The 288,358-nt window shown below is 42.6% G+C and overlaps 2 protein-coding genes across 8 annotated transcripts; one reads left to right on the top strand and one right to left on the bottom strand.

Moving 5' to 3' along the window:
• Positions 1-8,415: 8,415 nt before the first annotated feature.
• On the top strand, positions 8,416-76,530 carry LOC310876237 (disks large-associated protein 2-like; the record flags this gene model as incomplete). Its single annotated transcript, XM_083789710.1, has 12 exons — positions 8,416-9,519; positions 28,158-28,375; positions 32,905-33,061; positions 34,205-34,424; positions 46,594-46,638; positions 52,577-52,633; positions 64,869-65,230; positions 68,110-68,195; positions 69,345-69,754; positions 72,038-72,129; positions 74,801-74,956; positions 76,321-76,530. The coding sequence occupies exons 1-12, from the start codon at positions 8,431-8,433 to the stop codon at positions 76,528-76,530; spliced, it is 3,102 nt and encodes a 1,033-aa protein (XP_083645836.1). The 5' UTR covers positions 8,416-8,430.
• Positions 76,531-131,734: 55,204 nt separating this feature from the next.
• Positions 131,735-271,317, bottom strand: ptprk (protein tyrosine phosphatase receptor type K). Of its 7 annotated transcripts, none has more exons than XM_083789788.1 (37): positions 270,988-271,317; positions 212,304-212,426; positions 204,647-204,807; positions 202,000-202,110; positions 195,182-195,263; positions 193,089-193,204; positions 192,486-192,660; positions 183,348-183,460; positions 182,484-182,664; positions 173,404-173,586; positions 172,945-173,064; positions 172,498-172,607; positions 171,890-172,091; positions 171,582-171,687; positions 171,168-171,240; positions 170,521-170,643; positions 169,901-169,975; positions 168,453-168,489; positions 162,887-163,022; positions 158,869-158,898; positions 155,261-155,427; positions 154,355-154,390; positions 151,396-151,583; positions 150,855-150,942; positions 150,241-150,386; positions 147,723-147,759; positions 147,442-147,539; positions 146,988-147,104; positions 146,414-146,568; positions 145,436-145,571; positions 144,127-144,276; positions 142,723-142,896; positions 138,472-138,603; positions 137,622-137,747; positions 137,234-137,397; positions 136,481-136,616; positions 131,735-135,721 (listed from the first exon to the last, which is right to left on the bottom strand). In XM_083789788.1, the coding sequence occupies exons 1-37, from the start codon at positions 271,064-271,066 to the stop codon at positions 135,668-135,670; spliced, it is 4,440 nt and encodes a 1,479-aa protein (XP_083645914.1). In that variant the 5' UTR covers positions 271,067-271,317; the 3' UTR covers positions 131,735-135,667. The 7 variants fall into 7 exon arrangements, with proteins under 7 accessions (XP_083645914.1, XP_083645918.1, XP_083645916.1 ...); XM_083789792.1 differs by having other exon boundaries at positions 150,310-150,386; XM_083789790.1 differs by lacking the exon at positions 154,355-154,390.
• Between the last annotated feature and the right edge of the window lie 17,041 nt (positions 271,318-288,358).

Genomic DNA, 288,358 nt, shown 5'->3' with positions numbered 1-288,358 from the left:
TCCCAAATCAGGCCTCACGGTGGCGCTATAACAGGCCAATTCCTGTTTTTACCTATAACTGCATGACAACTTATGTATGCGCACTCCCTAGAGGCCATGGAAAAACAGTTTCCCTGCATCCCTCCACATCTGCTGGTCATAGCGCCACCATGAGGTCGATTTCTGCAAAGCACATTGTTTATGTTAGTCGGATGAAATCTGTGTGACTAACATAAACAATGTGTAACACGGAGCGGCACCATTTCCCATCTTCCATCCTGATTGGCTAAGATTGCCTTCCAAAGCCGAAGGTTAACATACTCTCTCCCCATACCTTCGGCCTGGTGGAGACAATAATTCAAATTGGAGATCAGGGTTACGTTTCTTTGACAATCCCCAAAACAAAAACAAAACAGAAAGGCCACATCAGATGATAATACAACCACCAGTGGCGGCCTCATATATGTTTCAATCGTTTCAATTGAAACGGGCCTCGAGTCTCCAGGGGCCTCCCCCAAAAAAAAAGAAAAAAAAGAAAAGTAGTAGTAGTAGTATGTAGTATAGTGTGTTGTTTGGTTGTAATTGTTCCCACTTCCCAGTGTGTGCACTCACTGCAGTAGCAGCGCTGACAGTTGCGATTGCATCATTGTATAGCCAATGCTGCCTTCCAGTTATACCTTAAAGTAAAAAAAAAATTATCAAGTAAGCTACTTTTGTGTATTTTCTACTTGGCTGTGTATGCTGTTCATGCTTTGAAGTCCAATAATACACACTGACAAAATTATTAAATTATTAAAATGATGACGTCATGAACGGGGCCTCCCGATCCTTAAGGCCGCCCCTGACAACCACTGACTTACTGTGGAATGAACACAGCGCGTGACCTTTGTTTCCATGTATACAGTCAGTAATGGGCCACAGTGTGTGTGTGTGTGTGTGCGTGCGCTGGAGCTGTGAGCCGCCCTGCTCTATAATGTTTTATGTTGGTAATTACGGTGCATTCATTCTGCAGAGGGAAACACTAATGGCATGTCCGTAACGATGGGCTGAGTGCTAGGAGGTTACAGAGGCCAGTTGTATGAAGCTGTCAGGCAGATGCCTCATTTAAACGTTTTTTTTCTTCTTCTTCTTCTTCTTCTTCTTCTTCTTCTTCTTTTTTGTAAATTGATGCCGTATTTCATCATACAAGACTGTCGCACAACATTTCTACAAGCTCACAATGCGCTGTGGCTTGTAGACCGGCTATTTTGAAGTATTTTCACAATTTTATTTTATTTCTTTTATATAATTATAATAGTATAGAGAGCAGTTTTGGACAAGGTTTCCGCCCCGAGAGCGATGGAGAGTTATACACAGCCCCTGTCAAGCAAGAAAAGGAAATAAATAGCTGTGGGTGAGCTGTGTTTTTTAAGCATGCACACTCCAACATTTGACCAAGCGTGTCTATTTGTCTATAGCAGCACGAGTGTGTGTCTATTTGTCTATAGCAGCACGGGTGTGTGTCTATTTGTCTATAGCAGCACGGGTGTGTGTCTATTTGTCTATTTGACTATTCATTGACCAACTATACGCATGCACGCACGCACGCTCCACGCACACATGCGCGCGCGCACACACACACACACACACACACACATACACACACACACACACACACACACTGGCCAGGAAAGAGCAATTCCGAACACAAGACAGGTGGGCACCTGGATGAGTGGGCACTTAGGGGTTTAGATAACTGGGCACCTGGATAAGTGGGCACTTAGGGGTTTAGATAACTGGGCACCTGGATAAGTGGGCACTTAGGGGTTTAGATAACTGGGCACCTGGATGAGTGGGCACTTAGGGGTTTAGATAACTGGGCACCTGGATGAGTGGGCACCTGGACAACTGGCCACTAGGGACCATGTGGGCACCTGGACAAGTGGGCACTGCAATTAAGGTTCGTGTGACCGTGTCCACCACAAGTGTTTTTTTAACGCCCAGATGGTTTCGGTGCCCACCTGACCTGTTACCATATTTACAACCCCCCATGCTTAAGTCAACTGTGCTCGACTCCAAGGCACCGCTCACTTCACAATGGGTGTGATTATTTTTTTTCTGCATAGGTAAAGTATATTCGTCTCATGTCAATTCACTGTTAAATGTCCTTCTTTGTAGGATAATACTGTAAGCCTGAACTGAAATGGGTGGGATGATTTTAAAAGTGCTATACAGGTGTGTGTGTGTGTGTGTGTGTGTGTGTGTGTGTGTGTGTGTGTGTGTGTGTGTGTGTGTGTGTGTGTGTGTGTGTGTGTGTGTGTGTGTGTGTGTGTGTGTGTGTGTGTGTGTGTGTGTGTGTGTGTGTGTGTGTGTGTGTGTGTGTGTGTGTGTGTGTGTGTGTGTGTGTGTGTGTGTGTGCGTGCGTCTCGAGGGGGTGGGTGGGAGGTGGGTTAACACAGGATCCACCCCAAACAGCCTTGAAATCCTATTATATTTTCCCAGTGGTCTTCAGCAGTGGTTGTCATGACAACGGTGCATTTTTATTCCAGGCTTCTTTTTTAACCGTGAGTATGAGATCAGACATCCCAAACATTATGTAAGAGGGGGTGTGCTACTGTGCTCCTGACTGCATGGGGGTTTCCTGCTGCAGAGCACCTCAACTCATTCATTACAGTGGAATGATGCACAAGGCGTTGTGCTATTATCTCGCCTTTAGGACTGATTTACACTTGGTCGCGCAGAACCACGCGCTCACAAGGCGTCTTTCGCGCTGAGCTTGTGGTGCTCGACGTTGTGCGCAACACAAATTATAATTCAGGCTTCATCCCATGCTTTATGAGAAGGAGAATGGAGCCTAATTGTTAGGTGGGAGGAAAGAAAACGGCTGCTGTTAATACTAATAGCCAACTATTAACAGATTTCCTTATTGATACCTGATCAATTTTCAGTGTGGGAAAAGAGTATAGGCCTGCACAGGTTTTCAGCAGTCCTTATTGTGTCTGAGGTAATAATGGTGTGTGTCCAATAATGTGGATCTCTGACAAGTATTGATGATGATGTTAGTCTTTGCTCAGATATGAAAAGACGGTGAGACGTTTTAGTCCAGTTTAGCCCCATTGACTTCCATTATAAAATCTCAATAAGACATCAATACAAAATATCTGAACAAAATGTATGAAAACTAGATGTTCGGGCTGCTATGTGCCGTTTCCCAGGCCGCCCTCATCTATCAGAATCATATGTGCTCCATTGCAGTCTTTCTAACACAAATGTCAAGGACCCCCAAATTATTGATACTAGAGTGGTGCCGTTAGGCACTGGCCTACTTGGAACGCTGAAAGTTGGAAATGCATGCCCCACCCAGTTATAATGTCTGTGTCTCTTTTATACCCATACATGGAGTTCTTTGTCAGGCATGCCCTAATATGGAATCTATGAGCTCGGGCAGAGCCCAGGCAGAGGCCTTTTTGGGGCGGTTCTGGACAACCGTGGGTTCCGACCGACCCGACACTGGGCACTGGGTGCGGAACTCATGCGTCGAATTTGATGTCGGTTGGGCGAACGGTTCCCGAGTTACATGGATTACACACAGACAGACATGGTGTGTGTGCATGCGTGCGTGTGTGGTTCCTCTGTCCATCGTTGTATAGCCTTAGTGCTGCCTGAAATGCGCAAGCATTTCACGTGTCTGTGAAATGTGCGCATATAGTATACAGTTTTCACTTATTATTTGAAATTATTTGAAATTATTTGAAAGTAATTTCCATAAATACCCTAGGCTATTCTGTCACTGTCAGTATTATACGTATGGCCTGGCCATGTGTCATTTTGTTTACATATTTATAACAAAGTCATGTGTGAAGGCTAACCGGACCAAAATCAAAATGCAACTATTTAAACATTTGGTCCTTGATCCTAAGCGAACTTTGGGTGTGAAAGCGCCCTTGCCGTTATGTATCTTTCAGGACCTTTCACTGCTTTCTCTCAGCCAGCTCTGGTCGCAGACATGGTGCCCGTGGGACCTCTACAGTGGTGCCCATTGGGCACTGGCCTACTTGGAACGATGCAAGTTGGAAATGCCAGCCAGATATTATGCGTTGGAGCCTCTTAATCGGTGCCTATTGGGCACTGGCCTACTTGGAACGATGCAAGTTGGAAATGCCAGCCAGATATTATGCGTTGGAGCCTCTTAATCGGTGCCTATTGGGCACTGGCCTACTTGGAACGATGCAAGTTAAAAATGCATGCCGCACCCAGATATTATGTCTGTCTCCCTTTTATGCCCAATTGCACATAATATAATGGAGTTTTTTGTAAGGCATGCCCAAATATGGAGTATATATACAGCCAGCTTGTGGAGTTCTGTGTCAGGCATGCCCAAATATAGAGTGTTGTGATGTCAGAACAGGCTAGCTCCATATATGGACGATGGGCAGGGGCCCTGTCCAGAGCCCGGGCAGAGGCCTTTTTGGGCCGGTTCTGGACAACCGTGGGTCCGACAGACTCGACACCGGGCACTGCACCCCCTGCTGTGGTTTGGAACGCGTGTGTCGTATTTGAAGTCGGTGGGGCTCGAGTTACGATAGATAGATATAAAAAAATACCAGATCTACAAGCTCACAACGCGTCACAAATTATTTTGCCTCGGACCTTGAAGATTTATCAACTTGTTGTAAGATGAAGAAATAAACTACAAGCTCACAACGTGGCGTGTTTGTGATGCATTGTGATCTTATACATTGGTTATTTTAGAATAGCTATTAAACAGAATATGGCTCAAATGTTTAGCTGGGGACGCCCTTGGAGTCATACCCCACTCTGAGAACCAGTGATCAATTGTGCCTTTTTTTCTCCTCCAGAACGAATTCCTTCATTTTACCCACATAATAATTATTAGGTAATTTTACAGAGACTTAATTCCCCACAACCACCCAACCACCGGCCCCCACTCCCATTTTCCCCCCCACAATTGTATTACTCGAATATCCATAATAGCCAGGGAAACCCCTGAAGTCTCCGTAGTGCTTTAATTAGGACTTGTCACCTTGAGCAAGGAATCCTTATGCTTTCATTTGGACTGAAATGTCGTCATTGAACACACAGTATAGTTTAACCACTTATACCTTTTTAGAGAATTAACTTTGACCACTCGTTTACGTCTATCACCAAATCACTTCTCCAAAATGAGCCGATCTGTGGTAGCTCGTAGATCTGCTATTGTTGGCGAATGTTCCCCACACAATATGGATGCTGAGGTTCATGTGGTTAACAGAGCCAGCCTTTGCATGTATTCACTTAAGTACATTTACTTGTGTGAACTTAAGTGCATTTCTTTGAGCATCTGTACTATAATTGAGTATTTGTTTTTGAGGGGTGCTAGCCCCTCCAACATGTGCCTTTCAGAAATTATTATTATGACGTGACGTCATGTGGCAGCCAAGTCTATGGACTTTTATGCCCCAGAAAAACAGCACATTACACACGTCATGTTGCAGCCAAGTCCATGCTTTAAGCAGTGAGGTCATGTGGCAGCCACAGTGCCTCTCACTTGATATCATGCATAGCCCCTCCTATATTCAGCTACAGTGTATTGTAGATTTTTGTCCTAACACAAACATTAAATGCCATTGACAATGAATGGAGAATTTACGTCATATGTGTCTGAGCAAATGATCATGATGTTACGATGATAAGTGCTTCACACGGTGTGATTTTTATGTTTATTTTTCCCTTCGTAAATGAATGCCCTACTTTGTCACACACAAGTATAGTAGTAAAACATCTACAATCTGAAAAGTGTTGCATTGCAATGCTTTTTGAGCTGGTACAGTACATCTGTTTTTTATAATTAAGTAACAGTTTTGGTTGGACATATGAGGTTTCCGCTCAACAGAGACGATACTGTACATCACAAACATCACCGTGTCTCAGTGACAAGGAGGCCCCTCTTTGATTAAGAATTCATAATGATTGCGTGATGATCTTTCTAATTTACTAATATGGGAGTCATCTCAGGAGAGCATCCATCTGTCATTCTGTTTTATTTGAGGTGAGGCTTAATAGACCTCTGGCAGTGACAGCATGCAAACAGAGGCATGTCATTTGGGTTTGGAGGACAAGGAGAAGAGCATCGTTTATGTAAACAAATCAACATGGTGTTGGTTAATGTGGGAAATAAACAAGTTATTAAAAAAAAAGGTTTAGTTCCAGAATATTCAGAAACGTTAGAATTTAGAAACGGATATGTTGGAAACAAGATGGGGTTTAATAATGGCTACACTATGAACCTCTGATGACATATTGATGACGTCACTCTTGCACAATATGGACGTTAGAACGGTTGATTAATTTTGAATTAGAACATACATACATACATACATACATACATACTGTGACAGACTGACGTGGGAGACGGAGACAGTGGAGAAGTTTCACGATTGAGGTGCGCAGCCTCTTTTATTCGTGAGGGGAAATCATAACAGTCCAGGGAATGGGGACGTGAATCACAGTCCAGGGAATGGGGACGTGAATCACAGTCCAGGGAATGGGGACGTGAATCAGTCCAGGGAATGGGGACGTGAATCACAGTCCAGGGAATGGGGACGTGAATCACAGTCCAGGGAATGGGGACGTGAATCACAGTCCAGGGAATGGGGACGTGAATCACAGTCCATGAGGGAATGGGGACGTGAATCACAGTCCAGGGAATGGGGACGTGAATCACAGTCCAGGGAATGGGGACGTGAATCACAGTCCGTTGGGAATGGGGACGTGAATCACAGTCCGTTGGGAATGGGGACGTGAATCACAGTCCGTTGGGAATGGGGACGTGAATCACAGTCCAGGGAATGGGGACGTGAATCACAGTCCAGGGATTGGGGACGTGAATCACAGTCCTGGGAATGGGGACGTGAATCACAGTCCAGGGAATGGGGACGTGAATCACAGTCCGTTGGGAATGGGGACGTGAATCACAGTCCGTTGGGAATGGGGACGTGAATCACAGTCCGTTGGGAATGGGGACGTGAATCACAGTCCAGGGAATGGGGACGTGAATCACAGTCCAGGGAATGGGCACGTGAATCACAGTCCTGGGAATGGGGACGTGAATCACAGTCCATTGGGAATGGGGACGTGAATCACAGTCCTGGGAATGGGGACGTGAATCACAGTCCATTGGGAATGGGGACGTGAATCACAATCCAGGGAATGGGGACGTGAATCACAGTCCGTTGGGAATGGGGACGTGAATCACAGTCCGTTGGGAATGGGGACGTGAATCACAATCCAGGGAATGGAGTCCGTGCTCCCCGCTTCAACCCAAAGGGTCTCGCTAGCTTCCCATCCGTGGGAATATATAGCCTGAGCGGAGTCTCTTCGCCTTTAACGGCTCCTCTTGACTCGTCAGGTAAATGATATGTGAACAGTGGTAAGGTTTCTCTTACGACCTTGTTTTAGGCGGTGTCGGTCCGAGGTGCCAAGGGGTCCCTGCTGTCTCTCTCTCACTAGCGGTAGGGGGACGAGGAGTGGGTGGCGTCCTCTTCCACCTCTCTTCCACCTCGCTTCTCGGTGTCCGGCTCCGATCCTAGAAGCCTGTCAGATAGAGTGGCGATGAGGACATGCGTGTCGCTTACCACCCGAAGTCTCTCGTGAGGCGTACGGCGTGCCTCTGTCTGTTCTGTTACCACCCGAAGTCTCTCGTGAGGCGTGCCTCTGTCAGTTCGTTGTGAACCAGCTGCTGCTGCGCTCAGAGTCAGCCTAATGTCGCACGGCTGGCGGTGATTGCTCGCGGCATCATTTCCGTCTGGCCTAGTATGAGATTCGGCAAATACACCTGGCCTATCACCTGCCCGAGTAGCCTTCTCACGCTCTGACGTGTGTTGCGACAGACAGCGTGGCTGGTCACCATGGCAACGCGCTCACTATAACAGGGTTTTCCTACTGAGATCCCATATACATACAGTACATACAGGGGCTGTATACAGGGGTATACAGTACACCTCATTTCCAGCATGCTGGTGAAATTGTATGTAATCTACAGTTTTCAAAAGGACACAGTGCTACTTCATTTGAGCACTCGTGAGTTTGACCCATAACCTTGATATTTGATAGACATGGGAAATCAAACTGAGCCATAACCGCAGAATAGTTTATGTTCACCCAAAACATTACTTTTTTTCTATAATTTACACACTCCAAGAAGTCCTTGAATTCATGGAGATGTCATGGAGATGTTTTTGTTTTTGTTGCATTCCTGAGCCAATAATTGGATGAACGGCTGAAATATGCTAATGTCTCCTACCGGAAAACTACTGGTCTGAAACTGGGCGTGGAACATGACCTGCAAAAATGCCACTAATATCTCCCCCTTTCTCCTCTTCTATCTCTTTTTCTCCAGACCCGAAGCCTTCAACTTCTTGGTCCCCATCTCAAGACTTCAATGAAGGCAGCCGGCTCTCTCCAGCCAGGAACATGAAGGGCTTATCGGGCAGCCGTTCCCACCACCAGATCCCTTCGCCCCACGGTTTGGACTACGACCCCCACCATGCCCACTACGACGCCCACCATGACCCCCGCCACTCCTACCTGCTCAGTCCCACGGAGAGCTGCCCCGTGGACTTCCACCACCGCTACTCGCCGCGCAGCTCCATCAACTCGGACTGCATGATGATGCCACCGGGCATGATGCAGCCGGCCGCGCCCCCCGACCACATCTCCAGCACCTTCCCCCGAATGCACTACAGCTCGCAGTACTACGACCCCGCCATGCGGGACGACTGTGCCGCCATCACAGCCTCCGCCACCTCCCCCGCCATCGCTGCCGCCGCCGCTTCCTCCCACCACGCCAGCACCAAGAGCAACCGCCTCCCCGCCACGCTGATGGACCAGTTCGAGAAGCAGCTGCCGCTGCACCGTGACGGCTTCCACACGCTGCAGTACCAGCGCACCTCCACCACCACCGAGCAGCGCAGCGAGAGCCCCGGGCGCATACGACACCTCGTCCATTCTGTCCAGAAGCTCTTCACCAAGTCCCATTCCCTGGAGGGCTCGTCCAAGATGAACGGCACCAAAGGCGAGGGCGGAGGAGGAGGAGGAGGGAGCTACCACGGCCACCACAGCCACCAATCCTCCAAGCACGGCAGCAGCAAGCGGAGCAAGAGCAAGGAGCGCAGCAGGCACCGCTCGGCGGGCTTCTGGAGCTCTGACGACAACCTGGACAGCGACAGCACGTACCGCACGCCCAGCCTCATGTCGCGGCACCCCGCCGCGGAGCACTGCTACCCAGACGCTACCATGCACGGCCACCACTACCCTCACCACCACCACCACCACTTCGGAGACCTGTCGCTCAAGACATCCAAGAGCAACAACGATGTCAAGTGCTCGGCCTGCGAGAGTGTGGCCATGGCGCCCGAGGGGAAGTTCATGAAGAGGAGCTCCTGGTCCACTCTCACGGTCAGCCAGGCCAAGGAGGCCTACAGGAAGTCCTCGCTCAACCTGGAGAAGCCGCTGATGCACATGGACCTGAAGCCCTCACTACGGACCTGTCACTACCTGCAGGTGAGTGTGGATTGGATTGTTTTCATTTATATTTTTCCCCTAGAATGATTTGGCTTGTGTGGCCTTTTTTATGGTACAATAGGTATACTGTATATAATATATACTTCTGCCCATATGTAATCATCATAGATCATACCTAGTATGTGTGAATCGGAGCATAGAATAATAAATAATGTAAAAAAGTGCCTGTCCGCAGGAAATGGTGCCAGATTTGAGGTGAGAGTTTCAGATGACTCCTTGATGGAACCTGACAAACGGCAATTTGGAGGGGCTTACGGATCCCGATAATCTAAAAATAAAAAAACGGCCTGAGGAGAAGGCACTGAGCTCTGAAGGCATCGGTTCTATTCTTCTCTGGTAGGTCGATCACACTAGTTGAGGCAGGACTTCGCGAGACGTTTGTGCTGGGCTTTGCGAGATGTTCGTACTATATTGCCAAGACGCCAACAAGGGTAACGGCGAATGCAAAAGGGACAAAGGAGTGAATAGGTTTAATTTGCAAATCTGAGCAGTATGCTTCTTGAAATATAATAATAAACAATATGAGATCAATTCCATTGATCACCAGAGGCGCTCCTGGGTTAAATGCAATGATTGATGTATTGATTAGAAATCCCAGTGAAAGCTATTGTATTCAGCCATCGTTTTTGCTCTTTGGAGGATAATTACAGTGTCCATGCGTGTGAGAAGCCAATATATTTTATCTGGTATCCCTTTTGTGTGGTCACCGCAGGGAGCTATTGTCTATTAAGATGTTGAGATCAATTGAGTGAATCAATGTCACGGGGGAAGACACTGAGAATAATAGCCTATCTGTAACTCCAATGCAAGGAGGAATGCTCACTGGCTTGGTGTCTGGAAGAAAGTTACGTTCTGTTTTGAATCAGTTTCGGCTTAGAGGAGTTACTAAAAGAGGCTGAAGGCTAGAATAACAACAAATTACACCGTCAGCTTTGTGGGGCCTCTGTCCTCAGATCCTTATAAGCACTGGGACTTCAGAGTTTGTTTCCAATGGGTTGACATAGTTGAATGATTTACAACTGTCTGATCATTATGTTGCCTTATATAATTATATTTAAGTGACAAAGCCCCAATGGGACTTCTTGGTCCCTTATTTTATCTGTCCGTTTTTTTCTCTTCTTCCGCCAAAAATTGCAGTTCTGGCTTAACCGTGCAGTCGGTTTTCTGCCTTGACTCATGGGGAACACATCTGTCACTTTGACCAGTAATCTCCACCCTCAGATTTTCTGCCATTTTGAGCAGTTCGAAAAACGCTTAAACCTGATTTTCTGCCTGTATTTTTTAGCAATTTGCGTGAAACGTTCTACACACAATCTATAGTGTAGACCATTATCTGAAATCCCACCATATGTGAACATTTGTAAAATAAATATAACTGCAACCAGCGATAACGAGCACTTTGAACAGGCATAACTCATACCCTGTCTGTCTGTCTGTCTGTCTGTCTGTCTGTCTGTCTGTCTGTCTGTCTGTCTGTCTGTCTGTCTGTCTGTCTGTCTGTCTGTCTGTCTGTCTGTCTGTGTGTGTGTGCATTATAAATGATTGACCTTCATTATTTGCGGGAGCAAACTTTTCAAGTTACACATTATTATTGTATGCATTTTTCTGCTGGATCCAACAAAACTGTAGAATATTTAAGACATAATCCATATTGGTTTCTCATTTATTGGTGAAATAATTTAGATAGATTACTCATGATGCCAGTTTCCGTTTGGCTCATTACCAGACATCATTGAACCATTTTGTAATGTTTTAAACAAGGGCAGACATACACAAAGAAAAACAGTCCAGCGGACTATTTATTGTCTTTTGTAGTACAGAGCATAACATTTCTCATGGACAGACTGTGCACAGACATTTTTGGGGGGCAGGTTAACATAAAAAGGGCACCCCTCTGGGCCCTCTCATATTATCTTCAGGGTCCAGAGTGAACTAACAGTCCAGATTGTCGGCCGGGCCCTGTAGTTGTTGTCTAGACCAGAGGCAAACTCTGGACAGAGGCACAAAAAGAGAGGGCATTTATGCCAACGCTGGAACATGCATAATATTAAAACAACTAGACCTTGCCAAAAAGTACAACTAGCCATTCATCTTTACTATTTATTTGTTTTGTTTGTTGTTTTGCTCTCTAGCTCTGGCAGCATAAACAGCCTATCTTTTTAATTGTATTTCTTATTCCTATTATATATATATACCGGTATGTATGTATGTATGTATGTATGTATGTATGTATGTATGTGTATATATATATATATATATATATATACCGGTATGTGTGTGTGTGTGTGTGTGTGTATATATTAGGGCTGTCAAAGTTAACGCACTATTAACTAGTTAACTCACAATCCTTTTAATGGCACTAATTTTTTTAATGCGCGATTAACGCACTGTGAAGTTTGACAGAATGGTTGAGAGACGCATGCATGTGAATGCAGGCAGTCAGTGAGCCCCGCCTCTCTCCCCCTCTCTCTCTCTCCCAGTGAGTCTACACAATTAGAAAAAATTTTATTTTGATCAACATGGCCTGTTATCTCTCGTAATGGTACCATTGGCCAACATCAATACAGTTCTTTAGTTTGGGTCTGGAAGGCTAAATCTCATCAAATGGTGGTCCGTGGCTCAAATGCAGAATAAATAATGGGCCTTGATATGAAAAATCTTGAAAACCACTGATTTAAGGTATATTTAGAACGTATACAAAATATGCGATTAATTTGCGATTAATCACAGTTAACTATGGACAATCATGCGATTAATTGAGTTAAATATTTTAATCGATTGACAGCCATAATATATATATATATATATATATATATATATATATATATATATATATAAAATAATCTTTCAATCTGAGACTAAATGAGTTAAACCTCTGTAGTAATGCATTTTTATATTTATTTCCATAAAGGAACCAACTAGCTTACGGGAATTAGGCTGTATTGAGATGTTTTTCTTCCTCATTTTGAGTTGCCAATTATTTGTACCCATTTCTCCCAAATTTAGTCATTATGCCAATTACCTCCCCATATCCCCAGTGCCACTACTATTGTATCCTGCTAGCACACCTGCCAGTGAGGAGGCCCCGTCGGGAGGTCCCACAGTGCCCCATCCTAGATCCTACTGCTCCCATTTTCAACACCCCCCCACTAACAGGCATCACCCCAGCCTGTAGGGTTCACTGGCACAGTAACAAGCCCTCCCTGCTTGGCTTCCCTCCCCCAAACATTGCCAGTTGTGTTCATAATCATATGCAGTAGAGCTGGATGCACCGTGGTGTGTTTGAACCCCGGCCTAGACACTGCCGTGGTTGACTTTACTCACTTTACTGCTGCAACTCCCGAGCACCGTATTGAGATGTTAAGAAGCACATGGTCTCTATTCTGGGGGCAAACATTCTGCATTAATAGCAGATCTACAAGCTCATAATGTATAGCTATCCTTTAGCGATTTTGAGCGGGTTATCCATGCCTTTATTTCTACGCGGTTGGACTACTGTAATGCACTTTATGTTGGTTTAAATCAAGCCTGCCTTGCTCGACTCCAGCTAGTCGCGAACTCTGCCGCACGTCTACTCACAGGTACTCGCAGACGTGAGCATATCATGTTTTGGCCTCCCTTCACTGTCTCCCTGTCAGCTTTAGAGTTGATTTAAAAATTCTATTGTTTGTCTTTAAATCTATTAATGGTCTGGCTCCTCTATATCTGTCTGACCTTATTGAGGTCTATACTCTCAAGGTCACTGCGGTCTGAGGGCCAGCTTAATCGCAGGGTCACAAAGAAGACCTGCTTAAAGTCCAGAGGCGACCGAGCCTTTTCTGTTGTAGCCCCCAAATTATGTAACGCACTCCCCTCCCACGTCAAATTGGCCCCTTCCATTAAGACTTTAAAATATCGCCTAAAGACCCACCTTTATACCTTGGCTTTTAACCCCGCTTGAGTTTCTTCGGTCCTTGTATATGTTTTTTTTCACTGTGACGCTGTTGCTTTTCTGTGATGTGTCTCAGTTGTTTTCACTGTTTGTACTTTGTATTCTTGCTGTAGTTGTTCTGTGTGGTAGCTATAGTGTATTTGTTTTTGTTTTCCCCTGTACAGCAACCTTTTGTGAGCATGTAGATTGGCTATTTTCACTGTATATTTTTGTTGTAGAAGGAAAAAATGAGCAGACCAATATTCTGAAACGCTGGGGGACCCCAGTCATGTAAGTGTAGGGCATAAGTGGTTAATGGTGATTTAATTTCACAACGGTGATAAATAATGTTGAGGCTTTAGGGCAAACACTCAAGGCAGCCAGGTCAGTAAGATGCTGATGCTGCAATGTTTAAAGGGTGCGTGGTGGTGTTAACTGTGGTGGCTTGCTGACTTGCTGTGTCTATGTTCAAGAGGGAGGGGCAGGCACTTGTTCAGTCTCGCTGAATTCGAAATCAAATGCTGTTATGGGGATTTTCTTTTTTTAATTGAGAACCAAACTATAAAATATACGTACAGGATGTCTGCTCAGACATAGGTAAGCTGATTGGGCATGATTGAATCCACCTGCAACCCACACTGGGCAACCTATACATTGTAGAGGGTATCTTTTTTTTGGGCGCCACCTCACCGTGGTACTCCTATCCCCCACTCCACTTTACACTGGTACCCCTGCTACTTTCTACTAATGATATGGCCTCCCAGTCCACACTTTAGCTATCGATAGTTAGGTACAGTAAGTAACTATGTGTGCAGCTGTAGAACTAAGCCTTTATTACAGTATGTATACATTGAAGCTGCAATCTCAAACTTATTTTAATACAATATTACTATTATTACATGTGCAGTGGTTGGAGGTAGCTAGTCTCCATATTCTTCCGTTACATAGCCTACTTTAGACCCTGATGTCAGGTAGAACACCTACTGCTTGACAAGTAACAGTGCAATAATCTCATAGTGCAATGTCTCCTTTCACCAGGCGGGGACGCCAGAGTGGTAGAATCTGGTCCCTCATTCAAGAGACCAGGGTAGGTAGATCCTGGGTAGGACAATAAAGTTATGGATTTCAGCTTTAACACAGGCACAGCAGGATTACCCCCTTTGAAATAACATACATGTAGGATACAATTATTCTACTCAATCAGCTGTTGCGCAGCTGTTGTTAGACACCCAATTATACGCAGTGTGTTATGGGATATAAACAAACGATGGGCTCATCAGGATTTTTTTAAATATATTTTTTATCCCATTATTTTGTAACGCATTTTTCACCCCTGTGTCAATCATCTAATGTGATCCTGGGCTCTACACACCCTCCACCAACCTAGTCCCCATATATGGGGGACAAGGGGAGAGCAACGGACTTGAACTCATGCTTCCTTGAAGTTCCTTCATGCCTGAGTGTCCATGTTGCTCCTTTACACCTGACAGGGGGGAGTTTCCCTGGTTGGACGTAGCGCGTGGAAGGAACACGTTATTCCAACCAGTTCCTTTCCCCTCCATCAGGCGCCCCGGCTGGCCAGGGGGAGGCAGTTTAGTAACCAGGATTACTGCATGTTTTTTGTGAGGGTACCTACCCTAGGGGACACATCAGGATGCTCTTGATGAACATGTCCCGTCCCACTGTCTCAGGTCTGGTGACGCAAACCTTCTTGAGGTCCCCAAGACCAAATACCACACATGGAGCGACAGAACTTTTGCCGTTGCTGCCCCAACCCTGTGGAATGCACTCCCCAAAATGCTCAGAGATGCCCCCACCCTCCAAACCTTCAAAACCGCCCTCAAAAACCCACCTCTTCAATATTGCTTTCCCTATAGCTAACTCTTTCTACTGTTTTCAATGATTTTATTACTTATAGCCTTTAGTTTTTTTTGCTTCCTCTTGCCCCCCATGTAAAGTGTCTTTGGGTACTCAGAAAAGCACTATATAAGTTTGAGATATTAATTATTATTATTTATTTTGATGATACTGATGTAGAACCACGGGAGGGGGCTGCATCTCTTCAGCTGTCAGAGGCAGAACAGGCGTTGCCTTGTGTGTGTGTGTGTGTGTGTGTGTGTGTGTGTGCGTGTGTGTGTGTGTGTGGTCCATTTTAGCTCCTCTGTGATGTATATTACTGTTTTGCCATCATGTGTCGCGTGTGGCAGGCAGGATAGAACAAACGTGTATGAACATTTTAAACAACAAATATCTTCTCTTATGGTGGCACCATTTTTTTCCAAAGGCTCTCCGCAGCCAAATAAATATCAATCTGGGGGTCCTTGTACATGTACGTAAAATGTTTGAGAACCACTGCTCTAGACCCTGTCTCTCAACCTGACGTCTCCATTTGAGTATATCCACTGCAACACATCTGAAGGTCAAGCTCATGTACAGTATGTCCACCCCCAGTGATATACAGCAGCCATTGAAACAAATGATGTCTCTTGGGCTCAAACACCCCAGCCACTCTGTGCTTAGAGAGCATGACGCACGCACGCACGCACATACACGGTAAAATGTTAATTTAGCTCTGGGAATGTAAATATATGTAGCCAAATTGGTGTGTGTGTGTGTGTGTGTGTGTGTGTGTGTGTGTGTGTGTGTGTGTGTGTGTGTGTGTGTGTGTGTGTGTGTGTGTGTGTGTGTGTGTGTGTGTGTGTGTGTGTGTGTGTGTGTGTGTGTGTGTGTGTGTGTGTGTGTGTGTGTGTGTGTGTGTGTGTGTGTGTGTGTGTGTGTGCAAAGTTATGGAGACAGATTAGGCTAATGGTCTCTGTCCAAGGGGCACATTTCAACATCTGGCTGGCTGACTTGCGTGCACCTTGTAATTGAAATGAATAAGCTGTCAAAACTTGGACCCTGCAGGCCTTGCATTAGTAATGAGTCCATACCTGTAGGTTGCATTGTATATGTGACCAACACACGTTGGCAGTATAGTTTCAAGCACCTAAAGCAGATTTAAGCTGAAATTTCACAATCTGTAACAATTCCACTATCAATGCATTAAAGTGTAAGTGATTTTTAGGTATTAAATATCTCTATATATTCTGATAGGAATCATTGCTGTCATGCTGTGGAGTGTTTGTTTAGTTGTAGGGGTCTCCCTGTCTCTCCAGAAAATACTTTTTTCAGGTTTTATCCAATCACAAGGAGGTAGGGTTGGCATACACAAGTGGAATTGGAAGTACCATAATGAAACAAACAATGAGCTGACAAAATGATTACTATCGGAATAAAGAGCCACCTCTGCGTGGGTACTTGCTCAACCTGTCGGCTCACTCCTTGTGGGGCTCAAGCCCACTTCATTCTGTCTGCCTGCCTTGTTATTACTTGCGCAAGCAGAGCGTGCAAGTAGTGTGGTCGTGCTGGTACGAATGCACGTGTATATGCTTGGTAGGTATAAATGGTGACGTAATTAAGATATGTATCAATGCCGGGTTATAACTGGCTTTTGATGGTGACGTCAGATTACGTCATACATGTATACATACAGACATTACCTTTAATTCACCCGACACTGAAACATATCGTAATTACGTCACCATCGACAGCCAGTTATAACCCGGCATTGATACATATCTTAATTACGTCACCATCAACATCAGTATATATACCTACCAAGCATATGCACGTAAAAAAGCCAGCCTACCACAGTATAGTACTTTCAATTTACAACTTACCTGATACCCAACCAATATTGAAACATATCGTAATTACGTCACCATTGACAGCCAGTTATAACCCGACTTTAGTATTTAATTTCAATGTTTTACAGAGAGGCTGAGATTTTAAAGTTTACATTTGTACACTTCATGGAGACAAATACATTTGCATTGTGGGCGTGGAATTTTCTCAAATGTATAATAATAGATGGAATTAGATTCCCACTCTACAGTAGATTAATATTAGTAATACTAACCACTACCAACCAGTAAGACGCCTTGGGGCGAGAAGCTATCTCACTCACCCTAAAGGGCGAGGTCGTGTGCATGCATCTGCCTGGGTGACAGCAGACTGCTGGGCGAGCGCTGGCACTTTGGCATGGGGGGTCAGATCAACATTATGGAATTAATTCTGTACTGGCCATATTGAGCGTGTCTTGAGTGTAGAGGGTTTGATGAGGTCAGATCAACATATGGAATGTCAGAACAGGTCAGCTCCATATATGGAGATATAAGGGTGTCTTGAGTGTACAGGGTTTGATGAGGGCCCTGGTAGGGCCGGGCCTTAATGTTCAGGCCTGTTGAGAACTCTAGTTTTCGCCGGCTGCACTAATAACTTTGGGGCAGGCCCATCTAGAGTTTAAATGGACAGGTATCAGTCAAAAGGGAGACAGAGGAAGGATGGATGGGGAAGGATCAACATATGGAATGTCAGAACAGATCAGCTCCATATACTGTATGGAGATCTAATGGTTTGAGGTGTAGAGTTGCTGGCCAATATTGATGACATCAGGGATCTCCATATACGGGCTTAATATTGATGACATCAGGGAACTTCATCCCTGATGATGTCACCATATATGGGGGCATTCCCATATATGGTCATGCCTGGGGTGACCAACCAACAAAACAATTGACGGGAAATGCACGATTTCATAGTTAACTGTGACCTGCGGTCGCAATTAGTAATGTGAGAGGTGAGAGGGTCAGTCTCTTGAAAGATAGAAGGAAGGCTACAAGTACACAAATAACTCAGTAATACAGTGGTCTACAAGCTAGGCATCACAAGATCTGGGGCTTGTACGTCCAATACATGCCGTTCATATCCAGACCATATGTTTTTATTGATAGACATTTGGAAAGAGTGGAAGCAGTCACAGGGCAGGCCAGCAGTTAAAAGCTAAATGTTTAGGGAATGAAACCTGGTTGAAGGGATGGAGTCAGGCAGGAAGGAGGCCAAGCGACTCCTACGGGCTGGGATTACGCCTGTCAGCGGGTCCTGTTGTTGAGTATAGGGCAGAGGCACTACAGTACATCATCCTGGTGGGTGGCTCCTCATTGGTACTGTAGGTGAGCCAGAAGGGTACCACAGCTGTGGCAAATCACAGAAATGTGTGGGAAGGGATTCCTTGTATTGGAATTTTGAAAAGTAGTCACTGCTGTTTCTTTACAGAGAGAGAGAGAGAGAGAGAGAGAGATGCCGTTTATTTCAATACATAGCCTACATTATGCAAGCAGAGCGTGCAAGTAATGTTTTTTGTCCGGTGCTCCGATGCGTATGTCCCTTGGCAACATATGACGTAATGATTAATTTGTGCTTCATATGGCATTGGTGTCAGATTACATACATGTATACATAGGGGCATTACCTTTAATCCACCCGACACTGAAACGTATCATTATTACGTCACCATCGAGAGCCAGTTATACCCTGGCATTGGTACATATCTTCATTACGTTGTAGTAATTATATATTTAATCCTGTAGATTTTATATCAGTGGAATTAATAATTATGAAATAATTATTCAAAAATCTGAATTATAAGTTTTCAAAATTAAGAGTCAAAATCTATCTGAATTTTAGAAGGGGCACCAGTTAAATGAGTTTAAGAATAAGCACATGATTAATTTGTATTTAACCCTTAAGTTTAAACCACTTATTAGTGGTTATAATAATAATATATAATTATATAAAAATAATTAAAAAGAATATACAATAATCAATTATTATTTTATCTCAATAAATCTATTGAATCTGAAGGTAAGAGATCTTTTCCATTACATAGCCTTTCTTACTTTGCATGTGTCAAAAACCAGTAACTTCAAATCTTGAGCAAAGATCAGACTTTTTTTTTTAATTAATCAATTTATTTCCACACCTAAGCTAGACAAACTTAATAAAATGGATCACAATAATTAAAGAGATGAAACAAATCAAATGATATTGATAGATATGATGATATGATAGATAATGTTCTTTGCCATGAACTTAGAAACTTGATGTAATGGTTCACTTTCCTGAGTGTTTGTTTGTTGAGAGCTTTGAGAGAGAGAGAGAGAGACAGACTTGGGTGTTCGTCGGTCTTCTGATGGAGAGAGGAATAACGTGGCAGGCAGGCGGCAGGGGGTTGGATCATCTGGGTAACCCCTGAGCCTCTCGTCGTAGTGCCTTGGATTGCCTGGGATCGCCTGGGACGCTCGGGTCAGAGCAGCGGGGGTTGGTCTGTGTATCGATGTGGCCAAGACCCTCATCCTTCACTCTGGTTCCTTGTCCCTCTCCTCTCCCTCCATCCGTCATCCGTCTTTTCCTCTGAATCCCTCCGGATCCCCTCGTTCCCAGATTCCTGGCTGGCTTCATCTGCCTCCTCATTATATAGCTCTGTTCGTTGTGCAATGCATGGCTCAGTTACCATATGGCGGTCACTCTCATTGCAAGTTGCAGACATTGAGATGTCTTGTGACGCAAGGTCCTTTCAATATGCATTCCCAGAAGTTGTTGTGAGGCAAAGTCTATTTGAAGTTCATTTTGGGAAAGGGTGTACGCATTCACTTATTATGGCTTTAGATTTCACATAACACAAAATCTGCAATAATTACATTTATTGTAAAGTGAATGTCATGTTTCCAATCAATGATCAAGGAATTGTGAATGAATGATTTTATGACTGAGTGGAACATTCAAACATTATGACATAACCAAAGTCAGGGTGAGATCTGCGGCGATGACACTTAATCCAACTGAATGGAAATCCATATTATGGCACAACAGGCTTTATTATGATACATATGTATCCTGTGGGACTGAGTCTCTGAGTCTGTAGGGAAACAAGCCATTTGAATGGGTACTTTCTTGTAGTACATGAAGGCCAGGGCTTGGAATTGGACAGTTCCCAGTCATACATGTAAATTATGCCAGCATGGGCAGTGTGTGTGTGTATCACTTGATGCTGTCTCAGTCAGAATGTACCATACCATTCTTGAGGGTCAATAGGTCAGCAGACCCCTCTGCAGGCTATATCTGTCCGGCTCTCTCTCTTGCGTGCTGCGTGCACGTCAGAATGGGACAGAGAGATCACTTCATTATGTTCATTAGATTATCCAATGCTATATGTGCTATAGCTGCATCTGATTGTTTAATTGTGCTTTATACCACCTGGTCTACTACAACGTCATACACAGCCACGGCATACGCATAAAACAACTTTAATTGGTTGTTATTCATTACGTAACCAGTCAATGTTTTTAAATCATTTAAAATGAATTACGATCATTTACAAGGTTCAAAAGGTTCAAGGTTCATTCAAGAGTTGTCAAATAAGAAATATGTCAGTCTAACAGATAAACCCAAAGAAGATACTTAAATATAATAGAATCTAATAGGGAGATGGCCTACAATAACATACAGGACGTTCAAACAGTGCAGTGTGACTCTGATCATCCCATAGTGACAATCAAAGCTGATGGGGTGGGTTATTCTAGGAGCGTGGCAACAATCATGGACATTCGTAAGGAAAGGTGCATATACCAGGAATGTCCCCATGAGGACTGCAAGGACAAGATTGTTGACCTTAAGAATGGAAATTACCGCTGTGAGAAATGTAGAAGAGAATTTCCTGAGTTCAAATGTAGACTCAATATAGCAGACTTTCGTGGCGAGAAATTGGTGTCATGCTCCCAGGAAATAGTTGGATACTGGATACTATTGAAATACTATTTTTGTACCTCCAAAAACTAGGTACGTAGCACACAGCTAAACCTAATAATTCAATATTGAAACCGTTACTTCACAGAGAGGCTGAGATTTGAAAGTTTGTAGCGGTCGACAGTACTTGCGCAACACGCAAGTATAGGCACTCGACAGAGTGCAGTTCTAGTTGCTAATATGTTCAAAGACGTCTAATCTTGTTACAATTTCAAGAACCCATAAGCCTTTTGGTATTCTCTTCTATCTGTCTCTGCCCAACATACGTACAGAGCCACCTTTAATAGGCGATAAAGACCATACAGTAACTGAGAATGCTAATATGTTTATAGTTGATGCCAACCTATCACTCTTGAGAGAGGGGGCGTAGAATACGCACATCGACAGGTTGGTGCTAGGCTAAAGAGACTTGGATGAGATTGGATGGAGCGCGCACTCCAAAGGTACAAAAAAATACGTATTGATTTATTTATTTATTCTTCTGACAACGTTCGATGGTGCATGGTCTGATGAAGATCCACGGGATCGAAACGTTGTCAGTCGCATAAATAAAGTAAGCATTTTTTGTACTTTGGTATGTGGGCTCCATCCATGTGTAAAAATATATCATGCCCATGTCAGCAGCAGCATGGCCACAGAGGGTGGTCCACCTCTTGTTTCTACTGTACTTGATCTTTGTCCTGTGTGTACTGACATCATTGTATCTCATTATATACAGTATACTGCTCCTGTATATATTGTCGTGCTTCCACATTGTGCATGAGCAGATCCATTTCCTCAGCAACTTCTCCAAATTGCTGAATCTGCTATGCCAGTGCACCTTAGCCTGGCTCCAGCCCCTGAATCGCTAGCCCACGGCCATTAAAAAATATCTTCTTCTGGCAAATCAGGTCTGGTGAATCTGATACTGTGGCTCAGTGCCGTTGTCGATGATGTCAAACAACAAACATGGCTGCCCCCACTGTGGTAATTGCGACCGTATCGATCTGGCTATTAAATCGCCCCATGATAAATAGTTTCTTTACAGACAGGTTTTAGAAATCCGACATATTTTACCGTGTTTGTTTACATGCTAGTAGCGCTCGTTGGCCATGTTTGTTTGGTTAGCAACGGGCCTCATTGTCAATGCTTTGCTACTATTTTGATTGGTTGGTCCAATCGCTTTGGCGACGCCCATCCCAGAAACTATATGGGAAGGGCTTTCAGTCTGAATAATGCAAGCCCCCAGTGAGGCTCTCCAACGTTGAAGCACTCGGCCCTACTGGTCAGAGGAGGGACTGCAGGTGGACCCGTGGAGTTATGACGAGGAAACCACTTGCAGCTGGGGTTTAACATTGAGCGCTCGTTTGCACTTCCGTATTTTGGGCACCAAATTCTGGTGCCCAAAACGAAAAAATGCAGAAAGGCGGGGCTGTCGCTCCGGTTCAGTTCCTTTTATTACTCTATGGAATAATGAAGTGAAACGAAATGAAAGTTGTGTCAGGCTAGGTGCACCTGACTCTTAAATGGAATTGGAGAAGACAATCGCAGAACACACCCATGACTCATTTTCAGGGACGCTTTTAAACCTTGCACCTTACTTTGTGGTTTGTGGCAGGATTATCTGCTATCTAACTAGCTAAATTGGAGTTGGACAGACCCCCAAGGCACTTGGGCCTTGTGCTTTAGTTCTTGTGCCACCTTGTGCCATGCATTTTCTAAATAGGGCCCAAGGTGTGTTAGTTTTGTCTGTGCCATGCCTATACTGTATGCCGTGTCTCCTGCTCTGACTGACACATGTTTGTTTTTCCTAGTGAATGCTGTCTCATATAGTAACCCAGGATTGCCTCTGGTCCAGCTCATAACTGAATAGTAATTGGGCTCGCATGACTTTCTTTCTGTCTGTAATTTAGGAACATGGCTATAATTCCCCTGGGCATTGGTGCTCTGTTCTCACTGTAACGTCCCAGGTGGTGAGAGAGGAAAAGTGCACAATCGGCAGACTTATGTTCATGACATCTTTGCTAACAGGGCTTTGAACGAAGATGACACAAGCAGGCCAGCTAATTACCATGTTGCCTTACCAGGCTTGCCATTGCTGAGACCTTGACTGCCTTCTGTTACCAATCAGATAAAACATGGCACCCACAGCCACAGTCACAGGCAAATCATTCAGTGCCAATTACAGTGCAAATTAAAATCGTGGCCAATTAATAGCCCTACTGCATTTGAACATAATGACGCTAGCAAGGTTCCCCAAATGCTACTGTGAACCAATGTAGAGAGGGAGAGAGGTACACTATCAGAGGGTATGCGCATGCATAAAGTGAATAGCAGATCGAGTAGCAAAGTGAGTGAATTTAATGTTTAAAGTAATTTAATGCAATCAAATGGGACTTTTCTGTTTGGATGTATGAGCTCGAAAGTAGTTTTTTCCAGGTATGATGATGATGTCATGCGCATACCCTCTATACAGAGAGAGCGGGAGATGGAGTGTGAGAGGGGGAAGGAGGAACTGGGAAATAGACAATATTCACAAGGCGGCCATTTTGGCATTTTGCATTGAAAAAGAGTGTGGCAAGCTGGCAACACGTTATTCAAAATCTGAAAAGGTTGCGTAAAGACCCGCCCCTGCCTGCCTCTGATTGGCCTACCGACACTGCCGGTCTTTGCTCCGTAGTTATTAGACCTACTGGTGACTCCATGACACGGGGTTACTTCATGGTGGGAAATAAATATTGCTCAGTGTTGTCATTGGGGGGGGGGGGGGTGGGGTGTAATGTACTATTATATCCATAACGTTCGACACGGCAACTTGCATGCTCGGTGGTGTCTCGTGGCTCAAGTTCACTAGAGACGGTACACCTCCGTCGTGGTCTAATACTATACTTTATCGACCAAAAAATACTAGTTGTTGGGAAAAAGTAGTGGACGCAAACCCATGCAGGCAGCAGGATTCATAGGCTAATAATTAGACCATTATACTAGCGAGTTGTCTGGTTTCCCAGCTTTAGTAGAAGGTGAGAATGCCCTGCCCCTACTATCACTACTAGTAGGAGAGGGGCCGATACGTAACCCTATCGGTACTGGGAATGATGCGCTGGCAACAGGGTGGCATTTCATTAACAGTGATTTTACAATATAATAAAAAATATTAGGGTTCTAGAGATAGAAATTCCATTAAATGGGGGTAGCCTAATGCATGTCAAACGGGGTCCTTGAAATTAAATTTTAAATGGTTGAGAATCACTGCTAGAGCCGTAAAAATCTTCTCTCATGGTGGTCCTTGGCATAGCTTTTCAAATGGGGGTCCACAGGCTAATAAATGTCAATTTGGGAGTCCTTGACATGAAAGAGTTTGAGAACCACTGCTGTAGGTCTCCCTCCGTCCTCATACTGTAGCTGTCCTCGGCCGCCTCCACCTCTTTCTTCATGTCCTTCTGAAGAGCTTTGGCGCCCTGCCATGAAAGCCCTCATGCTCCTGTTCAACAGGGCTTTGCCGTCCCCTATTGATCCAGGACTTGATGTTGGGGAATACAATGCTGCGCTCTCCTCACAGAGCCGGGTGTCGTCCGTAGATAGTGCGAGCAGGAGAGGTAGAGTAAGTGTTACCCTCCAGGCTCGCAAACATTGCTACATAGCATGTGCTCTGTGTGATAGGAACCATGGGACTGTTGAGGATACATAACCAGGGAGAGCCCTGCGATTGGTTGAAGTGAGTAACATGGCAGCACGAGGGAGAACCTATAAGCCCTGGGGCTGTTATTGTTGTGCTGTAGCTGTCCACTGGGACTGCTGGTACAGCTACACAATGTTCTACTTACACTGCTGCATGCCTGATCAATACTGCACCGTAGGGCTCACACATGTAATGTAGTACAGTAGTACTATATGTAACGTTGCATGCACTCGTAAATCACCGTCTCCTGGAAGTGTAAGCCACCCTGTGTCTGCCAGTGGCATTGATTCAGGCCCAGTGGCTAATTTGACATGTCAACGTATCCACAGTTATCCTCATTTATGTAGAGATTTTAAAGCTAAAATGTAATTAAGTAGTTGGAGATTACCATCACATCAAAAGAATGGGCAAACATGTGCAATACACAAATTACATCCACCAATTCAAGAATGTGGAGAGAATTCTGTTGGAAGACCCTAATGAGATTTTTTTAGTACCCCCAAAATAGGGCTGAAAACAGATCGGCCATGCTGGAGACAGTGTGGCCACAAGGGGGCGGGCCACGCTCATATTTTCTGGTCTTGTCCTAAAATTCTGAAATACTGGCAGGACATCCACTCCAAAAAAATGTAATTAAGCTGGTTTGAGTTTAATCATCAAGGATATTAAAAGTAATTCCCTTACCGGGATTCAACTCAATGTACTTTTTATCACTGCAGAACCTAATTAAGCACACTTGTACAGTCTTTTGCTACACAAGAAGCTTTTTTAAAATATTTGGAACCGTTTACACAGAACCATGTAATTAGTACACAATCCCTTAATTAAGCACTGTTGTTGTTATTACTTGTGCGTGCAGAGCGGCGCAAGTACTGTATTCGGCTACATATGTCGGTGACACCCTCGGCCAACCAGGGATTGTGACATTTTGGTGACATCCTCAGCCAATCAGGAACCACCGTTTTAGGAACCACCGTTTTTACATACATAGTTACGTCATCAGCCAATCCCTGACTGGCAGAGGGGCATATGTCGGTGTTGTCCCTCGGCCAATCAGGAACGACCCGTTTTACATAAACACACATGGTTATGTCATATGTGGATGACGTAAACAATTTGAGTTACAAACTTAGGACGCTTAAAACATTTAGAACCCGTTGTAGTTGATATCTGGAATGGGATTTATATAGACATACTGTGTATGCATCTGTATCTGTAGAACTCAGATGTTTCAATAACTTGGTTGATGCTCACGAACAAGTAGGTCATTCATGGACAACTTGTGTGCGAAGCGCAAGTTGGCAGCTCGTCAGAGTGCATTTCTAGTTAGGTATAGATAGCACAGCTCTGCTACTGTATATACTGTATATCTTCATACAATATTCTAACAGCTTTGCTGATGCATGTCATCATATCTGATGTTCGTCTCCAGTTGCTATGGCTACAACCTCCGCACTTCCTGCCATTTGCCTCCAACGTTGTATTCAATACTGCATAGTTAATCACATTTTTACAAATATTTCAGGGCTCCTTTGTCAGTCAGTCCCTCATTCATAATTCAGTGTGGGAGTTCATGCCAGTTTCATTAACTATGCGCCTTTCATTCTCTAATTTCTTGTCCCACGATTTTGTAACCCATTTTTTCACCCAGTGTCAATTATCTAATGTATCTAATGTAATGGGATGTAATGTAATCCCCCCCTCAAATGTACACCCCACAGAGATGTAATAGCTTAAAAAAAAAGATAGTACACAGCTGACATTCAGCTCTAATTGGTTATTGATGATGATGTCACCCCAACTCTGGCTTTGTTTACTGCACATACTGCAAATAATTACTGCCCTCATTTGAGTCATCACAATTTTTGTGACATTCTGGTGAGAATCTGGTATCATTATATTGGTCAGTGCTGAACAGTCACATACAATAGGCAACATAACGGGGCCAGAGATGGGAGCGACGGTGTGACATGAAAGAGAACGCTGAGCTGAAAAGGATCCGTTTTATAGTAAATGAATGCCCTATACTTGATCATACTACAGCGTCACACAAAAGCATCAAATGTGGCAAACAAGCTCAAAACTTGTTTTATTTGATTCCTTTAAAGGTAACAGTTTTGGACAACTGAGGTGTACACTGTATACCCAACAGAGACAATATACTGTACAGTAGTAGATTCAAGATTCAAGAGGGTTTTATTCATCACTCCCTCATACAGGTACAAGCAGTGAAACATTGGTGGTACATGTTCTGTAAGCCAAGAATACAATATGACTTCTTATTTTTGTAATAAAAAAACACACCTGTGTGAACTGAGTGGTGCAACTCCCCCCCCCCCCCCAGCACTCTCTCTCTCTCTGTTTCTGGCACAACAGCGCACAACAGCGCCCCTACTGGTACTAGTCATACTCGTGCTCATTAATGTCACACGGACACATGAACAACACATAGGCGGACACGGACATTGCTGGTTGTAGGAGTGGTTGCACCACTCAAAAACAAGATAAAGTTGTTAATAGTACAGGCAAAAAACAACTTCAGCAGCAATGAGAAATGTACAGATTATGTGGGGGGGGGGGGTATTTAGTTTGTATAATTATGTAGATTAACAAGTGCTGAATAAATACTATAGGGGCTATTTACAGATTGAATGCATTCTTTTTTATATATAATGTTTGCATTTTTGAGTATGGAAGGGTCCAGTGTAATGCATGTGAACCTGTGGATTGAATCAGCTTTGTTTGGGACAAAGCACTTCTTGCTGACCTGTCTCAGTTCTTGCACTGTAGTTAATTAACCACTATTGTATTTGAGGATACAATTCCCCCAATTCTTTATTTCTCGTTAAAAAGCCCTTTTATGCCTTTTGTATATGAAATATGCTACACAAATACATCTGTCTTGGATATTGTACTTGCAAATCACAGCTGTTATTATTGCTATTGTGCTGTGAAAGGGTGATACTTTGTTTCTTTATAATGGCATATCCATAGTTCATCTACGCACGCACGCACGCACGCACACACACAGTATCTTGAAATGTTAGCCATTTAAGCCCTATAGTCTATATATGTCATACAACGAACAAATACTAAAAACTAGAAAAAGTGCCCCTCGGCCCCTCCACATATAGGAGTGTTTGTGATGTTTGAACAAAATGTTTAGGATTAATACTGTATAAACCTGTTTTTTTATTATTATTTTTATCAACAATTATCTTCATTTTGTTGAAATGCAGAGCCAGATCACTCATAGCATCTCTGAGGATAAAATGCAGGGCAAAGGTTTTTCCGTGGCCTCTAGGGAGTGCGCATACAAAGTTGTACACAGATCGTAGTGTCTGACAGAGTTTCTCCAACCGACAGGTGCCTCAGGATGAGTGGAGTGGGTATCCAGGGGAGAAGGACGATGAGATCCCATGTCGGCGGATGCGTAGCAGTAGCTACGTTAAAGCTATGGGAGAGGTTGACGACGAGAGCGGCGACTCAGACAACAGCCTAAAGACTTCCCCACAGCAGGCCGTCCGGCCCGATGCCCTTGTCCTCAAATCAGCCATCCAGAGACCACATATAGACCCCCAAAGGTAGGCCGCTCATGTTGACTCGCGCATAAAGAATCTGTTTTGTTTTGTCACTCACTCTCAGACAGTTACCACCAGTGAAATGTTGATGTAACATGTTCTGCAAAGACTGTGTTAACACAAGAACAGCCATCTGTAAAGGTTTGCACTTGCACATGGATTACTAGGATGTACAGTACATTGCCAGAGTCCATGCAGGAGTCAGTAGTCAAAAGTCAGATAATCTTGTTTGTGGAGCCTAACTAATGTCTACTGACACAAAGGTCCGGACAAGGCATTTCATGTTGTGTCAAGAAAGGATGAGTCTGTGGCTGAATCGTAGAGGTCTGAATATGCCTATACCTTTACTACCTCATCATAGAGGGGGTGGGTGGGGTTCTCCACTATAGTGTCCACTACAGAGCTAGCCTTCCTCACCAGCTTGTTGTATGCCATTGTGAAAACCTGCCATCTTTCACAAATCATCATTAAGTTGCATTTGCTGTGACCCAGAATGGCGGGGACAGAGTGGCTGATGCACTGCCATTCCAACTACGTGGGTTATAGACCGTTCCTGTAATGCCAAAAGCCTTAAGCCTGTAGGCATTCTTGAGGAATAGTACTTAATGTGTTGTTTCTATATGATTTTGATGTGCTGAGTCCATTTCTGCCAAATGCCGAGTGATACCAGTCACCGTTTTGTTAGAAATTGAGTAATTCGCATAATTAATCACAAAAAACTGGAAATATAAATTTTGATAAATAAATCTTATAAAAGCCCTGTGAGCCTCAGGGCTCCAGAGTAATCCAGTGTAATTTTCTGTGTTCTATGTTTTGTCACTTTGCTTGACAAAACAAATCACGGAACACAGTGAATCAGGCTGGGAACCAGCCCTGGGGCTCTGGTGGAGATTCTTGCTGTCCATCGAGAAAGTTTTATTCCAAAAAACTGGAACCCTCAGCCCAGTGCTCTGGTGGAGACTCCAGCCACACATCCAGATGTTGTGCTTTTCAGGAGCCATGACGTTCTGGTGACTCCTGCCATTCTCAGAGTGAGAATTAGACCTCGAAGACACGTCAATTCAAATCGTCAGGTAGCCAATAGACATACATCAAAGAAGCGCTGCTCTCACTCCCTTGACAGTTTACAGTGGGTTACATTGAACTTTCAAAAAATGCTAAATACTAAATGCAAATTACTCAATTTCTGACAAAACGGTGACTCGTAGCACTCAGCATACAGCAGAAATGGATTCAGCACATAAAAATCATGTAGAAACAACACATTAAGTACTTTTCTGCTAGAATGCCTACAGGGTTTTTTTTTCCCATCTGGGGACTGGTCTATGAGGGTTAGGGCTATAGGACAGGGTTCGTAATGTGGCATATCGAAATGGTGATGCTTCGGAATAGGCAAGCTTCGGAATGCCGGTGTGTAACCCAGAATGGCTGTTATAAAGCAAAACAAGACCATGAGGCATAGCTATTAAAATAGCTAGAGGTAACCTGGAAGCTAGTTCAGGTCCGAAATCTAATCCTTTGCTTGTTTAACTAGCAGACATACTGTATGTTGGTGACTAAAGTGGATAATAAGAGAGCCTTTATGCATGAGAATATTGTGATTCCTTTTTGTCTAATGGAATCATCTCAAATAACGTATTTTTTTTTAAATCCTCTTACCCTTTATTAACACTTTTAACATTTAAATGGTTTTCACACCAGAGGCTTTGCGTCACAAAATGAGTCTTTTGTAAGCATTTGTGAGCAGGTCAATGTGATACAGTATGCTGCCTTATCTCTGAACAAGCAGACAGTCTGAATATACAATAGCAACAGTAACTGACTTTCCATAGTACTGTAAAACTAACTGGAGGCTGTTAATAAACAGTTTTATTAAACTCTTAATAAAGCCTCAATATGGTTTTGAGGGGCAATAGCCCCTCCTGTGTCTTTACACCAGCTTTTGGTGTATGTGCACAAACTTTTTGAGTGTTCGTGAAAACACAAAAATTGCTTAAAACAAACATTGAAGACGAAGGATGAGGACGCAAATTCTGATTGGCCAGAAGGAGATGATGTATGATGATAAGATCGCCCCTCACTTCACAGTTCACACAGGTGGGATTCTGTTCTTTTAAGAGCTCACTTTTAGTGGTGAATTTGATATGCTCCTAAAAACACTGAACCTTTTAACTTTTCCTTCCTTTTACCCACCCAGGAAAGCATCTGTGTCATTTTAGTTTTTCAGATTGCCAACTGCTCCAACGTACGTGTGTGTGTGTGTGTGTGTGTGTGTGTGTGTGTGTGTGTGTGTGTGTGTGTGTGTGTGTGTGTGTGTGTGTGTGTGTGTGTGTGTGTGTGTGTGTGTGTGTGTGTGTGTGTGTGTGTGTGTGTGTGTGTGTGTGTGTGTGTGTGTGTGTGCAACAAAAATGTTGTGTCAAACCATGAAACTTCCATTGGAAATGCATTGGGGCGGCCATGACACTTACCCTTTGTTTACATCTAGCATCCAACAATGTTGTATTCTAGATGCGAAGGTGTAAGTGAGGCCTGTCTGTCATCCCCCCTGGTGATTTAGAAGGCATTTGTAGAATCTGCCTCAGGTCTTAATGGATTAAATCTGATGGAGCTATACATTGTAACAAATATAAGCACTTTGTCTGCTCCCCTGTCAATTAGTCTGTGACGAGTAAAACGCTAATGTTCACTAACATTAGCTTTTTACTATGCCAGAAGAGAATTCTCAGAATCTAGACACCCCAAATATGAAGATGGTTGCCATTCCTGTGTGGACAACACAGGAACTTCAGGAAGGAACTGGTCTGCAATGTCTTTTATACCCCCTCTGTTAGCACACTGCTGTGTTTGTCTTGTTATTGGCTTAATAGCACTGGAGCACTGACTGTCTCATAGATTCAGGTACAACAGTGGGTGTGCCGAGTGTCACATGAACCAAATGGGTTTATGTTTGGTGCCTTTATTCATCTGATAGTTCAATATTTGTGGATCATCTTACCCAGGCAATGTACCTTATGTTATCACACAGTCTTGTTGACAAGTCTGTAGCAAAGCTGTCACATTCCTCCAGTGTTGAAGTCAAGAGAGTAGGCTGCAGTACTGCACAATATTGCAGCCTGTACAGTACAGACACAATGTGACATAGCTCTGTTTACACAACGCTGTATCCCCTCCAACTGTATATACTTTCCCCATTTTCAACAATTTTATTATATTTTGACACTTGCTTTGGCAATGTAAACGTATGTTTTCTCATGCCAATAAAGCTGAATTGAATTGAATTGTAGGCCTTTGCAAATCAGTAACACATTGTAGGAGAGATATACATGGAAGTCACCATCTTCTTACTAAAATCAACAATGCTTTTACGGTCATGGCTGTGCAGGAGTCCGTCCATTAATTTTTCGCCAAATATTCACCACAGAATTGGGACGTTAGGGTTCAAGTAATCTCTCAAGAACAGATTCTGAGCTGCGCCACCGAATCTGTCAGCAGGGCCATTCAGAAAGTGTATACATTGTCAATAGTGGGAATGAAAACACAGGCGCACCACAGGAAGTGGAGAGCTGAGGGCGGGCCAAATGGGCAACATCCTGTTATACACATTCTATGGCCCAATCTCAATCCACTCCCTTGCTGACTCAATGAGCCCTCACTGACTTAGCTGCGCGTTCATGTGAAGTCTGCGAGGGCTTGAGGGATGTCCCATTTGAAATCGGTCAGTGAGGGCTCAGCCCCGCCCCTTTATGTGCCCTTTGCCAATGTCAGCATCGATGCTGACTTTGGCTGACTTTAGCAAAGAAATTACCCACAGTTCATAGCGTTACCAGGGGAATGAGGGGGATCCTCCAAACGTCAATCATTTAAGTATGCAAATTAGTTATGTATCGCGGTTAGAATGTCAACAAACACAATAGTGCTTGCTCACTGTTCTCAAAAGGAGACGGAATGGAAGGATAAAGGCTATATATTTAAGTAAAAGAATATGGAAATGAAATGTATAATGAATATTATTATATATGAATATTACAACCCATATCACACAGGAAAGTGTATTTATGAAACTAATAATATCAGCTTAAATACTAAAATAGACGTGATAGACATGTATAAATAGGCCAAGCATGTAGGTAGGCACTGGCTGTGAATAAGGACAGTTTTTTTAAAGTGATGCAAAGTGTCATGAATGGCGGACTCATCTTCAAAGTGCTGTCCCATTTCTTTCACAACAATTTGGAGCCCTTGCAGCCTCTCACCCTCAAGCATTTACAGCTGACGTCATTAAAGTCAATGAGGGTCCAGGGCTCAGGGCTTGAGGGAGGCAATTGGGATTGGGCCTATTTGTAGGCTGCCCCCAGAGGCAAATTCAAAGGAAACAAACCACAGAGGGCGCTGTTTTTCCTTTTTCTACTGATGGGTTGCCATATTGGGGTTCAGTGCTTAATTACAGTAGTTAAACACAGTTGTGAGAACTTGTTTGTGACACATGACGTTTGATTATGCGTGTGTGTCCCCGCCCTCTCTCCTTTGTTCAGCCAGAGCTACCACTTGCAAACCATGAGAGACATACGGCCCCACCCTGGTATATCGCTGGACCCGGCCACCACCTACAACCCCCCACCGTTCCGCTCTCGCAATCAGAGCTACATGCGTGCTGTCAGCACCCTCAGTCAGGCTAGCTGTGTCAGCCAGGTGAGTCTCCACCATATGCACTTCACAGAGGCAACACTGGAAAGACACTGGAGGCTTCGAGGGAAGAGGACACAAAGGGAATACTATTACTCGATTATCTTACTCAAGATTTAGTTGTTTTAATAACATTATTAACCACTTTAACCCTGGTGTCCCAATTTTGGGCACGTCATTATAGACAAACATTTTCAAAAGTAACAAATTGTCAATCTACTGTATTTAATTTTCGCCATGCGACAGCATCGTATGATGATGTATAAAACATCATCAGAGAACAGCAATTGTGAAAGGTACCTTAGGGCTTAGGTGGTTAATACAGTAGTAGTAGCAGTGGTTTGTTGAAGCCTTTTGCAGAGGAAGCATTTCTGTCCACAGGACTGAATGATCTGTGCTCTCCTGGGGGCATTGTCACTTGTTTTAAGCACACTGACAGTCAAACGTAGGGAATAAGATAACTCTTGTTTATCTCAACAGGCAGAAATAAACGGGAGGCCCTGTCACACATTGGTAAATAGCCCATTATGGAAAATGTTTAATTCATGAGAATCTGTCCATGTAACATGCTAATGTGCTAGCATCATATCTCAAATATTATATAATAATTTGTTGCATGCTTTGAATAATGATTTTCTCTGTATAGTATATAAATGTAACGCTGTATCCTAAATACATGTACAAGAATAGTGTAATATACGCTACCTTCTGTTTTATGAGGATTTCAATGCATGAGCTATACCTGAACAAAGTGTATGGTCTTGAATCAGCTAAAAGGATATAGTGTTTTTCTTTTCACTGTTAAATCTTTTTCTGCCCTTATACCAGGTTGAAAGGACCCCTGCTGTCCTATTTCCCATGTAGTATCATAGATATCTTTGCTAACTTACCATGAGTTTGTGCAAAATGGAATGCTTTGCCAAATCAACCTGAATGCTCTTTTTGATTTTTATTATTGCCTTTTTACTTTTTGTTTTATTATCCTTTTTATTTGGCCAAGATTTTGATTGAGTGTCAGCAATTTGATGGTGGTATTTTCCATATGCTAACACCCCTTCATTATTTACTGTGCAAAGGGGAAGAATCAAAGTGAGAAAGAGAAAGGAAGAGGAAAAATTAAGGACTGCTATTCCTGTTTTTGTCTCTCAGGTGAGTGAGACTGAGATCAATGGGCAGTTTGAGTCAGTTTGCGAGTCCGTTTTTAGCGAAGTAGAATCCCAGGCCATGGAGGCCCTGGACCTGCCTGGTTCGTTCCGCACTCGAAGCCACAGTTACCTCCGTGCAATTCAGGCTGGGTATTCCCAAGACGACGACTGCTTGCCTTCAATGACATCCTCCACTGTCACTTCAACTTTCAGATCCACGACAGGTAAAAAAAATCCACCCCCATCCCCCCCAAAAAAGACGAGCAAGGGTTTAGACCACATATCCTCATACATGCGCACATACAGTATACTTGACATACCTACATATGTACAGTGGGGTACCCTTGTTGAGCTTGAGTGATGCCAGGATGAATGAGATCCAGTCATTTATTAATTTTTTGGACAACTGTGATGCGTCTTGTTTAGCTGCTGCCTCTGTGTGCTCCTGGCCCTAGCGCTCAAATGGGTTTGCTTTTGTGTGACTTTGCATGATCCTGCACACGATTAGCTTCCCGGCCAGTTGCTTCATGGCGGTTCGGAGATGGACACTATAGGATAAGGGGCAGAGGGTGGGATAAGTGTGGGAAGGAGAGGTCTCATTGAAAAACCTACTCACATGGCACAGAACACCGCAACATAGCACAGTCACGTGACATGGCATGCGTAAAGGGAACAGGCTCCTGCTCTAAGCATGTGAAACTGTGGCATTCAGTGTGTGTTGTGAGGCAAATGTGAACCATTGCAGGGAGGGGTTAAGATGATAGAAGCATGAGGGGGTATGGGGGGTAGGGAGGCTGTCAATGTGCTTGTGTTGTGAACCCATTGAACAAGCCTCCATCTCCCGTCCTCCCATTGCTCTGTTATAGCAAACCATTAGCCTACACTACCACTATTAGCTCACAAAGCATGAGAGAATAAAATTAACAAAAAAACAATTGTGTTGCAAATATACGGTAAGTCAACCAACTCTAGAAGTCACACTCACGCTGGTTGCACAAAGGAACTGTCATGTTGTAGCAAATGCATGGGTTCTGTGAACAATTGTGTTCAAGTTGCGTACAGGAGTGTGCAACTTATTTGGTCGCTCTCAGTATTGTTGTGTTGCACAAAAGTGTTATAAACAGTTCAATTAAATGATTCGTTAATGGCATGTAAAAAGATAGACATGCTACTTACAGTGCAGTATATAGTTTTATATAAAACTGTATTTTACGGTTTTATTTATAGGCTACTACTGCATACTGTTTTTATTTCAACATGCAAGCATATTAATTAGGCTTTGTGCAACACAATGTAACCCTAATGCCTTATTTATACTTTCATTGCGTGCCATGTCACTCAGCGAAACACTGCAACGTATTGTGAGCTTGTAGATTGCCTATTTTCGGTGTGTGACACAACTAAGTATAAATCACCCTTTAAGTCAACATTATGTTCTTTGTGCAAACAGAAACAGAGCCATCATGGCTATATAACTCCCTCATTGTAAGTGCATCTGATGTACGTATGCCTGCAAGAGTAAAGCTATGAACCCTATTGAAACACCTTTTAATTTAACTAGATGCATTTAAAAAATGTTATGACTTTGTTTTTTGCTTCGTTTTTATCCACTACAACTTTTGATTCTGTCAATTTAGTTTGTACTCCTCCCCCCTTTTGGTGGGACACTTTGTTTTCTTGTTCAATCTGGAATTTTGTTTTTGTAATCCTTACATGCTCAATTGGGTTTGCATCTACGATTGCCTACGCTGTGACTGAACTGCAGAGGATTAAAGGAGTGTCCTCCAATCCCACCGTCTTTACCTGCTGAACTCTGTCTCTGCTCCAATTCTGTCAGCTCCCAGTGGGCTCACAATAGCAGTTGACTTGTTATGAAAGGCCTTGTGCATCATCAAGGACAATATTTCAGACAACGCTATGGCGGCTCAAATGGATAGTTCCCATTGAGGGTGATCACCACCTGATCAATCCATACTGCAGATAATATTCCTGGTGTCAACCTTTGCTGTGTAGTGTTATAATGGCCTGGGGAAAAAGTAAATACTTAAGTAAAAATCAAATAAAGGACCTAATATCGATTAACAACTTCAGCACATGAAGCATCCCTGTCCTGGGCATGTCATAATAGGCAAACTTCCACAAAAATAACCAATCTACAAGCTCACAACATGTTGTGACAGGACACGTTGTGAGCTTGTAGATAGGTTATCTTCAGCAAAGAGATTTGGTGTAGAGGGGGGAAAAGGGAGGGGTCCAACGGCTGACCCCTGGAGGACCCTGAAGTATATAGGATTCACGAGGTTAAACCCTATATACATTGTTGGGCGTCAAATAGTGAAAGTAGCCGACAAATGTTCGCCCTATTTTCACTGAGCCTATTTTCCCTTAATGTTTTCCTGTTATGATATGCTCAGAATAGGGACGATAGGGTTCATGTGGTTAAGAACTGAATTGAAAGTGGCTTACCGAACCAAACCCCAGGTGAGGCTAGCAGGGAGAAGCCCTTGGGTGGTGCGCCGTAGGGCAGATGAACAGCAAAGCCCCTCACCTTTTGTCCACCCATCTCTTGAAGGATAACCAGGGGGAAAGAACAGCTGGAGGCCTCAGTGATGATTGTCGCAGGTATTTTTTAACGTTGACACGCATACATATATCTATGTATATGTGTGTTTTTTGCACTGCCTTCTCAGTAAAAATAAAAACACACCACTTTTTTAGCGAAGTAGAAAAAGTCCCGTTATGTTATATTTAAGCAAGCAAACAGTGGTCCAAACAACTCGCAGAACCCACAGGCTTTGTTGAGCGCCTCGTCCTGTATGATTTGACACATTTTACTGATTCTTGACAATATACTAAATCTTGTTGGTCATAGTTTAAGGATAGAACCCACACACTATGTGAGCTATGGTTTAAACTTCATTATTTAGCAAAACATCTGACAACAGTCTGATCCGCAGTGATCTTCGTCAGGCCAATTAACCAGTTAATCACTAAAAAAAATTGTTGACCAGAGTCCACCATGAGTCGATAGTAGACCTCCTTTGGTCACTGTACACTTAAGTATCCTCGTTGAAAATAGCCGATCTACAAGAGCTTGTAGATCTTCTATTATCACAGAATGTTCACGCCAGAACAGTTACTCTAGGGTTCTTAGTATGAACTGTTCAGCACTTCCATATACTGTACTGTATTCTGTAGACCCATCAGCTGCTATCTAGTGTGTATCTAGTGTGTCACTCCTATAGTGGACAATTCCTGTTATATGTGCTGTTATTGACTAGGTGTTAAGAAAACACACATAGAAGAAAAGGTTATGCTAACTAAATGATTACATCAGAGATTGCTCTCATATATCTACTCCAGCTGGTTCAGTTTAATTAACTCAAACTGATCACATCACAAGGCAAATATTATGTACAAACCCAGAAAACAGAATGGGTTTGGAATGGATTTTGACGAAGATCCACTATTATTCATTGAAACATTGTCGGATCTTTTGCTAAACCACAGCTCAGTGTGTGTGGGTTCTATACTTTAGCTATGTTTTACTTTTAACCCAACATACACCGTTGATATGCATAATAGTTATCATCATAAATATTGTTCACACATCGCCTCCCCACTGGCTTCTGCGAGTTGTTTACCAAGTTGTCTATATTTTCAGTGTAAATGTATGATACAGCTGTACCTCAATCTATCTCAAACTATATGTGATGTGTTCATATCGCAACCATAAAATAGCACTGAATGTTTTATCATATTGCCAACTGTCTCCAGTCATCTGTGAGAGCAGCACGTCCACTGTAGCTGTGTGAACGTTTTTGTTTTATTTTAGTTCGTTTTTTATTTATTTTATTTCCATAAAAGTTGAGCCTGACATAAATGGCGGCCCTGTGTGGCAAAGTGTAACTCTTGGCATTCAGCTGTCTTTGACTGTGGGATTGCAGCCTCTCCCTGGTGCAGCCTCGTAGGGGGTGGAGCCATTTCCCCCCACCCCCCACTGGGTTTCTCCACGCGGTCCAGTCAGCCTTGTGGCGATGGGCCTGATATGTTCAATAGGGTTCATATCTTCTCGCCCCACTGGGTTGTGATTATTCTATATATTCCCTTTACATCTTTTCCTTTGCACAACAAAATGACACAAATTCAAACACTTTAACCCGGGTGTCCCCATGGTTTTGGGCCTGTCCTTATAGGTGAAAATCTTAGAAAATATAATAACTCTACAAGCTCACAATGAAAAATGTTGTGAGCTTGTAGATCAGCTGTTATTGACATATTGACACATTGTTTCAAATGTTTGAGAATAGGGCTTAAGTGTGGGCTTAAGTGTCTCGAGAACATTGTCTCGAGAGCTAAGTTTTGCAAGAGACACTCTGAAAATGGATTTGCGAATTAAGTGTGACGTGATTTATGTTTCACTCCATTTCATGCTGTGTTGTGCAGTGAAAAGATGGAAAGGCATGCAAAGGTTGGTGTTCCTTGACATGACTGAGAAGGCAGTGTACAAAACACCACGAAAAGCCTACAGTATGTGAGTCTAAAGACACTCAATAATAATGCGAGTGTGCATATTCTGCCTTGTACTAACTGTTGGTATACAGCTCTCATTCACCATCATTAATTGGGGTTAATTGGGCATTTAGAGAAAGAGACAGACACAACAATATACTACAAGCTTTCACCTCAGCCAGCAAGCATTTGCTGTAACATTTTGACAAAACATTTCATGTTCCAAACTTTAGCATTATCCGGGGTCCTGTCTTCCAAGCAACTCGCTACTCACATACTGTATGCATTTCCGTAGATATGTGGTCACTCCGGCTGTTCTTTTTCTTTGAATGTCCCTGTATTTGCATATTCACATCTGTCTTCCAGAGGGATATGATGTGCTGGATGGCACGTCTTTACTAAATGAAGACATGATAGAAGACGACGACGGGGCCAGCTCCTCCGCCTACATGGAACTAGAGAGGCTGGAGCGAGAGACGATTGCCGCTCGCAGCCAACACAGTACCAGCTCCACAGTCACGGCGGTCTCTGTACCGCCGCCGTCCCCGCCTTCATACAGGGTCCCGGCCTGTCCCTCGCCAATAGCCGCCTCCGAGCCGTCCGTCCCCCAGGCCATCCAGGCCTTCAAGGAGTCCGCCAACATGGTGGCCGCGTTCAACATGCAGTGGAAGGACGAGATCTCGGCCATGCGGTACGAGCTCGCGGAGCTCCGTCGGGACGTGTGCGGCGAGCTGAAGACCTTCAACAGTAACTTCTTCAACTTCACCCAGTGCTACAACATGTGGACGCTGTGCCGCGAGAATGGCAGCGACAGCACCACGCAGACGGACGACCGCGTGTCGGTGGGGATCCAAGCCGGCTCCAGTTGGCCCGTCCGGCAGAATACGGTGGACAAGTCCATAATGTGCCAGCCAGAGCCGGCCCCGTTCAGCATCATAGACCTGATGGCCCCACCCCGCATCGAGATAATCGAGGGCACCCCAGAGGGGACACCAGAAGGGTCGGGCAGCCCTGCCAGCCCTCAGCCCATAGAGGACTTCAAGTGGGAGGTCAGCAAAAAGCAAAAGCCCCCCCGCAAGCAGACGGACTCAGGTGGTCACAGAAGTGCAAGTCTGGAACTATGGAGCAGGAAATATACCAGTGGGCCCATGTCATACCTGTCTATGTCATTCTAATCATTCCCATTCATAGAGAGGGACCCCACCCCCCAGAACCAGATCAGGAAGTCAGGATAAAAGCTTTGAGTGCTCTAAGGAAGGCAGGGCTGTTAAATGTCCCTTTACTCTATGCAGACAAAGTCTGTCACACTCACAACCGGTTAACAATGTTAATATATATATTCTTCCCTTAGTTTTACTCTTTTTTTATTTTTACAAATGTCTTCTATAAGCATAGAATAAGAAAAAATATTATTATTATGATAAAAAAACATGAGGGGTCATAAGAATGTGAACGAATGTGACTTACTACCGTGGTCCTCAAGTGCCGAAATAGCACAACATTGTCTTGGCGCTCCTAATTAGTCTCATCAGATTCTGATGATTTCATTGGCTGAGACCGAGATGAAAAAGTCACTCCTTGTAAACATGAGGAACGCAAAACGGTAATTTAGTCACAGAATGAATCAGTCACAATCAGCCTAACGGTGGCCTGTCGTTCTTTGCCTATGAGGGATGTATGATCATGTTCATTCCAGTTCCTCTTTGTGAGGAAACGTTCTCTTAAGCACCTGAGTATACTGAGAAATACTGTGAATAACTTTATAAACACTAGTTTTTTATTATTATTAAGAACGCGCCAAAAAATATTGATATTATTTATGGATACATTAATATACACTACCATATATGGTTATCAAAGCCTTCCCTTGACATTGCCTTTTCCATCCACTTTGTAGCTGGCTCCAATGGAAGTGGGCATTTCTCCAAATCTCTACTTTTAACACTTCTTAAAGAGAGTTGATAGTAAACTAGCTAACGACAGAACCTACCCGAGCGAGCAGTAACCATAGTCATATAACACGTGGTGGAAAGCGAAAGGTAAACACAATTATATTTATTACACAATCAATACAATTCGCCATCAAGCCTACATTAAAGCTTGTAAAAAGTGCAGTCCTCTGAAAGACCTGTAAAAATGTTTTAGTGGATAATTTGTTCACTGTAAAAGTTGAAGTGAAGTGGGTTAAAAGACGAACAACAACACTGTCCAGAAGCAAATCACAAGATTTGTCAGGATTAAGAATGATCAAGTGTGAGTATTTGGCTTCAATTCATTCATGCACAAAACTCGGCTAATCGTGTATATAAATGTACCAATTTTGTATATATAGAAAACTTGTACTGTTGCATTTATAACCATACTGTGTTCCGACATAGCTCCAAGAGAGGTGAAGACAGTAATAGTGGTTCTAAACCAAACCCAGCACTTTTGCCATTGTGTTCCCGTTGGAGGCTTGTTTCCATTCATCTTGACATCTAATCACCGTTTGTGCTTCACGTCCAAACACCTCATAGGTAAATAGTACATACCAGTGTTTCCCTTGAGGTCCCTTATATTGCAGTAGTTGCACCAGGATTCCATTTATTTTTGTTTTTGGTGACATAATTTCCCACATAGTGGGATTTTTCTGAAAGCTCATCACACGTGAATGCACAAAGGGAAACACTAGCCCATACATGTAGACAATCAGAGCTACAGAGGGCCTTGTCCCCCTCTACCTCTCCAACCACGTCCCCAGAATGTATAATACACCGCCTCACTAGTGACGGCATAACCACATGAACCCTAGCGCCCCTATTCTGGGTATGTCATAATATGTGAACATTCAATGAAAATAGGTGAACATTTAGCGGAAATGGCCAATCTGCAAACACGACACAACGCAATTCGATGCGTTACGGTCTTGTAGATTGAGTGGTAAAAATATTTGGTGTAGAGGGAAAAAAGGTAGGGTGCCAAGGATAGATCCATGGGGGACCCCGGTCAACAAAGTATATAGGGTTTTAAAGTCATACTGTGTAACTTATTAAATTAAACAAAAGGTATTTATTTTTAATATCTTATATCTCACTGTTATTTTCTTTCACTGTAACCATTCCACTTGTGTTCTTGACAACTTAACACTTTTTTTAGTTGCAAGTTTTAGAGTGCTACGACACAAATTATGCAGGCACTGGAAAATTCATATTTTTTAAGTGAAACCACATATTTCTAAATATATCCTCGGTGCTAGGACCCTGCAATATTCATTTTGAAGCAGTACTTACGTTGTTTTGTTTTCAAACTGAATTTCATTTCTAACAGACCAGAGGTGGTACCAGAAAGACCACTAAAATGAACGTTACACAGTATGACTTTAGGTGGTTACTTGGACTTCTGGGCAACCTGATTAGATGGGAGTCCTCAATCATCTGCTACTGTAGCCAATTGCTCTTTTTGACGATGACAAAAATAAGTGCTTAATTGGCCATAGCTAGTTGCATCCCTCCAGCCATTCATCCGCACCATTGTCATACTGTACAACATGGCGTACCAAAGTTATCTGCTGAGGCCTGTGGAACTGATGCCTATATTGGGTTGGCTCCGCCTCCGGGTTGTGGATGGTCAGTGCAGAACAGCACCATGGGATGCCTGTTTGTATCAGAGCCCTGACTGAAATGTGAACCCTCTAAAACAAATGACTTCCTGTAAAGATGGTGCAACATCTCTCATTTGATCAGGAAAGTGAATCTTCGTCCCTTTTGTTTTGCACGACCCAAAAGACAATACTTGAGAAACAAGTGGCACTTTGAAAAGATATTTATACAAAGGTCCTCTTAGATATACAGTATGGTCAAAGTAAAATGATAGCCACACACTAAAATTAAAGATATACGAGACATTTTAGCTGTTTGACTCCATGCCCCCGGTACAGCACTGGATCTGAGGTTCATTTCCAGGTGGTCTAAAGTTTGGACAAAATTCTGAACTTTGACAACTGCTCCCTGACTTTAAACTTTTCATTTTTGGTACAAAGAATTATTGAAGAATGAGCTGTATTGTATTGTTGCCATTCTCCACCATTTGCAATACAAAAATAACAATATATAGCTATATAGGTCTACATCTATTTTTGGTTGTTAACAACCCAAAACAAAATTATTCTGAGTTTCCTAATGGTAAACCATGCAGTCACAGGCTAGGGTGACAAACCCTTAAATCATTTGACTTTAAGGCATATGACTGTGAGAACATTTATGAAATCAGCCTATAATAATTTTAATAAACAGCATATTTAAAAGAAAATCTTTGGGAACGCTCCTACTCCCAGTTTACTTTTTTCCCTTTCTTTTATGAATGATTAAGAGAAGATTGCAACGGCATTCCTTACTTGCATTCTTCCCCATGACGGGAGTGGGAGCTACGTAATTTAAAGGTGCTAAATCCATAATGGAGACTAGCCATCATGATGTCTCAAAACTACATTCATTCATTCTATGCAAGTCCTTTGTTCTCTGTTAGAACAGCGCCATGTTATCATAAGATTTGCAGCCATAGGCGTTGGCTATTTATGTTGATCTCTCATGCTAGTCGGCACCCATTACAATGGATTGACTATTCAGAACATATGTTTATTTTTTTGCATGACCCTCGGGCAACGCTAACTATTCTTTTCTGTTCATGATTTTTTTTTCTGTGAGCATAATATACTAATATGTAACACAGGGGTTCCCAAAGTTGGGATTGGACCCCACGCGGGACACTAACTGTGGGGTGGCAAAGAGCCCCCCAAAATACACACCTGATTAAAATTCAACAGAATGAATGAAATACAATGTAAACATGATTACAAATACATTTTAACCATAGTTGTTACAAACCCCCTACATTACATAGCCCTATAGGCTTTTTCATTTTTCGCATTAACCACGTGAACCACGTGTCCCTATTCTGGGGTGAACGATCATCCAAAAGAACAGATCTACAACCTCACAACACAATTCGTTGTGAGCTTGTAGAACGGCTATTTTCACCAAAGATATTTGGTGTAGGGGGAAAAAAGTAGGGGTTAAGTATAGACACCTGGGAACTCCGGCAATGAATTATATTGGCTTTAAGTGTTTAAAATACTTTGTTTGGCTGATCAAGTGATCAGGAGTCAGGAGAAACAGGTATATATGGTTTTATATATATTTTAGGCACTGCTAAAGCCTCTAAAATTTGATTCATAAAGGCAATTTACGGAATTTCCCTCAACGTTTAGAAAGGTCCAACTATTTGCTGAAATTTCTAAAAATGTATATATAACAAATCAACTTGAATGAACATGTAGTTTTATTATATTCAACCTATACAAAGAATCTATCCTAAGCACTTTAAATTATAATTAGTCAATAGTGTTGGGCGGCAGGAGAAGCTATTAGTTCAACTATTACATTTTCTTCCCAATTTAGTTGTCATGCCAGTCCCCGCAAATGTAACCAAATGGACTCATATCCATTTGGTTCTATTTGTACACTTTCAGACTTGTCAGTTTTTCGAACCACTGCTGTTGTAGAAAACCACCTGTCTCCTCTGATGCACATGGAGTCACCGGAACATTATACCCCTGCACCCCTCCAGATGCCCCACTATCCTAACATTATACCCCTGCACCCCTCCACATGCCCCACTATCCTAACATTATACCCCTGCACCGCTCCACATGCCCCACTATCCTAACATTATACCCCTGCACCGCTCCACATGCCCCACTATCCTAACATTATACCCCTGCACCCCTCCAGATGCCCCACTATCCTAACATTATACCCCTGCACCCCTCCAGATGCCCCACTATCCTAACATTATACCCCTGCACCCCTCCAGATGCCCCACTATCCTAACATTATACCCCTGCACCCCTCCACATGCCCCACTATCCTAACATTATACCCCTGCACCGCTCCACATGCCCCACTATCCTAACATTATACCCCTGCACCGCTCCAGATGCCCCACTATCCTAACATTATACCCCTGCACCCCTCCAGATGCCCCACTATCCTAACATTATACCCCTGCACCCCTCCAGCTGATGCCCCACTATCCTAGAACATTATACCCCTGCACCCCTCCACATGCCCCACTATCCTAACATTATACCCCTGCACCGCTCCACATGCCCCACTATCCTAACATTATACCCCTGCACCGCTCCAGATGCCCCACTATCCTAACATTATACCCCTGCACCCCTCCAGATGCCCCACTATCCTAACATTATACCCCTGCACCCCTCCAGCTGATGCCCCACTATCCTAGAACATTATACCCCTGCACCCCTCCAGATGCCCCACTATCCTAAATAGTTGTCAGAGATCAGATCACACTAGCAAATGTGAACAAATCAAAGTCTGCACAGCTGAATCTTGTGGAAATAAAGTCTGATTTCCATTTATCTAGCATTAGCGATGACAACATTTTGCTGCTAGTAGCCTATACAGTATATGCTGTTAACTGGATAGAACCAGAGAAACAGACCGCCTGGCCTGGTTTATCTGGAGCATACTCTCAGGCAATCACATTTTCAGACTTTATGAACTGGCAAGAAATGAAGAGATGTTTGCATACATCGTTGTACATGAATAACCAGCATAGTAGTAGCGTAGAAGCAATTGTTTGGATTTTAATAACATTTTTGATTCAACTTAATGCAAGAAATTTACGGACAAGTGGCTCCCAAGAGATTTCATATTCAAAATCAGCACACTATTCTGTTGATTACAAACTGGCAAGTAAACAAAAGCATTTGAAATATTGTTGTCTGATTATGTCTCTTTAAAAGGATGATTATGCCTTACTCACTTGTTAATTGTAATAATTGAAATTGAAGCTACTATAACTTTTAACCAGGCGTTTCTCTGTCATCACACCATGTAGTCCAAAGAATTTAACATTCCCTGAAAAGAAAACAAGTTGTAGCAAAAGTCATATTGCTTATTGATCAAAAGATTTGAAGAAAAGACAAAAAACGAAACGTAGTTATACATACGCACGCACACACACACACACACACACACAATATTGAGGAAAAATAAGAGTAGGATATCAAAACATACTTTTTCTATACCATGCACCATATTTTGTGTAATTAAATATATATTTATGTGTATGGAATTCAGACTGTGTATATCTAATATGTCGTTATTTAACCAATTAGCCCATGGGACCATGATAGTTTTTGTTTATGTTCTGCATTTTGCCGGAAATCTGATCTCATTTAAACTTCATTTTCACCTGTAACATTGCTTGGATATAAATAATTTTCTACCCCTGAACAGTGTTTCCCTCCTGTATTTATTCACTGATTCACGGAGGAAAGATTTTTGCACCAATCATGTTGCAGTTTTAGGGATCTCAGACTGCAATGTTCAGTGAAAAGAAAAGGTCCTTTTGAAAAGAGCAAAAAGTTGAGCTTGCATCTTTTAGCTCTTACTTGATTTTGTTCTGCAAATCTTTTTCAGAATTTTGACACTGTATTCTTTTTTTTTTCAATTTCTTTCTCGTTCTTTGCTTATTGTGGTGTTTCTTGTGTAATTTCAGTTATAACTTTTATCAGCCTTATGTATTTTTTCATAAATTGATATAAAACAATGGAGATGTTTACGATGTTGATGATGCTTATCTCTAAAGTGGTGGAATGGGGGTCATAGCTTTACAATGGCAGCCAGAGATGAAATGGCCTAATCATTTAGTATTATATTGGCTTATAAATACCTTTTCAAACATCACTGTCAAATTTGTCAATACACGGCATGGGTCAGGCACAATACCTTTTCATTTGATCGATATGCCCTGCTTGTACTAAGCCTTCACTGCTTTTTTGTTTGTTTGTTTGTTTTGCTTTTTTCATTGTAGGCGCCCGTAGCTTAGCTGGGGGGCGTAGGCTGTACGGTAGGTCTGGTAGGCCACCACTTTATTTAATATTGTCTTAATTTCTATGTCATTAATACATTTTTTTCCATACATTTTGTCCCTCTCCATTAACATTTTTCCACTCGGTAAAGTTAATCCCATTCCAAGTTGAAGACACTGTCATAGTTTGTAACGTTACATTTGAATGTCTTCATCTGTTTTGCCACTAAATACAGTGAAATTAAAACATTCTGTACTTGTCAGCTCGCTGCACAGGTAGTGGTTTTAATGATATCCATTCTACATAACCAAATTTAAGCAACAATACTTACCATATTCTACTGCCTTGTGTTAACACAATGGCATTTTATCTTGCACTATACTGTATGTTGTAGAGTCAAATGCAACATGAATTACTGTTCCATTTAAAACCTCTTCTGCATGGCTTTTTTACGAGTCAGTAGAACATATCTTGGTACCAGAGATGTGTTTGTTACCCTGAACTAATTTAACCAATTTAATTGGTACTCGGTGGTTATGGTTTGATTTTTGTTTTCTTATTTTTTATTTTAATGTTATAATTCAGTTCAGATCGGTTGGTGTTTTTCTAAGTCACCCTCTTATTTTAACCATTGTATATATATTTTTTCTTTAAATGAATAGAAGGGAATAAAACGGCACCACACAATATTATTGTTTCACTATTCCAGATGTTTTGGCATGCAACAAGTCAGGTTATGACGTACATAACAGCTTTTGTTCTACAAACCAGCACAAATCAATGCTGCTTATGGGTGGACCTTGACTCGTTTTGCAATATTCCAGTCTGTAAATGCTGTCGGGATGCCTCTAAATAACTATGGGTTAATCATTTAGAGCAAAATCCAGTGCAAACTCAGATCTTACAACACCGGACAACCAGGCTGTTCTTCTGCTTTCCATTTAATGGAGTAAAGTTTCCAAGTACCAGATGTCTGTGGCTTTTCCATCTCTGGATCAAAGTGCACATGCAGTGAAATCATCTGTGATAATTCTGCATAAATGTAACCCTTACCTAAGGGTCCATATCATTGAAGGAAGGAGGAAAAATAAAGTCAGTGAGAGAAGAACAATAAACACACCCCACTGCTACACAGTGACTTCTGGTGACTTGGTCTGGTTCATCAAAATCAAGTTTGATTAACTTACCTGACATAGTCAGATCAGTCTATCACAGGCTGCTAATGGCCAAAAACGAATACGTTTCTATTCATTGTGTGTTAAAAACGTTCCATTCTGCTACTTTTTTACTTTTTTATTGTCTGTTGAAACTATGGGGAAGAAATTATATTTATTTGCGCATGTATTTGAGACCTTGAACTTTTTCAGTGTAAATTCAGCCGCGCATTGCCATTTTCAATGATCTACATGGAGAAGCAATGTTATGATAATTATCTACATGGAGAAGCAATGTTATGAAAGAACGTTCCTTGAATTTGTATTTGTCAGGTGTTTCTTTGAGCCCGTTGATTTGTAATGGTTTGTTGTGATATTTCATACATGAAAGATTTATCCACCTTGCATCCATGGGGTCATCACCACTGTATGTATATATGTATGTGGCTATATGGACAACATGCTTGTTTACTGTATTTCCAACACCTCTTGCAAAATGGCCTCATGTGGTTGCCTACTCTTAAACATGATCCGCACAATTAGAACTCGCTCCACACCCACTACAAGTCCTGTTACTTGTCCTCTGTCAAGTCATCCATTCATTTCCCACGCATTTACCTTTGCGAGCCAGTGGAGTCACCTACACCAGTTCCCACCTTTGGGGAATAAGGCAATAGTGTTAGAAGGTGAGAGAATCTATTGGTTCATGTTGTTTTTCAGCCAAGGGTTTTATTTGACCATTGCAATCTTTCTCTTTCATGAACATCAAAGAGCTGATCTGATTGGAACATCGCTTTATGTCAGGATATCAATCATTTGGGAAAACATGACACCAGAGTTGGGATTAGATATTTGTAAGCTAAACATTTTTAGGAGTGACCCCAGGATGTGTGGGCCATTTCAGCTCGGACGAGGCTTACTGATCAAGGGATCCGTCATTGAAGTGACAATAAGTTGATGCAGCACTGTGAATATTTAGTTTCCATTCCAACAGAGCAATTTCAGGTTTCAGCAACACACAGAAAACAAATAACAGAAAAATCAAATTCATTATTACTGGTGACCTTCAAAATGTTGCAACTTTTCAGTCTTAGATGTTCCCAAAGTGCTTCTTGTGGGCTGGTCTACAATAACTGTTGGTGTCGTTCCACTCCTCTTTCACTTCTACTGTGCTACATTATTAATAGCATGGAAACTCAATAAGTCAGAGGTTCCATGTTTAGCCACAGTGTCAGTTTGACGAGTACAGCGTAAATTTAAGTTTTGCCCGATTGTTAAGAGGATGAGTTGTGATTATATTTAGCTGCTCTAGGCCTCGTCTAATTTATACTTCCTCATGCGACTACTAAAAATAGCAGAATTTCAAGAGAGAAATGCAACACATTTTCAGTGAGTGACACAGTCGTACAACAAAGAATAAATTAGTCTGTACCCTCTATGATTCAGAAGTAAAACTACATCAATGACAATACCTAGAATTCTAGATAGACTTAGTCCATTTTAGACTGTCTTCATCAAGACCAAGTCAATAAGCACAAGTTTAGTGATTCTCAAACTTAATATCACAGTTACATTCATAAGCATATTCATGCAGGCGGCATTGCATCCACAACCCCCATTCTCATACACATAGAATGTCAGTCATTCCTCCTCATTAAGTCAAATCACCCTGACTTGAGGAAGAACAGTGTTTCTCCAGCCTCTGTGCCAATCCACGTCCACATCAATGCCAAGGACGGCCTGTGGCACAATGGAGGGGGCCAATGGAGAAGAGGCGCAAAACCTTTGCAGCGGCTTTTGCTGAAATACAGTCTTTGACCACAAGGCAGCAAAGGTTTGACAGGTTCCGTTGAAAAGAGTCAAGCTTAATTAACTAAATAAAAAGAAGAGGTAAATTATATGTTTAAATGGAAAGTGCTGACATGTCACACGTTCTCACCTAAGCATAAGTTAGGCACATTCTGTATGCCATACTGAAGGCATTAAGATATAGGTCACATTTTACATGAAATTCATTGCATGTGCCATGATTACTTTATGGTTACCTTGGTAACCAGTTCTGAGTTTTTTCTCAACTCTGTGAAAGTAATTATAATTATGCTATTGTAATTTGTAACGACATAATTGGCCTACTCTATGTACCAAGCACAGCCATTTCACAGTAAAATGATCATAACAAAACTTCATGTAAAGTGTGACTATCACAATTAATTATTATTGTAATTTTGATGCCTAGTTCAAAAGGGATTTCAAAGGACTCTGCCCAAGCAAACACTGACCACATTATTTACACAAAAGTAATGCCCTTGGTCACAGAGAATATTTCCTGAATACAATTTGAAAGATGAGTTGACAAATAATGTACAAGAAAAACATTTACAGGTAACTTAGGGCACCCTCTATTTCCAATGTGTGCGTCGACTGACAAAGTCATCACTAAAAACTATTCATAGATGTATGAAGACAAACGGAAAAAGACAGAAAATATGGAGGCATTAATGCCCCTGTGTTGCTGTTTTTCCCCTGTTCAGTAAATGAGGCTCACTCTGAGTTCCTGTACAGTCAAATCTTCAGCGTTAATTTAACCCTGAGAGTGTAGAAATGTAATTGCTTACATTTTGCACCCTCTCAGTTACAAATGGATAAATGAACACAGTATTGTACTGTGTGTGTTCTAAGTCAATCTCATGTTTATCTGGCCTTCTCCCACAGTAGCTGAGCAGTTTATTGTGTGGCTAATTCAATGTTTGATTTGTCTGTCTATCTCTCTTCCCCGTCTTTGTCTGTTCATGATCCATCTTTTATTGGTTTTTCACTCAAACTACATTTGGTTTTTTTGTAGGCTACTGTAAGTTACAAACACCATATTCTTCTCTCTTCTTTCAAATAATGAGTTATATATGTTCCAAATAAATCACGCTTACTATACTTTATCATTTGGGGTCTCGCACAACAAGTATTACAGCTCAAGCTAAATAAATGTAAAAAACTATATTCATATAATTATATATGATCTGATTGATTATATGGGGTGGAGGGGAAATAGCTTATATAGCTTCACCCAGCTAATGCTCAGACAGCTACGATGAGCCATTGAGCGAGATACTTGAACTAGAAAATATTTTAATTTGGAATTGTTAAAGATACCAGATGCCCCTGAAGAAACGTTTGATTTGACATTCATAATTATGATTTTATTGACATTTTTTCCCTCTTATGTCTCTATATGAGTTATTGTAGCGGTATGTACAGTTGCATAGGTCTTTATCCTGATACCCAGGTTGTGCATGTGTGATTACTGTGTGATTTTACTGTCTGATATGTGTGGGCTCAACTTAAGGTCATGATAACATGGGTGACATGTTCAGGTATAGTGCAACGATTGTCAGTACCCTTTCCCAGGAATGTAGTGTGGATCATAATAATATATTATATTCACTGTAAAATCCTCAGTGTTAATGTATCAACTTGCAGCTCTGAGAGTGTATTAATGTAACCAGAGTTAATTAACACTAAAGATGTTACAGTGTACTGACTTTGTCCCATTCACAGCCCTCATGAGTGCCTAAAGCTATACGGGGATGAAACTATAGCCTAGGCTGATTTTGTAGTTTGTTTTCCATCTCGGGTATTTACAACTACAGCAGGGTAAAAAAAGTTAATAAGTAAGGCTCCCTGTAGTCTGCGGTGGTTTGAGCTAATGGAAATAAATAATATTGGCCGTGTTAGGTTTAGTCGTGTCAATGTGAATTGACAACACTGTTGACTACTCTCTGCTTGCAAATTTGCACACCCATGGCTCTTGGCATGCCTAAACGTTTATTAATTTAATTCGCTTCAGCTGCGTTGCTTACCAACCTGCCATGTTTATGGTCCACTGTAGTTTTTAAACTGAAAACAAAATACAAAACCAGCCTATAGGGTTTCATGTCCTTTGATCCCTTTACCCATTGACACCGACTCACATGTTGGTCCCAACATCATGGCCTTTTGCTTTTCCACAGATATACCAGTCAGGTTGATACTATTCCTGCCATATTACACTAGGCAATTCTTGGGCAATATTACCAAGTACAGGAAACAAAAGTGAAATAATTTAAATTTGTGCTTTAAAGCCATTCTTAATGACAAGCATCTCATTTGCAAAGATTACTTCACTTATTGAGTGACCGGTGTTGTAATCACAGTTTCCCTAGGAGTTGCCCTGTGTATCAGTGCCAGTAGAATGTGTGCATAATATAATGTTAAAAGCAGTACATAGCTGATGCTGGATGGATCATACAATGATTGTCAACCAGTGTTTTTCCATAGAGTTTTGTCTTGGCGAATAAACCCTGATGAAGCATTTTTAGACTTCAGTATAAACTTCTCGCTTCTCGCCCAATTTAAATTGAATTGTTTTAGGAATATATAGCACCATTACTCTAGGCTAGATGGCCTGTCCAGTCCTATTAAAACAAAAAAAAATTAAATACCATTTTGTGTTAACAATTTACTGGTGAAAATAGCAGATTGACAAGCTCAAAATGCATCGTGGTTGCGACGGATTGTGAGCTTGTAGATTGGCTATTTTTGGGACCCCCCTTACTGTGACCCATTTTAACGCTTAAAATCCAGCCTTTTACCTGTAGATTTCTGACTCATAAATATTAAAAAGAAATATCACTTGGGGTGTGAGTTCTGCAACTCTTGGAGTGAGTCAGGGTAGGTACATGAATATGTACTGTATATGGAACGATAATCCACAGAATGCATGCTGCATACACATGGTTTAATTGTTAACCAACCATGCTGTACGTCTCACTAACTGCTGTCCTGTTGTCACTTGTAGGGATCCAGTTTCGACTCCCGACGTCGTGCAGTGTAGACCGTTCTCAGCCACCTCCAGGTACAGTGCCATCTTTTCTCATCTTTTCTCCATGCCTCCATACCTATAGCAGTGTTGATTTTGTCGACGACAGCTTTGTCTGTTTGTGTGAAAACAAACACGATGATTGGCTGAGCAAAGTATATATTGAGGATAAAAAGTGAGGGGAGAAAAGAGAAGACGCCAAAAGTGATTGGCCAGAACTAAAACAAAGACTAAATATGTTACAGATAAAAACTAGACTAAAATGTTATGGAGGGACTAGTGGAGAAGAGATCCAGTAGAGCTAAAAAACAAGTAATTTTATGTTTGGTTGCGCTCAGGTGTAGATTGACTATTTTCAGCAAGCAACCAAGTGTAAAATCAGCCATTACAACGCCATCAAGGCAATGAAACAAAAGGGGATCTCTGTATCTGTCTGTCTGCCTGTGTCTAAAGAGTGCAAACGCACTGTGAAAAGTGGACTGGTTAAGTAATCAATTGGCAGGTGTGGGGTTGCCATGGCAATCAATTGGCTGAGGCAGAGGCTGGAAATTGCACAGGTGAGGGCACTTGGGCTAATTAGGCCCACATGGCAGAGCCTGACCATAGTCAGGGCCCGATACCTGGCACTGCACTCCCTGTGGAGGTGTGGAAAGCATGTGTCGAATTTGAAGTCGGTGGGGCAAACGGTTCTCGAGTTACGTGCATTACAACCGTACACACACGCACGCATGCACTGCGCCACGAGACGTGATTTACATTTGAATGCATATAGCTACTCAATGTAGATTCAGATTGTCAGATTGTCTTTACTCTTCTAGAAATGATTCTCTACTCTGTCTTTCTCCCTCTACTAAACTTGTAAGGACAACAACATTTTAGGACATCACTATGGCTCTATAGTGCGCTGTCCCAAGTGCACTGTCCCGCTGTTTCCACCAAGAATGTACTCTAGAGAGAATAACATAGTCTTGTGTAGCAAGAAGCTAATTCACTGGCAAAATATTCACAAAATACATGTATTTATCAAAGGTTTCTTAAAATGTGTGTGTGTGTGTGTGTGTGTGTGTGTGTGTGTGTGTGTGTGTGTGTGTGTGTGTGTGTGTGTGTCATACACTAGCTGCTTTAAACTGCTTTGTGTCATACACTGCTTTAAACTGCTTTGTTCCTCCTTGACCACTTTATCTGATTCTGAAGTTGAACACGCGATAACAGGCCACGTTAACATCATAACATGTGCCCTATAACTCTTGAACCGTAAGTCGTAAAATCAAAATGTAATTTCCTCTAGATTCCTTGGGTCATGACACATCTTATAGGCCATGCCAATTTGCATCTAGAAAAAATTTCCACCATTTTGAATGTTCTTCAAAACAATTTTTGCTCTTCCACCTACAGATTTTGACCAAATCTCACAAAAATCGGCATGATCTCTGGACCTATCAGATTAAAACCACAGGCAGAATTTTGATAGATCATATTGTTCGGCCGAAAATCGGCTTCCGAAGTTAGTGGGAGGGCCTATTTTACAAAAAATGCCACTAATCAAAACAGAATGTCCAATCCACCACAGATTTTAACTAGAACTGCACTCTGTCGAGTGCATACTTGCTTGTTGCACACTAGTAGGCCATAAATGGCCAACTAGTGCGCAAGCAGAGCGCGCAAGTCCTTTCGACCGCTGTAAATTGTCAAATCTCAGTATCTCTGTGAAGGAACGTTTGAAATGATTAATGTTTAGATGTAACTATTTGCTACCTACTTTATACATATAAACATCTAGTATTATTAAGTATGATTCAAGTTTCTATCTATATAAGAAATACTGTTTTATCGTTGTAGATATATTCTGGATCCCTTTTTAGTTTTTCAGAGACAAATAAATCATTTATATGTGTTGAAAAAAAAAGGTATAATGAACGTACTCTGGTCCCAGCAGATCAGGCACAATTAGCTATTTTATTTTTTACTGATTATGTATATAGTATACGTATGACTAGCTCTAAATGATGACGTAAGAAATATATATATTATATATATAGTATATAGGCATATACTATATACGTATACATATATACTCTATACTCTATACTGTATAAAGTGTGTAGTTGTAAGTTGATTAGCGGTATACTGTGGTTACTTTGCGCCAAAACCGTGACAGCTGTTCCGCCATTTGAGGCTTACGCAGAAAAACATCAAATCTGTGCCTGTGTTGCTGGACCAATGATGACGAAATGACCATATTTCTTACGTCATCATTTAGAGCTAGTCATACACATACACACCACGTACTCTGGTCCCAGCAGATCAGGCACAATTTGCTATTTTATTTTTTACTGATTAATTATGTATATAGTATACGTATGACTAGCTCTAAATGATGACGTAAGAAATATGGTCATTTCGTCATCATTGGTCCAGCAACACAGGCACAGATTTGATGTTTTTCTGCGTAAGCCTCGAATGGCGGAACAGCTGTCACGACGAAGGAGACCGGGCGAAAATATTACTTGCGCGATCTGCTTGCGCAAGTAATAACATGTTGAGTGTGGTTTAATCAATAGAGAGCCAAAAGCAATTCCATTTTCATCCATAGGGGGAACCGCAAATGCAAAAAACGTAAACGTTTGTTGCAAAAACATGCTCTTTGGGGATAAATCCGCTCCATATTACTTATACATGATCACAGGGGTGACTTAATTGAAATTGTAATGGGCTAGCAAAATCAGTGGGAGGGGCCTATATTTCCATCTGTGCCATCGAGGCAACCACACTTTGCATCTAGACACGGGTTCACGTTTAAAAGCCACCCCCTCTCCATGACCCCTCACGGCCCCCATCTTCTAAGGAGTCCCTCCCTACACACAGTACACCCCACCCAGGCATATGTTGTAATGTAGTGCATGGTTCATGGTTGTCATGGAATACATATAGTTGTCATGGAGTGGTGGGTTATGTCACTGTACTGACCGTTATGTCACAGAGTGACTCATCACAGCTCTGTTGCCTGGCTGGGAACAGGTGCTGAAGATTTGACAGATTGGTTAGGGTATTTAAAGACTGATAAATCAAAGTAATTTGTCTGTGCTGCGAATTATTGGGGGAAAAAAAGGTAAAAAACTGTGTGGGGGGAAAAAGGTGAGGTAGCTGCTGAACGAGCCATGAACTTGTTGAAATGCTATATATCTCCCCCCTGCTTAAAGCGCAAATAACATGCATTTTAAAACTGCTTTTAATATTTAATATCATATTGTCTATGTCCCTCAAAGTTATTTTTAATGGTTTGAGCCTCAATCACCACTCTGATATAACCAGGCCTTGTCATTTCTTTCTGGACTTTGAAAGCAGTTTTAGCTGCAGTACCACAATGTCCTGAGGTGGTGGGGGTGCTGATATGCAGATTATTTAATATTTGAGTCATTAAAATACTGATGCTAGATAAAACCAGGCTTGTTTCCATTCCATGCCAGCTTGGAAAATCAACAATGGTGGACATTGTAAACAAAGTGGAAATGCAAATTTGGAACTGAAGACTGAAGAAGAGGAGGAAATATACAAAGTAGGGTGACATTGATGACATCACGATGAGGACAAAATCAGTTGAGCTGTTCCTGAGAGCAATTTCCATTAAAGCACCCATATGATATGAAAGCCTGATTGTTCAAAATTGGTTATTTGTGGGGATAGAAAACACATATGGGAGCCCCAAAAAACACAAAAGTAATGGAAAAAGTTGAATTAACCTAAAGGGTAGTTGTTAGTATGTTTTTAACACCAGTCCCTTTCCCTTAAAGATAAGACACTTTGGCGATCAAGGCTTTCAAACGGTTGGACAGAAGTGCTGAGACAGAGCTACAGTACTGTATGCACTATGCACTCTGCAGTTAACAGACTCAAGGAGGACATCTGTTGTTCAATGAACAACATTGCATTGCATTTGTTTTTACCCCACTCATCATGAGCTTCAATGGCAAATGGTGATTCCTTTTGTCTAAACATTACCGTGTTAAGTAAAGAATGTTGAATTTTTGAATATTTCAAGAGAATAGGGAAGGCAATCAAATACTGTGTTCATACTGATTGAATAATACAGATTAATTATTATGCTAAAGTCAAAGGACAGCCATAAGGTTATCATGAGTTCTGGGATAGTGGCTATGACATATGGGAATGTGAATTAAGTTATTTTCTTGTGGTTGCATGATGCATGTAGACCAGGGGTGTGCAGTATTTCTTTCAAGGGGGCTATACTGACTTTGATAAAGAGAGTGAAGGGCCACACATTAGACTATTTTTTGATTGAAACTGGAAACATTATTCCCTATTTTGCACAGCGTCTATGAAATGTATTAGGCTTTTTTATTTTTAAATCTCTAATCATTTGAACTACTTTCAGTGGTATTTGGGAGAGACACACTTAATTTTCATTAAGACAGTTTATCCACACCTGACTGACAGACAGGTTTTGCAGGTTTTCATAGTAATCTGCGACCTACAGTCGCGATAAAAGGAAAAACCTGAATAACTGTGAATGCAGATGCCTTGACCTCAATTGTGGATCAAGACAGCAAATATAACTCCCCCAATAAAATAAAGGCGAAAGCCGCAAAAAAAAACAACATTTAAAAAAAGATAGCAAATATATCTCAGTCACTATGCAAGCATAAAGCATAGCTATAGTGTTTCAATAGGAACATTGACTAACGTGATCTGCATCTATGGGAAATGCGTGATTGTGATATGTAAGGGAAAACAGAACAAGTGATGCAAGACTGGCTCAGATGCAATTATGCAATATAATGCCCTGCGAGGATTTAACATTGTATTGGTCCTCACCTTACGTATACTGTAGAGTCTAAAATAATGGTACTTCCTAAAAAAGAGAGCACTTTTTCATGCAGAATAGAAATGTAACTTGAACAAAAAGTGATTTCTAATGTTCCAGAAAGTAACCATTATGATTCAAATCAGAAAAACGCAATCCAGGTGGAGGTAATAAGGGGACAGTTTTAGAACACAGGTAATGTTAAACTTGGTTTTATTAAGCTCAGGGCAGACAATGTATTGGGCTGAAGATAACAGGTTCTTCCTGGACTGGCCTGGAGCATTTCCACTAATGGGGGAGAAAGGTTCCCAACTGCCTATTAAAACAGAGGAAGAGTGGTTGGGCTTTCAGGCAGGCATGTTGTCGGTCCAACTTTAAGGACCTTGCCTTAGTGCTATTTAGTCGGTGTTCAGGCTGTTACCCAGTATATGGGACGCACAGCATGACTTACCTGCTAATTCTCCATGGTCTCCCAACCAACCAGACTTTGGCTCACCCCTCACAGCTTACTTGTACTGAGCTATTTGTTGGCAGCAGCTGTGCTGCAGGTCCATCTGCCCATTGGTTTCTGGGCTTGAATGTTGGAAATATATGCCTCAAATGATCTGACCTAGTTTTGCCTGTCTGTGTGAGTTGCAGACATGCTGAGTGTTCTTGTGGTTGACTGCTAGCAGGATTCTTCCTTCCTGCAGGGATGCAAGATTGCTTAAAGAAATGTCTATTTCATCCCAATAGATTTATAAATATCCTCTGTTATTCCTCCTTCCCTTCACGTCATCTCACTCTCATTTGCCCCTACAAATTGATATATGCAAAATGGAAAACTAATTCACGAGCACAGTATGCGAGTAAATATTACAACCTATTAAACATAATCTTATTCAACCCAAAGTGAACTTTAAAAAAAATTAGAATCCTCTAATATAATCCCGACCCCACCCAGCCCCTTAGCCACTTTCCCGTCCTTACCCCCTGTAGAGAATTCTGAGTCAAAGTTGAATTTGCATATCCCCAGACCCATCAGGTTACAAGCCTACAGCGTTGGTCCAAGTTTGTTCCCCCGGCATAAGAAATTCTATCTCTGCACTTACTGTACAATAACATAAACAACTCACCCTCTTATCATGTAAAACCCATGTTCCAAAACATCCAATTTCAGTAAGTAGTTCCTCCTCTCTGCATGGAGCTGTTCCACTTCCCCTGGTGGCCTGGAATGCACCCACCAGGCCCTCCATGCAACATTAGACTTGTGATATAAATTCCTACAATTGTATAAAGGTGGTGGAGTCTGTGTACTTTGTCACTCTTAGCCTGGCATGGCCAGACTAATATCACTGCGTAATTAATAGTCTGGAACTTCGGTTTGGAAGATTTATTTCCATGGGGCGGTTACAAACAGATTCCAACCTCACAGCAAAAAAGTCTCACTTTGATTAGTGGGCTCTGATTAGTGAGTAAAATGTGAGGAGTGCCAGACCAATCTCCCAGGGATGTCTTTCCCCTACTGTGGCAGATTCGTCTGGTTTCCAGGCTAAGTCACACTACCAAGTTGCAGTTGCTGTCCACGGTGCTGAAATATCAACTCGGCAGCTGTATGCTCTCCAATGACCTGAAATCTCAAGCCACTTTACCACGCTGCAGTCACTGTCCATGGTGCTGAAACTGCAACTTTACCATGATATGGGTATCTGGATGCTAATGCTGCGTTCACACGGTCAGAATGCCAGATACAAAGATAGGGCCTCATTTTTCAACGTGATTTACACCAAAAAATTGCTGTACGGTGAGATCACTGCAATGTTCGTCATTTATCATTCCAGCGTGTTCTGGAAGCAATTCAAATCGCGCAATTAAAAACAATATAACATGTTATATACATAATCAAACAGTGCTTTACTGGTTCTGTTAAAACATATGCGAGCGCATAATGTGTGAGATGACTACAGCGGGACCACAGCGGATCAGATGCGTATATAATCCCTGTGATAATAAAACATTTAGATTTTGGCATACATGGACATCCACGCCTACTTTATTTCTTTATTTAAGTGTCAATGACAAGCAAGCATATAGCCTGCCTATATGCAATGGTATAGGCTAAGTTAGGTGCTAATTCACCCATTTAAATATATATATATATAATATTATAAGTGCTTTAACAGTCATCCACATAAATTGCATATCTGGATCTGAGTGCTTATGTGACTCGGGAGAGCATTTTCGGGGGTCAGGACCAGCAGGCGGCTGTTTAAATCTTTTCATGGAGGTCTCCAAACTTTATATACAGTACGTCCTCTGGATTTATGTACAACCTGCGTTAAGGATAGAAGGATAGAAACCACACGCTCCAAACCTGTGCCCAGTGCAGGTGGTAGGGGGGGGGGGGTAGACACGTGGAAAAGGCCGTCTGGATCGGGATTGAGCTACTGTAAACGTCCAGACTGTATAGGATCACTTGATAAATGTCATATTGACGTGGGCGCACGCCAAAACCACGTTCGAAATGAAGGCAGAATATACACTCCATTGAGGCCCATACAGATACAAAGCTGCAAAGAAGTTGAGCTAATTTCAACTTCAGCTACAAAGATACAAATACTGTGTGTAGCTTTTCATCTTTGAATCTTTTTCATCTGCCAGTGTGAACACAGCAAAATATGGCGCTGGAGGATGGGCATGGAAAAACGAGTGACATCAGTTTTCCTTTCTTTGCCTGGCTGGATGCGTCTTGAGTCTTTTCCATTATGTTTAAAAATGTGTTGTAGACCTGCTATTTTCGCTATAATGTGGCGTTTCGCCATCTGCTGTCCACTTGGTTTGTTCTCTCCCTCCACGATAACCTTACTATCATTATTCCAAGCTGCTGTTCTTGTTAAGGCCTATTCATAGTCTGCATTTTCGGTGGTGAGGTGAGCACCGCTCCGGTGCTGAGCTGACCACCGGAGCTGAAATAACGTTGAGCGGTGGTGAGTAAAAACAGAGAAGGGATGTAGTGGTGGCGGTGGTTTGCTCTTCACCACCGTAAATCCAGACTATGTATGAGCCTTTAGAAAGACATGAGTATGAAATACTAAAGCATATTATATAGGTGTCATGATTGATATGTTCCATATCCCCATGTTGTGTCTAAGAACAGGTCTCCCCTAAGTCCATGAAAGGTAATACAATACATATAGTATTGACTGGGAAAACCTTTAATTTTCTTTTTTCGACATGAATGAGCCTGCTCAGGGACTACAGATGTAAATTATAGTTTATGGCTAACTCTGGCATATTTACACGGAAGTGAAAACTGAAATGTTGATTAATGAGCATTGTCCCTATCAAACAAACAAATAAATAAATAAATAATATTGCTTTTTACCCCTATTTCTCCCCAATTTAGTTATGTATTCCTCCCCACACACATTTCTGTGTTATCACTGCTGTTATATTCCACTGACTCACCTGCCAGTGAGGAGCCCCCACTGCGAGGACATAAGTCCTTTGTCCTACTCCTCCCACCCAACACTCCCTACTGACAGGCGTTGCCCTAGCCCATAGAATTATGTGCAGTAACAACTATCACCTGTAGACAGGCCAATTGTGTTCGTGTAGACGCTGGACAAAGCCGGTTGCCCCACGGTCGGTAGATTCGAACCCAGTATAACAGTATTTCTTATTACTGTCAATCACCTCACCAGCATTTTGTGTAGAGGGTATACATAATGTCTGTGCACACTGTTATGCATTGTTGTTGTTGTTGTTTGCTTGAGGGAGGGATCACCTTGATGTAATAAACAAGGTTGCATTCAATTCAACGTTACTGGATCATCTGAATGGGCAAATGGATGAGTTGCTATTGTGGTCTCATCCTACACATTTGAGAGAATGTCTGTTTTTGTCATAGCAATGATTCATGCACGGTCTTTCTTTCTTTTCCTCAGTGACTCATGCAGCAAATTTAGACTGCAGCAAATGATTGCCATAGCAAGTGATGTAATCCGGTCTGAACATTCCATTTTTACGTTTTAAAACAGGGCTGTGTGTGTGTGTGTGTGGGGGGGGGGGGGGGGGGTATTAAGTATTATTATTACTCGTGCAAGTAATGTTGTTTGTCCGGTGGGCCAATGCGTATGTCCCTTGGCAACATATGACGTAATGATTAATTTGTGCTTCATATGGCATTGGTGTCAGATTACATACATGTATACATAGGGGCATTACCTTTAATCCACCCGACACTGAAACATATCATTATTACGTCACCATCGAGAGCCAGTTATACCCTGGCATTGGTACATATCTTCATCACGTCATATGCTGCTACGGGACATACGCATCAAACGACCCAAGTAACCACAGTATACTGCTAATCTATTTACAAATTACATATACTTACCCGTTCTGAATATATGAACAGCAAATGATGTTCAGTGTGGGTAATGTGTTGTAATAGATCACATTACTGATAGGGGGGAACGGGGAATTGTTTACAGATGGTCTTGGGAAGTTAGGTTGGGCATAAAAGTAGGCTAATTAGTAGGCTACTGTAGTTTCTTTTGCAAGAAAATGCTGCAGTACAATCATAAGTATACCATTGATAGCTTGGTATTGTGGCTGCTTTGGAGAGGTTATCCTTTAAGATGAATAATCAGTTGGATAAATATGATTTGAAGTGGAACGTGTTCCTCAGTCATGTTGCAGGTCCTTTGGTGTGATCCATGGTCAGGCAATGCCCTTTTGCTTGTTTATTGTATTAATATACATAGTCCTTACCCGTTGTATGGACTATTGCCCCCCATAAATATATTTAATTGCTCTTCATTATAATATATTTGTGTCTTTTTTGTGTGAATAAAAACAGCACTATAACATGAAAATATTTGTATAAATGCATGGTAGGGAAATGTTTTCATGGCAAGGACTGTAAAATGTACACTTATTAGCCCACAGACCCCCATTTGAAAAGTATGAAAGACCCCAGTTTGACATGCAGCACAGAAAGTATGGGCTGTCGCACAGGTATTCCCAAATGTACAGTGTGGGAAAGTCTCAAACAGTCATTGTCATGTTAGTAGTGTAGTAATTGCATTTATGTATGTATATACCTGTTGCGTTAGTGGTGGACTGGTTGTTGTTGGCAGGGGCAGCAGCGTGAGTGAGACGCTTAGGGCCGATTCATACTCCTATTTTACAGCCGAATAAAAGTCGGTTCGGCGCTGAAGAGCCTACAATTTGACGTCATTTGAGGTTCGGGGGGGCGGGTACCGTCCTAAAGTCGGCTCTTCGGTGCTACTGAAAATTTCTGACGAGCCGAAATCATTTCGGCACTACAGCGCCGAAACAGCGGTAAAATAGGAGTATGAATCGGCCCTTACGCTTTGTATGCAGCTCCCAGAAAGTGAAAGTGATGGTCGTTTTCTTCGTGGCATGTTGTTTGTTGTATGTAGTAATTGTGTCGATGCGTAGGCTACTGTTACTAAGGTGGAGTGGTCCGAGTTGTTTTCCTCGTGTGGGTCTGATGCATAGGTCTGATGCCTGCCTGGGGGCGGTGTGAACTGTGAAAAAGGGAAGTGCGTTGGAGAATGCAAGGGGAATGACTGGGAAACTGTGTCCCAGTCATAGAGTATTAAAAGGATAGAGACTAAACTGGCGCGAAGCTCCGCCCCCTCCGTTATTCATGTCAGTGGAAGTTGCTCAGTGGCGTTTTGAAGCACCCGGAAGGCTGCCGGAAGTACCGTCTATTTCCGAATTTTTTTGAATTTTTTTGCGGAAGTGCAGCTGGGCTTTAACATTGAGCGTTCGGTTGCACGGGGTTTCCTCGTCAAGAATCCACGGGTCCGCCTGCAGTCCTTCCTCTTACCACTAGGTCCCAGCGCTTCAACATTGGAGTGCCTAGCTGGCCCCTTGGTCCCAGTATTAATCTGTGTCCGTCCCAACATGCATTTCACTGGTGACACTGGTGACACGTGATTTGTTCGCGCAGTACCCCGCGGGGGGTACTGCGCCCTGGGTGCGGTTGGATTATTATTTAATATAAATGGGTGATGTAAAAACAATATCTGTACAGTAAATATGACAGTTGCGTCGGTAAAATGTAGCCTAGCCGGATTCTGGGAGCGTGCAGATTTTTTTTGGCATGGAGAGATGTGTGCTAATAGTGTGGCTCGGTCGGAGATAGACCACGGACAAATAAACAGGTTTTTATTCACTAATAAATTCATTATTAATCTTATTGAAAAAATGGCTCCGTTAAGACCTCCATATTATTATGGTCAATGCCTGTGTGAAAAGTGGGAGCGATTGGTGCAGGCAATGAGGAGATACGCCGGTGTTTCTGACATTCAGACATTGTTAGAATTATAGTATGATTATAGTATGATGATTATACTATATACCATAGACTGTAAAAAATATGGTTATCCGGGTCATAATTATATGGACGTAAAATGAAGCCTGTCAGTCCTTGAACTGTAAGTCGCCATCTTTGTAGATCCGTTTGGGCCCAGCTGGCCATTGGCTGGCCCAGACAACGAGGCGGGACTTCCCCCCTTCTTCTTTGTTGGTTTATATTTTGACTCGAACGGGGGGTGGCTCCCGAAATTTAATTTAATGATTTGATAGGCTATTCACTTTTTTTTTTTACATTTGGGACTGACATAATCCAAATCCATCATCATCAAAACTTGGTTACATAAAAAGCAATACTACAGCTAAAAAGACATATTGTGCTGGCTTAAAGTATCATCACCAGCTTTGTTGTCACATCACACGACTACAGGTTTAAAAGTAATATCCAGCATGTAAAAATACCAATTACCTAAGTAGCTTGTAAAAGCACAGTGTTATGTGAAAAAACTACAAACATGCTAAAGTAGACTTTCTTGTGTTGTCAGACTACAGTATCACTCCACGTATTTGTTATTGTGCAACCTGCCATAGTGCCGTGTAAGTTAAAGGTCCCATAACATAAAACGTATCGTTTTCTTAGTTTTCATATATTTTGGGGCTCTGTAGTTCTACCAGACGAAAAAAGTCAAAGAGCGATAATGTTGTTTGTGGTACGACTGTTTCTAAAAATGTGTAGGTTATGCTTGAACAGGCTGTTTGATTTGCTGCCCATTATTGTCGCCGCCCGGCTGAAGGCGTGCAGGCCGAGTCTGTTTTGCACCCTGTCAGTCTGTCCGTGTATCCGTCTGTGTGTGTGTACACTGTACAGTATGTCCGTCTGTCCCTCAGCGAGCAGCTAATCTCCGGCACCACTCCCTCTTCTCCAAATTCACATAATTTTTTTTTTTTTTTTTTTGCAAAACACATTTTTAGATATTACTCCATTGAGATTTTCCCCCCAAAAAATCAGTACACAATATCTCTATAGTCATGTGATCATAGCATCTGCTGTTTTTCAAAACATAGCAGATGCTAAAAATAGCTCCCTTCTCTCAACCCGCTTTCGTCCTACTACAGCAATGTCGTACACGCCCGGTTATAAGAAGTCCACCCCTCCTCCCGTGCCGCCACGGACAGCCACCAAGCCTCTCATCTCCGTGACGGCCCAAAGCAGTACCGAGTCCACCCAGGATGCCTACCAGGAGGGCAGGCACCCACGGAGTGGCCTGTGGACCACGGATAGCCTCGGCCGGGCCATCTACAACTCCACAGACAGCCTGGACAGCACCAAGGCTGTCACACTGGCCATGGAGTCTGCAGCGGCCAATCGGCTGACATCATTGGGCAGCCACACCTCCGTGCAGACCTGTGACAAGGCTGTGTTGGTGTCCAAGGCCGAGGAGTACCTCAAAACGCCACGCTCCTCCATTGGAATACAGGTAACTACAGTAACTTACGATCTTTCTTTAATGTTAATTTGAAGCATTGCTTTCTGAGCGTCTTGCAGATCTGCTACTTTTGATACTTTTGTGTCACGCTGTTGTATGATCAAATAGGGCATTCATTTACGAAAAAACACAAATAGTTATAATATGGAGACAGAGATGATGTTAAAAATACATACAATTCTACGCGTTAGAATAGAAAAATAGTCGGCACACTGGATCATGCTCCAGTTACGTAATGGATTACCATCAAGGTTAGGTTTTGAGCGATAAACACGTCACTATAAAATAAAAGAACACAACAGTCTGGCATTGATTGAGACCTTAAAACCGGGAAAGCATCGTTGTGTCATTTCAGATTTTCTTTTTGCATCGGCTTTTCAAAAATAGCCTTTTTACAGCTGCTATTTTTGAACTTTTTTTGTCACTCCAACATGTGACTTTGTGTGCTTGTGTGCACACACGTCAACATCAAGGCACCTCTCACTTCACACTGGGTGTGATCTTTGTAAATCTTGAAAGTGTGACTGATTAACTACTGATTTAGAAATAGAAGGCATTTCTAGAATCAGCCTCAGGTCTTAATGGGTTAAGAGGAGTGTGCATGGATAGATTTCAGTGAAATACGGTCTCTTAACACATTGACACATGGTGGATGAAAGTGGTGGTGCTTGGGTGGCAGAGGATCTGCATCTGTTTTAGTATGACACGCGTCCGGTTTTGGATTCCATTTTAGATGCTAAATTATTTGCGTTAATGATAGCGAGCTCAAATGAGGCCAATCCTTGCTCTAAAAAAGCCTATGTACCAATCACGATCACCGGACAATCAGAAAAGACCTCCAAACATCGGCGCTTTGGTCAAAACCATGGAGAGCGCCGTATATTTAGAGTTATGAGCACCTTTTGTCGGCAGTAAACAAGAAGTGACCGGCAGTGCGCATGCGCAAAACATGTCAAGGATCGCTGAAGAAGGCATGGCCAAGCAAAAAAAAAAATCGTTTGGAATACAAAGTATGAATTACAAGTGCACACATGTTTTTACAAATAAATATTTATGAATTTTGGGAGTGTACTTTCATTTTATTTTTTACAAATATAAAATGTGTTTTACGAGTGCACAAATTATTTTACAGGTGCACACATTTACAATTTCAATTTGGCTCTGTTTTGGCTCACTGTAGGACATGCCTAACTTCATTCCATTATTTCATCCCTCATTTAATCAAAGAAATTATTTGTGCACCCTGGATTCACTTTGTGAGCAATATACTTAGATCTGTAATTGGACTTCCCCTTGTCCTGTCTCTGTCCTGGTACAGACTGTCCAACAAAGAATGAATAGTACCATATTTTATAAGCATCTTCATCGTGTACAGTACACCAACGTCATCATCATCATCACTGTCATCTCCCATGACATCAGCACGTCTCTTGTCAGACCATCGTCCGGTAAGTAACCTTTACCATTTCATCCCATATCTGTCTCCAGTAGTCCTGGAAGGAACTGAAAAGTGTGTGTGTGTGTGTGTGTGTGTGTGTGTGTGTGTGTGTGTGTGTGTGTGTGTGTGTGTGTGTGTGTGTGTGTGTGTGTGTGTGTGTGTGTGTGTGTGTGTGTGTGTGTGTGTGTGTGTGTGTGTGTGTGTGTGTGTGTGTGTGTGTGTGTGTGTGTGTGTGTGTGTGTGTGTGTGTGTGTGTGTGTGTGTGTGTGTGTGTGTGTGCGTGCGTGCGTGCGTGCGTGCGTGCGTGCGTGCGCGTGCGTGTCGCACGGGCGGGCGGGCGGTCTGTACATCAGGCCCCAGTGCCTCATAAAGTGAACCATGCATGGGGATATTATAGAGGAATTAACCACATGCCCTTGCTTGTAGGGAGCCAGAGTCGTTTGGTTAGGGTCAGTGGTTCAAAGGAGAATGCAAGAACCTGCACTGTCATGACTTAATATTTTGCAGCAATGCAATGATACAATGGTATTGACAGATATTGAATTCAAGTTAGAGAGCATCACCTGATAGTGTAGATCGCTCCTTTGCACGAACATAGCACGATCGCGTGTCCTAATGTCGGAAAATATTCCATGATGACCAGTGACAACAAGGAAGAAAAAAACAGACGCTCGTTGCACGCCGCCATTCTCCATAGCATTCCATTGGGGGGAAATTTCCCAGCTAATTCATCAGAAGCTAGTGAAACTAAAGTAGCCACGGAAAACCTCTTTTGTCTCATAAGTTATCAAAATCGCCCAATAAAACAAATAAAACATAAGTCGGGCATCTCGTGTTTAGCAAGGAAAGACACTAACAATAGACTTGGGAAAATGGTGTTTATCAATGAAAGTGTTCATCTGAAGGTCACCGGTTGGCCTCCCAGGCCCTGAGCAACACACTTCAAACTGTGATACAAGTCAGGTTAGCTAGCCTATATTTAAACGTTGCTTTTCCTTTTACACTTTACAGCCTCACAATCTATTTTTGTCTATGCTCACAATACACATGCACAAAAAAGGAAAACTCCACTACCATTATTATAGATACTTCATGCTGTAGAAACCTTTCAACGCAATGTGTTTGGAAAAGATACAGGGCCTGTAGCAGACAAGAAGATTCCACGGGTAGAGCTCAACTTTCACAAGATGTCGCACACACACTGCTGCTTCATCAAATCCTGATTCAATTTAGTGCACAAGTTTCATGGAACAGCATGCTGTTTTGTTTGTGCTCAACAAGTTTCATGGAACAGCTGTTTTGTTTGTGCTCAACAAGTTTCATGGAACAGCATGCTGTTTGGTTTGTGCTCAACAAGTTTCATGGAACAGCATGCTGTTTGGTTTGTGCTCAACAAGTTTCATGGAACAGCTGTTTTGTTTGTGCTCAACAGGTGGAAACTGTGACGGACTCTGAGACTGAGAGTAAAGCCCTTCCTCAGTTCCATTCCATTGGCATCCAGGTGGAGGATGAAAAACGGTACGTGTTTGGTTTTAGTGCTGTATCTCTGCCACATTTCTGTTCCCGATTGTTTTGAAAATTCAGCCATGCTTGGACAATAAGTAGTAAAAAGTCAATATTTAACTGACAATAATGGGAAACATATATAATAATCTATACGTTTAATGGGACACTTCACCCTTTTTGCAAAAATGACGTTTAGAAGATTTAGAACACTTTCCTAGGGGTCTTTATGTGTGTAATATGTGGTTTTAGATATTTTTGATTTTAGCAGTGAGCCCAGTGTCTCTGATGCCATGTACATCTGAATGCACAAACTATCTCTGATTCTGATCCCATAATAGTGTTGTTTTTGAGACCGAAGGTAGCAGTTAACTACGGAATTGTGCATTTCACGTCAGTGTGTTGGTCGGGAACCATATATACATGTGACATCATCAGGGATAGAGATGTGGAGACCCTGATGTCATAGTGAATGTGACCTGCTGTCGCAGTTAAGCCCATATATGGAGATCGCTGATGTCATCAATATTGGCCAGAAACTCTACATCTGACCTCAACCCTCAAACCCTTAGATCTCCATATATGTATGTCAGAACCTGTTCTGACATTCCATATGTTAATCCTTCCCCATCCATCGATTCAAACTCTAGACGGGCCTGCCCTAAAGTTATTAGTACAGCCGCGCCCGGCAGCCGGCGAAGTTCTTAACAGGCCCGAAAATGAAGACCCGACCATACCAAGGCCCTCATCAAACCCTGTACAGTCAAGAGAATGTCCCCGCTACCACCCTTAGATCTCCATTATGCTGTATGGAGCTGACCTGTATTGACATTCTATATGTTGATCTGACCTCATCAAACCCTGTACACTTAAGACATGCTCCTTATATGGCCAGTACAGAAATCATTCCATGTTGATCTGACCCTCCATGCCAAAGCACCAGCGCTTGCCCAGCAGTCTGCCGTCAATGATCGCGGATGGGTGCACGCGACCTAAGGTCGCTTCTCGCCCTCAGGCGTCTTACTGGTTACATAATCTGGTTACATAATCCCATAATACCTGTGTATATATATATATATTCCTCTGTACTCCCCTCCTGTCATTGTGTGTGTGTGTGTGTGTGTGTGTGTGTGTGTGTGTGCGTGCCTGTGTGATTGTGTTTAGTCAAGGGCGGTTCAAGCGCTCCAACAGTGTGACCACGGCGGTACAAGCTGACATGGAGCGCGAGGGCTTTCCCTCCATGGAAGACAAGGGCCTACAGTTCGGCGGGGCGTTCGGCCGCCACTCTGAGCCCAGCACGCCCACGCAGTACGGCGCCACGCGCACCGTGCGCACCCAGGGCCTGTTCAGCTACAGGGAAGACTACCGCACATCGAGCGGGCCGCCCAGCCCCCAGCCCGCCGAACCCTGGCTGGTGGAACCCAGCCTGGAGGGCTCTGAGGTGGGCCGCGCGTCTCCCCTGCGCAGGGACGGCAGCTGGTTCATGCAGCTCCTTCACAGCGAGACCAAGCGGCTGGAAGGATGGTGCAAAGACATGGAGAGAGAGGCGGAGGAGCACGACCTGTCGGAGGAGAGTGAGTGTCCAGAGGGTAAAGACAACGTGCTAAGCTCTTCACTCTGCTTCCAAGCAGGGGCTTATTTGTTTGTTTGAAAAAGGTCCCCGTTTTCTGACGCTGTCTTTCTGGGATCCACAGCCTGCATACTATACAAAGCACAGTAAACAACACATAACATTGCAATTGCATTCATATACATTACTTACAATTTCAGCAATATACATAAGAAATACACAAATTCATGTTTCCAAGCCTATCAAGTTGTCAACACAAGTTTTTTTTATTTTTTATTATTTTGTAGGCCTCAAGATCAGCTAGATTATAGTTATAGTCACCAATGGACACCGTTTTATTTTATTTTTTACATAATAGCAACTAGTCAACTAGTAAAAATCACTAGAAGTGAAAGCCCTAGGTTTTAGTGAGTATATAGTGAGTATTGAGTATAGTGAGTATATAGTGAGCATAGTGAGTATATAGTGAGTATTGAGTATAGTGAGCATAGTGAGTATATAGTGAGCATAGTGAGTATATAGTGAGTATTGAGTATAGAGCGTCGCAGTCCCTCCCCCTTTCAGAACGACGAGTGGCCCAGGAAATGAATCTCCATTCATTTTCTCCATAGGCTTTTCAAAAAGTATTTATTTAAAGACTTTTTAAGCGTCGTACGAAGCCAACTCTTGTCGTGACAAATCATGACAACACACACAATATTTTGGACCAAACAAATAATTACAAAGAAGAAAAACAACAAAAAAAGTGTTTTTTTCTACTTTCTACTTCTTCGTTTGGCCCGACAAATTGTGTTTGTTGTCATGATTTGTCACGACAAGAGTAAGAGAAAATGAACGGGGATTTATTTTCCGGGTCTCTCGAGGGGGCGGGACTGCGGCGCTCTATAGTGAGCATAGTGAGTCTATAGTGAGTATTGAGTATAGTGAGCATAGTGAGTCTATAGTGAGTATTGAGTATAGTGAGCATAGTGAGTCTATAGTGAGTATTGAGTATAGTGAGCATAGTGAGTATATAGTGAGTATTGAGTATAGTGAGCATAGTGAGTATATAGTGAGCATAGTGAGTATATAGTGAGCACAAATGGATACATACAGGGGCCATTGGTTACATTTGTATACTCCCAGTTACACAGGTTACATTTGTATCAATGACTCGTCAGGAATGTCATAACTAAGCGTTGCATAGCTCAATCTCTTCAGACTCATGCGGTCCAATCCATGTACCACCAAACCTTTTCTCACGACTTGACTCAAGTCAACACGTGACAAAGTATGCATGAAGGCTTATGTCGGGGCTTGATGAAACTACAGGCAACACACATTAATGAAAGTTTATTGTGATGTCGCTGTTCTGTTCTTGCTTTTTTCTGCGTGCAATACTGTTGCGCAATGAAGTATAAATGTCTGCACCTCACTAGCCAACACACAAGAGGAGGTTGAATGAACTGAAACCAGCGCTCCCCAAAACAACAGGTTTGGAGATCTGTTGGGAATTGATTACATGAAACAGTCACCCGTGCGACCAGTCTCAATGTTTGTAAACAAATAATTGGTCTATAGTCCTAACATAGACAGACAGTCCTGACTTCAATAATGATATCCTCACCAATTTGACATTTAAAGATGTAAGTTGCCTAAATGTCATATTTTCTGAAAATACACTTTTCCGGTTGCGCAGTCTGCGCACGCTTATCCGACACACCAAAGGTCTGACATGTGGAAATCACCCATTGCTCCCGACATGCGTTACTTGCATCTAGCTTTGGGTTAGGGTTATGATAGGGTTTGGGGTAGGTTGTCGGTCTAATGATTGTCAGACTGTTAGTCTGCATGTTAGGGCTATGATAGGGTTTAGGGTAGGTTGTCGGTATAATGACTGTCAGACTGTTAGTCTGCATGTTAGGGCTATGATAGGGTTTAGGGTAGGTTGTCGGTATAATGACTGTCAGACTGTTAGTCTGCATGTTAGGGCTATGATAGGGTTTAGGGTAGGTTGTCGGTATAATGACTGTCAGACTGTTAGTCTGCATGTTAGGGCTATGATAGGGTTTGGGGTAGGTTGTCGGTCTAATGATTGTCGGACTGTTAGTCTTCAGGTTAGGGGTAGGTTGTCGGTCTAATGATTGTCGGACTGTTAGTCTGCATATCTGGTGAATGGGATATAACCACACTGTGTAGAAAAGCAATGCTAAATACACAGATTTTTTAGTGTTTGTTATGTCAGATCAGTTACCGGAGGGTTTGCATGTGACATATCTTTGTTCCTGTGTCTCTCCTCATCCTGTAGTCCTTGGAAAGATCCGAAGTGCGGTGGGCAGCGCGCAACTCCTCATGTCCCAGAAGTTCCAGCAGTTTTACTGGCTATGTCAGCAGAATCTGGTAAGTGCACAGTTAACAGACTATATAGTAAAGTAAACAAAGATCTATGCACAGATCCAGTGGTGGAAAGTAAGTAACTACTGTACTGTAAGTACATTTACTTAAGTACTGTACTGCACTTTACTTACTGCTATTTTCAAATTATTTTGATACATTAAATATTTATTTATACATTGAAATTGTACATTCTGCATAATGCATACTTTTTCTTTTGTTACCTTATAAGTACATTTTGATGCCAATACCTTTGTACTTTTACTCAAGTACATTTTGAATTTTGGACTTTATTTTTTTTACTACTAAATGAGTAGTTCTACATTGTGGTATTGATACTTTTACTTAAGTAAAACATTTGAGCACTTTTTACACCACTGGCGTAGAACCCATTTTCATGATAAATAAACCGCTAAAGAAGACAGAGGTGTTGCAGAGATGCCCCTGAGGCGCTGAGGGTGCACATTGTGGTCCTTCCAGAAATAGACCTCCCAGATCGATGGGGGCTAAACAGACCCTCTGCTCATATTGACCCCGCAGTAAGTGAAAGGGGAATTACAATAGGGAAACGGAGCACCTGCGTTCACGCCGTTCGAGGAGGCGGGTTGGTTCAAACGGAGTCCTGGGAGTTTGAATAATGAAGCTGCCATCGTGGTTCATTGTTCACATCTCATGTTGGTGGTGAGCTGGAGAAAGTCTCGCATTTTCATAAGAGCTGGCCACTAATTATACTCACACAGTAAGTACATACTGTGTGTGTGTGTGTGTGTGTGTGTGTGTGTGTGTGTGTGTGTGTGTGTGTGTGTGTGTGTGTGTGTGTGTGACAGGTGGCTATTCATACCCTTCACACGGCCACACACACAACTTTTTGTCTTCAAAGAAACTTAAATTAGCCTTCTCTATGTGTGGTATAACTTAAAGGTGGTGCTTAGCTCTATTTCAAATGGTCTCTCTCCCTGTATCTCTGTCTCTGCATGTCTCTGTGTGTGTGTGTGTCTCTCTCTCTCTCTCTCTCTCTCTCTCTCTCTCTCTCTCTCTCCTCTGTCCCCAGATGTAATATGATGATGGATTAAATTCTACATTGACACTGACAGGGCTGAGATTGCTCCAAGTGCTTGAACATGTTTGAGTGTGAGGGAGCATATCCACTGCCTCTGCTGGAAAGAGCGAGAACTGCAAAAGTCTTGACATAGTTGTGGATGTGCGTTGAATTTGACAGAGGGACACTACGTTAACTGAGAGTGTTCACGTACAGAGTATTGTGAACCTACAGTGCTGTTGGGACATAAAGTGCTGTCAATTGCACAATGTGATGTCATTTGGATTCAAATGAAAGTTGACATTGCAGGTACAGAAGCTCAATTTGGAAAGCAGCTGTGTCATTTCCAGACCTGTGTGTGTCTGTAAATGACACAGTGAACAGCTTGTTGAACATAAAACATTAATCCCCCGGGGGATGTTCAGTTTCAGCTTCACCCAGCTGATGCTCAGCGTCATTGATGACGATTGAGCACTGTTCAGCTCAGCAGCTGTTAGTTAGAGTTAACCCATGGTTTCTACAAGACCCCGTTTTGAAGCCGGTGAATTAAAATCCACCATCTTTGAACTTCCGGTCCTGAACAGAAGCATTGTGTGTGAGTGCGTGCGTACGTGGGAGAGATACACGGTTGCCTCCACATGAGCTTTGCAGTGTTGTGGCATGGTTCCTTTTTTCAGCTCATGTTATGTAGAAAGCTCCACACAATCACCCAGTAACAACTGCATTGGTCTGATATTAGCCCTCTGCTGCCTCTCAGTGGAGTTAAGACTACTCATACAGTACATGCCTATAGATAGGTACTATGGATGGTGATAATGCCGCAGAATTACTGAAGCATAGAAGATGGCCTCATTTGGCTGACTGGAACAGGTCCGCTTTAATCACTTCTCACTGTACATATCTCAGATTCCAAAGACCTGGATAGATCATCTAACAATCAAAGTCAAAGTCATACGATTTGTCACACACAGTGAAATTTGTTCTCCGCATTTGACCCATCTCTTGGAGCAGTGAGTCGCAACCAAGGAGCGGTGAGCTGCAGCCGTGCTCGGGAATCATTGGATTAGTAGATTTGACCCCCCAATCCAACCCTTTGATGCTGAGTGCCAAGCAGAGAGGCATTTGGCCGGGGATCGAACCCCCAACCTCCCAGTTTCATGGGCGGACACTCTAACCACAAGGCCACTGTCTGGTGTAAATCCCACTGAATAATATTTTTTATACAGCAAGTAATTGTAATAGTATACTGTATATTATCGTCTCTGTCAGGTGGAGACCTCGTATGTCCAAAACTGTTACTTTTTAGGATTCAAATTAAAAAATGGTAGTAGATCTACAAGCTCAAAACGTGCCGCTTCACGCCACTTTTAGAGCTTGTGGATCTGCTACTTTTGTGACGCTGTAGGGGTCACGTGGGGGCATTTATGAAAAATCACAAAAAAGTTAGAATATGAAGATAATGATATAATAATTTTTATAGCGCTTTTACAAGTGCTCAAAGCGCTTTACAGTGGTTCATTCATTCATACATTGGGAGGTGATAAGATAAGAGGTTTCTGCCCGACGACAGCGATATTCATTGCTTACAGTGGGACAATGCAGAGTGCGTTTGTTTGTATGTGTTTGTCCTCCCAAAAGGACCCCAGTGCCATGCCCAGACCCACCTCCCAGGACCTGGCTGGATTCTGGGACCTCTTGCAGCTATCCATTGATGACGTCACTGCCAAGTTTGACGAGCTACAGCAGATAAAGAGCAACCAGTGGCAGCCAGTGGAGGAGAGCCCCAAGAAGCCGGTGAGGCAGTGTTTTCTTTATTTTATAGCAGAAGATCCAGGCGTTCCAAATGGATTATTTTTCATGGCATGGCAAGTAGAATATTGTAGAGACTATAGTCTTGCAACATTGTAAGGCTATTTATTGCTAGTGCCATGTTCAAGGTTCAAGTTGCTCTTTATTGTGTTGTTACATGAGAGTAAAATTCAGCATTCAGTTTATCTAATAGGTTAATGACACCAGATATGACAGCTGCCATTACTTGGTTCTCCAATTTATAGAAGGCATGTTTTCTATTCCCATGAACTATCGTTGACGTTGTCATAGCTAGTTTGTCAGGTAGGTCAGAGTGGGGGTAATCTCTCAAGAACAGATTCTGAGGAAACAAACAGCAGAGGGCACTGTTTTTTCCTTTTTCTTCAACATGACGTCATGCCGCCATGGTCACCGCTCACACAACACATCTCTCTGTTTTTACTAACCACTGTTTCGGTCTCCTCTTCACCGAAAACTGGACTATGAATAACGATTAAGGCCCGCGTATACTCGTATACGTGGGCTAGTAAAAGCTAGTAAAAAAATAGAGATGTGTTCGGGTGAGTGGTGATTCGCCTATCACAGTGGTTTCAGTGACGTCATGTTGTAGTTTTTACCTTATTTTAGCCTCCGGCGTGCACGCAGTCTTTAGTGACTTTAGGGCTCATAATGTGATAAAGTACGATGTTCAGGGCTTAATAAAACATTAATTCGAGCTCCCGCTAACGATATAAATGATCCGAGCAATTGAGCATCAGAATGGCTGATTTTGACTTCCGGTTCAAATATTACAACAAGAGCTCTTCTCATCTGCTCATGTCGTATATTTCACTGGCACTGGCCCTATATGGTAACTGGCGTTCAAGGTGTTAAACGAGGTACTGTAGATGTTTCTAGGTGAATACAATCATCAACCTGAATGAAGGGGGGCATCACCACACTGTCATCACAGTCGATTTCCATGAGTAAACATTTCATACTCAATGGCTCATGATGGGAAAAGTAGTTCCTTCATTTTTAGGTACACAGTCTTGTACCTTCACCTTTTTTCCCCCCATTTTCCAATTATTTTTATGAACAAAATTAAATGTTTTATAGTCATGATTCACCAGGACCGTGGTTGGCTTAGTTCCAGGTCTAAAACTCTTAATATAAGGATTTCTGAAAAGTGTATGGAGAAATGAATAGCATTTGAAGTATATGACGTGTACAAATATGACAGCGACTGTTATGGTCAGTGTTTGCGATGCAAGGTATTTGTCACGCTCACGATGTATGAGCCTATGAGGACCTTTGGTTGCATTAACTTCAAACTGAACCGTGGACCATGTCATGTTGTCTTTGTTAAGGAGCGGAAGTGGCCGCCGCCTCTTCCCAAGAGGCCTGTGAAGTGTGGCATGACGCGGGAGCGTTCTCTGGACCTGGAGGACCGGCAGAGGCAGGAGGCCCGCCGACGCCTGATGGCGGCCAAGCGGGCGGCTTCTTTCAGACAGAGCTCGGTCTCGGAGAGGGCAGACAGCATCGAGATCTACATCCCAGAGGCCCAGACGCGACTTTGAGGTCCAAGGACTCAAGCCCCTCCGTCCACAGCATCGCCACACCAGCAGCAGCTAGTGGCATCAAACCCAGCCTCCTTCCCGCACTGGTCTACCTGTTGTCACAGTGTCCCTCCACTGGTCTACCTGTTGTCACAGTGTCCCTCTACTGGTCTACCTGTTGTCACAGCCTCCACTGGTCTACCTGTTGTCACAGTGTCCCTCTACTGGTCTACCTGTTGTCACAGTGTCCCTCTACGCCTCTTTAGGGCTTTTCATCCATATCCACCATCCCCCATGCCCCTCCTCCTGAGGCCACGAGGGACCGCTTGCCACAGGTTCCACCCCCCAACGAGAATGAGCTGCTATATATATATATATATATATATATATATACATATATATATACACACCAGAAACAAAACATCTCACCTGGAATGCATTCGAGCAAACAACATTAGCGGTTCTTCCGTTCAAATGCCTCATTCAATCATTCATTCATTCATTCATTCATTTATTCATTAATTTATTAATTTATTAATGTATTAATTTATTTGTTTATTTGTTTATTTATTTATTTATTTAAAACACACTAATTTCATTGACTCATCTGCCAGCCTCTGGGTGAGTAAAGGGTGAATCTGTACTTTTCCCACCATTGTTGAAAAGACTTACAATGTGCAGCTTGTTTAACCACATGAACCCTACAGTAGCATCCCTTTTCTGGGCATGTCATAATAGGCCAACATTTGAATATTTTCAGTGAAGATATTTAGTGTCGAGGGGAAAAAAGGAGTCAGATTCCGGTCAACAAAGTATGGGTTTAAGTGGTTAAAGAGTCTCTCACTAGCAACAGTGGTCTTGGGCTGATGCACTCAATGTGGCAAGATAAGGTGATAAAACTCACCACTGAATTGATCAATTGAAATCAGTGGGTTTACCAACTCTTTGTAGCAGGTTGGGGGGTGCCATGCATACTCGTTACGTTAGTAATAGTAAAATGTCATCATACAGTGATTGGTCATTGTCAAGCAAGTCTGAAGTCTAAACACTTTCCTGGCCACATTTGTTGTCAAACTGTCCAAACTGAAGGGAGTGTGTTGTATGTTGGGACTAACATAATACCAAAGTTCAAGAGCAAGTTGTCACGTGTGAAGTGGTTGCACAGTTAATATTATCATCATGTCTGACCAGGTGTGCTGCAGCTGTGGACCAGTGTTGCTGAGAATGACATCGGACAAAAATCATCCAGAGTCTTTGGCCGACATTTATTCATCTCCATTCACAACGTCATGGTGCAGTATCGTCTCTCTGAAGAGAAGCACCTTTATTGTACCCGTGTTATTTACGGTGTTCTGCTGGACACGTTACCATTTCAGAACAAATATGAAACGTTAACCTAACACTGCCAAGTCCGGAGAGTTAATTTTAATCTGAGATTAAACACTCTTTTGAACCCTAGCATCCATATTTTGTGGCGAACATTTGGCTGAAAGATAGCATATCTTCAAGCTACGCACAACACGCAGCGCCTTGTGAGCTTGTAGACATTGTGGATATTTTCGCCAAAGAGGTTTGGTGTAAAGGGAGGGAAAAGGGAGGGGTCCTATGTATAATATACCCCGCTCAAACAACATTTAGTGGTGAAATTAACTCTCCGGATTTTACTGTTAAGAAGGGAAAAGAGGTGACCAAGTCATAGAAATGCATTTTGCAAATTGCACCGTATATCATTTGTGTTTGTATTTCCAAAGGAAATGTAGTTTATGAAGATCATGTCATATTGTTGCAGTTGAATTGCAAGGACAGATTTGGAATATTTGCCACAGAACACATCATCAGTCTCTAGTTCATCAACTGTACTCCTGTGTTTTCTCCCTCATTTCTTTCTGGTGGCATTCAACACTCTTTTAACTATAGTTGTGATGCGAACATATTTAATTACACATATAATATTTGACCGGCATCACAAGCTACAGTATACATTTAGTAGTAAAGATTTACAAAGTATAGATTATTTCCACAGTGGAATGGTGGTGTTTCTGAGATAACAGAGGTCACTGACTCATAAACCAATGGGGCTACGTGTGATCTTTTATTCCAAGTGGCGCATAATGAAGTGATTTCTGTTCTTGTGAAATGCTCACGTAGTCTAGGACAGACAGGTGCAAATGACACTTTAACAATATTCAGTTACTATAGTAAATGGTGCTGCTTTTTACTCTAAAACTGTTGTCCTTTACCCAGTCCTATGTGCACGCACACACACACACACACACACACACTCAAGGACTTTTTAAACAGAGATTTATTAATATGGTGCGCATTGTCTCTCTAATGAAATGTGATGGACTCTGATTTTAGAAAAGATCATCTTTGCAATGCTTTTGGCCTCAGTGATGCAAAATGAGGAGAACGTGGTTTCATTCTATTTATACGTCTAATGGGAGAGATTGCAGGCTTTGACATTCAACGTTCTGACATTCCGCCAACCCTAAAGTGAGTAGTTATGCCCACCCTGAGCCAGGGGCATATAGGTATATTAGTTCAATACTGTACTGTACCTGTCCATATTTTATACGGCACCAACCATGATTAACTGATATTTACACTGCATGCCTATAACTCCATATATCTATCCAACCACAGATGATTAAACACTTGAACCTTGTCATAGCTATTCTGGGGGGGAACATTCACAGATAAAAGCCGATCTACTCAGCTTGTTTCGGCCTGTGGGACTACGGTCACCTACGTATAGGGTTTACTTTAAACGGATTACAATTTATTTAGGGCCAGTAAGATTAATGCTGCAGTATTCATTTTGGCAAATGGTGTGCGTGTGTTATCATAATTAGAATCAACCTTCATTGGGGGGTTGAGTTCCATGTGCAAGCTTGGAGAGTTGATGGTTAGCTACACAAAAAAGGTTTAGTTGTTTGGTTGTTAAATTGGTGTTGGCATCTATCTTGAGTTGACGGTTGCAAGAATCATTTTTGGAGGTCGACTTTATGTGACCCACAGCTAGAATATCTGACACCCATGTTTCGTGGAAAATGTGCATCAGTGCCAACTTTGAAACCCTTAGTTTACCAAATGGCCTTAACCAAAATACTACTGAATGTAGAGCCCCTTGCAACGCAAAAAAGGTTCAAGGATGTTTACAAGAAAAGATCCAGTTAAATTTGATTAAGAGCTGAGCATGCAGACTTGGAAGGAAGTGGAGTAGTGGCTCCAAAAATCATCATAGTCATAGTCACATCATTTAATTTTAGTCAAACTATATTTTAGTTTTGTTATGTATTATTTGTTATTGGCAAAACAAAACAATATTCAACATAGCCTACAATGAGAAAAACTGTCAAATTAAATGAAAATCTCAAATCTATATAGAAATATCCCGGTTGGTCTTTGTTCTGCCAATCTTAAAGTGGTGTTGGATTCTATGGGTGCATAGCCTACAGTATTTACTCGTTCACAACCCTTTCGATGTGCTATTTAGGATGACTGTTCCTATTCATGTGGGCAATGTTTTGAGTTGGATTGCAACTTGATAGGGAAATGCTTCAGTGTAATGACTTATTGGGAATGGTTAGGTATCTGGAATTAAATACATTTGACTCCATCACCTTAGCCAAATGAGGCCCACCGTCCCGATGTTGGGCATGTCATAATAGGTGGGATCTGCAATCACAAAACATGCTTCAATGCTTGTGGATCAGCTATTTTTGGTGAAGCGTTTTGCTGTAGAGGGGGGAAAAATCACACCTGTGTGAACTGAGTGGTGAAACTATGCTTTTATTGTTATATAGAGTTTTAGTGGTTATGGAGCCATATAGTAAGCAGTACAATTGCTGGTACAGTTTGCTGGTTCAGCTATCATTACTTCCTGAAGCTGGTGCTTTCTTTCTCACGTAGTATATACGTATATTCGTTTCACTTCATTGGCTAGCGATTCACGGCTGGAGCCAGGCTAACCTAAGCAGGAGGAATATTTTTGAATAAGCTCACAACTTTGGACGGCTATGGTGTGACATGGGATAAAGCCTGTTGATGAAGACGAATTAAATCACTATTGTGCACAACCTTTGCCCTTTATTTAAGCCAATCTTTGGATCTAACATGATGAGATGGCAGCTGTTGTTGAGATGACCAGGTCCCATTAACAAGGGCTTGGGAACACACTGTTTTCAGTACATAGGCCTACATTTGATTCTGGAGAGCTTTTTATGTTGTTGTTTTACTTACGGAAATACTGCACCCATTATTTGAGCTCTAGTTTAGTAGAGAAAGATTCTTCTGTTCCCTCAAATGTACCGGTATGTTCCCTGCGCCTTATATTCCCTCAGATTTATGTTCCCTCAACATTGTTCCCTCAAGGTTATGGTTACGGTTGGGATTGGGTTTAAGGTTGGGGAAACATAGCGTTTGAGGGGACATAGAAAACATCAACAAAAATGCAGCCTACTTGAAAATAGCTGATTGGAAAATACTGTACACTGCTGATCAGCTAAGCATTTAATTTCTAATTTCATACAAGGGCTAGAGCTGTTGCAATATTGACGAGCAAGTGATTTCAGTTTACAATCTTGAATCCAGTTTCAAATGGTAGATAGATTTTTTTTATTATTAATTGTTACTTTTTTGTTAACATGTATGTTTTCAATTGCAAAACCTCATTTCATGATCAACCATTCTCTTTTCCAAATTTGAGAACATTTGGACCTCTCCTACTGCACCTTGAAATAGTAGAGGTTCTTTCCAAAATGCCTTTGTCGGTTTATATGGAGGACAAGGAGATGATTCACTATTTGAGACCCTCAAACACTCTAAATGATTTTTTTTATGTTAATTAATACATGAGGACTATCACCTTTATTGACATAGATGTTTATTGACAGACAATACAGTTTAGAGTGATTGGTCTTACTCCATTTTAGGCGGGAACCCCTTTTGGTGTTAGCATTACGTTATGCTTTAGCTATTTAAAAATAGCAGATCTACAAGCTCACGAGCTTGTAGGTCTGCTATTTTTGAAAAATTGAAGAGCGACTGACATAGAAGACATTTTTAAAATCTCATCTCAGGTCAGAATGAAAACTGTCAGGATGTAGAAGACATTTTTAGAATCTGATCTCAGGTCAGAATGGGTTAACAAGCTTTGGCCAGACCCAGACACCACACCATCCCCTCCTTAACAAGCTTTGGCCAGACACCACACCATTCCCTCCGAGTCTGTTCCCACAGAAATCTCTCCAATATCACCTTTACACTAAACTAAACACTACACCACCTGCACCCAATACCTCCTTTATCTAACACCAACTTTATGTAATACAACTTTTATTTGTCAATTGGTTAACAGATGATATATCATTCCAAAATGTAGAATAGATCACAGGGTTACTGATGGGTTTTCCCGAATCCCTTCTACAGTATTTTGTCAGTTCTTCCACCTGACTCCGCTGTACAATCAGAGAATGTACAAACGGAAACAACTCAACCCATGAGGCTCCATTTGGTTCAGTCTGTACACACTCTGAGTCTAAGTGAAATTAACAGTGAGGAGTTTAGACGGTATGAGATACTCGCTATTCAAGTTTACTGTCCGCAGACTGCATACTGTGAGTGCATTATTTGTACATAAAACCATACTCAATCTTCTTCTCCAAACAAATGCTTCCCATTTGCAATATATGGTTTTCCTTTTTTTACGGGTACATACAAAGTTAGTGATTGACAGATTTTCTTTTCCAGTAGAACTTTCTCGTGTTCTTACCTAGTGTGTGTGTGTGTGTGTGTGTGTGTGTGTGTGTGTGTGTGTGTGTGTGTGTGTGTGTGTGTGTGTGTGTGTGTGTGTGTGTGTGTGTGTGTGTGTGTGTGTGTGTGTGTGTGTGTGTGTGTGTGTGTGTGTGTGTGTGTGTGTGTGTGTGTGTGTGTGTGTGTGTGTGTGCGCGCGCGCGCGCGCCGATCACTACACTTCATATTGGGATGTTGATATATGATTCAAAGCAGCAGGCGTAGGTTTGCTACCAACTTTTGACCCTGAGCAAACCGTAGAATACAAGAGGATGACGGATCAATTCACTACCCAATGAAATCCTAATTTAGCTTTGAAAGTGTAAACTAATGGGCCATGGGAGGATTACATTTTTACAATTTAAGAGTTAAAGCAACACTACACAGATTTCTCTGTGTAGCTTTAACTTTGACCACGAAATGTTACTTCAGCTGTTTTGCACAGAAATAACACTTGGTGTTGTTGTTTTTTCTCCCCGTCTTAGAGACAGATGTACTGGGATGCCACATGTTGCTGGTGAGATGATGACACTTAGCCAGTACTGCATGACATAAAATACAGTTTGAGTTGTTGATATCTAGATGGTCTATTAGCTATTTATTATCTACGGTATAGGGAAGTGCAATTTGTTTATACCTTATTCAACATAGTATGCCAATTCTGATTAAACCACCAACCACCACGTCCCCCGTCCCCCCCCCCCCCTCTCTCTCTCTCTCTTCTCTCATGCCGAGGGGCTTTGGTGTTTGGCAACTATGAAAATGACAAATCCTCAGGTGCCTTAAGATGTTACTCTCCATGGACTCTGTGAATGAATGTGTGAGCCTGAGCTGTGTGAAGATGTGAGAGCTTTGTAATCACAGGGTCGATTTATAATACCATTTATAAGGGCTGGAAACAGGAGGATATAGCTTCAGTTACATTCTTGTACAGATACCTTTTATTTGTAATTGACTGATTCAAATGGCATACCATATAATTATAGACTCCAGCACAATACAGCTAAAAGGGACAGTACCACATGATTTGGTAACAAAATAAAACATTTGTCATCCGTTTTGTTAGCTACTGAATTTTGAGTTTGAATTGTACAGATATAGGATTTAAAATATTTATCGTCAGTATGACTTCTTTTTTACTCAATAAATGAGCTGTGAGGGCATCAGTGGCACAAGAAATACAAGGGATGATGATGTAAGTGTTGTTGTGACAGTTGTGAGTGTACGTGAATGCAAATAGTATATGAAGTGTGTCTGTGCATGTGAGTCTACAACTGCTTCAGTAGCCTATACAATATATTATAACAATTCATTATTTATTATTAATGTAATGTAATGTCATGACATTTTCTCCTGATGCTTTGTCAACATCTATGTAGAGGAACAAGACACTGACAAAACTTGACCTGCTAAAAAGTGCAATAGTGTTAATCAATGCAGGCCCACATACAGCGATTGACCTCACAGCGTGTCACTTAATGTCCTATGCTTCATTTATGCTTAGTTTCATGCTGGTATTGCGCACCGAAAATTGCCGATCTGCAACTCAAAATATGTCAAGTGTAAATCTCCTGTTTCCGGTGCACGACATGACGCGCAACCAAGTATAAATCAGGCATTATATGATGTCGCAAGACGGTATTGCTCACAAAAATAGATCTTCAAGTTTACACCTCGTCATAGTGCGAAAAGTGTTGGTTTTGTCGTAGGACAAGGTTATGAAGTATGAGTTAGCCTGGTTGTAAAATGATACCTTACTTTCACACCACACACCACACTGATAGGGAAGAATGGCTCTAAATCATTGGGATGCAGTTTGAAACCTTACGATTTCTACAATGATCAGGAATGGCATGATTTAAAGAAAGGTTTACATAATTTATTAAAAGAATATTCACCTGGGTGTTGTATGTTGAAAATACATCCTTAACAAGTTAATACGAATACATGCTTTACAACCTACTTTTGCCACCACAATTTCAACTAATGTGGTTGTTCTAGAGAGAGAAACCTCAGAGAAGTTAGTGTGGGTGCTGAAATCAGTTGACCTTCTGCTTTTTCTAAATGTGCTACATTTCAGTTCTTCTGACAATCAATGCTCAATGAAAGCAGCACATGCACGACACGCACTCAGGCACGCTCATACGCATGCACGCACTCAGGCACGCTCACACGCACTCAGGCACGCTCATACGCACGCACACACACACACACACACACACACACACACACACTATACAGTATGCACATGTTTCTCACAAGAACCAGTGACATTATGTGCTCAAGGTGAAGCCCTGAATTTAAATTGTTCTGAAGTAATTGCGGCCCTCTTTATGGTAAAAGCGGTTTCAAATGAGATCTCATGGGATTCCTTATTCTCCTTATTTCTGATGCAGTTGCACTGCAAAGATGTCTTTCAAAATGCTTGCTCTCTCCTCTCGTGAACAGACTAAACAAACAAGCAACCCAATATCTGTCGTAGTATCAATCAGAACCTGTTTTCCAATCCAAAGTAGTAATTATTTAGTCACAGGCTATAATACTTTTTATTAGTTACATATTTATAAAACCCACTGACACACACACACACACACACACACACACAAATAGTGAAAATAGCAGGTCTGCAAGCTCATTCTTGCTTCTTTCGTGTGACACTGGTACAACAAAGTAGGGCATTTCTATACAAAAGAAAACATAAAAAGTTGAATTATGGAAATTTAAGATTTCTGCCCGACAGCGATGATCTAGGATGGATGTGGTGGTTACGTGAATTCTGGGCTGTTACCAGAACACGTGCTACACTAGCAATAAGCCTTTAGCCTCGGTTATGCATTGGGCGTAACGTCAACACTTTTTGGAGTTGAAAATATGCCCTTGTTTTGTTGAGCCCTGCCCTTCTTCGTCATCGTACAGTGTCACGCAAAAACAGCTATCTAGATTGGCTATTTTTGCTACTATTGAATTTGAATTCTGAATTTTTGAACATATTGCAGACACAGGTTTCCACACGACTGCAATGATATGAGGCTTAGCTTTGTTCAGAGGGTGGATCCTTCATTAGCTATTCTTTGTGGGTGTCACACAAATCCAAACTCAGCACAATAACGCTGGGCAGTGTCATGACTCATGCAGGTTTCCACAAGACCATTGGAAAAGCAGTACATTTGGGTTTTTTATGATGTGCGGAGCGTTTCACCCGTGTATCCTCTCACATAAATTATTTATTCCCCATTTGTGTTTACAATCCATTACATACAGTTACATCAAAGTCATTAGCAGTAGGGTCCAACAGTTCATCAAACTAATCGTTTTCAGATATTTTCAAAAATAAAGAAAATAGCTGATCTGCAAGCTCGCGGTAGAGTTGTACAATGAAGTATAAAATAGGGCCTAAGTGGAGTAATGGATTTAGTCTTCTCTGGCATCCCTGTGGAGGTTGGGGACATTGAACAGGAATGGGAAATGTTGCTGAAGCTGCGGCTGTGAGCTTTGGTCAGAGGGTAGATGCCTCAAGGGGCGGCAACCCTCAAACACCCTGGTGGTCAGTGGTGGTCAGGGAAGCCAGACAGAAGAAGGGTATGTTATCCCGGGGGACTATAGACTCACAGAGGCAAAGTGGGTGTGGGAGGAGTTCAGAGAATCCATGGAGAAGGACTCACAGAGGCAAAGCAGTGGGTGTGGGGGGAGTTCAGAGAATCCATGGAGAAGGACTTTCAGTCAGCACCAAAGTGCTTCTGGAAAACCATCCGATACCTCAGGAGGGGAATGTGGGTAACCATCCAAGCTAAGCTATTTACAGCAAGGATGGGACTTTGCTTACTTCAAATGAGGAAGTTGTCGAGTGGTGGAAGGAACACTTTGAGAAACTCCTGAACCCAATGAGATCAGACCCATGCTAAAGGTTCTGGGTGTTCGAGGGCTGTCTTCGTTACTTGGCACGTCTTTTCAACAATGCGTGGAAGTCTGGGACAGTACCGAAGGAGTGGCAGACCGGGATAGTGGCTCCCCTTTCTTTAAGAAAGGGGAGCAGAGGTGTTTGCCAATTATAGAGGCATCACATTTTCTTCCTGGGAAATTTTACACTAACGTAGTGGAAAGGAGTGTCCAACCGATAGTCAAACTTCAGATTCAAGTGGAGCAACGTGGATTCCGTCCTGGTCGTGGAGCAACTGACCAGATCTTCATTCTTGCAGGGATCCTGCAAAGGGAGTATGCATACCCGGTCTACATGTGTTTTGTGGATTTGGAGAAGGCATATGACCAGGTTCCCTGGGAGGTTCTGTGGGAGGTGCTGTGGGAGTATGGGGTGAGGGGGTCCTTGTTGAGGGCCATCCAATCTCTGTACGCCGAGAGCAAGATCTGTGTGATTCATGGACAGCATCTCAAGACGCTGTCATGGAGGAGAGGCTACTGTATACTCTGGGTAGGGAACTAGTTTAAGTATCTCTGGGTCTTTTCCCACGGGTGAAGGGGGTGGACGGACCAGGAGATCAGCACGGGAATCGGAGCAGAAGCGGTATTGCAGTTGCTCTACCGCACTGACAAAGCTGAGTCAGAAGCTAAGTCAGAAGTCTCTCGATATACCGAGCAATCTTCATTCCTTCTCTCACCTATGGTCATGAAGTGTGGGTCTAGAGTGAAAGAATAAGATTCTCTCAGATGGGTGGCCGGCCTCTCCCTTAGTGATAGAGTGAGAAGTTCAATCATACGCAGGAGACTTAGAGTAAGTTCAGTGTAGTTTTGGATCCACTGCTCCTTCACTTGGAAAGGAGACGGCTTAGGTGGTTCGGGCATCTAGTACGAATGCCTCCTGAGCGTCTCCCTAGGTAGGTCCTCGCTGCATGTTCCACTGGGAGGAAACCTCTTGGCAGACCAAGGACCAGATGGGGAGATTATATCTCCACACTGGCCTTGGAATGCCTCAGGATCCCCCAGAGGGAAGTTTCTAATGTTGCTCTGGAAAGGGAAGTCTGCAGAATTGTTACCCCCACCACCCGATTCCGGATAATCGGTTGAAGCTGGATGGATGAATGGATGGATGGATGGATTTATAATAATAGTAATCATATATATATTAAAGAATGGAGCTCCTCTATTTGATTAATCGAAAAGTTGAATTGATCACAGATATTTGATAGTTTCAGCCCTAATTGGCAGTAATGCTAGTTCTATGCCCATCCTATACTTTACAGTGCAAAGTTTTGGACATCCAAATGATGCAGATATACAGTAATTTCACTGGAAATTCAGGACTTGTGTGTATGCCCACATAGCGTTCACTTGTATTTGTTTCTAGAAGCCAATGTAAGCTATAGCCTAAAAAAATCAAACCAATGAATTTCACTTTGCTCTGAACGAAAAATGAGCTGGTGGGATTTAAACTGGCTATGCAAGGCTACGGCAAGCCTCCATTTGAGGATACCTACACTACCTGTTTTTAGTCTGGTTTTTATGTTTCATGAGGAGAGAGAGCAGTCATGATTTTGTCAATGCCTATGGTGGAGAAATGTCTATTGTGTTGTGGCTGTGGGTAAAATGATAAAAGGACTTGGAATGTGATATGAAAAAAATAAAAAAAATAAAGAAACCTATTTCATAGCATAAAGGTAGATGTTTAGCTTAAAACTATTTTGAAATGTTAGATATATCAATAATGAGGATGAATATAATGCCAAATATTCATTATTTGTACAGAAATATACATATATAAATATATAATATATGCCTACTTTAAATGGAACTATTTTCCGCTCTTGACCATGTTTTTGGTTGTTTAACCTTTCTTTGTCAGCATTATTTTATAAGATCTTGAGATAGCATGCAGGATAGTGAAAATGAATGTATTATTTGGTGTTTCATTGCAGTTCGGTATTGCAGCATTCTTCAGATCAATTTGTGTTTTTATGATTAATTTGCATATTAAGGCCTAATGTTTAATTTCTATACGTTCATCTAATAATGACTTGACTGAGTTTTGTTTCCTTTTCTAAATGCAAGGTTTTAAGGTTTTGAACTATTTCTATGATTTCATTATTTCCCTGCTTTATCAACGTGCTACGTTCTTTTTGCCTCTTTGAAGTTGCTATTGACCATCTGTTGTAAATAATTCTGCAGATTAAACTTTTGGAAGAAAACAACACTGTTGTGACAAATGTTCACTTTGTTCAGAACTGAAACATAAATTAGTTGAACAATATTCTACTGATATCAGTTGAATGTTGAATGTTGTAGCTATTAGACGTGCGTCTAAAAATGGGATAAAAAACGTGTATTTTTAGACGTGTTTTAGACGTCTATTTTTAGACGTTTTATCCCATTTTTAGACGCTCGTCTAATAGCCCATATCGTACGGCATACTGTAGCACGCCATCCTCCAATCAAATGGTTGCAGACCCGGACCACTTCCTTGTTTATAACTGGATTAAATATTCTGACCTGTTTTAGATTTATAGTGATTCTTCAACTTCATTTTCTTCATTTTCACAGTTTTTGACGTTTTATTAATATAATTGATCATTCTAGATCACTGCTAGATCTGTAACAATCTTCTCTTATGGGGTTAGGGTTAGGGTTAGGTTCAGGTTCCATGGGTTAATAAAGTGTAAATGTGGGGGTCCTTGACAAGAAAAGGTTTGGGAACCACTGTTGTAGAGGGACTATAGAATAGATAGATGTTGATAGTATTAAGTTGTTTAAGAAGTAACAAGTAACAGTCAATGTAAAAATAAATACTGGATGTGTTACTACCGTAATAGCTCAGTTGGGAGAGCGTTAGACTGTAGATCTGAAGGTTCCTGCCTGAGATTCGGCAGTTGAAATGAGGTACAGACAACCGTATGACTCTCAAGCTGATCTCACTGTGGGATGAACTGTATGAGTTTTTGTTTAAGAACTAACAATACATTGAAAAATACATTCTGGATGTGTCACTTACAAGCAAACAAACAAAAAAGCAGTATGAATTGTCTGGAGCCAGTGGCTCAGTGTGTTAGAACACTGTCCACATGTTTGGGAGATGGTGAGTTCAAACCCCAAATAAGTCTTTATTTTCAAGACCAATTTCAGAAGAAGAAAACAAACAAAAAAGCAGTGTGAATTGTCTGGAGCCAGTGGCTCAGTGTGTTAGAACGCTGCCACATGATCGGGAGATGGTGAGTCGGCAGTAGAAATGAGGTACAGACAACCGTATGACTCTCAAGCTGATCTCACTGCGGGATGAACTGTATGAGTTTATGTTTAAGAACTAACAATGCATTTGTAGTGAGTTGAGCTTTCCTAGACATGTGATGTGACTCCCCAATCACCCATATTCAGGACAGCTGTGACACCTGGCTGCTGACTGAATAAAGGGGAGCCACACCCGGCCATCAGAGTAGCTGGCTGGCTTGTTGTGGTTGCCTGGTGGTGTGTTGGGTCTAGGTGCAACAAGAGACTCATTGATGGTATGCAGTATGCACGGTTTCATGTGTTTTGATAAATGTATGTTTTGAGCAAAATATGAATGTTCCTTAACTCTTGCAGGGCAGGCATGGACAGTGGGAATCCCAGCTTCCCTGGGATAGGCTGCTTCTTCCCCCCACATGTCGTAGGCTTAAGGCCTTGTCTGCCCATCAACTGCTGATGGTTCAGTGGCATGGCGCCTCGAGTCATGGCCTCGTATGCCGACTGCATGCGGCGCACTTCGGCTCCGGTTCGGTGTCATGCGGCGTTTATGGACCAGAGCATGACGTCATGGCCTAGTGTGGCCCTCTTAATTTGAGGTAAAGAGCTGCCTATTGTATTTGTATGTTTTAAATTGTAAAGTATTGGTTATTAATATTGTCCTTTTGTTTTATTAGGAGGAGCTCTTTACCACTGCTGTTTTTTGTCCTCTTTAATTTGTTTATGATTTCGTTTTGTTTTGTTTTACTTCGCTTATCGTTTGGTGCAAACCTACTGTGCAACGTGTCTCAGCCTTAATGCCCCCCTTTCTTTGGATAAATGCTTGATTGAACATAACGTAGTATTAGTATTGGTATCAGTCTATACTCTATAGTGTTGCCAGTGGCTTGGGGGTGCTGTGGTTGTAGTCCCGACAGGTGGTGGGTCACGTTGTCTTGGGGTTTAGTTAGTGCATGCTATTTGTTTAATGTGGGACTAGTGCTGTGTATAATTGTTTTCTCTTGTTTTGCAGTGTTTAATGTGAAGTGTGCGCTCTTTGGTGGCGGTGACCTTTCCCCTCCTTCCCCTCACTCCCTGCCTTCCTCTGTCAGCAAGGACACCTGGGCACCCCCCCCCTGGCTACTGGTATACGGGTTTTAAGATAGGCTATTGCATTTTTAGATCATTTTAGAGATTGACCCCTTTGATTAAAGTCAGTTTTAATGAACATTTTGTATTAAACATAATTCAATAAAACAATATATATTTCAACTGGAACTGCGCGTCTCTGCTCCCCTTATCTTTGCCCAGTGGGCTTGCAACTTGTATTGTACATATATTCTCTGGGTGAAATTCCCAGAGTGGCGTAGTCTGGTGGTTCTGTTTCCGGGCCTTAGTGCCCAGGTTACACATTGAAAAATACATTCTGGATGTGTCACTTACAAGCCGAAATAGCTCAGTTGGCAGAGCATTAGACTGAAGATCTAAACGTCCCTAGTTCAATCCTGTGTTTCGGCAGTTGAAATGAGTTACCAAAAACTGTATATAGTTTCGGAAGACTTACTATAATATGTTGTTGTCTCCACCAGCCGAAGGCATGGGGAGAGTATGTTTTGCACTCCGTCCGTCCGTCCGTGTGTCCGTGTGTCCGTCCGTCCGTGACCAGCTAATCTCAGCCACCGTTAACCCGGTCGATGCCAAATTTTGCACACACACTCCCTGGATGCCAACCATGAACCTCTGCCCCAAACTTTCCAGAACGGCCTGTTATAGCGCCACCAGGAGGCCGCTTTGTGCAAAACAAGTTTTTTCACAGTACACCTACAGATTTTGTCCAAACATCACGCAAATTAGTACACAGTCTCTTTAGAGCCATTCAACGAAACAGGTCTTTCAGATTTCTCAGACTCCATCCTGATTGGTTAAGATTGGCTTCCAAAGTTCACAGGAGTGCTCAGTTTCAAACAAAATGCTGCAAATCATGAACACATCGCGTGATTTCCCTGAAATTGTGCACGCACATTCCCACTAGGCCGAGGACGAAATGCCACATGAACAATTTCAACTCAGCCTCAAGGTGGCGCTATAACTGGCCCAAAAGTGTTTTTACCTCTAACTGCACGGATCTGTGGATAACCTGGTGGAGACCTGTGCCCAGAAGGGCACTTTTTCTAGTTGTCTCCACCAGGCCGAAGGCATGTGGGGAGAGTATGTTTTGCACTCCGTCCGTCCGTCCGTCCGTCCGTCCGTCCGTGTGTCCGTGTGTCCGTGAACAGCTAATCTCGGCCACCGTTAACCCGGTCGATGCCATATTTTGCACACACACTCCCTGGATGCCAACCATGAACCTCTGCCCCAAACTTTCCAGAACGGCCTGTTATAGCGCCACCAGGAGGCCGCTTTGTGCAAAACAAGTTTTTGCACAGTACACCTACAGATTTTGTCCAAACATCACGCAAATTGGTACACAGTCTCTCTAGAGCCATTCAACGAAACGGGTCTTTCAGATTTATCAGACTCCATCCTGATTGGTTAAGATTGGCTTCCAAAGTTCACAGGAGTGCTCAGTTTCAAACAAAATGCTGCAAATCATGAACACATCGCGTGATTTCCGTGAAATTGTGCACCCACATTCCCACTAGGCCGAGGACGAAATGCCACATGAACAATTTCAACTCAGCCTCAAGGTGGCGCTATAACTGGCCGAAAAGTGTTTTTACCTCTAACTGCACGGATCTGTGGATAACCTGGTGGAGACCTGTGCCCGGAAGGGCACTTTTTCTAGTTTTTCATGATTTTGAAGGATAAAAAAAGACATACTATAGTTCATGGGTTTGGAAGACATACATGTGTACTTCATGATTTGGAGGATTAAAAAATATCAGCCAAAATCCAACTCCAAACTCTAACTCACAGGCAAAGGAAGACTGTTGTTGCAGATAGCAATAGGTAACTGAGTTAGGGTGCTGTCGTCATTGTCTGGAGATTGGAGGTTCAAACCCCACTCAACTATTTACTGTGAAGTTTTCCTTTCCACACTGACATCAAGTGGCCTGGAAATTCCAGCTGAACTGTGTGCCACTAAAGTTATCTGTAGAGTACCTTGTAGAATTGTGCTAGTTCAAACCCAACACACTCAGTAGGAAGGTGCTGGTTTTTGATGTGCCAATCATTCTGATTGACAGATTCCTTGGCCAATCAGATCGGTCTGCCTTCAGCCAATCCTAGGGCTCCTTACATTGTCTCCTCCAATCAAATGGTCGCAGACCCGGACCACTTCCTTGTTTATAACTGGATGAAATACTCTGACCTGTTTTAGATTTATAGTGATTCTTCAACTTCATTTTCTTCATTTTCACAGTTTTTGACGTTTTATTAATATAATTGATCATTCTAGATCACTGCTAGATCTGTAACAATCTTCTCTTATGGGGTTAGGGTTAGGGTTAGGGTTAGGTTCAGGTTCAGGTTCAGGTTCAGGTTCAGGTTCAGGTTCCGGTTCCACAGGTTAAAGTGTAAATGTGGGGGTCCTTGACAAGAAAAGGTTTGGGAACCACTGTTGTAGAGGGACTATAGAATAGATAGATGTTGATAGTATTAAGTTAGTTACTTTGACAGTGTACAAATGGAACCGGTTTTCAGCAGGTCAAATGAGGTACAGAAAACCGTATGACTCCCAGGCTGATCTCACTGGGGGAAAACTGTATATTTGTTTAAGAACTAACAATCAATTGAAAAATATATTCTGGATGTGACACTTACAAGCCAAATTAGTGCAGTTGGTAGATCATTAGACTGAAGATCTAAAGGTCCCTGGTTCAATCCAGGCTTTTGGCAGTTGAAATGAGGTACAGAAAATCCTATGACTCTTAGGCTGATCTCACTGGGTGAAAAGCTTTATGAGTTTTTTTTGCTTAAGAAGTAACAAGTAAAACAGTCAATGTAAAAAATAAATACTGGATGTGTTACTTTCAAGCTGTAATAGCTCAGCTGGGAGAGCGTTAGGCTTTAGATCTGAAGGTTCCTGGTTCAAACCTGAGATTCGGCAGTTGAATTGAGGTACAGACAATCGTATGACTCTCAAACTGATCTCACTGTGGGATGAACTGTATGAGTTTATGTTTAAGAACTAACAATACATTGAAAAATACATTCTGGATTTGTCACTTACAAGCAAACAAACAAAAAAGCAGTGTGAATTATCTGGAGCCAGTGGCTCAGTGTGTTAGAACACTGTTCACATGTTTGGGAGATGGTGAGTTCAAACCCCAAATAATTATTTATTTTCAAGACCAATTTCAGAAGAAGAAAACAAACAAAAAATCATTGTGAATTGTCTCGAGCCAGTGGCTCAGTCTGTTAGAACGCTGCCACATGATCGGGAGATGGTGAGTCTGCAGTAGAAATGAGGTACAGACAACCGTATGACTCTCAAGCTGATCTCACTGCGGGATGAACTGTATGAGTTTATGTTTAAGAAATAACAATTCATTGAAAAATACATTCTGGATGTGTCACTTACAAGCCGAAATAGCTCAGTTGGAAGAGCATTAGACTGAAGATCTAAACGTCCCTAGTTCAATCCTGGGTTTCGGCAGTTGAAATGAGTTACAGAAAACTGTGTATAGTTTCGGAAGACTTACTATAATATGTTGTTTTTCATGATTTTGAAGGATAAAAAAAGACATACTATAGTTCATGGGTTTGGAAGACATACATGTGTACTTCATGATTTGGAGGATTAAAAAATATCAGCCAAAATCCAACTCCAAACTCTAACTCACAGGCAAAGGAAGACTGTTGTTGCAGATAGCAATAGGTAGCTGAGTTAGGGTGCTGTCGTGGTTTTTGACGTGCCAATCATTCTGATTGACAGATTCCTTGGCCAATCAGATCGGTCTGCCTTCAGCCAATCCTAGGGCTCCTTACATTGTCTCCTCCAATCAAATGGTCGCAGACCCGGACCACTTCCTTGTTTATAACTGGATGAAATACTCTGACCTGTTTTAGATTTATAGTGATTCTTCAACTTCATTTTCTTCATTTTCACAGTTTTTGATGTTTTATTAATATAATTGATCATTCTAGATCACTGCTAGATCTGTAACAATCTTCTCTTATGGGGTTAGGGTTAGGGTTAGGGTTAGGGTTAGGGTTAGGTTCAGGTTCAAGTTCAGGTTCCGGTTCCACAGGTTAATAAAGTGTAAATGTGGGGGTCCTTGACAAGAAAAGGTTTGGGAACCACTGTTGTAGAGGGACTATAGATGTTGATAGTATTAAGTTAGTTACTTTGACAGTGTACAAATGGAACCGGTTTTCAGCAGGTCAAATGAGGTACAGAAAACCGTATGACTCCCAGGCTGATCTCACTGGGGGAAAACTGTATGAGTTTATTTGTTTAAGAACTAACAATCAATTGAAAAATATATTCTGGATGTGACACTTACAAGCCAAATTAGTGCAGTTGGTAGATCATTAGACTGAAGATCTAAAGGTCCCTGGTTCAATCCAGGCTTTTGGCAGTTGAAATGAGGTACAGAAAATCCTATGACTCTTAGGCTGATCTCACTGGGTGAAAAACTTTATGAGTTTTTTTTGCTTAAGTAACAAGTAAAACAGTCAATGTAAAAATAAATACTGGATGTGTTACTTTCAAGCTGTAATAGCTCAGCTGGGAGAGCGTTAGGCTTTAGATCTGAAGGTTCCTGGTTCAAACCTGAGATTCGGCAGTTGAATTGAGGTACAGACAATTGTATGACTCTCAAACTGATCTCACTGTGGGATGAACTGTATGAGTTTATGTTTAAGAACTAACAATACATTGAAAAATACATTCTGGATTTGTCACTTACAAGCAAACAAACAAAAAAGCAGTGTGAATTATCTGGAGCCAGTGGCTCAGTGTGTTAGAACACTGTTCACATGTTTGGGAGATGGTGAGTTCAAACCCCAAATAATTATTTATTTTCAAGACCAATTTCAGAAGAAGAAAACAAACAAAAAATCATTGTGAATTGTCTCGAGCCAGTGGCTCAGTGTGTTAGAACGCTGCCACATGATCGGGAGATGGTGAGTCTGCAGTAGAAATGAGGTACAGACAACCGTATGACTCTCAAGCTGATCTCACTGCGGGATGAACTGTATGAGTTTATGTTTAAGAAATAACAATTCATTGAAAAATACATTCTGGATGTGTCACTTACAAGCCGAAATAGCTCAGTTGGAAGAGCATTAGACTGAAGATCTAAACGTCCCTAGTTCAATCCTGGGTTTCGGCAGTTGAAATGAGTTACAGAAAACTGTGTATAGTTTCGGGAGACTTACTATAATATGTTGTTTTTCATGATTTTGAAGGATAAAAAAAGACATACTATAGTTCATGGGTTTGGAAGACATACATGTGTACTTCATGATTTGGAGGATTAAAAAATATCAGCCAAAATCCAACTCCAAACTCTAACTCACAGGCAAAGGAAGACTGTTGTTGCAGATAGCAATAGGTAACTGAGTTAGGGTGCTGTCGTGGTTTTTGACGTGCCAATCATTCTGATTGACAGATTCCTTGGCCAATCAGATCGGTCTGCCTTCAGCCAATCCTAGGGCTCCTTACATTGTCTCCTCCAATCAAATGGTCGCAGACCCGGACCACTTCCTTGTTTATAACTGGATGAAATACTCTGACCTGTTTTAGATGTATAGTGATTCTTCAACTTCATTTTCTTCATTTTCACAGTTTTTGATGTTTTATTAATATAATTGATCATTCTAGATCACTGCTAGATCTGTAACAATCTTCTCTTATGGGGTTAGGGTTAGGGTTAGGGTTAGGGTTAGGGTTAGGGTTAGGGTTAGGGTTAGGTTCAGGTTCAGGTTCAAGTTCAGGTTCCGGTTCCACAGGTTAATAAAGTGTAAATGTGGGGGTCCTTGACAAGAAAAGGTTTGGGAACCACTGTTGTAGAGGGACTATAGATGTTGATAGTATTAAGTTAGTTACAAATGGAACCGGTTTTCAGCAGGTCAAATGAGGTACAGAAAACCGTATGACTCCCAGGCTGATCTCACTGGGGGAAAACTGTATGAGTTTATTTGTTTAAGAACTAACAATCAATTGAAAAATATATTCTGGATGTGACACTTACAAGCCAAATTAGCGCAGTTGGTAGAGCATTAGACTGAAGATCTAAAGGTCCCTGGTTCAATCCAGGCTTTTGGCAGTTGAAATGAGGTACAGAAAATGCTATGACTCTTAGGCTGATCTCACTGGGTGAAAAACTTTATGAGTTTTTTTATTTAAGAAGTAACAAGTAACAGTCAATGTAAAAATAAATACTGGATGTGTTACTTTCAAGCCGTAATAGCTCAGCTGGGAGAGCGTTAGGCTTTAGATCTGAAGGTTCCTGGTTCAAACCTGAGATTCGGCAGTTGAAATGAGGTACAGACAATCGTATGACTCTCAAACTGATCTCACTGTGGGATGAACTGTATGAGTTTATGTTTAAGAACTAACAATACATTGAAAAATACATTCTGGATTTGTCACTTACAAGCAAACAAACAAAAAAGCAGTGTGAATTATCTGGAGCCAGTGGCTCAGTGTGTTAGAACACTGTTCACATGTTTGGGAGATGGTGAGTTCAAACCCCAAATAATTATTTATTTTCAAGACCAATTTCAGAAGAAGAAAACAAACAAAAAAGCATTGTGAATTGTCTCGAGCCAGTGGCTCAGTGTGTTAGAACGCTGCCACATGATCGGGAGATGGTGAGTCTGCAGTAGAAATGAGGTACAGACAACCGTATGACTCTCAAGCTGATCTCACTGCGGGATTAACTGTATGAGTTTATGTTTAAGAACTAACAATTCATTGAAAAATACATTCTGGATGTGTCACTTACAAGCCAAAATAGCTCAGTTGGAAGAGCATTAGACTGAAGATCTAAACGTCCCTAGTTCAATCCTGGGTTTCGGCAGTTGAAATGAGTTACAGAAAACTGTGTATAGTTTCGGAAGACTTACTATAATATGTTGTTTTTCATGATTTTGAAGGATAAAAAAAGACATACTATAGTTCATGGGTTTGGAAGACATACATGTGTACTTCATGATTTGGAGGATTAAAAAATATCAGCCAAAATCCAACTCCAAACTCTAACTCACAGGCAAAGGAAGACTGTTGTTGCAGATAGCAATAGGTAGCTGAGTTAGGGTGCTGTCGTGGTTTTTGACGTGCCAATCATTCTGATTGACAGATTCCTTGGCCAATCAGATCGGTCTGCCTTCAGCCAATCCTAGGGCTCCTTACATTGTCTCCTCCAATCAAATGGTCGCAGACCCGGACCACTTCCTTGTTTATAACTGGATGAAATACTCTGACCTGTTTTAGATTTATAGTGATTCTTCAACTTCATTTTCTTCATTTTCACAGTTTTTGATGTTTTATTAATATAATTGATCATTCTAGATCACTGCTAGATCTGTAACAATCTTCTCTTATGGGGTTAGGGTTAGGGTTAGGGTTAGGGTTAGGGTTAGGGTTAGGGTTAGGGTTAGGGTTAGGGTTAGGTTCAGGTTCAGGTTCAGGTTCAGGTTCAAGTTCAGGTTCCGGTTCCACAGGTTAATAAAGTGTAAATGTGGGGGTCCTTGACAAGAAAAGGTTTGGGAACCACTGTTGTAGAGGGACTATAGATGTTGATAGTATTAAGTTAGTTACTTTGACAGTGTACAAATGGAACCGGTTTTCAGCAGGTCAAATGAGGTACAGAAAACCGTATGACTCCCAGGCTGATCTCACTGGGGGAAAACTGTATGAGTTTATTTGTTTAAGAACTAACAATCAATTGAAAAATATATTCTGGATGTGACACTTACAAGCCAAATTAGTGCAGTTGGTAGATCATTAGACTGAAGATCTAAAGGTCCCTGGTTCAATCCAGGCTTTTGGCAGTTGAAATGAGGTACAGAAAATCCTATGACTCTTAGGCTGATCTCACTGGGTGAAAAACTTTATGAGTTTTTTTTGCTTAAGTAACAAGTAAAACAGTCAATGTAAAAATAAATACTGGATGTGTTACTTTCAAGCTGTAATAGCTCAGCTGGGAGAGCGTTAGGCTTTAGATCTGAAGGTTCCTGGTTCAAACCTGAGATTCGGCAGTTGAATTGAGGTACAGACAATCGTATGACTCTCAAACTGATCTCACTGTGGGATGAACTGTATGAGTTTATGTTTAAGAACTAACAATACATTGAAAAATACATTCTGGATTTGTCACTTACAAGCAAACAAACAAAAAAGCAGTGTGAATTATCTGGAGCCAGTGGCTCAGTGTGTTAGAACACTGTTCACATGTTTGGGAGATGGTGAGTTCAAACCCCAAATAATTATTTATTTTCAAGACCAATTTCAGAAGAAGAAAACAAACAAAAAATCATTGTGAATTGTCTCGAGCCAGTGGCTCAGTGTGTTAGAACGCTGCCACATGATCGGGAGATGGTGAGTCTGCAGTAGAAATGAGGTACAGACAACCGTATGACTCTCAAGCTGATCTCACTGCGGGATGAACTGTATGAGTTTATGTTTAAGAAATAACAATTCATTGAAAAATACATTCTGGATGTGTCACTTACAAGCCGAAATAGCTCAGTTGGAAGAGCATTAGACTGAAGATCTAAACGTCCCTAGTTCTATCCTGGGTTTCGGCAGTTGAAATGAGTTACAGAAAACTGTGTATAGTTTCGGGAGACTTACTATAATATGTTGTTTTTCATGATTTTGAAGGATAAAAAAAGACATACTATAGTTCATGGGTTTGGAAGACATACATGTGTACTTCATGATTTGGAGGATTAAAAAATATCAGCCAAAATCCAACTCCAAACTCTAACTCACAGGCAAAGGAAGACTGTTGTTGCAGATAGCAATAGGTAACTGAGTTAGGGTGCTGTCGTGGTTTTTGACGTGCCAATCATTCTGATTGACAGATTCCTTGGCCAATCAGATCGGTCTGCCTTCAGCCAATCCTAGGGCTCCTTACATTGTCTCCTCCAATCAAATGGTCGCAGACCCGGACCACTTCCTTGTTTATAACTGGATGAAATACTCTGACCTGTTTTAGATTTATAGTGATTCTTCAACTTCATTTTCTTCATTTTCACAGTTTTTGATGTTTTATTAATATAATTGATCATTCTAGATCACTGCTAGATCTGTAACAATCTTCTCTTATGGGGTTAGGGTTAGGGTTAGGGTTAGGGTTAGGGTTAGGGTTAGGGTTAGGGTTAGGTTCAGGTTCAGGTTCAGGTTCAAGTTCAGGTTCCGGTTCCACAGGTTAATAAAGTGTAAATGTGGGGGTCCTTGACAAGAAAAGGTTTGGGAACCACTGTTGTAGAGGGACTATAGATGTTGATAGTATTAAGTTAGTTACAAATGGAACCGGTTTTCAGCAGGTCAAATGAGGTACAGAAAACCGTATGACTCCCAGGCTGATCTCACTGGGGGAAAACTGTATGAGTTTATTTGTTTAAGAACTAACAATCAATTGAAAAATATATTCTGGATGTGACACTTACAAGCCAAATTAGCGCAGTTGGTAGAGCATTAGACTGAAGATCTAAAGGTCCCTGGTTCAATCCAGGCTTTTGGCAGTTGAAATGAGGTACAGAAAATGCTATGACTCTTAGGCTGATCTCACTGGGTGAAAAACTTTATGAGTTTTTTTATTTAAGAAGTAACAAGTAACAGTCAATGTAAAAATAAATACTGGATGTGTTACTTTCAAGCCGTAATAGCTCAGCTGGGAGAGCGTTAGGCTTTAGATCTGAAGGTTCCTGGTTCAAACCTGAGATTCGGCAGTTGAAATGAGGTACAGACAATCGTATGACTCTCAAACTGATCTCACTGTGGGATGAACTGTATGAGTTTATGTTTAAGAACTAACAATACATTGAAAAATACATTCTGGATTTGTCACTTACAAGCAAACAAACAAAAAAGCAGTGTGAATTGTCTGGAGCCAGTGGCTCAGTGTGTTAGAACACTGTCCACATGTTTGGGAGATGGTGAGTTCAAACCCCAAATAATTATTTATTTTCAAGACCAATTTCAGAAGAAGAAAACAAACAAAAAAGCATTGTGAATTGTCTCGAGCCAGTGGCTCAGTGTGTTAGAACGCTGCCACATGATCGGGAGATGGTGAGTCTGCAGTAGAAATGAGGTACAGACAACCGTATGACTCTCAAGCTGATCTCACTGCGGGATTAACTGTATGAGTTTATGTTTAAGAACTAACAATTCATTGAAAAATACATTCTGGATGTGTCACTTACAAGCCAAAATAGCTCAGTTGGAAGAGCATTAGACTGAAGATCTAAACGTCCCTAGTTCAATCCTGGGTTTCGGCAGTTGAAATGAGTTACAGAAAACTGTATATAGTTTCGGAAGACTTACTATAATATGTTGTTTTTCATGATTTTGAAGGATAAAAAAAGACATACTATAGTTCATGGGTTTGGAAGACATACATGTGTACTTCATGATTTGGAGGATTAAAAAATATCAGCCAAAATCCAACTCCAAACTCTAACTCACAGGCAAAGGAAGACTGTTGTTGCAGATAGCAATAGGTAACTGAGTTAGGGTGCTGTCGTGGTTTTTGACGTGCCAATCATTCTGATTGACAGATTCCTTGGCCAATCAGATCGGTCTGCCTTCAGCCAATCCTAGGGCTCCTTACATTGTCTCCTCCAATCAAATGGTCGCAGACCCGGACCACTTCCTTGTTTATAACTGGATGAAATTCTCTGACCTGTTTTAGATTTATAGTGATTCTTCAACTTCATTTTCTTCATTTTCACAGTTTTTGACGTTTTATTAATATAATTGATCATTCTAGATCACTGCTAGATCTGTAACAATCTTCTCTTATGGGGTTAGGGTTAGGGTTAGGGTTAGGGTTAGGTTCAGGTTCCACAGGTTAATAAAGTGTAAATGTGGGGGTCCTTGACAAGAAAAGGTTTGGGAACCACTGTTGTAGAGGGACTATAGAATAGATAGATGTTGATAGTATTAAGTTAGTTACTTTGACAGTGTACAAATGGAACCGGTTTTCAGCAGGTCAAATGAGGTACAGAAAACCGTATGACTCCCAGGCTGATCTCACTGGGGGAAAACTGTATGAGTTTATTTGTTTAAGAACTAACAATCAATTGAAAAATATATTCTGGATGTGACACTTACAAGCCAAATTAGCGCAGTTGGTAGAGCATTAGACTGAAGATCTAAAGGTCCCTGGTTCAATCCAGGCTTTTGGCAGTTGAAATGAGGTACAGAAAATGCTATGACTCTTAGGCTGATCTCACTGGGTGAAAAACTTTATGAGTTTTTTTGTTTAAGAAGTAACAAGTAACAGTCAATGTAAAAATAAATACTGGATGTGTTACTTTCAAGCCGTAATAGCTCAGCTGGGAGAGCGTTAGGCTTTAGATCTGAAGGTTCCTGGTTCAAACCTGAGATTCGGCAGTTGAAATGAGGTACAGACAATCGTATGACTCTCAAACTGATCTCACTGTGGGATGAACTGTATGAGTTTATGTTTAAGAACTAACAATACATTGAAAAATACATTCTGGATTTGTCACTTACAAGCAAACAAACAAAAAAGCAGTGTGAATTGTCTGGAGCCAGTGGCTCAGTGTGTTAGAACACTGTCCACATGTTTGGGAGATGGTGAGTTCAAACCCCAAATAATTATTTATTTTCAAGACCAATTTCAGAAGAAGAAAACAAACAAAAAAGCATTGTGAATTGTCTCGAGCCAGTGGCTCAGTGTGTTAGAACGCTGCCACATGATCGGGAGATGGTGAGTCTGCAGTAGAAATGAGGTACAGACAACCGTATGACTCTCAAGCTGATCTCACTGCGGGATTAACTGTATGAGTTTATGTTTAAGAACTAACAATTCATTGAAAAATACATTCTGGATGTGTCACTTACAAGCCAAAATAGCTCAGTTGGAAGAGCATTAGACTGAAGATCTAAACGTCCCTAGTTCAATCCTGGGTTTCGGCAGTTGAAATGAGTTACGGAAAACTGTATATAGTTTCGGAAGACTTACTATAATATGTTGTTTTTCATGATTTTGAAGGATAAAAAAAGACATACTATAGTTCATGGGTTTGGAAGACATACATGTGTACTTCATGATTTGGAGGATTAAAAAATATCAGCCAAAATCCAACTCCAAACTCTAACTCACAGGCAAAGGAAGACTGTTGTTGCAGATAGCAATAGGTAACTGAGTTAGGGTGCTGTCGTGGTTTTTGACGTGCCAATCATTCTGATTGACAGATTCCTTGGCCAATCAGATCGGTCTGCCTTCAGCCAATCCTAGGGCTCCTTACATTGTCTCCTCCAATCAAATGGTCGCAGACCCGGACCACTTCCTTGTTTATAACTGGATGAAATACTCTGACCTGTTTTAGATTTATAGTGATTCTTCAACTTCATTTTCTTCATTTTCACAGTTTTTGACGTTTTATTAATATAATTGATCATTCTAGATCACTGCTAGATCTGTAACAATCTTCTCTTATGGGGTTAGGGTTAGGGTTAGGGTTAGGGTTAGGGTTAGGTTCAGGTTCAGGTTCAGGTTCAGGTTCAGGTTCAGGTTCCGGTTCCACAGGTTAATAAAGTGTAAATGTGGGGGTCCTTGACAAGAAAAGGTTTGGGAACCACTGTTGTAGAGGGACTATAGATGTTGATAGTATTAAGTTAGTTACTTTGACAGTGTACAAATGGAACCGGTTTTCAGCAGGTCAAATGAGGTACAGAAAACCGTATGACTCCCAGGCTGATCTCACTGGGGGAAAACTGTATGAGTTTATTTGTTTAAGAACTAACAATCAATTGAAAAATATATTCTGGATGTGACACTTACAAGCCAAATTAGCGCAGTTGGTAGAGCATTAGACTGAAGATCTAAAGGTCCCTGGTTCAATCCAGGCTTTTGGCAGTTGAAATGAGGTACAGAAAATGCTATGACTCTTAGGCTGATCTCACTGGGTGAAAAACTTTATGAGTTTTTTTGTTTAAGAAGTAACAAGTAACAGTCAATGTAAAAATAAATACTGGATGTGTTACTTTCAAGCCGTAATAGCTCAGCTGGGAGAGCGTTAGGCTTTAGATCTGAAGGTTCCTGGTTCAAACCTGAGATTCGGCAGTTGAAATGAGGTACAGACAATCGTATGACTCTCAAACTGATCTCACTGTGGGATGAACTGTATGAGTTTATGTTTAAGAACTAACAATACATTGAAAAATACATTCTGGATTTGTCACTTACAAGCAAACAAACAAAAAAGCAGTGTGAATTGTCTGGAGCCAGTGGCTCAGTGTGTTAGAACACTGTCCACATGTTTGGGAGATGGTGAGTTCAAACCCCAAATAATTATTTATTTTCAAGACCAATTTCAGAAGAAGAAAACAAACAAAAAAGCATTGTGAATTGTCTCGAGCCAGTGGCTCAGTGTGTTAGAACGCTGCCACATGATCGGGAGATGGTGAGTCTGCAGTAGAAATGAGGTACAGACAACCGTATGACTCTCAAGCTGATCTCACTGCGGGATTAACTGTATGAGTTTATGTTTAAGAACTAACAATTCATTGAAAAATACATTCTGGATGTGTCACTTACAAGCCGAAATAGCTCAGTTGGAAGAGCATTAGACTGAAGATCTAAACGTCCCTAGTTCAATCCTGGGTTTCGGCAGTTGAAATGAGTTACAGAAAACTGTGTATAGTTTCGGAAGACTTACTATAATATGTTGTTTTTCATGATTTTGAAGGATAAAAAAAGACATACTATAGTTCATGGGTTTGGAAGACATACATGTGTACTTCATGATTTGGAGGATTAAAAAATATCAGCCAAAATCCAACTCCAAACTCTAACTCACAGGCAAAGGAAGACTGTTGTTGCAGATAGCAATAGGTAACTGAGTTAGGGTGCTGTCGTGGTTTTTGACGTGCCAATCATTCTGATTGACAGATTCCTTGGCCAATCAGATCGGTCTGCCTTCAGCCAATCCTAGGGCTCCTTACATTGTCTCCTCCAATCAAATGGTCGCAGACCCGGACCACTTCCTTGTTTATAACTGGATGAAATACTCTGACCTGTTTTAGATTTATAGTGATTCTTCAACTTCATTTTCACAGTTTTTGACGTTTTATTAATATAATTGATCATTCTAGATCACTGCTAGATCTGTAACAATCTTCTCTTATGGGGTTAGGGTTAGGGTTAGGGTTAGGGTTAGGGTTAGGTTCAGGTTCAGGTTCAGGTTCAGGTTCAGGTTCCGGTTCCACAGGTTAATAAAGTGTAAATGTGGGGGTCCTTGACAAGAAAAGGTTTGGGAACCACTGTTGTAGAGGGACTATAGATGTTGATAGTATTAAGTTAGTTACTTTGACAGTGTACAAATGGAACCGGTTTTCAGCAGGTCAAATGAGGTACAGAAAACCGTATGACTCCCAGGCTGATCTCACTGGGGGAAAACTGTATGAGTTTATTTGTTTAAGAACTAACAATCAATTGAAAAATATATTCTGGATGTGACACTTACAAGCCAAATTAGCGCAGTTGGTAGAGCATTAGACTGAAGATCTAAAGGTCCCTGGTTCAATCCAGGCTTTTGGCAGTTGAAATGAGGTACAGAAAATGCTATGACTCTTAGGCTGATCTCACTGGGTGAAAAACTTTATGAGTTTTTTTGTTTAAGAAGTAACAAGTAACAGTCAATGTAAAAATAAATACTGGATGTGTTACTTTCAAGCCGTAATAGCTCAGCTGGGAGAGCGTTAGGCTTTAGATCTGAAGGTTCCTGGTTCAAACCTGAGATTCGGCAGTTGAAATGAGGTACAGACAATCGTATGACTCTCAAACTGATCTCACTGTGGGATGAACTGTATGAGTTTATGTTTAAGAACTAACAATACATTGAAAAATACATTCTGGATTTGTCACTTACAAGCAAACAAACAAAAAAGCAGTGTGAATTGTCTGGAGCCAGTGGCTCAGTGTGTTAGAACACTGTCCACATGTTTGGGAGATGGTGAGTTCAAACCCCAAATAATTATTTATTTTCAAGACCAATTTCAGAAGAAGAAAACAAACAAAAAAGCATTGTGAATTGTCTCGAGCCAGTGGCTCAGTGTGTTAGAACGCTGCCACATGATCGGGAGATGGTGAGTCTGCAGTAGAAATGAGGTACAGACAACCGTATGACTCTCAAGCTGATCTCACTGCGGGATTAACTGTATGAGTTTATGTTTAAGAACTAACAATTCATTGAAAAATACATTCTGGATGTGTCACTTACAAGCCGAAATAGCTCAGTTGGAAGAGCATTAGACTGAAGATCTAAACGTCCCTAGTTCAATCCTGGGTTTCGGCAGTTGAAATGAGTTACAGAAAACTGTGTATAGTTTCGGAAGACTTACTATAATATGTTGTTTTTCATGATTTTGAAGGATAAAAAAAGACATACTATAGTTCATGGGTTTGGAAGACATACATGTGTACTTCATGATTTGGAGGATTAAAAAATATCAGCCAAAATCCAACTCCAAACTCTAACTCACAGGCAAAGGAAGACTGTTGTTGCAGATAGCAATAGGTAACTGAGTTAGGGTGCTGTCGTGGTTTTTGACGTGCCAATCATTCTGATTGACAGATTCCTTGGCCAATCAGATCGGTCTGCCTTCAGCCAATCCTAGGGCTCCTTACATTGTCTCCTCCAATCAAATGGTCGCAGACCCGGACCACTTCCTTGTTTATAACTGGATGAAATACTCTGACCTGTTTTAGATTTATAGTGATTCTTCAACTTCATTTTCACAGTTTTTGACGTTTTATTAATATAATTGATCATTCTAGATCACTGCTAGATCTGTAACAATCTTCTCTTATGGGGTTAGGGTTAGGGTTAGGGTTAGGGTTAGGTTCAGGTTCCACAGGTTAATAAAGTGTAAATGTGGGGGTCCTTGACAAGAAAAGGTTTGGGAACCACTGTTGTAGAGGGACTATAGAATAGATAGATGTTGATAGTATTAAGTTAGTTACTTTGACAGTGTACAAATGGAACCGGTTTTCAGCAGGTCAAATGAGGTACAGAAAACCATATGACTCCCAGGCTGATCTCACTGGGGGAAAACTGTATGAGTTTATTTGTTTAAGAACTAACAATCAATTGAAAAATATATTCTGGATGTGACACTTACAAGCCAAATTAGCGCATTTGGTAGAGCATTAGACTGAAGATCTAAAGGTCCCTGGTTCAATCCAGGCTTTCGGCAGTTGAAATGAGGTACAGAAAATCCTACGACTCTTAGGCTGATCTCACTGGGTGAAAAACTTTATGAGTTTTTTTTGTTTAAGAAGTAACAAGTAACAGTCAATGTAAAAATAAATACTGGATGTGTTACTTGCTAGCTGTAATAGCTCAGTTGGGAGAGCGTTAGACTGTAGATCTGAAGGTTCCTGGTTCAAACCTGTGATTCGGCAGTTGAAATGAGGTACAGACAACCGTATGACTCTCAAGCTGATCTCACTGTGGGATGAACTGTATGAGTTTTTGTTTAAGAACTAACAATACATTGAAAAATACATTCTGGATTTGTCACTTACAAGCAAACAAACAAAAAAGCACTTTGCTTTCCACACTTACATCAAATAGCACAAAAAAGCTGTGTAGTAGTATCCAGCAGTTAGCTCAGTGTGATGAGAGGCTGTCCTTGGGAGCCACAGGTCCAGGGTTCAAATCCCACATTAGTCATAACTGTGACACTTTGCTTTGCACACTGATTTCCAGAAGGACAACTTTAAAGCAGCCCAGAAATTCACCATGTTTGTGTGCCTCAGTGGCCCAACGGATAAGTCAGATGATATCCGTAGTATACCTAGTAGAAGTGTGCCGGTTCAAACCCGACATGCGGTGTTCAAATCACCAACACCTAGAGTAGGCGTGTCCCAGAGGTCTTTCTTTACTGTGCCACTTTGCTTTCCACACTTACATCAAATAGCACAAAAAAGCTGTGTAGTAGTATCCAGCAGTTAGCTCAGTGTGATGAGAGGCTGTCCTTGGGAGCCAAAGGTCCAGGGTTCAAATCCCACATTAGTCATAACTGTGACACTTTGCTTTGCACACTGATTTCCAGAAGGACAACTTTAAAGCAGCCCAGAAATTCACCATGTTTGTGTGCCTCGGTGGCCCAACGGATAAGTCAGATGATATCCGTAGTATACCTAGTAGAAGTGTGCCGGTTCAAACCCGACATGCAGTGTTCAAATCACCAACACCTAGAGTAGGCGTGTCCCAGCGGTCTTTCTTTACTGTGACACTTTGCTTTCCACACTTACATCAAATAGCACAAAAAAGCTGTGTAGTAGTATCCAGCAGTTAGCTCAGTGTGATGAGACGCTGTCCTTGGGAGCCACAGGTCCAGTGTTCAAATCCCACATTAGTCATAACTGTGACACTTTGCTTTGCACACTGATTTCCAGAAGGACAACTTTAAAGCAGCCCAGAAATTCACCATGTTTGTGTGCCTCGGTGGCCCAACGGATAAGTCAGATGATATCCGTAGTATACCTAGTAGAAGTGTGCCGGTTCAAACCCGACATGCGGTGTTCAAATCACCAACACCTAGAGTAGGCGTGTCCCAGCGGACTTTCTTTACTGTGACACTTTGCTTTCCACACTTACATCAAATAGCACAAAAAAGCTGTGTAGTAGTATCCAGCAGTTAGCTCAGTGTGATGAGAGGCTGTCTTTGGGAGCCACAGGTCCAGGGTTCAAATCCCACATTAGTCATAACTGTGACACTTTGCTTTGCACACTGATTTCCAGAAGGACAACTTTAAAGCAGCCCAGAAATTCACCATGATTGTGTGCCTCAGTGGCCCAGCGGATAAGTCAAATGATATCCGTAGTATACCTAGTAGAAGTGTGCCGGTTCAAACCCGACATACTCCTAGTAGGCGGTGATGGTTCAAATCACTGACACTTAGAGTAGGAGTGGCCCAGTGGATAAATCAGATGATATCCATAGCCCGCACCTAGTACAAGGTGCGGGGTTCAGGTAGAGTAGGAGTGGCCCAGTGGATAAATCAGATGATATCCATAGCCCGCACCTAGTACAAGGTGCGGGGTTCAGGTAGAGTAGGAGTGGCCCAGTGGATAAATCAGATGATATCCATAGCCCGCACCTAGTACAAGGTGCGGGGTTCAGGTAGAGTAGGAGTGGCCCAGTGGATAAATCAGATGATATCCATAGCCCGCACCTAGTACAAGGTGCGGGGTTCAGGTAGGAGGAGAGTAGCGTGGGCAGGTAGGAGGAGAGTAGCGTGGGCAGGTAGGAGGAGATTAGTGGGGTCAGGTAGGAGGAGAGTAAGGTGGTCAGGTAGGTGGGGGGTCAGGTAGGAGGAGAGCAGGGTGGTCAGGTAGGAGGAGAGTCGGGTTCAGGTAGGAGGAGAGCAGGGTGGTCAGGTAGGAGGACAGTAGCCTGAGGCGGAGTTCAGTCAGTAGGAAAGGGGAGTGGCCAGGCAGCGGCAGAGTAGGAAGGGGAGGGGCCAGGCAGGGGGAGAGTAGGGAGGGGCCAGGCAGGAGTAGAGTAGGAAGGGGAGGGGCCAGGCAGGAGGAGAGTAGGAAGGGGAGGGGCCAGGCAGGAGGAGAGTAGGAAGGGGAGGAGCCAGGCAGGAGGAGAGTAGGAAGGGGAGGAGACAGGCAGGAGGAGACCCGGAAGTCGAGGGGCCAGGCAGGGGGAGAGTAGGAAGGGGAGGGGCCAGGCAGGGGGAGAGTAGGGTGGGGCCTGGCAGGAGGAGAGTAGGAAGGGGAGGGGCCTGGCAGGAGGAGAGTAGGAAGGGGAGGGGCCAGGCAGGGGGAGAGTAGGGAGGGGCCAGCCAGGGGGAGAGTAGGAAGGGGAGGGGCCAGGCAGGGGGAGAGTAGGGAGGGGCCAGGCAGGGGGAGAGTAGGGAGGGGCCAGGCAGGGGGAGAGTAGGGAGGGGCCAGGCAGGGGGAGAGTAGGAAGGGGAGGGGCCAGGCAGGGGGAGAGTAGGAAGGGGAGGGGCCAGGCAGGGGGAGAGTAGGAAGGGGAGGGGCCAGGCAGGGGGAGAGTAGGGAGGGGATGCAGGGAAGGCAGAGGGGGTCATCCTGATTTTCTTTATGTTTTTTTTTTTTTTTTTTTTTTTTTTAATTTTTAATTTAGAAAATTATAAAAAAAATCAGGAAGACCCCCTCTGCCTTCCCTGCATCCCCTCCCTACTCTCCCCCTGCCTGGCCCCTCCCCTCCCTACTCTCCCCCTGCCTGGCCCCTCCCCTCACTACTCTCCCCCTGCCTGGCCCCTCCCCTCACTACTCTCCCCCTGCCTGGCCCCTCCCCTTCCTACTCTCCCCCTGCCTGGCCCCTCCCCTTCCTACTCTCCCCCTGCCTGGCCCCTCCCCTTCCTACTCTCCTCCTGCCAGGCCCCTCCCCTTCCTACTCTCCTCCTGCCAGGCCCCACCCTACTCTCCCCCTGCCTGGCCCCTCCCCTTCCTACTCTCCCCCTGCCTGCCCCCTCCCCTTCCTACTCTGCTCCTGCCTGGCCCCTCGCCTTCCTGCTCTCCTCCTGCCTGTCTCCTCCCCACCCTACTCTCCTCCTGCCTGGCTCCTCCCCTTCCTACTCTCCTCCTGCCTGGCCCCTCCCCTTCCTACTCTCCTCCTGCCTGGCCCCTCCCCTTCCTACTCTACTCCTGCCTGGCCCCTCCCTACTCTCCCCCTGCCTGGCCCCTCCCCTTCCTACTCTCCCGCTGCCTGGCCACTCCCCTTTCCTACTGACTGAACTCCGCCTCAGGCTACTGTCCTCCTACCTGACCACCCAGCTCTCCTCCTACCTGAACCCGACTCTCCTCCTACCTGACCACCCTGCTCTCCTCCTACCTGACCCCCCACCTACCTGACCACCTTACTCTCCTCCTACCTGACCCCACTAATCTCCTCCTACCTGCCCACGCTACTCTCCTCCTACCTGCCCACGCTACTCTCCTCCTACCTGAACCCCGCACCTTGTACTAGGTGCGGGCTATGGATATCATCTGATTTATCCACTGGGCCACTCCTACTCTACCTGAACCCCGCACCTTGTACTAGGTGCGGGCTATGGATATCATCTGATTTATCCACTGGGCCACTCCTACTCTACCTGAACCCCGCACCTTGTACTAGGTGCGGGCTATGGATATCATCTGATTTATCCACTGGGCCACTCCTACTCTACCTGAACCCCGCACCTTGTACTAGGTGCGGGCTATGGATATCATCTGATTTATCCACTGGGCCACTCCTACTCTAAGTGTCAGTGATTTGAACCATCACCGCCTACTAGGAGTATGTCGGGTTTGAACCGGCACACTTCTACTAGGTATACTACGGATATCATTTGACTTATCCGCTGGGCCACTGAGGCACACAATCATGGTGAATTTCTGGGCTGCTTTAAAGTTGTCCTTCTGGAAATCAGTGTGCAAAGCAAAGTGTCACAGTTATGACTAATGTGGGATTTGAACCCTGGACCTGTGGCTCCCAAGGACAGCCTCTCATCACACTGAGCTAACTGCTGGATACTACTACGCAGCTTTTTTGTGCTATTTGATGTAAGTGTGGAAAGCAAAGTGTCACAGTAAAGAAAGACCGCTGGGACACGCCTACTCTAGGTGTTGGTGATTTGAACACCGCATGTCGGGTTTGAACCGGCACACTTCTACTAGGTATACTACGGATATCATCTGACTTATCCGTTGGGCCACCAAGGCACACAAACATGGTGAATTTCTGGGCTGCTTTAAAGTTGTCCTTCTGGAAATCAGTGTGCAAAGCAAAGTGTCACAGTTATGACTAATGTGGGATTTGAACACTGGACCTGTGGCTCCCAAGGACAGCCTCTCATCACACTGAGCTAACTGCTGGATACTACTACACAGCTTTTTTGTGCTATTTGATGTAAGTGTGGAAAGCAAAGTGTCACAGTAAAGAAAGACCACTGGGACACACCTACTCTAGGTGTTGGTGATTTGAACACCGCATGTCGGGTTTGAACCGGCACACTTCTACTAGGTATACTACAGATATCATCTGACTTATCCGTTGGGCCACCGAGGCACACAAACATGGTGAATTTCTGGGCTGCTTTAAAGTTGTCCTTCTGGAAATCAGTGTGCAAAGCAAAGTGTCACAGTTATGACTAATGTGGGATTCGAACACTGGACCTGTGGCTCCCAAGGACAGCCTCTCATCACACTGAGCTAACTGCTGGATACTACTACATAGCTTTTTTGTGCTATTTGATGTAAGTGTGGAAAGCAAAGTGTCACAGTAAAGAAAGACCGCTGGGACACGCCTACTCTAGGTGTTGGTGATTTGAACACTGCATGTCGTATGTCGGGTTTGAACCGGCACACTTCTACTAGGTATACTACGGATATCATCTGACTTATCCGTTGGGCCACTGAGGCACACAAACATGGTGAATTTCTGGGCTGCTTTAAAGTTGTCCTTCTGGAAATCAGTGTGCAAAGCAAAGTGTCACAGTTATGACTAATGTGGGATTTGAACACTGGACCTGTGGCTCCCAAGGACAGCCTCTCATCACACTGAGCTAACTGCTGGATACTACTACACAGCTTTTTTGTGCTATTTGATGTAAGTGTGGAAAGCAAAGTGTCACAGTAAAGAAAGACCGCTGGGACACGCCTACTCTAGGTGTTGGTGATTTGAACACCGCATGTCGTATGTCGGGTTTGAACCGGCACACTTCTACTAGGTATACTACGGATATCATCTGACTTATCCGTTGGGCCACTGAGGCACACAAATATGGTGAATTTCTGGGCTGCTTTAAAGTTGTCCTTCTGGAAATCAGTGTGCAAAGCAAAGTGTCACAGTTATGACTAATGTGGGATTTGAACCCTGGACCTGTGGCTCCCAATGACAGCCTCTCATCACACTGAGCTAACTGCTGGATACTACTACACAGCTTTTTTGTGCTATTTGATGTAAGTGTGGAAAGCAAAGTGCTTTTTTGTTTGTTTGCTTGTAAGTGACAAATCCAGAATGTATTTTTCAATGTATTGTTAGTTCTTAAACAAAAACCCATACAGTTCATCCCACAGTGAGATCAGCTTGAGAGTCATACGGTTGTCTATACCTCATTTCAACTGCCGAATCACAGGTTTGAACCGGGAACCTTCAGATCTACAGTCTAACGCTCTCCCAACTGAGCTATTACAGCTTGCAAGTAACACATCCAGTATTTATTTTTACATTGACTGTTACTTGTTACTTCTTAAACAAAAAAACTCATAAAGTTTTTCACCCAGTGAGATCAGCCTAAGAGTCGTAGGATTTTCTGTACCTCATTTCAACTGCCGAAAGCCTGGATTGAACCAGGGACCTTTAGATCTTCAGTCTAATGCTCTACCAAATGCGCTAATTTGGCTTGTAAGTGTCACATCCAGAATATATTTTTCAATGGAGTCATATGGTTTTCTGTACCTCATTTGACCTGCTGAAAACCGGTTCCATTTGTACACTGTCAAAGTAACTAATACTATCAACATCTATCTATTCTATAGTCCTTCTACAACAGTGGTTCCCAAACCTTTTCTTGTCAAGGACCCCCACATTTACACTTTATTAACCTGTGGAACCGGAACCTGAACCTGAACCTGAACCTGAACCTGAACCTGAACCTGAACCTGAACCTGAACCTGAACCTGAACCTGAACCTGAACCTGAACCTGAACCTGAACCTGAACCTGAACCTGAACCTGAACCTGAACCTGAACCTGAACCTGAACCTGAACCTGAACCTGAACCTGAACCTGAACCTGAACCTGAACCTGAACCTGAACCTAACCCTAACCCTAACCCTAACCCTAACCCCATAAGAGAAGATTGTTACAGATCTAGCAGTGATCTAGAATGATCAATTATATTAATAAAACGTCAAAAACTGTGAAAATGAAGAAAATGAAGTTGAAGAATCACTATAAATCTAAAACAGGTCAGAGTATTTCATCCAGTTAAAAAACAAGGAAGTGGTCCGGGTCTGCGACCATTTGATTGGACGAGACAATGTAAGGAGCCCTAGGATTGGCTGAAGGCAGACCGATCTGATTGGCCAAGGAATCTGTCAATCAGAATGATTGGCACGTCAAAAACCAGCACCTTCCTACTGAGTGTGTTGGGTTTGAACTAGCACAATTCTACAAGGTACTCTACAGATAACTTGTGACTTATCCGCTGGGCCACTTAGCGGCACACAGTTCAGCTGGAATTTCCAGGCCACTTGATGTCAGTGTGGAAAGGAAAACTTCACAGTAAATAGTTGAGTGTTTGGCTGATATTTTTTAATCCTCCAAATCATGAAGTACACATGTATGTCTTACAAACCCATGAACTATAGTATGTCTTTTTTTATCCTTCAAAATCATGAAAAACAACATATTATAGTAAGTCTTCCGAAACTATATACAGTTTTTGGTAACTCATTTCAACTGCCGAAACACAGGATTGAACTAGGGACGTTTAGATCTTCAGTCTAATGCTCTTCCAACTGAGCTATTTCGGCTTGTAAGTGACACATCCAGAATGTATCTTTCAATGCATTGTTAGTTCTTAAACATAAACACATACAGTTCATCCCGCAGTGAGATCAGCTTGAGAGTCATACGGTTGTCTGTACCTCATTTCTACTGCCGACTCACCATCTCCCGATCACGTGGCAGCGTTCTAACACACTGAGCCACTGGCTCCAGACAATGCACACTGCTTTTTTGTTTGTTTTCTTCTTCTGAAATTGGTCTTGAAAATAAAGATTTATTTGGGGTTTGAACTCACCATCTCCCAAACATGTGGACAGTGTTCTAACACACTGAGCCACTGGCTCCAGACAATTCACACTGCTTTTTTGTTTGTTTGCTTGTAAGTGACACATCCAGAATGTATTTTTCAATGTATTGTTAGTTCTTAAACAAAAACCCATACAGTTCATCCCACAGTGAGATCAGCTTGAGAGTCATACGGTTGTCTGTACCTCATTTCAACTGCCAAATCACAGGTTTGAACCAGGAACCTTCAGATCTACAGTCTAACGCTCTCCCAACTGAGCTATTACAGCTTGCAAGTAACACATCCAGTATTTATTTTTACATTGACTGTTACTTGTTACTTCTTAAACAAAAAAACTCATAAAGTTTTTCACCCAGTGAGATCAGCCTAAGAGTCGTAGGATTTTCTGTACCTCATTTCAACTGCCGAAAGCCTGGATTGAACCAGGGACCTTTAGATCTTCAGTCTAATGCTCTACCAAATGCGCTAATTTGGCTTGTAAGTGTCACATCCAGAATATATTTTTCAATTGATTGTTAGTTCTTAAACAAATAAACTCATACAGTTTTCCCCCAGTGAGATCAGCCTGGGAGTCATATGGTTTTCTGTACCTCATTTGACCTGCTGAAAACCGGTTCCATTTGTACACTGTCAAAGTAACTAACTTAATACTATCAACATCTATCTATTCTATAGTCCCTCTACAACAGTGGTTCCCAAACCTTTTCTTGTCAAGGACCCCCACATTTACACTTTATTAACCTGTGGAACCGGAACCTGAACCTGAACCTGAACCTAGCCCTAGCCCTAGACCTAGACCTAGCCCTAGCCCTAGCCCTAGCCCTAGCCCTAGCCCTAGCCCTAGCCCTAACCCTAACCCTAACCCTAACCCCATAAGAGAAGATTGTTACAGATCTAGCAGTGATCTAGAATGATCAATTATATTAATAAAACGTCAAAAACTGTGAAAATGAAGAAAATGAAGTTGAAGAATCACTATAAATCTAAAACAGGTCAGAGTATTTCATCCAGTTAAAAAACAAGGAAGTGGTCCGGGTCTGCGACCATTTGATTGGACGAGACAATGTAAGGAGCCCTAGGATTGGCTGAAGGCAGACCGATCTGATTGGCCAAGGAATCTGTCAATCAGAATGATTGGCACGTCAAAAACCAGCACCTTCCTACTGAGTGTGTTGGGTTTGAACTAGCACAATTCTACAAGGTACTCTACAGATAACTTGTGACTTATCCGCTGGGCCACTTAGCGGCACACAGTTCAGCTGGAATTTCCAGGCCACTTGATGTTAGTGTGGAAAGGAAAACTTCACAGTAAATAGTTGAGTGTTTGGCTGATATTTTTTAATCCTCCAAATCATGAAGTACACATGTATGTCTTACAAACCCATGAACTATAGTATGTATCTTTTTATCCTTCAAAATCATGAAAAACAACATATTATAGTAAGTCTTCCGAAACTATATAAAGTTTTTGGTAACTCACTTCAACTGCCGAAACACAGGATTGAACTAGGGACGTTTAGATCTTCAGTCTAATGCTCTTCCAACTGAGCTATTTCGGCTTGTAAGTGACACATCCAGAATGTATTTTTCAATGCATTGTTAGTTCTTAAACATAAACACATACAGTTCATCCCGCAGTGAGAGTCATACGGTTGTCTGTACCTCATTTCTACTGCCGACTCACCATCTCCCGATCATGTGGCAACGTTCTAACACACTGAGCCACTGGCTCCAGACAATGCACACTGCTTTTTTGTTTGTTTTCTTCTTCTGAAATAGGTCTTGAAAATAAAGATTTATTTGGGGTTTGAACTCACCATCTCCCAAACATGTGGACAGTGTTCTAACACACTGAGCCACTGGCTCCAGACAATTCACACTGCTTTTTTGTTTGTTTGCTTGTAAGTGACACATCCAGAATGTATTTTTCAATGTATTGTTAGTTCTTAAACAAAAACCCATACAGTTCATCCCACAGTGAGATCAGCTTGAGAGTCATACGGTTGTCTGTACCTCATTTCAACTGCCAAATCACAGGTTTGAACCAGGAACCTTCAGATCTACAGTCTAACGCTCTCCCAACTGAGCTATTACAGCTTGCAAGTAACACATCCAGTATTTATTTTTACATTGACTGTTACTTGTTACTTCTTAAACAAAAAAACTCATAAAGTTTTTCACCCAGTGAGATCAGCCTAAGAGTCGTAGGATTTTCTGTACCTCATTTCAACTGCCGAAAGCCTGGATTGAACCAGGGACCTTTAGATCTTCAGTCTAATGCTCTACCAAATGCGCTAATTTGGCTTGTAAGTGTCACATCCAGAATATATTTTTCAATTGATTGTTAGTTCTTAAACAAATAAACTCATACAGTTTTCCCCCAGTGAGATCAGCCTGGGAGTCATATGGTTTTCTGTACCTCATTTGACCTGCTGAAAACCGGTTCCATTTGTACACTGTCAAAGTAACTAACTTAATACTATCAACATCTATCTATTCTATAGTCCCTCTACAACAGTGGTTCCCAAACCTTTTCTTGTCAAGGACCCCCACATTTACACTTTATTAACCTGTGGAACCGGAACCTGAACCTGAACCTGAACCTAACCCTAACCCTAACCCTAACCCTAACCCTAACCCTAACCCTAACCCTAACCCCATAAGAGAAGATTGTTACAGATCTAGCAGTGATCTAGAATGATCAATTATATTAATAAAACGTCAAAAACTGTGAAAATGAAGAAAATGAAGTTGAAGAATCACTATAAATCTAAAACAGGTCAGAGTATTTCATCCAGTTATAAACAAGGAAGTGGTCCGGGTCTGCGACCATTTGATTGGAGGAGACAATGTAAGGAGCCCTAGGATTGGCTGAAGGCAGACCGATCTGATTGGCCAAGGAATCTGTCAATCAGAATGATTGGCACGTCAAAAACCACGACAGCACCCTAACTCAGTTACCTATTGCTATCTGCAACAACAGTCTTCCTTTGCCTGTGAGTTAGAGTTTGGAGTTGGATTTTGGCTGATATTTTTTAATCCTCCAAATCATGAAGTACACATGTATGTCTTCCAAACCCATGAACTATAGTATGTCTTTTTTTATCCTTCAAAATCATGAAAAACAACATATTATAGTAAGTATTCCGAAACTATATACTGTTTTCTGTAACTCATTTCAACTGCCGAAACCCAGGATTGAACTAGGGACGTTTAGATCTTCAGTCTAATGCTCTTCCAACTGAGCTATTTCGGCTTGTAAGTGACACATCCAGAATGTATTTTTCAATGAATTGTTAGTTCTTAAACATAAACTCATACAGTTAATCCCGCAGTGAGATCAGCTTGAGAGTCATACGGTTGTCTGTACCTCATTTCTACTGCAGACTCACCATCTCCCGATCATGTGGCAGCGTTCTAACACACTGAGCCACTGGCTCGAGACAATTCACAATGCTTTTTTGTTTGTTTTCTTCTTCTGAAATTGGTCTTGAAAATAAATAATTATTTGGGGTTTGAACTCACCATCTCCCAAACATGTGGACAGTGTTCTAACACACTGAGCCACTGGCTCCAGACAATTCACACTGCTTTTTTGTTTGTTTGCTTGTAAGTGACACATCCAGAATGTATTTTTCAATGTATTGTTAGTTCTTAAACAAAAACCCATACAGATCATCCCACAGTGAGATCAGCTTGAGAGTCATACGGTTGTCTGTACCTCATTTCAACTGCCGAATCACAGGTTTGAACCAGGAACCATCAGATCTACAGTCTAACGCTCTCCCAACTGAGCTATTACAGCTTGCAAGTAACACATCCAGTATTTATTTTTACATTGACTGTTACTTGTTACTTCTTAAACAAAAAAACTCATAAAGTTTTTCACCCAGTGAGATCAGCCTAAGAGTCGTAGGATTTTCTGTACCTCATTTCAACTGCCGAAAGCCTGGATTGAACCAGGGACCTTTAGATCTTCAGTCTAATGCTCTACCAAATGCGCTAATTTGGCTTGTAAGTGTCACATCCAGAATATATTTTTCAATTGATTGTTAGTTCTTAAACAAATAAACTTATACAGTTTTCCCCCAGTGAGATCAGCCTGGGAGTCATATGGGTTTCTGTACCTCATTTGACCTGCTGAAAACCGGTTCCATTTGTACACTGTCAAAGTAACTAACTTAATACTATCAACATCTATCTATTCTATAGTCCCTCTACAACAGTGGTTCCCAAACCTTTTCTTGTCAAGGACCCCCACATTTACACTTTATTAACCTGAACCTGAACCTGAACCTGAACCTGAACCTGAACCTGAACCTGAACCTGAACCTGAACCTGAACCTGAACCTGAACCTGAACCTGAACCTGAACCTGAACCTGAACCTGAACCTGAACCTGAACCTGAACCTGAACCTGAACCCATAAGAGAAGATTGTTACAGATCTAGCAGTGATCTAGAATGATCAATTATATTAATAAAACGTCAAAAACTGTGAAAATGAAGAAAATGAAGTTGAAGAATCACTATAAATCTAAAACAGGTCAGAGTATTTCATCCAGTTAAAAAACAAGGAAGTGGTCCGGGTCTGCGACCATTTGATTGGACGAGACAATGTAAGGAGCCCTAGGATTGGCTGAAGGCAGACCGATCTGATTGGCCAAGGAATCTGTCAATCAGAATGATTGGCACGTCAAAAACCAGCACCTTCCTACTGAGTGTGTTGGGTTTGAACTAGCACAATTCTACAAGGTACTCTACAGATAACTTGTGACTTATCCGCTGGGCCACTTAGCGGCACACAGTTCAGCTGGAATTTCCAGGCCACTTGATGTCAGTGTGGAAAGGAAAACTTCACAGTAAATAGTTGAGTGTTTTGGCTGATATTTTTTAATCCTCCAAATCATGAAGTACACATGTATGTCTTACAAACCCATGAACTATAGTATGTCTTTTTTTATCCTTCAAAATCATGAAAAACAACATATTATAGTAAGTCTTCCGAAACTATATAAAGTTTTTGGTAACTCACTTCAACTGCCGAAACACAGGATTGAACTAGGGACGTTTACTGTAGATCTTCAGTCTAATGCTCTTCCAACTGAGCTATTTCGGCTTGTAAGTGACACATCCAGAATGTATTTTTCAATGCATTGTTAGTTCTTAAACATAAACACATACAGTTCATCCCGCAGTGAGAGTCATACGGTTGTCTGTACCTCATTTCTACTGCCGACTCACCATCTCCCGATCATGTGGCAACGTTCTAACACACTGAGCCACTGGCTCCAGACAATGCACACTGCTTTTTTGTTTGTTTTCTTCTTCTGAAATAGGTCTTGAAAATAAAGATTTATTTGGGGTTTGAACTCACCATCTCCCAAACATGTGGACAGTGTTCTAACACACTGAGCCACTGGCTCCAGACAATTCACACTGCTTTTTTGTTTGTTTGCTTGTAAGTGACACATCCAGAATGTATTTTTCAATGTATTGTTAGTTCTTAAACAAAAACCCATACAGTTCATCCCACAGTGAGATCAGCTTGAGAGTCATACGGTTGTCTGTACCTCATTTCAACTGCCAAATCACAGGTTTGAACCAGGAACCTTCAGATCTACAGTCTAACGCTCTCCCAACTGAGCTATTACAGCTTGCAAGTAACACATCCAGTATTTATTTTTACATTGACTGTTACTTGTTACTTCTTAAACAAAAAAACTCATAAAGTTTTTCACCCAGTGAGATCAGCCTAAGAGTCGTAGGATTTTCTGTACCTCATTTCAACTGCCGAAAGCCTGGATTGAACCAGGGACCTTTAGATCTTCAGTCTAATGCTCTACCAAATGCGCTAATTTGGCTTGTAAGTGTCACACCCAGAATATATTTTTCAATTGATTGTTAGTTCTTAAACAAATAAACTCATACAGTTTTCCCCCAGTGAGATCAGCCTGGGAGTCATATGGTTTTCTGTACCTCATTTGACCTGCTGAAAACCGGTTCCATTTGTACACTGTCAAAGTAACTAACTTAATACTATCAACATCTATCTATTCTATAGTCCCTCTACAACAGTGGTTCCCAAACCTTTTCTTGTCAAGGACCCCCACATTTACACTTTATTAACCTGTGGAACCGGAACCTGAACCTAACCCTAACCCTAACCCTAACCCTAACCCTAACCCTAACCCTAACCCTAACCCTAACCCCATAAGAGAAGATTGTTACAGATCTAGCAGTGATCTAGAATGATCAATTATATTAATAAAACGTCAACAACTGTGAAAATGAAGAAAATGAAGTTGAAGAATCACTATAAATCTAAAACAGGTCAGAGTATTTCATCCAGTTATAAACAAGGAAGTGGTCCGGGTCTGCGACCATTTGATTGGAGGAGACAATGTAAGGAGCCCTAGGATTGGCTGAAGGCAGACCGATCTGATTGGCCAAGGAATCTGTCAATCAGAATGATTGGCACGTCAAAAACCACGACAGCACCCTAACTCAGTTACCTATTGCTATCTGCAACAACAGTCTTCCTTTGCCTGTGAGTTAGAGTTTGGAGTTGGATTTTGGCTGATATTTTTTAATCCTCCAAATCATGAAGTACACATGTATGTCTTCCAAACCCATGAACTATAGTATGTCTTTTTTTATCCTTCAAAATCATGAAAAACAACATATTATAGTAAGTCTTCCGAAACTATATACTGTTTTCTGTAACTCATTTCAACTGCCGAAACCCAGGATTGAACTAGGGACGTTTAGATCTTCAGTCTAATGCTCTTCCAACTGAGCTATTTCGGCTTGTAAGTGACACATCCAGAATGTATTTTTCAATGAATTGTTAGTTCTTAAACATAAACTCATACAGTTAATCCCGCAGTGAGATCAGCTTGAGAGTCATACGGTTGTCTGTACCTCATTTCTACTGCAGACTCACCATCTCCCGATCATGTGGCAGCGTTCTAACACACTGAGCCACTGGCTCGAGACAATTCACAATGCTTTTTTGTTTGTTTTCTTCTTCTGAAATTGGTCTTGAAAATAAATAATTATTTGGGGTTTGAACTCACCATCTCCCAAACATGTGGACAGTGTTCTAACACACTGAGCCACTGGCTCCAGACAATTCACACTGCTTTTTTGTTTGTTTGCTTGTAAGTGACACATCCAGAATGTATTTTTCAATGTATTGTTAGTTCTTAAACAAAAACCCATACAGTTCATCCCACAGTGAGATCAGCTTGAGAGTCATACGGTTGTCTGTACCTCATTTCAACTGCCGAATCACAGGTTTGAACCAGGAACCATCAGATCTACAGTCTAACGCTCTCCCAACTGAGCTATTACAGCTTGCAAGTAACACATCCAGTATTTATTTTTACATTGACTGTTACTTGTTACTTCTTAAACAAAAAAACTCATAAAGTTTTTCACCCAGTGAGATCAGCCTAAGAGTCGTAGGATTTTCTGTACCTCATTTCAACTGCCGAAAGCCTGGATTGAACCAGGGACCTTTAGATCTTCAGTCTAATGCTCTACCAAATGCGCTAATTTGGCTTGTAAGTGTCACATCCAGAATATATTTTTCAATTGATTGTTAGTTCTTAAACAAATAAACTCATACAGTTTTCCCCCAGTGAGATCAGCCTGGGAGTCATATGGGTTTCTGTACCTCATTTGACCTGCTGAAAACCGGTTCCATTTGTACACTGTCAAAGTAACTAACTTAATACTATCAACATCTATCTATTCTATAGTCCCTCTACAACAGTGGTTCCCAAACCTTTTCTTGTCAAGGACCCCCACATTTACACTTTATTAACCTGTGGAACCTGAACCTGAACCTGAACCTGAACCTGAACCTGAACCTGAACCTGAACCTGAACCTGAACCTGAACCTGAACCTGAACCTGAACCTGAACCTGAACCTGAACCTGAACCTGAACCTGAACCTGAACCTGAACCTGAACCTGAACCTGAACCTGAACCTGAACCTGAACCTGAACCTGAACCTGAACCTGAACCTGAACCTGAACCTGAACCTGAACCTGAACCCATAAGAGAAGATTGTTACAGATCTAGCAGTGATCTAGAATGATCAATTATATTAATAAAACGTCAAAAACTGTGAAAATGAAGAAAATGAAGTTGAAGAATCACTATAAATCTAAAACAGGTCAGAGTATTTCATCCAGTTAAAAAACAAGGAAGTGGTCCGGGTCTGCGACCATTTGATTGGACGAGACAATGTAAGGAGCCCTAGGATTGGCTGAAGGCAGACCGATCTGATTGGCCAAGGAATCTGTCAATCAGAATGATTGGCACGTCAAAAACCAGCACCTTCCTACTGAGTGTGTTGGGTTTGAACTAGCACAATTCTACAAGGTACTCTACAGATAACTTGTGACTTATCCGCTGGGCCACTTAGCGGCACACAGTTCAGCTGGAATTTCCAGGCCACTTGATGTCAGTGTGGAAAGGAAAACTTCACAGTAAATAGTTGAGTGTTTGGCTGATATTTTTTAATCCTCCAAATCATGAAGTACACATGTATGTCTTACAAACCCATGAACTATAGTATGTCTTTTTTTATCCTTCAAAATCATGAAAAACAACATATTATAGTAAGTCTTCCGAAACTATATAAAGTTTTTGGTAACTCACTTCAACTGCCGAAACACAGGATTGAACTAGGGACGTTTAGATCTTCAGTCTAATGCTCTTCCAAACTGAGCTATTTCGGCTTGTAAGTGACACATCCAGAATGTATTTTTCAATGCATTGTTAGTTCTTAAACATAAACACAAACAGTTCATCCCGCAGTGAGATCAGCTTGAGAGTCATACGGTTGTCTGTACCTCATTTCTACTGCCGACTCACCATCTCCCGATCATGTGGCAACGTTCTAACACACTGAGCCACTGGCTCCAGACAATGCACACTGCTTTTTTGTTTGTTTTCTTCTTCTGAAATAGGTCTTGAAAATAAAGATTTATTTGGGGTTTGAACTCACCATCTCCCAAACATGTGGACAGTGTTCTAACACACTGAGCCACTGGCTCCAGACAATTCACACTGCTTTTTTGTTTGTTTGCTTGTAAGTGACACATCCAGAATGTATTTTTCAATGTATTGTTAGTTCTTAAACAAAAACCCATACAGTTCATCCCACAGTGAGATCAGCTTGAGAGTCATACGGTTGTCTGTACCTCATTTCAACTGCCAAATCACAGGTTTGAACCAGGAACCTTCAGATCTACAGTCTAACGCTCTCCCAACTGAGCTATTACAGCTTGCAAGTAACACATCCAGTATTTATTTTTACATTGACTGTTACTTGTTACTTCTTAAACAAAAAAACTCATAAAGTTTTTCACCCAGTGAGATCAGCCTAAGAGTCGTAGGATTTTCTGTACCTCATTTCAACTGCCGAAAGCCTGGATTGAACCAGGGACCTTTAGATCTTCAGTCTAATGCTCTACCAAATGCGCTAATTTGGCTTGTAAGTGTCACATCCAGAATATATTTTTCAATTGATTGTTAGTTCTTAAACAAATAAACTCATACAGTTTTCCCCCAGTGAGATCAGCCTGGGAGTCATATGGTTTTCTGTACCTCATTTGACCTGCTGAAAACCGGTTCCATTTGTACACTGTCAAAGTAACTAACTTAATACTATCAACATCTATCTATTCTATAGTCCCTCTACAACAGTGGTTCCCAAACCTTTTCTTGTCAAGGACCCCCACATTTACACTTTATTAACCTGTGGAACCGGAACCTGAACCTAACCCTAACCCTAACCCTAACCCTAACCCTAACCCTAACCCTAACCCTAACCCCATAAGAGAAGATTGTTACAGATCTAGCAGTGATCTAGAATGATCAATTATATTAATAAAACGTCAAAAACTGTGAAAATGAAGAAAATGAAGTTGAAGAATCACTATAAATCTAAAACAGGTCAGAGTATTTCATCCAGTTATAAACAAGGAAGTGGTCCGGGTCTGCGACCATTTGATTGGAGGAGACAATGTAAGGAGCCCTAGGATTGGCTGAAGGCAGACCGATCTGATTGGCCAAGGAATCTGTCAATCAGAATGATTGGCACGTCAAAAACCACGACAGCACCCTAACTCAGTTACCTATTGCTATCTGCAACAACAGTCTTCCTTTGCCTGTGAGTTAGAGTTTGGAGTTGGATTTTGGCTGATATTTTTTAATCCTCCAAATCATGAAGTACACATGTATGTCTTCCAAACCCATGAACTATAGTATGTCTTTTTTTATCCTTCAAAATCATGAAAAACAACATATTATAGTAAGTCTTCCGAAACTATATACAGTTTTCTGTAACTCATTTCAACTGCCGAAACCCAGGATTGAACTAGGGACGTTTAGATCTTCAGTCTAATGCTCTTCCAACTGAGCTATTTCGGCTTGTAAGTGACACATCCAGAATGTATTTTTCAATGAATTGTTAGTTCTTAAACATAAACTCATACAGTTAATCCCGCAGTGAGATCAGCTTGAGAGTCATACGGTTGTCTGTACCTCATTTCTACTGCAGACTCACCATCTCACGATCATGTGGCAGCGTTCTAACACACTGAGCCACTGGCTCGAGACAATTCACAATGCTTTTTTGTTTGTTTTCTTCTTCTGAAATTGGTCTTGAAAATAAATAATTATTTGGGGTTTGAACTCACCATCTCCCAAACATGTGGACAGTGTTCTAACACACTGAGCCACTGGCTCCAGACAATTCACACTGCTTTTTTGTTTGCTTGCTTGTAAGTGACAAATCCAGAATGTATTTTTCAATGTATTGTTAGTTCTTAAACATAAACTCATACAGTTCATCCCACAGTGAGATCAGTTTGAGAGTCATACGATTGTCTGTACCTCATTTCAACTGCCGAATCTCAGGTTTGAACCAGGAACCTTCAGATCTAAAGCCTAACGCTCTCCCAGCTGAGCTATTACGGCTTGAAAGTAACACATCCAGTATTTATTTTTACATTGACTGTTACTTGTTACTTCTTAAACAAAAAAACTCATAAAGTTTTTCACCCAGTGAGATCAGCCTAAGAGTCATAGCATTTTCTGTACCTCATTTCAACTGCCAAAAGCCTGGATTGAACCAGGGACCTTTAGATCTTCAGTCTAATGCTCTACCAACTGCGCTAATTTGGCTTGTAAGTGTCACATCCAGAATATATTTTTCAATTGATTGTTAATTCTTAAACAAATAAACTCATACAGTTTTCCCCCAGTGAGATCAGCCTGGGAGTCATACGGTTTTCTGTACCTCATTTGACCTGCTGAAAACCGGTTCCATTTGTACACTGTCAAAGTAACTAACTTAATACTATCAACATCTATCTATTCTATAGTCCCTCTACAACAGTGGTTCCCAAACCTTTTCTTGTCAAGGACCCCCACATTTACACTTTATTAACCTGTGGAACCTGAACCTAACCCTAACCCTAACCCTAACACCATAAGAGAAGATTGTTACAGATCTAGCAGTGATCTAGAATGATCAATTATATTAATAAAACGTCAAAAACTGTGAAAATGAAGAAAATGAAGTTGAAGAATCACTATAAATCTAAAACAGGTCAGAGTATTTCATCCAGTTATAAACAAGGAAGTGGTCCGGGTCTGCGACCATTTGATTGGAGGAGACAATGTAAGGAGCCCTAGGATTGGCTGAAGGCAGACCGATCTGATTGGCCAAGGAATCTGTCAATCAGAATGATTGGCACGTCAAAAACCACGACAGCACCCTAACTCAGTTACCTATTGCTATCTGCAACAACAGTCTTCCTTTGCCTGTGAGTTAGAGTTTGGAGTTGGATTTTGGCTGATATTTTTTAATCCTCCAAATCATGAAGTACACATGTATGTCTTCCAAACCCATGAACTATAGTATGTCTTTTTTTATCCTTCAAAATCATGAAAAACAACATATTATAGTAAGTCTTCCGAAACTATATACAGTTTTCTGTAACTCATTTCAACTGCCGAAACCCAGGATTGAACTAGGGACGTTTAGATCTTCAGTCTAATGCTCTTCCAACTGAGCTATTTCGGCTTGTAAGTGACACATCCAGAATGTATTTTTCAATGAATTGTTAGTTCTTAAACATAAACTCATACAGTTAATCCCGCAGTGAGATCAGCTTGAGAGTCATACGGTTGTCTGTACCTCATTTCTACTGCAGACTCACCATCTCACGATCATGTGGCAGCGTTCTAACACACTGAGCCACTGGCTCGAGACAATTCACAATGCTTTTTTGTTTGTTTTCTTCTTCTGAAATTGGTCTTGAAAATAAATAATTATTTGGGGTTTGAACTCACCATCTCCCAAACATGTGGACAGTGTTCTAACACACTGAGCCACTGGCTCCAGACAATTCACACTGCTTTTTTGTTTGCTTGCTTGTAAGTGACAAATCCAGAATGTATTTTTCAATGTATTGTTAGTTCTTAAACATAAACTCATACAGTTCATCCCACAGTGAGATCAGTTTGAGAGTCATACGATTGTCTGTACCTCATTTCAACTGCCGAATCTCAGGTTTGAACCAGGAACCTTCAGATCTAAAGCCTAACGCTCTCCCAGCTGAGCTATTACGGCTTGAAAGTAACACATCCAGTATTTATTTTTACATTGACTGTTACTTGTTACTTCTTAAACAAAAAAACTCATAAAGTTTTTCACCCAGTGAGATCAGCCTAAGAGTCATAGCATTTTCTGTACCTCATTTCAACTGCCAAAAGCCTGGATTGAACCAGGGACCTTTAGATCTTCAGTCTAATGCTCTACCAACTGCGCTAATTTGGCTTGTAAGTGTCACATCCAGAATATATTTTTCAATTGATTGTTAGTTCTTAAACAAATAAACTCATACAGTTTTCCCCCAGTGAGATCAGCCTGGGAGTCATATGGTTTTCTGTACCTCATTTGACCTGCTGAAAACCGGTTCCATTTGTACACTGTCAAAGTAACTAACTTAATACTATCAACATCTATCTATTCTATAGTCCCTCTACAACAGTGGTTCCCAAACCTTTTCTTGTCAAGGACCCCCACATTTACACTTTATTAACCTGTGGAACCTGAACCTAACCCTAACCCTAACCCTAACACCATAAGAGAAGATTGTTACAGATCTAGCAGTGATCTAGAATGATCAATTATATTAATAAAACGTCAAAAACTGTGAAAATGAAGAAAATGAAGTTGAAGAATCACTATAAATCTAAAACAGGTCAGAGTATTTCATCCAGTTATAAACAAGGAAGTGGTCCGGGTCTGCGACCATTTGATTGGAGGAGACAATGTAAGGAGCCCTAGGATTGGCTGAAGGCAGACCGATCTGATTGGCCAAGGAATCTGTCAATCAGAATGATTGGCACGTCAAAAACCACGACAGCACCCTAACTCAGTTACCTATTGCTATCTGCAACAACAGTCTTCCTTTGCCTGTGAGTTAGAGTTTGGAGTTGGATTTTGGCTGATATTTTTTAATCCTCCAAATCATGAAGTACACATGTATGTCTTCCAAACCCATGAACTATAGTATGTCTTTTTTTATCCTTCAAAATCATGAAAAACAACATATTATAGTAAGTCTTCCAAAACTATATACAGTTTTCTGTAACTCATTTCAACTGCCGAAACCCAGGATTGAACTAGGGACGTTTAGATCTTCAGTCTAATGCTCTTCCAACTGAGCTATTTCGGCTTGTAAGTGACACATCCAGAATGTATTTTTCAATGAATTGTTAGTTCTTAAACATAAACTCATACAGTTAATCCCGCAGTGAGATCAGCTTGAGAGTCATACGGTTGTCTGTACCTCATTTCTACTGCAGACTCACCATCTCCCGATCATGTGGCAGCGTTCGTACACACTGAGCCACTGGCTCGAGACAATTCACAATGCTTTTTTGTTTGTTTTCTTCTTCTGAAATTGGTCTTGAAAATAAATAATTATTTGGGGTTTGAACTCACCATCTCCCAAACATGTGGACAGTGTTCTAACACACTGAGCCACTGGCTCCAGACAATTCACACTGCTTTTTTGTTTGTTTGCTTGTAAGTGACAAATCCAGAATGTATTGTTAGTTCTTAAACATAAACTCATACAGTTCATCCCACAGTGAGATCAGTTTGAGAGTCATACGATTGTCTGTACCTCATTTCTTTGTCATTTACATTTACACTTTATTAACCTGTGGAACCTGAACCTAAAGGCTCATACATAGTCTGGATTTACGGTGGTGGGGTGACCACCGAACTACAACATGACGTCACGAGCCGCGGTGAAGAGCAAACCACCACCACCGCTCCAGCCCTTCTCTCTGTTTTTACTCACCACCGCTCAACGTTATTTCAGCTCCGGTGGTCAGCTCACCACCGGAGCGGTGGTCACCTTACCACCGAAAATCCAGACTATGAATAGGCCTTAACCCTAACCCTAACCCTAACCGTAACCCCATAAGAGAAGATTGTTACAGATCTAGCAGTGATCTAGAATGATCAATTATATTAATAAAACGTCAAAAACTGTGAAAATGAAGAAACTAATTTCTCATCCTCCGCAACACCCATTCTCATACACCGCTATACTTTTAAGTATGTTGCGGTAGAGAACGTCATCATTTTGGACCATGGGCTATAGCCCATACCGTACGGCATACTATAGCACGCCGTTTTTCATCATTTTTGCCAGCTATTAGACGTGCGTCTAAAAATGGGATAAAAAACGTCTACAAATAGACGTCTAAAAAACGTCAAAAAATAGACGTCTAAAACACATCTATTTTTAGACGTGTTTTAGACGTCTATTTCTAGACGTTTTTATCCCATTTTTAGACGCTCGTCTAATAGCCCATATCGTACGGCATACTGTAGCACGCCGTTTCTCATCATTTTTGAGGATTTGAAAAAAAAGAGAAAAAAAAGAACATGGGTTATAGCCCATCGTTTTTTTAATTTTTGAATATTTCTTTTTAACCTCGTTTTTCATCATTTTTGACCATGGGCTATGGCCCATACCGTACGGCATACTATAGCACGCCGTTTTTCATCATTTTTGAGCATTTGAAAAAAATGAAAAGAAAAAAAACATGGGTTATAGCCCATCGTTTTTTGAATTTTTGAATTTTTATTAACCTCGTTTTTCATCATTTTCGACCATGGGCTATGGCCCATACCGTACGGCATACTATAGCACGCCGTTTTTCATCATTTTTGAGGATTTTAAATAAATGAAAACAAAAATAAACATGGATTTTTCCCATCGTTTTTTGAATTTTTTTTAACCTCATTTTTCATAATTTTTGAACATGGGCTATGGCCCATACCGTACGGCGTACTATAGCACGCAGTTTTTCATAATTTTTGAGCATTTGAAAAAAAAAAAAAAAAAAAAAAAAACATGGGTTATAGCCCATCGTTTTTTTGAATTTTAGATTTTTTTTTTTAACCTCGTTTTACATCATTTTTGACCATGGGCTATAGCCCATACTGTACGGCATACTATAGCACGCCGTTTTTCATCATTTTGAGGATTTGAAAAGAATGAAAAAAAAAAAAAAACATGGCCCATCGTTTTTTGAATTTTTGAAAAAAAATAATTAACCTTGTTTTACATCATTTTTGACCATGGGCTATAGCACATACCGTACGGCATACTATAGCACGCCGTTTTTCATCATTTTTGAGGATTTGAAAAGAATGAAAAAAACAAAAACGGTTGTTTTTTTAATTATTTTAATTTTTTTGAATCCTCGTTTTTCATAATTTTTGACCATCCCACTGAGCAATAGCCAGCTATTAGACGTGCGTCTAAAAATGGGATAAAAAACGTTTAAAAAAAGACGTCTAAAACACGTCTATTTTTAGACGTGTTTTAGACGTCTATGGCCCATACCGTACGGCATACTATAGCACGCCGTTTTTCATCATTTTTGAGCATTTGAAAAAAATGAAAAAAAACAAAGAAAAACATGGATTATATAGCCCATCGTTTTTTGAATGTTTGAATTTTTTTTGAATCCTCGTTTTTCATCATTTTTGACCATCCCACTGAGCAATAGCCAGCTATTAGACGTGCGTTTAAAAATAGACGTCTAAAAAACGTCTAAAAATAGACGTCTAAAACACGTCTATTTTTAGACGTGTTTTAGACGTCTATTTATAGACGTTTTTATCCCATTTTTAGACGCTTGTCTAATAGCCCATATCGTACGGCATACTGTAGCACGCCGTTTCTCATCATTTTGAGGATTTGAAAAGAATGAAAAAAACAAAAAACATGGTTTATATATAGCCCATCGTTTTTTGAATTTTGGATTATTTTTTTTTAACCTCGTTTTTCATAATTTCTGACCATGGGCTATGGCCCATACCGTACGGCATACTATAGCACACCGTTTTTCATCATTTTTGAGCATTTGAAAAAAAAATGGAAAAAAAAACAAAAAAACATGGATTATATAGCCCATCGTTTTTTGAATGTTTGAAAAAAAATTTAATCCTCGTTTTTCATCATTTTTGACCATCCCACTGAGCAATAGCCAACTATTAGACGTGCGTCTAAAAATGGGATAAGAAACCTCAAAAAATAGACGTCTAAAAAACATCTAAAAATAGACGTCTAAAACACGTCTATTTTTAGACGTGTTTTAGACGTCTATTTATAGATGTTTTTATCCCATTTTTAGACGCTTGTCTAATAGCCCATATCGTACGGCATACTGTAGCACGCCGTTTCTCATCATTTTTGAGGATTTGAAAAAAAAAACAAAAAAAAACAAACATGGGTTATAGCCCATCGCTTTTTGAATTTTTGAAAAAGAAATTACCTCGTTTTTCATCATTTTTGACCATGGGCTATGGCCCATACCGTACGGCATACTATAGCACGCCGTTTTTCATCATTTTTGAGGATTTGAAAAAAATGAAAAGAAAAAAAACATGGGTTATAGCCCATCGTTTTTTGAATTTTAGAAAAAAAAATTAACCAAATTTTTCATCATTTTTGAACATGGGCTATAGCCCATAACGTACGGCATACTATAGCACGCCGTTTTTCATCATTTTTGAGGATTTGAAAAAAATGAAAACAAAAATAAACATGGTTTATTGCCCATCGTTTTTTGATTTTTTTGATTTCTTTTTAACCTCATTTTTCATAATATAATATACCGTACGGCATACTATAGCACGCCGTTTTTCATCATTTTTGAGGATTTGAAATATCATGCATTTCATATCATTTCATATCATGCATGCATATCAAATTCTCTGGCTTCCCATAGAAAACACATTAACTGCTTTAATTAAAGAAGTTCTCTTTATTACAGCAAAGAAGCCAAACATTACAGACAAGAATAATTATGAACCATGAATAGCAACTTTATATTCACACTGACCTCTCATTCATGATACCAGCTTCATGTCACCATCTATGGGCCATTTGGTTCATGTTTCAGAATAATGGCAGGCAGGTTGTTTAATTGTAGTTTTTTAATTCCTGCCTCCATACATGACCTCAGTGCTATGACCACATCATGCAGTCGGGCAGAAACCTTGTATTTAATAAACGAATGCCCTATTTTATACTTTGTTGTCGTATGACATTGTCGCACAAAGGTAGCGAAATAACCGATCCACAAGATCACATGCTGAGAGCTTCTAGGTCTGCTATTTTTGCTATTTCTGAAGAATGTTTAAACAGTTTGCCAAAATTGCCACGTATGACATGCCCCAAATCTGAATGCCAGATTTAAAGTGGTTACTGTAAGTCTTATCTGTAGGTTTTATAAATATAAAAAATGAAAAGTATTAACAAAAGCTTTCGACTAAATAACTATATTTGCTCCATTGGAACACAGGTTATTTTTTTCCATTTCCTGAAAAGTAACAGTTTTGGACATACAAGGTGTCTGCCCGACAGCAACGATACATTCCCTGCCAAGTATTCATCAGGCAGTTCTTTCTCGGTTCTTTGAGAGAAAAGTAAAACAGAATACTGACATAAGCCTGGAAGTTCCAAATGCACAGCAGAACACAACAAGGCTCATTCTGCCATGGAACCTTCTGGTGTTGAATACCAAACGTTGCAAAACAGTATTTTTTTTAAAGTCACATACCGTATTGTCCTTTTAAACAAATTAATATAGGTCTCTGAGGTCCCAAAAACATGTTACCACTTAGATTATGCACTCAAGTCTCTATACCGCTCAGTTTCAGTCCTTTTTCTGGACACCGTTCTTTGTCTGTAACTTTAAATGCAAGTACTAGTTGCATCTACACATGATTATCATCCGTTCCATGTCACTTAAAATAACCCAACATTGGTAAGAATGGGAGGCAAATCTGAAAATCTGGCTTGTCGAATCACGCTTACTGATTTAGGCAGCCAACAATAAACTAACTGGGTTGTCTTAATTCACCTTTTGTTTGTTAATAGCCACATCAGAGACCCAAATGTATGTGCAACAAGCACTGACATTTTTTTTCTTCTAATATGGGACCTTAAATGTACAATTACAGAACTGTCATACTGTTCCGTTGGTTAAACCTCTCTTCCCTTCCTCCTACAATACAGCCTTTTTAATGTAGTGGTGATGTTCTATTTACAGTAGAACTGCTGCTAGTGTCCTAGCTAACATAGAACCATTCTATTTACAATAAAATCATTCTTTTAAGAACTTTTCAGTCAAAAGCACAAACACCCCTGGTGTTCAACATCTCTGTACAGCCTTGCTAAAGAGCCGCGAAAAGTTCCGAACAACATTGAATCATGGCTCAAAAATGTATTCAATACATTTGATCATCCATGAGCGCGCATTCAACAAAGCCCTGCTTGCAGTCTAAAGATGCTGTCAACGACGACACTCAAACGATTAGGCACGAGAGATAAGATATACTCTGTTCTTCAAATTCCTGCTTATTTCACCCACTAAGCCTGTTTGTAGCATTAGTGTGTATTGAATAAGGTGAGCGGGATATGAGGATGCATATTACAGCTCATCCCAGTTGAGACTTTAAACGGGGATGCGAGACATTACCCAGATTGCACGTAGGCACGTGAACTTGCCGGGCTTTTTACACAAAGAAACCACAGTTAACATCACAGAGATTCATAAAGTGAAAACAAGATACTACTACTGAATTCCATCTACATAGTCAAAAACTACACCTAATGCTTGAATATACAGCTCTGATGAGTGGCTCATAAAACCTTTACTTCCCAGGGCCAAAACTGAAGTAAACTCTTACCCTGGGACCTGGGCTTCTTAAAACTAGTAGTTTCATCCTCTAGGGACCCAAACTTGGTAAACTCAATCTCCCAACATTACCCATTAACTCTTTTTGTCATGCATTTTGGGTCCCCCACCCTGAGCCAGAGTTTAAGAAACGCTGGTGCTAGAGTAAACACGGAATGGAGAATGATTGTTCTTTATAAGCAACGCAAGTAAACAAACAATAAATACAAACAATGTGCTTTATCCGTATAGACATATTTACACAAAGTCTTTGGCTTATGAATAAACATCAGCTACAAAATAATAGTACAAAATAAACATGAAAAAAAAGAAAGAAAGAACGTGCAGGCAGTGCACAAGGCCGTGTGAATGAGTGTTCAATTCTCTTTCAGGTGTGTCAGAAAAATATAGGACCTGTGAGTCACATGACCATGATGGAGTATACTGTACACTCGCATATCCACCTTCTCACATCCATCATTTGTTCCAATATGACAGTAGAGGAACATTCCCCAATTGACAGAACTGAAAGTGACTTGTACTCAGACTGGGTCTAAAAGATGATTCAGTTAATGCCACATGCTTGAGCAGGAGTAAAAAAAACAAACAAAAAAAATACAAGAATGGTAATAATTCTGTTGAGATTGGGGATTTTACAATTATGTCTTGGGAGTAAAATTCTCCTACAGAAGGCTTAAGAATCTCTTTCCCAGCAGATTGGTTGAGTGATGTTTCAAAAGCAATAGAGATGAGATGATACGAGTTCTGCCGCTATAAATCAACTCATCGGCGTGTGACAAATGTTGTCACGTTTGTCATTGAGTGAAAATTAATTTAAATTGAATAATTATATGTAATTGATCTTAATGTTTAAACGTACAAAATGCTTAACAAGAATGAATGACTATAAAGGGAAATTAATCTAAGATTTCTGGCTTCCACATCCATGATCGCCCAGACACAAACTGTCTGTTTTATATTCCTTCTAAGACATTGTAATAATACAAACTTATATATCAATAAGTTATGTCCATTTCTCTTATAATTTAATGTCTGACAATGACTAGTAACTCCCAAGAATTACTCCTCTCTTCCACCATTGTAATCAATGGAGTAACTTGGAGTAATTAAATTATGATGTACGCAGAAACACAACAGTGATATCTTCGGACTCAATGAACATTGAAAAGACCAGAAATGTAAGATAAAGCTACTGCTGGCATATGGACTGCTGTGGCATAAAAACTGGCCCATTGATGAAGTCTCACAGTCACTATGGACGCAGTGTTGCAGGCTCTGTGTTTGCTGCAAACTATGTAACAACGTTCATCACCATGGTGACATGCCCAACAAAGAAATCAGCATCGAAACAAGAGTTACTTAGCAACTGCAATGGAGCCGGATCTGAGGGGCTAAAATGTCTGCCACTAAAATCTGTTATAACGCTGTGATTGTAGCTTGCTAATGTTGCAGGAGGGGAAAGGGAGCCATCTAAGGAGTATATTAAGTACTGCGGTTGTAACAGCATGAAGCGTTGAGGTCGTAGGAGGGCGGTGAGTCGCTAAATAGTTAAAACGGGGCCCAAAACACGACAGAGGCCCGCTGGCACTCAAACAAACTGTACAATAAACATAATGGTTGGTAGATGAGTTGGTAGTTCCTCCCTTCCTTTTAAGAGTCTGAGAGGCTGAACATTTCCACTCGCTGCCAAGTCAGGATGTCCCCCGTGAGATGATTTCGCTCATGCCCATTTGGCGTCCCCCCAGCGTGCGCTGATCACAATGTTCTATCACTAGGAGGGACGCTGATCACAATGTTCTATCACTAGGAGGGACGCAACATGGAATGCCACAAAAATGGCCCCACGCCGAGGGGACCTGGGACGTTAAGCGTAAAGCGAAGGGTCAGACACGCGGGAGGTGAAAAGATGCTCTCCTTCTCTCCTCCCTTTCTCTCCTCCTCCACCCAACTCCTTTCGTTTAGGAGGTCTCCATGAACTCCAGTGCAAGGTCGTAGCAGAAACGGTACTGCTCCTGTAAGGCAGAGAACACATGTACATCATGAAAAGGCCCTACAGTGATTTATTATACTTGTGAAACCACTGTTTCACAAGATAAAATATTTTGGCTGCGCAAATTAGCAAGATCTCTCTGTCTTAGTTTTCATTAGTCAGGTGAAACCTGACTAATGAAAGCTCATGAAATGTAGACGACAAGTTCGACCCCCTAGTCATACTGACCGCCTAGCCTGATTGGCTGCCACACACACTGCCTAAGCCAATGGGAGTGTAGTATGATTGCCTGCCTCCTAAGCTATCCTACACGCACCGCAAAAGGTGACATACACAGAAACATACACATTACTAAAATAATAACAATACTAATATGGGGCTGTGGGGGGAGTGGAACACAACGGAGACAAGAACACAACGGAGACAGCGCATCTTTCACCTGACAAATATTACTGTGTAATCATTTCTCAAATGTTTTACTCAAGTAAAAGTATCAATACTGCAATTTAGAAATGCAAATCTTCTGAAAATGACAGATCTGCAAGCTCACAATGTGTCGCATTGTGAGCTTGCAGATTGGCTATTTTCAAATGGCCGAAATGTATCTACATACATTTGCCTTTGAGATGTAGTGGAGTAAAAGTAAAGTAAATTACAAATACCTCACAATTGTACTTAAGTACAGTACTTAAGTAAATGTACTTTACAGTGCATGTAGAAGTGGTCTTGTGGAGAACATTGACAGGACATGGCAGGATGTTTTGTCGTCTTTGTAACTCACCGGAGTATCCACCATGTTAGGCTTGCTGTTCCTCAGGCTCTTGACAGCGTGGAAGACATCAACCACACTTTGTCTCTTGGCCATCTCACACACAATGCTGCTGGCACAGAACACTCCGCTACGCCCACCACCGTTCCTACACACACACACACACAAGGAATGACAGAGATATAGGAGTGAGTGCTCATGTGTTTCACTTGTCATATTGGCAGTTTGGCTTAAAAACAGACAATACACAGATACTGTACTCTACTGTACAGAGGTAGAATTAAAGAGGGCAATGCTGTCCATTGAGCTCAACGGATGGCAGCGCCATCTTGTGATGCATGGCGCTATTAGAGTCAATGCGGCATGACATCAGATTCACTTTCTTTGTTTTTTTCATTTACTATGAAATCCTGCGTCTCGTGTCCGTCACACCACCATATATGGTTGCCTATCCATCATTCCATGTGACATCATGTGACGTCATGGAGACTTCTAGATCTCCATATATGGATCTGACCTTGTGACCCTTAACGCCTCCATATATGGTCATCATGACATCACGCCTCATGACACGTCACGCCACCATATATGGCCATGTCCACGTTATGAAGATCACGAAACTGACCTCATCTAACCCTGGATAACCATACATGGAGAAGACTGGATCATCACCTAGATCTGCATATATGGAACCGGTCAGCAACTCTTGTTGATCTGACCCAGGCGGATGTGAGGTTGTGTGTGTGTGTGTGTTCCCATACTTACAGACAGTGCACTACGGTTCTCCCCTCCCCCTCTTCTCCCTCACGCTGCCATTGGTCGACTTGGAGGATGAGTTTAAGGAATGAGCGTTTGGAGGCGGGGACTTCCCTGTGCCCCGCCCACCCCAGATACTGGAACTGACGAACCATCAAGTAGCCTTCCTGGGGCTGTAACGCACACACACGCACACACACACACACACACACACACACACACACACACACACACACACACACACACACACACACACACAGAGAGAGAGAGAGAGAGAATTTTGGTTACCTGCAGCTCCTCACAAGGGCCTAGCCCACTTGATGTACAGACAATCTACAGGCTATGCTATCTGTCCAAGTCTATCTAAGTGTATGATGATGAGAGCACGTGTTCTGACCCTGGTGAGGTTGCACACTCTGAAGAGCCGGCTGATGACGTCACAGTCCATTGAACAGGACATGCACTCCACCTGCACGGGACCATAGCGTAGCATGCCCTCCTCTGGCCAGTACTGAGGACAACCCTGAATACACACAAGACAGAGAGGGAGAGAGAGAGAGAGAGAGAGAGAGAAAGAGAGAAAGGGAGAAAGAGAGAAAGAGGTGTGTGTGTGTGTGTGTGTGTGGCAGAGAGAGGGGTACAGGGGGAGAGAGAGAGAGAAGAGGGAAGGGGAAGACAGAGTTGTAAAACACGGAATTAGAAATGTGCAACATTGGCCTGGGCCGTGGCTCAGCAGTCCAGGCACCTTAGCTGGTAATCCAGTCTGGCAGTGTGCTGCGGGTTCGACTCCCGATCCCGACGGCCTTTACTGCACGTCTTCCCCCCCCATCTCTCTCCCCATTCCCTGTCAGCTTACTGTCTGTCCCTCCATAAAAAATATAAAATAAAGCGAAAGCCACAAATAAAAAGTGCTACATTTCACACCTGACCTAGGAGATGCATACATCTGTATGTTTAAACCTTAGAGTATATATTAATAGAGACGGCTCAAAAGCGCATGAGGCGATTTCACCCCTCCTTCCGGGTAGGAACAGAGTGCATTCTGGGATGGATTGGGCCAAATCGTGAACGCGCTGGCCGTTGACTATCATTGCTAAAATCTAAATTGACACAGATTTGCTTTCCCAGTTTTAATGGGTTAATCCAGATATGCGTGTGCGTGTGCATGTGTATGTGTATGTGTGTGTGTGTGTGTGTGTCCGTGTGTGTGTGTGTCAGGTAAGCCAAGTTAGATGAGTTTTTAGTACCTGAGCCAGGTCAATCTCATTGAGCATCACCAGACTGGTGCAGCCGTAGTCGTAGACCAGACGCCAGAAGTCTTTCACCGTGTTGGGCAGTGGATGCTGGGTAACGATGAAGGCTGCCGGCTGCCTGTAGCTCTGTGGGGGACAATGGCATACGACGACAATGAAGTCACACTTCCTCCACCTGTGCACTGGTGCCATTTCCTCAACACAAATGCACTTTGAAAGGATTCCTCTGAATCTGCCAATAGGCTCTATATGCACAGCAGCCATGATGTAAAGAAATTGGGCCACTTCCTTCACAGGTGTTACCAATGAAGGCTCTGTTCCATTTAGTGTAGCACAATAGTTCTCAAACGTTTTAATTTCAAGGACCCCCATAACTTGAGTGTACAACTACAAATCCCTTACAGGTCCATTTGATTCCATGGTTACACACCCGGAAAGGGGTCACATTTGGAAACCCTTAAAGGAACCATGAGGGTCGACCCCAATTTGAGACCCAATAGTATATAGTCTTTCCAGTGAGCCAATGCTCACACTATCAGCACCCTGACTCTGTTTGACCAGAATGGAACAGAGTCTTATGGTATCTTAGGTATCATTAACAGGAAGTAAGGAAAAGGCCTAATTTCTTTCCAGTATGGCTGCTGCGGTCAGTTTGAGTGGCATCATGTAGGCTTGGTTCTTACACACAAATCACACAACTATTCCAACTTCTCTCACCAGTATTCTCACTTTGATCACGACATACACTAGCACACAAACACTGTGGGACACTTTGCAGGATATGGGATGTGATAGAACAAGCATATCGTTGCTGTCGGGGGTGTAAACCATGTATATGTCTACAAATAGCATACGTATACACAAGCTCACAATGTGAGCTCGTGTATTGGCTATATTTGCTACTCTTGTACAAGTTAATGAAGTAGGGCATTCGTTTACAGGGGAAACAAAAACACGTTACAAAGTATATAGCAAAAAATATAGCTAGAGATTCAAAGTTTCTGCCCCACAGCGACGATATTGTGGTCACATGGTCAAGCAGCGGGCCTATCAGATGTGAGGGCGAGGAAGGAAGCATGCAATTGGACCATTAGGCTAGTACTGTAGGCTTCTACTGTATATGCTATATACTTATACACCATTTTACATGTAGAGATATCAGGACAAGGGGTCAAAAGGTCAACCGTTGAACTTTATGCTGAAAAAGTGTTACCGGGAGAACTTGGTGATTAACCCTTTCCATGAAGCCCATGTCTCTAATGCATTAAAACACACGTAGAATGCATTACAATGTGCTTACAACACTGTATCATTATATTTATAGGCATTAATGCTTGGGTAATAAATATATATTAAAAACAAAATATTTACTTAATTAACTAACAATAATGATGTTATAAGCTGATTATATCATGCAATATAAGAATGTTTATAATGCATAATGGTGTTCATAATATCGGTTACTGAAATGTAATGGACCGACATGAGCCCAGCTTATTATGAGGAATGTGGTACGATGGTGGATGTGAATGAGTTTGGTGACCAAGGCACCGCAGACATCATTACACAAGGCTTATATGGGTCATGTGCGTCAGGACACGGGTTAGGATGTTCACAGTCTCGCCTAGCCGGACAATAGATCTCCACCAACACAAATGTCTGGTAACACCTACATTCAACATATGGGCCAGAACAGCTGCAGCTTTTCTTTCTTTTTTTAAATCTCAGAAGTATAGGGGCTTTAGCCCCTATATTGAATTTAGAAGTCCCCAGACGTTTCAGTTGACAAAGATCTCCGATGACCGATCACCTGGCTACGCGAGACTAGGGTATTTATGACTGTGCTTGGCATGAACCTGAAAGACACTGAAGCCATGAAACAAATCCAGTATCAGAGATTTGAATTAAAAATCCCATTACCTGGAACTCTTCTGACAGCTTGATTAGGGAGAGGCCAAAAAGTATATATTTTGAAAACTGGACTCAATTGCACGAATATGATCATTGTCATCATCTCTACTTCTTCCTTTTTTTTAGTATTATTATTAGAAAGGAGCCAAGCGAGGGTTTAAATTTGACTCACATACTTATTTGATCGACCAGGGTCTTTTATTAGAACTGATATTACGACTTACAAACTCACTAAACTAGATTTCCTGAAACGACAACATTTAGAGTTTTGGTCCAGCACAAGAACTTGGTCAGTGGCCATGTTCACACTGCGGCCATTTAGCTCCTAGTGTGACCTAAGAGCAAAATATTGTCTGTGTGAATATGGTCACCCTCCCCTATTGTTTACTCTGTGATAAAAACAGAAAAACCCTCGTCAGCCATGAAGTGATGAACAGATATAGCACTGCTCTCTTATATAGCTCCGTTATATCTCTTCACCTCTTCACTTCACACGGCGGCCAGTTTGCTGTTACCTCACACGGAACAGATTATTCGCTCTATTAACACCCATTTCATGCTTGGTCGTACGATTGACTCGCTTGCCGAAAATAGCCGATCTACAAGCTCACAATGCATTACCATGCAGCGCGCTGTCAGCTTGTAGAGCGGCTATTTTTGTCGGGGGACTCCATGGTACGACAGAGCGTTAATGGGATAAATAAATTGCATAAAACTACCAATCAAAGCGATTTAATTATACATGCGGACTATCACTGATGTAAACCTGTCCGAGAGGCTGTCAGGGATTGGTCTCACAGTGGTTACTTTCCAGTGAGCTGCTCAGTGATTGGTTGGTGGCCAGAGAAGCTAGCGGTCTTTTCAGAACCTGGATTTGTCTCTAGCCTTCTGCTGCTAAAAACCACAAACACAGCATCACACAAACAGGAAAGGGGGTCTCTGTGTGTATAAATGTGTGTAGATACATATAATCATTTTCATGATGCATCATTTGGCAATGTGTATGTTCACGTTGCTTGTGTAAATATGTGGATGTGTATAAACACATATGCCTGTACAAAATTGTTGCGTGTATAATAGTATACAGTGTTAAGGATGCTCCATTTTAAACACATCTGCAGCTTGGGACGCCTGCCATTCAATTAGGAAGAAGACACAGAGGCCTAATACAGTAGAACTAGTTGCTTGGTGAAAATCTGTTCTTTTGTGTGCCACCATCGTGTCACCAGGTTTAAATTAGGCTCAATGGCAGCAAAACATCAGTCTGTCTCACACCTGACAAATTATTTGTTGATGCCCTAGCCTGGAAACCAGACCAATCTGCCAATATCTACGCAGTGATATTAGTCTGGCCATGCCAGGCCATGCCCTGCATACCTGTTTCACAAAATGTTAAAACTCATTTACAACTTATTTTGAAACGGCGATATGTAATACTGTACGTATGACAGACTCGGGAATCGGGATTTAAACCCGGCTCTTCCACACAAGGGCCACTATTTCTACTGTGGAGCTGAGACGGAACACTTGCATGGGCAGAGGAGACATTGCCTTCTGATCTTCATGCAAATCCTCTTTTGAACCAGTAGTGGTCCTACCCGAACACAGGATCCGAGTGTCTCAAACCACCTCTCAAAACCATTCCCTAAAACAAGTTCCCGGATTGCAGCGTTAACGTTTCCGCTGCTATCTACGTTTATAAACGTAGCTAGGCTATCAGTACCTACTGGTGCTAACTACGCGTACGTTCGTAGACACCCGTATACTCCATATATGAAAGCAGCGACCGTCAATTTACCTTTTAGTATTGCTCCGGTTAGTATGGAGAGCCTCCGTCCCCACCAACTACAGGATTTTTAAATCCAGCTCCATTGAGCCTCCATTATAACATGATTTTCAAAGCGCTGTATCTCAAAAGGTTCGAGCGCTGTCCCTGGTGAGCCGTCGCGCATCCGCCGATCGTAAATCATTTGTGAGTTTGTATCGCGTCGCTGAGCACATACAGGTTGTAATGATAGCTAAGGGGTCTGAGCTAACGCGACTGATCACTGTGCTCATAACAAAAGCTCCCTGAATAACCCTCCCTGAATAACCCGGAAAGGAACCAAGAACGTAGCGTTTGAGTGGACGGGTGGCATTCCTTAGGTGAGCGTATGCTGCCACCTAGCGGCAGTGAAAGAGTTAACAGAACATAGTGCACATACTGTAGCAACTGAGTATCAGGATTCCATCATCGTGTCACAGTTGCTAATGCGTTGAAAATGACCCATCCTTTTTGAGGTAAAGTGCATAATGTGTGCTATTATGTGTGAGTTGTGTGCGTTGTAGACGTACATCCATTAGCGCAGCGTTGATGTAGTTGCTGCTCTCTCCGTCGATGGTGATGAGGAAGGGCAGACACCTGTCGGGAGGCAGACCGTCCATGAAGCGGTTCTTCTCCTGGTTCCTAGGCAACAAGGCGATGCTGCAGTCCTCCGGCTGAGGCTGGGGTGTCACCGAGTTTAACGTCTAAGGCCAAGACGCACACACACACACACACACACACACAGACACAGACACGCACAGACACGCACAGACACACACACACACACACACACACACACACACACACACACACACACACACAAACACACACACAGTCAGTCAGTTAGTGGTGGAAAAAATCCTCACATGTTTTACATAAGTAAAAGTATCAATGAAGTAATGTAGAAATATGGTTCAAATGTATAAAAATCTTTTGAAAATAGCAGATCTACAAGATCGCGACGCATTGTGAGCTTGTAGATCGTCTATTTACAAATGGCCAAAAGTTATACAGTATAGGGCTGAAGTGGTTACTGTTTGTTTTGTAATATCGAAATCTACAAAGTAACTAGCAAAAGAACAATATTTGCCTCTGAGATGTAGTGGAGTAGAAGTAAAAGTACTGAAATTTGGAAATACTCAAGTAAAGTAAGTCAAAATTGTACTTAAGTACAGTCCGTAAGTAAGTGTACTTTCCACCACTGCAGACAATGCAGATAGACTGAACCACTGCACACTGTGCCTATTCTAGGCCAACATTCTGACAGATCTCAATGATCAGATACTTTCACAGAAGAGATTTTGTTTAGAGGGGGAAAAGGAGACGGGACCCCGGTCAATGAAGTATAAATGGATTTAAGTGGTTCAATTACATTTTTGAACACAAGGTATTTGCCGATTGATTTTTCAGAGAAAAGCATCCAAATGGGAACATAAATTATAATTATGGATATACAGTATAAGGATATATACATTTCGTTTTTCATGTTACCGATATTGTTTCAAAATGTTGCTACTTTTGTGTAGGCTGTTTATTGTGAAGCTTTCAGTTGTTCTGAAGTGAATGATTTGCATTATTATTATTATTATTATTATTTTTTTTCCCTTTCCTTTCCTTTTGTATTTATTTTTTTGCATTTTATAATCCTGTATGGCATGAGACTTAACCCCAGCATCAATATTCTGGGGGAACATTAGCAGAAAATAGCAAATCTACAAGATGTGTCGCAATGTGACATATTGTGAGACATTGTGAGCTTGTAGATCTGCTATTTTTGGCGAAGAGATTTGGAATAGACCCACAAAGTGGGTTGTAGGCTACTGTAGCTCAGCCTCAGATCCAGTTTTCTGTAAGACTGCAGGAGTTTAAGACGAGACACTCCAATAAAACATGGCTCAGGTGTTGTCGTGGTAGCACAGGAGGGAAACGCCTACCTGGAACTCATCCTTGAGGTGTGAGGAGTTTGTTTGGGAGTCGATGCGGATCAGTTCGTAGAAGGCGGCCTTGAACTCACACACTGGGATGGCCGTTTCCCCACACAGGCACGCCTCCAGGATGGCATCGTGGATAAATATGTACTGCTCCTAAAAATGTAGAGCAAGGTTATACACAGGGTTAGATTAATAAATAAATAAAAAACTAAAGCCCTACATTCTTCTTTGTATGACAAACGGCATCAATGTTTTTAATGAATTTATTTATCTTTCACCCAAATAGGAATTCCAGGCAAGGGTTAAGGCCATGTGGTCAACAAACACTTTTTTTTAAATTGTTGTTAAATTATGACATTATCAAACATAAATATCCAACATATCAGAACAGTCTGCAGTAATAGGAAATCCATGTAATTAACATAAAACATATCTCCACAGGGGGGCATCAATGCAGAGGCATGGATTCCTTCCCCCCCATCCCCAGCTGCACATAAGCATGCACACATGCTCACACACAACAGCAGGCAGTCAGTTAGTCGTAACTGTTGTTGATAGAGAGAGCGGACTCTGAGTGGTGGATGATGGGAGCTGAAGTTGAGGAAAGAGTGAGTGTGTGTGTGTGTGTGTGTGTGTGTGTGTGTGTGTGTGTGTGTGTGTGTGTGTGTGTGTGTGTGTGTGTGTGTGTGTGTGTGTGTGTGTGTGTGTGTGTGTGTGTCTCTTCCGTTTTACTTAACTTTATTCAATTCAGGGAGTTAACTGACTAAATAAGAAAACCTAACACTGCTTTTGCATGAAAAGGTTTATACAGTTATATTATACCAGCAAAATCTTGATCTTCTATCTTTTAACTTAAAAATACTAATGTACAATAACTTATTATACATACAAGCATTAAATAAGATGATTAGATGTAGTCCTCTGTATGATTTTCACCTCCATTTTCCTTAATCTATTCTTATTCATTAAGGCTATATACTACAGTATGAGGACCTTATTCATTTTTAAGATATTCTGATTTATTTTGAATTTCAATGTCAGTTCCTAAATTATTTCTAATCGAATATTGAGTGCAACAGAGACTGAAGGACATTTTTCCGCATTGATATATCATGATGATGATGATGATGATGATGATGATGACGATGACGACGACGATGGTGTGAGCATTCTGTGATGTGAATGTTGATGTTGATGGGTACAGTGTTCACCTCCATGCTGCACCGTATGGGTGCTTATACAGTGGTGGGGTTTACAAGTGTTGTAGTTTTGTGCGATGAAGATGGTGATGGCTGATGGGTAATGTAGTCACCTCAGTCTGTACCATGTTGATCCTCCGGGAGCGCAGGGCCTTCACACAGTTGTAGATGTCCACCACTCCTTCCCTCTCAGCCATGTCCAGCATGATGTCAATCACTATGAAACAGCCCGTACGCCCTGCTCCAGCGCTACACACGGCCACCAGAGGGAGACAGAGACACGCCATGAGTGACAAATAAACAGACTAATTATCCACAATGTGCCTGGCATATTTTGGGCATTTTGGGCACATCATTATAGGTAAATATAGAATATAATCTTTTTTTGACACACAATCAAATGTTTTATGGTCATGATTCACCAGAAGCCCGGGTGGCTTTAGTTCCAGGCTTAAAATGATTTATATAAATATTTCTCTAAGGGGAAATCGAATGAGGTTTTCAAAATGGCCGCCACTGCTATGCCCTGCTTATTTTTTATGTCCGAAATTATTTTCTATGGACTTGACTCGTGAAATTAGTTATGTGGTAAAAACACATACACACTTATAAATATTGCCTACAGTCTGTGTGTGTCATTATGCAGATGTGTGTACAGGTCTGCAGTGGACCACTATGGGCCCAGCAGAGGGTGGGTTGTTATGCAGAGGTGTGTACATACCTGCAGTGGACCACTATGGGCCCAGCAGAGGGGGGGTTGTTATGCAGAGGTGTGTACATACCTGCAGTGTACCACTATGGGCCCAGCAGAGGGGGGGTTGTTATGCAGAGGTGTGTACATACAGTACCTGCAGTGGACCACTATGGGCCCAGCAGAGGGTGGGTTGTTATGCAGATGTGTGTACATACCTGCAGTGGACCACTATGGGCCCAGCAGAGGGGGGGTTGTTATGCAGAGGTGTGTACATACCTGCAGTGGACCACTATGGGCCCAGCAGAGGGGGGGTTGTTATGCAGAGGTGTGTACATACCTGCAGTGGACCACTATGGGCCCACAGAGGCTGGGTTGTTATGCAGAGGTGTGTACATACCTGCAGTGGACCACTATGGGCCCAGCAGAGGGGGGGTTGGAGATCTTGACCCGGCGGATGAAGGACAGTAGTCCTGTGGCGTGGTACGGGACGCCATGGTCAGGCCAGCCGGTGAAGTGGAACTGCTTGACCTCCCGCACCTCGTTGGATCCACGCTGAGGAGAGACGAGACAAACTCCCTAATTAATATTCAAGTCTTATTTTAGACGCCTTTTTTGTTTTGCTTTTTTATTCTACACAAGTTCACGAAAATCTAAATCAGTTTTCCTTAAGAAACAAACATATGTTGCAGTGGTGCTCAAACTTTTTCATGTCAAAAGGACCCTCAAAATTGATATGTGTTAGCCACGGCTCCGATCTCTTAAATATGTTGTTCCAGGGAGCCTGACTCGCATTATGGTTTGCTTTAAAATATATTTATACATTAATTATTAAAAGATTTGCCCACAAAAGCCATGCTATGAGCTTGTAGATCTGCTATTTTTGAATGGCCAAAGATAGCCGAAAATATGGTTCAAGTGTTAAAAAGTAACTAGTTGGATTAGCTGCTGCAACCTTTAACAGGATGACTCACCCTCTCCAAAGTGAAGGTCCGGACCACGTATTCAGCCAGAGGCTCCACCTCCACGAAGGTCACCTTGAAGTCTCCATACACCTCGGCATCATCAGGCCAGTACTTGTAGCACTTGACCTGTTGGAAAGCATGACACATGCTGTTGCTGCCGCCTGGAAACCTTGTATAAAACCATTCCTTTTTTATTATTATTTTAAAAGATATTTGAAAATAGTGAAAGCGGCAATATAGATCAGCTATTTGCACTACTTTAGTGTGACACTCTTGTATGATGAAGTAATAGGGCCTTCATTTACAACAAAAAACCAAAGAAAACGTAAAAAGTCGAAATATGGAGACAACAACAATATATTATAACCTATCTATAGGATGGTTAGAATGGCACAGGTATAATATGATGGAGTAGAACAGGACAATGTCTGCTAAATGCCTAAAATGTAAATTGTCAACATACCCTTCCAACTTCCACCAAATTGGTTACCATGACAATGCAGGCTGATTGCTCCTGCCACACCATCCTCCAGAAGTCATACACCGTCTCATGAACTGGACCTGCACAGACACAGACACAGACAGGCGGCCGTAGTGAATATCGGGTCTATTAAAAATGTATATGTTTGTGTATTGTAGGTCGATTCTGTGTATAGACAGTGTGCGCGTGCGTGTGCGTGTGTGTGTGTGTGTGTGTGTGTGTGTGTGTGTGTGTGCGTGTGTGTGTGTGGGGGGGGGTCTCACCCTGAGTAGCGATGTAGTGACTTGGTCTCTGGTAACCCTGGGATAAGACAGATACAGAGCAATGAACCAAACAGCAGCAGCGATATATTAAGCAATAAGCCTCAGCTTGCATACATGAATATTATAGACACTCATTACAGCTGGAGGAATCCCTCTCTTTGCAACTTGTCAGATGTTGGGAAAACAATGCTGGCTTTGTCCTCAGTCCCTTACAAACGAGGCAATGTGCAAAATGAGATACTAACAATGTGAGCGTTAGCGCAACAGAATATACAATACAATGATTGTCTACTCTAGGGTAAGGACTAGGAGTCGGACACAATGCTTTAGAAAAACGTGGGTGTGGGTGAGATTTCTCCATTATGTCTATTTGCAAGTGACGACACTTATTTCTCTGCAATGGGATGCAACTCGGGGACCTTATAACAACGTAGCCAAACTATTCTCATTAAGACAGGATGTGGAGCAGGAGGTGTGCTTCTTGGCTGTGGGCGCTCAGTTACAGTCATTACCAAGCATACACATAGTCACATACATAGGATTTGGAACTAGACACACTGCAGAAGATAATTATTTTTACACCAAGCAGATTTTTGGCAACTATTTCCAAATGCTTTGGTGTTTTTATTTATTTCATAGTTTCGTTACAAATTAGGCTGGGCGATATCACAATATCTTTGACTTTTAGGGGGCTATTGGGGTGTTTGAGTGCACTCTGACTGTACTGATCGATCAATCAATCAATGGACGCATTGCAAGCATAAAATAAGGCTTACTTCACCACTTTTCAACCTACATTCATATAATTGGTCCTCACTAATGTTCATGATAAAACCCCTCCACCAGTGATATCACCGATGGGGAATCCAAGCTAATAGAAACTGCAGGCTTTCTATTCCTGAAAAGCTGCAATGCGATAATGGAAGCCATCATTCTCATGATAAAATAATAATAATAATTGTTAATAAAAAAATAAATCTGCTTAACGATGATGTCACAGATGGGTTTCTGAACTGCCCACAGCCCTCCTATGAGACACAGACCAAGTAGAAAAACATTGTGGTATTTTATCATGAACATTAGTGAGGACCAATTATAAACTAATATATAAAAACCCTTGAAAAGTGGTAAAGTGGTCCTTTAAGTGATTAAAAGCAGGAAAGGGAAACACTTATGCCATATCCCAGACGATATCTGACACTAAGAGGGTAAGGTGACAACATTCAGACGTGTACAGGAAGGTGTGATGGCAACACATACCAGAGACAGGGAGCAGACATATCATATTATGAATGTAAAAGATACTAATGTAAGAATTCACTTGAAAGGATAGATGAGGAGTGTGTTAAGATGGAGGGATTTATGCACGCAGCAGAGGCCTTAGCATGGATAAACCATCAGAAAGATGGACGTTTGGAGGGATAATACTCAAGGGATGTACAGTATGGCTTGGCTGATGGGTGAAAAGAGTACACAGTGATACTTACATCCCTGTACAGCCAAATCTACAGGCCAAGCCACAGCCAGAAAGAACGAGAGAAAGAACGGAGAGAAAGAAAGGAGATAAAGAACGAGAGAAGTAACGAGAGAATTAATGAAAGAAAGAAAGAAAGAAAGAAAGAAAGAAAGAAAGCACAACAATGTCAGTGAGTCAATCAGGAAAAAAGAAAAAAGTTGTATTGATATAATGGGAGCTTGAACAGGGCATGCAAAAAAACATGGTCTGGAACAGAGAAGTAGAATGGATTGAAAAGACGTATCCTCATGTGGTGATCTAGCTGATTCTCAATAAGAATTTAATAATAGCCTACTTAAATTTAGATTTATTTTATTGAAGCAAAATAGTAATAATAGGGACAAAATATAGAATAGAACGGTAAACAACTTAACTTAGGTTTTACCCAAGTGCCTTAACTCAGGCTAAGGAGATAACTGTGATAAGCAAGGAGACGTCTTCTCTCTCCACCATAGTTCTAGGTTGCCGCTAGTGTGAGTGGCAGCATGCATGGAAGCCGATAAAAGGCCTGAGATAATGACAACAGATAATGGCTGATGATGGCAGTAAAGCAGAGCATACAAAAAAAGCAGCATTAGCATCACCAAATGGAAGATGTGTGTGAAGATTGTTGTGAAGGTGAGTGGAAAGTGGAGTCGTGACAAGCTGATGAATGAGTTAGCATGTAGACAGAACAAGAGGGGTGAATCGGTGGAAGGTCGGTGGGTAGGTGGTTGGATGGAATAGAATGGATGGATGGGCGTGTGGCCTGAAGGCTGGGTTGGAGAGAGACATACAAGTTGTTTTGTATAATAACAATGTAACTTGTACTTCTGCGATGAATGGTGGGCATAGATCGATAAACAGATGAACTGTGTAACTGTTAGACAGAAGAATGACAGGCTGCGTGAATGGAGGGATGGAGAGTGGCGAAGAAAACAGGACGATGTATGCACGATGGCTGCGTGTGCAGGGTGACAGATGGACTGATTGACGCGATAAAGGTATAGAGGCCTGACATACGAGCGAGGGGGTGTGGTTTCGTTGGTTTCGTTGGGAGCCAATAGTAGCGTTCGATGCGTTTCCACTTACATCGATGTAGTTGGCGTTGATGTAGTCGGACGAGGGGTCATCTTCGATTGGCTGGAGGATAACCCTCGAGTGGTCATCTAGAGAGAGAGAGAGAGAGAGAGAGAGAGAGAGAGAGAGAGAGAGAGAGGGCGGAGGGAGGGAGACAAGAGAGACACGGGGAGGGGGAAAAGTCATGGGAGGAAGAGCGAGGAAGAGTGAGAGAGAGTTGTTTAGTGACAGGCCAATAGTTTGAGTAAGATATTTTGTTAATCATACGTTTTTCCCATTCAGCAGATCTAATGCTTTGGGTAATGTTATAGGGCCATGATGATTTTACCGTGGTGGATGTTGATGTGATTCTGTTATAGAGTCAATACTATCAGGTAATAGGGTTGTTCACATGGCTTTTTTTATTTTATTAGTTGAGCCATTCTAAGCCAAATGTGAAACTAGCTTAATATCTAGGGCTGTCAGAGGATCTGAAACACAGCCACTCAACGACGCACACCTCTAGGTTGCCTTGCTAGAGCTACTGCATCATTATCTGAGTGTTTTAAGGCTCTTACATGCTATGATGTTGCCATAGCGGTTCTTGGTGCGGTTTCCTTCCTTCTTGGCCACATCCCAGGAGGCCGACTGGCCTTCAAAGAAACTCTGCAACAGAAACCATGGCGTCATGATGAATGCACTTCATGAAGCCACACATGATCTACTCCTTGTCATAATATTATGTTCTGTTCCATTGAACACCATAGTATTGAATGTGGGCAGAAACCGTTTTCAAGGTCGGTATGGATTTGACACCCAGAAAAGGGTGGCAGGGATTTCACATTTAGTAAATTAAGCATTGCATTGTCGTTGTGTGAACACGACAAGCGTCATCATCTTTATTGTCACATCACAGCTTTACACGTTTTTGTGCATCGTGTTTTTATTTATTTAAGAAAACAAAGAAGGGAAGGGAAGAAGAGGGGGTTAGGAGATCTAGGCAAGAAAGAAAATGTAGAAGCTCGTTCCAGACACAAACAGCACACTTTTATCTTATTTACAATACGTAAGGGGTTTCCAGATATTGTCTCCAACCCTCCAACCCTAACAACGTCTGACCTCGTACTCCTCCTTGAAGCCGTAGCTGTCGGAGGTCTTCATCAGGTTGATGTGCTGCAGGAGGTCGGCCACTCGGATGGCGGGGTGGAGCTGTCCGGTCTGGTAGGGAGACTCAGTTCCTTCACAGTGGTACCGAGGAACATCCAGCAGCCTGCTGTTCTCCGCTGCGGACGCAGTGTGGTTCTCATCTGTAGGAAACCAGTGAGAACCAGGAGCCAGTCAGTCATTCACTCCCTCAACCCATTGAGACGAAATTCTACAAATCTCTTCAGACAGTTTTCTGAAGAAAGAGTTTCTAACTTTCTATGTCAGTGTTTCTCAAATTATTTCACGGACCACAAAAGTATGTAATTGGCTGCCGGACCCCCATCTGAAAATATGTTGTTTCAGGGAAATGTGTTGAGCTTGTAGATCTGCTATTTTCACCAAATGTTCGCCTATTGCGACAGACCCAGAATAGGAATGCCAGGGTTCATATGGTTAATTCAAACTCTTACATTTATTCATATGCTGTACAGCACTTTGGTCAGTTATATTTGTTTTTTAGATGATTAGATAGATTTTTATGTAACGTAATCTACAGACATTCATGGTTACTGGATGTAACTACTTGGCTGGAGACACACAACCTGCCAGTCATGATATGATGGCCACATCATGCCAGTTTTGTCCCAAAGTATCCATTATGTTTGATACAAAAGCAGCCATCAAACAGTCTGGTTCCTCTGTCTATACACTCACCAGTGATAGGAACTACAGTACAGGTCAGAGCAGCAGTAGGAGAGAAGAACAGAGGTTTAGTTCAACTGAGTTAGTGTGATTAGTAGGTGAGACTCACATGAACACACAGTTAGTTAGTTTGACTATTATTTGGTACTACTAATTGGATCCACACACAGTTGACATCACAACAGGTGAATGTTGGCCAACACGACCAGCACAAACAACAGTGGTGACATGCGTGACACAAACAAGAGGAGAACAAAATGATGTAACAATTAACTTCTAAATGAGAAAGTTATATAAGCTTTAATCTCCGACCTAACAAATTAATGTAGGAATTTGATATTATTTGATATATCAAATAAATATAATTATCCTAGAATGTACATGACGTCCACAAGGGGAGCAACCAGATAAAACTTTACATCTAAGCTAACTGACAATGATGATTAGTTTGTCTATAGAGCTCACAGGAAAACCTCAGCCCTCTAGTGGTTAGGAACCGCCACTTCAGTCTTGATTGTAGGCATTGAAATTGAAACCATCTATTTCAGTGGTTCAGAGTTCACCAACCATAAATCAAGCTATTAAATCCTCACAAGAAGAATTTAGCAAATGCTCAGGAATCACTGTGAGGTGTGTGGTGATGAACTTGGAGAATTATGCAGTATATAGTAACCACAGTGGACTGGGATTTAATAATGTGTGAGTTTCTGTTTTATTAGATTCCTAATGGCTCAAACGGACAGAGACCAGTAGCAATAGATCATCCATGTGCCGTGTGTGCTAATTTGAAACAACATTAATACTGTACACACAGACAGACAGGCTGACTAATAGATCATTTGGTTCTTAATCACAACCGACGATTGCACGTTCAACACTGTTTATTAAAATAATGACTGCTAGTCTCTTCCAAATGATGCTTGCATCTGCTCTGAAGATGTTTAGGCTCGTTAAGGACTGTTGAGGGTTCGTTAAGCCCTTGTCAGGTCAATTAGCAATAAACTTGACCCGACATTGCTTCTTAATTCACTCCTTCCTGATGCTTCCTTCTGATCTGTGATATGATTGGCTGAGACAGATTGCTACTGCAGCCTTCACTTCCTATTAGAGGCCAGGGGAACAGGGTGTTAATTAACTCTATTTTGGAGGAGCAGGCTGTGTACATGTGGGTGGTGTACCCTGGCCCTAAGGGTGTGTTAAGACAAAGATGTGCGACAAGATGAAGTCGTAAATTAAGCATTAGAACATTGTGGAGGAAAATGGCAGTTTAGAGTTTGCACATCATACCGCAGTGTCACAGCAGTGACAGCAGTGACAGCACTGGAAGTAAACACTTTCTGCTGTTCACCAGTGGAGTTGGAGTTGCATTCAGCTTGGCAGCACTACCAGTTTACTAAATTCTGCCTCTCAGGCGTGGGCTCAACATGTCCAGGGAATGAGGATAAGTTCTATGAAAACACATCGGGCTTCTAGGCTCAGTGCACACAAACAAGGCACTAGAGCCAAACACACATATGCAAGGTAGTACATCCTCAACGATGCTGGTCTTCTACTTAAAATGCCACAGAACTCTTTCGCAGGCATTTCACAATGTGTCAAGAATGTCTTCTATGCAGAGTGCAGACTCTACAAGAGAATGAGAACACAGTACTATGGTTCTGGGGATTTTACTCTGTGGAAAACAGGCACGGGGGAAATTATTCAGATATTGAGAAACAGTATTTATGATAGATGAATTGCCATCATCTGTCCACTGATATATCATATTATATTGCTAAAAGGAATAATTACTATCTGTGAGCCATTGTGGGTATAACCAGCAAGTAGCCCCAAAAGTCCTTTCTGTTTATTATTTGTTTTTAGTTTAGTTTAGTTTAGTTCGTCACATAGCCTATTAATAGCCACCACTTCAGCTCCCGACTTTCTACCTACAGTACTGTATGGTAGCACCTGCTGAAACTGCTGAGGAGTGTGTGTATAATCCAATTCACACAAACACACAAGACAGGGGGCCTGTGGACACAGGGCAATATGGGAGGCCTATGTAATAACAATGACAGGGGATGGCCACAGCCGTGGGCACTGACACACACACAACACGACATGACACACGAATGGCAGCACTACAAGCACAAAGGCTTTTTAGGCTGTAATGGGGGTGGTTGGTGGTGAGAGCTACAGTATGGTCAGGGAGGTGGGTTGACATGTCTAACCATGCCAGTGGTCTCACCTAGCACAGCTGTGGGCACCAGAGGATCGTTGGGCACTGTTGGAAGAAACAGGGTGAGGAACAGGCAGGCTGATCGAGAAATAGCCAGGGCTTAAAGCAAAAAGAACCCCAAGACTGAAAAATATTTTTTGCAAATATCTACACTGATCTCATTAAATGACCCCTATGAAATCCTCAGGACTGAAATCCGTCCGCAGGACTGACAACTTTAAGCCCTGAATAGCGCAAGACTTCTGACATGCTTCACACATACTTCAACCGGGATGACAAATAGTTCCTAACAGCAACAGGACACAACCCGCTATCTTTGACAGAACATTAATTCCAAATGACCAGATGCCAATATCTAGGTCCTCTGTAGCCTATGTAGACTCTTAAGCCTAACGATGCGTTTCACACGGGCAGATGTAAAAGATGCAGTCTACCATTCATTGTCAATGGAAGCCAGCTACGTGACGTTGCAAAGACGCAATGATGCATGTAGCGGCTCCAAATCAACTCACAACACGTCTTTGCGTCTGCCCGTGTGAACCCAACCTTACATAAGACTGATTTATGAGTCGTAAGACTCATAAAGTAAATGGAGAATAGAAATTAAAACTCAGTCCTAGAAAGTATAGTAATTTTAAGATGTTAATAGAATAAATTAGATTCAGAATAGGGCAACTGAGGGTTTAGACTTAAGACATGCTGCATGCAGACATAAATTAATTAATAAAATAAAATGTATTAATTCATTAAATCACAGAGTACCGTTTGCAGAGTAAGTGAAAATAAGAAAGTTGCAATATTTATGACTATTCAACATAACAGTTCCCCCTCCCCTTTCCTTCTCTGTGAAGTGTGTATACTGTGCCTTTGTCTTAAATAGCTAAACTTTAAAAAAACAAATCAAAGAAAACCTACATCTGTTTGTATTGTAGTTGGAGTGAGAGTCCATAAAGGTCACAGCCATAGGGTCCTCTCCATGGACCGTGCTCTGGTCGGCATAGCTACGATCCATGGCGTTCACCATGTGAGTCATCTCCTGCCGCGTCGTTCCAATGGCGTCTTTGCGCTTCTTCGCCAGTTTCCTGTCAGGAGTAAACAGACACACATTTACACAACACACACAGAATACAGTACACTACACACACTTAAGTGCATCACCCAGCCTGCAAACCACAGCCCTGTTCACCGTAGAAGAAGAGTCTAGTTTTGAATTGCCTACAAGCATTGACTTGGGGGGGGGATTAACATACGGTGGGGTCTGCAGGCTACTGAACCCCGGCAAAAAGGAGAGAGGGGGAGAGAAAGAGAGGAGAGGGGGAGATGAGAGGATAGCCAACACTTATTGGGTTCAACCATAGGGGCAGAAGGATAAATACACAGCAATTCCTCAATATTAATTCATCCACTTGAACCCATATTCTGTGGGCGAACATTATTCTGTCAAAAATCAACCAGCTGGCGACGCATAGTCAGCTTGTAGATGAGCTTTTTCAGCGAAGAGATTTGGTGTAGAGTGAGAAAATGGACATACAGAGCCCTGGGGGATTCTGGTCAACAAAGCACGATAGGGTTTAAGTGGTTAATTCTGAGCATGTACAAATTTAACCAAATGGACATTACATTTATTTTGTACACACACAGAGTTACAAATGGATGAATTAACACTGCAAGGATTCAACTGCGTAGCAACCAAAGAACAAATAGCAACCAAATAATAGCCAAGAGAGCAGGGTGAGGTACCTATAGAACAGGGAAAGCACGTTATCATCCATGGTACCATAGAGCTGCTGTTAGAAGAAAACCTCTACACGGTCAAATGGTTAGGAATGAAAAACAAACCTTTGTTTTCCTACTGTGACCTTTTTTTTTGCTGGGAACAACCCAGAGAAAACAGAAAGCTATTATATTAGGGGACTCACTTTTGATCGGCAGTTGACTAAACAGAACCATTTCTCAACTGTAGCAGCATACAGGTGTTACCGATGTATGAGAGGTGTTATAGGGCCCAAGATTATCAACACACTCATATATTGTTTGGGAGGAGAAGGGTATCTACTGTGGGATACCTGGTGATATTAGACATTTAAATTATTTTATAATATAATCAATCATTTTTCCTCAGAGGCAGTAGTCAAACTGTGGAAAATAATCTTATGAAGGATAAGTTAGCTACCAGCTTAAAGCAAAATTACACTTTGGTAGAGGTTTCGGTTGTGCATTTAACTTGCTATGATATACCAAATATTGGTGAGATATCTTCAACAGTTGCTCTGTTCGGCTAATCTCTCCATTGAGTTACAATGCACAATGATGAAACAGGTCTCAAATTCATGTTTTTAGTACACATTTTTCTTGTGTTTTGTTGTTTTTTTAAGAAAAGAAAAAGCAAAATTCCTACCAAAGTGTTGCTTTATTAACGTAAGCATTCTACTGTACTTCAAGAATGCTACCAATGCGAGCAAGTGCAGTCAATGAAGACCCTTTTTTCATCCACAGTGTGACCAAGACCTCTTGTAGAAAAATAAGCCTAAAAAACTCAAAAGGTCATTGTCTCCTTTTGAGTAGCATCATGATAAACACTTTGAGAATGAGCAGTCAGGAAGTTCCCAGGAGAGACATCTAGAGGACTTCAAACCTCAAGCATGACAGGCCATGCAGGAACTGCTGAATCCAGAGCCATACATATACATCAGTTAGGTCAACATCCTTAACAGTGAATGATCACCACACCTGCTCAAAAGGAGCTGCTTGCCCCTGTGGCATTTGGCATCCCAAAGATTTATCTAAACTAAATTGCCGCTGGATCTATGAATTATAATCTTACCTTCCCCCCCCCCCCCCCCCCCCCATCAAATGAATACTTCATGTATTGCATACTACATTTGCACCAAAACATATTGCTATTGTATTGACATTAAGCTTTACCCAAATGTTTACTAATAGGGATGCAAAATGGTCACAGATGGACATCATCATACGGTGTGATTTCACTGAGGATTTGTAGACAGCCCTTCTGTTTAAGATAGTTGCAAAAACTGATCAAATATACGGCTCTGATTGTGTCCCAACAGACAAGAGCATGCTATGGTTTTGTTTTGTTTTACCTCTTGACCCCCAAACACACCATCTTCACCTTTAAGACCACACATACACACGCACATGCATGTACGCACGCACACACACACACACACACACACACACACACACACACACACACACACACACACACACACACACACACACACACACACACACACACACACACACACACACACACACACACACACACACACACACTCGGTAGAAACACAGCTTCATCTACTGAAAAGGTACATGTAGCTGAACAGAGACCTGGGTATACCCCACAGAAGAATCGCAGTTTCTCAACGTCGGTTTCGGGTACCACCAGGGGCTCTGTTTGGACCCCAGCGGGTCCATTTGGTTCCATTAGTACAGTGTCAGAATGATATTAACACTGGATTTTACAGTGTAGATTGGGGGTACCGATCTACATCATTTCACCTATTGTGGTCGCTGGTGGTCCATAAAGGGTCCATTAGGACCGCTGGTGGTCCATAAAGGGTCCATTAGGACCGCTGGTGGTCCATAAAGGGTCCATTAGGACCGCTGGTGGTCCATAAAGGGTCCATTAGGACCGCTGGTGGTCCATAAAGGGTCCATTAGGACCGCTGGTGGTCCCCGAAGCCAACGTTGAGAACCTGTGGCTGTGATCTAAACCAACTATCCCAACAACACCTGAAGCCCCCCATACAGGAACCAGATCCACCAATAGGAAAGAGACACAGAGCATGTGTACCAAAGTCGCCATGGTACCTGTGAGTTGATGGGCGGATGGATGATCACATGACTACATGCACACAAAGAGCTACAGATCACAAGTGCAGCATTCTTTTTTCAAATGATAACACTCTCAGGCCGGTTATTCCCACTGTGGCCTGTTGGGGGCCGTGTCTGCCTGCTGTGGCTCCCTATACGGCCAGCTCTGGCCTAGTATCGGCCTCTCTCACTACATCAGAGGAGCAACTTTGGAGCATGTAGAGAACACCAGGACTGTTGTCCATTCACTTTCAATTCAAACATTGAGCAGTTTACAGAGACACTGACGTTCTTTTTTTTCCTTTTTTTATTTGTTCGTTTTATTTGCTCCCTTTTAACGATTTAGCACTCAATGGTAAGTGTTCCTCCTTAACAGGTTGGATAACATGACATGGCACAAACGTATGTCGATATTTCAATAAGAAACGCCTTGCGATGCACATTTAAAGAAAGGAATCCTAAAGGGTTTTGAAATGAAAGTGAATTAACCCCAGCCCTGGCTAGGTGTCAATGAGGATGGCTTTGGCAGGTTGGTTGGTTGATCAGTTGAAAATGTGTTTGTCTTGAAAAAAGTATACTGCATCTTTAAAAAAAAGAAAAGAAAAGAAAAAAGAAAACAACTAGCCACTAATTCGCCCAATAAGATAACAGCAGCCGGGTGAGCTGATTGTTGATTGTTTACTTACAGGTAATAAGAGTATGAATAGTAGGTCCTCCTGGGGTTGTGAGCCAATCAGAAGGCAAAGAATGAGACACAAGGGTCATGAATATGCAAATTGGGACAGGCCTCGTCCTGTCCCGACCAGCAACAGCAGCAACAGAAATAATAAATAATAATCCTGATTGATTTCCATGGCTACAATTTGACCTTCATGCAGGGGGTTGTTATCATTAATAATTAACATTATTGATATTATTAATAATAGTATTGGCCATTTCAACTCATATAATATATGAGTTTAATAAAGTAATATGTATATGAATACATATACATATATACAACTATGATGATTAGTATTAGTAAAATACAAAAAGCTTTCATTATATTAACTTAAAACATGCAAGCCTTTCATTATTACTTTCTTTAACTTTCTTTGATCTTTTGAAAACATCCATGCATTTAAAGCTGCCTTTTAACTGGAAGGCCAAATTTAGAGATTTAGTCACGATTAGCCAATCGTGTGTCATCATCCCTATTAGCCAAGATTCTGTGTCAAGAGACACAAAGCTGTCTCTTTAAGACAGCATGCAGCTCACCTCCTGTAAAACAAGCATGATGTCACTGTGATGTCATCATGTCCCACCATTTTAAAGATGCAGTATTGTTGTCTAAAGTTGTACAAGTTCAATGAAAATGAAGATTGATCTCCCCAGAACATTTCACAGTAAAAAACATACTCTCTCCCCATGCCTTCGGCCTGGTGGAGACAATAAAACTAAGTAATGATTGTGTGCACATGATTTCAATGTAATATTGAAACTTCAGATATTTTCCCCAAATGCTCAGCGGTAAATCTAAATCCACTGTGAGAGCTAAATTCACACCCTCTTAAATAAAAGTTAATTTTGCCCACCTAAATATGGTATTCAACATATAACATACAAACATAACATATAAACTAAATCAAACCCTTAATTAATCACAAGTGGAAGATTTTCTGCTTCTGTACATGCAGACATTATATTTTGTGACTCGATGCAGTTATCATAAGTAAAACAAAGGTTATTATGTTGTCATAAACCAGCCTCCATTTGACTTTGAGGAGCACATGTTGGGTGCCTTGGACGTCCACAAACGTTGAGAAAATTTGATCTGATCAGTAGATCTAACTGGATGTTGCCAACCAACAAACTGCCTCTCTACATACGTTATGCGACTTCTGATTCCATGCTGAGAATGCCATCTTGTACACGTTACAGATTAGATCAGAGTTAGAGTAACATTGTATTTTAGCGTAGGCCTAGATGTCGTTCTACAGTAGCTTCTGTTTCCAGCCTGGGAACAGGAGATGCAGAGGTAGGTACAAACTAGTAAGCAATAAAAAAACTGCAATTGCAATCATGTAAACAAATAAAACAAAATATCTGTTCATGTGCCAACCTAAGCTTGCAACGATTCCTTTGGCACGTTATACCTTTAAAAATCATGCGTGCGCCTGAACTGAGATGACCAGGTCATCTGAACTCTTACATTATGAAAACTAAAATTGGTAGACGCAATTAGAAATGTCTGAGAGATAAATGGAGAGACGCCAATCATGCCAGTATTTACTCTAGAAACATTTTCAACTCTATATACGCTGGCTTAAATGATCCGTTTGACAGCAGAGCCACGCGTGGAAAAAAGCCAAAATGGATTCTGTCACTGCTGTTCACTTAACTATGACAAAAGAAAGAGAGCCATCATAATATCATTAAAAATGGGAGTGCTTTCCCTTTAGCAGACGTTAAAATGAAGTGGCACATTTTTTCACAGTGAGAAACAGGCATGTTCCATTGTTAGAATTCACCATAAGAGCTGACATAAAATGTAGAGGTGTGTGGGGTCAGGAAGGAAGCAGGCAGTACGTGACAGTAGCCTTGTGACCGCAGGTCGCTGCCGTCACTGCTTAATGGGACTGTAATTAGATGTAATTGACTGAGATTGACCGTGAGTGGCTGTAATTGGGAGACGGCGGTCTTAGGTGCTTGCTCTGACCCCCTTCCGGTGACGTTCTTGTCATCACCGTCCTGCTGAAACCTCCTACAGCGCCGCCGCAAATTCATCAACCGAGAATCGTTGGATAAGTGTCTGTTTTTCCGATTCGCAGCTACAGTATGCGTAATGGAAATGTTGCACAATCAAAGGTTCAACGCACAATTGGTTCGTCACACGTTACGCTTGTAGAGGTTTGCTTTTGCCGAATGTTTGGCTATTTTCGCCAATGATTGGCTGTTTCTTTCCTGATTATTTTCCTACTATGGCATACCGAGTATGAGTCTAGAGAAGCTGGAGTTCATGTGGTTATGGGGTGTCAGCTGTCAATCACAGCGAACAAAAGATTTCTCCATGATGAGACAAGCGGATGACACATGCTGGTGTGTGACTCAGGGGGCAATGAATTCATAATTACAGTCTTTCTAATGAGAGAACCTGGCTCTGATCACCACGGTCTAATTGAAAGGTCGCGTAGGGAGGAACAATGGCCCTATTCATTATCATCACATAGTTGCCAACAGCGCACACGCACACGTGTGTTTGTGTGTGTGTGTGTGTGTGTGTGTGTGTGTGTGTGTGTGTGTGTGTGTGTGCCATTGTGTGTAGACTGCCATTGTGAGTCACTGTGACACCGGTTTAAAAGAGAAGAAAGCTGCATTATGGAGCTATTGTTATTTAGTTTTAGTTTGAACTTTGAAGCCATTAAATGTTGTTTCACTGAAGGGTTAGACCTGGATTTTAACCACATGTACCCTACCTAGCGTAGCGTCCCTATTCTGGGGGTGAACATTCAGCAAAAATAACAGACCTATAAACTCAAATCGTATCTGGAGCTTGTTGATTTTGTATAGAGGGACCTAGGAGTCAACAAAATATATAGGGTTTAAATGTTAACTGGAGGGTTAGGCTAGACCTGGAGAAGGTTCACAAAGCCTGTTTACCATATCTAATATTTACAAAAAACTGTGATGGTCAGAACTCAGAAGAATGACTTCAACTACATATTTGATTAAATCCAACTATTTACCTTCCCACCATCTGTCTAGTTTAGTACCATTGACTGCGACACAGGTGAAAGGGAGTACCATTGACTGTGGCACAGGTGAAAGAGAGTACCATTGACTGTGACACAGGTGAAGGAGTATTTTATGGTCTCAGAGGGCAGAGCTCTTAGGGACAGTTGAACATATCGGGTCAAACGGGCTACCGTCCGATTCCCAGATGGCCTCTCTACCTCAGCTACGGCTGTCTGAAACACGGCCTCTGATCTCAAAGCTGAATGCCACGGAGAGTACGGGAATTATCTGTGAAACGTTGTAGTGGAGTGGAAATACCCTGTGTTCTGGAATAAATACAGCTCCTCTATGGATTTTGACATTGTATGGTGGAAGAACGTGTGACCGTGTCAGACACATTGTAGGTGTGGTAAGTGGCCACATGGTGGAGCCCTGTGCCAGTGTAAAACATCAATGTTACGTGAGTTCACAATACAGTACCAAGGCAAACTCCAGCATGTGAAGCCTGCCTCGCCAGATGTAAAGCAAATGATGTGACTCGTCAGAACGCTTGTGTTGGTTCATCCATCTAAAAGATCTGTGTATGTCATCACAAAAGTATTTTGCCCAGATAAATTCCAGTGTGCTACTGTTAGTGAGCACATCACCAGATTGCAACTGGTCAGATCTCATACAGAAGAAAGTAAAAACAAAACAAAATGTACTGTATCTAATTTTGGTCATTCAATACATTAACAGCTTTTGCTATGTTGTGACTTCAACATGAAAATAAATAAAAACTATAGGACGTGAATATGTATGTTCTGAAGGGAGATCAACTTTATGGTGGATGGATGGTGAAGCTACAGTACTACAGCAGTGAACAACACAACAACAACATGTCTTTGGTTGCGCATGTGATTTGTTTGTGTGCATTTGTTGTGTATGAATGCGTTGGCAGTCAGCAGGCATTAAAAGCTTTTTACTAAGCACAGGCAATCAATCACTCACCTCTTTTTAACCAGCAGGATGGCTACCAACACCAGCAATATAAAGACCAGTACTCCAGCACTGATGCCAGCGATCTTCACCACCCGGTCAGTCTGCTTGGCAGGGTCTGGAATGACCTCTGGCTCCTCTGTAGCACCTGGTATTGGTAAAAAAAAGTCATTATTGTCATTTGAAGAATAGCCTCATAGATGACAATAGAAATTAAGCCCGGCAGATAAATACATATTTGTGGCAAAGTTAGTGCCATCCAGAAAAGAAAAACGTATAAAAAATGTCATGGGTCCTGCGATTTTGCTCACTGCCACAGTCGTAATCACTCACTATCTGCAGCCACTTGGCAGCAGTATTTTGTATGCGCTCGGTTTGGCTGGGAGATAAAGTGCCCACGAGTGGAAATAAAATATTCCTACAAATCCAGCGTTATCATTCTTTCAATGTTCACTCTTCAGTAGGCCTAAACCGTTAATATCAAAGCTACATGGGCGATAAGCATTGGGAGGTTATTTAAAGGGGCTTCAGTTGAAAATTGCTACAACAAATCACAGATAAGTGGTGTCTCAGCAGGATGTCAAAATCGTACTCATGCAGAGTGTGTGAAAATCGGGGAAGGTAATTGTGTAAAGTGTCGTTTGTCACTTGTAATCTATACCGTCATTGTATTACTTTCTCTTTTTTTTCCTGAGAGCTGTTGTTTGCTGAACATTGGAAGCAGAAGAAAAACGCCGTGCACTTAGGTATCAGTAGCGTACTACAGTCAGTGTTAAAGCTCATCTGCTAAAAGCAGGAGTGTGCACTCAAAAAGAAAAGAATATGTCCCTGGTACTTGACCGTGCCATTAATCCAATGAGTCTATGTGCATTTAACAGAGCCGCATGCTAATTGATGTGCGTAAGGGCTGTATACAGTATGAACCAGACTGTGCAGTAGTTTGAAGTTTACTGGCAACCTTCTATGCCGAATCCTTCAACATCCAATGAACAGTCCGTAACATCATCTGCATAATCAAGAAGGCCCAACAGGGGGCGTTCTTCCTGCAGCAGAAGTTCAACGTTAAATCGTAATAACGGTAAATGAAATAAAAAATAATCACACTCAAAAAAGCCTCCTCATATTCCGCCCCCCACCACAGTGTGGTTTTTCTTTACTGCCTCTTGCTCCAAGGACAAGCTGTAGCGCACTATACAGTATGGAACATTATCTGCACTGCTGACTGGGTCATTGGCTGTCAGCTTGCCCTCTGTCAAGGAGCTGCATGGGACCAGGGTGAAGAAAGGGCCAGGGAAGACCGCCATTGTCCCTGCCCGCCCAGGCAGCCATCTGTTTCAGAAAGCCCTCTCTCCTCCTGGGAGACGGTCCCGGTCCATTTAAGAACAACTCTACCTCAGCAGCTTCTCCCCGGGAGCGCTCACCCTACTCAACCAGCCCTAAAGCTCCCAGACACTCACACCCCTGGAGGATTCATTCCTCCACACACGCCTCCATAGGACTGTCTGGAAACATGGCACCGGCACACAGTATCATTAGGCCAACATGGCCTTTGTCGTTATCCAACGGGCATTTACAATGTCAGCTCCCACCAGCATGGCATGCCACTTTATCGCCTCCAGAATTATGTCGGTGTTTTGGAGACTTTTAGTAGTAGCTAATTATTTTTCAATATGCCAATTCCTGAATTCCCTACACATGTGTGTGTGTGTGTGTGTGTGTGTGTGTGTGTGTGTGTGTGTACATGTGTGTGCGCGCGCATGTGTGCGTGCGTGCGCGCATGTGTGTGTGTGCGTGTGTGTGTGTTATCTTGTCAGTGCTTTTTTCCGGCTACTGGTTCACCTGCCAGCGAGGGGTTTCACCAGGAGGACATAGCGTGGGCAAGGGAACACCCTACAGTACTCCTCCCAAGTCCAACATGATCCCTCTGCTGACAGGCGCCCTGTCTAACCCGTGGGAGTAACTGGTGCAGCGACAGATTGCCCTCGCCGTCAGTCTCTCCCTCCCACCACGAGCATGGCCAATCATGAGGCACCGTGGCGGATTCACGCCCACCGCCTGCGTGATGGCGGACATGAAACTCGGAGCGTATCTGTGTCGCTTCAGCTTTTAACCACTTTAACCATCATTTTATACTTTAGTTTTAGAAAAATAGCAGATATATACAGTAAGCTCATAGTGCGGCACCGAGTGCCATGCTACGAGCTTGTAGATCTGCTATTTTTGAAGAATCGGGAAAACGTGTGAGTCTTAATGTTATATTCTTTCACGGCAAACGTTTTTAACTTAAATATTTACTTCTGGAGGGTCCCTGGAACAACATATCTTCAGACAGCGATCGGTGGCCAATTACCACCATTGGCACCACTGATATAGAAATATAGGTTTTTCAGAAAACTTTGATTTTAGATAAGGATTTAGAAGACATTTCTAGAATCTGGTCTCAGGTCTCAATGGGTTATGGTCTGGATGTTCTCTAAAGGCATCAAATTACAGTGTAATGATCAGTAAATGGACGGTCAAGTTATCTCTGCTCTGACACAGCTCCTGTAAAAACAAATCCTCTTCTAAACTTGAAATTTTCATGTTTTGCGTTTTGTCAGGCTGATTATGCAAACCTCACGGTATACCAGTAAGTTTGACATAAATATCCAATCAGCTGCGCATGCTATGGTTGAATAAATAACAGCACAGAACACTGAGGTTTAACTCGATGTTAAATTCTCTGGTGAAAGAAAATCTATAGCCATTTGAGCCACAGCAGACTAATAACGGCTTGTAAATGAAAGGGGTTGATCCTATCCATAACTTAACAGTATAGCTTGTCTAAAAATGCGCTTAGCTAGCACGACAACAGAAAATATACAGTACAGAGGCAGGAGTCATCCTGGCAAAGGTTCAGGGAGTTCTACTGTACAGTATGTGCACCTTACACAATAAAATCCTGTGTACAAATAGAACCAAATGGGTATTAAGGGTCTGTTTGGTTCCATTTGTACACTCTCTAGACTTACAATGGATAAATCGACACTGATCATTTTACTGCGTGTGATGTATGACACAGAGGGCATCTGTTTTCACGGCCCTAAACTCTCCTCACTGATCTAATCTCATAAGAGCAAGAAGAGTTCAGTCTGTGCAACACCAACAACATCAGAACGTATTATCATAATCCAACACACAAATACACAACCACTCATGATGCAACACATCTATCAAAATAATAATCTGTCTCTAATGCTAAATACAAGATAATCGCAATCTCTCTACATCTCCGTCTTGATATTTTGAGATTTAAAGCCGTTCCAAAGCGCAGCACTGACACAGTGCTGGTGCTTCAGACTAAAGCCTCCATTCTTCATTACGTAAAAGGCAGCGCATGGCTATCCTGACGTCCTGGCATGTATGGGCCACACTAATCCTATTCCAAGTCTCCCAGACATCTTTGCCCGTCAAAATCCACTGCCATTCCATTTCGGAGAATCCACACTTCACCCTGCTCTAAAGCCGATCAAATAAGTGGGGAAACCAAATGTGTTATTATTATTCATTAAAGATTATTATCACACGGTGGTGTGGAAGTCTAGTTTTAGAGAGCTTGGGTAATATTATAGGGTAGAGGTATATATTTGGCCCATGCGCACCGCATAGACGGAAATCATATGTGCAAAAGCTAGACATACTATTATCATTGTTGTTCCAGTTGCACAAAGTTATTATACTGCTCTGAGACAAGGGAAATGTTTGGCTTCACATAGAGATGACAAAACAAAACAAAATGAAACAAAAGAAAACACCAGAGCAGCCTAATCTCCACATACAACCCAATCCTTGAAGTATATTACCGTATACTTAATATATATCATTATACTATAATATAGTATATTATAGCCTACTATAATTATATTATACTATATTATTATACTTCAATGATCAGGGTCCCCCAGGGGTCCTTACCCCTCTTTTTGTTAATAAATATATCAAATATATTGCCCAAAAATAGCTACAAGATTTGTTTGCTGATCTGCTATTTTGGCCGAATGTTTGCCTTATATTATGTCAAGCCCAGAATAGGGACGCCAGGGTTCATGTGGTTAATGACTGGAGCAGCCCTTAATGTCTATTAAAAATTATCCAGGTCAGTACAAACACACAGACACTCCCTGAGGCATTTGCAAAGGCACTACGATGCAAATGACCTAATAAGACCACCAAGCGCTTAACCCACTACCGCCCCAAAGACAGGGCTGACCCCGGCTGACCCTCCATCCATTAATGCATCCTCCACTTCGATTAGAGGAAACCTCCTCCAGGCTCTGTTAGCTTCCGTCAAGGCAGAACATGTCCCGGAGCCTCACTCAGGCCAACATCCCAACATCTCCCTGGGGCTAGAAAAACACACAGACTGGCTATAGCTACAGTAAGTACCCACCTGCTCCAATAACCACAAGCTTCCAGTGAATCTTAAGGCTGTGATTAGATGGGAAATCCAAAGCACATGTACAACTATGCCATGGTGTCCTCTGGTGCCACTGTTTCCTCTCCAGACACGCAGTGTGAACATCAAACCATGCACCATTTACTACCAACTGCCATACAAGGTTGACAGTTGATACAAACATACAGTAAATATTAATACAAAGGGAGTATTGTTCAGTAATCTTGGAGAAGAACAAAAAAATCAACATCCAAATATAGCAATGCTTAGTTTTACTCATAAGCGTTTCTGTTGTTTTAATTCTGCAAATCAGACAAAATGGATATTATTATAAATGGACCGTAACCTGTTCACCATTCTGCGGTTATATCTCTAACCATCCTGTGTGTATTAACAGCCAAATGGCCAAAAGGATAATGTTTCCAATGAGAGCATCTTGGTGGTGCCCTCGAGTTCATCCGTTGATTTCTACTGTATAAAGCCCTACTATACTCTGTGTGTGTGTGTGTGTGTGTGTGTGTGTGTGCGTGTGTGTCCGCTGTCTAGGGATTACACTCCGACCTCTTAGAGTCAGCCTGATAATCTACTAGCATATGGCAGCTAGTAAAAACATGACATTTAGACAGCCCCACGCACTCCCTAGACTGCACAGTGTGTACCATTTACACACATACAATCTCTATCATGCATAATACAGAAATTAATTTGTCTCTGTAACAAACACTAACGTGTGCACGTGTATTCACACGCACATAAGGAGAGACGAAGCGGTGATCTGAATATTCAAAACGTTGTCTCTGAACGATCTGTGATATCACTCCTGACAGATTTTCTAAGGACAGGGCGCTTCAGGAAAATACACAGATTAATGACCGGCCGTCAGGGTCACAGCAGGAAAACACACATTCATTAGAGGATTAGATTAGACAGTCGTCACATAAAATAAGATAAGCCAGGGTAACCCGGGGTAACAATAATAAAAGGGACATGAAAGGTGTGTCAAACTTTTTTGTAGAACAGAATTCTTCTAAAAGGAAGCTGTTTTTAAGAATCTTCACAGTTTCATTGCGAAAGGTAAAACAAAAACAAAAAAAGATCTGAAATGTGTGATTCAGACCTGACTGAGGGATATTATTTCCTCACCTTTAGTAGCCAGCCTGATACACTGTGTCTTCGTTTCCTGGGTTGAAAAAGACAATTTACAATTTAGGCATTTAGAAAAACGCAAACCAGTGCGAATTACAGGTACGAAATCAGATTAAATGGCATGAACGCTAGTCAACAAACGACAGGATAAATGTTTACATAAGTAAAGTGCAAAGAGAAAACTGTTGTGTTTCAAAGAAACTAGGATACAAGGAAAACATCAAACCTAGCATCTGTCTAGAACACTGGGAAACAAAAGTTCCCAGTACGATTCCCAGCTCCCCTAGTGTTACTGTCGAAAGTGTGTGTGAATGGGTGAATGTATGAATGTGCACTTTGGATAAAGGCACTAGATAAATGCACCATTTGCCAGAAGCCCAGGTATACAGCAGTACGTGGCTCTCAAAGTGGGGTCTCCAGGGGTACTTGAGGGGGTTCCCCAGAAAAATTAAGAAAGGTTTAGATTCTAAGCCATATGTGACAAGCTAGTAAATCAGCTAGAAATTTGTCAAATCTTCTGTTACTATATGGGGTTCCCTGGCACAAACGCTTTTCAGATATGTCAAATAGTGTACATGTCAATGTGGGGGATCTTGAAATGAAAATGATGAGAACCACCGCCCATACAGAAACCACTTCAGCAATGATGAAGCCACTGTGACAGTGTGTGTTCTTAATGACTGCAGTGCTTGTGACCAAAAGGCACTCCTCTCACAAGTGCGTGTGATTATTACATGTCGTGTGGGTTCCTTCTCTCTCAGAAGAACACCTAAAATACAGTGGCTTGCAGGCACTTGTTTTAGCACGCTTAGCCTGTCATTCTACATGCATGTATAATATATTGCCGCTGTCAGGGAAAAAACCTTGTGTATCCATAATTCAACTTTTAATGTTTTTTTGTTAACGCTCTACTTCCACGCATGACAGTGTCGTGCGCAAGTAGTGAAAATAGAGTTTGCCGATCATTCCATCTATCTATTCCATCATTATTTAGATCCAGATGAGCTTGTTTAATTAAATATTACCGGTAAATCAATCAAAAGTATTAACAAGAGCTTTTGTGACTAAATGAAGAACTTGGACCCATTGGAACACAGGTTATTTTTTGGACGTACAAGGTTTCTTCCCCGACGATATTCTGTATATTACAGTTTATTTTACCCTGTCAATAGGCAGGTACAGCCAACAGTTTGAAAGGAGCTTTTTACATGTTAACATTTTTACATGTTTGATGATCTTTGTTGTCAAGGATTGTTTAGAGATTGTACTGATCATGATCAATGTGCTATTTTGAGAATAAATACAATTAGTTTCAGTGCGTGTGCATTTTGATTAATGTGGATAACGCTGAGGATTTCACTGTGTACTAACATCTAAGCAGATTCTGTAGCGTTAGTGTGTTCAATGTATAAATGCACTGCACATGCATAATAATTCATATTTACCCTCTCTGTGCTGCTAACAGCCTGCAGGTAGATGTTGTAGTTCTTCCTGGGAGCCAACGGAGAATTATAGAATCCCTGGAGGAAAGGAGGGTCGGATGTTCAATTTACCTGCATTTGCAATTCTGATCAAACGGTGAACATGAGGCATGAAGTGTGGACTGTATAATGTATACCCGGATGGATCCATGTTAAAACACGGCTGGAAATAAATGTTGTACCAGACATGGCAGCTGCTGTGTAGACTTCCTTCAATTTGACAGCAAATACTGGAACAAATCAATGACCTTCAGTTTGGCGTTTCCCCTGGTGTTTACTCTTAATGGGCTTGTGTTACACAGTCCAATGCATTTAATTATTATAATTTTCTATTTGATTTGCTCTCTTCTAAGACTATACGGTACAAACTTCTGTCCTTTCCAGTTCATGTGGCATTTCTCATTTCCAAACTCGAATTTTGTCATGCTGCCTCAGCCTATACAGTTTGAGCACGTGTTATTTTATTCTATATATTTCTTGCTGTTGCTACAGTACCAGCTCAAATTCCTTGCATGTGCAAACACACATTTGTAAAATAAAGAAAGGCACCTGGCTATTAGCCTGTTCCAATAGGCCGGCGTTACCTGATAAGTCCTGTTGTCTCCCACGGTGAAAGGGAGGGGCTCAGGCAGGTTACTGGGAGAGAGCTGGGCAGCGTAGTAATATGGTGATCCACCACTGGAGGCGCTGTGGTAGGACACCGGGACCTGGAAGAATTGGATAAACAACGTGTGTTGTCGTTATTCATGTGTACGTTTGTTCGTGGACAAGGTTAGGAGCAGCATATGGACGTTAACCACAGCCATCGGGGTGAATAAATAATACCAAAATGCTGAATACTTGCCGGCAAATATTTTTGCATTACAATTGTATGAAAGATGTCTCATTCATACATCTCAGAATTTTTTTCTGAAATCATTATGTTGCTTTATCTTTGCGCAATATTTATTGTTCTGTGTGAATGTACTCATGGTACAAATAGCTGTTCAAAAACATATATTTTCTTGTGAATAAATCTCCCTCCAGGGTATAAGATTCAGGCTTGTTTAATTCACATTCATGATTGTCTTGTCTTGAGGTAGTTGTTACTCTGGTCTGGTCTCTGGTCTAAAGAACTATAAAAAAAATTAAATGCATGCTTGACAAGTGAAATAATTATAATTTTAAATCAGTAGTTGGTTAGTTTACATAATACAGTAATTGCCACAGCTCCAAGAAGGCGGAAACACACCTGGTAGCAGTCAGAGGAAGCTTGGCGTCGTGATCGCCGAGGGTTCACCTCCTCCACCACAATCTGGTATGCACTGCAGAAAACAACATCAGTTAATATCCTTTTTTTTTAACTTCTTTTTTTTTTCTTTTTTTTTTGCTGTGTAAGAAGTCGATACTCTGGCCGAGGTGTTAGAAAACGGAAAGGTAGGTTTTGGAACACTTGGATCAATGAAGGTTTCTTTCATAAAGAAATGCCAAAGTTTTTTCGGTCAGTTGACCTTCATTGGGGCAAAGCTGTGTAGGAAGTAACTTTGACAAGAATAGAAGGATACACTTCTGCCTGTATATATATTATAGTGTGTTTGGATTTGTTTTTCCAAGTACAGTGTACAGTGTTTCCAGATACAGAATGATATAGTGCATGATTGTGTACCTTATAGGTGCTCCTTTAGCCTGAGCAGGTTTGAGCAAGACGGTGATGGTTGTTGCTGTTTCGTTCAGAAAGGCTTCAGACCCATCATACTCCTCTAATGTAGGGGCTAGAGAGAGAGAGAGAGAGAGATTCAGTAAAACATTATGAACTAGCCAGCCAAACGTATCTCACATCTACATTACATATGATAAATAATAAATAATTATTACATTTTAATTAACCATACCAGCAAGGGAAAGTCGAATTATAACATAACTTAACAGACAATTTTATGCTCCATAACTTTGATATTAAAGGTTCTATTTCACCTGAAATGTTAGTGGTAACGTTGAGTGTGGTTGCCGGTCCAAATCCTTTGGAGGTGGACGCTCGTATTGAGAGCTGGTAGGTGACACCGGGGTGGAGCTGGGAGAACAGGTTATGGGTGGCGTTAGAGGGCAGGGACACCATCAGGCCCGGTCGCTGGAGAGGCACCGACGGATCGAACGAACGCACACCACTATAGCTGATCTGTAGAGGAGAAAAAAACGTGTTTGACAGCCGACATCTATCATCAAAGACGCCATGCGCCCATACAATGTAATGATACTGACATTGTACACTCTTTTTGCAGCACAGTGCGTTGTTGATCTGCTAATGTTACTGAATGTTCACCAATTCTCACCAGATGTATGCGCAGAATATGGACACTAGGGTGGTCAATCTAATACACTCTACAGGCTAGGGGACTTTCTTACTTCTCCACCCATAGGAAGTGAATGAGGTCAAGTGACTTGCCCAAAGGCACGTTATCAGTACTTTTCAAGGGAGGACAGGACAGAGCATTATTTATCCCTTCCAGCCAACATGAAGGGATTAGATCTCCTGACCTGATAGAGGAGGATCTGCGCGCCAACAGCAGCGTTATCATTATTACCTCATATTGTATGATGACTCCATTGGGCTCAGCGGGTTCCTTCCAGTACAAGAGGATTCTGTCCTCGAACGGAGTGGCACGCACTGACTGACTGGGAACTGGACCCGGAACTGTTAACACACACACCACACACACACAATTTAAAAATAACAGGAATAACAAAAAGGATGACACACTGGCTGATTAGGAAGCGATGACAGACACACAATACCGTTTGAAATGGCTGTTTGGTTACAGTGTTTGTGTGTCCTTGTGTATTTCCCTTTGTGTGGACATAAATAAACGTGTGTAAATGTGTGTGTGTGTGTGTGTGTGTGTGTGTGTGTGTGTGTGTGTGTGTGTGTGTGTGTGTGTGTGTGTGTGTGTGTGTGTGTGTGTGTGTGTGTGTGTGTGCGTGCGTGTGCGTGTGCGCGTGTGTGTGTGTGTATGTGCGTGTGTGTGTCATACCATCCTCGTCGGTTTGTATGACTGTCTCGTCGCTCTCCTTGCGTCCTTCTGGATTGGTCAGAATCATCTTCAGACTGACGTTGGTGTAAGGTGGCAAGTTGCCCACGAGGTGGCGAGGTGCTGTGTTCAAAAAGTGCATTGCATAATTAAACCCAGGAACTTTTTAACAACTTGCATAGTCGTTTTCATCGGCTATAGCCCTTTTGGCTTGTAGTAAACATAAATCTAGAAATCTTTGTTCGCTACTCTGAATCTTATGGCCAGGTGGGTAAAGACCTAATAGAAATATTTGTTTATTATTAATGTTATATTTACATAGAAATCTTAGCCCGCGAGGTTGAAACCACTGTACTACATAAAACCATGCCTTGGCTACAATTCAAAACGGACACGTTGGATTAGCAATGTTATCAAGAGATATGGTTAAAGTAATTGTAACTGCAGCAAATTAGACGTTACCTTTCGGGTCCATGTCCAAGCAGTCAGCCTTGCTGTGGTTGCTGGCCGTCATGTAGTGGTAACAGATGGTGACGTTGAACGTGTGGCATCGTGTTATGTTGTAGCCCAGCGACTCCCAGTCCACGGCAATCAGACGAGACCTGGTCTCGGCTATCTTCAGGCGCTTGGGGGTTCGCATCGGTTCTATAGAAAGATGGCGGAGCGGAGAGAGAGAGAGAGAGAGGGAGCATAAACATGGTTCTATAGAGAGATGTTCTATAGAGATGGCGGAGCGGAGGGAGAGAGAGGGAGCATAAACATGGTTCTATAGAGAGATGTTCTATAGAGAGATGGCGGAGCGGAGGGAGAGAGAGGGAGCATAAACATGGTTCTATAGAGAGATGTTCTATAGAGAGATGGCGGAGCTGAGGGAGAGAGGGAGCATAAACATGGTTCTATAGAGAGATGTTCTATAGAGAGATGGCGGAGTGGAGGGAGAGAGAGCGAGCATAAACATGGTTCTATAGAGAGATGTTCTATAGAGAGATGGCGGAGTGGAGGGAGAGAGAGCGAGCATAAACATGGTTCTATAGAGAGATGTTCTATAGAGAGATGTTCTATAGAGAGATGGCGGAGCGGAGGGAGAGAGGGAGCATAAATCTACCTTACAAACAGACTTCTGACTTTAGGCCACCTGGCCGAGGGTATGAGCTAGGTGTACTCAATCTCCAGAACATTCTAATGAGTCTCCTGGTCGGACTGATTCCATAATAAATATTCATGAGCGGGGCAGGCCTACAGGGGTGTTGTGTGCTGCCGCGCTCAGTCCGTCTGTCAAACTGGGCGTCAGAATAAATAATTAACATCACGAATAGGCCTACAGCAGATGCGGGGGAAATTACAAATACGTCTTTTGATGAGTTGACTTTGCAGATGGCGACATTCCGCGGTGGAACGGAAATACGAATATGTCCAAGGCTCAAAAAACGTGTCCGCCTCAGTATGTGTGTGGGCGTGTTTTTTTTTTTTGTCAAAACTCTCCCCATATGGAAAAATCTGTCTCTGCAATTCAAATATGAAAGTGAAATAACTTTACAGGCTGTGTGTGTGTATTTGGTGTGGTATCTCTAGTATGCTTTTTTTTCCCAGAGTTGCCAATTTCATCTGCTCAACTGCTCTCTTCGCTGCCGTGGGCAATGATTACCTTAACTGGCTCATTTAACTCGATCAATGAATGCACATACATAAACACACGCAGAGCCAGGAAGCAGCTTCCTCAATGGAGCAGGACTGCAAACACCAACCAGAATCTATCATCCTCTTTCTCTCGTCATTTATTTATATCAGTCACTAAAGTGATGGAGCTACATGGCACTACTTTATGTCAGATTATGAGTGTGTGTTTCTTGATGAATTAACAGGAGCCGCCGCTATTCTATGCTTAGTTACCATTTCTATCTACAGGAGTTACCATTCTATCTAATCGAGTCACCATTCTATCTAAAGGAGTTATACTTATTTATTTTTTTTAATTATTTTTTTTGTCCCACGATTTTGTAACCCATTTTTCACCCCTGTGTCAATCATCCTGTGATGTGATCCTGGGCTCTACACACCCTCCGCCAACCTAGGGAGAGCAACGGACTTAACTCATGCTTCCTTCATGCTTGAGTGTCCAAGTTGCTCCTTTACACCTGACAGGGGGGAGTTTCCCTGGTTGGATGTAGCGCGTGGAAGGAACACGTTATTCCAACCAGTTCCTTTCCCCTCCATCAGGCGTCCCGGCTGGCCAGGGGGAGGCAGTTTAGAGACCAGGATTACTGCATGTTTTTGTGAGGGTACCTACCCTAGGGGACACGGGGAGAACATGCAAACTCCACACAGAAAGGCCCTTTCACCAACCCCGCCTTCGGGTATGGGCACTGATGACACGGAGGAGGAAACACGCCGCCAGCACCCACAGCGCCCCGAGCGGGAATCGAACCCAGGACCTTCTAGCTGTGAGGCGACAGCACTACCAACTGTGCCACCGTGCCCCCGTTAAAGGAGTTATACTTATTAACTATTGTAACACCCGAGGCGGGCTACACTATCACTATCTAAAGAAATTACCATTATGTCTAAAAGTTACCACTCTAAATATAACATGAATCAAGTCGCCACTATTCTTCTGTCAATTATTTTTCCCCAAATGTCATCAAGCTGTTAATAAAGGTGTTGGGTATCACCAACCAGTCGATGGCTTGGTGGAGGCGACAGCCACCATGTCACCTCTGCTGAAACTTCTCTCTGTACGGCGTTCTGCTCCACTAGCTACTTCCTCCTCTGTGTCCTCAGAATGTTGTAATAAAAAACACATCAGCTTAAACTGATACCGTGCTATTTCTCTCTCTCTCAAAGGAGAAAACACAAGGACACAAACTTGTCACTTCTTCTGACAACCCATTATCTGCCTGTCACTCACGCGCGCACGCACGCACACGCACACACGCACTCACACACACACACACACACACACACACACACACACACACACACACACACACACACACACACACACACACACACACACACACACACACACACACACACACACACACACACACACACACACACACACACACACCGAGATAGAGGGGGAGACATCCACATAAACTCACCACGCACACTCATGCAGTATGCACGCTCGCACACAGACACACACACACACACAGACACTAGGTTGTGACAGAATCAAGATTAAATCTGGGTGGGTGTGAGAGAGAGTGAAGGAGATATATGGAGACAGAGAGAGTGAGACAGGGACAGACAGAGAGACAGAGAGAGAGAGAGAGAGAGAGAGAGAGAGAGAGAGAGAGAGAGAGAGAGAGAGAGAAGGGGGGGTAGTGTCTCCAATAAAACTTCTCATAATGAGAACAGTGTCAAGGGCAAACACATCACACTCTCTCACTCACACACACACACACACACACACACACACACAGTCAGAGAGCAGTAAGCTGAAATGCAAACATGTTGTGGCTTGCTAAGTAATTTAGATGTAAATAGAAAGCTGATATTATAGAGACGCAAACAAATAATAGAGAGCGAATGGAGAGAGAGAGAGAGAGAGAGAGAGAGAGAGAGAAGGAAATGAATTGAAGAGGGGAAGAGACGAGAGCAGGTAATTGTCTGCTGAGCAAATATTATTGCTCCTGTGTGTGTGCACGTGTGTGTGTGTGTGTGTGTGTGTGTGTGTGTGTGTGTGTGTGTGTGTGTGTGTGTGTGTGTGTGTGTGTGTGTGTGTGTGTGTGTGTGTGTGTGTGTGTGTGTGTGTTAATAGTTAATAGAGGGGGTCAGAACATTTCATTTCTGCATCATCCTGTTACTGGGTGGTTGACATTTAAATGGAGAGAGAGATAACAGTAATGCTCCCTGCCTTGCCCTGTCTCTCTCTCACTCTCCGTCTGCCTGTTTGCCTGTCTCTCTCCCTCTGTTCAAATCAATACTTGTGATCCTCACCATAAACCTAGCTATTAGACACAAACCACACACACACACACACACACATCGTTACGCAGTGTAATAAATTGTATCGATTTCAGGGTCTCTTGATGCCAACACTGAGACGGTTTTAAACCTGGAATTAAAAAAATATACGAGTATTTGGCGTGTGTGCGCGCGCAGGCACGTGAGCGTGCACATGCACATACACACACACACACACACACACACACACACACACACACACACACAGGTCACGTATTTCCAACCTGAATTTCAAACCCCATTCCCCTCCTGACCCATAATGCATTTCTGCTTATCTCTGTCTATTTACTGCTGAGAATGAAATGGGGGGGTGGGGTGGGGGGTTAGAGACAGAGAGAAACATACAGAGATGATGAAAGAGAGAGGGAAACAAATACAAGCATGAGTGGAAGGGAAGAATGGAAGAGAGAGAGAGAGAGAGAGAGAGAGAGAGAGAGAGAGAGAGAGAGAGAGAGAGATATTCAACATCATTCATGCATAGGAGTGAAGGATGGGGAGGTTGTAGGGAGCGAGGGATGAAAGCAGGAGTGAGTGTCAGAGAGAGAGAGAGAGAGAGAGAGAGAGAGAGAGAGAGAGAGAGAGAGATAACTAGCTTGGAAGGTGGCCAAAGGCATGAGGGCCATGTTCCAACAGTTTAAAAAAACACACGCACAGAGGGCCGCCTTGTTCCCCTGTCGGCCTCCCTTCAGACAAACACACAAACGGCCAAATTCATGTTGGAACTAAAATAGGCTTTGTCTCTTGCAGACGGGGGGCTTTGAGAAGCACCACAATGCCAATGAGAGCACCAAAACAATAACAGGCGAGGACGACAAAATAATGCGGCCTCGTATCGACACAATCCAGAGGCTCTGATGAAAGCGCCACGGGACAAAAGCTACAGAAATGAAAGTGGATTCATTGGGGAGACGGGCTACATGTAGTGAAGTCAACCAACGGTGGAATGCACCGACAAACACTGGAATGGCAAGAAACGTAGGAGAGACATCGGAGGGGAAAAAAGAGGATTAAGATGGAAGGGAAAGGGGATGAAATGAGAAAGAGTCTGAGAAGAAGAGAGGGTATACAAAGATTTGTGGCCATAATCCAAGTTAATCCGACCAATTAGTTTCTAGTAGGCCTAATCCTTCCACTGTCATGAGTTTGACAAATGGTACTCCTGGCTGTCTGCCTCTACTTCTCTGTTACTGCTTCCCTGGAACATGTGCACTTTGTGCAGTGTTCATTTAAAGGTGGTGTAATATATAATATAATATAATAATAGACCCCCGGGTGTGGTTAGAATATTCGAATATGTCTTCCCTGTGTATTTTTGGTTTCTTCCTGAAAGCTGAAAGCCTTTTTTACTGACACAGTAAAATCATGCCCTAACCCTCTGCCATCATCATACAACAACAGCTGTGGGCACGGCTTCAGTTCAGGTGGGTGGTGCCAAGTCTCCCCAAAGATATAGACTCAATATCTTTGCTCTATATTACAGAGCTTTAACTTTGACAAAATATAATCTTTTACTCCAAAAGGTATACAAAATGTGGAACCTATTTTTAGTGTGTACACTCTCTGATTTTACTGTGTGTATCTCTTTCTCTCTGTCTGTCAGCGAAATCTCATGGTTTGTGTGCTCTCAAATGCTGGAGAATCCACGTTAATGATCCGTTTAACACACCAATATAGAATAGGAAATGTCCACTCTCTTCATTCTAGATCTGGATTAAGAAAAGCCATTGACCTGACCCTTACGTACGATGCTGCTGACTGTGTGTGTCTGCGTGGATGGATGTGTGTGTGTGTGTGTGTGTGTGTGTGTGGGGGGGGGGGGGGGGGGGGTGAGACTGTGTGTGACTGTGTGTGCGTGCCATTCCATTCTTCCACAAATCCATGTGATGCTGAGTTAGTGCAACACAGTAATGTGACTCTTGTGCCCTGTCCAAGTCAGGGCCTGCGCGTGCGTGCGTGCGTGCTCGCGCGCGTGTGTGTAACCTGCCATGACCAAGAGTTCTTCAGCAGAAAATTCAGGATTTGGATTAAATGTCTCTCTCTCTCTCCTCAACTTCAAGTTGATTATTTTTCACCCTTCAGACAAGAGCAATAAATCACTGGAAAAATGGAAAAAGGGAGAGAGAGGAGTGGTGTGAGACAGGGAGAGAGAGTAGTGATGGGTTTGGGGTAAGAGAGAGACACTGGTAGAGAATAGATACAACGAGGTAAGGGATTAATAGAGAAGAGAAGAGAAGAGAAGAGAAGAGAAGAGAAGAGAAGAGAAGAGAAGAGAAGAGAAGAGAAGAGAAGAGAAGATCCCCACCGTTTTTCCTATGGGAGATGAAACCCTTGTCTGATATCATATCAATTACCCAGTGGAGTGCGTGTGTGCCTGTCTCTCTCTATGTGTGTGTGTGTGTGTGTGTGTGTGTGTGTGTGTGTGTGTGTGTGTGCAAGCTTACGTGTGTCTGCATCCATGCAAGTGATACTTTCTCTATTTTTCATGAACTGTATTGTTTTTTAATGAAGCTGTGTGTGTGTGTGTGTGTGTGTGTGTGTGTGTGTGTGTGTGTGTGTGTGTGTGTGTGTGTGTGTGTGTGTGTGTGTGTGTGTGTGTGTGTGTGTTCACTAAACATGCCAGTGTCCATCATACTGTGCAGGAGCGCAGAACTAAAATTTTGCACACACTACAGGTGGCATGATCAGACCTAAGCAAACATAAAAAGGAAATCATTACCATTTAAATAACATTTCTGCCCCCATGTCTCTCTCTCACTCACACACACACACACACACACACACACACACACACACACACACACACACACACACACACACACACACACACACACACACACACACACACACACACACACACACACACACACACACACACACACACACACACACACACACACACACACACACCAACCACTGTTTACTTAGCAAACCTTGAGGGACATTGCATTGACTTACATTCTTTCCATATCTCCTAACCCTCAGACCGAGCCTGAACCCTACCCTATGAAATTCACTAGAATACAGTTGGGAACACCAATTTCCAGACACATTTGCGGACAATACTGTCCACAGATATGGCCCTAGGGGAGGAACACACGCACCCATGAAAAAGCTCCATCGCACATATCACGTACAGTATGACTCATATGCTCATACAGTTGGCTGAATAATGGAGGTACACATTATCCTAGGGCTCGCTGGGATCCAGACTTGTAAATGACCAATGACCAGCTCATTGACTTGAGACGAATCCCATATTCTAACTATATATGATTTCATGAGATTATATGTATGATATGAATACAATACTTTTCACTATATTAAGGTCTTGTGGATCACACCAAAACTAGTGACCACTGGATGTTAATGGAGATTTGAATAGAAAATAAAGTAAACACGTTAAGGTTGCGTCTGTAATCACATTAATGCACTTGTAAGGCTTCAGAAGACGTGTTACAAATGTTCATACTTGTGCACCAACTTATGACAAGGTTTACGAAGTATTACAAATGCTGGCCATAATGTATTATGACCTCAGCGGAACAGCACATTATAACCATGTTATAAAGTGTCTTTATACATAATAACTTGTAAGTTGTGCACATTTCTAAACATTTATAACGAGTATGATAAAGCCTTATAAGTGCATTATAACGCATTATAAATATAATCAGAATGCATTAGTGTGACCCGAAATAAAGAGCAGAAGAGCTCTATGCCCTATTATTTAAAAACACAACTCGGCACATCCCTAATCTGGACCGGGAACAGTTAAAAAAGCTACACTTCAAATGCGTGCCTGCATGGGTGAATTGTTAGGAGAGAAGAAGATTAATTTCCTCTTCCTGTCGAGCAGGAAACGGTGCCGTACGTGAGCGGGTTGAACAAGGTTTTGATTTCCTTTCAACAAACACACACACACACACACACACACACACACACACACACACACACACACACACACACACACACACACACACACACACACACACACACACAAAGGGACACAACAAATATATGCACAGATATCACCAAACATGATCACAAAACACACACACACACACACACACACACACACACACTCTATATATTTACATATCTGCTGTTGGGTGGAAACCTTGTATGCTCATTACCATTGGATCCAGTCAGTGCTGTTATTTAGTCACAAGCTCTAGTTTACACTTTTCATTAGTTCAATATTGGTCCAACATAAATTGGCTGAATAATCTGTGAGTTTATAGATTCAGCGACACACAACAGACGCAGGACATTCATTTACCAAACAAGTTCAAAATATACGTAGAAATATCGAAAGACAAGGTTTCTGCCTGACAGCGACGAGATCTCACACACACACACACACACACACACACACACACACACACACACCCCTCTCATTCTTATTCATCCATTCCATCATCTGCTCTCACTCATCTTCTATCACTGACATCCTTTTTTTTTTTTATATATATACAATCTTTCCCTGCTCTCCAACATTCTTCTGTGCGAGCCCTATTGTTTTTCACCATTTCTCTTTATCATTCAATTTTTCCTCATGGCTCGTAGCACCTCCATTTGTCCTCCTCCCTCCGCTTCTCTATTTATACTATCTGCTGTTTCTTTCTATAACACTATTTCTGCTCTCTGTCTATTGATCCACTGAGAGAGAGAGAGAAAGAGAGAGAAAGAGAGAGATGGAGAGAGAGAGAGAGAGAGAGAGAGAGAGAGAGACAGAGACAGAGACAGAGACAGAGACAGAGACAGAGACAGAGACAGAGACAGAGACAGAGACAGAGACAGAGACAGAGACAGACAGACAGACAGACAGACAGACAGACAGACAGACAGACAGACAGACAGACAGACAGACAGTTGGAGATAGAGGACGTGGAAACGAAACCACGTTCTGACTGTGCCTGTTTCAATTTGCAGAGCAATGGCGTCCGCAAAAAAACTCTTCTTCTACTGCTCTGCCTCCTCTCCTCTTTTAGCCTAATACTATCCATTTCCATAGCTCTCCTCTAAATCTCTCTCTCCCCTCATAATGCCTACATTACTCTAGAAACCTGCTCCTCTCCTATGTAGAGGGACAGACGGATGGATACAAAAACGGAAAGATAGAGGAACAGATAGTCAGACAGGTAGACATACAGCAGCTAAAAAGATGGACAGATAAGACAGAGATGGACAGAAAGACGATTACCCGGGGAAATCCAACTACGCTGATGCCTCACTTGGTTGCGCGCTGCACCGCACACCAAAAATAGCTCTAGTCTACAAGCTCACAGCAAGCTAGTGTAGCAAATGCCACAATGGCAACCAAGTATAAATCACCCCTGACACTCAGTGTAGACCAGGGGTTCCCAAACTGTTTCGGTCCCTGGGACCCAAACGTACAAAAATACATTATGAATGAACCACTCTTCAAGAGTGAAAATAGCTGAGCTTCTACATCTCATATTTTTTTAATCTTTTGAAATAAGAAAGATTTACTTTAGCGACGGGACGACAGCAAAAAATGGGTCCTGCATGTTTTGTAGACAGATTATACACACAAACACATGGACATGTACCTGCACACTTGGTGCGGGTGATGAGCGGCGGGCCCGGCATCCCGGTCCCTCCCTCCCCGGGCCGGGTGAGCAGCACTCTGATCTCGTACTCGGTGTCGGGGTCCAGGTGCCACAGCTTGTAGTTGGGAGAGTTGACGGCGTGGGTCTCTGTCCAACTGCCTGTCGTCATGCGATACTCCACCTGGGAAGGGGCCGCATGTTTTAAGACGTCAAACCATTGGCCGCACGTTTCAAGACGTCAAACCATTGGCCGCACGTTTCAAGACGTCAAACCATTAAGACCTGAGGCCGATTCTACAAATGCCTTCTAAATCAGTAGTTCTCACACTTTCAATATTTTCTGCAGATGTACAAGCTCGCAGCGTGGCAAGAAGTGACAGAATGTGAGCTTGTATATCTTTTTGAACAGCCAACCTAAAATGACACAGATGCTTTCCCAGTTTAAATGGGTTAAAACAGACATTCTCAACCCTTTCGGTGTCAGGGGCAGGCCCACAGCCCAAATGCTGCCTTGGTAAGTTGTCAAATGGGTGGCCGTGTGCATTTTCAGAGCGTGTTTATATTAATAATCAATCAATCGATTGTGTTCTAACTTCTGGTTTGGCTTCAAAGGTCCTATTTCTCGGTATCGCAATGAAAAAAAAGTTTTAAGGTTTATACCATGGCAGTTTTTTAAAACCTCTAGTCTTTCAAAAGTAGCAAAACAACTTGCAGATCTACAAGCTCCAAACTTGTCGCGATGACACATGTTATCAGCTTGTAGATCTAAAGCGCGGAATAGCACTCGAGTGGTGGACTTCAAGGGTTTCCATCTCGTGCCAGGAAGGCAAATGATGTTCAACCAAAGGATCGGGAACAACGTACCTCTTTCAGTATAATCGGCCCATCACCAAATATGGAGTTAGCGTTCAGCTGAATGAGCAGATAGGTGGGGCCGACACCTAGCAACTGAGGGGGTGCAATGGGGCGAGGAGGTTCTGAGGAGAGAGAGAGAGAGAGAGAGAGAGAATTATTAAACATATTTATTAGATAGAAGAATGTTATAATATTCAATGGTGTGGTAGAGTAGAGTGCCAAAGAGAATGATAGAGATGGGAACAACGTGACATTGATCTTGAGCCAAATAAGGACATCACTATTATTTCCTTGCTGTCACACAGGCAGAACGTTTGTATTTTAAGTATTAAGTTTACATTTAAAGTTTTTACGTTTTTATTATTAAAAAAAACGTAAAAACTTTAAATGTAAACTTGTAAATAATAATAATAATAATAATAATAATAATAAAAAATCAAAACTACACTGGACATAATAAGCTTTCCACCCGACAATGGCGACATGATGGCTTCTGCTGAACGGTCTAGCATGAAACCAGGATGCACCACTTCAGTTACGGTTTGACATTCAGCAACTTGCACTGCATTGTGAGCTTGTCCACAGATTTCGGATGCTGGGGTTTAACCGGTTGAGTGCATTAGGTTGCTCTGTGACCTTGTGTCTTAGTTGAAATGTGAATGCCAAAAGGCAGCGATAAACTATAAAACTTAGCCAAGTTAACAGACATAGTCATTGTACAATGTAATTTCACTTTTTGGAGATTATGTTTTGTTGCAGTGTTATATTTAAAATGCTGCAGAGCTGCCTGGAATCCCATCAGTGGGAATAATGATACAGTGTGGTGTGTGGTGTGTGTGTGTGTGTGTGTGTGTGTGTGTGTGTGCATGATGGATGGATGCGTGAGGGTTCAGGGCCAGTGAATCAGATCAGTGCTAGCTGTCAAACACACATGATTGACGAGCCGACAGCCCAATGCAATAAGACGTGCACACGCACGTGCATACACACTCACACTGCATACATAGTGCATGACAGATTTTCCTTCCTGAGACACACAAAGTACACATATCGTCCGTGCATCTCACACACACACACACACACACACACACACACACACACACACACACACACACACACACACACACACACACACACATTCATACATCCATCACACTGACAGTTGCTACAAACATATACAAACATGTACTTACACACAGAACCTCACTCCCACACAGGGATCTTATACATATTTCTGCCTATCAAATGCTTTTGCAGTACACAAAGTCACACAGTAAGATCTTCAGTGTTGTTTTCACCACACATTGTACACTCTCAAGAGTGAAATTACACCGTTATAATGACGTAGGGAGTTCATTTACAAAGAAAACATAATAAGGTGAAATTGAGATGTGTGTGCAGAGCTAATCTTTCAAGTCCCTGGACTGATCAGCATCACATTTTGTACAGTATACGTATACTGAGCACAGAAAGCTGCAACACCTAAAGTGGCCAGTAGAGTACAGCACAGAGTAAAGTGCTACACTACAGTGTACCCCCACTAAATTCTCAAACTCTGCCCGAACCCGACCTGGCCCGATCGGTACCGACCCGTCCGACGTTATCGGGCCGAGCTGGGCTAATAATTATGCTAATTAGACGGGCCGGGCCGAGCCTCGGGCTCGTGATTTTCCGTGATTTTTTTGTTTTGTTTTTTAAAGAGTGTTATTATAACAAAATCACACCCATGTGAACCGAGTGGTGCAACTCCCCTCTCTCTCTCTCTCTCTCTCCCCCCCCTCCTCTCTCTCTCTCTCATATATTAGCAGGCAACAGTGCAGCACTGTCTCTCTCTATCTGTTTCTGGCAAACAGCGCCCCTACTGCTACTCGTTATACTGGTGCTCATTAATGAACACATAGGTGAACACTTGAACACAGACATTGCTGTTCCTTGGAGTGGTTGCACCACTCAAAAATAGTAATTCTGTTATTTGTGTAATGTGATTGTGTATACATGTATGTATTTATTATGAAGAGGGCTGCGCTAGGCGATTCACTTAATTGAGAGAGCTCCTACACACATGTCAAACCACGTGACTTCCATTGGAAAAGCATTGAGCCTGAGGCGGACATGAAACACAGACAGAATAGATCATGTCAGTCCGGCATGTGTGTACGAGGCCAGAGCAGCATGCACCCCGTCCCGCAGTCCAGCACTGCGCGCAGGCAGTACAGCAGAGAGAACAGTGAACGGTGTGAGACTTGCTTGCTACCGCTGGTTTCCCTCTCGTTTGCGCACGGAATATCACACGATATAGCTGAAGCGTCAGGTTTTCGTCATGTTGCACTGAGTCTCATTAACCCAGCTGGCTGCGATGAATAAAACCTAATTATTAATCAACGTCACCAAACGATCCATGGTGATATATTACTTAAACGCTACACGTAAAGCAACTTCACTTCAGAGGAAACTAAGGGAGGGAGCTGCAGCTGCTATTCGTGTTTACTCACCAGTCACCACCACCACTGTATGGAATCCATTAGAATGATTGGAAATGGAACATTAATAGCCTATTCTAACGTGAGTTACATACATCCTTTATTTCGATAAGTCTGTAGATCTCCGTTGAGTCCGTTCTCACTTTCACACTGAAACACGGCACCGCCGTGTGCCATTTAGTGGCGTTTGTTGTCTCTTTTTTTTGTCTGGCTTTTGTCGGGCTTCGGGCTTAACATTATGGTAATTTTTAGGGTCGGGCCGAGCCTCGGGCCGACCCAGTTAGGGTAGGGCCGGGCCATAATTTTTGGGCCCGTTGAGAACTTTAACCCCCACATGGTAACTCTGTCATTTCTCGACCGTTTCGGACGTGGAGCGGCTCGCCGGAACCAGGCTGGCACCCTGGGCGCGTTCCTGGGGGTCTGGATGTTACGGGGACCCCCGCACAGTACACTACAATACAGTACAGAGCACAGTAGAGTACAGTAACTATAACAATAAATGTATAGTTGCACCGCTCAGTTCACACAGGTGTGATTTTTAAAATATTTTTAAACTTTTAAACTTATAATGGGGCTCTGATCATAACAGTCACAATGTTACACATAATATGCATGTAGATAGGCTATTTTGACTATTGTGTTCAATGTTTAACAATTTGTGAAATTAATAAACAAGGCTCTAGTGATTAAAAGGAGCAAAATTCAACATATGATATTAAAATATCAAAAGATTTGCAGAGCCGGACAACAGCACAGAATCAATGGCTGACTTTCTACACTTTTGTCTTATATTGAGCTTTCGAGCAGTAATGCCCATTTTGTCATAGCTTATGATCAAAAGGCAAAAAGAGCTAAATGAACTAATTTAGCAATGGTGTTTTTTGGCAGTGGTGTGTGCGCTACAGTGCACCATTCTTTAATGGTTATTTATATTCCATTTCCCTGTCACTTCTTTCTGCTCAGCATATTTGTGTGTGTGCACGTGCACACACACACACACACACACACACACACACACACACACACACACACACACACACAGAGAGAGAGAGAGAGAGAGAGAGAGAAGCAGACAGCTGTCAGAGTGGTGCAGGCTGGGAAGTGTCTCTTTACCAACAGATGAAACACTGTAGTTTGACAGCGTACACACACACACACACACACACACACACACACACACACACACACACACACACACACACACACACACACGATTATAATGAACATTGAATTGACTTCAGAAAACCAACATCAACATGTCAACGCGTGGCGCCATAAAAAAGAGTAAACAACATGGTAAATAAACAAACAATCACACAGATACATTAGAAAACAAAGAACGCACATGGATGCTAATGCAAAGTGTTATTGTGTGTGTGTGTGTGTGTGTGTGTGTGTGTGTGGATTTTGTGTGCACGTTGGAAAATGTAAAAAGATGAATAATAGACAGAAAAATGAAGATGGAGAAAGGAAAGTAGGTCATAATTTGACTCTGGAGAGGAGGCAATGTTGGAATGTTGACTTTATGTTTCTGATTTGGTTTGTTTATTTATCTTTCAACCTATACCTTTTAAAGGATTCCTCCCTGGGCACATTGTTTTATGTTTTGTTTTTTTGTTCTCTGACATCTTTAATATTTATCCTGTGAAATGTGTGCAGAGTTGTGTGACTGTGTGTGTGTGTGTACTATACATACAACATGTGTGAATGTGTGTACCGTACATACAACATGTGTGAATGTGTGTGTGTGTGTGTGTGTGTGTGTGTGTGTGTACCGTACATACAACATGTGTGAATGTGTGTGCGTACTGTCATAGGAGGCCTTTGCTATGTTTCATCAGTTTCAATTGAAACGGGCCTCCACCCTCTAGTCTAGGGGGCCTCTACCCACCCTTGCACAGAGGCCCTCTCTATCTCGCCCTGTATCTCTCGCTCACTTTCTGCCTTAAGTTAAGTTATTTCCTGATAATAACCTGTGTAAACAAAGATGTTAATCTTAAAAGTGGACCGTGAACACACATTAATGTTGCCACTTGAACTGAAAAGCTCTGAGGAAACTGTACAATGATCATTATTCATCACAAATGCTTTAAATTGAATTGCCAAAGTTGAAACAATATTACTTTTGCTAATTTAATGTGAGCGAATTGTTTAGAGTACTGTAGACCGCTACAAACTTTCAAATCTCAGCCTCTCTGTGAAAGAACGTTTGCAGTATTGAATTAATAGGTTTAGCTATTTGCTACGTACCTTGATTTTGGAGGAAAGAAAATAGTATTTTGAAGTATGGTATTGATTACTTATGCCTGTTATGGCAGTGGTGTCAGATTACAGTGGTAATCTGGTAGTGGTGTCAGATTTGATGCGTATGTCCCTTTAATCCACCCGACACTGAAACATTATCATCATTACGTCACCATCGTGAACCAATTATACCCTGGCATTGGTACATATCTTCATCACGTCATGGGATATACGCTTCGTAGCATGACGGAAAACATACATGGACGGTCTGCTCCCATGTGTACCGTGCCGGCGTATGACGTCATATCATGTGCTGCTAAGGGACATACGTATCGTAGCACCTGACTGATGACATAATACTTAATACTAATATGGGGGGGGGGGGGGCTAATACTAATATGGGGGGGGGGTGGGGGGGGGGGGGACACACACAACGGAGACAAGAACACAACGGAGACAGCGCTTCTTTCACCTGACAAATATCACTATGTGATCATTTCTTGTTTATTGTGTTTTGATAAGCTGTGTGTGTGTGTGTGTGTGTGTGTGTGCATGTGATGGTAATGCTGCAAGAGCTTTTGAGGCCATGGATCATGTGTGTAATGCAAGCTGGCACTGTGGTGTGTGTGTGTGTGCGTGCGTTAATATGAGCTGGCATGATGATGCGTTGTGCCACTGTAGTAACCAGAGGGCAAGACTTTATCCAAGCTATACTCTGATCAAACCACTTGTGACACACACACACACACACACACACACACACACACACACACACACACACACACACACACACGCACACACACACATTACTTTGTCCAAGTCAATGTCTCTCTCTCTCTATCTCTGGAACACGCAGACAGGGCACAATTATATGCTTTTCATCTGCAATGTGACTTTATAAGGACTAAAGAGTGTGTGTGTGTGTGTGTGTGTGTGTGTGTGTGTGTGTGCGTGTGTGCGTGTGTGTGTGTGTGTGTGTGTGTGTGTGTGTGTGTGTGTGTGTGTGTGTGTGCGAGAGAGAGAGAGATTCTTACAACCTCGACTGACACAGGGAGATTCCTTCTCCTCTAGTATCTACATTATCAATGCATGAAGACATGTCACATCTCACACAAAAATGGTTGACATTCCTGTTGCCTGGCCACGGATCATGTAGGACCAGGTGTGCCATAGGGATTCTGTGAGAACCGCACATATTATATTGCAATACATACTGTATAAGAAGGGATGAATTTTTTATCAGTACGCTTTGCGCACTCACTTCCCAATGCAGAGACCAATTCTATAGGCTTAAAAATATATTTTTACCCCTTTTAACATGGAATTTGACCATTTTTAACATGGTGGCCCTCTTTTGGACATGTCATTATAGGCAATGCGACCTATTGCGAGCAATTCTTTACTATGAATCCAGGTGTACCGTGAGATATTGTATTGCTCATTGGTGTGCCTTAGTTAAAAAACTGTTCAAATACCACTGCTGTAGAAGAGTCATTCTGTCGAGTTTATCATCCAATCTGCAACATGATTCAATTCCCATTCGTCAGATCCTGATCCAGAAGCCACACGCTTCCTGCTGCTTTGATCTATCCCCTCCTTCCAATTCATGATCATAATTAAAAGTATATATTCAGAGTAAATGAACAGAATGCTTCTGCGCAACACTCCGTTGCACACCTCCTCAAAGCAGAATGTTCAAGAAATGAGGTGGAAGGCAGGGAGAAAAATAATAATAAAGGGGAACACCCCCCCCCCCCCCCCCCCCCCCCCGCTGGCTTCCCTTTGATTTCTCTCATCTTTTCGCCGTTCCCGTCCTGATAAATATACATGAGAGTTGTGGTGTTGTGGCGCTGCTGCTACACCGTCCCCCGGTACGATTGGTGTTTGTGACATCTTTCCAAACGAGTCTCTGGATCGACGGCTTCATCGCCACTGACATGTTTTTGACGGGCGGCAGCTCTGGTGTTTCACCCTCGCCACCACAGATTTAACCACTTATCTTAAACCCTCTGTTCTTTAGAGAAACGGACTGCTTGGATTGCTTTTTATCCCCTCCACACCAAAAATCGCCAAAGAATTGCCCATCTACAAGCTCACAACGTGTTGCCACACAACACCAAGTTGTGAACTTGTAGAACTGCCATGTTTGGCTAATGTTCCCACCCAAAAGTACAGTTGCAAACTTGCGGTTTCCATTCGATACTTTCCGGCTCGGCCATTCAAATGAAACATCGTTGTGGATATTGACAGAGGACATATTTCACTCCAGCTATATGGATCTTTGTGTAAAGACGTAAAAAAGCGGTACTTTCGACCCCATCCTCCCTATACTGTATGCAGAGTGGTCATGTTCCTGTGGATGTGCAGACACTCTGCATGGAGTCCTCATCTGTCTCTTCCCCTCTCATATTCATGATAAATATACGGGATAAATAAACATGAGACGCTTACATATGCACATGTCTCTGAAATGGCAGCTTTTCAGGAACTGGAGGGAAGAGAGAAGTGAGCGTGGGGAAAAAAAGGAAAAGAAAAACAACCTCCCCATGGGTGGCGTCTTCTAGTTTCCTCTCTTCGTACGGTCTTTTGGGAGCCACTTTTATCCAAAGTTAGCCTTCGGGTAACATGACAACATACGTGCAACGTCCCCGGGACGCACACGGACCCCCCTACCAACCCCCCCACTGAGCTAACACGTTGAAACAGAGCCCTGGGCCAGGCAGAACATGGCTCAGACTCATTAATGCTACAAAGGGAATGGAACCGCTAACCCTTGGCAGCAATGGTGGCGTGGCGCTTCTGCTCATAAGAGTCAACAGCGTAGCACAGCGTTTGTTGTGCGGAGAACGTGGCCCTCGTGGGCGCTTTGATTCGCAGATTCTCTCTCTTTCTCTCTCTGCTCTCCCGTCTCCATATGCGGGGAATAATAAACAGAATGTGTTTGCATATTCACACGTTCACTCTTGATTCTGATATGGATATTCTGCGGATAATGAGCTCTCGGGGTTTACATCGTCGAACGCTTGCCACCGGCTCCCCTTCCTTCTCTTTTTCTCCCCTGTCCTTCTCTCCTTCTGTCACTCCTTTTCTTTATCTCTCTCTCTCTCTCTCTCTCTCTCTGAGAATACTTGAATATGTAAGGTATTGGATGTGAATGAATAAAGCATTCCATCTCAAACACAGTGGTGACACCTTATTAACCACATGTCAGCTACACATGACAGCTAGTGCACGCACGCACAGCCACACACACACAGCAAGCCCACGCGCACACACGCACACGCACACACACACACACACACACACACACACACACACACACACACACACACACACACACACACACTCGTTAGTTTAGTGTGTATGTAGTTGAGCAAGCTGTATTTTATCAATCAGACACAGTCAACCTGCTTCCTGACACAAGGGACATGTCTAGAGATTTCAGGCTCTCAGATTGGGCCATATCGGTCTTGCTCCACTGTCTGTTTAAAATATTAATAATTTTATAAAAACAACCACAAAACGGTTAGTTCAGGACCAAAACCATCTGGATTTTTAAAGGACTGTAACATTACCATGTACGTCATTCACTGCTATTAAATGTTGAAATGCTTCGGACAAACCCTCCGTGACACTTTAAAGTTGCTTGGTATAGGTAATTCAGCCTTTTGAAAGTCACAATGCCATTTATTTTACCTAAATTACTGTAATACAGGAAAAAGAGTTACTCCACTCAAGACCCACCTTTTCAGACTTGCTTTCCCTACATAAATCCACCAACGCGCCTCCTGCTGGCCATTTGAAATGACCGCAGGGAGCCAGCTATAATCCCTATATAGGCGCCATTCTATTACCGTCAATACAGCCCAATACAACGAGTAGAGGCGCAAAAACCTTTTCAACATGTCTCAGGTTTCATCACAAGCAGTAACATGGCTGGCGCGATGCGATCAGAAATCACTGTTTACATCTGAACGCCGGGCGGTTTGGACTCAAACAACAACTTTGGAGTATTTTTCAGAGAAAACGAGCAACAAAGAAACGACAATGAGTGGATCCTTATGGGAGGTGCGCGCATTGTTCCTCATGATGGGAAGAACGTAGGCGCTGTCTAGCAGCCTGGGCAGCACGGAAGGTTAGTGTTGAGCTTCGGCTGCATGGTACCAATATAACCCTTACTACATGCCATCTGACGGGTTTGGCGACCTCCGGGGTTTAATCTTAACCAGTCATCTGATGGGTTGCGAGGCGATCTGGCGTCCATCGTGTTAACCACTCCAATCTATAATAGGCAATCTATAATAATCTAATCTAATTTCACTGAATGTTCGCCCTACAGTGATTCATGCATCATAGAAAAGGAACGTAATTTATGAAACACAATGGAATACAAAATAACTAAATTAACAAAAACTCTCCTTACCTCTGACAATCAGACCGGCAAAGTTCGAAACGCCGGAGCCACGATCCGATTGGGTGACACAGCGGTAGAGATCTTGGTCCTGATTGGTCACCTCTTTGAGGCGGAAGGAGGCGGCAAATCGCCTGTGGTTGATGTTTTTAGTTTGAGCCACTGGGATGTCTTCACCATTCCTCCTCTAGAAGATGGACAGACAGATATAGAGACAATTGGCAATGACCTAGATATACACCTGCTACACAATGTTAGCTGCAGGCGCCACCGGAGCAATTGGGGGTTAACTATGTTGCTCAAGGGCACATGGTGGGTATTGTACTACACACACACACACACACACACACACACACACACTTACTCAATGACAGCAGGATTGAAGGTCATCACCACAATAGAGCTATAATGGAATCAGTGGCTATTAAACTCTTAATCAACTTAGCAGCCAGAAATGTATAGCCTGGAGACGTGTGTGTGTGTGTGTGTGTGTGTGTGTGTGTGTGTGTGTGTGTGTGTGTGTGTGTGTGTGTGTGTGTGTGTGTGTGTGTGTGCGTGTGTGCGCGTGCGTGCGTGCGTGCGTGCGTGCGTGCGTGCGTGCGTGCGTAGCCGTACCTGTAGCCAGAGTTTATTACTGGACGTGTCTCGTCCGGTGGCGATACACTGAAAGGTGGCGTTCTGTCCGGCGTTCACCTCCACGTCACCCAGGCGCAGGAAATGAGGAGATTTATCTACAGGAAATGAGGTCATAACCGTGGAGAAAATGAGCCATCTTGTAGGGAAAAGATGCCGTTTTCATATTACCATTGGGACCGTTTGGTCGCGGTTTGCTTTTTCTTTCATATGACCATGACAGAGGTCACACTCACGCAGGACATGAGGTTAGAGGGGAGGTCACACTTTAGAATTATTGCCTTATTTTTTTTAATACAATTCTATAACTTTTGTGTCTATAAGGTATCTTTAAGCTATTGAAAAATAGCAGATCTACAAGCTTGTAGGTCTGCTATTTTTGAAAAATCGAAGAACGACTGACATTTTTTTAATCTGATCTCAGGTCAGAATGGGTTAATCAGACCAGTGTGTGTCCAGTGGAAACCTCGTATGAATCTGATCTCAGGTCAGAATGGGTTATGGTATCTATATGGTATTGTATCTATAAGGTATTATAAGGTATAAGGTATGTTGTTGGGGAAATAAAACCTAATTAAATACAGGTGGCTTGAAGGTGTAAAAATGTAACCAAATGGATCCTTACGGGTGGTACCGTTATTATTGTTATGATTAATAATAGTTCATGCTGTGTAAATGCTCATAGTCACCCGTTCAAATTAAACTAGTGCTTATCAAATAAAATGAGCCTTTCAGGCTATGAAGATACCGTTTGACTTTGACATTTTCATTCTTGGGAGGTGATTGCAATCATAGATGGCTGTTAAATTGGCAATGAAACTAAAATTAACGGCACACGCACCAAACAACACAAACATACACACACACACACACACACACACACACACACACACACACATGCACGCACGCACCCACACGCACAGTTGTGTGTCCTGCAGCTGTGAGGATGAATGGTCCTTCTGTGGTGTGTGACTGAGGACTAATTCCAGTCCAGGTTGTTTTCCCTACAGTGTATCCTTGTCCCGTGTTCTTACTTCTTACCCCTTCCAATTTAAAGATTTGGAGGTTCTGATTTTATATTTATTACGCTATAATTAGATTTACCTTTTCTTCTTTCATAAATGAATGCGATTGGTCATGTTATGTCACAAATAGCCAATCTATAAGCTCCAAACAAACCACGTTGTGGGCTTGTACATCTGCTATTTTGGAAATGCATACATTTTCGAATACTTTTGCCTGATAATGGTTCTGAGATTTTGTCTCAATGAGGTTGGTGTGGCAATGGAAAAATAAACAATGCAAACGTGGTCATCGTTATCATTTAACATGTGGTTCTTAGAGTGGTGTCTGGGGACAAATAAAACATTGAGAACTACTGATTTAACAGATAGAGAAGCATTAGAGATCCTGCTAGGCTGGATGGTGCTGTCTGAGCTGGCATTGGGAGCAACCCTGCCTTTCTCCAAACCTCCCCTGTCACATGGAATGACATTGTTGTGACCCAGTTTGGGTCCTGACCCACACACCAGGCGTGTGTGTGCGCCATGGCAGGTGAATGGTTCTGCATTTGCAGCATATTTTAATTGGAGGGATGCGGTAAATAAAGAAACGCAGAAGAGAAGGAGACACGAAGGTTAGCCACAATTAGAAATGGATCACAACCTTCGCCTCTGCTCCGACTCGCTTCTCAGTTGGAGACAAGACAACCACTGTTCTGTGCGTGTGTGTGTATCTGTGCGCACGCCACACGTGCATCCGTGGGTGTGTGTATATCTCTAAAGTGCTGAGCGGTCAGAATTGTCTCTTTCCATAATACCGTCTCATTTCTCGCTTCACTCTCTATCGCTCCCAGTCTCTCTTCCTCCAACTCTTCCTCTTCACTTGTCTGTCTCTCTCCTTGCCGTTGCCCCCCCCCCCCTCTCGCCCTCCCCCCCCCCCCCCGTGTCACCTTCCTACTAATCTGGCCGTTCAGCTGCAACAGAAGCCATCATAGGTGCAGTCTAATGAGTGGCCTGAGCTATCAGCGTCTAAGCAGCGGACTAGGACTAATTGCTGGCATGCTAATGACTTACCGCACGGGTAGCTGAGCACCTGAATGTCGTCGATGGCTATGAAGCCAGCCTTGCTGTCTGAGACTTCTGCCTCAAATATGACCTGAGGAGAGAGAGAGAGAGAGAGAGAGAGAGAGGGCATTATCAGCATCACTATTACCAATATTCAAAAAGATTATAAGTACGCCTTGTTCTATATTTGTTTGATCCGCAAAGTACATAAATACTGTACTTTGTAAATAAATAATGTACTTTAGTACATAGTAAAGGTCAGTGGAGTTGGAAGGAGGGGAGAAAAGCAATAAGAGGCAAGCGTAGGTATTCCACATCCACAATCATTCCTGACCTTTCATTAACTTTTTTGCTGCTATCTACGTTTATAAACGTAGCTAGGCTATCGGTACCTACTGGTGCTATCTACGCGTACGTTCGTAGACAACCGTATACTCCATATATGAAAGCAGCGACCGTCCATTTACCTTTGAGCATTGCTCCGGTTAGTATGGAGAGCCTCCGTCCCCACCAACTACGTGATTTTTAAATCCAGCTACATTGAGCCTCCATTATTATAGAAGATTTTCAAAGCACTGTATCTCAAAAGGTTCGAGCGCTGTCCCTGGTGAGCCGTCGCGCACCCGACGATCGTAAATCATTTGTGAGTTTGTATCGCGTCGCTGAGCACATACAGGTTGTAATGATAGCTAAGGGGTCTGAGCAACTGCGAGTGATCACTGTGCTCATAACAAAAGCCCCCACCTTCCTGAATAACCCGGAAAGGAAACAAAGATCGCAGAGTTAGAGCGGACGGGTGGCATTCCTTATGTGTGCTTATGCTGCCACCTAGTGGCAGCTATAGATTTAACCCAAAATTGGAACCGTTCAATTCAACGTCTCTGCTGAGGCAATGGAAGGACACGTTGCCTGCAAGGACAAGGACACGTTGTTTGCAAAAAATAGCAGATCTATAGTACAAGCTCACAACGCCTCCAATCACTAACTCACTCTCGCTATCAGATTCTGTGACCCATGTACATCACAGCAGTTATAGCAGTCTGCGACACAAGCTAAACTATGTTGTAGTGAATGTCCTTGTTATGCCAGGACCTGGACATAAATTGAGATGCCAGAAAAAAGGAGATGAAAAAGAAGTAGCTGGCAAGGGCTTTAGATGCAATTAAAAATGTAATCACCAACTTTTTTTATTCAGCTCAGAGTTACAGCTAACAATACTGAGCTCCAGTCCACAATAAGGCTTGCCATTCAGTAAACAAATGGAAATTAACACAACGGATGACGCCAGCATGCCACACAGATATGGCAGATTTTACTCAGAAAATCCCCGCCTTCCGTTCCCCCCCAAAAAAACGGGAGGCATATTAATCTTCCATGCTTACCTTACACTGGTCACGCTAAAGTCTCTCTACTAGAAGCGTTAATATTCCAAACGAGAGGCATGCTGAAGTCAGAAATTAAGACAGAACATTGCCCATCTAGTCAAAACCATGGAGTTCCCTAGATTAGGAGATATGAGCCATTCTTTTCGAGCCACAAACAAGGAAGTGAACGGCAGTGCGCATGCGCAAAGTACATTGCAGAAGGAGAGGTCAACCCCCCCCCCCCCTCACAACTAGGTATCCCTAGTTGTATCACAACTAGGGATAGCTAGTTGTGACGCAACAGCAACAACGGCACATTGTGAGCTTTTAGACTGGCTACTTCAGCAAAGAGATTTGATGTTATGTAGGCTAGAGGGAAAAACCCTGGGGGTGAACCAAGTGTGTTCAATCATGTTTTTTTTGTTTTTTTAATCTAATTGGCCATATCATACAGTATATTAGTTGTCTTCCCAGCTACCCATTCCATCAAAAAGTATCACGTGGATAATGAATAGTGAATTCATCCTTATTGTCATTTCAACTCCTTCTGTCACTTCTCCTCCATTCTCGTCCATTTTTTCGTTTCCCCCCCACCACCCATCTTCAACCTCTCCTCTCCTCTGTCTGTTTTCTGACAGTGTTTACTCAGCGAGGAGGAGGACCATAATGAAGGAGAGGAGAGGATGGCGTAAGAGATGAGAGAGAGGACATAAGGGGGGAGGGAGAGAGAGAGGTAGCGTTGTTGTCATTCATCACCTGTAAAAAGGAAACCTGCCGTGAACTGTTTACCCTTAGCTTATCATCATCCCTCGCTTGTCATACGCTCTCTCTCTCTCGCCTCCTCTCCTACCAATCTATCTTGTCTCTTTCTCCTATCATCTTTCACTCTGAGCTCACAGCCAAGCAGGGAGGCATCAGTTGACTTTTAATACCTTCATCTATCTATCTGTCTTTCCGTCTGTCTACCTGCCTTGTCTGTCCGTCTGCACGCCTGCCCTGCCTGCTATATCTACAGTATCTGTGTGTCTGTCGTTCATTACAGCTATACGCTACTTGATTTCCATATCCCCTTTAGAAGCACGAGTGCTTGATGTGCCCGCGTGTGCCTGTGTGTGTGTGTGTGTGTGTGTGTGTTTGCCTATTCTCTGTCAGTTAAGATGATGTTGTTTTAAATGTGTGTAGGTGAGAGAGCACGTTGATTGATGAGTAAGCCGGTTTGGGGACGGCCCATTCAATGGACACTAACTCAGTAGTAGTCTTGCGGTCCATCCTGAGACTGGGAGGTCATGGGTTCGGTTCGGGCAGACCAATGCCACCAAAGACTATAAAAATGAGCCCTATAAAATTGTGTGTCAGTCACAGCAGATGTAAAACCTCACGTAAATCTTTCGAGGTCAATTTCCAAGCCACATCTGAGTCTGGAATGGAACTGGTATCATGAATGCCTTATGTTCGTGTCTACTTGAATTTATTTTTGTTTTTGAACAGCTGTTTGTTGTTTTCCTACCCAGTTCAGTCATTGCCAATTCCCCCCATGTGTACCGTGGTCCCTGTCAACCTGCTGTCAACCCCCCACTGTTGTCCTGTGGTGGCTGTGTAGACGACCATGTGTTTCTTCTGGTGCACATGGAGCATCACCAGCCACTTCTTATCACCTGAAGGGAGGGGTTTCACCAGGAGGACCACATTAAAAGGTAGGATAGTGATATGTTTTTTTTTTTTTTTTTTAGTAGGGATGTGCCGATTTTCCGATCCGATCCTGATACCACAATTTCTGTGTTAGCCGATATGGATGGCGAATACCGATACCAGAGAATAATATTTAAATGTATCTTATTTTGAAGTCCACCGACCGGGAATAGTGTTTATAGCTATATACCCCCGTTGTGTTTATAGCAGACTCCTCAAATGTGCACTTTTGGCAGTTTGGGCAACTCTAAAGCAAACTCCACATTCCCCAACATTTCATTTACCTGCCATAGCGTCAACCCCTTACCCGTGTCGGATCGGTGGTTAGATGGCATATTAGCAAATACCGATATGACCCAATATGATCAAATAAGGGCTGATCCGATACTTTTCCGATACCGATACAGTATCGGGACATCTCAGATTTTTTGTTTAAAAGGTTATGGTACTATATTCTCAAATAATTTGTTCAGTAACAGGAGTCTCCCCGTTTCTCCAGCCCTGTAATAGCGCTTTCGCCTCACAGCTAGAAGGTCCCAGGTTCGACTGGGGCGTGTTCTTCTCCTCCGCATCATCAGCGCCCATACCCTAGGTGGGGTTGGCCTTTCTGTGTGGAGTTTCCATGTTCTCCCCGTGTCCCTATAGGTACCCTCACAAAAAACATGCAGTAATCCTGGTCTCTATATTCCTCCGCCCGGACGTCAGCTGGGGTGCCTGATGGAGGGGAAAGGAACTGGTTGGTCCTTACCGGGGAAACTCCCCCCTGTCAGGTGATAAGCAGCGGCCTGCTCATTCCTCATGCATTGAAGGAGGCATGAGCTTAGTTCGGGGCTCTCAATTCCAATTCTGAATTCTGTCCCCCTGAATTCTGTCTTTGTTCAGAATCCCTGTTACTGAACAAAGAATCTATAGAAATGAGTGCAGATTATTGACACGCATTTTTTTTTTTTTTTTAAGATATTTTTTTGTGGCTTACGCCTTTATTGATTTTTTAAGGGATAGAAAGTAGGCTGACAGGAAACGGGAGAGAGATGGGGGGATGACATGCGGTAAAGGCCGTGTCGGGTCCGGGAGTCGAACCCGCGGCACACCGCGACTGGATCACCAGTCCGGTGCCCAGACCGTTACGCTACGGCCTGGGCCATTGACACGCATTTTAACCAAAAAAGCCACCCTTCCCACCCGCCAACACCAACTGTGCCAACTGTGTGCTTCCATAGTAGACCACTGCATTCAGTGGTTCGATGGCTCTGCAGTCAAATGTTTTTGAGTGCACTGTCGAGGTTGAAGGATGGATGCAGTCCAGTTGTTACTGTGCGTTAACTGCGTTTTGGTCCTTGGTGGGAGTGATCTGGATAATACTGAACACCGATTAGATGTAAAAAATAAATTAAGAAAAGAGGCCAAACAGACCAACAGACCATGAGCTGATAAATTGAGCCCATGGTGACATTAATGAGCAACCAAATAGGTATTGAGATTGAAAATGAGTGATTCACTGGGCTGCGGTCAGGCGGAGGTCAAGGCACTTACCCAACACATAAAGGACCTTGACAAGTTTATAGTCAAAGGAAAGAGTGTCACTTTTACCAGGGTTTTTCCCCTGATGGTGGCAGTAGCAGTATGGGTGCATCGGTTGATCTAACTGATTGATGTAATTGATTCAAAAAGTTAATATTTTTAAGAAAATAATGCGTTAACAGTTTGACTGCGGAAAACGATTTATCTGACTTTTAATCAACCCCCCTTCACTGCCGAGATTGTTGTATTACCTTTAGAGCATACGCTGAATTATTTGGGCTTTTAATCCGCGAAAATCCAGCAAAGAAAGCTCCCCTGGTTTGTTATGATCCGAGTGAAGCATCCACCATCTTGGTGCACCCGGAAGACGCACACAAGACTGGTCTCAATGAGGCGTTGCACCCCATTCGTTTACATTGGCCTCAATTTCCCAGAAGCCCTAGCAGCCCACAGCATGTGACGATTTCCGTTTTTTTTTATCACAACAGATGCGCCTACTCTCTTTCTCCGCGGCGAAGAAGAATTTTCTTTTTTTTGTTTACATTACGGCGGATTAAACACATAAAACAAAACTCGCGTATGTCCGATATGGCAGCGACATTAACCTGGAGTAATCCATTCAAAGCACGGAAACTGTTAAAATAAAAGATTTTTGCACATTTTCAAATATACAAAAAACAGCAGATCTATAAGCTATGATATGATATGTCGCATCAGCAAGCGTTGAGCTTTTTTACTGTGTTTTTCCGTGTCACTATTGTACAACAAGATAGGACTTACGACTACTCGATTTAGTGTCCTTTTGTATGACATTCTTGGACGATGAAAAAAGCGAGAAAAAAAAAAGTTAAAAAATGGATGTAAGCGGTTTCTCCCCGAGAGCAATAATATTGTTTCCGTTTGTAGTGTACCCATGTGTACACGGTCTCATCTCATCACAACGCCACCCGAAGTGCCAACATTAAAAACACGTCAGAACATGAAATTATAGCTTCATTACTTCAAATCTAAATAACCTGTCCCTGCAGCTTGAGACACTAACAGGAGCTCCGGCCAATCAGGACGATTATATCCAATTAAAAACGTGTTGACACACGAGTTTAATTCTGTCTAGATCTCCCCCTTGGTCCCCCAAGGGGCATTGAGCTTAAAGGATGCTTTCAGTCTTCTTCACTGTGCTAAATATACATCTCTGGCTGTGTGTGTGTGTGTGTGTGTGTGTGTGTGTGTGTGTGTGTGTGTGTGTGTGTGTGTGTGTGTGTGTGTGTGTGTGTGTGTGTGTGTGTGTGTGTGCGTGCGTGCGTATGTGCGTGTACTGTAAGAGTGAGCGAGAGAATGTGCCACTACATTCAGCTGATAACCTCACCCACGACAACGCACACATCTGTCAACACAGACAACCCCTCCCGCACGGTTCACACACACACACACACACACATCATGTTAATGAGCGTTGTACTGTCAAAACTAGAAAGACCAGATGACTGACTGTGATCCCTGCAGTGACACTCAGATGAACGACAACGCACTCACGCGCACGCGTGAGAGAAAGAGAGGGAGAGGGAGACGGAGAGGGAGATTGTTTTTGCTCTGAGCTATACTTCATTCCTCCTTGTACTTAGGCCTACTATGAAATATTGACAGATAGTTTTCTTGAATTTTACTAATTATTGTAACTTTATAACCCTTCCTTCCCCTGTGCGTGCCATATAATGTGTACATGGCCCCTGGCTTACACATGCTGAAACTGTTAGTCAAAGACCTAGACTGATGCAGCTGCCTTATTTGATTGCCCGGGACTGAGTTATTGCCTAATTATGTTGCAATACTGTTACCCTTCATTCTCTTAAAGTTGCTTGTCAACATTTGCTTTAGCAACAGAGTGTGAAGAATTCCGGCTCATTTGGGTTTGACAAAGACAGGCTAGACAGGAGGGGAGGATGAACGTTGGACTCAACACGTTGATGTTTTATGACTGAAAGCAGTTTTCGTTTCATTTTTGGAGGATGTCGCTGGAAGAACGAAAATGGGGGAGAACAATGTATGACATCACACAACATCAATGAGCATAACAGGAACCAGAACCATGATGTCAAAGTCTTGTATGGGGAACATTTTAATTGGAACATAGCACAAACTAACCGTTACGCACGCACGCATGCACGCACGCACAAGCTTTGTAATAACTTAATCTAGCCACACAAAAATATATCTTACTCAACCTATTATTATTATCTGAGTCACAAGTGTTACCTGGTACTCATTAGGCCAGAATGTAGAGACGGCGAGTTCAGCACGAAGCCAGTCTTTGCCCGTGTAGGAGCTGACGTTCCATATAGGATTAGCCAAGGGCCCCTTGTTTACCTAGAGAGGAGACAATAAGGCAATGATTATGCAGTCACACTCACCACACACTAAATATCACTGCGTGCCAAAGAACATCTGGTCTGTTGCATTTTCCACATGCACTCGAAAACGCCTGTGTTCCCTTATACGGGGGGAAAAAGTGAACCAGGAACGCGGTGAAAGTGGAAGTGACAGACGCATTCAATGTGTTTCCAAAAAACACGCAAAATCGTGCAGGGAAAACAGGGCAGAGGGAGAAAAATCGGCGCTGGTTTGCAGATGAAAAGCAGATCAGCGCGTGAAAGTAAACAGCCACAGCGTTTGATCATGGTGTCGTCATCATCAAACACGGTGAGCTTGTGTGTTATCTGATGTGAGTGAACGCTCTGCAAGACGTCCAAGCTTACATCAAGATCCTCCCAATGACAAGGACACTCACATACAGCTGTGCTGGAGCTGTAAAACACCAAAGTCTGACTTAGCTGTGTGCTTGTGTCACGCACCAAAAACAGACGATCTACAAGCTCACAATGTGCCACAGCGTGACTAAGAATAATTCTGGCTTGACCTCTAACCAGACACTCACACCAGAATAATTTACTGTAATGTGTCATATTCTGTTTTATTGATAAACAGTTTTCAGTTGTTTTGTTATGTCTTCACAATTAAGCAGTGGTGGAAAGTAACTAAGTACATTTACTTAAGTGATGTACTAAAGTACAGTTTTGAGTCATTTGTACTTTACTCGAGTATTTCGAATTTCCAGTACTTCTACTCCACTACATCGCACAGGCAAATATTGTACTTTATAATTTTACTCGACTACATCTATTTGAAAACTTTAGTTACTACCGGTAGTTACTTTGTAGATTTTTATTATTATTACAAAACATGCAGTAACCACTTCAGTGCTATATACATTTGAATTAGATTAGATTAGAATTAGATTAAAATTAGATTAGAATTTGATTAGAATTTGATTAGATTAAAACACCTTTATTGCTGTAATTAACATTACAAGAAGTTACGGTTGCTGCCGATGTTACCTTTGAAGAGTCAATGCGTCGTAATTCTAGCTCCGTATCATGATTATCCGGCTGAAAATAGTCCGATCGTTTGTTATTGAGCCGACACATAAGCCATTTCCAAGATGCCACTCACAAACAGAGAGATTGTCTATACCCCCTCGTTCACTTTGTCTATAGCCCCTCGTTCACTTTGTCTATAGCCCCTCGTTCACTTTGTCTATACCCCCTCGTTCACTTTGTCTATACCCCCTCGTTCACTTTGTCTATACCCCCTCGTTCACTTTGTCTATACCCCCTCGTTCACTTTGTCTATACCCCCTCGTTCACTTTGCATTGGAGGGAGCTTTACAGCCGGAGCAGGATTTTCATGAAAGTCATCAAAAAAGGCGAATTAAACATATAAAACAAAAAGCGGGTTTAGCACACAGGGAAAGACAATGGAATAAAAGGTGTGTATAGCGGGTTATGCAGCGAAGAATGTAGATCGAACGTAGCCTGGTTAATAAACCAGACCGAATCAGCCGTTGGCAAAAAAAAATTGCCTACCGGCGGATTTCGGTCTGGAGAGGCTCAATTTTACGCCCATTTCCTACACACGAGAACGTGTGCGCCCAATAGGGACACGGTATGCAATATGGGCGGGCTTTGGTACAGTGACGTTCAATGCTTGAGACCTTTGACTGACAGTAGCTCTGACCAATTGCGTCAAAGAGAAAATGTTTCCCTGGAAATGAAATCCAAGCTGAGCCTCCCCAGACTAATATCCCGCGGATCCGTGCGATATTAGTCTGGTTTATTAACCAGGCTAGATCGAACGTAGATCGGAGAACATCTCTGCCTCGGATGGCAGCTGTTTTGGGCATGTATACGCGAAGATTTTCCAAACATTTTCGTTTCTTTACACATTCAGGATCTATACAAGCAGATCTCACAATGCGCCACCATGCGTTGCAAGCATGTAGATCAGGTATTTTTTTTAACTGGGCATATTTGGCACAATTTCTTTTTTCTTTTTTTCTCTCTTTTTCTTTTCTATTTTCCTTTTAACAGTATTACTGTATAACCCGCGTTCCCAGCTATTTAATCCAATATTCTACGCTGCCAAGATTGTTTTATTACCTTTAGAGCATACGCTGAAGTATTTGCAGCTTTCAACCACGAAAATCCGGCAAAAAATAGTCCGATGGCTTGTTATGATCAGAAGAACCAGCAGCCATGACAATGCGAAACGAAGCCACCCTGCACAGCATGTTGTAGTCTAAACAAACGGACAGTTCACACTTCACATGCATTGGGCTCAATTTCCCAGAAGCCCTAGCAGCCCAGAGGAAGACTTGATTTCCCGTTTCATCATCATAACGCGAAAGCTATTTCTTTTTAATTATTTTAAAACGGTGAATTAAACGCATTAAACAAATAGCGGGTTTATCGTATTACGCAACGTGGAACCCTGGATTAAACAATTAGCCACCATCAAAGTGTTAAATGACATCTCTGACTGGCAGTAAAGGTTCTTCATACAGTACCTTGACTAGAACATTGAGCGTTCCAGGACTGGATCCATCGGGGCTGGTGAGGAGGTAGTTGAAGTCGATGCAGTGCGTGTCATTCTCCTTCATGACAGGCAGCTGAAACCTGGCCTTCTCCCCAACATCATACTGGGACACGTCCACATACATATAGGAACCTGCAGTTAGAAAGACAGAATGAAAAACAGATTATACAAGACATTTATACACTTGAACCCCTGGGGGGGGATGGTTGTCAGAGATTTGGTGTAGATGGAAAGGTATGGTGCAACGCAAGTCCATTTTACAGTATAGAGAGTCTAAGTGGTTAAGTAGTTAGCAAATGCACTTAACTAGAAATACTTGGAATGCATTAGTGGATGAGGGTTCAATCCATCTTATGCCAAATACAGACACGTGGATACACTGGCGGGATTGAACCTGCATCCTTGTATGAATAGTCTTGCATGTTGCCTCTTGCAATTTTCAAACGCTTCCGTCATACAGTCTGGAGCAACGGAAACTATCATGAGCAAAATATAAAGAGCCTCCTCCGCACTTCCGTTTCGTCTTTACAGTCGCGCAAATGTCTCGTAATATATCATCTACCCATCTATAGCTTGTTGCTTAGCAGAAATGGAAATAAAATAATAAGCTCGAAAGATATTTTAAAATATATTTTTGTGCACGGAAATGACAGATTAGTTGGATTTTGGGAGGTGTTGTCCGGCTGCGCAAGACTATTGTATGAAGAGTTAAATCTCTCAGGATGGTCCGCAGGTTTTGAGCCATGTATGTCTGAGGCAGAATATAAATGTCATATCATCACTTGCAATATCCTCAAGGGACCCGGCCCACAATAATGCACTTTCCATTCTGCCTGTTGTGGGGAGTCACAGCTTTGACTTCCTGGTTGCTGCTGGTCAGTTTGAGAAGAGAACGCCATCTGTACACCATCTGATAATGGAGCCTGTCCAACATAACCCCTCTGCCCCCCCATCTCTTCTCTCTTTTCTTAGGTTCCTCCCTGGGTTTGTCCTCTCTCTGACATCGTCTGTTCCAAGCAGTGCGTTTCTCGTCACGGTGAAAAAATGCTGAGCCGTGTTTCACTTCATCACTCTATCAGTGGTTCCTCCCTGTAACCCCTCCCCCCTTCATTCTTTTGTGCTTAGTCTTCCACGTACACACACACACACACACCAATCTTCATGTTTTTCCTTTGTTTTCCATGATTGGGAGACTGTTACAGGAGAAGAGAAGAGAAGAGAAGAGAAGAGAAGAGAAGAGAAGAGAAGAGAAGAGAAGAGAAGAGAAGAGAAGAGAAGAGAAGAGAAGAGAAGAGAAGAGAAGAGAAGAGAAGAGAAGAGAAGAGAAGAGAAGAGAAGAGAAGAGAAGAGAAGAGAAGAGAAGAGAAATACCAGCATACTTAGAGCCCTGGGGAAAGTGGTTTAAGTGCAGTTTAATGAAGGTGATGAAATATATTTTTGTTACCTTACAGACATTTCATAATTTCAGCTAAATAGTGTCATCCTCAATCAATGTTTGTTTAATAATCCTGGCCCACTACGAGGGATCAACACAGCTCTGAAACGCCCCGTGGTGTGGTTCAGATCAAGTCTGACAGTGGTTACATTGCGTAGTTCCCAGGTGTGTGAACATGAGGAACTGTGTGGTAGGATGTTACTTGGGGGGAAGAAAAAAAAACAAGCTTGCTCAGCAAAAGATTTCCTCAGTAAATAAGGGGGGGGGGGGCACACCTGCCTCTGGAGAAAGGCCGCAGCAGGACGGCATGGAGGTGTGTGTGTGGGGGGGGAGGGGGGGGGGCTGGGGTCTCCTGTCTTAAGACTAGCTGATGTCAGCCCCCAATGTCTTCTCAGTAATGGCAAATTGGAAGCCAACTGATTATGGAGTTTTATGTCTCTGCACCTATAATAATTGGGTAGGAAATTAATAGATTTACTATGTATCTGCCAATATAAAAAGGGGAACGGGGGCTGGCAATGAGGCTGAAATCATGACATTTCCTGCGAGAAAATAATATCTCCACATAAACCAAATGCTTTTTTTTTTAGAGATGTGTGTGCTTCCCTTTGGATTCTATAACCATAAATGATGCCCAGTCAAGAACACCACACAAGCATAACGAACATTGGAACATTGGAACAATGGAACATTTCCATTCATGCCATCGATGCTGTACCATCAATGACGTTCAACCAGCACGGACGAATGTTTGAAAAGGCCAACAACGTAGATTGAGTTCACATTGGCAACTGAGTGGAGCCAGCGTCATCTCTCACGGGGTGACATCCGACAGGATGTCAGCTCCAACCCTGCCTCTGGGGAGACCGAGAGCATCTGGGGAGAGGAGGGGAGGTAGCCAAACCGCCGATGACAGGACAGTCCTTCAGTCCGTCCAGATGTTTTGGTAATCAACTCAGATCTCCAACAGATGTTTGTGAAATGAAAAGGGATGAAATCCGATATTCTCCTCCTCTGTCCTTAATCACTACTCCAGAAACCTCTAGCACAGACCACTAGCAGAGAGGAGAGGAGAGATCGCCAAAATCCACCTCAAATCCACCTCCTCAAATCCTCCGAAAGCACTCATCTCTTCTTCCGTCTACCCTATCAAATGATTTTCTCTATACTCAAAGTATTTCTTCTCTTCCACCCTGCCCTACAGGGCCTTAGCAGAGAGAGAGAGAGAGAGAGTGTGTGTGTGTGTGTGTGTACATGTTCTTATACTGTATATACTGCTGTAATAATTCTATTAGTTATTTAATTATCTCAGCAGGATATATACTCTATTGGGAATACCTCCGTATATTAGAATCTGGGACGGTGCTGAGTGGCACAGCCCCTGATGGCAGTCACACGCACAAGCACACACACACACACACCTCCCATCAGCAAACCGAGCTGTTGTGGTGGTCATTTTTGCCAACCCGCCTAGTAAGCGTTTGTTTTAATTTAATTGGATGTCTGGTGAGAGTAAAAGTCGCCCATACAGCGTTCCCTTGTCTTGTTCTGTGGGTTAATTCTATTTGCATATTATAATGGCATTGGGGATATGATAGGGGACTATACAATGGCTCGTAAGACAATGGTGAGTTATCATGCATTGTTCCGTTAATCCACTGTGAAAAACCCCGTTCTCAGCAGAATGGAACACTAGCACAGCAGGCTTCAATTGGAACATGTAGCGTGTGCGCGCTCACACAAACGCATGCGTGTGCATGCACGCACACGCGTGCATGCACACACACACACACACACACACTTTTCAAAACCAAATAGTGTAACCCACTTATTGGATTGGCCTCTTTATTCCTGTGTCTCTCTGTCTCTCTCTCTCTCTCTCTCTCTCTCTCTCTCTCTCTCTCTCTCTCTCTCAGCCAATGGCAGCATATAGGATTAATCCCACATCCTGGTTCTGAATAGGAGCGTGTTTATCACAGATTCTCAAATGGACCAGTTCCAAAGTGGACTGGAACCAAGCTGGAACCAGTCTAGAGGAGCTCTCTCTCTTTCTCTCTCTAAATTATATTTTCTGAAACTGTGCTAATGTCTCTTTAGTGCATTACAAAAAAAAAAATTGTGCTTCCAAATCAGAGACGACTCTTTGAGACGATGCACAATTGCACATCAGTTATTTCACCAATAATAACCTCTTCTTCTTTGATGAAATCTCCTTTCCTCAGGCTCCTATAATACACTACTATGTTCGGTACTAAAAATACTAAATTAATACATGATGGTTCAATGGAGCTTTTCTTTTGGCACAGACATAAGACGTCTGACATGAGAAACGTCCTTAAGATGGCTGCCAAGATGTTGTACGCTGGCTAAAAATACTCCAATCAGTCTAGGGACCCAGATATGTCACAACTCACAATACGACATAAAAACCTTTATAGAAAACTTAACGCTGCCTGGTGCAAAATGTTACCGCTAATTAGAGTGATTAGTTACCTAAATATTAGCAGTCTCGTCCCCGTGTTACCCATGCTGAATTGCTGACGTGACTCAAGCAATCCGTGGTTACAGTATATTAACATTAGGAGTAGGATATGTTGCTGAAACAGCTTCCATATCAGCCCTGAGACCCAGATATGTCACAAAACAAACACCTCATCTATTTCAATACAAATGCAAAAAAACATAAAGTAAGATGTCTGGTCCACTATATCCAGCACTGACATTAGCCACATTAACACTGGCATTTTTCTATTTTTTCTTTAAAAGAAAATGTTCAAACCTTTTTATAAATGGCCTCCTGTGGGTAGGGTATACCTCTGATTATCTGTTGTTTTATGTGTCTATAGATGCACATGGTATCAACTCAATGGGTATCTACGCCGCGGTCATATTTATATACATTATCTTCTCCTCGATCCTGGTTGTTATCCATAATAATAGTAAACTCTTCTGTTTTTAATTGATCATAAGGTATTCTTTTCCCTGTCTTTTTTACATTTAGAGTAGACAAGGGGCGCCTCTTAGGTCGCAGTATGATGGCTTTGTCAGCCTGAGTTATTTTTGTGTACATTTACAATGTCTGTAAAGGTGTGGGATAAATATGAATATATTGTGTATTAATTGTAATCTGTATTTAATGCAATGGATTTACACTGAGACTTGTACTAATCACTATTGTCAATGTCACCTGACCGGTGACAATGATTGGGGACTGATGGTTGATGGGCCACAGGTGTGGTAGGTGACGTAGGACGTAGGTCACACTATAATATGTACTGATTTCTCAAGTCATTTTGATGTGAAGGTCTGAGGAAGGGCTGCGGCCCAAAATGTTACCACTTCTCTAAGTAAAGATATAACTGGGGGCCTGGGCCGTGGCTCAGCGGTCCAGGCACATTGGCTGGTAATCCAGTCTGGCAGTGTTCCGCGGGTTCGACTACCGATCCCGACGGCATTTACTGCATGTCACTCCACAATCTCTCTTCCCATTTTCTGTCAGCCTACAGTCTGTCCCTCTATAAAAAATATAAAATAAAGGCGGAAGCCGCAAAATATATATATATATATATATATATACATGTTGTAGTACTATTTAATGATTATGTCTGTCTGTCTATATTCATTTCTCGAGATCAAAACATGTTGGCAGCCTCCATGTTACCTTGAGTGCCCGGATCGTTTGTTTTTCAATCATCATAGAGTGTTGATTTGTGGATTTGTGGAGATTATTTTGTTGGGCAAAACACATCAATATCATCTGTTTGCTACAGAGATTATTTTCTTACTTTATGCGATGAGATAATTCCTGAGTTAAATCTGCAGTGGGAACCCATGGTTCCGGCTTGGCCTACAAAAAATACGTCATCGCTGTAGCACTCTATTTTGCTACAAACCGCTGAGCCTCAGCAAGTCGTCCCGCCAAAGTAACATCCAGCCCCCTGGCATAGCGGGTAGTGCCAACACCAACCCCCATGAGAGATTAGTTTGGAGAGACTCTTATCTTCCTTCACAAACACTGCCAGCCCAGACCTGCACTCTTGAAACCGCCTGCAGGCGAGATGGAGGAGGAGGACTGGCAGCCGGGACAACAGCGTGGGCGCTGAGGTACAAACATATAATTGTATAAATAATCGTTGGCCACAATTTGCCATGTACGTCACCCCACAACGTCCCAAATAGTCCTTTCACACTGTGCAGCAAAACCCACTGTTCCTCCAAAAGTGGGCCCCCATATAATAATAATACATAATATAAAATAAATACATGTTTTAATAATAATAATAATAATAGATTTACAAGCTCATGACATGTCACATCAAAACATATTGTGAGATTGTAGATGGGCTAGTTTTGCTATAACATATTAAGCCAGGGCTAATGTGTTCATTAAGCTCTGAGAGTGTAAAAATGTACTCAAATGACCCTGTAATGGTCAACACTGAGGAATTCACGGTATGTTTTAAAACAAGCCGAACTTTAGTTGACCGATAGGCGCAATCACACAGTCCGGTGGACAGCAGTAGATATGTTGTTTAGAAGCCTCCCTCTCTCACACCATCCCACCTCTCCACGCCTGCCCCTGAGGGGCAGGGCACTGAATACCTCCAAGCATCCATCCCACAACCCTCTGGACTCCCCCCCCCCCACCCCATGCTGTGATGACATTAGTAACACAAAGCAGGCTCCCCCCGGGCAAGGCATTTAACCCCCCCTAGACACCAAGTCCTCTAAATACCTTGTCCGTGGCCCTGGCATCTGCTGCTCTGGTAAATGCCAGACACATCTGATGTCTACGCCACCGACGCCTATCAAAACTCCACTGGCCCTATACTGCCCTATACTGCCTTTGCTCTACTGGCATTAATAGCCCTAAATGCCAGATCCTGCCCCTGTGCCCTTGGGCAAAGCCTACACACACACAGTCACACACACACTCCAATACAGACTAAGCTCATCAGAAAGCATTATGGGAGGCTACATTGGGAGTGTGTGTGTATATATATGCGTGCGTGCGTGCGTGCGTGAGAGAGGGCCTGGTGTTGAACTGAACCTTTCTCTAAATGTCAGCCGGGCTGGGCTGTCACAATGATAAGCATGGGAGATAAATAATGCTGATATATTGTCATGGTAACAAAGTGATACCATTTTAATCCTCCGTGAGAGAAGGGGAGAGGAGAGGAGACGACAGGAGAGGAGAGGAGATAACGGGAAAGAAGGAGGGAGAGAGAGAGACATAGAGAGAGACAGAGAGAGTCGAGATATTCAGATGGGACTTGAGATTATGGGATTAAGTTGAAGAATGTCAACCACAAGTTTTTCAGTGAGTGAATTCTGAGGAAGACACGTTAACTCATTGACTGCCACTATCAATGAATGAATTCTTCCGCCAGTGCCAGTCTTTTCAGCCTTACTACTCTTTTTTGAAGACCAAAAACTCCCAGGCTGTGAACCGGAAGCAGATCTTTTAATTCACCCAAAACATATAGATTGTGTAACCACGATCATCAATGCTTTGGTTATGGGCAGTTCCCACATTCCGTTTTTGGTCAAAACAAGCTTTACGCTTGTTTTGACCAAAAACGGAATGTGGGAAAATAATCTGAGATAAAAAAAAATGAATGCAGCCTGCCAGCCAATAATGACATGCCCAATAATAGGGTCGGCAGTGGTTAACGTTCCACTGTCATCGTTGTGACACTGAAGTGGGCAAGTGTCTCTCCGCTGTGAAGCCGGCTCGCGTTGTAACATTTGGTTCTACCATGTAAAGGAGGCAACCTTCCCTGTTCACTGTCGTTGATTAACGACCTCATATCCCGTTAATTAGACTCTCAGCCTTGAGGCAGAAAGATTTAATTTCCCCTTCATCATCACCCTGCAGAAAAAACAACTGATTAAGGAGGGGAGGGGAGGGGAGAGGAGAGGAGAGGAGAGGAGAGGAGAGGAGAGGAGAGGAGAGGAGAGGAGAGGAGAGGAGAGGAGAGGAGAGGAGAGGAGAGGAGAGGAGAGGAGAGGAGAGGAGAGGAGAGGAGAGGAGAGGAGAGGAGGTGTGGGGGAGACGGAGGGAAGGATGAATGAATGAAAGGATAGACTGATAAATCAATCGATGGATGACTAAGCATGTGGAACACCTGGGCGACTGGAGTGATGGATGAATGGGTGATGGATGTACAGTAGAGATGAATAAAAGGCTCACCTTGTGGCAGGTGTGGGGAGATGTATGACACCTCCTGGGTGCTGATGTGCGTCCAGTCAAAGTCATCATAAGGGTCCTGCTGGTAGTCGCACGGGGTGAAGCCCTCGTCAAACGTGCAACTTCCTACAGCGAAAAAGAAGTGTGGAAAGAAAAAAATACACATTTAATAATAATAATAATAATGCAGAAGACTTATATAGCGCTTTTCTTTATTTATGTTCAGATCAAAGATTCATGACGAAACAGCTTTAATGCTGAATTATACTTTGTCACACTGCGGTGGCGTGTTCCAAAAATAGCCAATCGATCGGGCTATTTTTGGCAAAAGACACCCTCGTACGACGGAGCATGAACTAGGCATTAGAGCGTTGCGGAGAAAAAGCACAGCGTTTGTTAATAATCTCGTTAGTAACAGTTTAATGTGATGCTCTGACATTAGCATGTGGTGGATGTTCCATTTTTAATTTGCCAAACATTATCTTAGAGCTCTCAGTCAAGATAACTCCAGATGGAATGGTGTCCGCATTGAACAGCATCTACAATCTATCTATCAAATGGATTTGGAATGGGTTATTATATTGTCCGACTGACATCACCCCCTCAACTGACACCTTTGTTTGTGATTATCGTGTGTGTGTGTGTGTGTGTGTGTGTGTGTGTGTGTGTGTGTGTGTGTGTGTGTGTGTGTGTGTGTGTGTGTGTGTGTGTGTGTGTGTGTGTGTGTGTTCATTAGCAAACCACCTGCAGGCTAATCTCAAGACAGACATCACTTCAGGTCAATACCAGTCACCTCTGACTAAACCATCATTGCCTTCAGCCAATCATCTGAGCCCATCATCATAGCCCGGGGCCAATCACTTGTGAGCTATCTGCAGGAAACGGCCTTAATATAGACAGACATCACATGTCGCTAATGGCTAGCCGAACGAATCAACTTGCAATTATATGGGCCTTGGCCAGTGTTGCCAGATTTTGCGAGGGAGACAAGCAACCGGGTCAAACTTTACTGTCTAATGTTGCTTTAGACCAGTGGTTCTCAAATATTTTCATATCTCTCTCTCTCTCTCTCTCTCTCTCTCTCACACACACAAACACACACACCGCAACCGCCAATATTAAAAGCGACTTTACAGAAAAGCCAGAAGTCGCTTATAATAAGCAGACTTGGCAACACTGGCCTTGGTGTAGTCATATGCAGCACTGCTGTCTACTGCTAGCTGGCTGATTCATGTAGCTAACAGGTTGGATGCTATAGCTGGGAGTGATATAGCTGGTAGACTCCACAGTCATATGAATCAAGATGTTTGTTGGTCTAACAGCTGTCCTCTCAAGACCATGTTTTACTCTGTACTGACAGCACACAACGACCAGCGGGTGGGTCATATTGAGATACCGGTATGATATATACTGCAATGTAGTCTAGTATTAAGTGCTGGCTATAGCTTACTGTCAAATTGTCAATGTACATTTTAGCAATGTACCAATTACCAACAAATACGTTCATTCAAACCACTGGATTAAATAAGCAAGTACACTTAGAAACAAGCCCAAATAAACGCAACTCGCTACGAATATTTACAAGCTTTACAGGAAAAGAAGCCCAAACACTGGAGAGGAGAAGAGAGAGGAGAGAGGATTGCAGAGGAGAGGAGAGCAGAGGAGAGAGGAGTGAGGAAGAGGAGAGGAGAGGAGAGGAGAGAGGATTGCAGAGGAGAGAGGAGAGGGGAGAGGAGAGAGGATTGCAGAGGAGAGAGCAAAGGGGACAGGAGAGAGGAGAGAGGATTACAGAGGAGAGGAGAGCAGAGGAGAGAGGAGTGAGGAAGAGGAGAGGAGAGGGCAGAGAGGATTGCAGAGGAGAGAGGAGAGGGGAGAGGAGAGAGGATTGCAGAGGAGAGAGGAGAGGGGAGAGGAGAGAGGATTGCAGAGGAGAGAGGAGAGGGGAGAGGAGAGAGGATTACAGAGGAGAGGATTGCAGAGGAGAGAGATTGCAGAGGAGAGGATTGCAGAGGAGAGAGGAGAGGGGAGAGGAGAGAGGATTACAGAGGAGAGGAGAGCAGAGGAGAGAGGAGTGAGGGAGAGGAGAGGAGAGAAGAGAGCAGAGAGGATTGCAGAGGAGAGAGGAGAGGGGAGAGGAGAGAGGAGAGAGCAGAGGAGAGGAGAGAGCAGAGGAGAGAGGAGAGAGGAGAGCAGAGGAGAGGAGAGAGGAGAGAGCAGAGGAGAGAGGAGAGCAGAGGAGAGGGCCGAGGAGAGAGGAGAGCAGAGGAGAGGAGAGGAGAGGAGAGGAGAGGAGAGGAGAGGAGAGGAGAGGAGAGGAGAGGAGAGTGGAGAGAGGAGAGCAGAGGAGAGGACCGAGGAGAGAGGAGAGAGGAGAGGAGCGATTGGCCAGTGCGGAGCCTCCTTGTGATCTGCGCTCAGGCGATAGAGAGGGACACAAATCGGTGACAGTCCCCGCCGGAGGAGATGCACGTCGACATCAAACCCGGGCCAGCGTGCGCGCCTGCAGGCAGGGTTGCTAGTCTGTGACTCCCACCGCCGTCGGGGAGCACCGTGGATCACATTCCTCCTGGCTCCCCGTTTCTTTTCATCCGAGCCTTTCTTCATTCACTCTCTTTTCAATTCAATTAAGTCCTTTGTCACGGCAAGCTCCCTCCAGTCACGGTGAGGGCATGTGGAGGGCAACCGGCAGCGCCCTAAGAGCATGCCAATGCTCCCCCTCTGATCTGTCGTGGTCTGAACCCAATTGTGGATGAATAGAATATAGAGTTCTACTGATGTTTAATGCAACAAGCTATAATAATGTAATTTTCAGTGTGTGTGTGTGTGTGTGTGTGTGTGTGTGTGTTACACACAATAGCAGTTTTTTAACCGGTAGGCTACTGTATTGCGAGGCATTGTGAGATTGTAGATCAGCTATTTGTATAGTACTATCAGGCGTCTTTTCATTGCTGGGCCATGTTGTTCCATGTTGTTGCTGTTAATTGTTCCGTGTTGTTGTTGTTTCTCCGCGAATGTTGTGTCCGCTGACCGTGTATATTGTCAGGTCATCGCATCGCGGACAGGGAAACCAGGGAGCTGGGTTGAAAAGGCAGCAGTGGGGTCCGTGACGTATCGTGCCCGTGGAGCATGGGCGTAGGAGGCTCTTCCGCATGCGCCACGGTCCATGACTTGTGCAACTGAACTGTGCACGAAGTGTGCACTCACAACTTGTTACCGTCTCAAATGTAATAATAGATAGTCACATATTAGGGATGGGAATTATCGATTCATTCATTATTGATAATTGATACGTTTTGATAAGCTTATCGATCGATTAACCGGGTTAATTGATCGTTGAGCGTTTTTGTTGAGCGTTTTTGTAAAAGAAAATCGGATAATCTTGATTTCCCTCAATGTCTAGCATAACAATCTACATTTTGCTGAAAGAATAAAAAAGGCATATTATATTCCTTAATCAAATATTTATTTGACCATTTACGATACAGGGCCAGACAATGGCATGAAATGAAAAGTGCACTGTCTCGTCTGTCACATCACATGCAAAACTACAGACGTTGCTGTGGCTACCAAGGTGGGGGGGGGGCTTTTAACCAGCCCACATGTGCGTTCCACTGCCACTCGCGTGCGCAGACAGCATTACATTCACAGAAAACTGCCCAATGATAGAACCACAGAATTTTCGATTACTTATTAACTGTAAAATGTTATTGATATTAACTATTAACATCCCTATCACATATTGTGAGCAAATAGAAGTGACCATGTCCATTTATTTGAAAGTTTCTTCAAATGCGGTCACAAAATCCATTGCCACAAGGAAAATGGCTTCTGCAGTGAGGACAAGACCCAGAGTTACCGCTGCCGAAGCGGATAGGTTTACTAGAGTTACAGGCCTCAGAAATCGCTGATTAGCTGCACCTCAAATTAAAGTCCAAATATATGCTTGTAGCAAACACATCTCAACAACATCAAGTGTTCACAAGAGACTGAGTGAAATCAGGCCCTGAATCAAAAACCCTTGAATGAGTAGGTGTGTCCACACTTTTGATTTGTACTGTAGAGAGAGTGTGTGTGTGTGTGGGGGGGGGGGGGGGGGGGGGTGCATAACTCCTAGTCTCCCACAGGGTCTGAGTCAGAGCACATCTTGTTGTCAAGCAGTCCTCTGCATGGTTTAGACAACTCAGTGTGTGGGTGAGTGTGTCTCTCTATGTGCCTGTCCGTCAGCCTACAGCAACCATGCAGTCAACAAACACAGTAAACAAAATGGTTATGGGATTAAGTCCAAGAATCACTCCATCTACAAACCAGTGGGTAACCAGAGAGAGAGAGAGAGAGAGAGAGAGAGAGAGAGAGAGAGAGAGAGAGAGAGACGTAGAGAGGAATATTTATATATTTTCTTTCTGAATTAATTCTAAAGGATTCTTCTGAGAGTCAGATAGAAAATGTTCAACCTTGGTTTAAGAGTGGCGGAACATTTAAAAGGACTTCACAGACTTTTAGGCTATTCGTGCTAGATAGCCCATGTTTTCCATACAAAAGCACCGCGGCGCACAATATACTGGAAACGCGAATGGTGAATCTGCATAATTGTCAAGTCGATTAGAACTCTTATTTACCAAGGTTCACGTTAAGCATGAAAAGATTCTTTTTAGCCTTCATGGCGAGGATGGAGGTGGAGCACAACTATTTTCCCGTTAGAGTTATAGAAAATGTCTTTGTTTAGTGGTCTAAGTGGCGGAACATTCAGGGACACTCAGACCTTGTTTGTGCGAGTGCAGAAACATTTAGCCTTGGGATACTTCCTGCCAAGGCATAGCACTGAAGTTCAGCAGCTGAAGACAGCACCACCTTGTTGAGTCTCATTTGTCAACACACGTGCACGCACACACGCACGCAAGCACACAAACACAAACACACAAACACACAAACACACGCTCACTCACACACACACACAAACACACAAACACACGCTCACTCACACACACACACACACACACACACACACACACACACACACACACACACACACACACACACAAGCACACGCCCCCCCTACCTTCGGTAGTTAAGAAAAGCAATCAGCCTTGGTAGAAGATCGTGTTCTGTGATACTTATGTTCAAAGGGAGCATGAAGTCATTATATATGATTGCTGTCGGATGGAAAACTGTTCATTTTGTATTCTTTAAAAAGTGAAAAGAGTGAAAATGTGTCACTTGGGACGCATTGTCAGCTTATAGACCAGCTATTTTCACTACTTTCGTGTGACATTCTTGTACCACCATTATTTTTGTATGGCACTAAAATCTTCCCCGCGTGGCCGTGATACCAAAGGCTATTTTGCTTTGTTTATTGCAGTGGTCTTCTAACTTTTTGTGTCGAAGACACACAAACGGCATGTTGTATTCATAGTCATGCTAAATAGCTGCTCTCCATAACACATATACTCTGTAAAAGTTTGCCCACTTTAAATAAAATAAAAAAGCTTAAATAGTTCACACCATGTTTCATCTCGACACGTTGTGAGCATCGGCTATTTATGGAGGATATAAACTATTTGTACAATTGTCACAAAATCCCAAGGCAACTTGTCTCAGGGCACAGTGCCTCGACACACCATTTGTGAACCACTGGTCTACACTGCAAGTGTAGACTCTACAGCACTGAAGGAATGCACTGTGCCTTTCTGGTAAATTCTTCCTGAATGCTTTCATTTCAAAAACATTTCTCGCTCCTGCGCCACTCTGATAAAAAAACATTCTCACCGCTATCAGCTGTTGACACACCAAAACACCTACAAAAACATTAAGTTAACCAAAACAAAATGGGGGGAAAAAATGTGTTATTTTGAAAGTTTTCCATTCGAAAAGCAGGGTCTGCTTAACTATATATGTGTGAAATTCACAACAGAAAACAGATTTGGCCCATGCGGCTAACATTTCCTTCACTCGATGTCCTGCCAACATCACCATGACCACAGCACAAACCTATTTGTGCACGTTGCTAAATAATGTTCTGTACCTCTACTGGAATCAAATCAAAATGAGTCACAGACACTAGAATGTTACATGGGTAATTAGTAGTGGTGGACGGTAACAAAGTAAAGGTGGTTGCACACTGGACGCGTTTTTCGGAAAACCGACAGAGTTTCTCCATCGTTTTTCCGAAAAACGCGTCCAGGTGTGCAGGGACCTTAAGTATCTCTTACTTAATTTGCCAGTGGGCCATCAACCATCCAACTATGTATATGTCCATCTCTGTCACATGACAATCATTTTGTATGCACTGAGATCGAGCGAAGTAGAGTGGCCGCTTGGGAATAGGAAGGTTCGATCCCCGGCTCCTACTAGCTTAGTGTCAAAATGGTCTTCAGCAACACACTTAACCCCAACTACTCCCTGTCGGAGCGGTTAAAAAACGTTTGAACAGTTACTTAGGATGAGTAATGAGTTAACCACTTCAACTCCAGCATCCCTCTTCTGGCACTATTTTTGGCAAAGTGATTTGGTGTGGAGTGAAAAGTACAATTCTAACTCATGGTCATTGGTCAGTTATAGAGGGCTCTATATAGAGGATTTAAGTGGTTAAATGCAGAGCTGAGATGAATTGCATTGAATGGCATTTCAAGTGTTTGGCAAATACCCCAACAACAACTAAAGAGGACCCAATTATTATTAAAATCAGATATGGTCACAGATGGTGCATCTATCGTTATAAAATGTCAATGACCAGAATACAAGCTTCAAACATTCCTGATGCTTGCCCTCGCCTGTGTGTGTGTGTGTGTGTGTGTGTGTGTGTGTGTGCGTGTGTGTGTGTGTGTGCGTGCGTGCCCAGATGGGTCATTAATAATCCCCCTACAACGGTAGAGAGAGGGGGGAGAGAGAGAGGCTGACTGCATGCTAATCACTCCCTAATCTGCCTCTGTGATTGGCCGCCTTGCTAATGAAATAATGGTGCCTCATTTGCATAATAAAATAATTAGAAAGACTTGATAAAGGCTCAAGGGCAGGGAGTGGAGCAACACACACACAGAGTCAGTGGAATGCCTTTAGACACAGCATAATCCACCATCATTCAGTCATTATGATAGCAGTGAATTAATTATCATGGCCTTGTCCTCTAAAGGTGTGCTAAGACCGGACACAACATTCCCGCGATAAAAGCAATGCGATTAGTTTTATCGCATCCGGTCTGAACAAGTCGAAGATCGTCAGTGTTCAATTATCCATTTGTAACTGATATGAGGTGTGTGGTTGCACAAAATAACTCAGTTCCTCAAAGGTTGTATTTAAGTTGTAAATAAAATCAACGTCTCCTATTGGAAATGTAATGTAAACGTCTGGGGGGGAAAGTGATAACCACTTGAACCTGAGCATTTTTTGGCGAAGAGATGAGGTGTAGAACAAAAGTTTTCCAAGTACAGATTCAACTCAGGTCAGTTTGACTAAGAATAGGGGGTTAAATGGTTAATACCTTGTTTTACTGTATACTGAGTATTTTAACACAATGACAATATGAAACTCACTCATGTCTGTCAAACAGTGTTCATTCATCCATTATTAACTTGGTGAGTGTACAAATGAACATTTGTGCACACACAGAAATACAGGATTTGAGAGCCATCCTCAGATTATGTCATGTATAGTTCTGTTATCAAATATCAATTGGAGGCCCCGTGGTGCCTACTAGGATAATTTAATGCTCTGATCTATCCGTCTATTTGTTTGGGCCCTGGGAAGAATCCCAGGGTTGTACCTGAAAATGAGGTTCCAAGTGATCGCTACTGGCCATCATGGATCCAGCCTTATGTTGTGCTGTCACTGGGTTCTGTTCATTATATTCAATTAAGGTTTGTAATGTGTCAGTGTGGTGTTTTTGTGTGTGTGGCCACTTGAGACTGTTCACTACCGTGATGCAGCGAGTACACACGCACAACGGGAGACAGAGGACCGATGTTGCAAAGCGAATGGAGAGTTTCAAAATGGCCCCTGCGTTTGGGAAGCAAAAAGCGAGCGGTGGTGGTGATGATGATGATGGAATGAAAATCTGTGATTCATGAGACTCACAGCACTTCTAGACAGCATTAAGACAGCAGCAGAAGATGGAGAAGTAATATAGTGGCTGTAATATGAGAGTCAAAGCACGATAACGTATACCAGCAGACATCATTCTACAAGTCACAAAATCTCTGTGTGTCTGGCACATACACATCTATTTCTTCACCTCAGAGTTAACCTCTGGGGTGCTGTGGTTATGTATTATCAAGATCAGCATCACGCAAGCACGCACACATGGCTCTACTCTAGTGCAGTATAAGCCTTGCATACACACAAAGTCAGTCTCACCAACTCTATCACTGTAGTAATCCAGTTATCTACCAGTTAGACACACACCCATAAGCATGCAGATACTCAAGTCTCTCTCTCTGTCTCACACACACACACACACACACACACACACACACACACACACACACACACACACACACACACACACACACACACACACACACACACACACACACACACACACACACACGCATGCGCACGCATGCATGCACGCACGCACGCACACCCTCCCGTGTCCGTCTCTTACTTATCAGCAGAGCTGCGTTTCACTTAGATATTAATTATTATCAGCAGAGGAAGGATCAGAGAGAGAGAGAGAGAGAAGGGTGGGAAAGGATGAGTGCAAAAGGAAACAGAGGGAAATGGATACATATTTTTATGAGACACTGGAGATTGAATTTGTGATACACACATGGATGGATGTGTGTGTGTGCGTGCGTGCCGTGCATGCCTGCCTGCCATGCATGCGCACAAATGCACGCGGATGTCGCACCAGTCACTTTCTACATGAAGTAACCTACAGTATAGAAAACTCCATCTCTTTGTATCTGCAACTCCACTCTCTACGTACAATGTCCCTCACTCTGGACGCCGGGCGCCCTCATCCTCCGTCAATAATCCCTTTAATAATGATCAATAGCTATTTAGTCTAGTCAGAGAGAAGAGAAGAGAAGAGAAGAGAAGAGGTGCACTTTGAGACTTTGCTGCTCCAATTAAAAATGGAATCATTCTCAAGGACAGCGACTACATTTTACTTAATTAAAATCCAATTTCATGAGCACGTAATCACTTTTCCCTCCAAATCATTGCAATTTGGGCCAAGTCCAGTTGATCATTATGGTGGCGAGTGACCCTGTTTTCTGCTCATATACTGTACATGTCCTATTTAATACCAGTCACTCATTGGATGGCTCTTTAAGGATTTAGGCCAAAGTGCATCAGAGAAAAGAAGAGAAGAGAGCATTGAATAGACACAGAGATGAGAGCACCCCAAGGTACTGTGCTTGCTCTCTCTCCCTCTCTGCTAGAGGTAATTGCCATTCCACAAACATACAGTATTCACTCAGCAGCTTGTGTTGTTTAGTGGCTACACTCTGGTTTCTGTATGATCAGAATGACATTATTGAGTATGAGACGAGTATGAAATGCCAATGAAGCTATTTTAATTGAATAGCTTTGAAATGAACTTCCTCTACTGTACGTTTGGGTCCTCCTAAAGTTGTACCATGCCATTTACATTTCCACCGTTGTTTCTGTTCTCTCTCTCTGCCTCTCTCTGAGAAAAAGGTGAAATTAGCCTGAAATGATACAAGGTGACATCAGAGGCGGCAGCACGCACACACATACACCCTTCGTCACGCTTCAGTGGCCCTCGCAGCGCAATGCAACGCCATCAAAGCCAAGCCCCGTATACACACACACACACACACACACCTCGCCTGTTAAACATACACACTGACGCGCACGCACGCACGTGCTGAGTGCTCACGTTCATGCCCGACACACACACACACACACACACACGCAGCCAGGCGCGTACACTGTCTGTCACACACACACTCTGAGCGGTGGTTTAATTGGAAGTGCTGAAGGCTGAAGAATTTCTCCTTCATCTCACAATACTGTAATTGAATCTGAGACGCATGTGTGTGCCTGTGTGTGCGTGTGCGTGTGTGTGTGCGTGTGTTTTCAGCTGATTCAGGAGTTTCCATTGACAGTAACAGTAAAAACAGAAATGTGTTTCTTCCCTCTGAGGAGCCTTTCCATTTTCCTGCTCCTCTCTCTCTTCCTCCTCATTCTCTCCCAGCAGTCTCCTCCTCCTCCTCCTCCTCCTCCTCCTCCTCCTCCTCTCTCTCTCTCTCTCTCTGCACTCTATACATAGACAGCCCATTATTGTGAATTCAAATCCCAGGCATATTTATATATTACTTCCACCACCACACAAATAAATGGTGATGGTTTAGTCCTCCGGGGGACTGAAATGCATGCTTGCGTGTTATTACCGACATGTCAAGAGTATCTTGACATCTCGCCGGGGCCGCGTCGTCAACATCAAACCAAATCGACTTGGACAGAACATTTTATATTTCAACAATGGCGGCGATCTCACGCCTTTTTGGCCAATTAAACCAACCCCAACTACTTCACCGTTTCCCAAACACTGGGCCTTGACCCATTTGTGGGTCGCAGACACATTTTTATGGGTCCTTTTATTTTTTGTTTCCTACATGGTTTTGAATTATTATTTCAAAACATTTTTAACCCCAAGTTGGCAGAGGGGAGTGTAGAGCCCAGAAGTACATTAGATAATTGGCACTGGGTGCAAAATCGTGGGATAAAAGTTTATTTAAAAAAAAGAAAAAAGCTTTTTTTGTCATGGATAAAAGTAACAAATGTTTAAGAAGTAGTGAATATAGCCGATAGTTTGGGTCCTGGACGAATGTCTAAATTCTCCACTGCTTTAGTTGACTGGAGTCCCAGCATGTCTCTGTCTGTACCTCTTCTTATATCCCTTTACAAGTTCAAAATGTGTTCCAGAGTAATACATTTTGCCTACAATATGGGGATGTGAAGTTCAGTTAATTCATGTGTCAAGTGTGCCCAAGAATTGTAGCTCTGATCGGCCCAGCGGTTTGTTAGATATCTCTGGACAGACACAGACAGACACACACAAATGACACTTATAGACGGCTAGCATCCATCTTGCATAGCCAGAAGGTGTAAGAGATTATAATCTGTGAGTGGGGCCTGTAACCGAGACGAAACCGTAAATCCTGTCGTCTGTTTGGACTACCTCAAAAAAGCGAGCGACAGTTATATTAGTTTTGTCTGAGCACAATGAGATGTGAACAACCTACTAATGGCCCTCTTATCACAGTCACACACAGACGAGGAAAGAGAATAAAGCACAGGGTTGTTGAAATAAAAAACAAGGGGGACCTTTTCTCAGGTTTCTAAGCTGCTTTTATAAGAACCTCCAGGGGTTTATGGTTGCAACTTGCACGTAGTACTCTCTCTTATAAAAAGCTTGTATTTAGTTGTAAAATGTGTACTCTCTCTTATAAAAAGCTTGTATTTAGTTGTAAAATGTGTCTATCAAAACAATGTCTCCGTCACTCTCTCCTCCTTGGAAATGCAACCCTCTGAAAACAGTAACATTTGTAGTGTGTGGACTGTGGAGTGTTAGTTCCAGATTTCAGTGTACTGAAGGTGCCACATCTATCTGTCTATACCAGTGGTTTCCACAATGTCTCTCTCTATCTGTCTATACCAGTGGTTAGTGGTTTCCACAATATCTCTCTCTATCTGTCTATAAGTGGTTTCCAAACAGTGTGTGCAAAGCGACACTGCGGTGCAGCCATGAGAGTCAAGGTGACGGTGTGGCTTGGGATTTTGTGTCAACCACACATTATTATTGCAATATCAACTATCCATAAAGGTTAATTATCTGTAATCTGAGTGCGGTAATTTCCTAATACGGAGGCAAATTCTATACGTACAAAATATATTTTATATACACTTTTCAACCTGGCATCCCTGTTGTGGCACCTAGGGGACAATTCGTATTGGCCCAAAGGCACACCCACCTTTGGCACAAAAAGTTTGAAAACACTGATCTACAACGTGTACCGTTACTGTGTGCAACCAGGCGGGTGAAAACTGCTAAATTCCTCATGATGGCTTCATACTCAAGCAGCCAACAAGGGTCAACATGACCCCTGAAACCATAAATATATCACACCAATGTGAGGAAATCTCTCCTTTCTGTCTGTCTCTTTGTCCATTTCCTTTTTATAATCCTGTCTGCCATGCTCTTCGGAACATCTGGTGTGTGCATGTGTGTGTGCACGTGCATGTGTGTGTGCACGTTCATGCGTGCGCGCGTGCCTGTCTACAGATAGCCGTTAGAATAGGGTTACCACAGACACTATTTTTATGCCACCTCTCCTCCCACCTCCATCTTCTTATTCCCTTTCTGTCTATCTCTCCATCGTTAATCTCTGTTACTATTCAAATGCTGACATTTAAAATGACTTCACACACCAACCGACTGGCTGCACGATAAGGCAAGAGAGGGAGGCAGGAGGAGAGGAGAGGGAGAAGGAGGGCACAGGGGGAGAAATGAGATTGCTGAACAGGATATGAGGGGAAACAGAGAAGATAGGGAGAAAGAGAGATTAGGCAATAAAGGGGAGAGAGAGAAATAGAGACGTTTAAGTTATCTCCACTGCCTACCTGTAATGTATATGTATATTTCAACAACAACAAAAGTAAAAAATATTTTTATTTCCAAGTACACAAGTTACACAGATCTGTTTACACATTTCTTTATTCTATATAGTATATCTCTGTACTATGTACTGTTTTTTTATTTCACACTTGCTTTGGCAATGTAAACGTATGTCTGCCAAAGCCTCTTTGAATTGAAATTGAAACTAAAAGAGAGAGAATACATGTAACCGAAAATTGGGAGATCCTTCCTGAACTCTCTCCAGCCCCTCATCCAGTCTCTCTCTGTCTGTGAATGAGTTCACGCTAACCCCGGGAGAGAGTCAGGTTTCATTCGTTCTCAGGAAAGCTGACCCCCTCTCCCCACCCTACCCCTCCTTTGTTCACTTCTTTATACCTCTCCCCCTCACCCACCTCACCGTTTTCTCTCTCCCTCACCCTCTCCACCCCTCTTTCTCTTTCTGTCTGCCTCCAAATGTCTCTCTTTCTTTACCTCAGTCTTTGTTTTCACGCACACACAAGCCTCAGTGACTCAATTTGGCTCCAAAGAGTGTCCAAATGGATGTTACAGTTATGTGTGGTTGTGTCTTTGGTAGGAGTATAAAGCAGGTATTTCTTTACACCTTGGATACCTTGGAGCCCTGCGGCATTACCCAGTTCTGAAAGGAACTGCTGTTAATGTTATGTTAAACACATCCCTCTGTGATTCATTCCAAAACAATTCAAATTGAGAGAGTCATGTTGTGAATTATGAGTCAGACTTGGACTCAAACACACGAATACATTGTTCTGAGTTCAGACAAGTTGGTTTTTCCTCTGTCGAGTTAACAAGAAAAAATAAATCCCCACAACAAGTCTCGACTGGCTGGCATATTCCCGCCTAGCTAGCACTCCCAGTCACCCACTTGACCTAAAATACAGGCTGGCGCACTAGACACTACAGACACTTAAAAACCTGAAAGCCTTGGTGTACATCAACCATAGCATGACTCCACAGGCACAAAAACACAAATAAACATAGGAGGAAGAGAGACGCAGTGTAGCAAACGGAAACGACTGACATTTCGCCGCCAGGCACCTTAAAGTGATGACGGCAAACTACTTTCGTGTGAATGGTTGGGCATGACACTAAAACAGCCAAGGTGAGGGCTACCATTTGCTTTGTGGAGGTGAGCTCATCGGGATTCCTCCACACACACACACACACACACACAGTCACACAGTCACACAGACAGACACACACACACACACACGCACACCAGTTGGGGCTAGAGTCTCTACTCTCAACGGTCTAGCCGCTAGACCGTTGAGATAGTCTCTGAGCCAGAGCGGCTGTGATTGTTATTTGTTATAGCACACAACAAAATCCAGCGTATTCATTTAACTCTTGAGATGGATACATTAACACTGAGGATTCTTACTGAGTAAACTCAACTGACAAATGGGTGTGGTTGTGGTACTGTTTACGTCTACCCGGAACCACAAGCTCCACTTCCCACAACGTTAATGTGAAACGTTTATCACGCTGAACAGAGGACGATCATCAAATGACGCTCTTTTAGCCAATGGAGAAAATGTAAGATTAACAGGCCAATCAGAGAGCCGGCAGACGTGTGTTTGTATTCTATGGCCAATCGGAGCACGGCTGACGTTTTGGCCTGAGAAAGAGGTCTGGTGGACAAGATAAGAGCGGAGCAAACACACACACACACACACACACACACACAGGTGCACATTGCACACACACACACACACACACACACACACACACAGTAAGGCCAGATGGAGAGGGTCAGAAATGAGGAAATTCTGGGAAAGCCTTGAGGAGAGCAACGGGGGAAGAGAGAGAGAGAGAGTGTGAGAGAGAGAGAGAGAGAGAGAGAAGCAGAGGAGATCGGGGAGGGATGAATGAAGAGGAGAGACAAGAAGAGGAATTGTATGCGATTTCAGCAGGGGAAAAAGGGAGGAAAGAGACAACATTGAGAGAGCCGAGAGCCATAAGCAGGTTAAATCTGTAGGAGCTAGCTTAGCGACTCAGCACAGACGCTAGTGACACGACTGGACTGACTGGCGGCCTGTTCAATTGTCCGGCTGACCGCTTTACTGGCTGGATGAGCGACTTAACGGCCCCACCGGCCCGGCAGGCTGGATTTAGTGTATCGGTCCCGTGTTTGTGCAGCAGTGGCACTTCTGTTGTTCCATCGCACAAAGGCCAACTCTCCACACCGGCACACAATGAACAACCTGAAACAGCACTTAAGAGAGAGGCGCGTACAGAAAGAGACAAAAATACAGACACGCCAATGAAAAGAGGAAATTAAAGTGTTTGATATAGACAGAGGGAGAAATAAAAAAGAAAGAGAGGCTTGGATTCAGCAACTACAGAGAGACGTGAATGTTTTGGTTTGGTTTAGTTCAGCTTACCTGTGTTTGCCTGCAGGGGCCAGATTAGGCATACCTGTTTCAAACTGTCTTTGTGGACCCTCACCCACTCTACAATTATTGTAATTATTATTTTCAAAAAGTGGTGTGTTTCCCCTGCCGTGCGGTTGTCCCTGTGAGCTTGTGTGTTGTGCATCATCCTGTCTGAGTTTAGTCCTACGACAGTGCTGGTATAATATGTCCTGATGACTGTGACTATAGAAGTTTGTATATGAAACTCCATGCATGTGTCCATGCATAGTTACAGAGAATAGTTACAGAGATAAACAAATGAGACAAACTTAATGACTTGCATCTTGCAAAACAGCTGTGGAAACATCTTAAACACCAGGCTAAACCATACTGTGTTGACTGGTGTCCCCCAGGGCTCTATACTTCTTAGTTAGTGGGTACTGTGTTTATGAGTGTTACATGTCTGTCCTGTTAAATGTTTTGAATGTATTGTTGCTGGCTGAGCTGCAGTGTTACTTATTTTGCCTCTTTTCTGGGGTGGGGGGGGGGGTTAAATCCGCCTATGCTATTCATGTTCACCACATGAACATTTGAAATGAGTGACGCACAGCGCTGGCAGCAGCTCCATTCACTCTAGAGGAGGCAGTTCCATCCAGTAGCTATCTCCAGCAAGGCTATTTACTCACAGGCAGCGCTGTGTGACTCACCGTTAGTAGGGAGTAAAGTATCTATTCCCAAAACACAGCACTTGTGTTTTTAACCACTTAATCCCCCCACTTAGTAAACTAATACTTAGTTGACCAGGGTCGCCTCTGTACTTGGTACACTCTTTATTTCCCTCTACACCTAAATACTTTCGCCAAAAACAGCAGTTCTGTAAGCTCACAAGCTATAGCTAGAAGTTTGCTATTTTCAGTGAATGTTCCCCCCAAGATATGGATGCTTGGGTTCTCAAATGGTTAAATACAACCAAGAAACGAAAAGAAAATAAGTTGTGCAAAGTACCAACGAGCTGGCCAGATGTATGGCGAACCGGGATGACTGGAAGCAACAATGGCTCGTCTGAGGACGACCTAGAGAGAACACCGATACAGAAAACGGCCTTGGGTACTTCATGGGTTAAAGACTTTGGCAGCCTCGGCTGTCAGCGCACACTGTCAAATCTCCACATGTAGTTAAATCTGCAATCCTGACAGTCGTCAGGAAAGAGTGGCACTTCAGTGGTACCTGTGCACATGTGTGTGCACGTCAATACAATCTAGTATTAAGTTACAGCAACTGTCCTGACCATTTACATGCATCGGCGTGATCAGCCCGTGGGAAAGGCAAGTGCAAGATCAGTCTCAGTTTACAAGACCCGATCTTGTGACAATATTCTGTCTGCTGACTTGTCATAAAACTGTTAGTCTGTCGATATTAATTCTAAGAGGGACAGAGGCATTACCTGAGGCAAAAAAGGTACCACACCTCCCTACCTCCCTCCCTCCCTCCCTCCCTCTCTCCCCCTCTCTCTCTCTGTGTGTGTGTGCTTGTGTTATCACCTTCAGCTGTAAAACTTGGTCAAACGTCACTTGGGGGCAGGGAAAAAAAAAGGACAACGAGGGATAGAGAGAGAAAGAGAGATTGAGAGGGTGAAAGAGGAGAAGTGGGGACCTCCACCCCTCCTACCTCCAGGCTCATGGCTGTATTGTATGTGTATGGGCGTGGGTGTGCGCGTGTGTGTAGGTGTGTGCTAAATGAGTTTTGGGAGTTGTCGACTCTTTACGATAGCTGTAACTGGCCTGAGGACAGCCGTTATTACACTTTACAACAGGGGAAATACTCTGCGTGCGTGCGTGCGTGCGTGCGTGTGTGTGTGTGTGTGTGTGTGTGTGTGTGTGTGTGTTGTTAAATGACAAAGCTCTGAGCCGGAAATGAGGGAACCGGTTTCTGACTCATATTCAGGTTACAAAACACTGCCTCGGGTGTGTGCGCACACACTCACACACACCAGACAGCTTTTGTTAAGTACAGATCCTCCCATTTTCTTTTTGTCTCTCCGTCTTTCTTTCTGATTTTATTGAGGTCAAAAAACAAATATGGGCTGGTCTGTTGATTAATAGCAGATACAGATACAAGACTGCGAGTGAAAGGTCAATGGTTTGAATCCCCTTGATGCACCCAGCCACCCACACACACCCACAGAGGTCCCCCCCCCCCCACACAAACACACACACACATGCACACAGGACCACGCCATCACTCACAATCATTTTACACACTGTATTCCCTTCCTCGCAGAGTCCTCTGTCCTCGGTTTATTGAGGTCAAATGACAAATACGAGCCAATGCAGAGATCCCAGAGACAGTGAAATGCTCATCACTTACTCACTCCTACAGGAAAACCTTCGCTGGCTGCATCTGTGACTGTCTGTTATAGACTGTCTGCTGTTCCCCGGCGTCCCCGTTTCTGGGCATGTCACTATGCAGTCAAAAACTTTTCAAATTAGTGATAATAGCAGATCTACTGTACAAGCTCGAGCTTGTAGATCGTCTATGCGACACCGTCATACGATGAAATATCAAATATGGATAAATAAAATAAAATCAAAACTCTGAAATCTGTGTTAAAAAAAAATCTGGTTACAAATAATGGAATGGAAGGTAAAAAGCAGTGCACGTCGAAATATTAGCTTTTGGAGGGGGGGTCTAGAACACCAAGGCAACAACAATATATATATTTGAAATTATGGATTTTCTTCTAGCATGTTGCACAACACACGTAATATTAGCGTACAACTCAAACGGCGGCGGTGGAACAAGAAATTCCAACAACACAATTACAGTGGCACATTGCAGTGGCTAACAAACAAAGTCTCTGATACCGCAGAATTAGATGTCAAGTTGTCAACAATACATGTCTGTGTCAATCAGAGTTCAGAGATTTACAACTATATATATAGTTGTATATAGATATAGATATGTTTTCGATCAAAATATCTGAGAAGGGTTGACGGTAACACCGCAGTTAAACACAGGACAAACCCTGAGGTGAAAAATACAACTAAAAACAGGGAGTAAACCTACTGAGATTAGGAATAGGGTTTCCCAGGATATCTGAACATCCGGTCAAGTCTGCATTGAAAACTAAAGCATTGGAGCTTGAGTGAGTTAGATGAGTTTATATAAGACATACCCAAAGCGAAAGCAAATGTCAGCATGAGGACATATCTCACTGACCCTTAAATGTCCATTTGCAAGGCTCTGAATGTTGGGGGGGGGGGGGGGGGGGTGTCTATGGCCTACTGCCCCAGGGCTTCAGACCCTATATTGTGCTCTACACACACACACACACACGAGTATGAGGGTCACTAACAGCGGGACGAGGGCTGGCGAGGGGAGGGGTAGAGTCGGCTCAATGAAGCGTGGACACACTGACCCAATCCTAAGAATTGGCACTGTATTGACCTTACACCCTGAGGTGAACTGTGACGCCGATTAACTCAAATGGTCACTGAAGGACAGCAAAAATGAGTAGCTCGCATGGAGGGGGACGGGGGGGCGGGGGGGACACTAATGCTGTAGAAAGTCCCTGGACCCTTCCTCCCTCCCTACCTCCCCCATGGAGGGGGACGGGGGGGCGGGGGGGACACTAATGCTGTAGAAAGTCCCTGGACCCTTCCTCCCTCCCTACCTCCCCTCTAAAAATAAGCAAGAATTCACCCTTCTCGCAATGCAGGTAGGAAGAACACAAAAAGGTCCAGTGCAGAATTAATTGCATTCATCATCGGCGGCGGAGGGCGGGCGGCGGCGGCTCAGGGGTAGAGTGGCTGGATGTTAAACACAAGGTTGCCAGTCCAAACCCGGGCTCCCCCAGAGTTAGCGTCGAAGTGTCCTTGAGCAAGACGCTGAACCCCTAATTGATCCTGATGTGCTGGTTGGTGCCTTGCATGGTTTCCGCCGCCATCAGTGTTTGAATGTGAGTGAATGGGTGAATGTAATGCACAATCTATGTAAAGCGCCTTGCTTAACCCATTCTGAACGGGAACCCATTTTGGTGTTAGCATCATGTTATGCTTTAGCTATTGAAAAATAGCAGATCTACAAGAGTGGCGCGCTACGAGCTTGTAGGTCTGCTATTTTTTTTAAATCGAAGAATGACGGAAATTTTTAGAATCTGATCTCAGGTCAGAATGGGTTAATCAGACCAGTGTGTGTCCAGTGGAAACCTCGTATGAATCTGATCTCAGGTCAGAATGGGATAAAGGCACTATATACAATTTACCATTATCATGATATAATTTATCAAAGGACCTGAACCCACTTCAGCCCTGTGCTCTCACTGTACCGTGTTGTATGTTAAATGGCAAAAATAGGCGATTGCGTCACGATTCGCAACCGGCACATGTTTTCAAAATGTCTTTCTGGTTGTCTTTAGAAATCCAATACATTTCCTGAATGTACATTGCCTTATTAAACTTGTGTTTCCTCCAGGTTACGTGCCTCTGCAGCTGGGTGCCGAAGATCCAGCAAGGTACTGAATATTTATTAACAAAGTAGGACAGGAACGTCTGTATTCAACAGTCACTCACTCAGACTGTTGTTGTGCCCTCTAACTAACTAACCATCAATAAAATGATGTTCGTGTTAAAAAAATCTATATTACTTTGAGTGGCTTTTCAGACGACGATTGCTTTAAAGTGGTCGGTGATGTTTGGGCGTAAAGTGGCCGTGGAGGACAGAATACTGGAAATGATCAAATAAGTTATTTAACAAGCTGGAACAAAGTAAAGTAGCTGCTCTTTGTAGTGTGTGTGTGTGTGTGTGTGTGTGTGTGTGTGTGTGTGTGTGTGTGTGTGTGTGTGTGTGTGTGTGTTCCCACAAGAATTATGCCACCAACCAACCCCCCACCTCTTGTGTCCCCCTCTATCAGACACAGGCGGGCTTTTTCTCTCATGCCTTGATGGCACGTAGGCTACACAGTGTGCCAAGTAATTAAATGTGTGTGTGTGTGTGTGTGTGTGTGTGTGTGTGTGTGTGTGTGTGTGTGTGTGTGTGTGTGCAGTTCCCTCTGTGAACAGTTTGGGACCTCGATAATAGAAAACAAGTACAGTCTGGCCCCATTTGCTTTTGTTCTACCCTCATCCATCCATCCATCCCTATAGGCAGTGATTCATGCAGTCATCCATACTTCCCTCCCTCCCTCCCTCCCTCTCTCTCTCCTCCCAGTCGCCTGGCTCACAGCGTCTCTCCATCCCTCCCTCCCTCCCTCCCTCTCTCTCTCCTCCCAGTCGCCTGGCTCTCAGCGTCTCTCCATCCCTCCCTCCCTCTCTCCTCCCAGTCGCCTGGCTCACAGTGTCTCTCCATCCCGGGCCTCTACCCTCCTCATCAGTTCATCATTTCCTTTCACCACAGTGAGGCACAGAGTGCTGGTGCTTCCCCACTGGTCTGTCACACGGGGGCTGACACTTGGTTGTTACACAACAATCAGCACCCTGTTTGGTTGTTGACACAGAGAATGCACGCACACACACACACACACACACACACACACACACACACACACACACACACACACACACACACACACACACACACACACACACACACACACACACACACACACACACACACACACACACACACACACACACACACACACAGCAGTGTGCAGTGTCTTTCTTGCTCACTTTAATGTAAGTAATCAAAGTGGACATGGGGCTTTGTGATGCTGAGAGAGAGCGATAGAGGGAGAGAAAGAGTGAGCGAGCGAGGGATCATTTTCCTTTCACTGTCCTCCACTCCATCCCTCTCTCTCCCGCAGGCTAGGGGGGACTATATGGAAGAGAGAGAGAGAGAGAGAGAGAGAGAGAGAGAGAGAGAGAGAGAGAGAGGAGGGGGGGATACAGTCACTCAGGGACAGAAGAGAGAACGAGACAGAGAAGAGATGAAAGAACTACAGCAAGTGAAGAAATATCAAATGACGACGAGCTAATCCTTCTAGGGTCTTAATTTTATGCAAATAAACAAATGAAAACAATTATATCTAGTAGTGCAGGCAGCTAGCTATAGTTCCCACTAGGACACTGGGATTTTGGTGTTTCCGTTCCAAATCAAGCCAGCAGGTATGTGCCCACAGTTGGGATCATTTTTGGCCGTGCAGTCCAAGCCTCCCCCCCCCCCCCCCCTCCCCCGGAGACGGATGGTCATTCTCTCATATGACTGCACAATTGTGCAACAAGAGACAACCTTGTGAACGTGCCGTGCACTTATCACAGCACATCGCTGCATGGCTCCGTCCTCTGATTTGTAAATGTTTGTACAGCCACAATCTCTGATCCTGCTCCTAAAAAAAAGTTACACTGCTATGATGTACTGTGAAGTCCTGGGAGGGTTTAACACAAAGCACACACGTGCACGCACGCACACAGTCGCACACACAGAGAAAAATTGGAAGGTACAGTGTGCTGAGCAGCTGAGCTGGGCAGATTTGGCTGCTGCCTTTGGACGACACCTCTAACGATGGCTCCTGCTTCAATAGGGAGAGATAGGTGTGTGTGTGTGTGTGTGTGTGTGTGTGTGTGTGTGTGTGTGTGTGTGTGTGTGTGTGTGTGTGTGTGTGTGTGTGTGTGTGTGTGTGTGTGTGCGTGCGTGCATGCTTGCATGTTGTGCTGTGTGATGTGATGCCAGGGTGTGTGTCCACTCCAACAAACAACTTGAAGAGTAAAACTCTAGCCACAGGCGCACGTGTGCCTGGACTGACTGAAAAATCACACCCGTGTGAAGTAAGTGGTGCAACTCCGTGTGGGGGTCCCCGGGGGGTCCGCGGAAACTGGGAGTTACAGACTTACCGTGTGGGGGTCCCTCACTGTACTGTCACTGACTGTACTGTTAGTGTGCGTTAGGCTGCACAACAGTGACACGTGGTTTTGAAAACCAACCAAATGCCATTTTCGTGCTCGGACGGACCCAGCCAGGCAGCCAGAGACACACAAAGCTAAGTGGTTGCACCACTTATAAAGAGGATGCGTGCATGCACACACAAACACACACACATGAGTACACAACAGATACTGGAATCCTTTTGCTATAGTATTAATGTACAGATGCAAAACAAATAAAAGCCATCCACCTTCCACTGCTGACCGACTAAAATGCAAGTACACACACACAACCTCCTGTGTACTGCAATGTAATGCACAGAGTATGGCAGTTTATGGTAGTTTGTAATTGTTTGTATTTAAGTAATACCGATTTTATGTTGACACCAGTCCGCATCATGGTCATTTTCTTTGCAACAATTTGTTCGTTTGTGGAGATTCTGGTTAAAGGCTTTTACGGATATTGCATTACAATACATTATAATAAATGGCCTCGGCTGTTGATGCAGACAATGCAAGAAAAGTGCACAAACCAAAATATCCTTCATTCCAGCGGACTGTTGGAAGACGATGGTGAAACTTGAAAGGTCAGAAGAGTTACAACATTCAGGGCTTTCAGGACATTCAGACTTGTAAAGACCACACCACGCCTTCAAACTATATATCATTTAGATGTGAGATGTTTATTTACATATGCAACAACTGCGAAGGTAATGAGTGGGAAGAGTGAATGGGAAGGGATGAGAGAAAGCAGAGATAGAGAGAGATGAGCTGTGATCGGATGTGGGGATGGTGAGCTGGATGGATGGATGGATGGATGGATGGATTGACATATGTTGTTCCAACTCTATTTGTTGGGAGTGGGAGACCAACAGTGATCGTTGTGCTCAAAAAGGAGGTTCATCTTCACTGCTAGGTTGAGGAAACAATGTTGTCATTAATTGTCATGGACATTGGACATGACTATTTATTGGACATGACAATTTATGATGAATGAGACAGAAAGTCTGGGCTTTTAAAAAGAGCCCTAAGCCTCCAAGAAACGTGGCCAATTTCAAACAAGGAGAGGAGATCCCAGATACCACAGTTTAGTTACACCGCAGGAAAACACGCCAGCTGGCTCCTCACATTCCCATCCAAAGAAAATATTTTTAGCTCACTGCTAAAAAAAAATCTACCAAGAATAAAAAGCTGTTTTGTTGTGGGAGTTCCGCAAGCCATTTGTGGCTTTCATCTAAACAGCCAATCTCGGCTGTCAACAGAGGTGGGTAAAATGGCAAAGAAAAGATTACGTCCTAAAACAGAAAAAAAGGATGATGATGATGATGCTGTAGCTACAGGCACCTAAGTGCAGCCGCCTGCATGCATGTACGCCTGCTGATCTTTGGAATATTAAACTACCCAAGTCCGTCTGTGGCCTGAATGGTGCACATTCCTCCGTACGCACTCACGGGCTGATTTCATTATAGATAAATCACACTCATCTATTCAATCTGCCTTTCTTTCTCCATTCTCTCACTTTCTCTCTGCCTCTCTTTGTCTGCATTTACGCTTTCCTTGCATCACCCCCCCCCCCCCCCCCCCTCCCACTGCTCCTTTTTAATCTTCCTCCACTCTTCTTTCTGACTCTACCACTCCTCTCTCTCCTTTCGCTGCCGCCTCCATCCCTCTCTCATTTTCCCTCTTTCCCTCCACTACTCTGTTTATTGGCTGGAAATAAATGTGTAATAAGTATGCATGGTTGACCCCGGAGCGCACGCTGAAGAAGAGAAGAGGAAAGAAGTTAACTTAACAGAACAGAACGTGGTGTTGGAAAGCTGAGTCCAGCAGAGCAGTCACAACAAATTCATCTCTCTTTTAGCATTCTCTCTCAACCCACCGCCCCCCCCCCCCCCCCCAGTCTGTCTCCCTCTGATCAGACACAAGCTGGCCTCAGAAAAATACAATAAAAGGAGTCGCCTCAGTCCTGTGTGTCTTAGTGCGTGTGTGTCTACATGCATACGGTGCGTGCACGCACACATACAGTATGTGTGTGTCTGTCGGAGGTAGACGACACCTCTTACTCTCTACTCCCTACCTCATCATTACAGCTGCTCCACGGAGGTGTGTTTCAATATATCACCCTGTCACACACACACACACACAGTCCCTGCTTAATAAGCGGTATTGAGAGCTTCTAGCTTTATGGAAGTGGTGGGGTAAAGTAGACCCTTCAAGCAGTTACCATTACTTTCAGAGTGTGCCGCCTGAGCTGTGTGTATGCAAGGTCACTTCAGTGAGATTGCGACTGTACTGTATATATTGTCAGGGCAGAGAGGGACACGTCAGAATTCTCCAGGATAGACAAGCTCTCTGTCCTGTGCTTCGCGGGGCCCCCAAATCTGTGGACTGATAATGATCGAATCCGAATTCGTGACGTAACAGGTCGTATTTGCTTTCATATATGTCTTTGCTGTTCACATGTATATATCACATGACCATTCAATTTGGGATAATTGTGGGCAATCAATAAATGCCAGATCTTGTGAATCCATAATTTTAAGTGTACAGCCTGTTTATTGGACTATTAGATAACCCTCTCAACAGGATGACGCATCAGCGTGACGACCCCGACGTGATTGAAAGCGGTTATCTTGTCCAGCAGGTTGGGTCATTTTGACCAGTATTGTAGTCTAGACATGGCCCCATAGCTGGCTAGAAAGGGCCTTTAAAAAATGCATTTGGATGCAGATTTCTACCAGCTTGGGGCTGTGTGTAGGTCGGCTTATTAGTTTTATCTAAATGGGGAATCAATTTTAAGTGATAATGTTTGGATGTGATACCATTGTGAACACGCTATGCTCTGTTTGTTGCCAACTGTGTTGTGTTTGCATAAGTGAAATATCCTATACCCGCTGGTATAGCTCTGTTGATTTTGATGTTTTGCTAAAAAAAAAGAATGGAAAATGGAGGCGCTCGCTGTAAAAGTATGTGTGTGTGCGGGCGTGTGCGCGCGTGTGCGTGCGTGTGACTCGGTGTGTAAGGGGAAGCGGAAGGTGCGAGCAATGTGTGTGTATGTGCGCCTAGCAGTGGGGATGACAGTGCAGTGTCTGTGCATGCGCCTTTGTGTGTGTGTGCATGCGTAGTTGGATGTGTGTGCGTGCGGGCAGTGTGTGTGGGCATGCGTATTTGAATGTGTGTGTGTGCTAGTGCAGTGTCGTGCCCCACACACCCTGCCACAGCGAGGCGCTTCTCTTATCAGAGTGTGTGCAATGTGTGTGTGCGTCTGGGCCCGGAATGTGATGGGAACTGGTTTTGTTGTGTCTCAGCCTGGCGCCTGTCTAAAAAATATTGATAAATTGAAAAGTACACCAAGTCCTGCCACTCAGAGGAGGGATTTGCGACATTGAGTGGGTCAAAAAAAAATGCCAACCTGGGACATGCACAGTGGTGGAATAGGTACTCAGTTATTTTGCTTAAGTGGAGGTACCAATACTGCAATTTAGAACTACTCCTTCACAAGTAAAAGTACGGAATTGAAAAAGTACTTGAGTAAAAGTGCAAAAGTATCGGCATCAAAGTTGTACTTAGGTACAGTACTTAAGTAGAGGTACTTGGTTACTTTCCACCACTGGACATGCACAAGTTGTCCCGTTATGTCAAATCATAAAATACAACCTCCCCAGTTTTTGGGGGACACAAATTACCCAGAGAGAGAGCAAATGGAGTCAGATAAGAAGTCAGTGAGGTGGGTAATGTTGTGTAAACGAAGGTTGTGTGAATACCCTCCCTAAAAACCCGGCTGGGAAAGAATTGTAGATTTCACCATTTAACACATTGACAGCTCCAGACGAGACCGTTTTCAAAGGGGAGCAAACATTTTTCCTTGGGAAACTGTAAGCGCCATGGTTACAAAAATATAATAGGAGTGTCATAATAATTATGAAAATTAATTGGAAAATAAGTACACAAGTTGGCCACATGGTGGCACTATAAAAGCCCATAATTTTGGTTGGATTTGATTTAATATTTATTGGTTTTATTTTGACTGACAAACATAGACCATGTTCCTCTTCTGACGACCAGTAGACAGATATGATGACCGGCTATTCCCTCTGCATTGGACAGTAGGAAACTGATAGTTACCTGACATGGACTGATTGCTCGCTTATCTTGACGTGTAGACCGGTGACATTTGACTTAATTGACTTTTATTTTTACTTTTAATAAAAAGGTTCATAACATTGGAGAGGAGAAGAATAATAATTCCGAAAAGTTAATTGAAAAATTGCACAAGGTGGCCACACGGTGGCCTGGTAACAGCCTATTTCATGTGTTTGTTTAATAATTATTGAACCGGGAGGCATAAATCATAATTTCCTTTTCTCAAGTGTTCCCTGGGCGCTTCCCCAGATAAGCCACGCCCACATGCATATTATATACTTTTTGCTGCTTGGAATTTTCTTTAAAAAAGACGCCTTGGTGCACTGTTGTGCGCTTCTAAAAAGGGGTTATAGGTGATTTAATAAATATATAAATATAAAAAAACCAATCAATCAATCAAGTGGTGCTGTGAAAATAATAATAATATCCACAATATTTTCAGTTTCTCACCTGGCCAGTGGGAAACTAGATAGAAAATAATAGTCATGATAATAGAATAAATAATAATAATATTATTAATAATTGCCGACCACCTATATAAGGGGTCTGGTGAATAGAGTTACTAGGTGGAGTTCACTGGGGAAACTGTGGTTCAAGGATGTAAACTTAGGGCTCCATGGTTGAACCTCAAGGTCCTGAGTGTCTAATGAAGGGAGATATCCGGATAAATGTATATTATGTAAAAAGTTATCTGTTTCTTAGACACAGAGGAGCCATTAGGCTATGTCCTGATCAGACAGAGAAGGGGTGAATTCAATAGGTCCTGATCAGACATTATTGTTAATTCCGAGATGCCAGGGAAGGCAAAAGCCAGGGGGCTAAGAGATCTGTTGCTTTATAAGCACAGAGATGGTGAATTCAATATGTCCTAATCAGACATTATTGTAGCACGAGGCTTGGGTGATATTGATTTTTTGATATCGGTATTATCAATTACCTTTTTTAGGTTGGCTGGAAATTCGGCGTCGGTGCCAGTCAATGCATGGGCACTGAGTTATTAGGCAAATTATAGTTGTTTATAGATATTGATTTCAAATATCGCGGCAAATGATAATATCGATACATCAACCAAGCCTAAGGGAAGGAAAAAGCCAGGGGGCTAAGAGATCTGTTGCTTAGGGCACAGAGATGTAAGGGAAGGAAAAAGCCAGGGGGCTAAGAGATCTGTTGCTTAGGGCACAGAGATGCCAGGGAAGGCAAAAGCCAGGGGGCTAAGAGATCTGTTGCTTAGGGCACAGATATGCCAGGGAGGGCAAAAGCCAGGGAAGGCTAGTCATGACAAAAGAGAAAATTAAGGATCCAGAAAAAGACAAAAAAATAATAAAATAACTGTACATTTTTGATTATGTTCTTCTGTAAACTTATTTGTATGTATATTAAAATGGTTGCAGGTGAATGAAGTGTAAAATATTCGCCACGCATATGCACGTGTGTGCACGCTCGTGCATGTGTGATGGTTTGTGTGATAGATAATGTGTGAAGTTGAATGGAAATGTCACGTGGTACCCAGTAGCGCTCGCAAGATACTAAAATTTGTAATTAAGTAAAAAATACTCCGGGGAGTAGAAATTCACTCTTCACAAAACATAGATAGCCTTTCTGTCAATACTTTTTGCCATCTGGACTGTGCGCGTTTGTGCGCTTCTAAAAGAAGGGGGGAATAATGTTCTAATATTTGAGCGGTAGACAGGCCTTAAGCTTGATATCTGGGAAGAAATCAATTTACAAAACCATAAGCCCCAATAATATTCAATTTCACATGCAGTGGGTGGGGGGGGAGAGAAAGGTATCATAATAATCGAATAAATAAAGTCAAGTATAAAACATAATAGTACGTGAACTATGGGAGGGTTGGGTAGGGTCTGATTAAAATAATAATGACTGAATAAATTGCAAAGTGTGAATTCAGTTCAGGGGAAAACCCCAGTGTATTCAATACATGTAAACCAGACTAAAATAAAATGAAACGGTAAGAGGGGTGGGGTTCACATTAAAGGGGATATTGTAAGTGTACACCATCTAGGAGGGATTTTTATATTGATTTTACCTCCCTCCATAAGAGAGAGATTAAAGGGGGGGGGGGGCAGAACGCAAGTGACAGAACGCTTGGGAAAATTTAAGTACAACTACTGGAGGGGTGGGAGGGGGCTGACTCGGACTAAATAGTGGGGTATTTGAATGGGGGGACAAAAAGTATGTTGTTTTCAAAGTGTAATTAGTGCAAGTGACCAGAGTGAGTAAATAATAAAGTCCAGAATTCAAAAATATACTTAATAAAAGTACACCAGTAAAGCGAATCAAATGGCCTGTTCAGTAATCAAACATACTCAAAGTAAAAGTAAGACTCATTGTGTAGAATGCAGAAGTGCAAAGGGAGAGTGTACATTTAAAAATGAGTGTAGGGACAAATAGCCAATCCACAAGCTTGAACGCCCAGTATAGTCTAGGTATATTTGCAAAATAAGTAAAATAGTTCAAATTATGTAGTGGTGAAGTAATTGTGAAACAAGTGAATACTCAAACTATATAGAAACATCCCAAGATTGTACTTAATTGAGCTAAGGAAGTACGTGTTTACTTTCCACAAGTGAAATATAGTTTAGGGTCAAATTATGGGAAAGACAAATTGTGATTTTGTACAAACGCCGCATAGTAAAGTTGCAATCTAGCAACACCAGAACTTAGAAGGGGACCAGGAAGGAGGGGGCATAGTCTAAAAATCAACAACACAGGCGGGAGGATATTTGATTTCATATGCATCAGCCTACTGTCGTATCTCCAGAGACAGTTGTACACTCTGTTCCACCAAAGAGACATTGTCGACTGCAGCAACCAGCCGGCACAGGACCACCACCGCTGCTCCAGAGTTGGGGGGGGGCACTTGCTGAGAGACATTGAATTGACCGTGCTGCACTGGGTTAAGCACATGGGCCAGACACACACAGCCACCAGACTGCTATGCCACCTGCTATGGAGAAAAAGAACTGTTCCGAGTGCTGGGGAGTCACTCACAGAGACACTGACCACACTGCTCAAGGTCATGGGCCAGGGGTGCGTTGCCTGCACCACTCTGCCCAAGTAAAGGCCCAAAGCCATTTAAAATCAAATATTGGACCTGCCACAGTTGTACACAGTAGAAGCATGAGTGTGGATTTACACACTCTCATGGCAAATTATAAATGCGAGATTGCGTAGGGTTCGGGCGCCGTTGGTACAAAAACACAATACTAAAGACAACTAAATTAGGGTGATTAAATGTAGTTACACGCAATTGAAGTACCACTATCAAACTATATATTTTTTCAAAAGTAAGGGAAGGCAATTGGGCAAAACCATAGTGTAAGGTAATTGATTGAACAGAGAATCATCCCCCTATCCCTCGCCCCTTTGAAGGCCTACACAGTATATAGGGTAAGGGAAGGGGTTTGGGCTCCCCAAAACCTTTGCCCTAAACAGGGGACAGTGGGGCCGCGAGGTTCCGAGGGCACGTTAAATATATACTATAGTGCAGGGGAGAAGGAACTGAAGGCCCCCGTGTCTAATGAAGGGTGAGCACACCCTACTGTGGTTTCCCCTAGTCGGCGCCTTTGCCGCATTGTATACATCGGACAAACGCGTGTATGACAAGAGGTCATTGACAAGAGGTCAAAGGAAATCGCCTTTGTCACATGTATATGATGTTGGGGGTAAACGCGTGGTACGTGGATGACAGTCCACACCTAGCAGAGATGCCGTTAGGAAGTGACGGACTCTGTGAACAGGCAAGGCTGGTGAAAACGGTCAAAGTTTGGGTATCCCATAGCCAAGTGGGGCCCGGATCAGACCGTCGGGTTCCTCCTGGGTGGCCAACCATCACTACGGGGTCAGGAGCTCGCTATCGACTGCGTCACCGGTCGGTGGAGTCGCAATGACAGTAAGTCCATTCAGATGGAACTGTTGGCCGTCGCGCTCCGCTCAATGTTCAGTCAGGCCGCTGTAATCCGAAAGCGAATGAGTTAGTAGGCGAGCAGTGCTCTTTGTGATCGGTGGGCTCTGAAAAGGAGCCGCCGGGAAGCAAAGACTTGAAGTCTTCTCTCCAGGGTAGCCTGGGTGGTAGACTTCAAGAGGAAAGGGGTCTAGCCCGGGACTGCGCCCTCAAAGGAGAGCTGGAGGGAGGTCCGAAAGACTCAAGTGATATACACGTACTTCATGAAATACATTTATGGAACGGAGTGGGGGCACGTTCAGCAAAATAAATAGTACAAGTGTGATTAAAAATACACAAGTTGTGTCAATGTAGTGTTTCACATATCGCTTAATAAGTGTTAAAGCAGAAAACAATAAGTGAGATAACATAGAATAACAAATGTAGGTGTCATCAATGACTTCAACATAACTCCAAAGTGTCCAATACTTAAGTGATAGAAGAAACTGGAAAATCAAATAAGGCTAAATATTAAGAAAAAACAAATGTTACGTGGGTCTACATTCACTTTGAGTAATCATTTCATATAATAGTCATTAATTGGAACAATTGGAAAGGACTATAGGCTTAGACGGTCATACACTCGCACCATAGGGGATAGTTTTCTCGTTTATGCTAATCTGACATAATAAGTAACTGCACAGGAAAGTCATATATATATATATACTAAATGGAGTGAATAAAATTGAAAATAATTAAAATCATTTGGAAAAACTAAAGCTTTGTCGGGCTTGTGCCTTCAAGGGGCCGACCATTTGTTTTGGATCAGATATGAGAGAGGTTCAGGAATTTTGGAACAGGGCCACAATTCGGGTAACATTATAGTGCACTCTGCAGCACGTAATAAACATATGTTTACCCCCACTTCGACTAGGTTTGAGCGTGGTCACGCTTCAATGATTGACCAGGGGGGGGGCAAGTATTTTTTCCTAAAGGGCCAAATGAGATATAGAACTCCAAAAAGGGGGCAGGGCCAAAAGGTTTAACTTAAATATAAATCTTAGTGGTCTTTGAAAAAATAGCTCAAATTGACCAAGTAAGTACAGTACTACAAATTTAAGTAAGTTTACCTTAATGTAAGTAAGATGTAAAGTAAAATGTGTCATTATTCAGTGTCTATGGGGAACTTTGTGGAGTTCCAGGCAAAATACAAACAGGGAGCAGATCTATAGAAGATGCACCAAATAACGATCCCAAAGCAGTGTCCCAAAAGTGTCCACGGACACCTTAAGCAGGGTCCCCATGATATTAATGTATGAGGAAATAATGCAAAATTTCATTAATAGGCCTCATGTTGGTATGGTTGTCGTGTAATTAGATAAATGGAGTCATAAGTAGCCTAAAGTAGGAGTCAATGAGATATTATATCAAGAGATATGTGTTATTATAGTTAAACTCTGGCAGATCAATGTTATGTCTTTTTTATCTTTTATTGACCATCTTTCTCCTGGGTCTTCTGCAGTGCGCTCTAAACTGTGTAAATGCGTGCAGGGGGGAACATCTGTTCCTCTAGGTACCCTCCCTCCATAAAAGTGCATTTTTGCGGAACGCTCAGGAGAAATATAAATATCTTTAATTATTCTTAGTTTCTCCTTCGTCGATCTCCCTAGGCCCTCCCTCCATCTTGGTTATGTGTAAATGCGCCATGGGGAGAACGCTCAGGAGAAATATGAATATATATATATTTTGTTTCTTTAGATACTTTTCTCTGCCTTTCATCTGCCCTCCCTCCATCTTGGAAATGTGTAAATGCGCAGGTGTTAGAACCAGTTTGAAGTGTTTGACTTATTTGGATATTGTGGCACTGAGATAGCAGAGTTTAAGTGAAAACATGTAGGTTATTGCATAAAAAGGCTCTTGTAACAATGGAGCTGAACCATTTTGGGAAAAAATTCTGTACTGTAATGCTGTTCCTGGTGTCTTGAATGTCAATCATGTTGTCAATGGAATAGGGAGTCTTGACTAGCCGCGTCTAGCGGTCAGTACTGATCCGATGCTTTGACACGGGTTTTCACTACAGTACAGTCGGAAGTTTGTTTTAGAGAGCTCCTTTCTCTATGGTTTAATTAGATTAGGTGTAGGCTACTTCTAATATATGACACCGGTGAACCATAAAATTGTGTACAAAGCCGCAGGAGGGAGAGAGAGCAGCATGGACTTCCATACTAGTAGCAACTGTTGGAGTGTTTGTGTATGGTATGAATGCACGTTGGGCCATTATAAGGCCATGTCAAAAGGCCATGTCAACGCAGCAGCATGTAGAGCGGCTATTTTCGGGGGAAAAAGTTCCCTCTGGGAATCCAAATTACAAATATGATTCATTTCAAGTGACCTTTCCCAAAGAACGGAGAATAATTGAATACAAATGGAAACAGTTGGGGTTGACTACAACAAATATATTTAAGGGTCTGCTGCAGACCAAGCGGGGAAAATTAGGTTGAAGGTTCAATATCAAATCAAGTTGAAATTAAAATGAAAACACAGAGCGCAAAAACACGGGGTCAATATAAATTGGTGCAGTTACGAAATTAGGAATATAGAGTATGTAGCACAATAAAAATAGTGAACAAAAATCAAATACTGAAAATAAGCGTTCTTTCAATATTATCTCCCCAAGAGAGGTGGGTAAACTTGAGTGAGTTCTAGGAGGGTCATTCTGGCCTGGTATGTGTCAAGGAGGGACTGAGAGCATGCGAGAGGCTCATGTCTTTGAATAATTGGTTTGCAATGTCTGGGTTAAATAACCAAGCCCCCCAACAGATGGAATAATTGCCAAAATGTATAATCAAAAGTAACTAACTATTTGTCCCACAGGAGGTGTCCAGGAGGGAGTTCTGAAAGACTTAAATGTCAATAATATGTTTTAATGTGTCAATAATATGTCACATGAAGGAGGGGAGAGAATAACCCTGAGAGTAACCCTAATCCTATAAATTCCCTAATAAATTCTCTACAGGATCAGGGGGACGTCAATGTCTGAAGGTGTAATAGCAGGGGGTACACTCACATACAAGGTCAGGATGCAACACAGACCCAGACTTTCCAGACTTTCCAAATTTTACTTAAGTGGACTACAGACCAAAATTAAGACCCTCATGGACAACAAGGTGTCAAGTTCATATCCAGGAGGGACACCTGGTTGGATTCAACAAATCATTGGGTAGGATGACCGGACCGTGACCGAGCCGTGACCTATTCCGTTTTATTGTCACTGAATAAATGTATCTGTGATTCTGTGTATGTCAATCAAACCGAAGGCGACCTAAATAACTAACTTACTAACATATGCAAAAAACCCAATCACATAACCTCCTTGAATGATTATACGTGCCGGCAAAAGAATGTTGTGTGCTTCTGTTATCTTGCTGTTGTCCTTGTTGTGGTCCCTTTACAGTTGTAAGATAAAGTCACCAAAACGGTAAGTATGAAAACAAAAACACAGCTACACCCAGTGTTGAACTTCAAATATGTAAATATGAGACACACCAGGAGTTCTAGAACCTTATGTTTAAAAATATATATATATGTATTGTCGATGAAGGGGGGAGGGGAACTGTTTTGCGAGCTTTTGCTTCCATAAACAGGTCAGTCAGAGAGTACCCAGGCGGGGTTCATATACCCAAGCACCAAGGATTCCATCACAACTTCCACCTGGATAGGCTTGCAGGCTCGCAGACGCTGCGGGACGCTGCGGGACAGGGAGCAGTGCACCATCAGCTCGTGCCACCGCCCCTGGAGCAGAGACGGCCCTGTCTCTGGTTCGAATGGGGGATACGAGTTTGGTCCTAAAATCACCTGATGGGAAGTGCGAACTGCCCTGTCACCTTGTGCCTTGCATACCGGAGCCTAAGCAGTTCAAGGCCTATACGTCGGGTTGCGACTCGCGATAACAATTACCCACTGGACAACAGGATGGATGGGCAAATAAACAATTGCCCATCCCTCCCCCGCGCGAGAACTCTGCCCCCCAAGGGCATCCCGGAGTACAATTTTTGTCAACATGTTTTCAGTGTGCAGGACATGGAACAATGCCGAATGGTAGGAACAAAATGAACGTTCCTAGTGGTTGGTTTCCCCAAAAAAGGAGTGGTTTTACTATTTTACAGGTTTCCACACGCATACTAACTTGGTTTTCCTCACCACCAGTGTCCACCTGCACGATGCCTCAAAATGATGTCTGACAATAAGTAAAATACTACAAGAAGTTTGATATGTACAATGTGATTTATGGTTGATTTGATTTCCGCATCCGCGACGCAATGTACTTCTATTCATATGATTGACCTGACTATTAATTGTCATTCTTTTTTATTTTTCATCTTTTGGAATTCAATGTCTGTGTACCACTAACCCCTGAATGCAGTGTTCTACCGTCCCTGAATTGGTGTGCCCCTCGAACGTCTGTATGATATCTGGTAATTGATTACTCATTACCAAGGAGGGCTGGTGGGGTAAAGTAGACCCTTCAAGCAGTTACCATTACTTTCAGAGTGTGCCGCCTGAGCTGTGTGTATGCAAGGTCACTTCAGTGAGATTGCGACTGTACTGTATATATTGTCAGGGCAGAGAGGGACACGTCAGAATTCTCCAGGATAGACAAGCTCTCTGTCCTGTGCTTCGCGGGGCCCCCAAATCTGTGGACTGATAATGATCGAATCCGAATTCGTGACGTAACAGGTCGTATTTGCTTTCATATATGTCTTTGCTGTTCACATGTATATATCACATGACCATTCAATTTGGGATAATTGTGGGCAATCAATAAATGCCAGATCTTGTGAATCCATAATTTTAAGTGTACAGCCTGTTTATTGGACTATTAGATAACCCTCTCAACAGGATGACGCATCAGAAGCTAAAACTGCATTCCTGCACAAAACGTCATGGTCTCTCTATCCCTCTCTCTCTTTTTAATTTATGCCATCAATTTCTCTGTGCCTTTCATTTCTCTGCCGTTTTCTCTTTCTTTCATTCCTTTCAAAATGTCTGCTTCCATCACCGCCTTTTCCTCCCCTGTCCTTCCTTTCTTTGTTTCCTTTCCTCACCTCTTCCTTCCTTCCTTCCTTGCTCTCTTTCATTATTTCCTGAGTCCAACAGCTTCCTTCCGGTCTCTAATTCCTTCCTTCCCTTATTCCCTCCCTCCTTCCTTCCTTCCTTCCTTCTCTTCTATGCTGTATCTTCCTTTAGTCCATTCAGTTCAGGTTGTAACACAATCTCAACATTAACATTTTGACTGTTCTCTCTGATGGGGTCCTCTTCTCTGCTGGTGCTTTTTGGTCACATCAGTTGAGTTCAGGCTAGCGTTTGAGAGTCAGAGCCTACAGCACACATGGGTTTAGCACGTCAGTAGGTACTTCTAGTTGTGACAAAGTAGAAAAACAGACGAGCAAAGACAAAGGCCGTCTTAATATTGTTTATTTATTGTACATTGTAAATTACTTGTGTTTTTTTTAGATGTACTTGTTATGTACACGAGAGGATCACAATGGAAATAAGCAATGGACTTTATTGTGCTATATCCTCGATTTCGCAACTTTTCAAATAAACTAAAAGAGAACGTAACAGACAAAAACAAACCGGAGAGGAGGAGAAAAAAGGAGAAAAACTGAAAGAAACTGGACACCTGGATCAGTCCTGAGGCCTTGGGGGAGGAGGAGGAGGAGGGATGGGGTAGAGATGGCGGTGGGGGTGGAGATGGGGGTCATTTGCCGTCAGCTGTTCCCTCATATGCATCTATGTACGCACGCGCATGTTGTGTGTGAGAGAAAGTGAGTGCATGTGCGGATGCCTCCGTATGTGCATTAGTGCTGGAGGAGTTTAACAGGGGGTCGTACCAGATGGACAGAGTCTCTCTCTCTCTCTCTCTCTCTCTCTCTCTCACACACACACACACACACACACACACACACACACACACACACACAGACACACAGACACACGGTTCCACCTAGCAGCAGATAGCTTTCCTGAATTGTCCTGGTAAACCGTTGAACAGGATGAGTGGGAAAAGAAATCTAAATTCTCAAATTATACATATTCCTCTCTGGAGAGAATGTTGTATGTTTCATAAGCCCAAGCACATTCATGGCTGTAATACAGAGGGCTTTAAGCTTTGAAATGTGAAAACAATAATCATGGTGAACAGACTGGCCCCTTAGTGGATTTAATCAGGCTTGTCATGAGCTGTGGATGTGGCTGGATGACCGCTGAAGATTCATTCATTAACATATTTGAGAGGTATTATAAAATATGAAACCTAAAAAAAATGTTTTAACCTAAAACATTATATAGATAGATAGATAGATAGATAGATAGATAGATAGATAGATAGATAGATAGATAGATAGATAGATCAAATTATTCATCTGCAGCTAAATCAAATAAGATATTTTCTAATACCATTTCCCCTTCATTTTGGCACAATACAGCGTCGAGCTCAATCTGTGTGTAATCTAATTTACGTAATAATTATACCTGGAGATATTTACCACAGTGTGCCAGCCAACTTAAGGCTTTCATTTGCTTAATGACTAGCCTAGCCCACATAAACACGCAAATCCCCCTAAATGAACTGAGTGTGTTTACCATGTACATAAGGCAACACTATGGGCTTTCATGTCATGTTGAAAGAGAACTTTTGGGGGGAAATCTGTGTGATTTCCTGTGAGCTGTAGACAGCTGCAGCCCTTCATTTAACCCACATGTGTTTTATCATGTGACGACGTGCTACCTTATGATCTACGATACTTTGAGATCAGCACAACAGGGAAACAAATGAGACTTGCTCCTGTACTCACAATGTATTCACAATGATTATGCTTCATTTACAGTATGCATCGTCATACGGTGTTGCATGGCATAAGAATCCTGAGCGTCTGAAGTGAAATAGACAAGTGAACTTGATGTGTAGATGTATGCCTTCTGCATCTTGCAGATTTGACACCGCAACTAAGTGATAAATATACTTTATCGTACCTGGATGCCGTTCTACCTGCACTTTTCCATTATGAAGATCTTGTTATAGTTGTGATTCTGCAGAATATGTCCCACCAACATTTCGACGACTCGGCTTTGAGCTGTGTGACCTGTTGTAAGCTTGAAGAGCGGATATTTTCAAAGTATAAATCAAGCAAAAGTACACTTGAATTGCCCCACTTTCACTAAACTGAGTATTACTCACTAGTATGAGTGTTGCACAATGCACATACAGTTACAGTATGCATAAAAACTGCTGACTGACCACTCTGAGTCACTCTGGAGAGGTGAAGCGAGTGAAAATACCCACATAAACAAATAGATGTGACTAAAGAACTCCCAGTATAGTTCATCAAAGGGAAGGCTTTAGGTTTGGAATAGCCTACAGCTGATTCGGGACATTTCATAGATTTCCCATTATTTATAACGCCATGAATTGTTCATACAATGCAAATTGTGAGGAAAATAATTCTTAAATTAACAAGTCAAAAGACCAATTTCTCTACTAAATTGAAGTCTTCCAGGAAATCAGTCTATTTTGACCCCTACTAAGCTCAGACTCTCAACACACAGGCATTATGCATGCACATTTGCCCACCCACGCTCAGTCATTCACACACACACGCACAGTCACACACACTCATGAATACTACAATAGCCACTCCATCCCTTGTCCACTTTACCAAGACTGTGTGTGTGTGTGTGTGTGTGTGTGTGTGTGTGTGTGTGTGTGTGTGTTGTAGAAAGTATGCACTCTATGCATGATGTGTGTGAGTTGAGTGCAAGAATGCGTTCCTTGCAAGTCCATGCATTTGTACGTACCTACGTGTATGTGCGTGCGTGCGTGAGTAGTACATCCCCAATATTTGCACATCTGAGTATTTTGTTTGTCAGTGTGTTGAGGTGAGAGGTTAAATGCTGGCCAATTAACATTCATCACCGAGTTCTCTAGTGTCAAATTGGAAAAGCACACACACACACACACACACACACACACACACACACACACACACACACACACACACACACACACACACACACACACAGAGACAAGGAGGCTCTCTGTGTCTCTGAGTCAAACTCTCATCTCTCCTCCTCTCTGCATCTCTCTCTCTCTCTGTGCGTGTGTGTCTCTCTCCGTCAATTCAATTCAAAGGGCATTATTGGCATGAAAAAACATACGTTTACATAAATTGCTTACTCTGTCTCTCTTTCTCTCAGCTTATCAGGCTGCACTGTTTGTTATCTCGGCCAATGTAAGACCTCTTTTTCAATGTTTGGGACAGGGCGGGGGTATCCTAATGTCATCTTATCTCTAACATGGCCTTACTGAACTGCAATGTGAAATTCATAGGGGCCAACATGACATGTCATCATACAACTAGTTTAATTACAACACCACTGTGTTGATCTCTCTGGAGATACTAGATTTACCAAAATGTCTGTCTGTCTGTCTGTGACTCACCGCATCCAAACTCGCTGACTGACTGACGGCTAAGTAAATGTCAAGTAACCGATTTTATAATTTTAAACATAACAGACGCATAATCTGAGTACCACTATCGTTAACATTATGTCTCCACTCTCCTATCATACGACTAAGTACCAGAGTTGGTGACGAAGTGACATTTTCTTAAGTCTGACCTTCTCTCTTAGGTCACATTCTCACCTAATACTTCGGTAGACTCAAATCCGTATGGGCGGGGATTTGGGTTTCTTGCATATTTAATTGGCTGCGGTTTGCCTTCAAACTGTCATTCGCAGCAATTGGAAACGCAGCAGGGGGACCTTTATCAATGTGTTCCATTCATAAACTATATCCTACACAGTGAAATCTATGGTGATAAAATTACACTCATAACGTGCATGTGTCGTGCCGTCTGGGACCCCCCCCTCTCTCTCTACGCACGCAGCCGCCACACACTGTTCTTTTGGGCATGGAGGCACAGCGCTGAGCGCACTGATATAACTCCCCAGTCCCACACAGTGACAGCACTCCATGTTTACGGCACGCACAGACAGACAGAATATTATGTAGGCTATAATACACTGCAGTGTTTTTATGTGTTTTCTTAAGCAATTGATTAATGTACACGTCCTCATTTCGATCAGGGCTTCAGTCTCCTTATTCGACCACGTCTATCCACAGTAACGGGACATCTTTGCGCTGCGTAAAATATGCCTTCTCCGTCTCCAACTGTGTTCAGCTCCTCACCCGCCACATTATGTTTGCTTCATTTCCTTTATTTACTGCGGATTGCATTCACACCTGCACCGAATCGTAGTCAAGTGCGATTCGAAGCGAAGCGAAACCCACGTTTTTGGGAGGAGTAAAATGCGGTTATTTGCTGCGCATTAGGATTCGAATGAGCCTTCACACCTGCCAAACGAAGCGCACTTTCTGACAATGCGCAGCAGGATTCGTTTTAATCGCAGCAAAGCTCTCTGGTATGAATGCGACCTTAGTGTAGGTCCCAAAAACTAACAGCCACACATACACACACCGATGCCACGGTTTCACAGCAGCGCACGCACGCACGCACTCACACACTCACGTACGCACGCACGCACACACGGTGAGGGAGCCTGCATCTCTCGCAGCATGTTTCTCTGCTCCGAGGCAGGTGATTCTGTCATCGCCACGGTTACTGTCAGGACGCATCACTGGTAGCCGTGGCAACTAATTAAGAACTGCCTGTCAGCCCCCATGGTCAGTATGCACACGCGCGCACACACACACACACACACACACACACAATTAACTACCTGCCACATTCACAAACTACTCCTCCCCGTGCCTCCAAGACACACACACACACAGGTCAGTGCTAACTTTAATTCTGCCACTACATATCAGCATTCAGCATGCAAAAGCGTGCACACACAAGCGTGTGCGCAAAGTCACAAACTCACCCACACAAACACACACACACACACACACACACACACACTCGTGTCATTTGGATTTCTGACGCTGATAGAACGTGAGGTTGCTCCTCAGAAGTCTTGACAAGGTGGCCATTGGCATTAGTTCTTTTGGTAAAGTTTGTTTGATAGATGACTCCATCTCAACCCAGCAACAACAGCATCACAAGACCAGAGACCACCTGAAGTACAAGAACATTGAAATCACCTTCATTCAAAATACGCGCGCACACACAGTCACACACACAGTCACACACAGTCACACACACAGGCACACACACAGTCACACACACACAGCCACACACACACACACACACACACACACACACACAGACAGACACACACATTAAATAAATAAATGAGTGAGTGAGTCCTTGCATCTGTCCACACCACATTAAACAGTCATGTGAATTATCTCACTGAACTGTGTGTATGTGTGTGTGTGTGTGTGTGTGTGTGTGTGTGTGTGTGTGTGTGTGTGTGTATGTGTGTGTGTTTAGTAATGAGGCGTCACTAGGGACGTCGTCACTGAAAGTGGAGTGATCGGAGTAATGAGCGACAGAGGAGAAAGGAGAAGCGAGAAGAGTGAGACATATTCTTCCATTTCGTCTTTTACGCTTTGATGGATCACGCATCTCATGCCAGCAGTGTGGCTCCGAAGCCTGGTTCAGACGAATGGTTTGCAATGATTCGCTCACAACAGCCCGCGAATGTGACCCGTTGTGAGCTCGTAGATTGACAATTTTAGGCACACGACACATAATACGAATTATATATTTAAACATACCTGCAAATCAACCCATAGAATGAATTGGGAGAGGCTGACACACACCACAATATACGTGCAAACATTATGAGCTCACACTGTATGACATAGCAATCTCCTGGTGAAACCAGGAGATAAAAATGTCACGCAGTCCGCCAGACAGATTTAAGATGGGCGTGTTTTGTGCGGTCTGTTGTGTTCGAAGCCAGTTCCATGTAATGAATCCCCCTCCCTGCCTCGAGACCCTGAACAATCCAAAACAGAGTCACTGCAGAAAGACAAATAGTCAGGCCGATTTCAGCTGAGACAAACCCACCAATCACAGGCGGAGGGAGAATTCCAGACAGCTCATAATGTAAGCGCACGGACACACACACACACACCGACACACACACACCCCTGAAACTAACAGGAGCAAAGTCCAAATCTTTCTCTCATGTTGCTCTCTCTCAGTCTCCCTTTCTGTTCTGCTCTATATGCACAGGGATGTGGGGTCAATTGCTCTCAGGCTCACATTGCAACTCTCTTTCGGTTTAACTTTATATGCGTCCTACATTGCCAAAGAATAGCCTAACTAAACTATTTGCCTACCTAAAGTGGAACACTCCAGTTTCCCATTCCAAACATTGTTGCATGATTAATCCCAAATACTGGAAAGCACGCTCAAGAGGCATTAACAAATATTCTCATAGAATAGTGGTTCTCAAACATTTTCATATCTTTTTAAAGGGCCCTCAAATTGATGTATTTACAAAATATTAGCCCACAGACCTGACGTCCCATTTGAAAATATTTTATTCCAAGGACCCCATAAAACAGGGGTTCCCAAAGGGTCATCAAAGATATTAGAAATATATAAATAAATTACACACCTGAATGAAATTTCACAAAATGAGTTAAATACAATGTAAAAATGATTACAAATACATTTTAACCATTGTTACATTGTTCCTCATTTAGCTGGGGACCCCCTGGAAGCCCCTCAAGGACCCCTGGGGGTCCCAAGATCCCACCAGCGTTAACGCAAGACATGTCCTTGGGAGAGACACGGAAAAGAAAACGGAGCGCTGCATCCTAAATTCACATCAGCCTGACCCTCCCCTCCCCAGCATCTTTCCCTCTCTCTCCCTTCTGCCTGCTATCACCCCTGGCAGCCACCCTTCCCCTCCATGTGTTCATGTATGGTCTATCAGTAGATATGGAGGAGGTAAGGAATGAGAAAGTGCAGCTGGAAATGTTTTTGTGTCAGCCCGCTCTGTTCCTGTGTAGCCCCTTATCACACTTCAAACAGCTACCTGCTCTCCCACATTGGGTTTTATACCATGGCATGCTATACAGACTCCAATGCATTTCTATACTCTGTTATACCATACGATAGACTCCCATTCATTAATGTATTCTAGGGAGGTAATATATTGTCAATTCACGGCAAGAAGAATGTCTCAATATTATCGTGGGCTTAGGTAATCGGGAACTGCCCATAGACCCGAAGTCCCGTTAGTCCGAACATGCACTGCTCCCGTGCTTGCGGTTAGGTTTAGGTTTGATCCCGTGCTTGCGGTTAGGTTTAGGTTAGGGTTAGAGATAGGGATAGTCATTTCGGAACAATGAACCTTCTGACTAATGACACGGCACCAGGTAATCGGGACGAAAATATTACTGTTTTTTTTCCCCGATAGATAGTGAGATAGATAAATAGACCTTTATTGATCCCACGAGGGACATTTTGTCGAGAAAAGTCAAATATCTCCTTGAACAACATCGGAGGAATCCTATGATCGTGTTCACAGTGATCATATGTTCAGATGTTTACAGATTTTACGCTGATCTTCATAACATCCCTCCTGTAAGAAACCTTAGCAGATGTTTTAAAGATCAGTGACAGATGAGTGGACTTCATGAGCAGAGCTATATTAAGCCTGACTTATACTCAGTTGTACGTCTGTGTCGTGCACCAAAAACAGCTTGTGGATCGGCTTATGTGCGACACACCGTACACAACAAATTATGAATCAGGGCATTTATGGATTCACGGATTATGGGTTTTTTGTTATCGTTACATCCATTATTCTTATGTTAAATACACCCATTCGTATAGTTATACCATACTATAAATTTCAATTAAAGTACAAAATATGTTATACCGCGTTACTTACAGAGACATTCATTTCTATATTCAGCTACCACACCTTTTACACAACCCTCCGATAACAGTAAATCACAATAACAATGTGATGAATGGTTTATTAATTCAAATGACATAAAATGATGTTTCCACATTGGTTAGAGTGGCAGGCAAACATTCTGAGTGGTAGGTGGAAATCTACCTGCCACAGGCGCAGCTGGAAATAATAATCATCATTACATTTCATAAATTCAGACCCAGATAGTCACCTCACACCTGCAATGGTTTTCAAACATTTTCTTGTCAATAACCCCCAAATTGATATTATATATCAATTCGGGGGTCCTTGACATTTAATTATTTGAGAAACCCTGGCATCCCTATTTTGAGCATGTCAGCTCAATGTCACTTTTTGTGAGCTTATAGAACGGCATTTCTTTTAATCAGCAAGTATCGCGATTCCAAATAGCCCCAAAGCCCAATTTTAATTATAAAATAGGACTTCAAATCACTCTACCAAGAGGTAGTAACTATCCAGGTAACAAGAAACGTATTCTATTTTGTATCACATTATTACAGACCATGAAACTGCCCTTTAAGCTTTAGTTCAGGAAATTAGGATTGTGATTGATGTTGTTTTCCATATACCAACACTTGCATGTGATACTGCACAGTTACAAACTGAATTATGACAGAGAGCAACACAAGTAATATGGCATAAAATGTTGATACTGACACAAGTTGATGGTGAATGGAAGTTGTGAGAGAGCATGCAAAAGGAACAGTGGCAGGCAAAAAGGTGGTAAGCTATCACAAAGCGTCGCAAAAAGAAATGGCCGACATAAAGGTGGTAAAGTCCGTCTGTCACAGCCCTGTGATGCATTAAAAGACAACTTCAGTCTCCAGTTTAAGTCCTGCTTGATTGTGCAGTAAAAGCTATTCTGACGCACGCGTGGGCCGTGGAGGCTTACAATCGTGTAAGACTTGAACTTCACATTAAGCGAACATGTGGGAACGATTCAGCCCTTGTTATGTGATTCAAGCAACGGTCATAACAACTCTGTAAATGTGTTAACAGCCAAACTATTTTCAAGCCCTGAGTGACAAGGCTGTAAGCAGCACACGTCACCATGGACCCAACTACTCCATTTGCACATGGGTAGAGAAGTTTTCAGCTGGTTGCTCAAGAGAGCCTTTATTGTCCTGTTTCTAGGTGACATCATGCAAAAATATGATGATCATATTAACATTCCATTTGAACAACACATCGGTAGAGGTTTTGAGCTGGGGTCTGTGCGGTGCTGGTTGCTCACGAGAGCCTTCATTGTCCCGTCTCCAGGTGAAATCATGCAGTAATATGATGAACATATTAACATATTATACTATCCGTGTAGCTCTATATGAGAGGACAAAATGAAAGAAACAACATGTATATGTGAAGCTGACACTAGGATTGTCTGATAAATATTGATTACCTGCATTATCAAAGGCATATTGATAAAAAGTCTTCACCCTAAAATATACACTATATTTATTATTCTGTTGCAGTGGTGCACACAACTCTAGTATATTAGTATAACAGTATAATAGTATAACAGTATTCACCACAAACAACAGATCACCTAATCTGTTGGTAATCTCTCCCTTTCTCATTTCCAATTTCAGCATTACCGATTTACCGTATCACTTTATTTTTCTTCCTCAGTCTCACCCTACCCTGGACTGCTAACCTTCATGTGCTGTTCCCTGGGAAACTCTATATGAGCAAACATACAGAGGGACTTGCTGAACACACTAACACACATGTACTTGACCGTGGTAAAGTACAAGTGGTTAGCTTGAGGCCAGAGAGAGGTAAAATGCGCCTAACCCAAACCACATGTGTGGCTCTCTCGTGTGTGTGTGTGTGTGTGTGTGTGTGTGTGTGTGTGTGTTATACATGGAGTAAAGCACCCATAGCTCCTAAAGCACACAGATTTGCCCACCCAGCACTCTCTCTCTCTCAGCCTGGTGTGGCCTGGTAGGTAGTGTGTGTGAAAGAAAGCACATGACATGAACAGACCGATACAGTTCATGGCTTTTTAACCTTTTTGACCACAGAAGCTTCTTTTTTTTTTAACAAACATGCTCTCTCTCCAGCAATACTGAGTTGTGTATTCATTCATACAGCTATGAAAATTCCAACCAATTTCTATTTTCTACTACTGGATGCTGAACAGCTCAATGGCACTTTGACAAAACTGTTGAGTCAATTACCCCACCCACATTTTCCACTTCCAGAAATCCAACAACAATATGACATTGCAGATAGGACTGCGTGTAGCCATTTTCTACCATTCCGCGAGAAATATCCTCATAAACGGCCTTGTTTCTGTACATTTCGAGTTTAGAATATTGTACAGAGGCATCCTCCAGTGTGCCTCCTCCCCAAGTGACATGACAGGGGGAGCATCATTGGCCTTTCACAATCACATCCTACCCGGTTTGCATTTAACCGCCTCCCAGGCTCCCCCCTTCGGAATTCCAATAACGTTTTCATATCGCGTCAAATAAGAACTGTGTTCCAAAAATAAACAAATGATCCCAGTGGTTTGACTCATATGGATATAAAGAATCAACTGAATGAGACAAAAGGCTATTGTTACTGCCGCCGAATTATTAACATTTTCGCTAGAAACAGACTGTACCAAATATGAGTGACTGACTGTTGTAACGATACAGAGACACCTCCCTGACAATATCGCTGAGACAGTTTATTTATTTGTGGACCACAATGCTTATATGAGACTATTTCAAATAAAACTTCTGCGACCGTGGACCAGGGGATGAGCGAGTGACGTCAGGACTTTGGTACAGATTTCATCGTCTGTCGGGCGTCCACTGTAGTGCTGACATAATGAAGTGACATTATTCCTATAAAACAAACTAGCACTATTGTTTTCTCTCTTTTCTGTCCTCTCGCTTGTTTTCTTTCTTTTGCTCTCGTTTGGTTGTTTTTCTCTGTCTCTTGTTTGTTTACTTAAATGAAAATACTCGCGCTCTGTAATGACGTCATGTCAGTAGCGCTCGGGTCGTGCTGCAAGTGACGTTTGGACTGTTTGATGTGTGACTTGGGTCACTTCATGTGGTCGTTGCATTCAGACTGAGCCAGAACTCCTCATGTGATTGACGAATGGACACACTCACGCGTGCAAAAACACACATTTTATAACCTTAGATTTTGTAGTTCACCTTGTTTGCAAGCAATAAACTTCTCAGACAAGATGACCCAGTGAGTCACGGCTGTGTTATGTATGCATTAGTTTGTGTACGCGTGTGCGCAAGTGTGCGTGCGTGTGTGTGTGCCCATGAAAAGAGAAGCCGAGTATAAGAGACAAGTTGTGTCATGTAGAGGTAGCACTGTATCTGTTAACTGTTAGTCCAACAAGACAGCTCTCTTGGCTCACAGCGAGAGCGAGACAGACACACCTTTATTTACTTTCGGCCCAATGGAGGCACAGTGGCACACAGAAACATTTTGATTTGTGTGCGTGTGTGCATGTGTGCGCACGTGTGCGTGTATGTGTGTGTGTGTGTGTGTGTGTGTGTGTGTGTGTGTGTGTGTGTGTGTGTGTGTGTGTGTGTGTGTGTGTGTGTGTGTGTGTGTGTGTTTGCGTGTGTTGTGATTCATAGTCAAGTTGACTCAACTGAAAACAGAGTAGAAAGAAAAACCTAACAAAAGCATTCCAGAGAAGGAATCAGATTGAGAGACCTTGGCTTGGACCAAGGAGAAGGGAGAAATCAGGAGTGAGAATACCATCGACTTTATAGAAAATAATTTGCTCCTCACTGTTGAGCCATCCCATTGAATAAATATAACATGGCCTTTGTGGTAGTTTAAGTCTGAATCAAAATTTCAACATTTTTAAACGGATAAAATAGCAAAGTGTTGCAATATGATGCATTGAGAGTTTGGTTAGCTATTTTCACTCTTTGGTCTTTGGACAAGAAGTGTATTATGGAGTGGCTCATGTTCAGAGTAGGGTGATGGGTAACATGTTGAATCAAACCATAAGTGAGAGTCATTTCTGTGCATCACTGCCTTCATCGTGTCTTTACATTCCTTCCTCAGACAACAGAGTCTAGAGATTCATGAACATGAAACCACCACTTCAGTTTTGTCACGGTTCCTCTTGGAAGGTCGAAGTGAGGAAGAAACGAGAGAGGAGGGGAGGGTAAAGGCAGATTATGTGAAGAAGAAAGGGGGAGAGGAACAGGAGAGGTGGAGGAGGTACATGAGAAGAGGGGGAGGGTTTGATCAATGTTGTGTTTCTTTGTTTAGGTTAGTGGGCCATAAATTCCAAGGAGAGGGAGAAGAGCAGTGGGGGAGGGAGGAGGGGGCTGCAGGGAGGTAAAGTAACTGTTAGGAGAGTGTGGTGTGTGTGTGTGTGTGTGTGTGTGTGTGTGTGTGTGTGTGTGTGTGTGTGTGTGTGTGTGTGTGTGTGTGTGTGTGTGGGGGGGGGGGCAGAGTTATACTTCAGTAGTGTGTGCTGGGAGAGCAGTGGCGGAGTGGAGGGAGAGAGGAGGAGGGTGCTTGTTTGACTGAACCAACTGATTTCTCTCCGCTCCGCTAGACACAGTGGAGTCTGCTTAGTATCACCACGGCGGGGGGGGGGGGGGTTGCAAACATCAACATAAAAAGATTAAGAGTCAAACACAAAGCTGACCTGATACCAGGCCTCAGCAATAAAGGCCACAGACAGATGAAAAACTACTGCATGTTTGGAGTTTTTCTTTTTACAGATCTGGAAATGTACTTTGCAGCTCTGGGTTCTTATGTTTTCTTGACATTTTCAACAGAGACCGACCACACTCAATTATATTTCCTCCTCACAACTCAAGAGAGCCTACTTGCATTTTTTGGCCAGAAGATTAGGCAAAGCTAAAATCCTAGGTTTTTTAGACAGGCTTGAGAGAGACACCCAAGCTGCTTTCACACATGAACTGCTTTATTTATTTATATGTTGCACGCCATTGCCACACAATTCGAAAACATCAGATCTACAAGCTCAGCTACAAGCTTGTAGATCGTCTAGTTCCACGAGTGCGCCCAAGTATAAATTGTGCTTAACCCTGAACTTATCTTAGACATTATCCAGAGGCTTTTATGTGAGAACGCAAATGTCCGAATCAGCTGGACCGGACATGCAATGGACATCAGTAACACGAGAAGCAATGCTGGCAGAAAGAAAGAAAACAGGTGGCCGGTGGACATGGGGCTTCATGCATAGTAAATTCCATGACCTTTGTACCTATGGAACCCATTCACACGCCATTTTTAGAATTCCCTAAATGCATGGTCACCAATCTGCAAAGACAGGTTCTTCATCTGCGAATAGGCTGTCTGGAGTCAGGGACCAGGGTACACCACACTGCAATCTTAGTGCTTACATGATATATTCCCACTAGTATAAAATGACTGTAATTTACTGTTATTAAATTTTGGCATCCTGTGCGCAACAATGGTTAAGCATATTCTATTATGAAAGACATTCTGAACCCAAGGCAAGTGTTTGTTTGTGATACTTGAAACGGAACATTACAAATACTTCTTTTGATGTTTCATTCTAAGATTCAAAAAAAGACTTTGTTTTCTATTCATTTTGATATGCTCACATTATTATGACACATTATGGAGCATGCTAAATGATGATGCAAGTCATTGAAAGTCTTGATGCAAGTCATTAGAGATAGAAGTTATATTAACTTGAAGTAGAAATGTTCTTGCTAATGATGGGAAACTATACTTTAGAGTCTAAACCTTGAAACTTAACATAAATTGCTCATAATATTGATGATTCTATGCCTATCGGTACATAACTCGAACAGCACTGCTCTAGCACCGCGACTCGCTCACCGTGGCCTCTCGTTGCTCAAGCCCGCCAGAGACGGCGCTCCTCTGTTGCTGTTTTTTCTCACCAAGTGGGCCGTGTGGCATAAAACAAAGGCATGAAACTATGCCTAAACCTAACCTGAAAATAAACACTGCGATGAGAAGGATTTGAACCCGAGGCACTGGTATTGAAAGGCTAATGCTAGGGATGCACCGAATATGATTAATATTATATATCTTTTTTCCTACCATTGCTGTCATGGCCGTACCTTAAAGCTACCTGATTTATGGCAAAATAAATGGTTATGGCAAAACTTAACTTAAATAATAATCACTATTATGGGTCCATAAAACATTTATTCACTCCATTATTGACTGGTAGAGCAGACACTACTCCTACAACTGAGTGCTGGCGGGAATGTGGTGAACAGATCGGTAACCATACGCATATCTTTTGGACGTGTTACAGCCATTCTGGAATAATGTTTTTTTGACACTCAGATACCACAAGATTTCAAGACAGAGAGGAGTAGTGCCGACTGGGTTTGAAGGTAGGAAAAAGGACTACCTCCTCCAGATATTGTTAACAGCGGCCAAAAAGACTATCACAATATATTGGCTAGGACACCCTCCAACCCACGAACAATGGCTGAATAAAGTAAAATTAATTTGAGATATGGAAGAAATTACTTATTTGGTGAGGCTACAAAATGAGTTTATTAAGAAATGGACGCCCTTCGCACGCATAGAAATGTAACATTACCAAGATGTATTTCTACAAAGAGATTATGAATGTTTAATGTGATCTGATTGTACTATGTGGGTAGATGCGCACTGTGACAGTATTTATAAAAATATGTATGGTGCGTTCTGTAACTCGCACATACTATTCATCATTCTCTCTGATTGATGGAGATTATTATCTCCATCAATTATCTCCCCTTGGGGAGAAAATGTGAATTTTGTACTGAGAACCGAATGATGCTATGCTGTGCTTGTATATAAAATGTATTGTCTACCCCGGCAATGACAATAAAAACAATAAGTTGAAGAAAACAAACATTTATTCAGCTCTTTTGAATGCATTAATTGCATACACTATTCGGTGATATATTTTCTGCCTATTCGGGCATTTTTAGCCATTTTCTGCCAAATATTTTCTGCAGCCGAATATTCGGTGAATCACTACTTAACAGCGACGCCACGTTCGTTGCCATCTAGGTTAGTTTGGAAGTCATTTAATGCGGTCCACTCATACGAGAGGCAGTTCCGTGTGCGTCACAGAAGGGGCCGTCGTCAATTTTGTGTGATATTGCATGGAGGAAAGGCCCCTTCGTGTCAAATATGTAAACAGCACGGAAGTACAGTAACACTTGGGCTAAAAGGATAACACAAAAAAGTCCTGGTCCTATCAGGGGTGGGTATAGGTACTTGTGTGGGTGTGGCAGCCTTGCAGTCTGTTCACAACCATCTACCACAGATGGGAATGACAGACAGACCTTCGATCAGACAGATAACACCTTGTGTAACATCACTTGGAGTGGGAAAAATAGCTGGAGAATATCTTTGACAAGATTAATTCTCTGTTCACACAGATAGACATATTCATCTATCTGTATCGCCAGCAAAGATGTATGGTGGGGAATGAGATGATAATCTTAATGGACTACTGGTCATCCGTCTCTAAGCCCTGATGTGCATGTGCGCACGCTCACTCACGCACGCACACACATGCATACACACACTGTGTTTATCGGTTTATGTATCTAGAAAGCTTGCCCTTTTCCTCTCCAACTGAAATCAGCTTAAAGGAGAAGATCGACAACCACATCTCTGGAAACCCTAGTTATTTCAGGACTCTACCTTGCATAAGGGAAAAGTCGTGATTTAATAATGATTGAATGAATTTCTACAAAATGAACGTGTAAAAGAGAAAATGATCTGTGTAGAAAGAATCCTCAATTGAAACAAATGGGGAAACACTCTACAAAATAAATGTTTTTGTCTCATTGCTATACAAGGGGGACTGTGGCCCGTGGGGTTTAATATGACACTAACAAACTGAAATGGAGAGTTAATCCACTACACATACATTGCCAATGGGTGTGTGTGTGTGTGTGTGTGTGTGTGTGTGTGTGTGTGTGTGTGTGTGTGTGTGTGTGTGTGTGTGTGTGTGTGTGAGTGAGTGTGTTTCATGACAGATGTCTTCTTAACTGGACTAATGGAAATCACTTCAGCTGCAGCCCAAATAGCCCTACACACAGGCACGCGCACAGATGCCTTGTGGCTATGTTAACATGCCTAGTCTACCTGAAAGCTTAGGCACACATAGCCTCATATATATAGCCTCCCCCCCAACACACATAGCCTGTCAAACCTGTTCAATATGCAGCCAGAATCCCCTACCGCAAGTGAAAAAGGCACAGCTAGACAATGTATCTCTCCTTTTGAACAAACAAGTACATAACTTTATTGTTATAGCTCTAGCAAAAGCTGAAATCAGTTTGTCTCCCAGCGCTTATTACTATGGCTTAACAATATGTTCCTGTTTATTAGCTTCATCATAATCAAAAGTGAGGGTTAAAGGAAAGTCACTATATCCCTTTGGGGGAAGAAAGAAATATGGATCATCATCTCGGGATGGAATGGCGTGTCCCCAATGTGGATCTCGGACTTCACCTGGCCAGCCTGAGACTTACTGTATAGATGGCTAGACTCCTGCAGAGGGCTGTAAAAAACAAAAATGGCAAACAGCTGGAAGATGAAGTCAGCTTTCACTGATAAAGGATCAATTAACAGACAAACCACAATTTGACCTTGAAATACTGTAATATTGACAACTTAGAACCTCACCCGACCCATGATGTGACCCATGTGAGTGAGTGAAGATTTTGCTTATACTAACCAGTCACTTTCACAATGAACAACAAGCTCCTCGTTAACACATGCTGTGAGACAAGAGACAAGGCAGCAAGGGCATTCACTTCTCGTCATTTTTACTAGTTGACTAGTTGCCTAGTTTACTAGTTTCTTTGGGGGGGGGGGGGAATATATATTTGTACATTTACAAACTGTGTACATTGGTGACTATAACCCACCTGATCTTGAGGCCTACAAAATCGGGGGGAAATATACTTTTATTTTCTTATCAACTAGTCGACTAGTGGATTTACTAGTCGACTAGTTGCTTAATGCCCTAGTGTGTCTGTATGTGAGTTGAAGTTAACAGTTCTGTGACTGAAGAGAAGAGAAGAGAATCTCAAACAAAAAGAGTTTGTTGGAATGGAGTTCCTTTAATAAAGACCTGGCTCAACTGAACAAACAACACCTGTAGACTTCAAACTTCCACACAGTTGTCCAAGTGCACACATGAAGGAGACAGACCCTGACGGAGGGAGACATGCACAGAGACGAATGCCTGACAGAAAACACAAAATAGCCTGGAGAGTGTCTGTCAACTAATGTTACTGAACCAATGGTTTCCTAAAGCACCATGTAATTATAGATACCACCCAAATTACCAACAACAAATCTCCATTACATCAAAGAGTAGGCTATACCAACAAAAGGTTATCATGGCATTAAAAAAACTCACTGTAGGCCTGTAAGGAATGACATGCATGAACTTCTCTAAAATCTAAAGTGTTAGTGTTAGATGGCTTGGAGATCACTAAGCAAGTGGAAGTTGATGAAATCACTACTAAAGCATGGAGTGAAGGAGGGATGGAGGGTTACGAGTGACCTTGTTAGATGGGTTGTCTGTATACTACAAAAAAAATAAAAAATAGGGCGAAGGCTTCGAAACAGTGATGTTCATTATGATGGTGGTGCTGGTGATGACGATGATAATGATGGATGATAAAGCTCAGCTCGTGGCTGGCCAATCATAACTCACCCTTTTCAGAGCGTCCCATGTGAGCTGGGTCCAGTAGAAGCAACAGAGAATAACAACACAGCATTAGATTGGATATAGCACACACACACACACACACACACACATTACTCTACATACTTGTAAGCACAACGTGAACAACTCACAATATGCACACTTGTGGCTGTGTGGATCCACACAACTTTTCAGTCAGATTTCTGCCGTGTTTTATAACATCCCATTCCCAACAACAAGAAATATCTAAAACTTGGCTGTGATGTAAATATGCAATTCCATTTTGATTGGACTGGATTGTTGAAATGAATACATCAAAACCACATCCAATCACTGTTTCATCATTTGCACTGGGGGAAGTTTTAAGAAAATGATTGATTGTTTCTAACTGAAATACGGGACAAAATATTGCAACATAATACACTGGCTTTGTTGGCTTTGTTTACAAATCTCATTAAGTGGAAACAAGCGCAAATCAATGCCAGAAGATCAAGCAAGTAGTTTCAGAAATCAGCACCCACATTTAGCTAAATCACACTCACAGAAAAATGTAGTAGATCTCTAGCGCACACACACACTTCTGAATTATGAGGACAATTCATTTTCCCACAACCCTCATCACTGTGTGTCTACCGTCTAGCCTTAACCTCTACACTCATTTTGAACCCTAACCCCTACCTGGCTAACATTAATATTTTCTCTAATGACGGTCATTGTGGTGATATTTGAGCCTCAGTAAATGGCAAAGGCATCATCTCTTTCTCTCACACATTCACTCACAACAGCCAGTTTCTCCATTAGTATATCATTATCACCAGAAGACTGTGTGAGCCTGTGTATGTGCATGTGTTTGTGCCTGTGTAATGTAATTAATCAGTTGGAAGCGTTGATTACTTAATCAGCCATTAGAGGTCAGCGTGTGGGATGTGCATGTGTGTGTGTGTGTGTGTGTGTGTGTGTGTGTGTGTGTGTGTGTGTGTGTGTGTGTGTGTGTGTGTGTGTGTGTGTGTGTGTGTGTGTCCGTGTTTTAATGCACAAAGCAAAGCAGTGGCAGGTTTCAAGTCGTCTTGTTACAGCAGCTGTGAAGCAGACAAGAAGAGAGTCGTTGCTGTCGGATGGAAACCTTGTGTCCAAAACAGTTTCCTTTTTTATTATAATTTGTTTAACATTTTAAATAGTGAAAACAGGGACGTACAAGCTTGCTTGTAGGTCGGCTATTTTCACTACTTGTGTGTGGCACTCTACAGTAGGGCATTCATTTATGAAAACAAAAACTAAAAGTTGAAATTCTGAGATATGAGGTTTCTGCACGACGATACATAGTCCAATATGCTCATCAGAAGAGGGACGTGTACATAATCCAGTTTGCCGTTCATTTCAAAGGCAAGGTTGCTGTTTTTGGTGGTCTGCATCACCAATCACCATCCCTGTTTTATCATCATCAATATCTATATAGCTTGACCCAGACCAGAGGAATGTCCAGATGAATTAAAACAATTCAAAGGAAAAAAGGTGCATGTCCTACTTAAACAGCCAGCTGTTCAAAAAAAAAGTATGATCTTTGTCACATGTCTCTTCTCCTTGATCTCTATCTAGCTTTGCTTTAAGTCAAGCTAAGAGGCAAGGCTCTAAAAAGTCCAAACCACACCAAAGAGTCAGGTTGAGACAAAAGTTTCTAATGTCAGCCACACCAGTGCAACTTCTTGCAACTCAATGAGATATTCATATTCTATAACTTATAATTGGCTGTTGATGATGACGTAATTTCGATAGGTCTCAGATGACATACATGTATACATACATACCTTTTGCCCACCCGACAATCCGACATTGAAACATATCTAAATTACGTCACCATCAACAGCCAATTATAAGTTATAGAATATGACCACCATGACTACCACAGGTATGTATATATTATATACATACCACTTCTGATCCAGCCGACCACAATAAGCTCTGCTTGAGCAAGTAATTAGTGTTTACTTTTTACCGTAGGTTAAGCCCGGGTTTTACTCTCAAGTCTCGAACTGACGCAATTCTTTGAGGGGCGCTAGCCCCTCCTATGCAGAGCTTTGTGTGTAGGTGTGTTTGAGCACGTGTTTGTACCACGGAATGTGATGATTTGATTGGCTGATGTATGATGATAAGAGCACCCCTCACTTCACATGAGTATAACTTTTTTAAACAGTAAGAAAAGCGTGAACAGAGTGGCCCTGGCTGATGACGTATCAGCAACAACATGACTACGTAACAGGTGACCTTATATGAAATCGAGTCAAACAGGAGGCTGGCCAGACTGAGTAGTGAAGTGACAAAACAAAACACAGAACGCAACGAATCAGGCTGGAACCCAGGCTACCATCCTCAGGCCAAAATGTAATGTTTGCACACAGTATTTCTCCTATATTCCAATAGCCAGAGGCAGATTGTAGGATGAAGGCTACTGACTTTGGTAGTTCCCTGTGGTGGCTTTTCCTCTAACACCACACAAAAAAATCCATTGTAGTGTTGGTTCAAACCACATTGGTCCAGTTGCGTGTGAAGAGCAGCACAAGCTATAGGAGCTGCTGCTAGCAGTGGTTTTAGATCTTGTTCCGTTTCTTTCCATCTCTGGCAGTTTGTCTCTTGTTCGCTCTATGTCGTGCTCTCTCTAAGAGGTAAATAAGTGGCTGGAGGACAGAGGTACATTTCAAACACAAGGTAGCATACACCGTCTAATGAGGGATGAGCTGATGAATGCTCAATGCTCATGCCCAGATTAATAACATTTACCCCCCCCCCCCCCCCAACACACACACACTCACTCACACACACACTAACTAGGCAACGGCAGAGAAAGAGACAGTATTTTCAAAGGAACAGATTTCCTTTACTGATATGTGTAGAACAGGTATAATGAACAAAACAGCCTTTGATTTGAATAAAGAAGTAAATGGCAGAAAAACATCTTTAATATTTTCCTCCAAAGAATATACATGTCTATATATTAGAAAGGAAATGTCACCTAATGTCCATTCCAATGATTCAAAATTACACTGATGTTACCACCTAAAATGTGAATTGGAAGAAAATATTTTAGCCTTTTAGAAGCCATGTAAAAGATGAAGAAATATGATACCAAATTATTACATGTGATTTTGTCTGTCAATGGTCTCTGAAAGCATCGGAGAGATTTGCGTTGAGAGATGCACAAGCAAATGGTTCAGATAGAGGGAAGAACACACATACACAAAGAGTGTGTGACACAAATGTGTGTACACATGCATGTGCGTGAGCACACACACACTCAGTCGCACACGCACACACACACACACACACACACCCACACCCTCCCTCCCTCCTGCCAGTTTCAGTCCCTTGTGATAGCCCTGGTGTAAATGTGCACATCCACAAGCCAGCGCTGCTTCCCCCATTTCATCAGCTAAACAACATGACAAGATATTTAATTGAACTCACCAAATGTAGCCAAGAAATATATTTAATGAAACCAACTTAGTTTAAATGTTTTTTTCCTCCCTCTTTTTTTTTACAATTATAATTACACCAACTGAGTTGTCATGTTCTAATGCAGTACAGGCTTCTAATTCGTCTGGATCACTAATGGAAGACAATTATTTCACTTCATTAAGATTAAAGACAGCTAGAATCTGTGTCACTATACGCAATCGCAGAGGAGAGAGGTTTGCATGAAGAAGCCAAATTAATATAAACCCGCTTATTGACTTTGACTTTGCAGAAAGTGGGGAAATGAATTGCGTGACACACACACACACACACACACACACAGTGTCACACACACAGTGTCACACACACACAGTCACCAAAGCACTGCAAGAGAGAGACAACAGGAAAAATGACACTTTGACTTGATGAGGAGAAACAGATGGGAGATAACATTAAGACAAACAGCATGAATGTGTTCATGACATGACATGTGTGGTTCGAAAAATATATTTGTAACTTAGGTTTCTCTGTCATCCTCTATGGCGGTTTGCACAAAGCAGCAAGGCAAGCAAATGCAATGCTCAATGGCTTAACAATGCTTTTTCTCATGGCTAGAATGACAGTTGTATAACTAATCGATTGTTAATAAACTTCTTAAGGCATACATATTTTATACTTTGGTGCTTTTAAGCTCTGATGAGGTAGGATATGTAAAATCAATATATCTGTAGATGGGCCTCTTGCTACCTGTTCAGGCTGTTCTCAAACCTAAATAATTCATAGTTTATTCATAGTCTAGAATGGAAGTAAAATATATATATAGGCTGCCGCTATATATATATATATATATATATATAACAGTTAATCGATTTTTTAATGGGATCACAAACAGTTTAAGCATATAATTAATCTAAGCACATGACTGGTTATATGGTTGGACTTTCTGAATCACTGCCAATTTTTTCCCTTCCTGTCAGCTAATGATGACCTGCCTCGCGCACTAAAACACACCATCCTAGTATTTACTTGCAAATTAACAACCCTCTCAAATTCCCAGAGCGGGTTTCAAAGGAATTCCACGCATTTGCTCCCCAGAGGAGGACCAAATGGACAAACGGGGCGGCGGGGGAGGGGTAAGGATATAGGGTCATAAAAGCTCACACTAATAAACTGGTCATTAATGACCAGTGTAATTAAACTGAAGTCATTAAACGACCACAGTTTTATGCCAATGAACGCAGGACCAAAAGTGTGGCATCGTTTTATGGCGCTTTTGCTTATTATTCCCAACACGTATAGGATACAGTCAGGGGAATGCTGCATGTGTTTCACGGGCTGAAGCACAACACTGTCTCTGGGTTGTTCATAAAGTCACATTAGTTGCGTTTTACAGCGATTTTGAGGTCAAGAGGACAAGAGACAGCTCTGTCTCTTCTCCCAATCTCGGACTAGGCTATGTCTGTCTGTCCGTCTCTCTTTTCTCTGTTCCATGTGTCTCTATACCTGCCTGTCCTTTGCTCTTCTCTCCCTCTCTCTGAGATTGTTAGTTTAGTGAGTTCTGAGCTGAGCGACTGAATGCGGAACTAAAGCAATGAACAGCAGACAAGTACTGAAGTACATGCCAAAAAGGTTCGTTATAGTCAAATAGACGGAGCTGTGCCATATCAAAGTGCTCCAGATCTAAAGTGGCCAACAGTGTGTGTGTGGGATTTGGCAAAATACGTCCGTGAACTGTATATAAAGTTATGTTTTAAAAAGGTTCTGAATTGTAGGATATAGGTGACCACTACAGTGCATTTGCAAGACAGCAGGCTCCGCTTTACTGCTACGAGGCGAACACAGGGGGTAAGGGGGGTTAGATCGTTTTTGTATGGTGAATTGGTGAATTAATTAAATCGTTTCAGCTTAACATTTGGCTTAAAAGGTGACGGTAAAAGCGAACCGATCGTTGTTATTGGTGTGTTGATCAACAATTAAATGAAACATCCTAACTTTAATTTAGTCCGGAGCTGTAGAGCACCGCGGTCCGTTTCCATTCACCAGGACTGTCTCTTGCTGTGGCATCATGTAAACGTTTTTATTACAGTGCAGCGAAATGCAATGCAGAGTTCAACAGACAGTTAACAGAAATACAGAATAATCTTGTTTTGTGCAAGTGACATCAGTTGTAGCCTACTTTTACGAAGCTAAAATTACTGTTCCCCCCGTCGACTCGACACAGTAGCCCATTATATTCCTGGTTAAAACTGGCATCGTAATTAATCACCTATGAAGACACCCGGGTTAAACAACATTGTGAACTGAAATGTAAAATATTTACCATATCATTTAAAAGCTACACATAAACAAAGCAAACTGGATTTACAGCTGAAGGGAGCACTTCAACCGTACCTTTGAATTCCAACCTATAGCCGACTTCTCTCGGACTCTCTCCGAGTCCCCCTCACTCACTCACACACACCATGAAACCTGTCTCTGCCTGCACTGAATTTTTCCACAGCCTTGAAAATACTGTTTTCGCATTTTAAACTACTAAAGGTTAAACTTTTCTCCAGCGCCACAGCGGCAGCGCACCTGGGATACATGTCGGGGCGAAAACACACTGCGCTTTCAACTTTGTGCATGATACAGTGTAACGTGTACACACAGACTGCTCGTTGCCGTGTCTTATCTCTTTAACAATTTTCTTTATTCTTTCAATGCTTTCTTTCCCTTTCTCATCCGTGTGGAGAAAACGTTGTAGTTTCTTACCTGTCGGTATCTGTCCGGAGACGCTCCCATTCGGCGAAAGAACAAACGCCAGTCCCAGAAACAGTAACAACGTATCCATGTTTGTTTGAAGTCGGCGTTCTTTAAAACCCCAATAGTTTCCCCCAAAGTTGTGCTTTCCCCCCACAAGTTTGAAGGCTTTCTCCCTCTCCGCCTCCTCCTCTCTTTCCTTTCCCGTCCTTTCTTGTGATTTATTCCTGTGGTTGTTGTGGTGACTTGAAGTGCCCCATTCTTTCTCTGGTCTGTTCTCGGTCTTTTCTGCTCCGGCAGGTCTGGCGAGCAGGCAGCGGACAGCACTTTGTTCCACGGGGAGTCGCGTCGGGGACTCACACACACACACAGCGAGCACAGCGAGCGAGTGAAAGTCCGTGACGTCACACGGTGGCAGGCACCCGATTCAAAAAAGTGTGTGCGTGTGCGTGTGCGTGTGTGTGTGTGTGTGTGTGTGTGTGTGTGTGTGTGTGTTTGTGTGTGAGAGAGATGGGGGGGGGGGCAGAGAGTAAGACAGATGAGGCAGTGACGGTGTGTGTGTTGTTTGTGTGTGAGTAAGACAGGCAGTGTGCGAGGGGGAGCGAGAAAGACAGGCAAGCGCGTGTGTGTGTGTGTGTGTGTGTGTGTGTGTGTGTGTGTGTGTGTGTGTGTGTGTGTGTGTGTTGTGTGTGTGTGTGTGTGTGTGTGTGTGTGTGTGTGACACTGTGGTGAGAGTGAGACAGGCAGTGAACGAGAGCTGGGAAAGATATTATGACAGACAGACAGACAGACAGACAGACAGACAGACAGACATGGTTGAGACAGCCTGCAGGACAAAAAGTGGAGGGTGCCTATATTATTATTATTATTTTATATTGGAGATATTGATGAATCGTGAAAAACAATTCTAAAGGGAGGAAAGCAGAGAGGGGTTAATCCTGTGGAGGAAATTCAGTTTTTCAGCTTCACCCAGCTGATGGCTTCTCAGATTGTGGTTCATGGGGGCAGCATCCATGCCACCTGTTAAGGACACCTTTGACACATAGCCGGGACCATGGGAGGCCTTAGTTCTGTTCCAAGGCGGCCACCAGTTATTGCCGCCCCTAAAGTCAGAAAGTAGTAAACTTTTATAACAAGTTTCAATTTCTAGTTGTGATATTAGTCTCAAAACAGAGGATGCATTCAGGGCCTAGATTCTCTAGGCCATTGCTCTTGGCCATTACTTATGCAATCTGTTTCCAGTTCATTATCTGTAGCTACTGAGTATTTGTGAGGAGTACAGCTAACGAGCTATAGTCTGTGATCTATTTATAAAAAATAAAATCGTCCGGCACAGCAGTGACGAGCAAACATGACAGGCTTGGAAAAATTCAAATAGGTGCTTTGATTTGGTTAGCAGATGATCTAAAAATATGTGGTTTCTTTGGATGAAAATCTGCATGCAGGGAAAGAGCGCATCCTGCCAGCTATATTTGCCTTGTCAGCACCGTCTGTCTGTGTTTATCTCTGGAGCTTACGTTGACGTTACATCACAGATTTGGGAAACAAACTTTTCTTTGTACTTTCTGGCCACGAAGAATGGGGTATGTTGACACATTTTTGTTTGTTCTGAGTTATTAGATTGCAGGGTATATTGTCATTCTCACATCAAGGTTTTGCAGTTACATTTTTGGAGAAACATCATGTGGATGTCAGGATCCACATGGGAACAGAGTGGCTCCAATGTGGATGGGTGGCCAACCTGTGTGATGTCAGTCATTGTCCAACAAAAACGCTGTACTTTTCTACTGAAAAAAGTTGAAAGCGCATAGTTGAATGACTAGGTCAATCAATGAATTTTAAATCAGCCATTACTCTGCCCTCAAAGGGAGCTGGACCATATTGCTGAAATTCTGAGAGAAACACAGGGGTTGTTGGGGGCACATGTGTGCCTAAAATTAATGTTGGGGAAGGACAAAATGTCCTTGTTTAAGTAGGGTACAGATTTTTTGATAGATACTTTGAAGATGCTGATGGACAATGGAATTCAACACAAAGATAAACTAACAAAGACATAAGTAGGTCGGTGACATAGAATGAAGGACCATGTGACACCAGGGTCAGGGGACATGTCACATGGGTCCTGTTTCCCTGTTGGCTCCACCTGTTTACGTGATGATTAATGCTGCATAGCAGCACAAGGGTGCTAAATAACTAGTTTTATTGCTTCTCATGTTCAGGGTTGTTTCATTTCATAACATTTCAACATGTTAAAACAATTAATAGGCCTGGGCCGTGGCTCAGTGGTCCAGGCGCCTTGGCTGTCAATCCAGTCTGGCAGTGTGCTGTGGGTTCGCCTCCCGATCACAACAGCCTTCACTGCATGTCTTCCCCTCCATCTCTCTCCCCATCTCCTGTCAGCCTACTGTCTGTCCCTCCATAAAACATATAAAATAAAGGCGAAAGTCACAAAAAGACTAGGTCAGATTTCCAAAAATCATTTTGTCCCAAACGTTTGCAAAAATCAGCGTCACGGTGGCACTATGACAGGCCAATCTGAAAATGTTGGAGCAGAGGTTCTGCTCTGGCATCCAGGGTATGTGTACACTGTTTGGCAGCGTTCAGGCAAACAATGCCAGAGATTAGCTGGACGGACAAACGGACACGGTGCAAAACATAGTCTCTCGCCAGGCCTTCGGACTGGCAGAGAACAGTGTGTGTGAGTGAGGAGGTAAGAAGAGTTGCTCTGCTCTAAATAGTTTAGTTTAGTCAGTGAACCCAGGTTACCCCTCAGGTAGGTAGAGGGAAGTATGGGGGTTGGGGCTCACTGAAAAAGCAAAGTAATAGCAGCCAAGAAGGCCCAGCAGGGCTTCTCCCCTCTTCCATGTCCAAAGTGAAAAACCTCCTACAGCTGGTTCAGACATATCCCATTTCTCCCATCAAGGCACTTGGGAGCCCAGGAGGAGTGCTCATAGGCTGTTGGAGAGAGTTGGGCGACTGTGAGTCAGTCCACAGTGGTGGTTCTAAGACCTCCATGTGGTGCATCGCTATCGTAAGTCAGTCTGCCTCACTGGATAGTCCCGCTGGTCCCAGTGGACCTCCAGGCTGATTGTGCTGGGTCTTATGCCCAGGATAAGCACTTGTGGGCAGACAAGGCACATATTGAATCTCAGACTGGCTCACAGGAGAGTCGATATCTGGTTGTTTAATATTTTTTCTAAAATCAGTAATCCCCACCCAGTAACTTATCATTATGCACAGAGTCCTGGGCTCTTCTCCTCTTCATAGTTATAAAAGCTCCAGACCAAAAGCAGAGTCTGCAGCAGGGACATGGTCCCTTATGGTGGCGTATACTTATAGGATCATAATGGGAAGACTGGAGCCCAGGACATCATGAGCTGTTCACCTTTCCACTCTTGCTATTACAAAGCTCCAGAAAAAATACTTTTAGTGTACTAGGTCTTCATCAGGCAAAAAATGAATAAATGATGAAGACCTATAGGTCGAAATGTGTTGCCTCTATAAATAAAATAAGTCTCATGGAGCTCTAGCAACTAGTGTGCGGATGTTCTTTCTCTTCCTTGATGTTTGCCTTGATGCCTGACATCCAGCACCTGGCCTAAAGGCATTGAGATGTGCATACAATCTTCTCTGTGAACAAACCCTATCCCCTAGACACCCAGTAGACAAGACTGACAACTGTACAGTGACCTCCACACCTTATCCAGGCCCATAAGGGGCCATGTCTTTCCCTACCGAGGATCCCATCTTCCCCACCCCTGATGGCCCAGCTCAGTCCCAGAGTATTTTCAAGTCAGTGGAGAGGAGAGGGGGACAGCCCAGGACTTCGGACTTCCAGACCCCCAATTGGCACCCATTGGCAAAACAGCCCTGCTACAATCCCACACTGATCCTCTTACTGACCTCCATGCCAGCACCCACTCCTCACCTAAGGAGGTACCAGACCCCCCTAGGTGGTTCGTAATATTTGAGAAATTGCAATAAACTAATAAAGCTACATTTACATGCCATTTTGAGGCATTAAAAGCCATTTTTGAGCTGGGCATACAGCAGATTTGGATTCAGCACCCCTTATTTATGTCATAAATTAACATGATTTGCCTTCAGCACTATTTCTGAAATGCTGCGTAGAAATGCTGCAGTAGTGAGATTACATTAATCTGTTGGCAATGGTAATTGTATTTTTTCCATGCAGCACACTGCAAAAACAATCATGTTTGATAGGAAAATGCATTTTAATTATATTCGTTCAAATAATAAGTCTGTAAAAGTAAATGGCTAATGGTAGCCAGTTTATATATAGTTCATATTCTACTTCGCTGATCACGATATCAAGCAGGTCATTGTTAGGATAAAGTGAGATTGGAAGTGATGCAACAGAAATATGAGTAGACAAAATTGGAAATGGAACACTATAAAAATTGAATGATGAATGGGTTCGACTTTTAACCTTTTAACAAAAGATTGTTTTGATTTTACCAATAAATATCACTTACATCAACCTGTACAGTAACCTGTGAAGGGAAGACAGCCTTTCCAACTCTTCTGCATCTTGACAATAACACCTAGCTGATGCTTAAGTGATACTCCATTTTGTGACTGTCTCTTGCCGAAAATAGCCAACCTGGCTATTTCCGGCAAGGGACACCACTGTACGACAAAGTACAAAGTACCGGAATTAACAGAGCAAAATTGAAGACAGCAAGAATACAGCTTCCCTCTACCAACAGAAATGAAAATAAAAGGGTTGGGTTTAGTGGGGTATAGATATAAGAAAGGAGGAGACCAGAGCGATAGCAAAGAGAACATAAACAGCTCAAGGCTAAAGGTTTAAAAAGAATGGCACTGCTGTTCGAAGCCGGTGTCCAGAAAGTCAATGTGAGTGCAGTTTTTCAGTACACTTTGAATAATAGAAAAATAACACAACAAGAAAAAGGGGTTTTTGTGTTTTGAATTTTGCATAATTTGAATGAGAGAAGCTGAAAGAAACGAAATAAATGGAAGGATGATGAATGGTGGTCTCGTCTCTCCCAAACACAGACGGACAGAGAGACAGCAGAGAGACGAGAGGAAGGAAGGGTGGAGTAGACATACAAGAGAATGCCGGAGAGTGAGAAGGTGTTTAGAGAGGGTGAGAGAGCGAGGGGAGGGGGGCAAGGAGCCAGCAGGAGTGGGGTAGTGGGATAAAGAAAGCAGACGAGAGGAGAGGAATGGATATAGGATAGGAGCAGGAGAGAGGAGCCAAAAAGAGAGGAAGAGGGGAGGTGGAGAAGAGAGCAGAATGGCCCCTTTTTGTAGACGGAGTTGGCAATCCTCCCCGTTAACACAACACTCTCTCTCTCTCTCTCTCTCTCTCTCTCTCTCTCTCTCACACACACACACACACACGCACGCACGCACGCACGCACGCACGCACGCACGCACGCACGCACGCACACACACACACACACACACACACACACACACACACACACACACACACACACACACACACACACACTTTATATTATATAGTCAGGGTCTGTGTGAGAGAGATATGCATATCTCAAGGTATACAGGGTTACTGCTGTGTGTGTGTGTGTGTGTGTGTGTGTGTGTGTGTGTGTGTGTGTGTGTGTATCAGGTGGTAGCAAAACAAGAATAAGTATGTGTGTATATGTACGTGCATGATGATGCGACTGAGAGCAAGTGTATACACACAAGGTTGTTTCTCTCATGCATGTTAATGGCTGTGGTATGAAACCTGGTATGAGGCGCCTAACACACACACACACACACACACACACACACACACACACACACACACACACACACACACACACACACACACACACACACACACACACAGGACTGCAAGCGCACATACCTGGACTGTACAAGCATGCACACATTAGAAGTCAGTTCTTCAGCCCATCATTCAACATGTTGTATATGCTGTAACACAGGTTTTTGTGTACTCCAGTGCATCACTGATGTTGGTTGTCCGGCAACTAGCTCAAGGTAACGCAGGCCTGAATAGCTTTTGTTTTCGTCTTTTTTCCTACAAAGCGAGGACCAACATGGGGTCACAGAAAATTATTGCAATGGAATATGGGTGTTAGGCCGTGAACCGACAACGTTTCCCTTGAAAAGATGAGTCTCCAGAGATATGCTAGAACAATGCTGTTTATGTCCTCGTCGTTGGTGAATGCGTGTCTGTCTGTCTGCCTGTCGGTCTGTCTGTCTGTCTGCTATTGTGTCTCTGTATATCGTCTGTCTGCCTGACGTCAACAGCAAAACCCAGTGTTTATTTGTGAAGTTGCCCGAACCTCAGAAATGTAGTTTAAGGGTTTTTATTTTACCCAAATTCCTCCACCATGCATATAATATATATAGCAATAATGCTACATAATTTAAAATGACAAAATGAAATAAACACTTGAGCAAACACTACTGAACTAAACCCAACCGGATAAGAACTCTCTTAAGGCCACATCTATGCCCACATCTAACTGCCTTTCTGTCCCTGCAGCCTCCCTTAAATAGGAATGGATCCTACCGGACAAACAACTTTACTTGCGCGCTCTGCTTGCGCAAGTAATAATTATCAACAGATCTTCCTTAAAAATACTTCCATGTAAATACTTCCATAAATAACCCATTGTATAAAAGTAACCTAAACATACTAAAGATGCGTTACAATTAAACAAATATAACTTGGGGTGGAAACTCAATGACAAAGTTTAAATTAACACAACTCAAAACATAATGAAACACCTCACTCCTGCATAGCACTTGGCCCCTTCCTAGTAATCAAGGGAATTTCCACCAGCAGTGCAAGAGAGAGACAACTATAGCAAACACTCAGTGAATATTTAAAGCTGCTATAAGCAATAACATATAAAATTGTAATGACTTTTTTTTGTATTCAGACAGCCAGCAATGGCTCCCAAAAAGATCTCTGTGACACATCTAGGAGCCGCAATCAGCATTCAAAGATTTTCCTAGAAGCTTTGTAATTGGTCGATTTGCTGTCTGCTTCCTGATTGATTAGTCATTGTGACCGGGTTTTCTTCGACCAATGACAAAGCTTCTAGGAACATCTTTGAATGCAGATTGCAGCTGTCACAGAGACCAAAAATGGAATAGGCCTACCAATACAAATAAAAAAATAATAATAAAAAAAGGTCATTAAGAATTTGACATATTATTGCTTATAGCAGCTTTCATGTTATAGAAAGCAGTTTGATAAATTTGTATATAGGGCACGGGTTGCCCCGTGACATTATTCTTTTTCGTCGTGTGGAAAGCCTTATGTCACAAGATTAGTTAATCCTGAACATGTACAACTAGAAAAAGTGCACCGTGGGGCACAGGTCTCAGGCCAGGTCAGGTTGTAGCCTCCTGGTGGCGCTATAATAGGCCAATGTGAAAAGGGTAACATTTGTTCTTACACCATTGATGGCGATTGGATGATTTGACGCATTTTGTTCCAAAAATGTGTTTAGCAAAAATCCACCTTTTGGTGGCGCTATAACAGGCCAATGTGAAAAGGGTGGGATATATTCCTCAGCCTAGTAGGAAAGTCTGTGAAAGATTTCACGTAAATTGCACGCTTTCACGCTTTTTGTTTCAAACGGGCCAATCCTGCAAACTTTGAAAGCCAATGTTAGCCAATTAGGATGGAATATGAAATATCCGACAGATTCATCTTGAACACATGACTATAGAAATAGTGTGTAACGATTTGCGGGATTATTCGACAGAATCTGGAGGAGTAATATAATTTTTTTTATTTTCAAAAGTCGGCCTCCTGATGGCACTATAACAGGCCGTTCTGGAAATGTTGGTGTAGAGGCTCATCGTTGGCATTCAGGGAGTGTGTGTGCAAAATGTGGCATCGACCGGGTTAACGGTGCTGGGGATTAGCTGTTCACAGACAGACGGACGGACTGACGGACACACGGACGGACGGACGGATTGCAAAACATACTCTCTCCCCATGCCTTCAGCCTGGTGGAGACAAACATACTCTCTCCCCATGCCTTCGGCCTGGTGGGGACAAACATACTCTCTCCCCATGCCTTTGGCCTGGTGGAGACAAACATACTCTCTCCCCATGCCTTCAGCCTGGTGGAGACAAACATACTCTCTCCCCATGCCTTCGGCCTGGTGGAGACAAACATACTTTCTCCCCATGCCTTTGGCCTGGTGGAGACAAACATACTCTCTCCCCATGCCTTCAGCCTGGTGGAGACAAACATACTTTCTCCCCATGCCTTCGGCCTGGTGGAGACAAACATACTCTCTCCCCATGCCTTCGGCCTGGTGGAGACAAAAATGGCCCAACAGCTCAGTTTGTTAGAGCCTACTTTCAGAGTCAAAATTAACCACAGAAAAATGTTTTTTCCTGTCAGCCTGTCTGTTTGTCTGTCAGCCTGTCTGTCTGTATACGTATGTCTGCCAAACTGCCTCTCTGACCGCCAAGCTTGCATATCAGTATCCCTGCCTGCCTCATTGTCCGTCTGTCACCATGTCTGTCGGCTCACCTTTTCACAGATCATCTGTCTGCGTATCCCCCATGTGGCTTTACCTGTCTACCTGCCACCTGAACCATTAGTCTCATCTTATAATGTGCTTAGATGAATAGTAGTAGGCCTATGTACAGTATACTATACAGCAGTGGTCCGGGGACCCCCAGGGGTCCTTGAGGGACATCCAGGGGGTCCCCAGCTAAATGATATAGTTTGGAACCAAATGGACCCTTATGGGTCTGTAACTCAGTTCTCAGAGGGTCTCAGAGAACTTAAAGAGTTAAATTAACATTGATTTTACAATATAAATTGGGGGTCCCAGAGATCGAAATTATATTAAATTAAATTAAATGTTTCCAGCATTTAGATGGGATTAGATTACACTTTATTGGCCCTGCGGGAGATTTGTTTTCACAACACTGTTCAACACAAAAACATAATATCCAACATACAAGTAATACATAGACAAACATCTAAATACATCTATACCTCCTATAGAACACAGCATTGTCAGTGAGGCATTCTGTTTAACTAGAGATTTGGGCCGGCTCGTCTGTATCTGTCCATCCTTGTCCCTTTCATGCACATATATGGAGATCCCTGATGTCATCACCAGTATATGCCCCTAATAGAGCGTCGCACTCCCGCCCCCTTTCATGACGACGCCAGGCCCAGGAAATAGTTTCCAATGCATTTTTCCCATAGACATTTCAAAACGTATTTATTTAAAGACCTTATAAGCGTCGTACGAAGCCAACTCTTGTCGTGAAAAAATCATGACAACAAACACAATATTTTGGACCAAACAAATAATTGCAAAGAAGAAAAACAACAAAAAAGTGTTTAAACCTGCCGTTTTCTTCTTCTTTTTAATTATTTGTTCAGCCCGAAAAATTGTGTTTGTTGTCAGGATTTGTCACGGCAAGAGTTGGCTTTGTCCGTGGCGTAAACATCTTTAAATAAATACTTTCAGAAAAGTCTATGAGGAAAATAAACAGGGATTTATTTTCCGGGTCTCTCTAGGGGGCAGGACTGCGACGCTCTATAGGGGCTTGCCCATGACAACGACACATTGAGGTAAGACAATATATTCCATATTTGAGTGTAGCTGCATTGGATTGCACATTGCAATTTTAATAGGAAAGGATGCTGCAGAGTGGACACGACTCCACTAAAGTTCTATATCTCTGTGTTTGTCCAGATGGCAGCATGAGCATTGTGAAGTGAAGATTATAGGAATACTATACAGGCCCAGCTGCATGCTTTTTTGGCTAGCCTAGGGTCATTCCACGCTTGAATTGCAGTCATTTTCCAAAGTTATACTGGACAAACCTCTCAGCTCTCGAGTCCCAAATGGACCTTTACGTTCCATTTAAACCCTCTCAGAGTTACAGGGGTCCTTGAAATGAAACAGTTTGATAACAGATAACCACTGCATTAGAATCAGAAGAAGAATACATTGGAGCAGCTCGGACAATCAGAAGCCTCTTTATTAAGGAGCTAATTCTAAAAAGTAAGAACCATGACTCTGAGGAAGATGCAGAAGCATGGAAACGTCAGGCTATGGCGTTTTGTGGCTGGGCGGCAGTGACTCAGGGGTAGGGTGGCCGGTACAGCCATAGATATTTTAAAAATAGATGCCTCATTGGCCGCTGCAGTTCATTGGAGCGGTCACGGTGTGTGTTGAAGGGGCGAAATAATTTACACCGGGAGAGGAAGTACGCCGGTGTGGAAGTGTGGAAGGAACTTTACGTCACGACTTACAGACCCGAACATGGGCTTCCGCGGGGCTTCGCAAGGAATCTCGGGAAAGTTTTGCCCTCCCTTGAGCACATACGCTCCAGAGCCGGAAAGCGCGTCTACGCTTATATGTCTATACAGCGTCCGGATGGGAACCCCAAGGTCCCCCAGAGTTAGTGTTGAAGTGTCCTTGAGCAAGACTCTGTCTGAACCCCTAATTGCTCCTGATGTGCAGATTGATGCTTGCATGGTTTCGTTCACCATCGGTGTGTGAATGTGTGTGTGTGTCTGTGTCTGAATGTAATGCTCAATCTATGTAAAGCGCTTTGGATAAAAGCACTATATAAATGCACCATTTACCATTTATAATTGTCGAAGCTGCTGCAGTGTGTTCTCCTTCTGATGCTGCCTGTTGTGTCCTGCTCCAGCATTAGAATGTTGCATTGTAAAATCGCACCGCTTCTGAATTTAGCCCTCAGATCTGTGCGATGCAGAAATACCTCTACCTCCCTATTGCGACAAAACACAAAACAGTTGGAAGAACAGCGTCCACACAGGGAGCCATCAATCTCTGCTAACGAGTGTTGCTGTTGTATTGTTATACAGCTGTCGTGCAAAGGCCTGTACAATGTTTGTGTGTGTGTGTGTGTGTGTGTGTGTGTGTGTGTGTGTGTGTGTGTGTGTGTGTGTGTGTGTGTGTGTGTGTGTGCGCGTGTGTGCGCGCGTGTGTACGCGTGTCTGTCTGTCTGTCTCTTGCCTGTCTGAGAGTATTCCATGTCCAGCTTGGCCGTGAAAGGCTGGCACTGCCCAGTTGTCAGTTCCACTGTTACCATGACGATGCCCGCCATGCCAGGACAATGCCATATGGTTGCCATGGCAACGTGACATCTTTTGGCCGCCGCCCGCAGCCAGGTGTGTCTGCCAGCTGGTAATGACAGGTGGATGGTGTGTGTGTGTGTGTGTGTGTGTGTGTGTGTGTGTGTGTGTGTGTGTGTGTGTGTGTGTGTGTGTGTGTGTGTGTGTGTGTGTGATAAATAAAACAATAAAAGAATATTAAAGTGGAGCAGAGAAATACATTTTTATGCATTTTATGCATTCATTCAAGTGTGTTGAATGTTACCGATACAAATTGCCCAACATTATGTGAAAACAGACAGTTTAGTGTTTTCATTTGTGCCAGTATAGATCCTTTTTTCCCCTCTTCTCCGAAAATAGCCAATTCTTAGATTAAAGCAATATTAAAGCCACAAGAGGTGTTGAGCTTATCTTGTATTTTATAATGACTGAGAGGCATGGTGAGGCACGACGCCAAACGGACTGCCTCCAACCCTCTCAGACATTATAAAAGACAGGTAACCTGCAGGGACCTCGCGTGGCTTATTGCTTTACTAAAACTGTTACAGATATGGCAACATGAAAATCATAGCTGTTCTCGAACAGTTCTTAATAATTCACTAGAGAAAGTATAGTTACACTTTGCGGCTACCAGGAAAAGACACTCATCTTTATGTAGACTTTTGGCAAACAAATACATTTTATTGGATAGAAATTCATAATGTTTTAAATCCGGATTTAGCTAATATGTCTGTGAACAATACATGAAAACTGCTAGCATGCATGCATGCTAGACATTGCGAGGGTGGTCAGCTGTGTTGAAAAGGGAATAGGAGGCACTTGCTGTCTTTACAAGCCCGCCCGGAGCAACTCATTCACCGTCCTATGAGCGGCGGGCGGTGCTTCGAAGGGTTGGTAAGGAAATCAAGCACTGCATACCTAGTTCAGCTACAGCACCATGGAAAGAAATAACGCATCTGGGATTGATATGAACTGATTTAAGGTGTAGCTTATCGCGAGATTTAATATGTGGTCTAATCAGAAACCAGCCAATCACTGGGCTGCCTGATGCAGGGGAAAGGAACTGGTTGGAATAACGTGTTCCTTCCACACGCTACGTCCAACCAGGCAAACTCCCCCCTGTCAGGTGAAAAGAAGCGGCTTGGACTTGGCTTGGAAGAAGCGTTAGTCCGTTGCTCTCTCCAGGTTGGCAGAGGGAGTGTAGTGCCTATAGATTTTTCAACACAATTACCAAATCTACAAGCTCTTAACGCATTGCCATGCATGCGACGTGTTGTGTGTAATCATTATGTTCAAAAACTGTTCAGCATTTAGCTGGAGACCCTTTGGAACCTCCTGAAGGACTCTTGTGGTACACTTTCAGACCCTGTGGTACAGTTGGCCCTGCATGTAAAACCCTCCGTTAGGCCAACTGAGGGTTTCACTTTATGATATATCAGTTTGTTAGAAGAGGCAGGACTCAGGAGGCAGGTGACATGAGAAATGACACCACACGGGGAGTGTGTGCAAGGGTTTGCTCTTGCCAGAGGAGAGGAGTGTGTTTGCGTGTGCGTGTGCGTGTGTGTGTGTGTGTGTGTGTGTGTGTGTGTGTGTGTGTGTGTGTGTGTGTGCGTGCGTGTGTGCGTGTGCGTGTGTGTGCGTGCGTGTGCGTGCGTGGTGCTCACTTCTGTGTTGTCTGTGTACAGTGGTGTGTTTTATATGTGTCTGTGTCTGTGTCTGTGTCTGTGTCTGTGTCTGTGTGTGTGTGTGTGTGTGTGTGTGTGTGTGTGTGTGTGTGTGTGTGTGTGTGTGTGTGTGTGTGTGTGTGTGTGTGTGTGTGTGTGTGTGTGTGTGTGCGTGCGTGCAACACATGGGTGTGCATGTGCGTGTCTTTGCCTGTGGAAAGGAGAAGAGGTAAATTCATATGTTTTTGCTACAGGCGTGGTAATTATGGCAGTTTTTAATAACCATGCTTTATAATCATTTAGCACTGATGATATACGTACAACACACATGCACAACACACACACACACACACACACACACACACACACACACACACACACACACACACTGCTCTTGAGGCACTAATGAATTTAGATGTGACAGGCACTGAAGCTGAACTTCGAGGGGTGTGGGGGGGCAGTGAGGAGAGAGAGAGAGGGAGGGGGGGCAGTGAGGAGAGAGAGGGGGGGGGGGTGGGGGGGCAGTGAGGAGAGAGAGGGAGGGGGGCAGTGAGGAGAGAGAGGGGGGGGCAGTGAGGAGAGAGGGAGGGGGGGCAGTGAGGAGAGAGAGAGAGGGGGGGGCAGTGAGGAGAGGGGGGGCAGTGAGGAGAGAGAGAGAGGGGGGGCAGTGAGGAGAGAGAGAGAGAGGGGGGGCAGTGAGGAGAGAGAGAGAGGGGGGGCAGTGAGGAGAGGGGGGGCAGTGAGGAGAGAGAGAGGGGGGAGTGAGAGAGACAGACTCACAGTGATACACAAACATTAATGAAAACAATTACGACACAGACACAGTAAAGCTTGATTTACAATGTGGTGATAAAGTGTGGTGTGACGTTATTATCAGTGTTATTGTCTATGTTATTATCTTGTGATTATCTCTGCTTCTGGTCAGACTCAATTAAATACATGCGTTTTCTTTGGAGAATGTCTGATATGTTTGATAATATCACAATTAAACAATATAGTTAAAAGCATACACAGTATGTTGGGGCTAGTGGTTCTGGCGCTCTAATTCAGCTTCACAGTGAGTTGTGAGTTTGATTACCAATTACATTTGCTTGAGGGTCATACGGTCATTCCTGTCACTCTCTCTCCCTGATTCTTGTCACTCCAAATACTATCCAAATAAAGGCAGAAAAGCCCCCTGAAAAGACAAAGAATAATTTTAATAAAATAAGTATAGTGCAACGCGTTGCTAAGTCCTGGGTTGTGGAAGTTCTCTACACAAAGGAATACAAGGTTGCTCTCAGTCTCATGTTGCTCAGACTTAACACTGGGTTTTGGGTCATAATATTCCCACGTTTCAGTCACTGTGCTGCGCTGATGGTTTTTCATCAATACACATTATTACATTATCTGTTCCTTTCTGTACTGTTGTGTGTCTGTGTTGTCCCGCATCACTCTCCTCTCCTCTCCTCTCCTCTCCTCTCCTCTCCTCTCCTCTCCTCTCCTCTCCTCTCCTCTCCTCTCCTCTCCTCTCCTCTCCTCTCCTCTCCTCTCCTCTCCTCTCCTCTCCTCTCCTCTCCTCTCCTCTCCTCTCCTCTCCTCTCCTCTCCTCTCCTCTCCTCTCCTCTCCTCTCCTCTCCTCTCCTCTCCTCTCCTCTCCTCTCCTCTCCTCTCCTCTCCTCTCCTCTCCTCTCCTGTGTTTAGACAGGTACTGACTGTGGTGTATAGCTGACACTGAGATGGGTCATTAGCTCTTCGCCTCGCTATCGATCTCAGGGGAGAAAGCGTGGAGAAAGCGAGGAGCGGCGAGAACGTCGAGAGAGATGGACAGTGACACAGACGAGAAAGGTGTGTATGCGTTGGGGGTGGTGATAGAGGAAGGCAGTAGGAATCAAAGGGAAGGAGAGAGAGAGAGAGAGAGAGAGAGAGAGAGATAGAGGCATGGCAGTGCCCTCATTAGATTGTGGGGAACAGAGGCGACTCAAGCATTGAATTGAAAGACAACGAATGGATTGCCTGGGGTTTAAATTGGACACACTTTCAAACAATGCCTTCTTTGCACTTAGTAATGTCAAAACTCTCATCTGTGACCTGCATGCTGAGGTGCCGGTTCCCTATAATGACACACTGCTGCACATTCAGCTGTAGTCAGAGCATTTTGGCAACACAACCTAAAGTATAACTTTGCTTCTAAACAAACTATAGCAACAGACAATCATTTTAATTTGTTTGGGAAAGTGTTACACAAATCATATACTACTACTATACTAAGTATGATTATTTTATTATTTATGAAAGCTATTCAAGTTGTAACCGCATTGTAGCCTGTGGGAAGGCATCCGTCCGTCTGTCCGTCCGTCCGTCCATCCATCCATCCATCCATCCGTCCATCCGTCCGTCCATCCATCCATCCATCCATCCATCCATCCATCCATCCATCCATCCATCCATCCATCCATCCACCCATCCTTTGATAAATCCCTCCCTCCTTCCCGTGCTTGCCTACCTAGGTGATTTATTTTCATCCCATTTTAATAGCGGCACTCTGTAATTCATTTGAAAGGTGTGCTGCATGCTATTAATGTGCAGCGTGTCACTTTTTCAGCAGAACATTTGCATATATTTAGTTAGTGTGGCGTTGACGCCACAGCCTACACCGCCACAGCACATAGGCTTAGCCTTTGAAGATTTTGTGCAGGAATTTGTGTAAAAGGCTGATTTGTACTGTAATTCATCGTCGGTGTCACACACTGAAAATAGCAGATCTATAAGATCAGAAGGCGGTGAGGCGCAACGCCTTCTGAGCTTGCAGATCAGCCATTTTCGAGATCAGCCACATGCACCGACACGCAACAAAGTGTACTTACAGGCCCAGGCCGTAGCGTAACGGTCTGGGCACCGGACTGGTGATCCAGTCGCGGTGTGCCGCGGGTTCGACTCCCGGACCCGACACGGCCTTTACCGCATGTCATCCCCCCATCTCTCTCCCGTTTCCTGTCAGCCTACTTTCTATCCCTTAAAAAAACCAATAAAGGCGTAAGCCACAAAAAAATATCTTAAAAAAAAAAAAAAAAGTGTACGTACAGTATAGCTGAGGTTTGACTGTGTCTTAATATCCCTCCACCAGCGTCCCTCTGTCCATCTCTCCCTTCATCTGGCTGTTTCCTAACAGGCTGTGACATCACTGCGGTTGTGTTTATTGATTAAAAGGCTGGCAGCCTTCAGGAAGTTGGAAATAAGAGCCCAATCCTATCACGGCCAGGCCTAATGCCATTAGTAGCTCCCATTGGCTGGCTGGTTGCTCAAGTAACCTGATTAGCAGTAAAGCAGTTTGATGTTAATGAGGTTTGCTCTTATTGGTGTCTGATCAAATCACATCACGCACGCGCGTGCGTACGTGCGTGCACACACACACACACACACACACACACACACACACACACACACACACACACACACACACACACACACACATACACACACACACACACACACCTGCAAACTTGCACTTAAAACACTCAGAGGCGCTCTTATGTCATGCACTCATACATACATATTAAAAATCTAAACAAAACAAACTGCACCCAATCTCACCCTGTACAGTAGCCTACCTGGTCTGCACTCATGTACATACTGTATATGTATGCATGTGTATAATTATGCGTGTGTATTACCTACTACACATTCTATAATAGGCTACACACATACAAATCCCTGGCCGTTTCTGCACAGTTCCCTTTGCTGCTTTTTTGATCTTTGATACCTTGCTATAACTATAAATATTTTTTTTTATCTTTATTCATCTCTTTTTATTCTTATTTATTTTTGTTTTGTTTCACTGCTTGTTACAGTATCTGTATGAGTGCCATTTCACTGCTTGTTACAGTATCTGTATGAGTGACATTTCACTGCTTGTTACAGTATCTGTATGAGTGACATTTCACTGCTTGTTACAGTATCTGTATGAGTGACATTTCACTGCTTGTTACAGTATCTGTATGAGTGACATTTCACTGTTAATGTATCTGTATGAGTGACAATTAAAGCCCCTCTTGAATCTGGAATGTCTTGGATCCATCTAGGGTTGCATGTGGTTTCTGTCTGGTGTCCAACACGTCTATATTTTCTATATTGTGTGTTAAGACATTTTAAAAGTGTGAAAATAGTTGATCTGCAGGCATTGTGAGCATGTATACATCGGCTATTTTCACTACTTTAATGTGACACTCTTGTATGATAAAGTAGGACATTAATTTACGAAAGAACATACATTTTGGAAAATTTGGAAATATGGAGATACAAGGTTTCTGCCAGACAGCAACGAGGTACAGTATGTATGTAATGTTTGACCTAATTAACCTGTGTACTTTTTTGTGTTGCTTTGATTTTGTTTTACTATATGTTACTTGTGTCATGTTTCCTGTACAGCACTTTGGTTGGCCTCCTGGTCTTTGAAAATGTGTTCTATAAATAAAATTTGATTTGATTTGATTTTTGATTTATGTATGAATGCATGCAGAAACACAAATATGCATGTGTGTTGCAAAAGTTAAAATATTCATATTATATTCAGAATCTTGAGCATCACTATCTCTCTCTCTCACACACACACACGCATGTACATGCAAGCGC

The sequence above is a fragment of the Protomyctophum parallelum genome, assembly GCF_964188405.1.
Source record: "Protomyctophum parallelum genome assembly, chromosome: 19".
NCBI classification, from domain to species: Eukaryota; Metazoa; Chordata; class Actinopteri; order Myctophiformes; family Myctophidae; genus Protomyctophum; species Protomyctophum parallelum.
The sequence above is the reverse complement of the archived record's forward strand: the minus strand, read 5'-3'. Positions and strand labels throughout refer to the sequence as shown.

Coding starts and splice junctions, on each gene's coding strand:
- ptprk (XM_083789788.1), bottom strand. CDS start 271,066: ATGGATACGTTGTTACTGTTTCTGGGACTGGCGTTTGTTCTTTCGCCG. Junction 173,587..182,483: donor CACCCGCACCAAGTGTGCAG/GTACATGTCCAT, acceptor ATCTTTCTATAG/AACCGATGCGAACCCCCAAG. Junction 147,540..147,722: donor TCACTACATCGCTACTCAGG/GTGAGACCCCCC, acceptor GTGTCTGTGCAG/GTCCAGTTCATGAGACGGTG.